Source organism: Ctenopharyngodon idella, chromosome 3 (assembly GCF_019924925.1).
Source record: "Ctenopharyngodon idella isolate HZGC_01 chromosome 3, HZGC01, whole genome shotgun sequence".
Lineage (NCBI taxonomy): Eukaryota > Metazoa > Chordata > Actinopteri > Cypriniformes > Xenocyprididae > Ctenopharyngodon > Ctenopharyngodon idella.
In genome coordinates, this window is record NC_067222.1 from 30619000 (window position 1) to 30852758 (window position 233759).

The 233759-nt window shown below is 38.2% G+C and overlaps 4 protein-coding genes across 24 annotated transcripts in view; 2 read left to right on the forward strand and 2 right to left on the reverse strand.

Moving 5' to 3' along the window:
• Positions 1-30023: 30023 nt before the first annotated feature.
• LOC127509615 (protein phosphatase 1 regulatory subunit 29) lies at positions 30024-144801 on the reverse strand. 2 transcript variants are annotated; one of them, XM_051888510.1, is made up of 3 exons: positions 144669-144801; positions 103182-103378; positions 30024-42558 (listed from the first exon to the last, which is right to left on the reverse strand). In XM_051888510.1, exon 3 carries the CDS (start codon positions 42294-42296, stop codon positions 39594-39596), a length of 2703 nt encoding a protein of 900 aa, XP_051744470.1. In that variant the 5' UTR covers positions 42297-42558; positions 103182-103378; positions 144669-144801; the 3' UTR covers positions 30024-39593. The 2 variants fall into 2 exon arrangements, with proteins under 2 accessions (XP_051744470.1, XP_051744469.1); XM_051888509.1 differs by lacking the exon at positions 144669-144801 and adding an exon at positions 136599-137616.
• LOC127509619 (nucleus accumbens-associated protein 1) lies at positions 144671-161758 on the forward strand. 3 transcript variants are annotated; one of them, XM_051888517.1, is made up of 6 exons: positions 144671-144821; positions 148850-149881; positions 151352-151522; positions 153458-153563; positions 154444-154541; positions 156796-161758. In XM_051888517.1, the coding sequence occupies exons 2-6, from the start codon at positions 148879-148881 to the stop codon at positions 157101-157103; spliced, it is 1686 nt and encodes a 561-aa protein (XP_051744477.1). In that variant the 5' UTR covers positions 144671-144821; positions 148850-148878; the 3' UTR covers positions 157104-161758. The 3 variants fall into 3 exon arrangements, with proteins under 3 accessions (XP_051744477.1, XP_051744474.1, XP_051744476.1); XM_051888514.1 differs by lacking the exon at positions 144671-144821 and adding an exon at positions 144864-145522; XM_051888516.1 differs by lacking the exon at positions 144671-144821 and adding an exon at positions 145561-146562.
• A 1560-nt stretch (positions 161759-163318) lies between these two features.
• ier2a (immediate early response 2a) lies at positions 163319-164646 on the forward strand. The gene has a single exon (XM_051888525.1). It carries the CDS (start codon positions 163438-163440, stop codon positions 163996-163998), a length of 561 nt encoding a protein of 186 aa, XP_051744485.1. The 5' UTR covers positions 163319-163437; the 3' UTR covers positions 163999-164646.
• Positions 164647-170590: 5944 nt separating this feature from the next.
• cacna1aa (calcium channel, voltage-dependent, P/Q type, alpha 1A subunit, a) overlaps positions 170591-233759 on the reverse strand; it is a 110857-nt gene continuing 47688 nt past the window's right edge. Inside the window, exons 19-49 of one of the 18 annotated variants that reach the window (XM_051888491.1) lie at positions 231999-232049; positions 231064-231196; positions 229843-230345; positions 228740-229083; positions 228519-228657; positions 227950-228079; positions 227654-227713; positions 226097-226203; positions 217361-217460; positions 214778-214938; positions 214562-214702; positions 214132-214333; positions 213815-213979; positions 213469-213579; positions 212118-212201; positions 208525-208641; positions 206793-206858; positions 206583-206680; positions 206341-206491; positions 203799-203926; positions 200008-200104; positions 196826-196940; positions 195408-195515; positions 193507-193607; positions 189231-189340; positions 188761-188893; positions 186102-186215; positions 182179-182220; positions 178089-178287; positions 177740-177984; positions 170591-175056 (exon numbers count right to left, since the gene is read on the reverse strand). In XM_051888491.1, the coding sequence (XP_051744451.1) occupies positions 174442-175056; positions 177740-177984; positions 178089-178287; positions 182179-182220; positions 186102-186215; positions 188761-188893; positions 189231-189340; positions 193507-193607; positions 195408-195515; positions 196826-196940; positions 200008-200104; positions 203799-203926; positions 206341-206491; positions 206583-206680; positions 206793-206858; positions 208525-208641; positions 212118-212201; positions 213469-213579; positions 213815-213979; positions 214132-214333; positions 214562-214702; positions 214778-214938; positions 217361-217460; positions 226097-226203; positions 227654-227713; positions 227950-228079; positions 228519-228657; positions 228740-229083; positions 229843-230345; positions 231064-231196; positions 231999-232049 (4870 nt within the window). In that variant the 3' untranslated portion in view covers positions 170591-174441. Of the gene's footprint in view, positions 175057-177739; positions 177985-178088; positions 178291-182178; positions 182221-186101; positions 186216-188760; positions 188894-189230; positions 189341-193506; positions 193611-195407; positions 195516-196825; positions 196941-198405; positions 200942-203798; positions 203927-206340; positions 206492-206582; positions 206681-206792; positions 206859-208524; positions 208642-212117; positions 212202-213468; positions 213580-213814; positions 213980-214131; positions 214334-214561; positions 214703-214777; positions 214939-217360; positions 217461-226096; positions 226204-227653; positions 227714-227949; positions 228080-228518; positions 228658-228739; positions 229084-229842; positions 230346-231063; positions 231197-231998; positions 232050-233759 lie in introns of those variants that run through there. The other 17 variants (XM_051888490.1, XM_051888493.1, XM_051888492.1 and 14 more) reach the window with 17 other exon arrangements.

A 233759-nucleotide genomic window follows, 5' to 3' on the forward strand; every position in this document is an offset into this window, starting at 1 on the left:
TGACAGCACTAGTCAAAGCATTTGTCATTTGCGTCTTGTTCCGTGTTCACAACAAATTTCTTGGGGCTTATTATTTGAAAATATATTAAAATTAAATTGTTAGTTATAGTTTTAAATTGTTTTCTAAATTTTAAATTGCAATAATTTTGCAATAATATTACAATATATATATACATGCCTCCTCAAAAAAACTGGATGAGAAAATAATCAATATTACAAAAATAAAACAACGCAAATGTTACAAAATTTTACATTAAAAACTGTAAAAGTCACTCGTTTTTCTAAAGAAACACTATCAAACAGCGACACCCGCAGGTGAAGTTACAGCGGGAGTCCACGTCTCTGTGCCTCCCTTTAGCTCATAAAAACTAAGCAGAGCCCCCTAAGCATGTGGTGGGTTTAGTGGGGGGTAATTGAGAATGAATGGGGGAAAGTCACGTGAGAGGAGGCAATGCCTCCACTGCGCCATGATTGGATATGGTCGGTTATGTTTGGACATGATTGGTTCGTGCGATAAATCCCTCCTCTTGTTTTCGTGCGCGTTCTCGTCGAATCGGCCTTAATGAAGACAGTGATGGCGTTAATGGGAAGACTAATTAAAAAGTAAGTAAACAACTGTCACTTACATATCACCGCTTTGTGTCATGTTAAAATCAAACTCGAAATGGCCTGAAAACATGATGACTGCGGGGGTTTTTAGTGAGCAATCAGAGTGTGAAATTAAAGGTACATCTTTGTGTCTGTGAGTGACTGATCAGTGTGTACAAGCCTGATGACTGCTGAAAATAAATTGACTATTAAGAAGAAAAGCTGAATATTAGTTAATAATAATATAAATAATAATTTAAATTGTTACTGCCTTTAGTTATTATTTTGGAATAAATGTAAAAATGAGTAAAAACACTAACTTGATGAAATTTATACTTGGTTTTAACATTACATAGTGTAAAAATAACAAAATAGAATTGTATTTGGTCTCTCTTTTTATGTAATGTTAACTTAAAATTGTGTAACAGGGACATAAATGAGGACTTTGCCTCCTCAATTGAAAACACCACTGCACATCACTGATATATATATATATATATATATATATATATATATATATATTATGTCATCTTTATCATGCTTTATCAGGTGTATATTAAAATAGACCCTATTTACTAATTGTGAACTATTCTTTAAAGCACATTTTCCAAAGAAAAATGCTTTTGATCTTGATAAAATAATATACTGACTTTTTTACTTAATAAAATAAGTTATTAATGTTCTACATTGTCATTACTCATTGCTTGTCAACAATTAGCTAAACAGTTACACAGTGTAGCGAATGTGCTGTACCAGAATCTACAAAAGCAGACTTCAGATGCCTTTTTTTAAAAGTGTTTTATTTTTTTTTAATAAAAGAACCACCACTGGCTAAAGTGTACATTGATCTTTTTGCATGATAATATTTGAAAATCCATTGTTCCAGAAACATTGTGTACAAGAAAGATTGGATTATTCCAGAGGCTGAGACAAGGGGACGTGTAAAATCATTGTTGTATCTTGCCAACTAAAGGGGCTCAGCTGTACATGCTGATGGGGCCAGTGACCCTGGTGTTAAGCTTACGCTGTGTGTGCGGATTGGCCTGGAGGCCCTCGTTTTCAGCTCATGGTGTATATGCTGGCGGGCCGAGTGGCCTTAGTGGTCAGCTTGAACTGTATGTGCCGAGGGCCCCAGGGACACTAGTGGACAGCTCATTCTGCCTGACCCGAGGAGTCCGGTGGCCCTAGTGATGACCTCACGGTGTATGTGCCAAGGTGCCCGGAGGCTTTGAAGGACCCTGGCAGTCCGAGGCCCGAAGCACAGGCCTGGTCCATAATTGAGCTCTGCAGATGACCTAAATGTGCAGCCCGAGCCTACAGCAACGACCTGCACCAGGGCTCAGGATTCCATATACGGTCCTCATCAGGGCTGCATTTATCTGATTAAAAATGTAAAAACAGGAGTACCATGAAATATTATTACAATTTAAAACATCTGCTTTCTATTTTAATATATTTTAATATTTTAACAATATCTTTGTCACTTTTGATCAATTTAATGTGCCCCAGTTTTAAATGATTAAAACATATTAATTAAAAAACATTATGAAAAGTATGTATGCTATACTCCATTGTGAACATAGCCCGTCTCTGTCTCTTCAAAGACTCCAAATTGTTTCACAGGTCAGATCACATGGATGCTAGTAAAAGAGCTACGCTGATGTGCTCAGTGATCTGTGTATGTCTCTGCACATGTGCTAATCATCGCTATTCACTCTGACAGTCAGACTCAGGCATTTAAAAGACTTAATAAAAAAAAATGCCATTGAATTTACAGCACCCACAGTTCATGCTGTGAACTCCTTTACCTATGAAAACAACCATATTGTGCGTATGCTTGTACGTGCTTAAATGAACGTTTAATACTTCTGCTGATTGCAATACATTACAGATTTCACAAATCTTCCCCTGCTGTCTTTGTGTGCATGTTTATTTGTGTGTTTAAGGATGTGAGAAGTACAGGGCGCTGGTCTTACTCTCTAGGTATACACTGCGCGTGATTACATCAGAGTATAACAAATCCCAGAGGCTGCGGGTGTTCTTTGTACTTGACCATCACATGAAGAAGTACGACAGGCTTTTACAAGCCTTAATCCGTCATCCTTCAACAGATTACGTTTGTCCCAACTCCATCTGTTCGATTTGGACATGCAAAGAATTCAAATAACATTTATTCGCTTGGGGTTCTGCAGGCAAAGCTGGATTTCTAGTCCTTAAGGAGCAGGTCAAGAGTTCAGCGTCTGTGCCGCCTTTGTACTATCCAAATAACACGGAGGCTGATGTCACCATTTCATACTCTATGAATCAGCCATGGAATGACAATACTGGTTATTCTTCGCTGGGTCAAATATGATAGCAGAGGTCTGACAATGAGAAAAAAGCATGCCGTTTGCAGATGTAGTTTTTTTAAATTCCAGCAAGCATGAATAATGTGTTAACTGAAGCCCTGTTTTTGCATGGATGGAAAAGATTTCAAAGTCAGCACATTTTCTTTGAAGAAATATTTCACCAAAAAAAGAGAAATGTTTTCATCATTTACTCACCCTTAAACCTGTATGAATTTCTTTCTTCTGTGGAACACAAAAGAAGATATTTGAAGTAACATAGAAGTTAACATTGAAGTAATCCAAACAACTAATCAAATTTTCTAAAGTGATATTCACTCTCAAGTCAAATCATATCACTGCAAATATTGCGACATCAACAACATCAAACCACATTGGTAACATGCATGAACCTTAAGAAGACTTGGATTAAACTACCTGGGTTGTGTGGATCACTTGTATGCAACCCCTAACAATAATAATAATAATATAGGAGCTGTTTGAGACAAGTGAGTGATGTAGCAGAGACAAGAGAGCAGGATATGTCAGAACAGCAAATCAATAGCTAGTGACAAATGAAGTATGAATGATGGTGAATGATTAGACGTAGAGATGGGTAGAGATGATAAATGTATTTTCTGTGAATGAAGATATTGAAACATTAAGTTGTAAATAGTTTTATAATAAGGAAAGAGACAGACATTTTCTTCTCTGCTGCAAGGTAGTTACTGTTGGGCTCATGCCAACTCAGTAGAGAGATTGACTGATATGGATATAAAGTAATTGAATGAATGGATCGCTGGGTACCTACAGTTATCTTGAAAAAGACAGACCTTGAGTGAACAGATAAATCCACTTACTGTACAGTAGTAGTCTAATAGAATGAAAAGGAAAGCAAAAAATCTGTCAGTAAACACTTGCGAGAGACCATGTTATTCAGTGTTGATCGTGACAGTTACAGCACCACTCCATCAGCACAGTCCAGTAAGACTTTGTTACCTCCAATGAGGATTTATATGCACAATGCTTCAGCTACACCAACACACAGAGAGACACGGTAGAAACACATGCTTCTTGATCGCACACTTTAATTCAAAGGTAATACAAGAAACTTGATGAAATAACAAGCAATTAAAATAAGTTCAGCACAATTTAAAAAAAGTGCAATGATCAAATACCAAATTAAGTAAAAACATTTTCAAGATTCCCTGATCTTGATACATTGATGCATTTATACAATATTGGTTCTGAACCGATTTATCGGAATACAGGATACAAATCAGTTGATACAATCATTGCTTACCCAAGTTATTAATTACTCTTAGCATTGAGTTGGTTGGGTGTTAGTTTTCAATAATTCAATAATCCATAATCAGCTAATCTTAATACGAAATTTAATAGTAAATTGAATCTGTGGCACAGCGTTAGCTCACAAGAATTACATGTTTTTGTACTGGGTGCTCCGGGAAGAAGGTTTGAGTGTGGCCTGTGTCATTTCTTATTCACATCTCTAATCTCACTCCCCCTCTTCCTCTCTCAATGTTGCCAAATTGTTCAAGCAAAGCTAAATTTAAGCATTATGCATCACTTTATATTATGTTCATATTCACTATTTAGGTGAAATAATGTTCTGTTTTAGAGTTATATAGTTATATATAATAGTTAAGGATTTGAGCAGGTTTGACAAGGGCCAAATTGTAATGGCTAAAACTGCAGCTCTTGTGGAGTGTTCCTGGTCTGCAGTGGTCAGTATCTATCAAAAGTGGTCCAAGGAAGGAACAGTGGTGAACCGGCGACAGGATCATGGGCGGCCAAGGTTTACTGATGCACGTGGGGAGCGAAGGCTGGCACATGTGGTCCGATCCAACAGATGAGCTACTGTAGCTCAGATTGCTCAAGAAGTTAATGCTGGTTCAGATAGATAGGTGTCAGAATACACAGTGCGTCGCAGTTTGTTGCATATGGGGCTGCATAGCCGCAGACCAGTCAGGGTGCCCATGCTGACCCCTGTCCACCGCCGAAAGTGCCAACAGTGGACACGTGAGCATCAGAACTGGACCTCGAAGCAATGGAAGAAGGTGTCCTGGTCTGATGAATCTCATTTTCTTTTACATCCAGTAGATGGCCGGGTGCGTGTGCGTCGCTTACCTGGGGAACACATGGCACCAGGATGCACTATGGGAAGAAGGCAAGCCGGCGGAGGCAGTGTGATGATTTGGGAAATGTTCTGCTGGGAAACATTGGGTTCTGCCATCCATGTGGATGTTACTTTGACATGTACCACCTAAGCATTGTTGCAGACCGTGTACACCCTTTCATGGAATCAGTATTCCCTGGTGGCTGTGGCCTCTTTCAGCAGGATAATGCGCCCTGCCACAAAGCAAAAATGGTTCAGGAATGGTTTAAGTAGCACAACAACGAGAATGTTGACTTGACCTCCAAATTCCCCTGATCTCAATCCAATCAAGCATGTGTGGGATGTGCTGAACAAACAAGTCCGATCCATGAAGGCCCCACCTCACAACTAACAGGACTTAAAGGATCTGCTGCTAACATCTTGGTGCCAGATACCACAGCACACCTTTAGGGGTCTAGTGGAGTCCATGCCTCGACGGGTCAGGGCTGTTTTGGCAGCAAAAGGGGGACCAACACAATATTAGGAAGGTGGTCATAATGTAATGCCTGATATATATATATATATATATATATATATATAGAGAGAGAGAGAGAGAGAGAGAGAGAGAAAGAGAGAGTTCCAGTCTGAATTTATCTCATAGGTTACTAATTAATTAATTATTGTCCAGCTGTTCCTGTTTAGTTCCTGTTTAGTTCCTACAAAGAGTTATCCGTTGTTTGTATTACTAAAACCTTGACAGCACCTGACTATACTATATATACATATATATATATATATATATATATATATGTATAGCATCTCACATTGTACACTCCTCACAATTAATATTTTATTATATCTTTTAATGTGACAACACTGAAGAAATGACACTTTGCTACAATGTAAAGTAGTGTGTACAGCTTGTATAACAGTGTAAATTTGCTGTCCCTTCAAATTAACTCAACACACAGCCATTAATGCCTAAAAACATGTCTCTCATCTTTCCGGTATGCAGTGTGTATCCAATGTTCCCTGAACCATCCATGTTCGTTTTCCAACGTGGAATAACACAAAATAGATATCATTTTAAAGCTTAGAAACTCTAATCTAATCATTTTGAAAAACTCCTAACGAGTGCTGAGAAGTGCCTCTAAACCTGAGTTTACCGCCCTTGGGCGCCATCTGGCTGCGAAAAAATGAATAACACTTTATTCAACTATACTTTATGCTATCATCACAAAATTTGAACCAGATGCAGCTCACAAAAAAGAATTTTAATCAAAAAATAATTTTTCTCTGATCTTATTGCCTTCCTGAGATATTCCATGTCAAATAAAAAAAATGAAAAATTATAAAAAAAAAATTATAGATATTTTTTGTCTTTTATCAGCGGTTTCTCAGCATGAAAATGTCCAAATGTAATGTAATTTATATTTTCTAAATATGTAAAAAGTGTTCTATCAAATGATACCTACCTTTTGACACTCCTTGCTACAGTTTTGGAGTTATGAGTCTTTACTTTTGTGTATGTCGCTCAGAAAAAAAAACTCTAAAAAAAGCCTTCAGGTCTTAAAGGGTTAAGGCAGTGCTGGAAAATAATGGTGGCCACACAAAATATTGACACTTTGGGCCCAATTTGGACATTTTCACTTAGGGGTGTATTCACTTTTGTGGCCAGCGATTTAGACATTAATGGCTGTGTGTTGAGTTATTTTGAGGGGACAGCAAATTTACACTGTTATACAAGCTGTACACTCACTACTTTACATTGTAGCAAAGTGTCATTTCTTCAGTGTTGTCACATGAAAAGATATAATAAAATATTTACAAAAATGTGGAGGGTGTACTCACTTCTGTGACATACTGTATATATATATATATATATATATATATATATATATATGTTGTAGCCTTCAAAGAGAATGTTCAGTAAAGCAGACTGAAGTTGCTCAGACCAGATGTCACAGGAAGTCATAGAAACTCTTTGAAGTGACACACTGAGCACACTGAGACTATGATAGGTCAGGTAGGGCAAGAGAAAAAATATCATCTCTTTCTGTCCCTCCTCACCTGAAGCTGAGGATTTGAACATTCAACAGAAAACCGAGAAGTAATAACTACATTTATTCGGGGCGATGTTCACTGTATTTTGCATTTTGATAAATCTTTCATTGACCACAGGACTCCACTATGCTGCTTTGTCAGTCTCTGTCTAACTGGCATCATTGTCTAAAAGCGGGCATTAATTAAGCAGGCTTGTCTTGTCATTTTCTCCATTTTTATGTAAATGCTGCTGTCAAAACTGAAACAAACATGTAGGGGGACACACGCACATGATTACAACTCTTTTTGCTTGTAGATTCTGTCCCCTCCTGCAGACACATGCGTTTCGCCGCATCGTCTATTTAAGACCAGTGGCTTGGCGGGTGATATTCTGCAGGGAGTTTGTCAGGCTGTGAAACTGTGAAAGATAGCTTCGCTGAGCCTGGGACGTCATTAAAGTTTCCTCTCTGTCTTCCAGTTGCCGACACCATTCAAAAGATAATCTGGGAATTATAAATTATTCACGCCCTTCAATTATGTAATATCAGAAAAAAGAAAGGAAGCGGAAAGAAAGCAGATTTTCGTCAGTCTGCAGTATGCGTGATGTTTGAGGTGGTTGACGGGTAGGATTCACTTCAGCCTGCGAATATTAAAATTCAGCTCTGTGTAAGGGTCCCCAGGAGGTATGGTTTAGCTTCAGCTGTATTTTTATGTAAAACCAAATTTTTTTTTATGTCAGATTCAATTGTATTTCAGAGATACAAGATTAGATTAATAAGACCATACAAATAAAATTGATACAATGCATATAATTATCTTTAGCTTTTGGTAGTTAAACCAGATGATATTTAGGTTTGATTAATATTCTGATCCGAGTGAGATATTATGTATATTTTTTACTCTTTTTCTGCTTCTAACATGGCCTGGCTAGAGCCTTTGCAAAATACATGAGCAATATTTTATCCAGGCCATGACTCTCAGATGTGATTCTGCATTCAATTTTTATAATCATAATTCTCCAAAAGGCCATAAAGACAGAAAGTGATACTAATAAACCAGTCTTCTGGGTTTCCCAGAAACCTTCATTCAAAGAATTGTTAGAACTATTCAGGTTGGAAGCTTTCGCAGTAGGGAAGTGATGCACACAGCATGTATCAAAGTTCTTATGGCTATTTCTAGTGCTTCCCTAAAAGTCTCTTAGCAAATATCACAATATCACTGCCCTCACTCGCTTCTTGAACCTGGTAGATCCATGCATTATTTTGCAGAGATTTGCTTTTTAAATGGTCCATCTTAACGCTCGGTTTGTCAACTGCTCTCTCTCTTCAGCCAGTCAAATGTTTGCTCCAGTTTTAGGTTTCTTTCCTGTTTTTTTTTTTTCATCATTTATTAAAGTTTATTCAAAAATAAAATTTGTCATCATTTACTCACCCCAATGTCTTTCCAAACCTCTTCTGTGGAATGTTAAAGAAGATATTTTGAAAAATATCTCATACAATGAAAGAATGTTTTGCAAAATATCTTTTTTCATTCAGTATCTTTTGAAAAACCTAGAATTATTTTCTGAATTTGGCAATTTCTTTTTTCACCATACCCAAATGTACGCCCCAGCTGATACAATAAAATATATTCAGGAGGCTGTTCATGATGAATGGCTGGCTGCCTCGTTCTTCACACTTTATATGCAGCATCTGAAGCTTTTACCATCATCACATGAATTTTTAATACATTCTAGTAATGCACAACATATATTCTTTTAAAGAATATACACATTAAAGTGTCTGTATCTACCCAGTGTTTGTCATTTCCATATTTGTAATATCCATAAAACACATCAGGTTTGGAAGAACAGACATCAACCAAACCAGTCCCATTACCTCTTCAGCAGCAAATGTCATTTCTGGATAGTATAACTTAATATTGTCATTGTTTCTGTTGAAATGGAATGTCCAAATAAACATCATCCCTCATCAAAATAGCTTTAAAGGGATAGTTCACCCAAAAAGTAAAAGTCTGTCATCATTTACTCAACGTCAAATTGTTCCAAACCTGTATGAGTTTCTTTCTTCTGTTCAATACAAAAGAAGATATTTTGAGGAATGTTGATAACCAGGCTACAGTTGACAGTAACCTATTGACTTCCGTAGTGTTTTTTTCCTACTATGGAAGTCAATGGCTACTGTCAACTTCTTTAATTTACCAACTTTCCAATGAGATTTTATCCACCATATTCCTACGCCCTATGACGCTTTGCGCGAATTGTGGGTGTAACTTCCATTAAGCTGTAAACAATCGGCAAAAGGCACACTCTATGAACGCAATAATACGTTTTGTTTTAAAACTGGGTACAGTGAGATGACATTATTCTACTCACCCTTCAACCATCAAACATTAAAAGGACATTTAAAAGTGTAAAAGCATCAATACTTTCAACAGACTATGAAAAAGCGCGATTCTTTCCACAGCAATAACGGACGGGTTAAATATCGCTGTAGTTATATATATCTGTATTATGCAATATACGTTGCCTTAATAAAAATGTTCATTAACTTCAGCATTGCGTGATACTATTTCAAAGTGATTTCCATCATTTTAACAGACAATAAATTGTATTTACCTGTGAAAACAAACCTGGAAAGAGACGAGAAAAACGAGAGATTTGTGCATTCCAGTGAATTATTAATGGGATATATAGTAAATTATATCGGGAGAACAGACCACAAATGTGCAGTATATGTTGTCCTTTTTCATACTATTACAGCGGAATGCAAAGGGACAAAAGAAAATAATCACGAGGTGAAGAATGCAGCGACTGAAAAGAGCTCTTGCCATAGATATTCTTATAAAATGTCACGTTAAAATATCAAGCGTTACATTATTCTCATCATGTCTGAAAATAAAACATGAAGGAAAATTGACAGCTTATTCAGTCAAACTGATGGATATAAGCTTTATTTATAGGGCAACCTTATGACTTGAAATGATTTGTTTCAGTCTTTTTGAATGGAAGTTCCACAAACCGGAAGTGCCACCCATAATTCAAAACGCATTAGGCTTGTCAGGAATAAGGTGGATAGCTATTTTTGATCTAATGGTTACTTCAAAAGAAACATGTTTCTGTGATTCAACAGCATACAACAAGCATATCTTGGTTCTGTGAAACAGCAAAAAAAAAAAAATTGTTACATATTATCAAGCAGAAACAAAGCAACCTTGGCATCCATTTTCATCTAGCTTCATATCTAGCAAATATTCACAAAACTGTTTGTTTTAAATTTTCAACAGAAACCATTTCTCACAAATCACTTACTGCACCTTTAAATATATCTGAAGCAGCTGTGTTGTTTTAAAAAGTTGCTAACAAGTTGGTATATAAGGGCTACAGAATCCTTGGCTCTATAAGGAATGTAAAAACACCAGATACATCATGATATATAGCACTCATGTCATGTCAATGTCTATTGCCTGCAAGAAACTGTTAATGAATGACAATAATAGCTCTGGCACTCCTTTTGATGTCTTGTTCATCTTTGAAATGATCATCCCGAGGCCTGACTCAGTCATAAAGGATGGTGACCTCTCTTTCCTCAAGACATTGCAGTGAATTATACCCATAATGAGCACTCTTTCTGATCCACAAGTGATTAAGGGGCTTTTCTTCCCAGGCAGTGTTTAACAACCATATGCTGCGTCAGTTCCTTCATAAATTCATATTTGTCTAAACACACTGCTGTAAAACTGTGAATGCATTACTAGTGATCTACATTCATCTCAATCTGTCTGTTAGAGCAACACATTCACCTGCTGTCTCTCTCTCTCTGACAGAGGACTAAACAGACAGAATACAAAGAACAAATTTAAGACCCCACGAGCCGCAGAAATCTGAAGGTACTTCCTTATTTAAGCTGTATGTGGTGAACGTTATGCTGTAAGCACTTCAGTTCTAGACCAGGGCTTCTATTTAATTCAGAAATCTTTAAAGGATAAAGGAGAGAAGCATGCTGTCTCTGTTTGAAAGACTGATATATCAAGTATTAAAAGCAGTGTCAGCTGGACCGATTCAAGGTCGGCACAGCCAAAAGAGGAAAACGAAGTACATTTGTACATTTTCTGAGGGAAATGTGTGTGCAAAACTCACCACCACAATGCTGGGGTGTTGCTAATGAAAGAGCGAAATTTGGTATGACTGAACACAAGAGCTTTCACAACCATGCAAATCTCGAGAAGAGATCATGAAGCAAGGACACAGAAAACCTTTTGCCTAATCCTCTCTGCTTACCCATCCTAACCCTCCTCCTGCTTCACCCTGGAAGAATATAGCAATACATTCCTTAAGGTACTACTATGAACCTTTTAGAACCTTTTTGAACCTATGCAACCATTTGGGGCACATGGGTAGACCCAACCAAATTCCACAAATGTTTGGATAGTAAATATTTACAGTTCCTTTGTTCTGGTCTGGCTATTTAAGGGAAAAGTGGCAAACATTCATTGATATTCTGTAACCAGAAAACCCCCACGCAGTGTTGTTTGAGTAAACTCTGCACACACATACACTGCTTTGTGTCTCACTGCTGTCAGGTATGCATCTCTCACTCTTTGAGTCATCTTTGAGCAATTGATGTTGTGTATTTATCATTTTTTCTGAATTGGATTAGGGATGCTCTGATCCGCCTTTTTTGCTTCCGATACCGATTCCGATACCTGGGATTCAGTATTGGCTGATACCAATCCGATATTCAAGTAATAATAAAAAGTGCTAAATTACCTAACAAACTGTATGCCTCACTGTGTGGAAGAAACTGGGATCATTCTTTTGTGCAAGGCATCAGGCTTGACTTAAACATTACTTTCCTAACTTTGTAAAACAAAATAACAAACAGACACAAATGTAGTTAATTATTTATTAAATAATTGTGCATCAGTGCAACAACTGTAAATAAACTAATAGCTTCACTAGCTTGGTAGACATTCAGAATAAACAGGAGTCCAGCTGACTCCTTCAAAGTTCAAAGCACAAAGTAAAGATGTATGCCTATTGTATTACCGGTATCTTTATCTACAGTTGAAGTATAATAATAAAAACATTAAATCAACTTGGACAGAGTTTCATTGTGTTGACTGTCGTAACCGAACGCGATACGCAGTTTGAATGCTGAATTGAGAATGACTGACAGCCGCAGCGGAGGGAGGCATTTACGTGAACTTTAATTTAACGACCTAAATATTTATCTGTACCTCAAATTAAACTATGGAATGGCTTCAGAACACTTGGAATATAGTGCACGGAAACTTTATGGTGCTTTTAAATGTTTTTGTGCCTTTTGTGGGGATAACACAGAATAGTACACGCACAGTATCGGATTTTGATCAGTCCCATCCGGCCGATAACCGATCCGGCAAAAATGGCAGTATCGGAGCCGATACCTGATCTGGGTATCGGATCGGCGCATCCCTAAATTGGATTCTCGTTGTTTAATCATGTAATTGGCAAGAAACATTTTTATCTGACAAATAATTGTTCAAAAGGCCCAATGAATGGAGCATGTGGCCATCATGTGGGACCTTGCACTGACTTAGCAAGCTGCAGTAACGTTACTAAGAAAACTACACTTTTTGTATGAGCAAGCATCAGTGGCGTGCACAGACCTCCGCGAGGGCGAGATTGTTCTCCTGCGGTAGTTATTAGGCGGTCTGGCGGAAGCTAGAAATTTTACTTCATAACTTGTTAAATATGGATATTTTTTATGATGGATGGATGTGGATGGAGGTACTTTCTTCAGCTCAAACTCACTGGTGTCGCTCACTGCCATTATAAAGCTCGGATGCGTCAGGATATTTATTAAAATATCTCCGATTGTGTTCATCAGAAAGAAGAAAGTCATATACACCTACAAATGAATTATAATCTAAGTCTAAATTTTAGAGTAATTTGAAATGGGATTATCAGATTAAGTACAGAGCTAGAATCAAACTGAAACAGATTTACAATAAATTAAGTGAATTTTACAGAAGCGCAAGTACAAGACCTACGTCTATTATATTTCGGGCCAATGGGTGCTACTTACAATAAAGTGTTCTGAGTTTTTGCTAATATGTTGTTATACGGTTGCTATGGTGTACTGGGTGGTTGCTAGGTGATTTCTTACTGGCCAAAATCAAAGTTTCTAAATATTCTGGTTACTTATGTGCCTGTTTCAATACATGTTATGGGATTTGCCCACACTATTGCCCACTACATGAGAGTTTGACCATTTAGTAAATTAAAACAAAAATTCACAGTTTGAGTATATCATTCATGTCCGTAGCTCAAACAGCCTGTGACAATTTATGCACAAAAATGTAAAATAATAAGAAGAAATGCACCAATATTAAAATTCTGGCCAATTCCATAAGCCGGTAATTATTTTCTTGTTATGGCAGATGAAAGATTATTAGAATTCTACACTATTTTGTCTAAATAAACTAAAACCAGTAGCCATTATAAGTGTGCAGAGTGAAAATACTTTACATTACAAATGTAACAGGGTAAATGAGCATGCAAAATAAATGAAAATAATCTAATATTTGCTGATAACCTATGTGGTACTGATATATTGTGTGCATCCCTACTACTACTACCACTACTATGTTACTATAGTAACAGTCCAAATGCTCAAGGTCACTTTACAATCAATGTACATTCAAAATAGGGTTACAGGTTTAGACAAACTCTTGGTATGAACAACTGTAAGCGTGCTTCATCATGCACCGCAAATTAAATATTGACATAGAAATTCACAGTACTGTTTTATTCTAATTCTCTGTTTACCAACAATGTTCTGACACACACAAAAACACATTCATATTCAGTTGTCCCAGGGAAACAGTAATTAGATTATTAAATCATTCAAAACAATATTATGATTACTGTTGGGACAGTATTATTATTCTCATTACAGGGAGCGGCATGTTGCTTGATTTAAGTATGCTAGACACACAAACACATCCTGTAGACTGCAATAATGTGGGGCAGGAATATTCAACCTATCCTTTCTCTGTCAGCTTTGACAGCTGAACACTTAGCAGTTGGAGCACAATCCTGTTGGCCCTAAGGCAACACAAAAGAGCAATTTATACAATCTCTAACAAGAGGATGAAAAAGTAAAAGTAATAAATAGGACTACCTCAGAATCATCATCATTTGAGGATCCTTTTTACAGTACAGTAACAAAGGAGTTATTAAACAACCCAACCACCTGAAAGTCTGAGCGCATAACAAGTCTGTTACTTCTGACATGAACTTGACCAATTTGTTGGATTACATCTAAAACACAACCTGAGTCATTCCCTACTTGGGGGATTAGATTAGTCCTATGTTCAAATGTGCCTATGCAGAAGGATAATGAAGGGTTTATGTAAATGTTTCTGGCTAACAACTATTTGAAGTCGGTCCACACAAAGTGTAAGATAACGAGTCACGTTCAAATCCACGTTTATTAAAAACTTCCCTACTGCACGTTTCCTTTTCAGTGTCAATCGCGGAATAAGATAGTGTCTTTCCATTATGATCTTCACTTATTCTTTCAAGTGCTCTGAATGCTTCAGGATCATTGCCGTAAGCCCTTTACTTTTAAAATTAGTATTTAATTTCTTTACATACTGAAAATAGTTCCATTCACCCTAAAATATCAAACTACTGCGCATGGAGCCATACTTCAAATCACGTCGAACAATCAAATCACTATTGTCACATCGGTAGCGTATAGCTAACGCATCCAAAAGAAAGCAAAATATTTCAGGTAAAACAATTATTGATATTCAATCAGTGCTTTTATGCAAAAGCTAAATAAACAAGTAGATAAATAATGAACTTAAGCAACACGCATACACAGTAGTTGTACACAGTTTCATTCCTGAATAAATTTGTTATTGAACAAATCGGTTGAGTGAATGATTTCATGACTCACTCCTTCAACCGTTCCTTGTTTTATTTCTGAATGAATCAGTGTATTTGAACGAATTGGTTGAGTGAATGATTTCATGACTCACTCCTTCAACCGTTCCTTGTTTTATTTCTGAATGAATCAGTGTATTTGAACGAATTGGTTGAGTGAATGATTCATTGACTCACTCATAAAGACAGTCATATGTCGCCACCTACTGGACTAGAAGAGGAACTTCTAATAATGTTCTTTAATGTTTTTAGTACAATCTAAACTTCATGAATACTGAACTAGTCATGTAATTGACATCAAGAATCATTAGATTTATCTGACATCTTAATGGGTTAGTTCACCCAAAAATGAAAATTCTGTCATTTATTACTCACCCTCATGTCGTTTCACACCCGTAAGACCTTCGTTCATCTTCAGAACACAAATTAAGATATTTTTGATAAAATCCGATGGCTCAGTGAGGCCTCTATTGACAGCAAGATAATTAACACTTTCAGATGCCCAGAAAGCTACTAAAGACATATTTATATTTCAACCTTAAAGGATTAGTTCACCTTCATATTAAAATTTCCTGATAATTTACTCACCCCAATGTCATCCAAGATGTTAAAGTCTTTCTTTCTTCAGTAGAAAAGAAATTATGGTTTTTGATGAAAACATTCCAGGATTATTCTCCTTATTGTGGACTTCAATTGGCCTCAAACAGCTGCAGTTTCAGTGCATCTTCAAAGTGTTCTATCCCAGATGAGAAAAAAGGGTATTTTTTCGAAAAGAAATTAAAAAAATAATATACTTTCAACCACAAACGCTCGTCTTGAACGAGCTCTCTTCTTCTTCTTCTCTATTAGAATTCCGGCAGTGTAGATGCTGCTAAGTGTAGCTAAGTGCAGACTCTCCTTGCTTTGAGTGAACCCTTGATATTTCTAACTGATGTGATCCTATTGATCTGAGTGATCTGTTAGGTTTATATTAAATGAGCATATCTGCCATGTATTGAGGTCCTAGGCCATTGAGTGATTTATAAACAAGTAATAGTACTTTAAAACCAATTCTAAATGCAATTGGAAGCCAGTGCGAGGACCTGAGCACCGGTGTGATATGTTCATATTTTCTGGTTCTGCTCAGAATCCTGGCAGCAGCGTTCTGTACGAGCTGCAGCTGTCTTATGGTCTTTTTGGGAAGGCCAGTGAGGAGTCCATTACAATAATCTACCCTGCTGGTGATGAAAGCATGAACAAGTTTCTTGACTGGAGACAAAGCATCTAATTCTTGCATTTTTGAGATGATAATATGCAGATTTAGTTATTGCTTTTACATGACGACTGAAACTCAGGTCTGACTCCAAAAGCACACCAAGATTCCTGACTTGATTTTTAGTTGATTGACCCCTAGAGTGAAGGTATGTGTTCACTTTGAGAACTTCATCTTTGTTTCCAAACACAATGACTTCAGTTTTGTCTTTGTTTAACTGAAGGAAGTTTAGGCACATCCAATTTTTAATTTTATAAATGCATTGGCACAGGGAGTCAATGTGGCTGTAGTTGTTAGGTGATGGGGCAAGGTAAATCTGGGTGTCATCTGCATAGCTGTGATATGCAATTTGGTTCTTTATCATTATTTGGCTCAGTGGCAGCATATATAGGTTGAACAGGAGGGGTGCAAGTCTTGAACCTTGAGGGACTCTGCATGTCATGGATGTCCACTCAGACTTATGGTCACCGATACTCACATAATAACCTCATACAAATAAGTATGACATGAACCATTTAAGGACCATCCCAGAAAGCCCAACCCAGTCAAACGCAGCACTGAGATCAAGTAGTACCAGCACTGATAACTGACCTGTATCAGTGTTTAGGCGAATATCATTTATTATCTTTATGAGCTGTCTCTGTGCTGCGATGCGGTCGGAAACCAAACTGAAAGTTGTCGAAGTATCCATTCAAGCTTAAGAATTTGTTCAGCTGATTGAAAACAACTTTTTCAATGATCTTGCCTATGGAAGGAAGATTTGAGATTGGTCTGTAGTTGCTCAATATGGTGTTATCCAGATTGCTCTTTTTCAGGAGGGGCTTAACAACTGCAGTTTTCATGGATTTTGGAAAAGTCCCAGAAAGAAATGAGGCGTTTACCACTTCTAGGAGATCTGCTTCTAAACAGTTAAACACGCTTTTGAAAAAAGATGTGGGAAGTGTGTCAAGGGCGCAGGTTGATGTTTTAAGGTGCTGTACTGTTTCTTCCAAAATGTTACCATCAATTGCTTCGAAATCAGACATAATAGTTACTTTCTGAGGTTGTGATCTGATCTGTTTTACCCCAGTGCAGCTCAAGGATGTGCTGATCGCCTTTCTGATATTATTGATTTTCTCAGAGAAGAAGGAAGCAAACTCACAGCATTTGCTGTCTGAAAGCATTTCACTGGGAATCTGACTTGGGGGGTTTGTTAGTCTCGCTACAGTAGCAAAAAGAGTGCGGGTGTTGTTTAAGTTGCTGTTTATGATATTTGAGAAGAAGGTCTGTCTAGCTTTGCTTAGTTCCACATTGAAAGCATGAAGGTTATCTTTATAGATGTTATGGTGGATTTCAAATTTTGTCTTTCGCCACATGCGCTCAGCTTTTCTGCATTGTCTTTTCATATTTTGCACTGCTGTTGAGTTTCTCCAAGGTGCTTTTTGTCTGCCACTTTTCTTCCTGACTTTCACAGGAGCAATGTTATCAATAACATTCTTTATATTTGAGTTAAAAGAATCAAGGAGAAAGTCAACAGAGTCTGCAGATATGCTTGGTCTTAAAGATATAGCCTTCATAAACAGTACACTAGTGTTCTCATTTAAGCATCACTTTTTTTCACAGAGATAGATCTAGCTTCAACAGTAGGAGAGATCAATATATCAAAGAAAATACAGAAATGATCAGATAGTGCTACATCCTTAATGACAATGGATGAAATGTTTAGACCCTTACTCTGTACTCACATGATCTGTACTCACTTTACTCACATAAACTGTTTTAAATATGTCTTTATTAGCTTTATGGGCATCTGAAAGTGTTAATTATCTTGCTGGCAATGCAGGCCTCACTGGGCCATCAGATTTCATCAAAAAAATCTTAATTTGTGTTCTGAAGATGAACGAAGATCTTACAGGTGTGGAACGACATGAGGGTGAGTAATAAATGACATTATTTCATTTTTGGGTGAACTAACCCTTTAAGAATTTCCCCATTCCTTAAACAGACTCTTACACAAGTAAACATTACATCTCTATAGTCCACTTGCATCTGGTTTTCAGCCAATGATATTAAAGATATCATCATCTGTTTTCAGTGGCGCCATAGGTCTTGATGCTGTCAGATCTGTTCTGTCTGTCCTTGGTAGTGAGTGCAAAAAAAATGAAGTGCATAAAGCAACAGAGGGAATGGTAAAGTAACACTGTAAGTCTCTCTGGAACATGTAATTATGAGTAATTATAAATAATGAATTCTGTTCATAGTGTTATTGGTGCTTGGAGAGGGTGACACACATAGGAGAGCTCATTGCTGAAATACTTTCATCACTCTTTGTCCTCCAGAGTCTCTGCTGTCATGATCCATGGTTACATCTTTCATCACTTTTTTTTGACCACGTCTTTTGTTCTTCTCTCTCTGCCCTAAGGAACTCTTATTATCTCTTTATTTTAAAAGCTAGATATGGCATTCCATCACCATCATAGTGTGTTTGGGTAGATGGCTGCTCAGCCGGTGGGTTGTTTATTGAATCTAATATTATTTGGTTTGTTCCTGTGCTTGTTCCTGAGAGTTGGTGCATATGTTCGAGCATTTTTAGCCTGTGTTTTCTTCTTTTACACCCTGTAAAAATATTTTGAAGGTTCTTAGGACTGTGTGTGGTCTTGAAGTGTCAGTGAGTGTTTTCAAGACATAATGCATCTCCAGAGTGAGTAGTCACATGATGTTTCCATGGTAGTAGTATTCTTTCAAGTAGCCTACCATGAATACCTGAATATGGCTCAATGGTATTCATGCGTTGTATAGCTCAAAAAGCATCTTTCTCTATTGATGGCCATTCTGTGCATTCTTACGTGAATAACCAGTGGCCAATTTTGTTTTGGAGGACACTTTAAAAACATGGATTTTGGAGTTCTTTTTTAAAAAAAATATCTGAATACATGCTAATTAAAGTGGCACTTCTAAAAATATTAAACAAATATTTAAACTAAATATATAGCCTACAGAAAACATCTAAGGAAAATTAGATTTGAACTCTCTCTACAACATTAGCATCTTCATCCGAAATGTAGTCTCGATTACAGTCAATTACACCTTGGTATTGTCTTAATCTACGTTTCCTTCCCTTCACCCTCTCTTCTCTCCACATCACCCGAAACTCATCCGGAAATCAATAAGATGTTTAATGCGAACAATTACCAAACAGCACCATCCATGTTTGGTATCAATTAAAATGTGTCAGTGCGACTGGTACAATGGTCTCATCCCACAGAAGTAAATCAAAAGGTAATGAAGGTTTTAAGATTATAGAGATATGCTTACAGATATATACAATACCATCTTCTTTCAAAAACATTTTACCAATCCCAAACTTTTGAAAAGTAGTGTACTAAATAAATAGGTTCTACTTATTTAAGTCTCTTTTTCTTCACTCTCTTCCTTTTTTGCCACCAACCTTTTGTTGTTAGACTGTCTTCCTGCACAACAAGGCTTTTTTCAAGGTCTTTTCACCTACATTGTAACTCATTTGAAACATGTCCAGGGAGTTTTCTCCCTCTTACTTTTACTCATCTACTCTCCAGTCGCTCTGTGTGAACACTCTGTTTACTCCAAGGAACTGACAGCTCTAGAGATGACCTCTGCCTTCACCGTCCAGGTCAGGTGGAAAGAACCTACTCTTCCTCACCGCTCACCTAATGAACGCCAACATGAGATGAATACTAACAACCTCATCAGAGAACTGCTCTGGTCTATTAAAAGCAGTATTTGTATTTTCTTTCAGTTTTCCTCTGAACTCCTCATTGTGAAAGTGAATGATTTTCAGAATGATTCATATCTCAGTTTGTAATTGGTTGAGCTCAAAATGGCATGATGTGTCATCAAATTAATGATACCCTTTGGTTATAATTATAAGTTATAATTATGTTGGATATAATTACTTTAAATGGCAAACTAGGGTTATTCTGAGAGTCTCTTAGAGCTGTGACAACATGTAAACCATTAAAATTATCAATGCTGGTTCTTTTTGAAGTCCTTTGAGAGAAATATGTTTTCTCTGATGAATTAGTAAATCATAGAGTCTGATCTCCAATACTGTAGCACTACAGGAGTTTATATCTTGAGGTGGATTGACATAGACATTTATGAACTTGATCTCAGTGGCTCTGTTTTCATGTTTCATTTAACAACTGAGAGCTAGTTTGTTTGATTTTTTATTAGATTAACCTCATTCAACAGCCAAAGATTCTGCATTCTGCATGTTTTCACTTCAAACAGACTCATCTAGAACGACCGATTTAAAGCAAAGAACATAGAGATTTCATTTGATCATTGATCCCAACTGAATTTAAACAGCTTTGTTAGTCGTCTGTTTGATCTCTTTGAATCAAATCAGTTTTAATATTAACTAATTTTCCTCATCCTCTGTTTTCTCCTGGGGATCTGGACATGGCTGTGGAAGAAACAGGCCTCCCGCTGGAACTCATTCTTGAGAGAACATAGATGAGGACAGGGAGATAGAAAGATGCCTTTACTTGAGAGTCATGCAGGACCCCTTGGGTCAGGGAGGGAGAGAGTTTAAGAGGTAGCTGGGAATTCTGTGTCCTGACTGTATATTATTCTGTGCCAGTTTCTTTTTGTAAAGTGAAGACATGGATGTGGCATCATGAATAGTCTGCATACAAATCCTACCAAAGTCAACACGACAAAATTGAATATTTCTCAGTATTTCTGTCATCAAAGTTCTTGTCTATTCCTTTATCTCTTAATGTTTATCTTATGTCTGTTATTTCTATTATGCAAGATCACTATTCTGTTCTAATATTTGATCTACTTTCGTATGGCTTATTTCTCTTAAATCTTTTTCAGCTGAATTGACCCTTCGCGGGGAGTTTGATTGACAGGTGATCTAACCAATCATAACGCCAAATCCACCATTTTGTCCGACAAAGCAGCCAGGGGAGTTAGTAGATTTACGTGATATATTAAGATGTGTGTGTGGAAATTGCTGCGTTGTGACTGCGGAACTTTGTGGACGTTTAAACAATTGTGCAAAACAATTCCGCACCCTGTTGAGGCCCTGTTATAAAACACATACAAACAGTATTACTTTAAATTAATATGAATAATTAGTATGTTACTTGAATCCGATAACGATGTTTATTTTGATATTTGACGATAATGGCGCCCTGCTCCTGTCCAGGTCACGTTCTTCATGAAGTAGTGCCGCGCGCGACCAAGTGAAGCAGTGTAGCTGCACAGCTCCCTCTGTTGGTGAATATAATCACTACATGATTGCTCCGATAACCAACAGGCTGCTGACCGTATGCTATTTGGGATTTTTTTGCAATGTATTTGCGGGTTGTTTTGAACGAGCTGTAAAACGGGGACAGCTCCAGGCAGGGACAGAACACCAAAAACCGGGAATGTCCCCGGAAAACGGGGACGTCTGGTCACCCTACACTACAGTGATCTGTCACGACACATTAACGAGCCACAAAACGGTATTTATTGTTTAAATTTCTTTAAAAATGAGACCTTGTTTCATATCAAAAGTAACCTGCTCTGTCTTGTCTGTCGACGCGTTGTCAGTGTCCTCTTTGCTCCGCGATGTATTTTTCACTGCGTGAGAGTGGCCTGGCTTGTCGGATGTAGCAACAGTAACTAAAGGGGGTCTTTGGTCAATTACAAGATGTTATCATATGGCTGTATAGGGTAAGTTTCAGCAATGCTATGTTTGGCATGGTAAATTTTGACCTTAACTTGATGAATTTGCTGATGTAAAGTTTGGGGTTGGTAAGATGTTGTTCAAATAATTTTGAAAGAAGTCAAATGCTAAACTCTCTCAAGGCTGCATTTGTTTGATAAACAAACAAAAAAACAGTAAAATTGTGAAATATTAAAACCATTTAGAATTGTTTTCTATTTTCTATTTTAAAATCTAATGTATTCCTGTGATGGCAAAGCTGAATTTTCAGCATCATTACTCCAGTCTTCAGTGTCGCATGGTTCTTCAGAAATCATTCTAATATGATGATTTTATGCTCACGAAATATTTATTATCAATGTTAAAATCAGTTGTGCTGCTTAATATTTTTGTGGAAACTGTATACATGTTTTAATAGAAAGTAAAAACAACAACAACAACAACAGTGTTTTTTTTTAAATGGACGGATACATGACCCAGGTCAGATTCAAACCCTCATTAGCACTGGGCTGTATGAGATACAGGAATATACAGGAAAATATACCATGTTTTCTGCATGGTCCTGGTTCACTATAAAACATGTATCAGTGCTCAAGGCCATCCCTTTATGTTCAGTCCTGGCATGAAGTGATACAGGTTTACAACCAATGTGTGAATGCATGTGTGTTCAAGTGAGAGAGAGAGAGAAAGAGAGAGAGAGAGAGAGAGAGAGAGAGAGAGAGAGGGATTATCTTTACATATGTTACAGTCAGAGCTGAGTGCACTCTTTCCTCTTTTCTATCTTCCTTCCTTGACAGTCTGCAGTGAACTGGAAAAATGAAATATTTACACCGCTATTCCAACAGGTTAGTTAACACTGAAACATTAATGTGTCCCTAACGTGGGGCCTGGGGGAAGATAGAGGAGAGAAATATGAGGGGTATCTGGGAAATAGGGCATAGGGTCATATTTAAACTATTTAACTCATCTCTCTTGCTGCCCTTAGCAGGTTACTCCCTACAAGCCTCACCTCAGATAGCAGAAATCTACTATGTGACAGTGGAAAACAACTTGTGGGCCTGATTAAATGAATAAGAGAGATCTACAGACTGATAATACACAACAAGCTTTTATACATCCATTTTACAGAACAAGCAAAGTTGGCTGGCTGTTTTTGATCTTTCTTCCAATTACTAAACTAGTTATAGGAATGAGTCACCAAACTGAAAGTGTGAAGCTGGAGTCGACCATTGTTAATGTGATGATCTTCTACTGGACAAATTTTCTTATGCGTCATCGGTTGGATTGTGATTATGGTAATAGATAATTAGATGGCATCTAGCTCATAAACCTCCTCTCATGACAAACACAAACTGCACTGAGAAATCAACTTCTCATTAGTAGGATGAAGGGAGCTCACGGCTGGCTCTGTTCAGTTTTAACTCACATTATACGATTTTGAGAAAGACTCCCTCCATAATTGTGTAATTGCAGTCTTAGCTCTGGGCGGCCATAGTGGATCCAAACTATGTGGAACTAAATCAAATGAAGAGCAGGAGTGGAATGAGTTTAGCAGCGCTGAGGAATTTGCATGAGCTCTTGAATTCATGAGTATGTGCAGCGTGCGAATTATACAATCCCTTTTAGTTTTAAAAGTGTTTGATTTTTAAAATAGTTTTTAATGTTTCAATGTCGGGAACCTTTATGTCCCACAGGATATTTTTATTAAAAAGAGCAGATTGTTTGATTTTGTTTTAACCTTGACCCAAAACCAGACTTTTGATTTTAAAATATGAAAATCCTTTATAAAAATATTACTTTTTTACATGTAACTATTTTCTACCAACATCATTTACACCACATCATTTGAGATCAGGTGGAAACAATATACAGTAGTGGACCAAAAAAGTTCATCAAAGTTGTCCTTAGAACTAAGTTGTCCTAAGAAGGTTTTAGGACAACTTTGATGAAAGGTTTTGATCCACTTCAAATGTTGACTACTGTATTTGTGGCATGTAAATCTATAATGAAGTGATACATAATAGTGACTTGTCATGATATCAAACTTCTGAAACCTTGTTGAATATTTGTTTGAACTTCCTCCCATTATTAGCACCCTATAGTACTGCAGCTGACAGTGTGTTTGGAGTCTGAGCTACTAACATCTCCATCCTGAGAGGACAGAGGTGAAGCCATCCACGAGAGAGTCGGTCGGTTTTACCCAGATCTTAATAACACTCACACTCGTGCAAGCGCACTGATTTATGTGCTGAATTTTTCAGCCGCTCAGCCTCCCTGTGAACCCAATCGATTGGTGAAGCATGAAAATACATCTAGAGCCAAAGGGAAGTTTACTTTCTCGTACTTTTTCATTGCTTTACTTCATTCTGTAGACATCTATGAGTGTGAATAATGCATGAAAGCCTCGAAACTGAGTTAACAAAGTCCCTCAATTCAAGATAAAAACAGCTGTTTAGTCTATTATACGTATTGCTCAACCACAAGAGTTGCTCGTATCATTGTCAGATTTTAGACCTGCAATTTAGACTTTTGAAAACTACACTTTATGAGAGCTGTCTGATATAAACATCCGAACACACCACCTGAGGCAATGAAAATGACATTCTTCACTTACAGTATTGTGTACTGTATGTTTGTGTCTGTGCGCTGAACCAAATAATCAGAAAACACAATATGACTGAAAGAAATAGGCTAAGCAACTATACATTTTTGACTGATATGATTCAGCTTTATTCAGCTGGTTTCATTGGCCATGTGCGACATGAATTTTTTTTTTTTTTTAAAAACACACGTTACATGTTGCCTAATCTCAGCCTCAGACGTCACGCTCACGGACCGTTGGCTGAACGTCTGATGCATATGGCACACTTACCTGGAAACACTTCAGTAGTTTCGAAGTCGTCATCTGGTTGGTCGAATTCTACAGGATGTCCGAGAGATGCGTGTGTCGCATTCTTTAACGGTCCACCTAGAAACAAATGCCATGGTGCTAAACCTCCTCGTAGAAGAAGAATGCCGCTGTGTTTACAACTGTGACAATGAGCGCTTACCAGGTTCAAGTAAACGCTGGATTTCAAAAGTATGTGAAGTTCGTGGCTCCACTGTTGCAGTAAACTTGCACAACGTTCTTGAATGAATAATTTATTAGATATATGATGGTCTGTTATTGTAGGGACATCGACTTTACATTTTCATGCACCTAAACATGACGCGGAACTAAACGAACTGTGATTGGTTGCGTTACATGTCAGTCAAACATCCTCTTGGGCTGTCCTTGGCCAACGAAAGCTGTGATAGAGTCCAGACCTTCTGCCGTCAGTCTGAAGGTCTGGCTATGCGAGACCACATTTAGCTGAACAAACAAATTCAAGATAGGGAGACACATTGGATATGTGGCCTAGTAATTTAGTCCAGATATATATTAAAGGGTCACCCAAAAATGAAAATTCTGTCATTAATTACTCACCCTCATGTCGTTCCACACCTGCAAGACCTTCGTTCATCTTTGGAACACAAATTAAGATATTTTTGATGAAATCCAATGGCTCAGTGAGGCCTGCATTGCCAGCAAGATCATTTCCTTTTTCAATGCCCAGAAAGCTACTAAAGACATATTTAAAACAGTTCATGTGACTACAGTGGTTCAACCTTAATGTTATGAAGCGACAAGAATACTTTTTGTGCACCAAAAAACAAAACAAAATAGCGACTTTATTCAACAATATCTAGTGATGGGACGATTTCAAAACACTGGTTCATGAAGCTTCGAAGCTTTACAAATCTTTTGTTGCAATTCATTGGTTTGGAGCGTGTATCAAATTGCCAAAGTCATGTGAACTATTGAAATTTCGAAACACTTATGACGTAACAAAGCCTTGTTTACTGAAATCACGTGATTTTGCCGTTCTGGACCACTGATTCGAAACAAAAGATTTGTAAAGCTTCGAAGATTCATGAAGCAGTGTTTTGAAATCGCCCATCACTAGATGTTAGGGCTGTGAATCTTTGGGTATACAGCGAATCGATTCACGATTCATAGGTGTTCGATTCGATTCAAGAATGATTTTTGCAAATTCAGTATGAATCGATTCGAGACGATTCACATTAAAATTCGATGCGATTCGATTATAGCCTATAAAAATTGGCATTTTTTTGCAGCTTTATCAGTGGCTTGAGCGGTTTTACTCAGGACTACTGCTGTCTCAATAGAGAGCTGTCATATGCTCATCATAGCAGTGGCCGTCCTGAGGAAAGCTCAAACGCGGGCTGCTCAAAAACGTCAGTGAGAGCTATGGACGGAGCGGGAGCACAATCCAGTGAAAGGTGGTAAAGAGTGCAGCGCGTATCTGTGAAGAAGAGCTGTGAGGCCGCAAATGACGGCGCACAACATCTCCATCAGTTTGCGCATGTAGTAATTTAATGTTTATATATTTTAAAGCACTGAATCGCTATAGAATCGCGATTAATTCAATTCTCAGCATTTTACATCGATTATTGACCGAAATTAACAATTCACGATTCAAAAAAACATGTTTCAAGATCAATGCATCGTCAGGATTTGTAATTGATGCATCGAGAAAACGAGTGAGTCGTTACACCCCTACTAGATATTGTTGAATAAAGTTGTTATTTTGGTGTTTTTTTTTTTTTTTTGCACACAAAAAGTATTCTCGTCGCTTCATAACATTAAGATTGAACCACTGTAGCCACATGGACTATTTTAACGATGTCTTCAGTACCTTTCTGGTCATCTGAAAGTGTTAATTTTCTTGCTGGCAATAGAGGCCTCACAGAGCCTTCTGATTTCATCAAAAATATCTTAATTTTGTGTTCCGAAGATTAACGAAGGTCTTACGGGTGTAGAACGACATGAGGGTGAGTAATTAATGACATAATTTTCATTTTTGGGTGAACTAACCCTTTAAGATAATGCTAGTAATGTAAGTTTGAATCTGGCTTGCAACATTTTCCAACTATGAAAAGGCAATAAAAATTATTACTTAAAAATAAGCCAAACTGACAAGACTATAATTTAATATTTTATTAAATAATATTTGATATATATGCAAATATAGATAAATAATGTCAGATGCAGACTGAAATGGTGGGAAAGAACAACCCCAAAGACGAACTTAAATGAGCTATAATCTTTTCATAAGTATGAGCGTGAATCCGCCCATGCCTCTAAAACCGTTTGCACAATGACACACTATATTCAGAGTAATTGCATGGTGTCACAGAGGCGTTTTCAGGAATGAAAAGAGCTGCCGGCTGCACTGCAGGCTGTACAAATGCAGATCATTCCTCACCACTGCTGTACCTCTGGACTATTTTGCCTTATCTGTGAAAAACACTAATCATAAGAGAACTTTAAATAAATGAATGAATAATATTTGAAAAGCTGAATATGTAATTGTTGCTAATATTTCTGTGGGCAGTAGTCACATTAAGGTTAAAGAGGTGTGTTGCATTATTCATACAGTTGGTTCTCTGTATTGCCATGGGCAAATCTGTTGACCTCATCCTGTCCACAAGCAGTTATTGTGGAGCCGAGTACAGCACTTAGCCTATAAGACCCCGTGCTCTGACCGCTCTCTGTGTCTGGATGTACAGTGACCCCATAATATTTGGACACTTAAAATGTAGAAGTGCATTTATTTATTCTGCTATGACTTAGCTAGCTGGTTTCAAAGTGATTTTAGTGTCAGAGCAGAATAACCACAGGCTCATCACATTATGTGCTTCACTAACATTTGACAACAAGAAAGTATCATATATATATGTTAGGAAAACAATGAAAAATAATCATAAATACTTAACACATATTTCCCGAAATCCCCTATTTTTTGCACTTGTGCTCTGTCTTCCTACTGTATGAAATATTGAGGGGCCTGATGAAGTCTTGCAGGGTCATTCTCAGCTCAGGAGAATATTCTCCACTTCACTTCACCTCACCTCACCGTCCTCCAGGGGCTTCCTCCATCTGTTCCAAAGGTTAATGCTTGAACAAGTCAACCATGAATCAACTCTGCTCTGACTATGTTCATGTTCTGGCACTGTAACACCTGTGATTCAAAGCATCTTGCAAGACTAATTACGGTTCATTCACTCATTAACTGTCTAACAGTTTGTGGAGTTTATTACTCAGAAGTCACTGAATTCATCTGTGACCAGTCTAACTTTACACTAATGGATTTTACTCTTATACACGTGACCGATGCATTTATCTATTAAAGATATACATTTTATCTGTGCATTCTTTGGGAACTGAACCCATGACCTTGACATGGCGTGATTTCATGCACTGTTTGAGTTGAGTAACATAATGAATCATACACTACCATTCTAAAACTTCTTAAAATGCCATTATTCCAGTCTTCAGTGTCACATGTTCAGAAATCGGTCTAATATGCTGAATTGGTGTTCAAGAAACATTTATTATTATTATCAATGTTGAAAACAGTTGCTTAATATTTTAATGGAAACCATGATACATTTTATCATGGACTGTTTTCTGAAAAAGAACTTGATTGGTAATAGAAATCTATAACATTGAGAAAGTCTTTACTGTCACCTTTACTGTCAAAAATTATACAGTCAATAATTTTTGGTTTGACTGTGTGTATATATATATATATACACAGTCAAACCAAAAATTAGTCAGACATTTTTGATATATTTTTACTAGTGGGTGCAGGACACTATAGTTCATTAATGTAAGTGAGGATAGCAAAATAAAGTAAACTGACATATTATACCCAAAGATTCTTCATACAGTGGACTACAAGTAAAATTAATAAAAATAAAAATTATTCAGACATTTTGACCTGATCATGTTTTGCTTATAGGATTAGTTCACTTTTAAATAAACTTTTGCTGATAATTTACTCACCCCCATGTCATCCAAGATGTCCATGTCTGTCTTTCTTCAGTCGAAAAAAAATTAAGGTTTTTGATGAAAACATTCCAGGATTTGGAATGGACACCAAACGGTTCAAAGTCCAGTTTCCAAGGTGACAGTTTCAGTGCAGCTTCAAAGGGCTTTAAACGATACCAGACGAGGAATAAGGGTCTTACCTAGCGAAACGATCGGTCATTTTCGAAAGAAAATACAACTGTATATGCTTTATATAAACAACGGTCGTCTTTTAAGTGCCTCCGCCAAAACGCCTTTTGTCCTGTATACAAAACGCTGTATGTCCTACGCCTTCCCTATTCAATTTACGGAAAAAATGTAACTGGCGCTGCGTTCGTTCCGTAAGTAGAATAGGGAAGGCGTAGGACATACAGCGTAAGCTTTTTGGAGAATACAGAAATGCGGTTTTGGCGGAGGGCACTTAGAAGGCGAACGTTTGTTTATATAAAGCATATACAGTTGTATTTTTTTCCGAAAATGACCGATCGTTTCGCTAGATAAGACCCTTATTCCTCGTCTGGTATCGTTTAAAGCCCTTTAAAGCTGCACTGAAACTGTCATTTGGACCTTGAACCGTTTGGTGTCCATTTAAGTCCATTATATGGAGAAAAATCCTGGAATGTTTTTATCAAAAACCTTAATTTTTTTTCGACTGAAGAAAGAAAGACATGGACATCTTGGATGACATGGGGGTGAGTAAATTACCAGCAAAAGTTTATTTAAAAGGGAACTAATCCTTTAAGTGTTATCTGACATAATTAAGATTAATTTTTTTTCTGACACAGTTTAACTCTGAGATCTTGTCATATTTTATTACCATTTTTTTTTAAACTATATTGAATAAACTATTAATGAATGAAATGTTCAAGGTGTCTGAATACAGATTACAGAAGTGTCTCTGTAGGAAAATACTAATAACAAGATTTTATCACACCTATAAACACTTACAGTAAATGGTTCACCAATTTTCTGTTCATTTAATAATTTTATAGCATTTCATAATCTATTTCTATTGTGCACAAATGAATCTCCACTGTGATTGCAGCAGTTAATATGAGCCCACTTTGCACATTCATTACAACTAATCCATTTCTGCCCAAATACATAAAACAGCTTATTACATTGAGGCATTCTGCATCTTTCCCTTTCACCAACATAACAGTGCTGTGAGTGGCTTTTTGACCATGATAGGTCTTTTCAGTTTATTTTTAATATTGTCAAATATAAGTTTCATTTATATTTCAATATAAGTGTATAATTCTCATTGGCTACATAAATCTACAACGTCATTACAATGCATACATTTTCAAATGAGTCTTTTAATCCAGAGGGGCCCTTTGCACCCTTCATAATTTCAAAATTCACTTCTTCTTGAAGACTTTTCCATTTTCTTTGTCTTTCTTTCAGCAGCTTTGAGGTCTTCATTACCAGCATGACTGAAACTCCGTCTCTCCTACAGGCATGAATGATTTATCCTGGTCAGGACATTCATATCCACCCTGCTGTATCACCCCCTCATCAATCATGCACTCCCACACAACATTTTTAATTGCCTCATAATTTAGTGGGCTTTGTGTGTTGATGACTTAATGTATGTTTGAAGGAATAAAGGGTACAGTTTCTCAGCACAGAGAACAGAGAAGGATGCATTGCAGCTTTTTTTCTGCTGGCTTCTTCTTTCTGGTTGCTAAATGAGGTGCATTTTGTTCATCATCTACTCTCTTTCTCTAGTTCAGAATTTTTTTTTTTTTTGAAAGAGTAAAATTTACTTTAACATAAAGGCTTAAATAACCTCATGCATTTTCTTCTATAAACCTATGGGAAAATGGAGTCTTTTGTGCAGGCTTATGTGATCAAAGACCTCAAGAAAACAAAGAAAGCAATACTGGAAGGAAACAAAAGACAAAATTAAAAGAATAAACAATGAGAGGACCGAGGGGAAAGATAAATAAAACCATATATTGCTAAGAAAAATAAGTAAATCCATTAATAAGATGCATGTGCTCTCAATTAGCTCAGCTGCTCAATGCCCGCAGACAAGTCTCTGCAGAGGTAACGCCATGATGGGATAGTAGTGTTTCTTTTTGTTTTGATCTCCTGCTCTTTTCACTGCTTCTTTTTTAGGCCACATATTATATTTTAGGAGTTTTTTTTCCCTTTGAGTGAGACTGTTAGTATTGCTTACCTTAGAAAAATGGAGATAAGAGACGTTCCTGTGGTGAGGGAACATGCGGGACACCTCAAATTTCACTTTTAATTTACAGTTCATCCTAGTACTTACAGGTCTATGTTCAGTTAGCACAAGTCACATAGAATCATTTATGCTTTTGGAATTTCATAAAAGTTTGATCACAAACCATCTGAGAGAAAATGGCAAGAGCTATCCTTAATTTTTACACATTTTTGTTTAAGTCAGGGTGTAAAGGCTTTCAGCGATCCTCCGGGAAACAAAGTTGCGGCTTATGAGCGAGGCGTATGTGTTGATCATGAAAGCAGTTATTCATCAAATGAAGCTAAAATGATTGAGAAGAGCATTATAACCTGGCATATATCCAAACAGGAACCACAAAGTTCACATATTTTCCAATAATTTCTTTAGTGCCATCTGCACAATGAACGTGCCACCATTATTTGAACGAGCTACCGCTTATTGCAGTTTCGCTGAATTTAGATTAGGCTGCCCTTAGAACGTCACATAAAAAAGTAACCGGTGAAATGTTGTATGTGTTGGTCAGATCTCTCCTGTTCAAGTGGGCAGCTTTTGGCCAGAATACGCTGCAATGCGATTCAAGTAAAAATTTTAAACAAAAGCAAAAGAGTCACATAGCAGCTTTCTTTGACAACACTCATGGTTCTGGCCAAACAAAAATGACAAGAGACGAGACTTGCAGAATTCCAATGCATTTCAAGGATGTTTGGTCGTCTTTTGTGTTAATAAGTGACTGCATCCGCAGATTTTTTTTTTTTTTTTTACTACAAATTTATTGCAAATATAGAAATAGATCTTTTGTACAGAATTTGTGGTGGAGATGTAGGATATAATTACCAGTAAAATAAATGTAAGTAACCCATTTCAGAGGCTCTTTTTATATCACATCAAAGAAATTGTGTCCTTTTTGAGATCCATTCTGTAGATAGAAAGAGAGGCAAAGAAATATACAGCCTGAAGAAAACATTGTTGATGAGGCTCTTTAAAATTGCTGAAATTCATTTACAATTCTGTCAAATCCTGATCCTGATGATGTCCAATATCAAACTATTATACAGCTCACAGTTCAGAGCTTTATGTGAGTTGCCATGGAAAAGCTTTGGTTTCCACTTGCAAAAAAAAAAAAAAAAAAAAAATGTTTTTCTTTTTTCCCTCACATTTTTGCCTTTTGGTTCAGATCAGAATCTTACACTCAAGCAATAAAACGCTGTGTGACCGTATATTGTGTATGTATAGTGCTCTGACCTGAAGAGCCATTGGCAAGAGTTCAGACATGATGAGCTTGGTGTTGTGGTTTGGCCGTTGTGGCCAGCCTTAAATAATCAATGCAGACCTCTTCATTTAGTCGGTTTAAATAGAGAATGACATCCTCCACAGCCTCCAGAGACTACAGCCTCCCAAACGGACCATCCCCTCTCTAAGTACCTCTCTTTCACTGCCCATAGACTATTCCTCCCACTGGCTTCTCAGAAACGTTGAAACATTCATTCGCTGATGTTTGCTTTATCATTGATCCAATGAGCAGCCGTGCATGGGAGAATGTTTTTCTCAAGCAGAGACGAGGGGCTACTGCGGGACACCTGCAAGGTTAATGTAGTGGATATGCCGTATTCTCTCATTTATTGATCTGGAGTCTGCTGGGCGGCATTGAGTTCTGCAGAGGATGAATTGACCCAGCTAGGATCTCACTTTTCTTTTTCATTGCAGAGAAATAACAATAAGCAATAAAGGTCTTATTTTGGCACTAAACAAGACTGACCAATATATCCATTTTTTTTTTTTTTTTGGCAACTGTAAAGCAGAATACGAAGCTTTCCCATGGCATTGATTCAGGCAGTTTTTTTTTCTTGGTTTAAAACTGTAATAAGAATTCCATCGACAGCAATGGAAGTAGTTGAGCATCCTTGAGGAAATAATAAACCTCAGTATCATCCCTCAAAATGATGGCAAGTTCTGACAATATTTCAATACCTAATTTTTGCTTTGTTTGCAACATATATCCACTCAATATACACAATATAAGTCATCTCTTTTGAAAAATACAGAAAATCATGCAAACATAACACTTTGTTTCTTTTTCTGCCACTTTCTATGGTCTCCGATTGAATCAGATATGGATAACAGGGATCATTGCATTAAAAAGCTATACAATATGTTACCCTAAGATCACCCAAAACCTCCCATCCCGTAACTTATTAACAACAACAATTACAACTAGAACTTCAGTGACCAAAAAAAAAAAAAAAAAAACCTCTTTGATCTTTTTACAAAATTGGAAATTCACAAATATAGCTATTTTTCTACTATTTACCCTCCTGTTTTTGGAACAGGAAATCATATTTATGAAAGGAGGGCTAATAAAGCAATTGACAAGAAATTAAAATGCAAGCTAATAATTGTAATAAAGGTTCCTGAGCCACATTTTGGGACAGGTGAAGGCTCAAAGATGCTCTCAAGAGCACACAGACAGACCCACCAATCGCATGCCAACATCATGTGAGGGGATTATTATACTGGAGGATTAAAACAAAACAAAATGAAACACCAAAGGCTCTTGTCACCCTTTTGTACATTTTACCCTCAGGTTCAGCAAAACACATTATTGGAGTGTTAAAATTGACTGTAAAAATCATCAAATGAATGACAGTAGACCCGAACTCCCACGAGTAATGAAGGTCCCCCCTCACATGACTAGTCAAATACCATTCTCGTTTTCTCTGTAAGCCCAAATTGTTGGACACTTAGAGCTGCAAGATAATAATCATATTAAGTCCAACACTACTGTTACATCAGCTGGCAAAACAAACAAAGTCTTAGTGCAGCTTTTAAAATATGGTTTCATTAAACTTCCTCTGTTCCTCCCCATTCTGCAGTCTAAATATATGGGAGTGATGCTCCAGTGATATCTTGATATGTTGGCCTGTAGACGGATAGATGGAGACTGCACAGGGAATGAGTGGAAGATTACAGGGACATCAGGCTGATGGAGTCTGAAGTTAATTGAGAATTGAGTGATGGAGGGGGGTGAAACAGTACCCAGGATTAACTGGTGTGATCCCCTAGTGTGAATAGCTGGGAAAATCCTAGTTAGCTCCTTTGATATTCCCACTTGTCCACTAAATGTTTCCCACGATTTCTGAGCGACAGTGTGAAGCTGTTAATGGATAGTCCATCCAAAACGTGACAATTCTGTCATTATTTACATTTCAAAATGCTTATTAAATGTAATTTTCTTCTGTGGAACGACAAAAAAGTTATATTTTTTAAAGAATCTCCACACAGCTTTTCCAAAACAAAACGAAATAAAACAAACAAAACAAAAAACAAAGCAAAACATAATTTAATTTTTGGGTTGAACTATCCCTATGTACTGAACCAGTGAACCACACACAAACATATGAATCTGATTTGGTCATGATCTCAAAAGCAATTCAGGCTCTTTAATCATCTAAGGTTGTTTGATCGTGCATGCATTAGCCTTTCTTCCTTCACAACATTACAGATTGTGTGTGTCGTTTATTCATTCAAAGCTCCAGCCACTATCAGGTTGATGCAGCTTGCGTACTCTCTGTTCCTCTCTCTCCTCTCAAAGTACTCCTACACACTTGCAGCATCATCTCCAGTCCTGATTTACTGTCTCCTCCTGATCCTGAGTGTTAAATGTGTTTTTCATCATCATCATAACGACATTCTCAGAGATCATTCAGAGTTAACCCCTCTCTCCTGAACTTCTGTCTTAGGAACTTCTTCGAATCAATGCATACTTATGTCTCTCCATCACAGTCGAATAAAATGTATGTCTTTAATTAGGTTATCAAAGCCCCTGGGTTGCGTGTTGGAGAAGCAGAGCAACTGGCCCTTTAATTGTCTCTTCTAGTTCTAAACAGTCACATGTATCCATCCTACAGTCTGTTTCTCGCGATCCTTCCATGTTTTCCTCATCACAGTCAAACCAACGGAATTCAGAGGACATATGAGAGAAAAGAACAAACAAGCGGAAAATATCAGAGAGAAAACATGGCAACATGGCAGTGTTGTGCTCTTCTGCGCAAAGAGGGAGAAAACGACTTAAAAGCTTCATAAAAGAGGCACAATTATCCTGACTCCAGAGACCCTCAGAGTGATTTTCTCTAGGCTTCTTTTGAGCATGAACAAAGACAGGCAAAGTCAACGAGGAGGACCTTCAAAGACACAGAATACGTTTTGTAGTCGTTTGCACTAGATTTAGTGGCATAAGGGGCATTAATAAGCCTGTCGAACAATATTTGGTCCTGAGTAATTATTAAGTCAATTAAATATGGATTCTGTTCTTGTGAAATGAATTGCTTCTAAATATGTTCATTACAAACTGCAATACAAACAAGTAAAGCCTTTGGATTCAAAGTAACCTTATAAAGTTAATTACCTCCAAAAGTTTCACCTTCTTGCCATTACAAGGCTGTAAAAAAAGAAAGGAGGCTGGAATGAAAATCTTGTTTCAAAGCATTAATCCATATCTCTTTTGCTCACTTCAAGCCAATCTCCTTGCACAGTGTCTACCACTAAAAGGAGGCTAAAGAGCTTAGAAAAAGTAAAAACTGCTGTGGAAGAGTAATCCACTTTACGCTCTGTGTAATATTGCTGAAAGCTGACAATGCCTAATGTCAAAGTATTTTCTACCCTTATTACATCCAACTTCCTTATCACAACTATAGTGAGAGGGCCTTCAATGTAAAAAAAGGCAATTTAAATATGACAATATGACACCAAACGTCATAAATTATGCAACAGCATCATACCTGTATATCCTGTCTTGTGATACTGAATGGTTACGGTGAGTGAAATACAAACAACGGCATACAGCCCACTATACAGATTTCATTCATGAAGACAACAAAAAGAGCTGGTCTCTACAGTCAACATGACACTCTGGGCAAAAAAAAAAAAAAAAAATGATGAATTGATAACCAAATCAAGATGATGACAATAAGACTAGCATAGAGCAGTAATAATGACACTTTAGAACCGGATTCATAAGAAGAGACAGACACGTGCATTATTCAATCCCTTAAAAACATTAGGATTCCTCTGACCCCAACCATCCACTGCGATTAATCTGATGTAAAAGAAAGTGACTTTGCTGTAAAATGACTATCTTAGCCTGTTAGCTCTGTAGTAGGATAGCAAACAAACACAAATTTGGCTGAAACGGGTAATTATCCGTGATATGTCAAGCAAAGATTTAAAGGCCAAGTAAATCAAAGAAAGAAAGGATGTACATAAAAATAGTGTTTGAATAAAGGTATGATATAAAATGTTATTTGGTGGAGGGAGACCTTAACTTGTTTGTCAGTGAATGGGAAAACATTGAGAGAGTGTTGAACGAGAATGACCTTGAGTAAGATAACAGCATGAAGAACCACAGTCTTACTCCCCCAGCAAAGAAAAAACAGTATGTACACATTTTCTTAAACAATTAATACAAACAAATCTTACAGATGCCATGCCAATTGTATTATTACTCTCTCTTTTGTTTTTCAACCTTGAATTCATAGCAAAAATGGCTGACAAGCATTTGTACATTGTGCAAGTCTTTTTTTGTTTTCTTTCTTTTTTTTCTTAGTCAATGAGGGGAGGCACAATAAAAAACATATTTAAAAACATAAAGCTGAGCATCAGATTTCACTGTTATAAAAAATGAACAGTCATTTTTGATTGAGTGTTCATGGTTAGCTCCTTAAGATCAGTCCAAGTGGTTTTAAAATCAAGTTCATGTAAGGAAAATGTCACAGTAAGCCTCCGGTAGCAGTCCTTTGTGGGTCCATTTCAGTAGCCCAAGAACGATTTGTCCAGTTAGGGTCCATTCTCTCTAAATGATCTGTGTACGATGTCTTTAATTACACACAGAGCCCTAATAATCCACATATGTTATAGCTGCTGCTGTTCCTCTGTGTAAACCATTAAGCGTCCGATAAACAACCTTTTGTCATATACCTTGGACTGGACCTTGGATTTTGTTTTTTAAGCCCTCGAAAAAGAGAACCAAAGAGACATTGTGCCTGAGTGTATGTCCAATGTTGGCAGGTATCAATCACATATTTACAATGAAAAACCTTAATCAAGAGATATGATAAGAAAGATGGTATATGAACATGTATTTACAATGAAAACCCTTATTAAATAAGTGGTATGGTATGATTTACAGAATATGAACCAACCAAACAAAAACTACTCTTTTGTGATACTAACAAATAATGGACTCTTTTACTGAAGGCACAAAAACACCTGATGCAGAATAAAGAGAATGAAGAGGTTTGCTGGCTAATGCTAACCCTCACCCTCATATGAGCTGTTTGCATTTTGTTTAAATCTAATTTATCTCATGATTTTCAAACTAGATATCACCAATAGTGGTGTCAAGTTCCCGTGACAAAGCGCTCAGATCTCAGGTCAGAGTTAGAAGAATGGTTTACCTTTTGAAAAATGTTCTAACCCTCATGTTGTTACAAACCCATATGACATTCTTTCTTGCTGAATTGTGGTTTCCTTTGCTCTTTTCCATTATAATGAATGGGGATTGCAGATTGTAAGCTCCAAAAAAGGATGCTAAAGCATAAAAGTATCTTTAAAGTGGTTTATATTATTCATATGCTATATTCCAAATATTCTGAAGACATACAATAGCTTTGAGAAACAGATTTTTGAACTTTGAAAGCTTCAGTCCTTGTTCATTCTATATGTATGAAAAAGAGGATGGAAAACAGACTTCAAAATGTCACATCATATGTTTTGCAGAAGAAAGAAAGTCATATAACTTTGCAATGCCACAAGGGTGAGTAAATGATGACAGAATTTTAATGTATGGGTGAACTAACCCTTTAAGCCATGCGTTGGGCGGTTATAGTTATACTTCATTGATTAAACACCATTCATTTTATTTCAAGTGCTTGTTGGATGTCTCACCTGTCATTTCATACTTACAGTAAACGCTTGTATATTTTCCCACAGTGCCACTAATCAAATTTTTTGGTTTATTGGTCCATGAAACTGTAGGCTGACTGTGGTTGCTGTGACAAGAGAGAGAGAGAGTGATCTCTTTTAATCAAATTGGAGGTCTTGGCTGCTTACCCTAGCACACTAAAGGATGTAGCCTTGGTTAATTGCTAATTAGTTAGTGTAATCCAAATGGACATAATAAAATAATCACTTACAGAGGTGAAGTTAATATTATTTTTTTTAATAAATCATACCATTAATAATGTATTATCCTTTGAAATCTATTTGAGATTAAGTTTTATTATCAATGTTGAAACCCAAGGTCAATAAATGACAACAAGAACGTAAAATATCTATTAATTTAAAATATTTCAATTATTTTTAATTTAATTCAATCTTGCTCTTTTTTTCTGTCTTCCTTTCAATGTTAGCATCATGGATAATAATTCCCCCCAATAAATAAATGAATAGATAAACAAAAAAGAGCCTGGAGAAACATGTCATATAAAGCGTCAGGTTAAAAGTGCCATAACAGGGTCTAGGTCACTTTGCCTGTTGAATGTCTCAGCTGTCAGCAACAGGCTTCAAAAAGCCAATTAATGGACTTAACAAATTGACCTCAGGGCAGAAGAACAGAATACATAAACCTCTACTGCCAACAGCCACTTTGTGCTCATGCTGTGATACAGGTGACAAGGTAACCTCTGATAAGGAAATGCTATTAATAATGCATCAGAGATGAGAGATGTACAGAGCTATGTCTATTTAATCTCCAACACAGATCTATGCATTTTCCACAGACCCTGGTAAATCTACAGTATTTTCTCTAGCACCGCTTGCACTATTTATGCCATGCTGCTCAGCACAGCAAGCAGCTGCCAAACACGGCTGACTATTCCAAAGCTCCCCTGGGAGATTCTTCTGTTTCATTTTTATCTTTTCCTTTCCTCTATTCCTTTATTTTTCACATGAGGAGTGCTATTGAAATGTAAATTTGGTTGCACTGTGCACAGTCACTGCAATATGGAAGGAGGAAACTGCTTTTGACAGGTTTGTAGAAAATCAGCACATCATTTTATCCTCCTAAAACACACACTCATATACATTCCCGCCTAACAAATGAATGCGATGGCCAATGATTTGAGTGGGAGTATAAACAGAGATTCTCTCTCAGGCTGAATAAGGGCTCAGGTTACAAAGGTCTCACTATTGATATGAACGATGAATACACAGATGAATACTGAGTAAAACACAATTATTTCAATTATTGACAAATGATAAGCCCACTGGACCTTTTTCACTGAGAACGACAATTGTCAATGCTCCAAATGATATCTCTGAAAGTTATCTTATGTATGTAATGTATTCTCGGGCTCTTTTTACTCTTTCTGACTCACTGTACAAAAACAGATTAAAACAACTTGTCCTCAAACCCTGACAAACTTGGCTCTGTTTTGCAAACTGCAGCCATAACCTGACTTCCTCGCTTAAAGTCGCTCTTCTGGTTTATCAGGCAGTAAAGAAGACCTGCGCTGTGTATCCACGCAGTCCCATAGATTACAGCTTTTGTTGTGCCGACACACCCTTCCAGTAGTCAAGGATGTCATGCAAGTCCTCCCCCTTGGCAAACTGGACCTTTTTGCGCAAGGCGTTTCCGGCTGTTACGTAACATGACTCCTCACGTGGACCCTTTCTGTGGGGACGGAAGCGCTCCCAGATGCGCAAGGTGCTCTCGGAGGAGTACTCTGGACTCGAGGAGTAGCCAGAGTAATTGTGGTGACGCGGAGAGAGCTGAGAGTAGGAAGCAGCGTCTCTCTTGGTGCGTGACAGGGGCTTGAGAAACGAGACCCTTTGGGCCGGGGAGTCATGAGAGCCCTCATAGTAAAGGGCAGGGACTGAGTGACGATGCTCTGCACAGTGGTAGTCTGGGTGCACCTCCAGGTGTTGCTGCAGGCCCATCCCGTCTACAGTACCACCGTCGATGCTACAGCCACCACCTCCACCACTACCTACTAAAGGAAGCCTCTCCAGGGGCTCACCACACCCCAATGGGCTGCCCTTGTCTGGATACTGGCAGGGATCTGGGCTGTGGGGTTCCGGAACATCTAGGCTGTAAACACGACCTCCTTTCCCACTGGAAGGGCGGCAGTGCCTCTTGGAAGAAGAGACGATGACAGCTGCATCTGCACTCATCTGTCTTTGAATAGGCCTCACTGCAGAAGCTGGGGGTGGTGGACGATATGGTGGTGACACAAAGCCACCCCCTGTGATCCCAGGTCTCTCAGACAGAGGAGCAGAGAAGGGAAGAGGGGGTGGAAGAGGGATTTTCGGAGAAGGTAGGACTTGGCATGTATCACTGACACTAGTAGAGATGGGAATCAGTCCTCTGGTTAGGGAGGAGGTAGAGGTAGGTGGGGGTGAGGTGGGACCACTTGCTGTGGTGGAAACAGTAGAGGCAACAGAGTCCAGCTTGAGGGCATCAATGCAGTTGTTAATTATCTGGTTGACCTTGTCAACTTCCATTGCAATGGTTGAAATCTCGGATGCTGATCCCCGGCCATCATCATCTGAATCATCACCCAGGTCACTCCCATCATCCCCCCTGAGGTCTTCCTCCCTAACACCATGCATCACAGCTCCATCTCTCCCCCTTTCATCTCCTCCCACAGAGGTCCTAATATCCATATAGTTGCCCTTAGTGGCCATGGCCTCAGAGAAAGCAGTTGCCATCTTCTCTACTTGAGGGATGGAGGACAGACGTGAGGAACTAGTGTTTGCAGAACCATGGCCAAGCATGGCAGAGCTGGACGAGGAGGACATGGGTAGTTTTCCATGGTGATGCTGATGGTGGCTCTGCTCGTGGAGTTTCTGGACAGCTGCGGGGTCATTTGCAACTGCTGCTGCCACCTCTGGACCATATCGCATTTCCAGAATGGTTTTCTTCACACAGATGGATTTTTCTTTCTCTTCTTGTCTGCGACGTCTTCGTAAGCAGTAATAGACAAACCCAAGAACAATGAGCATTCCGAAGAGGCAGCCAACAATGGTCATGATGTAGTGGGTGGTCGTGGAGGGTGGAGGCATCAAGTCATCTGGATTTGGAGCTCGGGTAGCAAAGTATAAACAAGTGTGGTTGTAGCGCTGTGAGTTGCGTATAGATGCCACGCAGAAGGTATAGTTGGTGTTAGGTTTGAGCTTATTAAGAGTGATCATTTCCTTTTTATTCTTCAAGTTCATTACATCTGACACAAAGCTCTGATTGTACTGTACCAGGATGTACATTTTGCTGTATGGCTTTGGAATCTGGATCAGAAGGGATGCAGAGGAAAGAGACACATGTTGCAGTTTGATGCTGGGACTAAATGCATTGTCAGATGAGGAGGAAGTTGTGGGCTGATGGTATGGTCCAATGTGGTCAAACATGTCAGGTCCCATGCCTGAAGAATCAGAATCAGGTGGAAGAGATGTCATCCCAGGAATCAGCACCCCATCCCGGCACACAGAGGAAAGGATGTTGCGAGCACTCCGTCCATGCCCGGCAACAGGACTTAGCAATGGATAGCCAAACAACTCCCGTGGGGTCTCGCACTGAAGTCTATCATAGGTGTGTGTGACATTGTTGAAGACCTCTAACCAAGTAAGGAAACTGTAGAGCTCACATCCGCAGTGGAAAGGGTTTCCTGCAAGCTCACATCCCATGAGCCTGCCCAACACAGTGAAAGTCGATGGGTCCAGCCGGGCAAGCTTGTTCGATGACAGATCCAGGTTGCTGAGGCTGGGGCACTCCCAGAATGCATTAGTGGCAATGACTTCTATGAGATTGTGCTGCAAGAAAAGACACTGCATACGTCCCAGACCTCGCAACATGCCTTCTGTCAGGTTGGTTAACTTGTTATATCCAAGTTGCAGGACCTGTAAATTTGCTTGGCTTGCAAAAGCACCATCTTCGATGTACGAGATCTCATTCTTGGTGAGGTTGAGGTCGGTCAGGTTTGTAAAGCGACTCAAGGAAGTGAAAAAAATAGCTTTGATCTTGTTCTCATTAAGCCGCAAGTCATGTACTGTGTTGTTGATGTGCTGTGGGATTGTCTCGTACGGTGGCTGGTTCTGGCTGCAGATGGCCAACCACACATAGCCTTTATCCCCCTCGATCAGCCAGCAGTCACCTCTGACCAATGCTGGTGGGCATAAGAGAAGGAAAAAGGGAAGTAAGAGGAGGGTGGTACAGGAAGGAGTGAGGGCAGACAACAAACTCTTCATGATTGGAGTGTAAGGGGGTGTTTTAAAATAAAGGGAAACAATGTTGGATTCTTCTAGGAGTTTGGTATTGACAGTACAAAAAATATCTTTCACATATGCAAAAAAAGGATCTCCTTTTGGGCTGTCAAAGCTGTTGGCTTGCCATGGTTTCTAACAGAGTCCCCATATTTGCTCATATCCGGTTTAGCTGAGTTAGTGCCTGATACATTTTCAAAATTGATCTTGACTTGAAGGACAGCTGCTGGAGTCTTCTCTGATGAATCTGTCAAATAATAAAAAAAGACATATGTAAATTTATAAAACATAACTCAAATTTTAAAAGAACACATTTGGTTATTTATCACTATAAAACTGAATATGTAGCCACTACAAACATGAGTCATAAAACACGACACAATAACATTCACTAATGGATTCTGCATAATAATGGAAGCCAATTCAGTAACTCTTGAGTAACTCAAATCTATGTATGCCTTAAATCAAAAATTTTATTGGTCCATATTTTCAATGCTGCCAGTGATGAGATGGCACATGAGCTGGTACAAGCTGGCATAAATGGATGAATCTGTGTATATGTGCATAGGGGTTGCTGTAAACTCCTGTATAAAATCTGGACCAAAAAAAATCCCACTGCAATTTGGACCATTTCCCAACAAATCATTCATTAGCTGTAAGAACAAATAGTGCCCTACCCTTGGATTTCATTTCTTAATCATTAAAATGGTAGTAAATGAGCCATGCACTAGCTTTCCAGAATAGGGATCATTTATCTCACCCTGCCACCTATCTGTCAGGCCTTCATATAGACAGCAAGAGGGGATTGTGATATGACAAACATCATTAATCAACAAGCCATGCAAGGTTTCCCGTTTCTGAACAGCATTCCAGGCCCACTGTATGCCAGAGAGGAAAATATGTATAGAAATGGGGGATTAAAATGCTTTTGCATTGTGCCAGGCGCCTTCCTCCTCTGAACTCAATGGAAAATGGAACACATTTTAAAACTGCATAGACTCAGATCTGCTGCTCTATCCAGATAAGTCTTAGCTTTTGTTCTTATGTTCTAGCCTTGAGTACCTTTGGTAAACACTCAAGTGACAGTTACAAGAATATGTGGGATATGAATATGTATCTCTATGATTAAATGTCATAAGAAAAAACAACAACAATCTACAATGGCCTCAAACATGAAATCTAGGTTGTAAAAAACTTTGCAGGAAGTCCTAGTAACCAAGCTATCACCACTATGAAGGCCAAGGTTGTTAAACCAGTCTTTGACACAGATACATTTTTTTCTCCCACTTCTTGCTCTCTCTGTATTTTCTCTTTGTCTTTGCACCCACTGTGTCCCAACATTCTGTAGTAATTTCTTTTCAGTCTCTCAATTAATCGTACAAAAGCTTATTTTGAATGAAAATGTATGCCAATCTAGAATGAAACGTGCCCTGAGAGTAATTAGAGATCATCTGCTACCGTTTTTAGATCACTACCATTTCCCACATTGCAAAATATTTATGAAACAAGAACAATGACAATTTAATGAAACATGCAATCACAAAACTGTGATTGAAAAAAAGTCCTATCAAAGGCTTCAAGGAAACATTTGCAGTCTGATCATGCCTATATCTCGATGCCCCTCCACCTTTCTCACTCTCTCTCTTCCTTCCTCAGGCCCACCAGAGATGTGATCTGGTTTGGTGCTCCACATAGTGAGACCCAAAGGAAGCTTTAATTAGGGCTGGGGCTAAGGCAAGGAGGTGCATCCCAATGAGAGCGCAGTCTGTATGTGTGAGAGAGAGACAGGCTAAAATAAATGAAGAATTATAACACAGCCTCAGTGGGATAGAAATCGCTTGTTTATTTATTTTGTGACTCAATACCTTTACACCATGAGATATTGATTGATTGCACACAAAGTGTTTGCTCTCCTGCTTTCATTCATTTCGTACAGTTGTCAGAGCAACAGACAGATTGACACCTGGTCTAAACTTGGAAAGTGCTCTCGTTAGGAGTGCCAATTACTGATTGGTGTCTCTCCAAGACCATTACCTAATTAGTTATGATGATATCTAAATGACATCTGTGTACACAGAGAGGGTCTAAATTATGTACAGGTAAGTCAATTTTATACTGACAGTGTTTAAGTACATTAAGTTTATTTTTTCCCCTTAATCCTTCCATCTGCCAGCCTATTCTTTGAGTAAATCCTAACAGGGCCTGAGTGGGAGGTTTGCTACATGGAAGTGTAAAAAGTCTCATTTCAGATTGGTGTGTGGTATGTGCCATGGTTTCATGTGATACTGCGAGATATGCTAACACACAGGAGCCTTTGATAATATATGTACTGCGTAGGCGCAAAACAACACATACCTTGCCGGGTTTCGCTTTGTATGGTGGTGATGGCTAAATCTAAAATCCCCAGAGTGTACATTACAAACTTGTATGGAGACAAACTGGAAGTCGCAATATATGTTTCAGCAGTGATTTAACTTTTCCCAAGGATCAGGTGCAAATATCTTCCTTTTGTTTTAAACAATATGTACATGAAAAACGTAGGGTTTGAAATATGAGGAGGAGGAGAGAAGTAAAGAAAACAAGAGCATATTTAAAGATTTGGCAATGGTTTATGTCTTGTGAGGTTTGTAGAGTTGGTGGGAGAATATTTCTAGATGACTTCTGAAGGGTTATTATGACACCGTAACTCTGCTTGAGCCACATCCTCATTGCTGCTGACTAGAACAGCACTGAGACCAGCTGTTATACGGACCAGCACATCACCATGGTCTCATTGTCTCTATTGACAGGTAACTGGGACAGTGTTGACACTGATGCTAAAGGAGCAGGCTGGCCATGCTTTTCCTTCCCACTATTTTGGAGGAAATGTCAGGGAGTGTGAGGTGATGTGAGCCAGTTTGAGGCAATGTGAGGTTATGAGAAGTGATATGAGTCGATTTGGAGCAGCATGAGGCAGAGTGACATGGTGTGAGGCGGTCTGAAGCAATGTGGGGTGGATATTTACATGCACTTTTAAGAGTTAGTTTTCTGTCAGACTAAAACAATTATTCATTCTGTACTAAAATGACATGTAAACGTTTGACATGTAAAGTCAGACTGAAGTCTGACTTTTGCAAAAAACAGATCTAGGTAATACATTTGTAGCTTCATACAGAATGTATACATGTTATTTAAACTACAGTTGGCCTTGCTGTAGTGAACTTGCTCTTATAGACGTGACACACACACACACACACACACACACACAAAACTGTCCAAACTAGATTTCAAATATAATATATGTTGAAACTTATTGCACAAATTGAAAAATACATTTCATTAAAAAAAAAAAAAAAATGTATATGCTGCTCTTTTGAACTTTTTATTCATTAAAGAATCCTGAAAAAAATGTATCATGGTTTCCACAAAAAATATTAAGCAGCACAACTGTTTTCAACTTTGGTAATGACCAGAAATGTTTCTTGACCACAAAATCATCATATTAGAATGATTTCTGAAAGATCATGTGACACTGAAGACTGAAGCAATGATGCTGAATAAATTACATTTTAAGATATTAAAATAGACAACAGTAATTTTAAATTGTAACAATTTTTCACAATAGTACTGTTTTTAATGTATTTTTGATCAAATAAATACAGCCGTAAGTCTTTATCAAACTACCCCAAATCTTTGAACGGTATTGTATGTTCATGAAAGTATAAATTTTAAAATTTATATTAGCAATTTATTTTTGATGATTTTTTTGTACATTTATATATATATATACATGAAAACGTATTTTTTGGAATATATGGGAAATATTTATTTGCACATGTGTCATGTGTATATTTGGACAGACAGATGAAGACTAAAGTTCAGTTACACAAAAAACTGCTGTAGCTCAATTATAACTGTGCACATAAACGTTGTGAAACTAATAAAAGGATGTTTAAAGCAATGTGAAGAAGTGTGGCTTAATAGAAGCCTGTCTGATGCAATGTGAGGTGAAACAGTTTAAAGCAAAGTAAGGGGTATAGAGCAGTAGTATGAGACAGTATGAAGCAATGCGAGGCAGTGAGAGGCGATGTGAAGAGGTCTGAAGCAACGTAAGGCAGAGTAACATGATGCGAGACAGTCTGAATCAATCAATGTGAGGCATGTGAAGTGATCTGAGACTGTGTGAGGTGGCTTGATTCATCAAGTTTGCTTGCCTGTGATGAGGCAATACAGCTTAACATCTGCAGCAGGAGCCATGCCAAGCCTCTAACAAACCCACAGGGATCATTGTGTATCACACACCTGCTGCTGCAGCCTCACACAACATCACTGTACTTATAGCAGGGCTTTAGAGATGTATCTCTATACACATGCACAGACTGTTTAATAAGTGGGGATGATTAGAAGTCATTATGTTGTTGGCACCTGTATGAGAGAGTAACAATATGTATGGAAATGTGACTATAGTCATAAGGATTAAGTTCATGAAAAACTATGTGTGCTTACACATGTGTAGAAAAGATTATTGTGAGCTGATTGTGATTAGATAAGACACTAAAGTGTGTGCAGGTTGTGGGAGAATAAAATGATTTGCGGGACTCCCGCAAAATAGAAATATCTAAAAATAGAATATCTAAAAACAAATAAACTGCTATTCATCTATTGCACAAAAGCAACTAGAACAACTAAACTAAAATAAAACCAGGCGCAAGCATATGTGGAGCGTGTGTAAGCTAGTCTTCTGCTGCCTGCTGCTGCTTCTGATTGCTTTTAGAGGGAAAAGCTGCCCATATCTGCTGGTCTAGGATCAGTTTTCTCTGTAATAATAGCATACTGGTGAAACAGATTTGGCAAACGATTCAGTGCATATCTGTGTTTGCGCTCTGGAGAGCGTCAAAGGTTTCTATTTACAATGCGTTTAGCAATGTAGCCAATCACAAACATATCTGTTGATTTAACAAAAATTCCAAGGCACTCATGTGGAACAGCGCAAATTTGCATCTGGTTTAAGACATGTTTTTCTTGGGCGGTAAATAATGGCACAAATACCAGTAAATTGACTAGTGCAAACCTTACTAAATCACCTTGCATGATTCTTTAAATTCTCTCCTCCCATAAATTTTGCATCTGAAAAGGAAACTCCTTCAAATGGATATGCAAAAAGTTCAGCAGCAAAAATAACTGTCCATGCCTTTTCAGTGCAAATTTTTTCCCTGCATGTCTTTAGTAAATCCTGACAGTAGTTTTTTAACACCAAGAACATCTCTTGATTTCTTGAACGCAACAGCCAATCAAACGTGTTTGAGTTAGAACTGTGCTCAGTACTCAGTGCTGAGTTCTGCATGCTCGCAAATCCACTCATTGTAACAAAGTGTAGACAAGATGTAAATAAATGATTCATTGGGCAGTGTAGACAGCTTCATTGAATATAACAGTACTTTGTGAGATCACGATTAACTAAAACAGATAGTGACAGATTTTTTTGTGATTATAAAGGGAGCATGCTTTATGCCATGCCAGATCACACATGCAGTAGCCTATGCTTGCTCTTCTGTTAAAATTAACAGTGGTTTGTGAATGTAGATTCTTTAAAAACAAATAATATATCGGGAGGGTTTATTCTGGGATGTGGAGGTTGTGGCTATAGGTGGCCAAACTTGAAACTATTTCATGGAGATTTCATGGACATACTGAATAAAATCTATGTATACTTGTAGGTTTTGCGGGCCAGAGCGGGACAAAACATTAATGTTTTGGGTGGGAGTAGGGAGAAGGTAACATATATTTTTGTGGGAGCGTAACTGAAAAATCCATCCCATGCAGGTCTCTGTCAGTGGGTACATTTTAAATTTTCTTTTGTCAAATGTCAAAAAATGACCCAGATGTAAAAATATATAATATATGATACATTTTGGCCAATTCCCAATCTATAAAACCAATGTAAATTATTTGTCAAAAAATATTTTAAAATCGGGGAAATTAACTTCAAAGCCCATAGCATTGTGAATGACAAGATTTTATTTATCTTTTTAAATTATTTGTCAAAAGATTAGTTGTGCTTTATTAAATAAAAAAAAAAAATAAAATAAAACATTTAGCTGTGGAGTGTTTTGCTATATACTTTGGGAAAGTATATGGTAATAATGAGCTTTACCTGTTAATATATAGGGGGAAAAAAGATTACAAATACTATACAAAATCAAAATTTTGGCACTACATTCAAATATTATATTTAAAAAAAAATCTACAGCACTGTAGTGGGATTGTGTGTGTTTAATGTAAATCGTTCACGTATTCAGCCCTTAAGTTGTGTCACTGAACCCCCTTTTTTTAAATCTAATTTTCTGTTATAGACTGCTTTTAACTGAAATGAAAGGTGACATCTTGAAACATAATTAGATTAGTTTTACCTCTAATTTCTTCTTGCCTAGAGCACAACTTGAGTAAAAATGGCATAGTTTACCCACACTCCCCTAATCTGAGAAAGACAAGTTCAGAAGACCCTGAGGCTGACTGCCACCCCATAACTACAAGTCTTTCAGTTAATGCTCGTACTTTCCCGAGAGACAAAATGAAGGACAGATTGAGAAACAGCTAAAGAAAGTTAGTCCGAGTGCGAAAAGCTGCCCAGCCTCTGATCTGTGAGTGAGGTTCAGACTGTGAAAGTGAACTTCATCCTTCCCGTGGGGAGTGTGTTCTGTTCAAGACTTAAAGTGCTAACAGGCAACACTCTGGTAAACAAGACACAACCCTTTTCTTCGGCTTTGTCAATGGCACATCTACAAATGGAAATGCTCTCTCTCTCTTCCACACACACATATAGTATACACAAGGCCACCCTGCAGTAAGAAGTGAGGCACAGTGCTGTTCTCCCCAGCAGGGAGGTCTGCACTCCCTTCTCTAATTAGAGCAGATTGATCACTGTGCATTGTGATTTCATTCGGTCCACTGCACAATGTTTTATGTTTGGCCCTTGGGCTTTGGTGTGTGTGTGCGTATACATGTGTGTTTATGAAAGAATGAGTAGTTTCTTTCTGAAATCCTGGCCCACACACAGTAGTTTGTCTGCCCTGAGCAAGTGTTAATCAAATCTAAAAGGTTTTACTGTTTAAACTGCAGTTGAGGGCATTGTGTGTCTGATTCTTTAATTTGAACTTTGCTCAAAAGGAAAGGAAACTAGCTCAAATAGTACAGCATGGTGTTAGCCACATTGAGGTCATGGGTTTGATTCAGGCACTAATTGAGAAAATGTATACTTTAAATACAACATAAGTTGCTTTGCATAAATGTGTCTGCCACAAACATGTAAATTTGATGCCAAACTATAGTGTCGTCTTTAGGCCTGCTTTATAATGCTATTTCATGCATTCTGACTTATTTACACTGTTAAAGAGTTGGATTCTCATGCTAAACATGGCCAAAGTTTCAAAACCTGAGTTGGATGTATAACGGAGTCTGTGCCAAAAATACTCTTCCAAATTCTCATAAACTTCGCAATCTTTTTTTCGAGTATGGGCCTTTGTAACGTCATAAAGGTTGGAATTCTTCATATGGGCACTTCTCCCAGAAGAACGCGTGCGACCAGAGCGAGAGAGCAAGAGCACGCCCATCAACGTGCGTTCGGCTTTACGGAAGTCGTCGGCAGCGCTCCACAGGTCACAGGACTTCACAAATTAACAATGTCACCAAAGAAGTGTGTTTTTGGTTGTGAGGAAAACATAACCTTGCTTCCCAAAGAAACCAGCATTAAGAGGAGCTGAGAGTTTTGTGCTCACGCATTACATTGATGTGCTCTCGATATTTGTTATTAATATAACCATAGAAACTGATAGTTGCAATCACTTTTTTATTGGTTAAAATGAATGGTGAATATCTTGTGTTTTTCCGTTTCTGTTCGAGCCCTCGGGATCGGCACTTATGGTTTCATAAACAAGGCCCAGTTCTACGCTGGATTTACAGATCGTTTGAAACTGAAAGATGGAGCGGTCACAGCGATAATGATCCCGGTCATGAGTCGGAACCGCAGGTGTAAAACTGCTTCAAATGTCTGTTTTGTTGACAATCGGTGTGCAAGTGCATATAATGTAAACAACACGAACGTAGTGAATTCATAAATTCATTATTCATCATTCACTATAAGCTATATTCATTATAGTGATTCAGAAGATATCCAGGGATAATGCAATGGTGTATTGTGTGTGTTTAAATACATTTGTTTAGCTAACCATTGATAGCTTGCAGACGATCGCTACACAAAAGCTGCGTGTGCTCGTCACTCTATAGCTCCACACAGCATGCCTCCAGGCACTCGGCTGTTTTCGGAAAGACTCGGTACAGCGTATGCATCTTTTATAAATATGATAAAACTAAAGACTTTTCGGAGATATGAAGGATGCACTACTACGCTATAGGTACTCAAGATTAACTTGAGATTGGCAGAAACTGTGTGTGATACCCCCCCTTTAATATAATCAAATATATTTAATTTATCCCAAAATATTCCAATACAAAAATATAATATGTTTGATTTGAGAGTGTAGAGATACTCGATTACATCATATGCAATGCTTTATGGGAATGGGCTGCTGAGCTTGTTCATCTTGATTTGTTTTGCCACGATTGTCTGATTGGTGGTTCTTCCTTTAGGATTCAAGGGTAGTGTAGTTCATCTGGAATTTGGCTATTTCATATATATATATATATATATATATATATATATATATATACATATTTTTTTTAAAAAGTTGAAGTAGTGCTGACTAATGGCATCTACAGAAGCATATTCCATGGATTAATGACCTCAGAGCTCACTGTGAGCCGGTCTTATACAGCACCATTAAAAATCAAGTTAAGGATTTTTTTTTTTTTTTACTTTTTACCTTCCAGAATAACAACTGTTGACTATTGTAGACAGAAAAAAAAATCATGCATTCAAGTGTGTAAATTAAGTTGCATCAAGATTATTTCATTTTATTAATTTATTATTTTTATGAAAATGTTGAAGCTGCTTATCAGCAAAAATGGATGTTCACTGGCTGTTAAGTTTAGTTTAGCTCCCTCAAAAACAAACAAACTAACAAAAAACAACCATGACATCCTGAAATGAGGTAACAGATTCTGCATTTGATCTGTGGCTGCAGTCGACAACCATGGCTAACCAAGCAGACTGCCTAACACACACAAAAACAGTGCGCACAGGCAGCACTGATGCAGCTGAGCAATAAACTATGTCTATCTTCTGCAGAAAGGGGCTGTTCATGGGACGGCAGCCCATTCTGTTGAGACAGCCCCTTCTGTAGAGAGGTTTGGCCTAGCAGGGGAATCCAGATGCCAGGGATCAGCACCCACCACCCCACGGGAGAGAAGGAACTGAGCAGATAAGGGAAAGAAATTAGGTCTACATGTCCCATCATGCCTCACTAAAGGACGGAGTTGTGTGACCCAGTTCCCAGCGTCTCAGGTGTCCACAGAGAGACGAGGAATGTCCCAAATCCCGCATTTAACCACACCACAGAGTATTTAACATACATTCCTGCCCTTCACATACACTTGATGACACATATGCTGTGCAATCCTGCCCTGTAACTTCACTGTCTAACACACAGCAAACTGCACTTCACATTCTAACTCATGACTTTCAGCTCTTAAACTTTGCATTTTCTGTCTGCAGGGCAGTATTTAACTCTTTTCATGAACATATAATCCAGAAACACCGTACTCATACTTAAGTAGTTTGGCTTACATAATTCATCCCACAGGGTGAGACTGACAGCAATTCTTTTTACTTTTTTAAAATTCACAAACCCTTTTCCACAGTGTACTACTACTGAATAACAGCACACATTGAATGGAGATTTCACTGTCTTGAAAGTCGTGGCCTAGGAGTCCGGTGCTAATATGGGTGCTGAGGGTTCAACACACATCATTTGCAGATACAGTTGACCCCTTCATTTCTCTGTTGTATCTATCAATAAAAGTGGCAAAAGACCTAAAATAACATTGGAAAAGCAAGTCTTGTTTAGAGCCTGTGTCTGTGGTCTGCCTCAGCAGTCTAACATTCCTTGTCAATGTCACGGCCAATCAGATCAAAGAAGGCACGGATGAACTCCAGTGCAATGCTTCAATTTTAATGGTGAAAGAGCAGAAGGTAAGAAGCAGGTAAACTTTTCATATTTGACAACTGTTTTACGTATGTTGAATGACAGGAATATATTAAACCTTGGTTAGGAGTGAAAGTGTGCATATTTTAAACAAAAACATTATTTGCAAATAGTTCAAATGCATTACTTTACAATAAATTCTGCTTATTTTACTACTATCTGTCCTTTTAAATAAAATAAAAAAATCCACCAAAAAAGGCCAGAAAAAAAGCCTTCCCAATGTTCAAGACATGGTTACAACCTTGCTTAGCAACGGCACTACATCAAAATATAGCACCCGTGATGGAGTGGATTTATGATCACCACCCTCTTATTTTAATTATGCCTTTCTTTTGAGTTTATTAATGAGGTCAATAAATATGCAAACAATCCTTCCTACTACAAAATTAAATATAATTTACTATTTATAAAAATAAAAGTAATAGGGTTTTTTTGAGAAGTGTTTGAGCTTCTGGTTCATGCCAGGAATGTAGTGACAGCATTGAGCCCAGTCAGCCTTCAACCTGCCCGACGGATCTACAGCAGAACTCAATCACAGATGCAGAGTCTGAGCCTGCCGCTGAGAAAGTGCCAGTGAGCCCAACTGCGCCATGTACCACCTCGGAGTTTGAGCCCAACGACACGTCTGACCAGGTGCGCGAGACTGCAACAACGCCCATCCCTGAGGGAATATTAGTGGAGCTAGAGGGCTTATATGAAAACCCCAAATACATTCTCACTTCTGTGAATGAGCTAAATCTGGACTCGGGTAATGTTTTGGATTTATTTGAGAAAATAATACCTTTGAGTCTCCCATTACCACTGGTCCAGCCCAGTTCTGAGTTTTCCATATCTCCAGAGTTTCCTGTGTTTCCAGAGCGCCCTCCCAGCCTCCCTCTCCCTTCCTCCACTGGTTCCTGTTAGTCCCTCAGCTCATCCACAGATGTCGCCTGCAGTGTGGCAGATTCTCCTTGGGTCTTCCAGTCCCCAGCTTCTCCTCGGCATGAGAATAACCTGTCTCCACCTCCAGCCACAGAGCCCCAGACTCCACCTCGGTCCTCCAACCCATCAGCTTCACCTTGGCTCTATGCTCCTTCAGCACCACCGTGACCCGTACATCCCACCAGGTCCACTAGCCTCCCCCATCCCCACGTCTGCGCCTTGGTCAGACGTCACCCTTGCTCCACCGCGGGATTTCTGGCTTCCGATTGCACCTCTGCCCTCAATCCCTTTGGCTTCACCAGGCTCTGGCTTCCCTCCAGGCTCCACCGTTGTCCTTGGTTGCACTGGCTCTACTGCGGTCTTCCGGATCGTCCAGCTCCGCCTTGGCCCTTTGGACCTGCAGTATCACCCTGGTTCCGTTTCTCCGTCTGGGTCTTCACCACGGCCGGCTCTGACACAAGAGATCACACCCCTGGTTCCATCGCCCAAGCCTCCACCATGGCTTCTCCCTCCTGTGACTCCACCTTGGAACATTATGCTGGCTATGGCCTGGGTCATCATCTGTCCCCTTTTGCTCCTGGCTTGTCCCTCCACTCCTTCATGGACTGTTTTGTTTGCCATAGACTGTTGTTACTCTCATTATCCACGTCCTCCTACAGAGCCCCTGCCCTCCCTCTTCAGTTGGACCTTGTACGTTGCAAGGATGTGCCTTTTTTAGAGGGGGGCTTAATGTCAGGGTTATGCTTTGTGTTTGTTTCTGTTCTTGTGACCTAGTTTTCAAGTTTGCATCTTTCTCATTCAGTTCACCTGTTCTTAATTAACTCAGTTCCCTCATTTGTTCTAGTATATATACTCCCTGTTCGGTTCAGTTCTTTAACTGTTGTTTATTAATGAAAATAAATCACGAACCACAGTGGGTATTCGTGCAGCTGTTAAAGTAACATGTATAGAATAATTATGAACTTTAATGAAACAATATTAGAACATTTCGATAAAGGAATATTTTAATCCATTTTTACATTTTAATTCAAGAAGAGCGAGATTTTCACTCTAATGCCTTGTCCTTTCCTCATAGGGATGTGCTCATACACATTATCTACATAAATCTACGTTTGAGCAGATTACCTCTGTACCTTTTGTTTGTTTCATATATGGATTAAATAATTAGAGAATATTTGTTTTCGATTTTTGTTGTTATTGTGAGTGCACACAAATAAAAGAAGACTATTTACAGTTTCTAATGATGTCTCACTCTTATATATGACCAAAAACAATGTACAGTATTTTAAGTTCTTTCCGCTGTTATGAGAAAAAAACAAATCCAAGTGAACACGCTGGCTTATTTGTCGAATGCTCCTTTAAAATGCAATAAAAACCTAAATAAAATCAACCTATATAATAATAAAAAAACCCTCAATAAAACCCAATTTTAGAACAATGTGTAGCGCCACTCGGCCAGGGCTGCATTTCAGCAGAAGCAGGGATATTTAGACCAGAGGGGGGGGAATCCCCCCCCATCCCCACCGGGGGGGATATACATACATATATATATATATATATCTCGGATATCCCGATCCTTAAGATCAGTTTGAGACATCCCTACAATAAATATATGATTTACTTCAATACTGTTACTTGAGTACTTCATACTTCATGCTTTTACTGAAGTATAATGATTAGGTACTCAACACAGTTATGAGGAAGGCATTGCTATGACCTGCAATAAATCTAGCAACTCCATCAGCTTGCGGCCTGTTTATCAGTAATGAGACTTATGTTCATAAATGAAGCATGAGTTCATGCTTTGAGCAAGAGTTAATTCACTCTTCAAAAACAAGACCGTTGATGTCTGACATGAAGAACACGGTCTTCAATAAACAGACTCGAGGCTTTCATTGTTAATACTGATCTCTCTACTGCATCAAACTGTGTTCATTCCAACTAATTCCTCCTTTTTATAACGAAAATAACAGATTATTTTGGCAGTATAACACTTTTTTTTTCTATATTAAAAAACAAGCAGCACATGGAGGGGCTGCTCATGCTGGCAAACTTATCTTCTCACTCTCTCTAATTTTATGTTCCAGCTTTTCTTTTGTCAATGTTATGGCAACACTGCAGTGATATCTCAAAGACTGAATGCTCATAAATGAGAAGATGAACATAACGCTGAACAAATAAAAGAGAGAAAGGCAGAGATTATTCCCTCAGCAGTGACGATGATAAGGTATTCTTAATAAGCAGCCCTCTACTTCATAAATTGTTTAAATAGAAATGAGGAGAGACAGACAATAAAACTTTTCAGTAATGAAAAATAGTTTAAGAAACATTAGCAAAAAATATCATATAGAATATGGACTTTTATTACAACTATCAATATGTTTAGATACATTATAGAGTGCTGTTTAACCTATTAAAGAGATAGTTCACGCAAAAATAAAAATTACATAATTTTTATGACTTTCTTGATGACTTTCTTTCTTCCATGGAACACAACAGGAGAAACTTACTAGGATGTTTAAGCTGCTCTTTTCCATACAATGAAAGCAGAGAAAAACCAGGGACAGGAGTAGTTCCCATTCACTTTCATTTGACGGACAAGGGCAGCTTGGCCAGACTTCTAAATTACCCCTTTTGCTTTCCACAGAAGAAAGTCAGTCATATGGGTTTGGAACAAGTAATTTATGGCATTTAACTGAACTATCTCTTTAACTTCTGTAGTTAGCAGTCGACACAATGAGAAGAACAAGAAGACTTCCAGGTACAACTGTTCAGCACAGCTTGAGCTGAGAGCAGCTGCCTGTGTGCATATGTACTTTCCCTAAAAGCGTACGTGGCGTTTTCTCATAAATCTGCTTGTGTTTTTCTGAGGGTGCCTACTATCACGATTTTATATGTGTGTGTGCTGATATCTATAACTGTGTGTCCCTGCGTGGTCGTATTGGCTTGTCTTGTTAGCCGTGGAGAGGTATGACAGGGTTTGTACACGCAGCTGCCTGGCTGTCTAAAGTTCTGCAACAGGAAAGGAGACTGTCAGAGAACAGGACAGCCTGGCTGCTCTCCATGCGGCGCTGCCAGCCAAACATCCAACCTATCGATACCATTACAAACCTCACATTAGAGACTCTTTATCTGACTAAAAGATCATAGCATGCATGTTAATGTATCACACTGTAATGCACCAGTGCACAATGCTGATGCTTTTAAATAGTTCCACATACATGGCACTACATGGATAATTACATATATCACATTGCCTTTAAGGGAGGCTTGTCTTATAAGTGAATATCCTGCAATTAGAAGAACGTATGTAAAATAAAAAAAAGTTTCATATAAATGAGCACTTGCATTGAGATTAGAACTATAAAGCAAAACACAGAGGCATTGTTCTTTCTCCAAGACTTATTTTTATAATTGTCTCAGATGTAGCACCATCAATTTATTTAATGTATTACTACAATTAATCACATTCAATACTGTAAAAATGTCAAAAATCTACACGCAACTTTGTGCAAAATTAATTTACATTTTAATATTATTTATATACTATTATAGTATATATTAATATTTTGAATTTGCTTTTATTTTTGTATTTTCAGTTCTCATTTTGGTTTAAGTTTTAGTCATTTTGTCGTGTCATTTTTTTTTCTATTTCTATTTAGTTATTCTAATTTTCCATCTAATATTATTTATTTTATTTCCATTAACAAAAATTTAGTTTTAGTTAATAAAAACTGTTTGCATATAAATCATTTTAGAGCTCAGTTGATGATACTGTTTGAACTGAGGAGATCGTTTACAGATAGAGTAGTACTAAAAAGGCACTGATGATAAGGATTTCTGTGTGGCTTTAACCATTTGGGTCAGATTGATTCCTAAAAGAGCCCAAAGGCTCATAGCTGATTAAATTCACTGAAAAGTGCTGTGAAAATCTATTATTTTAATAACAGCTCTCTCTCCTGGTGCACTGTTACACATGCTCAAAGTGGACTTAGTCCCTGCAGAAAGGGCCATTTAGACAGACAGGTTAAAAACGCAATATCTTTTAAAAGTCATAATGTTCAAGAGAATTAATGGAAAGAAGCTGAGAAAGAGAGAGAGAAAGAGAGATTCCATTATCATTCTTTATGATTATTATTGTTCGTTCTTGCTTTTTTCATTATTTACTGTTCTTCACTTTCTTCAATCTATTGTCTGCAGCTAATCTGTTTCAGTTTCGGCAATACAAATTGAATTGTGGGGGGGAGAGACAGACAGAGAGAGAGAGAGAGAGAGAGAGAGACTTTGAATGATAGAAGAAAGAGAATAGAATCCCCTCCCATCACTCTTTGCTTCACTAAGTGATTACTGACGAAGAATGCTAATGAGAAATGAAGGGGTGAGTCACTGCACTTGTCTACTGAAGCACACAAATATGGCACAACACGCACACTCACTAATACACTCACACACTGGGATTGCTGACAGGTTCCCCCTACACTGCTGAAATATTGGGAAAGCAATGAGGAAGTACAGTCATTTGTCATGATTCGAGTCTGTTTGGTCGCTTGTAGTCAATATACTGCAGTGCGGCCAAACACAAATACATATATGTGATTTGCGATTTCAGTAATATTATATACACTCAAAAGTTTGGGGGTTATTTTAAATTGTTATTATGTTTCACAATATTAATAATTTTTCATTTTAATATATTAAAAAAAGAAATTAATTGTGATGACAACTGAATCTTCCAGTTTTCGGTGTCACATGATCCTTCAGAAATCATTACCATATGCTGATTTGGTGCTCAAGAAACATTTATTATTATTATCAATGCTGAAAACAGCTATGCTGCTTAATATTTTTGTGGAAAACATCATGCATTTTTTTCATGTTTTTTGATAAATAGAAAGTTCAAAATAACTGCATTTATTTGATATATAAATGTTTTGTAACAATGTAAAAGTCTTTGTCACTTTTGATTATTTTAATACATCCTTGTTGAATAAAAGTAATAATTTCTTTTAATGCTGCTTGATTATGGCAAAAATTATAATCTTGATTATTTTGATCAATATTGTTCATAATTATTTAACATAATTGTGAGTGGGCAATATGAGAATTTTTTTTTTTAAATATGGTTGCTAAAATATCAAAATTTTAGATACCAGTGAATTTTCACAATTTTCTTGATACCTATTTCAACACCACAGCTACACTAAAGGCCCCGATATACTTCAAGCGAAGTTCTTTTTCGCTCTTCGTTTAGGTGTAAAACGAAGTTCGAAATACGTGAGCAGCGATATACTGTAATCGAACATCTGACTCCTCCCACACTGCTGAGAGCGACGGTTAGATGAATATGTAAATATGTGCTGCGTGCTTTCCTCTCAGTAACAAAATAAACACAACAAAATTGAGAAACTAGCAAGGATTTTTTAATAAAGCATAAGAAAAGCATCTGATGTTTGTTTGCATGAGCTCTGTAATTCAGCACTCCAGTAAAGTCACGTCGTGTTTATATTATAACACTTTATAAATTAGATTGCTTAAAATCAAGCAGCTTTACCGTATTAACCACAAAAAACAGTGTCAGTCTCTCATTTCATCAGAAGTACAACTTCGTTTTCTACTATAAAGCAGCTCTCCAGTGTTCATGTTTTCACTCGCGGACGTCTGACTTACAGAATGTCTGACTTTTTCAGAAAGTTCGCTTTGGCAAGCTGTTTCGAACTTCCAAAACAAACTCCAAACGAACTTTGTTTCGGTCTGATTTTGTTCGAAATGACATCACATGAGTTCGTTCTTCGATTTCGTTTGAAGTATATCAGGGCCTTAACTAATGTAAGTAAAAAAGTCCTCAAACAATTATTGAAGAAAACAATAAGAGAATAAAAAACGCAATAAAAACAAAAGAAAATAGGACAAACACTAGAAAAAAATACAAATGAAATAATCAATGCTTTAAGTTTTTCATGAAAGTCTGTCTAACAGTAGAGTATTCAAACACACACCTCAAGCCCAAAGTATACGTCGCTTGTCCTCCTTAGTTGTGTCCAAAAAGAATTATGCACTAATACTACTGACTATACGCTCAACCGTGTAGTGTATTCATTTCATAATGTTATTTTGAACGTGAATTTATTGATTATCATTAATGGATTCTCTACAGTAGAAATTAAGCATAATCACATTATTTGTGTCTCTGGAACATAATCCAGGTGTAAAATATCTGTTTTTAACACCCCCTACATTTCTTTTTCTCTGCATCGGCATCTTAAGAACCCCCTTTCTATTCTTCCCATGTCTTCATCCATTTCCCCTCTTCCATTCTCTCTCTCCTCTCTCCCCCTTGAGGCACACGGCATACTCTGATAATGATGCCTCTTATTAATTCTCTGTTCCGTGGTGTATCAGAAAGGCACTGTTCCAGAGGGAGAGCTGAGAGATGTGCTCTGACTTTGATAGATTGTCTGCTATTAGTGGGTGGGTCCCAGCATGCTATCCGCCTCCGTGACACGCAAACACAAACACACACACACACACGCTGTTACCTGCCACGGAGGACCAAGCCAACGGCACACAAGCACAGTGGGGGAATACCTCACTAATCTGTCTGCCACGCATCCCAATCCAAATGAGTGTGCACTGAGTGAATATGCACTGAGAGGGTGTGCACAGCCTGATAGCAAAGCACAATGACTAATGGCGTATCGAAAATGTATGATGACATTCACTGATAGAAAAAGAGCATGCCATATCTGAAACCAAACACTCACTTTGCTATGCCAAGTGAGCAATGAAGCTTTGACTGATTTATTTGGTTATTTTGGTCCTTCAAATTCAGTATTGAAGGGATTAGCCTATACACAGACAGCTGGTCATTACTGAAAAAAACAAAACAAAAAAAACCCAGGACCCTGACGTGAGGCTTATTACTTTCCAAATAAATGGACATGAGTTGAAATTATTTTATTACGCATTACTTTTAATCATGAGAAGAAATAAAATCACAGAGTGGCATGTATCACACTTGCTGTGTATATAATCCAAAAGACAAGGAAATGTAACAGGAGTTTTAATAAACACAGGAACAGAGTAACACTCTAGAATAACACTTTCAACATCAACGCAAGACACAAGACTGAAGAAACGGAGGGCTTAAATACACAGGAATGGTGATCAACAGAACAACAAACAGGTGATGGCTAATCAGGAGCCATAATAAACAAGAGGTGGGAAAACTGATAACAAAAAAACTAGGCCAAACCAAAACACTCAAACATATATGTGACAACATGAGAGACAAGAAACATGAAACAAGCACAGCTATGCAGGAAATCAATAACTTGGAATGACGGTCAGCTATACAGTTTAGCAGTCTTTATGTAAGAGATAATGTGCAGTCAGTTGGTCATTACTGATGCAGAGTACTCACCAAATAAATGTTTACTCGGACATTAAATATTTGAGTTGAAATTATTTTATAATGTTACCTTTATCTGTTTTTAAAATCCACCACAACATACAAGACAGTCAGCTTAGCAACAAGACGAACACTGCAATAATATTACAGTCCTCTGAGGTCAATTTTACTACAATCGATAACTGAGACATGAGGACGGCAATTGCATTTTTATGAAACAAGGGGGTCCATGGAGTGATATGAAAGAAGTGGCAGGTTTGTGTGGATGAGTGGTCTGATATACAGCATTGCTATGAACGGCAATGAATATTAGGCCCTGTTTATAACTGGCATTACGATGCATTTTGGTCGATCAGATCACCAGTGGACAAGGGAGACACATACCCGTTTACACCTGGTGTTTAAAAAAGTCTCTTTTGTCCACTTTCAACCACTTCTGTCCTGATTTCTTCAAGGGGAGGGTCTACTGGTGGGCAAATGTTTTTTTTTTCAGATCTTTCGATCTAATGGACATAATAAGCTCACGCAATTTACATATGAACGCACCCTGTGAGTGCAATCAGAAATGGTGAGAGAACATTGTTCTTGGTATGTTTTTCGTCTTCAAACCAAACTTGGGTCTTCAGCTTATAAAGTTTAAATCCTCTCTGGCTAGCAAGCTTCCCATAATATTTACGCATCAGGCCAGTAGGTGGTCTTTTGCGGCTGTTTGAACGCATTCGACCTAATGAAAGTTTACATTATGAAAGTAATCCGGTTGAATGTGTTTTCGACTACCTCTGTGGTCAAGTGGACTAGCTCAAAATGTTTTACACCCTGTTTACACCTGTATTTAGTGTTGTCCACTTGTGATCCAATCGACCAAAATGCATCTTAATACCAGGTGTAAACAGATCCTTAGAAAATATCTGAATGCTGAATGCCACATATAATATAGCATGTATTTTATATATATATATATATATATATATATATATATACACACATACATACACAGTATATTATATAAATGCTGTTCTTTTGAAACTTTTATTCATCAAAGAATCTTGAAAAAAATCCATCACAGGAATAAATTACATTTTTAAATATATTAAAATAAAAAAAATACATATATATATAAAATTGACTATATTACCATTTATACTGAATTTCTGATCAAATAATTGCATCCTTGGTCAGAATAAGAAACCTCTTTGAAAAACAGTAAAAAAAAACTTATCAACACCAAACTTTTAAACAGTAATGTATTTGACAACAGAATTATGTGAATGACTAATCAGAATCAAGTACTCTAGAGAGCAGTTTTTTGCCACAGAACAAAGATAAGAGTTAAAGAAGAAATAAATCTTTTTTTCATGTAGGTGTTTAAAGTTAAGGAACGAGAGGAGTGTCTCTCAAACGAACGTAAAGGATCAGGTGCATTGTGGGTACAGAACAGCAGTACTGCCATGAGGGCAGACTGGCCTCTGAACAGAATGAGAGAGAATGAGGATGGGTGATTATAACAGGCAGAGTGAGTGAGAAAGAGGAAAAGAACGATTAAAAGAGAGAGAGGTTGAGATTTGTAGTGAACGTGTGTGGGTGGGAGATGAGAAGTCTGTAAGCTGTATTTTCTGTCTGACTGGAGATGACAGAAAGGGAAATGCTCCTCACTACCCTGAGGCCACACTCGCCAACCAGAGCGACACAGCCGAGGTCAAAGTTGTCTCCAGCCTTATCGGATCAAAGCACGGTGGGAAATTTTTACACTGATACAAGAATGAGAACAACGGTGGCATTCTTTAACAAAAGACAGCAAAGCCTGGCCTAAAAAAAATGCATTTAATAATAAAAAAATTAATAATAATCTGGGCATTGTTATTGAATTTGCATGTACAATGACATTGCTTTGGGAGCTGACTAGCAAAATACTAAAGTAAAAGTTTGTATTCAAAGTCAAAGAGAAAACACATTGGGCCCTATCATACACCTGGCACGACGCAAGTGTTTTTGCTTGTTTCAGCCCGACGCAGTTATCATTTATCACGCAGTTATCACGTCCTGCGCCATGTTGTTTAAAATAGCAAATGGATTAGCGCCCATTTGTGTGCCCATGGGCGTCCTGGTCTGAAAACCTGGTCTGTGTTCAGGCGCATTGTTGGCGCATTGCTATTTTGAGGCAACTGAAATAGATTGCGCCATTGACCAACTGAAACCTGGTCTAAAGTCAATGCCGCAATATTTTTTTGTTATTTAAAGAGCGTGTTAGTAATATGCGCCTATATGTGGGTGCAGAACGCACGTACACTCTGCTTATTACACACACAGCAGCAGCACACAAACATGCCAAATATTAAGAATAAAAGGATTACAATGTAAAATATTATTATTGTATGCATAAAGATAAAAATGCTTTGGTGGAATCCGGCTTGTCCCGTAGATGGTCTGCTTGTGTGCTTTAACCTTGCGCATGAGCTGATCCGTTTCCTCGCTAGAGAAGCATTCAGTTTTTCCACTTGCAAATTCTGCCATGTAAATAGCGAATCTGCAATGGAGCGAGCGCAACTGGCTTTTAAAGGGAATGGGAGATGAGACTCTAATTGGTTTATTGCATGTTACGCCCAAAACACACCCATGACTCATTAAGAGAATAGGGACAACCCTTTTAGACCATGCACCGGGTGCGCCGACCATTTTTTCCTGTCCTTAAACTAGCAAAAGTGGATTCGGACACGCCCTAAGTGCACTTGCGCCATGCGCTTTAGACCATGCGCCTAGATCGTTAAAATAGGGCCCACTGTCTGTATGGCTTAATTTTAGGCTTCAAATCATACTATATTTATTAAAAAAATATGCATACAATTTTAAGAAGAAATGAACTCTATTCTTTCCGCTTATCTCTTTGTCCCTTTCACTTCCACTAGCAGTTGATTTGTGTATATAGTGCACTGCATATTTAAAATATTGTACTGCAATACATAATATGTCTGGTCTATATTGGTTCAGTAGGGGAGTGAAATTCTGTCCATACCCAGCTAGGAAAAAAAAATAGAGGCACTGATGTTCATTTACTGAAGTGGTGGAAGTGGTGTCCAGGAAGTGTTCATTTATTTTTTTGGCAATGTAAGGTTGTCTTGCGTGCGTGTGTGTGTGTTTTAATTATGCTGTTTCTTATTCCCAAATAGTGGGTGTCTAAACCAGACGCGAGCGGCGCGACGTGATGCGTCAAAAGACAGTAGAACCCATTATAATCAGTGATATTGTCAACACTGGATGTGGCGCGACGCGACACAACAAATTCCCGACAGTAAAAGGATTCCCCTTTCTATTTCTGAGTAGTCCAAGTGCTTTGCAACGGTCAGTTTGTCTCGTTCAGTGTAGACAGCTTTTAGCTGTTGCGATGCGACGCTACAGCGGTCGCGTCTGGGGTAGACATGGTGTTACTGTAAAATTACTGAACAAATTACTGCAAAAAATCAATCAATCAATCTATCAATCAATCAATCATGCCCATGACTATGATAGCATTAGCATCCTTGAAGGAATAAGAGATGGTCCATATGACCTTTCATTTTTATATACCAATATTAATAGATGTTGTATGAATAAAAAGGTTAGGATTCGGAATCATATTTGTTTCAAGTGCTTTTCATTTATTCTGAAAGGTGGAGGGGTGAGGGGTCCGGGGGGGCCCCCAACATAAATTTTGCCTAGAGCCTCCAAATGTCTAGAACGGGCCCTACATAAACACTACTGTTCAAAAGTTTGGGATAAGTTTTTTCTTTTCCTTTTTTAAGGAAATGCATCATTTATTAAGCAAGGTTGCATAAATTGAAAAGAGACAGTAACAATATTTATATAATGTTAAAAAGGATTTATATTTCAAATAAATGCTGTTCTTTTGAACTTTCTATTAATAAAATAATCCTGAAAATATGTATCACGGTTTCCACAAAAGTATTAAAAACAGTTGGCAGACCCCCTGCAGTACAGCTACGGACCCCTAGTGGGTCGCGGGCACTGTATTAAAGGCTTTGAGTAAACTGCGTTCAATATTCATTACCTTCTTTTTAGTTGAGAAAGCTTCACGTTTGATTGGACAGGCCTTCTAAACATAGTACACAGAAATACTGTGCATCTAAATGTGTCTGCAGCATATCTGAGCCGAAAGCCCAGTGAGCTGAACTTGAGCTTGATTCAGAGTGCATGAAAACAGCTTGCCGCGTGTTTCTGCTCTGCACTCTCACATCATTCAATTGTTTTGGCTCTTTTATTCAGGGGTGATGGTAGAAAACCTGCTAATAAACTAGGGCACTGACTGTCTTCAGGCATAGAGGAGAAAATGAAGAAATGAGAGCAGAGACAGAGCGGGGAAGAAAGAAAGAAAGAAAGAAACTGAACAAGAGTAATGGAACTTAAAGTGAACTACATACAGTTTATTAAAGAAGACTTTAGTGAGACATCAAACATAAGGACTCAAATTGTTCCTTGCATTTCTGCTGACTAAATGTCAGAGATTATACTCCAACAGATTCTTTAATTAACCACAATCATCTACAGTCACTTCCATCAGTTGCTTTCCTTATTATGAAACGTGACCAAAAACAGCTAATTTAAAATCACTTTGGTTAAAAACAAAACTATCCTCCATTGTCTTAATGGCTTTGACAGAAAACAAAGCTGTGTTTCCGCTATGAATATTGCTTATAAGATTGTACAATATGAGTAAAAGCCAAGGCAAGGTCTTTGATGTCAGACTGTCCCTTGTGAAAGTGTGCTTAATTGTATTGAATGTGCACTAGTGTATCTCAAATCTTTGATTTGTTTTAAAAAATATTGTACTTGCAGATCATATTTGTAGGCAGAACATATTTGCAGAAGAAAGAAATTACAGGTTTGGAACAACTTGAGGGTGAGTAAATGATGACTGAATTTTCATTTTCAGGTGAACTGCCCATTTAAAGCTGCAAAATCAAATTGATTTTGGTTAAAAATGATCCAAAATCAGTTTTTAGCAAGTACAGAACCAGCCAGTGTTCAAAACTATCTCCTTACCTTAGCTCGATTCACAATGGTAAGCTTGTAATAATGTTTTATAATAAGAGCGGTACTGGTGGGTTTCCGCGGGAAATTCGAGCATGCAGCTGTTCGTCTTTGCGTCATTACTTCACGTCTGTAAACAGAAAGGAAGGAGTCCCAGCTAGTAGCTATATCATGTGAGGATGCTGCTTGTAGCCGATCATCAGTGGTGGACAGTAACAAAGTATTTTTACTTCGTTACTGTACTTAAGTACATTTTTCAAGTATCTGTACTTTACTCGAGTATTTTTATTTTGAGCAACTTTTACTTTTACTTCACTACATTCCAAAGCATAAGATCGTACTTTTTACTCCATTACATTTCATAAAACATATCGTTGCTCATTATTTTAAAATGAAGAAATCGTCACATGCTCAGAGACGCAAAAGCGGCGTCCGATTCGTGCACAAACTGATTCTTTTCAATCATCCTGTTAAATCGGTTCACAAATCACATCAGCAATTCATTCGTGAATTGGACTGATCATATTGCAGCTGTTCTTGAGTCAACAAATCATTGATTCAATGATCCGTTCAGAGCGTGTCTCCAGTGAATGAATTTCACTGTCTGACTGAAAATGATCCTCTGAGTGCGCGCACGACTGATGGCGAAAAGTAAGTCAGCCTACTAATATTGAATTTTAGGATGAATTATTGAAACTGAAAATCATATTTAGGTCAGTTGTTTTTGAGCTAAATCTGCTGTAAAGGGCGATCTGTTTAAGCCCACTGAAATGCTTTAATGCGGACACGTCCACATCAATGTGTCTACAGATCGCGATCTCGATTCAATCAGATCAAATCGCATTTTAAAACTAACTTGCCGCTTCAAATAACGGTTGTATCGATTACATCGTTACGGCACTAGGAGGCGACAAGTGACTGTTAAAATGTATTTGACATTGAATGATTCATTCAAAAGATTTGTTCAAAAACATTGATTCATCCAGTAATGAAACAAGTGAAATAGTTATGAGTGAGTCATTAAATCATTCATTCACACCCATTTTATTAAATTAATTAATTAAATATTTTTAAATAGACTGCAGCAATTAATATTTTGTCCTCTAGTAAATAATTATGCGCAATTTCGTTTAGTTGTCTATTCAGAATCATGGGAGAATCATGATTTATATTTGAAAGAAACAAATAAAGATCTTGATTCTCATTTTATCCAGAATCGTGCAACGCTAACACAAATTAAAATAATACATGCACGTTCATCTTCCCTGCTGCTGCAGCAATTTCCTAAAATGTTATGTATTTAGCCCTATCTGTTTTGTCTGTTTTTATATTGTTTGTCAACACACATTACATATTATGTACATGCATCTACTAATCTTCCATAGAGCTGGCTATTTGACAATTCATAATCATTCATAATTATTTTGAGCAATAGGATTATATAAAATATATAAAATAAAATTAATTTATATAAGTGGCCTATATTAAATTACAACATAAACATTCATCAATCAGTACTTTTTTACTGAAGTACATTAAAAATCAAGTACTTTTGTAGTTTCACTCAAGTAAAATTGAAAAGGAGCACTAAATACTTTCACTTGAGTAATATTTTATTATACATATCTGTACTTTTACTCAAGTACTTGATTTGTGTACTTCGTCCACCACTGCCGATCATTTATAGCCTTTTCTCACAGCAGCTGAAATAATTAAACTTATCATTTTGATGGCAGATTGTAATCCAGAAAGATCCAAATGACAATCATCAGTGACAACTAGAGATTCACCCATAGTCAAAAGCAAAAGACTTCGGACTGCGGAGTGGCTACAGAAATTGAAATCTACAGGTAACCCTAATACACACTAAATAGTCACTCAATGCTGATGTTGTTAACATTAACAATTTGAGAACAAAGTATAGCAACAATAATAATTTGCACGGTTTGGCATGATCCGAGCTAAGCGATCGTTAATTTTAGTTTACCATAAATGGATTTCAGTACATTCAGCAGTTCACTTCAACCATATTTTAAAGACAATAGAATTATGAAATTACATATAAAGATGCACTTAAGTCTTACTTAAATGGGTCAAAAAGGCAGACTTTAGTTGAAATAAGTGCATTTAATATTGCACAAGAGGTATGATGTACATCTTATGACTTTGTTGATGATTGACAGACTTAACAGGGTGTTTTACATGAAAATTCGTGTCATGTTTGTGTGCAATCCTTATTGGCATGTGAGTCTGAAATGGTACCGCCAAACCCAAGCAAGCCCTTGTGCTAATAATGACAAGCTGTCAAAATGTCTGGAGTCTGTGGCTAGGTGGAAAGCGGTATGATCAAAACATGAGGTGAGTGCTAACTAATACACACACACACACACACACAGCTGTGCTCTTACTAGTTATTTATTAGTCCTTTAAGGGAATTTTAATACATTAAAGGTAGATAACAGATAGATAAGATACAACGGTGTACCTTTGAAAGCTTAAAGCTACAATCTTTGCAGGTGTTATACCCCTAAAGGTATAATTTTTGCATTTTTTTCTTCTGATAGTGTGCAGGATTGTGAATCAAAATGCCTGACACTGTCCAGGTCTGAGGATAAGATTCTTCACAAAGGCAGTTAATTGAAAAAAAAAAAAAAAAGCAGTCATACAGTATGCAAACAGTTTGAATTTTGGTCTCACATCAAAGTAGGCCACTGAAGAATGTGTCAGGAAGAGGACAGGAAAGGAGGACAGTGTAAAAAGGGAACATAAAAAGGAAAAGAAGGGAGAATGTAAGAGTAGGAAGAGCTATAAGAAGAAAAGAGAGCAGATGAGCGATGAGTAACACGACTGATGCCATTCAGCACAAGCAATGACAACAGGCCGCTCTGATCGGGATGTTGGCATTGTGTGCAAACAGTCATGAGCTGAATTACAGAAAACCATGCCTAGACTGCCACGACTGGCCTAGAAAAATGAGAATTCATTCTTTGAGGTAATATCTGATGACTACTGTAAACACACACACATCTCTGGACAGGCCTGGTTGGTGGCAACATGTGCTTCGCGTTGACGTGCCTATACACTGAAAGTGTGCACAACTGTCATTTATCACAAGACATAAAGATGACAGACGTGGAGTGAAAGACCAGCAGATGCTGGATTATAATCATCTTACAGTGGGTCTCCATCACAACGAGACCAAAGTTCAGAATGAACACTTGTCAAGCACCAAATGAGAATAAAGCTGCAACATTGTACATTAAGCTGAATAAGAATGATACTCTTTTGTAACAAATTCTAAGTCACTCTGGTAACTTAATCAAGTTGTTTCAAGGGTTTCCATCACTTCACCCAAGGCTAAACTTTAAAAATTTTAAATTAATGAATCTTCTGTCATCATTTAATCATAAATCATTTAATGTTTTTTTTTTTTTTTTTTTTTCAATGTTTGCCGTGAGACACAAAAGTAGTTTTCTTAGTTCTTTTGGTCTGGACCAAAAAAAAAAAAAAAAGACAATGATACATGTAGTCCTTTAGCTCTCATAATGTCATTTTTAACAACGAACCTAAAGATAAAAAAAGCTTTTATGACATATTTTGCGACAGAACTTACAGAACATCCAAAAAAATGGGCTAAATGCGCTCACTGTACAGTATGTGTGTACATATGATGGTATTTTTTTATAGGCAGAGAACTCCTTAAGAGCTCCTTAAAACAGTGCCAGGAATTCCTCCGTCACACACACAAATGCAAGGAGATTGTGTTTTTGATACCTGTACCAAACCGTAAAGGACAACATAAAAAAAAACAGGTATCCTTGAGCATTATGTACTTTTTAGGGTCGCATCTTGTGAAGGTTGAGGTGGCAGTGTTCACACTTACTGAAATGAACCGCAATCGCACCAGAGATTGTTTTAATTGAACCAAAGCTAAACACACATAATGTAGACGTTTAAAGTACAAACTAAACTAAACTAAAACTAAAAAGTACAGGATTTGGAAGGACAAGACCACAGAGTGAGCGAATACCCTACTTAACTTCCTGCTTACTGGCTGAGATTTTTTACTTTTGTCATTCATGGACATTTTACATGTCATGTGAAAAGGTCAATGCGGCTTTGTCATCTGCTGAGACAGACAGCTGCAAAATAATAGCAGGGTCATGTTAGACATCAGGTTCAGCTTAGCGAATGTGCATTTCCTGAGAGACAGCCAAACCCCACTCATCTACTCTGTCTGCCCTGATCGTGAGCTGCGGTATGAGCCGCACACCCCCATAATCAACAATATCTGCAATAAAACCTGCAGAGCTACTGCTACACTCACCCTGACATTAAAGTTTACAGTCCCCAGGAATCGGTTTAATGCCCAACATGAGAGTTTAAATGACTTTGTGAGAAGACCGTGGCTGGTCGTGTGCATAGAGTTTGTCGTGATTGAGGTGAGGGATAAAGCGAGACCTTTTCAGAGAGTGTGAATAGCTCCATGCTTTCAGTCTTTGATCAGGTCGCAAAACACATAAAGCTTTAGAGGTAATGTATTGTACTGAGATTGCTTTGCTACAGGGTCTGACACAGCGGGTGCAGTTACTCATAAACAAACAAATTAAGCAAACAGACATCCACATGCATACCACAGGAACACTCATACTGACACTCACTTGTTGTCACAAAGTAACACACAGTCTCTTATTCCTCCTATAACACAGATCCCACAGGCTCATTGATCTGATGTAATCACTGACAAACCGCCAGCACAGTTAATCACTTCTGACCTCCGTGAATATACTAGTGAAGGCAAATAGTGTGAAATGTCAAAAACAGACATTTGAAGTGTACCATTTGTAATGCTCATAAATCTACTGCTTCAAATCTTATTTCTAATGTCAATTTCTCTGAAGGTTACAGTAGATGTTGTTGTTAAATGAAGATCATGACTTGCTGCTTTTCAAATGTATAGATTTTAGTGATTTGCTCTTGTTCCAGACTCAGACTTTCAATAATAAACAATGAAAATTCATCATAAAAATGAATTGTATGCTTTAAACTTTTAAAATATTAAAGCTACACTACCTATCAAACAACTGGATAAGGTTAAAATAATACTTTTATTTAGCAAGGATGCATTAAAATTGCTAAGTGACAGTAAAGACATTTATAATTTCTATAAATTACATCACATTTCTATTTTAAATCATCAAAGCACCCTGAAGAAAACAAAAAAAGGTAATAGGGTTTTCACAAAACATTAAGCAACTGTTTAAAACACTGATAATAATAAGAAATGTTTCTTGAGCAGCAAATCATCATATTAAAACGATTTCTGAAAATTCAGCGTTGCCATCACAGAAATTACATTTTAAAATATATTAAAAGAACGCAGTTATTTTAAATGGCAATAGTACACAATACTGCTGTCTTTAACGAATTTTTGGTTTAAAAAATTTATGTAAATACCACTTAAACAGAATATTTTATTTCCAACAAGCTGTCATTTTGTCAAATTCTACAAAAAGTATGAAAATCATTTAGTATATGAGAGATCCTCTCTAATACAGATCAAACAGTCTGTGTGTGGGTCAGATAAAAATGCAAAAATGTTTCAGTGATTAGTTTAGGGGTAGTTGATAAAAATATCATTAAATCAGTAAAAACAAGTCAAAGTCCCCATCGTGATACATAAAAAAAAAAAAAAATCAAATGTGTGTGCATGTATCTGTGGCAAGGGAATATACCACCCACATGCTACATCTTCAGTCATTAGATAATCTCTCTCTCCAGTAACAGCTGAGACAAACTGCTCACTAACAAAGCCCCTCCTGCTTCTGCTGTTTACCCCCATATTCTCCTCCACATTAAACAAGCAACAAGATTCCTGCTTACAATGTACCATGAGCACAGTCAATGTGAAACCCACAGCAAGAACAGCATGTTCCTACCAACCAGCTTAATAAACAGTCTTGAGCATGATGTCAGACAGTGAACATCCATCCTGCAAACACCTCCTACACAACTGCCTCTCAAACCCATCCAGTGCCACCATGGAGTTAACTGCTGGAGCGTTACCAGGAATTCACCATCATTTAGACACTGAATTAGGGACCAAGTGCACCTGGTATATTGTGTAAGATATAACCATTCAGTTCTTCATGCCTTTATGTTTTACATGTCGCACAAACATAAGCAGCAATCCGGCTGTGGAAACACATTGGTTTTGTTTTTTAAGCTCCTGTCATTTGAGAAAGAGGAGCACCAAGGTTGGAGGCAGATCTCTGGGGAGGAGCCAGTGGTGACTGTGTGAATGTGATTAGATTAAAGGGATAGTTCACCCAAAAATGAAAATTTGATGTTTATCTGCTTACCCCCAGGGCATCCAAGATGTAGGTGACTTTGTTTCTTCAGTAGAACACAAATGATGATTTTTAACTCCAACCGTTGCGGTCTGTCAGTCGTATAATGCATGGCAATGGTAACAAAATCTATGAGAGTAAAAAAAAACATGCACAGACAAATCCAAATTAAACCCTGCGGCTCGTGACGACACATTGATGTCCTAAGACACGAAACGATCGGTTTGTGCGAGAAACCGAACAGTATTTATATAATTTTTTTTACCTCTAAAACACCACTATGTCCAACTGCCTTGAGCGCACGCACGGCATCCATGTACGCGCTCTGGCGTAGTTTAAACATAGTGTCTGTAGTACAACAGTTATTATACAAATGGAAGTAAACCACTAAAAATCATGGTTTTATTACATCAAAGCTTCATTTTATTTTGTTACTATTCGTGAGGGCAGCTTTACAAATAAAAAGGACACATACAAAGATCTTGTTCACATACCTCAGTTGGATGTGGAAAAACCATAGGCACAGCTGATGGTTTAAGTCGTACGTGATCCTCTCCTGGGTATGTAAATATGATCGCTGCAGACCCTCAACAACTTTGGTACGTTAATGGGTGTGTTGATATCCAGCCGAAGAGCAATCAACCATAACTTCAGGCGAACAGGCTCAGAAGTTGGGAATACGTGGAAAGTCACCACTCCTAAATGAGTTTGCGCGAGAGAACGTAATCTTTCAGTTTTAAGTCGTTTGAACAATCCGGATAAGCGCAAGTAAGTACCATTTTGATTAGCCGTCGTACCTACAATGTTTGTGCACTGTGTAAACAATGAGTGACGTATACGCGCGAGAGATCACTTCCGGCGCTTGCGTAAACCATGCCAGAGCTCGTACACACCTCACGCACCGGATGCCGTGCGTGCGCTCAAGGCAGTTGGACATAGTGGTGTATTAGAGGTGAAAAATGATATAAATACTGTTCAGTTTCTTGCACAAACCGATCGTCTCGTGTCTTAGGACATCAATGTGTCGTCACGAGCCGCAGGGTTTAATTTGGATTTGTCTGTGCATGTTTTTTTTACTCTCATAGATTTTGTTACCATTGCCATGCATTATACGACTGACAGACCGCAACGGTTGGAGTTAAAAATCATCATTTGTGTTCTACTGAAGAAACAAAGTCACCTACATCTTGGATGCCCTGGGGGTAAGCAGATAAACATCAAATTTTCATTTTTGGGTGAACTATCCCTTTAATGTGTAGTAGTGAAATGTTCTACGACACTACAAAAGGAAAAAAGTAATCGTAATGTAAAAAACACAATTTTTTCATTAATCTCTCCATTTCTCTCTCTCACTTAGTAGCAAAACCACTGCCTTCTGGTGCATCATCTGAAGTGTAATAAAAAAAAAATACTTGTGGCATCTGATTCCCACGCTGCTCAAGGAGAAGAGCTGCAGGCTGTGGTCATCCAAATGCTTCAAGAAATACACACAATATGAGGCAGTCAGAATCTTCTAAATCATAACATGAAAAAGAAAAAAAAAACAGCCTGAGGTGGTTTGCTGGTCTTTTCTGGTCTTCACAGGTCTCTCTGCCAAGCCAAATTTTGCTCATTTAGCTGGTTTGCCAGCAGGTCTCTGCCCTTTTTTTCCTGGATTTTTATAATTTGTCAGGCAAAAACTGTTGCTTAGAAAGGAAATAATGCAGCTTTCACTCTGCAGCTCTCACCTGGTCGCACACTAAAGCTAAACAGGATTGAACCTGGTCAGTACCTGAATGGGAGACCTGCTGGGGAAAACTAGGTTGCTGCTGGAAGAGGTGCTAGTGAGGCCAGCAGGGGGTGGGCCAGCACCCTGTGGTCTGTGTAGGTCCTAGTGGCCCAGTATAGTGATGGGGACACTATACTGTCAAAAAGCACCATCCTTTGGATGAGACGTTAAACCAAGGTCCTTCAAAAAAAGAGAAGGGGTGTAACCCCATCATCCTCTGTCCATCATTATGGCCATCATCCCAATTTTGATTTGTGAATCTGAACATGTTTACATGAATGCTAAATGAAGTGATCAGGTTGATGTGTGCGTTTATAAGATTCAAATTGGATGTGATCTTTTGACATGCAGAGTTTCAAGATGTGCAAACTAGCCATTCTCCTACCATTGCTTCTTTAATAATGAGCAACAATTTTAGACAGAATACTGCCAGTTATTTTGACCTACCACTAATACTGAGACTTATAGTCTGTCAGGAACACCGCTCAGCCAATCAAATTGGAGGACCAGAACTAACTGTTGTATAATGCTAAATGATATCCAGTACAATATACTGTAAGTTTAAAGTCACCATGAAATCAAAATTGATTATTTTTTTTAATGGAATATTGCAGTATTTATCTAAAATTATTTATCTGTGCACATCATTATTTTTTAGTAAATTCACATGCCATCGTAATCTTAAATCAAAATAACTTCCCCTCTCTTGCAGCGACATCTTTTTTCTAGGCGTGTTTCCACCGAAATTACCTGGAACAATTTGTCCCAGGAAATGGATTTCGTCCTTCGCATATAAGCTTAACAAAGCCTGAATCTCGTTGTCTGTCCATCGGTCGTATTTTTTAAACTCAATTGTTGATTCTAATAGCAAACAACTCTTACTGCACCGCAACCGACTTTTAAAAATGGTGGTTGAAATAAAATGCTGCGTGGAGTCAACCAATCAAAATGCTGCGTGAACTCAACCAATAAGCATGTTCAGCGCCCAAGTCCCGTCCCCAAAAGTTCCTGAACTACTTCACGAGCAGGGACTTTCTGAGAGGGAAATTTTTTCTTCATTTAGACCCCGGTCCCTGCGGTTGAAACACACCAAGTGTTGAAACACCCCAAAGTCCATAGTTCCTGGGGAAAGTTCATGTGGTGGAAATGCAGATTTCGATGACGTGTTTACTGGCGTGAGGTCAGGACAACCTGTCACTCACATGACATCACAGCGATAGCAAACCACAACCATTCAATGATCCAATCAATTCCCAATGGACAAAATCAAGTCCAACCTTACATTTTTCTTGTTTGAGTAACTTTTTTTACTCGGATATATGCCACAATAGGGAAGAAAAGACTACCGCAACTTCCTTTCATGCCCACTTTAAAAGAACATTTCAGATTTGACGTCCACGAACAGGTACTTAAGCCTTACTGATGAGGTGGTGGGGGTCCGAAAGACAAATAAGGCATTTTGAATTCAGACAACAGCGCTAACAGAGGCTCTCCACTAGACTAGCATCACTACAGAGCCAAAGAGAGGGAGAGAGAGAGCAAGGAGGCAGGAAAGAGTGAGTACAGAAAGGAAGGCGAAAGTTTCCTGTGGACGAGGGCGGAGGAGAGATTGCTGTTTGCTGCTGCGCGATAAAACACACACCTCAGAGGGATAAGCCTTGCTTAATCTCCTCGCCTGCCATTTTTCAATTACAGGAGGGTGCAGCCAGGGAGGTTGGGGAGAGGAGAAGGGAGGATTACAAGGATATTTGGGCTCTTATATTAAAGGAAAAAACTAACTTAGGGCCCCTGCATGGGCGGAGGGGAGTGGGACTCAGTGGACAAGTGTGTGAGGTAAAGAGATTTGTTGGTCCCGCACACGGATATAGTTGCTTAATTCACCCTGGAGTTAATGTGAGTCTAGTGTCTCCATCATAGTGCCGGTGCTCTGGGGAATGTGCCAGCAAGAGCGAGGAAAGACAGGGATAACAAATGATACAGTAGCTCACCAAACTAGTTGGCAGGGTTAAGAATCACAGGAGCGGCGAGAGCTCAGACCTGCAGGTGTCAGGCGTACGGGATGTCTGGGGTGTACGCAAACACACAAACATGCACACACACACACACACACACACTCAGAATGCAATTACGAACGGCCTATACCGAGAATCGTTTGTTAGCGATCCCCTGTGGAGTCGATTGCTGTACAAGGATATGTGTTTATAGTGGTCATGAATTAAACATTTTATTACACATTCAGATTGCTGTGCGGAGAGCTGTGTGTGGTTTTATTCTATCTGGCTATTTCCATTGGATACATTCCAACAGCAGAACACACTGTGGATTTGAGCATGCAAAATTCTGAAAAGTTTAAATATGGAGCGTGGACACAATTTGCATCCCCCACAAATAGAAAGGCCTGAGTTAAAGACCGCTGCAAGCTTTAGAGATATTGTGCGAGTGAACTAGGTGTGTGCTTGTATGTAGTCTTTCATATGCATGAATGTAGATTTTGGATGGTAGGAATCAATCACAGTAACTAAATGTAACTTATTGTAGCTACTGAATTCAATATACAATAAGCTTTTCCAACGCCAATACCCATATCCTAAAGATCATGGTGGCCCAAAAACGGATATATGCTATATCACACTTTTTAAATGTTTATTAAATATTCAAAGACTTGTTTAATTTATATAAAAGCTGCTGAATGATGACAGTGAATTAAAAAAGTTTGCCTTTCAATTATTAGAAGATCATTTAAAGATCATTAACTAATTAAGATGAATGAATGAGCCATAATTAAAAAAAATGCCAAATGTTGGTTGATATATCAGCATTTGCAATGTATCAGTAGACCACTAATAGTTTGTCTATGTTCATTCGTAAGATAACTTAATTTAATTTTTCCTTTTAAAATAGAATAACACATATTAGTGTAGAGAAGTGACTGTGCATGTTTATTCTAAATTGTCTTAAAATGTCTTTCCACCAATCAGTTGTTAGTTGATCAAATGAAGGAGGCTGACAAAACACAAACACGTGACAGTATTATCTAAACCAGAGATGTACAAACCAGGGGCCGTGGGCCAAAGTTGCCCCCTGATGACATTTGATTTGTGATTTGGCCTGCCATGCTATATTTTTGCATTAAAATGTAGACATTACAAGTGAATTTGATATTTTTAAATGCAAATTCATTTAATATTGTTGGATATGCAACATTTAGTTTCAGCCCATGGCCATTAATCAAGCTTGATTTTTTTTTTTTTTTTTGTGGCCCTTCATAGTAAAACTTCGGGCACTTCTGATCTAAAATTAGTTTGGTTGGTTAGCCCCTGCTGGTAGATGCTGTAACTACACTCTCTCTTTACTGACAGCCATTCAAATGTATCCGTTATCACCCAATAATGAAAAATCTTTTATTTATCTATGTCATCCTTGTCTTTCTTCTGTGGAACACAAAAGAAAGCCATACAGGTTTGAAAAGACACAAGGGTGAGAAAATGACAGAATTTTTAAAGTTTCAGAGAACTCTCCATTTTAAAGGGTTAGTTCACCCAAAAATAATGTCATTAATTACTCACCTTCATGTCGTTCCACACCCGTAAGACCTTTGTTCATCTTCGGAACACAAATTAAGATATTTTTGATAAAATCTGATGGCTCAGTGAGGCCTCTATTGCCAGCAAGTTAATTTGCACTTTCAAACGCCCAGAAAGCTATAAAAGACGTATTTAAAACAGTTCATGTGACTACAGTGGTTCAACCTTAATATTATAAAGCAACGAGAATATTTTTATGCGCCAAAAAAACCCCTGACTTTTCAACAATATCTAGTGATGGGCGATTTCAAAACACTGCTTCAAATCTTTTGTTTCGAATCAGTGATTCGGATTGCGTGTCAAACTGCCAAACTGCAGATATTAACGTGACTTTGGCGCTCCGAAACACTGAATCGAAACAAAAGATTTGAAGCAGTGTTTTGAAATCGCCCATCACTAGATATTGTTGAAAAGTCGTTAGTTTGGTTTTTTTGGTGCACTTCTCGTTGCTACATAATATTAAGGTTGAACCACTGTAGTCATATGAACTGTTTTAAATATGTCTTTAGTAGCTTTCTGGGCACTGAAAGTGTTAATTCTCTTGCTGGCAATAGAGGCCTCACTGAGCCATTGGATTTCATCAAAAATATCTTAATTTGTGTCCCGAAGATGAACAAAGGTCTTATGGGTGTAGAACGACATGAGGGTGAGTAATTAATGACATTATTTTCATTTTTGGGTGAACTAACCCTTTAAGTGTGAAATAGGTGACTGGCTCAACAATGATTATACCTACAGTAATTGCAGTTGACAGTTGACACTTTTAATTAAATTTATTTTATGAAATCAAACTGATTTATGAAATCAATCATTTATGATTATATTCACCTCATGACATCAAGAGGGCAGCCAAAACCTCTTATTTGAATGACATGGTCTCTTTCTCAATTTCTCAGCAATCAGACACAGTGACAACCCACATACTGTACAGTATATGTACCAAATGGCGAGAAAAAAGCTTTAATAAATAAATATTGCAGGATTTGTATCCATGCGTCTGTACAGGTTGACTGATGTTAAGCAAACCTACACCCTTGCTCATACGGTGGCTGAGTTAGACGACTCTGTGCACACCTGCGGGTGTACATGTGTGTATTCATGAGGCACTGCTCAGTGTGAGAGTTTGTGTGAGAGGGCATAGAGCACCTATCTGGAGGGCTTCCAAAAGCAGGGTTGGATATTAAAGAGCACTCAATCCTCTGGTCACATTCACAAGAGCATCTATTTGATTTATCACTGAGAATAACTCCCCATGTCTCACTCTAATGCTCTTTCTCTCTCATTCTAGCTCTCCCTTTCAGTCAGATCTGGGACCTTGTATTCCCTCTACTTGTTGACTACTCTGACTGCACACACACACACACACACACACAGACACACACACACACACAGACACTATTGACGATGTCTTTTATACCTTTCCGGGCCTTGAAAGTGGTAATAAAGTTACAGTCTATCTGAGGCCAGAAAGCTCACGGATTTCATCAAAAATATCTTAATTTGTGTTCTGAAGATGAACAAAGGTCTTACGGGTGTAGAACGACATGAGGGTGAGTAATTAATGACAGAATTTTCATTTTTGGGTGAACTAACCCTTTAAGATGTTATTTTGTATGTCTATTAAGTTGTTTTCTTTGTGGGGACAATTGTACCAGTAATAGAATTAAACTGAATTCTCTTGTATGGACTGAACTAAACTAATTTCACCTAACAAGCGATTGATAATGCTAACAAGGATAAGAGAAAATTGCTGTTCATCTCCAAACCACGTATGGTATGGTTCTCAGGTTGTTGTTAGTGTTAAGGTTAGTGAATGAAAATCTGGGGACCAAAGAATACACCTTAAACAGAGAATAAATGCAGAGTTGTGTAAGAATAATTATTCATATCATTGGGACCGGTGGCTTCTCTGCTTCCCCAAGAGGGCCAGATGGTGTGGTGACCTAGGTGCTTGGATGAATATTATTCTCTGTCTACTACCCAGCTGCAACCATTATGAGTGAGTGGGACGCCTCAGGGCACAGGGTCATCAGGCTCACCTGGGACTGATTTTCCCGAGTACATCCTCCATAACACCTCAGCTGATGTCCACTAGAGCAGCACATCACCATCACAAATCTAACATACAGTTGGAGTTACTGTAGGAAGGATATGTTATATTGAGCTAAAAGAAGTGGTGGGGATTTTTCAGTGAGTCTTTTTGCAGATTACATTGTTATGTCAATTGGTGGTGACAAGTGACTTTATATATCAACGCTGATTCATTAAAGGGATAGTTCAACCAAAAATGAAAATTACCCCATGATTTACTCACCCTCAAGCCATCCTAGGTGTATATGACTATCTTCTTTCAGACAAACACAATTGGAGATATATTTAAAAATATCCTTATTCCTCCAAGGTTTATAATGGAAGTGAATGGCTGCCCACATTTTGAAGACAACAAAAATGCATCCATCCATAAAAATATTAATCCATACGACGCCAGGGGGTTAATAAAGGCCTTCTGAAGCGAATTGATGCATTTGTGTAAGACAAATATCCTTATTTAAAACTTTATAAAGTAAAATAACGAGCTTCCGGCGCGACAGCCATACGCATTCAACGTACGTCCAAAAAGCGTTAACTTCCATGACGTAGTACACAATGACATGACGTACTACGTGTTATAGCATAGGACATAGCGTAGTACGTCATGGCGTAGTGTAGACAGCCATACATACATGGCATTGTGTACTACGTCACGGAAGTTAATGCTTTTTGGATGTACATCGAAATGCATATGGATTTTCACACTTAGTTAACCCTGGGTCATTCTAAACCCTGGGTAAATGGAATCCTAGGTTATCTTTATTCACGTTTCACACTGCTCATACTATACCCAGGGTTAACAGTAAATCCTGGGTATTCATAAGCTACCGATTCACACTGCACATTCCTAAACCCTGGGTCCTTATTTGCATATTTGTGGTGTCAGTGTTACTGATTGGACAAACGCAGCATGTGACCTGTTTACATAAAAGCTTTGTGTGTCCTCATTGCTGACTGTAATATCAATTTTTTTCCTGAATGTTTTTCTAAAGGTAAGAATGATGGTCTGTTCTGCCCAAAGTGCGTGAATATAAGGCATGTGATTGGTTGTTGGTTGCTAAGCATCTAGTTTTAACATTCTAACACCGCATCGTTTCACACTGTTTGGCACCGCAGTGCAGAGTTAAGAGCAGGGTTTCATAACCCTGGGTAAAAAGCGGTACTAACCCTGCATCTAAATTACAAGTGTGAAATGCTCCTTTACCTGGGGTTAAAAGCGGTGTTTAGAAGTGTTAAGTGCAGTGTGAAAAGCCCTACTGTTTAAACACTTTCCAATAAAGATCTGTAAAGCTTGTTTAGATTTTACAAATTGATTTATTGGGTAAATATGTTTCCATCATAATTTCTGCACGTTTTCTTATCGGATAAAAATGTATGTGTCTTAATTGAGTGCATAAGTTTTTTAATGTGCATTTTTAGAATTTATGCGCATCTTGGCAGTTCTATCCAACTATTTTTAATGCGGATTTTGGGATATCGCATAAAAAAAATGCTGGATGGAACTGCCAAGATACGCATAAATTCTAAAAATTAATATATATAAAAATGTATGCGCTCAAATGAGGCAGATGAATTTTTTATTTGCAAATGTTTTGTGCGATATTCCAATTTTCGTGCATTAGTTAAGTTCACAACATTGGATGGAAAGAGGCTTATTTCATATTGGTGAATTTTCCCCCTCAAACCAGTTGAGCGCAAATATATTAATAATACATAAATATGTATTTTAGATCTCTCTCTCTCTCTCTATATATATATGTATGTATATAGCAACACCATTGCTAGGTTGTTTGTTACAAGGGTGGGTGGATGGTAGATGGCTGCTTTCTTGCCAAGTCAAAGAGACAACCCAAGTCTCTATTCCATAGATATAGCTCAGGTCCCTCTGTCAATGTCTGATGGTGCGGCAGATATCAATGACATACAAAGGTTATCTATTTAAATCCCTAACCCTTATAATGAGCAATGCTGCCTTAGCAAACATCACTAATAAGGTTCCACAGAACACGGCCCTATGATGAGCAAAATATAAACATGTAAGGAGAATAAGAGTAAGGGGGAGGAGACTGAAAGATTGTGACTTGCTGAAATAATGATCATAAACCACCCCTGTTCCTACCATGTTTCAGGAGCTGAGTAAAGGCATTGCTTTGGAAATAAATTATAGATCAAAATGTTTTGCTTTTTACTCTTCTCTGTGGCTCTGTCTCTTTCTTTCTCTCACTCCTGATCCTCACTGCTGACCAAGAGTGCTGTGGCAGTAATGAGGCCAGAGACAGCAGATGAAAAGATGATCATCATCTTCGGAGTTTGTTTCTGACGTGTGAGGAATCATTAAAGTGTCGGCAAGGGAGTCTTTGACAAGCTGCCTCTGATCACAGGACAAGAGACTCTTTCTTTCTGGCTTTCTCCCTCTGTTCCCTTTTCTTCTCCTCTGTTCTTCCTCCCCCATCTCGTTTCTTTCTTTTCCACAGTTTCATGGTTAAGGGGTGCAGATTTCATAACACCGTATTAATTAATTGTAATCCATTTCATTTTGATAGAAACAACATTTTAGTCAAAAAAAAAAAAAAATGTTAGTAACAAATAAGCAATAACAAAGCAAAATGACAAATGTGTCAAACTGTAAACTTACACCTTAACATTAATGTAAATGTATTAAACATGTAAAAGATTTTTCAACTTAATTAAAATACAATACATTTCACAGTGTTGTGAATTTTTCCTGATTTATACTACAAAGTATACAGGATTTTCTGTTGTTACGGCAATCACAATTTCACAACGCGAGTATATGCAGTCAAAGCAAAAATTATTCAGACACTAGATATAATTTTTTATATATTTTCACTAGTGGGTGCAGGACACTATAGTTCATTTATGTAAGTGAGGATAGCAAAATAAAGTAAACTGTGACATATTATACCCAAAAATTCCTCATAAAGTGGACTACCAGTAAAACTGATAAAAATTTGGGACCAAAAATTATTCAGACACTTTGACCTGACCATGTTTTGCTTAAGTGTTATCTGACATAATTAAGATCATTTTTTTCTGACACAGTTTAACTCTGAGATCTTGTCATATTTTATTACCATTTTTTTAAACTATAGTGAATAAACTATTAATGAATGAAATGTTCAAGGTGTCTGAATACATTTTGGTTTGACTGTAGAAAATACTAATTAATTCAAGTTCATCTGTGCATTTACTTCACTGTCTGTGAAAATGTTACATTTATGTTGTGTTTACAGCTGATTAATCTCATATAAACATATTTATAAATTATGCATATTTTCTACAATGTTAAAGAGATCATCTAAAAATGAAAATTCTGTCATCATTTACTCATGTTGTTATACGACTGACATTCTCCTGTGGAACACAAAAGAAGATATTTCAAACTGAAGACATTTTTTTTATGTATCTTTTGTGTGTGTGTGTGTGTGTGTGTGTGTGTGTGTGTGTGTGTGTGTGTGTGTGTGTGTGTGTTCCAGAGAAGAAAGAAAATCATAAAGGTCTGGAACGACATGAGAGGGTGATTAAATGATGACTAACATAATTTGTTAACATTACTACAGACTCTCAAATTATCCTGTACATATAACTGCAAACCCAAGCTTATCGAAAACTGTTTGTATGAACAAGTAACCCCCTTTCCAATTCTTGAGATAGCCGTGAATAACACCTGTAACCATAGTGACAGTCACTAAAGTAAATATCAAATATGGCAACTTCCATAACACCAGAAAGTCTTATCACAATTCTGCACACAGCAGTTTTTAATAAACGAGCCGAATCGAGTTGAGAGTTCATCCGTCAAATCTTAATTAACTGACAGTGGCTACAAATGCTCCGATAACAAATCTGGTGGGGATAGACAGCAACGGGATCTAAAACCTTCATACACACAGTTCATGCCTCCCTCTCTCTGTTTCCGGGTGAAATTAGCCCCCCTAAAAAGGACTGACACTAGTTTTCTGCTTCTGTGTGAACATAGCGAAAAGAAGCCAAGACATTTAAGAAGAAGCTGAACACTGATAAAGAGGAAGAAAAGATAGTACAGATACTAAACGAAAGATAATATGATTTGAGAGAGAAAAAAATAGTTCCACTTAACACACACACACACACACACACAAAAAGAATGAGAAAACAGCTGGGAAAAACAGGCCCTCTGTTTGTGATTTTGCCATCTGTTTAATTTTCTGCCTCAGAAATCTCTTGAAGCTTTTGCTACATTTCAAACAGTCCCAGCCTCATCCTCTCAAGTGCGTCTCTGTGAACTGATGTTTTAGTATGCGGCTGGAGATGCGGGCGTCCTCCGCCCTTCAGAAGTGGAGCGTGTTGAGCACTCTTCTTTAAATAATGGTGCTAAGATCCTGCTGGGTTCTGCACCGCATGAGGCACAAGATCAGAGCAAAGAGGAAGTCATATTAGACGTTTGCACTTATTCATTTCTCTATCTATATCTATACCACTCGCAATATTTTTATTTGCTTTCCTCTTTTGACCTTTTTATTGCCACATCTCTCTCATTCTCTCCCTCGCTTTCTGTCTCTCATTCCTCTGCTCTTTGAAATGTTAATTCTGTCATCAGGTCTCTTGCTTAATTGGCTGCCTCCTTGTTTTAATTAGGTATGTATAACTTGAACTAAGAAGTCCCTAGATTGCTGCATGTTGTTTGTGTGTGTGTGTGTGTCTGTGTGTGTGTGTGTGTGTGTGTGTGTGTGTGTGAGAGAGAGAGAGAGACCATGAGAGTGTGCGCAAGCTCAAACGGGTCAGAGCGACATCATGAATTTCCTGTTTTCAGGTCTCTGTATTGGGTGTCATGCCCTTGCGTAAGGTACGTCTCTCGCATTGTCGTAGTGATGGCATGAGCTCCCTGCGGCTGTGCTGTTGTTGTCAGAGAAGCTAATCTGACTGTATGACTGAGCTGACGGTCATGAGGTCATGTTTGTCCTATTACGGCTGCATTTGGCCTCCACCTCTGTAAGAAGCTGGACTGAGCAGGACCTGGATGATGCTGTTTCCCTGTTTTAGTAAAACAGGAGGACCAAGCATTGTGAAAAAGATGTACACTTTAGAATACTTTTTAAAAAAGTGTAGTATAGTGTAGTTTAAAAGCATATATTTAAGTGAAAGCAATGTAATTTTTTTGGACATTTAATTGCATTTTAACAGCAATTAAGTGAAAACGTATTATACTTTAAATGTATATCAATGCAATTAGATGAACTTGAGGGTGCTTTTTGAGACACTTAAGTAGTACCGGTTTCACAGACAGGGCTTAGATTAAGCCAGGATTAGGCCTTAGTTCAATTAGGGTATTTAAAGGGATAGTTCACCCAAAAAAGAAAATTCTGTCATAATTTACTCACCCTCAAGTTGTTCCAAACCTGTAAAAATTTCTTTGTTCTGCTGAACACAAAGGAAGATATTTTGAAGAATGTTTGTAAGCAGGCCGCTTTGGGGCACCATTGACTTCCATAGTAGGAAAAAAAAAAATATTATGGAAGTCAGTGGTGCCCCAAAACCTTTCAGTTTCCCACATTCTTTAAAATATCTTCCTTTGTGTTCAACAGAACAAAAAAATGTATATAGGTTTGGAACAACCTGAGAGTGTGTAAATGATGACAGATTATTTTTTTTTTGGGTGAACTATCCCTTTAAGTATCTTTTATAAATGTGCCTTAGAAAAAAAAAAAAAACATTACTGGTGTGCATCTTGAGACAAAACAATGGCAGTGACATATTTTAAGATATGTCAGTTAAAGTTGCTTTCAGTTAAAACAGCTCAAACATGGATTTTAGTCTGGGATTATAGGCTTAAGCCTTGTCTATGAAACCGGGGGTAATTGTAATTTCAAAATTACTTCTATTGTCTTTGAAATACGGTAAAAGTGTACTGTTGAATGTACTGAGAAGCATTCATGGTAAACTAAAATATGCTTTAATGTCATTTCTATTAAAACTTGTATGTCATGTATTGAAATATATTTGTAATTATAACAAATTTGTAATGATGAAATTGTACTTTAGTACATTTAGGGTGTGTTCACACTTGTCATGTTTGGTTCGAGCCCTGGTGCGATTGCTCTGTTAGTGTGGTTCATTTGAACATGTGTGAACGCTGCCATCCGAACCCTAGTGCTCACCAAACAAGCGGACCGAGACCGCTAAAATGATGGGCGTCGGTCCGCTTCCAAACGAACTCTGGTGTGGTTCGAATGATATATGAACGCAACACGGACCAAAGACACGTAAACAAACCAAAAACAGGAAGATGAGACCCTAAAAAGGACAGAATCCTCACGCATACCGTTTTTTCTCGTCATAGTCGCGAGTTTGCCCATTACAGGCATCAGACGCGCGTCTCCACGCAGCAGATCATTTGTGTGTGTGACGGATGGATTCCCACCGCTGTTTTGACTCCTTTACACATTTTATAAGCTCTTCACGAGTTCCCAGCTGGCCAAAATACCATCATATGAGGCTACGCACACAAAACAAGCGCATTTATCTCAGCATACAGCACTGTTTTGGATGTTCGGTAAGTAATAGGCAAGACGTCATAAAATCTGACCAATCAAGTTGTGAACGTGTCCCTATGCCTTTAGGTTTGGCATCTGTTTGTTCGGCGATAAAATTGCCAATTGGACCAGGACTAAATGTTTTTTTTTCTTTTTTGGTCCAGACCAAACAAACCAAACAAACCGAACTACAAGTGTGAACGCACCCTTAAAATCTATTAGCATTAAATGTAACATTGAATTACACACTAAAGTTAAAATTAAAATCAAGTCCTTTATATGTTAGCCAACAAATAAAAATAAGTGCACTTCTTTAAAGCATGCACAACAAAAGTTCATTAAAACACTATTTCAATTTTATTTTAATGTAAGACTGTTAATTGGACTTAAAAGTGTACTTAGGTTAAACTTTCATTCATGAAAGTTTACTCTCTATTATATATTATTATATTATATCAAGTACAGTTTTTCAAAGTTGTACATTTAAGATTTGAAATACACTACAAGCGAATATTCAACACATTTAAGCACACACTTCTTTTTTTTTTTACAAGGGTAGAGTAGATGCTTTTATGTTTCAAAAGCTGCATGCATTTAGTTTTATGCTTTCAAATTTTGTTCAAATAAGCGTAATTACTCTTGGGTAACATTTCATATTTCTATGGTATTTACAAAGACTGCAAATGACTTTTGTTAAATGTCCCATCTGGATTAGATGTATAAATAAATTCGCCTTTAGGTCTTTCTCAGAGAAATGTTTTCTGCATGGTTGCCCCCAAGAAATGTCAAAATTTGAACGCTCAGACAAATAAGATCAGGTGTCTCATTAAACAGAGAGAAAGCTGCGTCTGTTTTTTACCCAAAATATAGATTGTTTAAAAGCAAAATAATAACCACTATTAATGAAAATGCTAAATGATATCTAGTATATTACTTATTTAAAGCATGGACCTCACTGATGGGGCTATAGGCGTACATAATACAAAAAAAAAAAAAAAATGGGAAATACTGCTTTAGATGAAAAACACTTGAAAAACATTGCATTATTTCCATTATTGACATGGCAGGATAGAGAAACTGAGATATTTCTTCTAAAGCTATGAAGACAGATAGAGCGAATAGTTGTGGAATGACAGGAATTGAGTGATCTGAAGGGTGTGTGAGCGAGAGATCAGCAGGGGGTTTCTCGCATGCATCTGACTGCAAGAACATGGCACAGATATGCCAGAGAAAAGACAGATCTCAGAGAGTGGGGGAGTGAGAGATCGCAGAAAGACTGTCAGCTTGACGACTTCTAATGCATTAAGTGGTTCTGGAGTGACCAAATACGTCTAGCTTTCAAAGAAGATTTATGGAGATCATACTGTACATTAGTGGATTATTCACATCAAATGCTATATTTGCTATCTGTAACATCAGACTGGAAATACTAACAGTCTTTATTATGGACTTGTATGATGTAAGCTGTATGTTGTGTGTGTGTGTGATACGTGGAGAAGAGGTTCTTTTTATCTAGCGAACTGTGTGATTATGTAAGCTGACCTATCTTTGCTATAATCAGATCAGTGCGCGCACAAAATAATCCAGAAACAACTGAAAAACAATGCCGAATTCACTCAGGCAAAAAGAACTAGGAAAAAGCAGGAAAAATCACCAATCCCGCTCTTGGAAATGTGCTGAGGATGAGAGGGTACTAAAGTTCATGCCTTAGGATGTCTGTGTTCATCTGGGATGAATATTTCATGCTTTGTCAAGCTGTTTATGGCTGCTTGTGGCTCACTTTTCCTTCCATCTCTGTCTTTATCTCTCTCAATCTCTCTCTCTGTGCTCTCGATTCTCCTGAAATTAGTCTTATTCTTCTTTAATGAGGGCATGGAGGAAAATGTACATTCAAATATCTTAGCCTTGATTGTTTCGCAGTTTACAGTAACATATCAACCACACCGCATCACAAAACGATTTAATCAGTACTACAAAACTGTGATTTTCTATGATGAACAAATTGTTGACTGTATAATATTGAGCAGCATAAAGCGCTGAAAATTAGCTGACAGCTGAGAGTATTTGCAGATACGCAGAAAGACGTGGAGGTGTACCATGACCTGAAAAAGCTTGTGTGTGTGTGAGTGTGCATGAATCAGAGGAAGCACAGAGTAATGAGATCCATATTTAAATCTTAGTTGGAAATGTATGACTTGGCAAACCTGTTTAGATTGTGTAGGATTCATCAGGCTTCTTTTAGGTTATCTTTCTCTCGCTCAAGGTTGGCCTGTGGGCCTCTAGTTGAGATTATGAAAATGGACTCCTTTGGTGTAAAAATGAGTCATAATCACAATCACAATTAGAATTTAAAAACATTCTCAATTCATTTCTGAATGCAGCACAACCCTGATGTTCAAAACTATGCTTATAAATGATTATTTATTGAAAAAGACAAATTACTTGCTCGTGTTTTGGTAAGTCGTGTACATTTAAATCTGTGGCGTTTGTGGGGTGGACCTAGTCACGGCACATCACGCTTTTGGTGTTCAATGTGTCTTTGCTTTGAATGTTGAGATCTACTTTTTTGTTATAGACCATCTCACAGGACTTAGTATATCTTTCTATGCGTCCCATGCCTTCTATTTAACATAAATGAATGGTATAATGACTATACTATCCTAATAATAACATACTACACATACAGTATCTACACACCTCATAACGTAACATGCTTTGAATCACAGCATGAGGTTGTGTCACAGCAGGGTTTTGTACTTTATGACTCATGCTGTTTGATGTCATACATCATTGTAAAAGTGTGTGTGAAAAGAGCAGAGGTCAAATTATGAGTCTTAGTCACAAATCTTTTAAATCATAGTCATTGGGGCACATTATGATCAACAACAGAAACATTTCATGGAGTCCATGTGACTTGGAGTGATTGAATGAACAGTGAATTAATGACAATTGATATATTCGGTGAAGTATCTATCTCATTTATTAATTCTCTTGTCCACAGCTCATTTGATAAAGTCATTTCCACATTTACTGACTCATCAGTCCACTTGTGTTTTGACTGAAGCCATTAGTCAGCCCAGGTTTGCCTAAGGAAGTCATTTGTTGAGCAGTGAGGTCACGCAAAAGAGTTTTACGAGAGCTATAGGGACCACACATATGCTCTCCTGTGTAGCATCCAGCTCAACACAGCCACCACCCTCCTTAAGGCCCCAGAGTCTCTCCATTAATAAGCAGAAAAGCTCTCTGGTCCTTCACTTCATAAAGGGACCTTCAAGTCACAGAGGGCAGCCGGAAATCACAACAGAGTTTGGAGCTCTTAATGAAACACCAGAACACACTCCCTAGATCCTGATATTAATTACCACCTCAGCTATGGAAAGACAGTCTGTGTTTCTCCATCTCACAAGTGCTCTCACCTCAAGATCAGTCTCAGTGTGCTGCTACAACTCTGCCATGTCAGAGCGCTCACTACGATCTCAGCTCACCTGACTCACTCTGGCTTCATCATGAGAGATATTGTCATGCAGAGACCTGAGTCTGTCAAATTTCACTTTTAAAGTAATGTCCCTTGAGGTTCTTTTGACACACGGGACATGCTGTAGATTCTATTGTAATGTATGATGATAGAGACCAATTAAAGATCAAGTTGACATTTTTTCCTTTTAAGGGCACTGAAATGTTAGCTAGTGTACTCGAAAGAAATTGATACTATTTTATTCAGTAAGGATATATGAAATTAATCAAAAATGAGAGTACATTTTTTTTACATAACAAAAAAAAATACATTTCTGTTTCAAATAATAAGAATTTTTTAAAAATCAGTTTCCACAATTTTTTTTTTAAGCAGCACAACTGTTTTCAACATTGATAATAATCAGAAATGTTTCTTGTGCACCAAATCATCATATTATTATGATTTCTGAAGGATCATGTGACACTGAAGACTGGAGTAATGATGCTGAAAATTCAGCTTTGATATCACAGGAATAAACGACATTAATAATATTTCCCAATTTTACTGTACTTTTGATCAAATAAATGCAGCCTCTGTGAGAATAAGAGATTTTTTTCAAAAATCCGACACCTACATTTTTAATGATATTCTATGTTTTAGTAGATATATGCATTTAATACAGTAATTTTCTCTCTCTGGAAAACAGAACAAATTTTAAAGCCCAATATTTATTGAAAATTTAGCCCAACAAATGCTCATGTTCCCTTAAATTACTTCTTCCCTTAATTACCCTTAAATAAGTTCCCTTAAAAAATACTTGTCTCCAGCTAGCAATCGCACGTAGCCCATCATAAGTTGGTGGCAAGTCTTCAGTTGCACTGGTCTGATAAAAGTTAATTCAGTCATTTTTGTATATGCTGTACTGATTTAGCAGCCACACTGGACTGACACCTAGTGGTGTGGATGAAAAATCAGACAAAACCAACTGCAACAGAAACACTATTCACAATTAAAGGTGGGGTAAGCCATATTTCAAAAACGCTGTTGAACACTGTTGATATTTGAAATCAACCCAAACAAACCCACCCCTCTCTTCATTGCTCCGCCTCCAAAACTCAACCTCCAATCCTAACCACCCTGCTCCAAGTCAGTCTTGAACCCCGGCCCAATCGCTGCTGGAAGGCGAGGCGAGTCCACTGACAATGACGCTAAACACCGCATTCTCTAGCAGTCGTCAGTGCGCAGTGTTTTACCTGCACAACTCTCACTATCTGGCCACTGTTACACATGCAATGCAGGAGTGGATGTCTGTTTATCACAGCTAACACACAACAAAATAATGCTTCACGAAAAATAAAGCACAGATGATGAACGAACAACAAGGAAACACAAAAAAAATGAACGCACAGTACACAAGAGCAAATACAAACAAGAATTCGTTGTTCCCACTTAGCTCTCTCCAGCGCTGGAAAGCTTTTCTAATATTAACGCGGGTCCTAAAGCGCTTGCCCAGTCATAAACCTTCATTCCAGTGATATTCTTTTGAGCTCTTTTGTATTGTGTCTCATCTCTCTTTCTGCAGTCTTTCTTTAAATCTCCCTCTTGCTCATTTTGTCACCTCGACCATCATACGCCCCCTAATGCTGATTGGTTACATGTTTGCTATTGGTGTTTTTGAAATATGGCTTACCCCACCTTTAAATCAATTAATTTATTTAGCAAGTGAAAGGTGATGAGGGTTACAGAGGAAAACAAACAAACAAACAAAAAAACTACTGAGTTTACCTTTAAAACTGCTCCAACTTTAGGCCTTAAATGTTACGATCCAAGTAGTTAAAATGGCTGGCTCCCACTCTGCCTACCTAGCATGGGGTGCTGTACTCATTAAATATATGTTTGGAGAGAATAAGCAGTTTGTGTGTGTGTATAAACCAGCCGCTGTAAAATGAGCTATACAGCGTTAATGGAGAACATTAGCCTGTAGGGCTGAGTAAACACATACTTATTTTTAAAACACAGGCTCTGGATCAGCAACTATGGTAGACAACTCCTCATAACACTGCATACATAGAGTACACATCATTCATTATGTGCTCCATTACAAGAAAGTGCTGTGGCTGTTTTAGGCTATGTATAGCAACATGGTCGTCAGTCCAATTTAGAGTGAAATAGAATCATACACAGTTGAGTTATGTAAAAAAAATAAAAAATAAAAAAAGTGAAAAAAGCATTCTATAACTGAAGTTACTATACCTTGTGATCAATCAGAACAGCATTTTAAGAGTGAATTTAGTTATATGTGTGTTGTATGAATAACTATGTACAAATGACAAAAACCCAAAAACTTGTCAATTTTCATACAATCACACCATCATTATATACCATTTACAACATGGCAGAAAAAAATGGGTGTTTTTGACCACATACTGTTAATGAGTGGATCAAATGCTAGACAGTTTAGAAAAGAAAAAAGAAAAAAGAAAAAACTTAAAGATGCAATTCAGAGTCTTGATATTTACTATCATTATCTGTCAACCATTACTTGAGGCTACCGAGAGACGAGGATTGACTTTGGTTACTCATTCATACAGACTGCATTCGATCTGCTCCAGTCTGCTATTGTATGTGCAGAGCAATTTCACTGACACACCTGTTAGTAAATACGTCTGTCAATCTCAAACGCTGACACATCCTTTCAAAACTCTTCTCTCACAATCATTTACTCCAGAACTCTTTACAGGCCCTTTGGGTCCTTTCGACCTTCTCTCCAGCAATCTGTCATTTCAATTAAATTACAAAAACCCTCCCTCTTTGCCTGCCTGTCACCTACCATGTGGAACAGCTGAGAGTGTGAACAGTTCAGTTTAGAGGCCTCAAAAGATGTGCGTGTTTGCGCATTTTATTTGCTATAGAGTCTCTAAGGACTTGTTGATTCTCAAAATAAGTGTCTATAAGCGCCTGTTCAGTGTCTTTTGGCCCTACAATCTACAACATGTGTTTCAGTGTACCTAACATCTTTCACAACAGCATCAATCACAGCGGAAACTGCTGTTTACCCTGTCTGTCACACTGATATGCGATCCATACAAACTCTTGGGAGAGCTTTCCACTAGTATATCCATCCCTGAGCCTGTGCTATGTATAATAACGTCCTCCCCCACCATCAAAATCTTTCTTAAATGCAAGGCCATCTGCTTTTGGATTCAATATAGGAACAAGGGTACACATGTGAGGATAAAGAATTAATGTTATTCTTCTGACAGTTCTTTGTAGCTCAAATGAAAGCCTCGGATTAATCTTATGAGTCGACACAGAGAGACAGCACATGCTGCAACACTTCACATCAGTGGATGGAGATGAACACACATCAAAGCAGCACACATGTTTGTGGAATATGAAAAGAGATGAAGAATTTAATTAATTCTTTTTTTAGTACTTTTAATGAATACATACAATACTAATCAAAACTTTGGGGTTGGTAAGATGTTTTTGAAAAGTCTTTTCTGCTTAAAGCTGTATTTATTTGATAAAATACAGTAAAAAAAAAGTAATATTGAGCAATATTACTATTTAAAACAACTGTTTTCTATTTACTATTGAAATGCTAAAATACTATTTCTATACTTTTGAAATGTCATTAATGCCTGTGATATAAAAGCTGAATTTTCAGCATCTAGCCTTCAGTGTCACATGATCCTTCAGAAATAATTCTAATATGCTGATTTGCTGCTCAAGAAACATTTATTATTATTATAAATGTTGTTATTATCAACAGTTGTGCAGCTTAATATTTTTGTAGAAACTGTGATACAATTTTTTAGGATTCTTTGATGAATAAAAAATTCAAAAGAGCAGCATTTATTTGAAATATAAATCTTTTGTAATGCTATAAATGTCTTTATTGATCAATTTAATGTATCCTTGGTGAATAAAAGTATTAATTTCTTTCAAAACAAAACTAACCCCGAACATTTATAGTATTTAAAAAAACAAACAAACAAACAAATATGAAAATGATACCAAATAATTAGATCATTTAAATAAGTACATTTATAACAATTAGTGCATATTGTCTTTTTATAGGCAACATAAATGCAATCCAATAATTGGCCTTAACTACAGTGAATAACACCACAAAGACACACGGTTCAACAACATCTACTTTAATGACATCACCAACAGCAACACCAGCTAAAGCCACCCCTCACTCACAATTATATATGAATGGCACACAATATCACACATATAAATTAATGGCAGTCACCCCAGGCTATTACCAGACTACACAGTTGCAAGAGGTTAAGCCAAAAAAAAAAAAAAAAAAAAAAGTTACATTTTATTCATTAATATTTCCAAAACACTACTAAGAAAATGCATGATGTGTATTTTTAACTACACTAATGTCATATGAACAGCCAGTGAGCAGCTACACAGATTAGTTAGTTGAGTTTCCTTTTAATTCACTAAAAAGAACTGGCTCATTAGAGTCATTCATTCAGGAACTGAACTACACTTGTCGTGAAGTATGTTGTAAGTAGTTAAAGGTGAATCCGTCCACATCAGCAAAAGAATGCATGTTAACGGAACTAAACGAATAAGAACCGTTTCTTGGTTCCCAACTGTAAATCTGACTTGTTCAAAACTTCCATGGCTGCTCTGAGAGAGGAGACACTTAACAGAGCAATTCAAGTCTCACTTTCAGTGCTCACAGCTCATTTCTGAGTGACCAGTTGGCCATTATGGCACCAGGATAAGATTCTCTGGGTACGATCTAGCTCAGTCACACATGTCGAATAGCCACAGACGACCACACATTGACAGTCTGACCATGACTGATTCCGTGACAGAGTGAAAGTACTTCTCCATCTGTAAGAAAGCTCTCACATTCAAATAGCAAACTGGTCTGTATCTTCTTTATTACCAGGTCAGATTCATAGACTGCTTTCATTCAACTGGTGACCCAAATCCAATTTTTTTGTTTGCACGCGACATAAACCTGAATATATTTGAGCAGTGTGAACACAAAAATCCAATCTTATAAAATCCAATTTCCAATCCACTTTCATACAGTATGTGGCTCTACAACTATACATATCTGATCCATGGCCATGTGACCCGACTGTAAACCACCAGACTGACACTTCTTATCATGTCTTTAACAGTACACTTTCCGCTGAAGCACAAAGTTAAACATACTACATTTTTTCCAGCATTTGGAGATTTTTAGCTACAGAAATTTGAAAACGTGAATTACTTTGAATCTACATTAAAATACACAATTTTAAGCAACATTTCCCAGAGTTGTCCCAACTAACCTAACAGAGCGGTCTGATTTTTTTATGTTTGCCTTGATTTTTTCCTCACCAATTAATTTTTTTTACAGTTCACAGACAATTTACTGAGGTATATATTTGTTTCAACCCAACACTTATTAACAGCTGGCAAGGGAAATGGACAATAGACAGTAGATAATAGACTAATATGAACCTGCCTCAACTGACAGCAGACAGATGCATAGACTGATGTAGCTTGAAAGTCACCAAATATAGATCGAGTACTGATATCTGCCAGAACCATGGGTTTGTTTTCAACATGAATACAGAATGTAGAGCCATTAAGACAGTCTGAAACAAAAAACCAAGAGCTGCAACTATGTACCAAACAAACTCCATCTACCTCAATGGCTTGGGATGGGCCTCTGATCAATACTTTCATTAGAACTCTCTATTGCTGTCTTTTGTCTTTTAAGAGAGAGCACAGAATGACTCAAATTGGTTCATCCTTCCTGTAGAAATCTTTAAGTACATCTTATAAAAACAGAAAGCAATTTGACTAAAAACCAATACAATTCAAGCTGCACTTGCATTTAATTTCTTTTACTGTCAGGCCCCTTCTAACCAAAGCAACTTACCAGAATGAGGTTAAACGTTGTTTCTAAAGCATTGTTCAATTCAAGAATTAACTGTCAATCATGAACGAGAAAGATTTATTGAAAATGTGTCTCTGATAGTGGTGCAATACAATAGATTGTTCTGTTCTGCCAGGGCTGATTGACTTCTTAATTATTTTAGAGCAGGTTGGACTGGTTAGACAAACATACACACACTGCATCAGGCTTTACCGAGAACACATCCTGTAGAGCAAAAGGATCAAACCCATCGAAATATTAGAGATGGTCAAAGTGCACCATTATGTTCCTATAATAAGAGCCCACCGGATCAGATTGCCTATAGTGACACAATACGATTTAGCCGACACCATCTCGCCACACGCCGTGTCGCTCATTAACCCCCGCTGAGAGACAATATTTCAAATGATGCTCATGTCCACATCTCAATGACTCATCTACAAACATGCATATAGACGCTTGGATAAATAAAACGTAAGTCCTGCTTTCTGACATCAAAATCCTCTTAAAAACTCAGGCAACTGATTTGAACAGTCAAAGACAAAAAGAAAAAAAGAAAAAAAAGGGACAAATTCACTACATTCAACAGCTGCCTCACTTATCCAGTTCAGTGCAAATAACCTGTTTTTTATTCACTAACCAGCCATTAACCAGTTTAATAAGATGCTGAAATAGTGCTGCCCTGTGAGATTATTAAATAACTATTCTTTTAATCACAAACAGGCCTTCTTTTTTCTACATAAATTATTATTATAATGTACTTTACACAACTTCTGATCCAAAAAAGCACTGGGACTTTTCTGCAGGTTACATCATCATAACAAGTGACTCTTAATGAGTGAGTCAGTGAATCATTCAACTGATTCGTTCAAAAAAAAAAAAAAAAACGAATTGGCTGCATCCGAAAACTGAAAAATGCTGCCTTCGGAGGACGCATTCCAAGGTAGGAAGGCATCAAGGCACATCCGAATCCAATGTTAGCTTCACTTCCTGTCTCATTATATACCTTCATCTAATCGATTTTTGAAGGCAGCATAGATGTATCCTTTACTGCCTTTGATATCCTGTGCTTTCCATTATGTGACGGTTGAGCTAAAAAATAAAGATGGCACCTGAAAGTTGCGGTCGGTGGCCAGTTTGTATGTAAATGTATGTTTTTGACCATTTTTTTCTACTTTTGATGTAATTTCTAGCAAGAAATTACTATTGTAGTAATTAAATATTCACTTAGTTATCACCATAGCTCGCGCTATTTTGCGGTAGATCATTAAACGGTTACGCTGCCTCAGAAGTCTGTCCGAAATCAGTTTCGTGAGATGCCTTCATGCGCAAACGCTGCCTGTGAAGTCATTGCCTGATAGGGCAGCGAGGCACCAAGTCAGCTGCCTAAGTTTTCGGATGCAGCCAGTAATTCAGAAACAAATCAAGTGATCATTTGTTCAAACGATTCTTTCAAAAACACTGATTCATTCAGGACACCACTTTTCTTCTTTGTGTTTCTTGTAAATGCAACAGTGCCTCTTTTCTGATAATTTTCTTTGGCGGAGCAAAAACAGACTGGTGTTATTGGCCTTGTTTACACCTGGTATTAAGATGTGATTTGGTTGATCAGATCACAAGTAGATGAGGGAAACACATTCTGGTGTTTTAATCCATCTCTTTTGTCCACTTTCGACCACTTCTGTCCTGATTTCTTCGAGGGGAGGGTCTATGGGTGGGTAAAAGTATGGGCTTTTTCAGATCATTCGATCTAATGGACAAAATAAGCTTGTGCAATTTACATATAAACACAACTGCAGATGACATAAAAATATACAGAGAGCATCAGCTTTCGTTTCTGCTCTGACAGCCGCAAGACCACGCCGAATGCTGTGAGAGCATGTTAGAAATCAGGAATGGTGAGAGAACATTGTGCTTGGTACTTTTTTTGTCTTCTTGGGTCTCCAGCTGACAAAGTTTAAATCCTGTCTGGCTAGAGCGCTTTCCATAATATGCTTTAGGTCAGTAGGCAGAGAGTAGGCAGTCTTTTGTGGCTGTTCGAACGCAGTTTTCGACTAAAGTGGACATCCTCAAAAAGATTTAGACCCAGTTTACACCTGTATTTAGCATCGTCCACTTGTGATCGGATTGACAAAAATGCATCTTAATACCAGGTGTAAACAGGGCCATTGTGTCTAAAAAAACGTAATATACACAATTTTGTATATGTTGAATAAAAGCCATGTCCATTCATAGACAGAATTTCTATTTATTAAAAATAAGAGATGTCTGTGTAAAACAGCACTAATACTTCAAGTGATGATAGAGAATATACACTACTGTTAAAAAGTTTGGGGTCAGAAAGTTTTTTTTTAAATTAGCTTTTGCCATCACAAGAATAAATTACATTTTAAAATCTATTGAAATAGAAACAGTTATTCTAAACTGTAAAAATATTTCACAACATAACTGTATTTTCGATCAAATAAATGCAGTCTTTTTGAGCATAAGAGACTTCTTTCATAAACACCTTACTGACCCTAAACAGTAGTGTATAAGCAAATAAAACCTGCTTTCTGAATTTCCCCTGATGGGAACCTGTCTCAAGCTGTGCTCCAGTGTGAAGGGATGGATAGAGGGATGTAATGGTAGAGCTGCAGCTCTTGTCGTTGTGAGTAGAGTCGGGCAGGGCAGGGGTGGAAACAGCACTCTTAAGCACTGTTGTCAGGCAGTAATAATAGAGTTCCTGTGTTAATCGCTGTGGGTGGAGAGGCAGCCATTATGTTCTTCGCAACTGTACAGTCGCTACTCACATGACACACAGAACCACACACACACTCATTTTCACTCACTGTGTTTGTGTGCCTTCCCTAAAGGTCCTGGCTTAATGTGCTCCACATGACCGACCTTTACTGTCAACAGAGTGCCACAGCAGTCATTACAGAATAGCCATTTCACACATACATACACACATTCACCTCTCGTGGGCCAAGCAAGGAGAGACACCTCACGCTATATGAGTTTCCCCCCCCGCAGTGATACAGCCAGAGGGAAGATCAGCAGATGAGCCCTTACGGCCCCTTAAAAAACATGGAAGGTCACCTGTGTCTCCCAACACACACCATCTACACACTAACCACACAACCTCACTCTCTGTCTCTGTCAGTGATTGCCTTGTGCTCTCTGTTGGGATGCACTGAAATGAAAATTCTGGGCCGAAAACCGAAAATAAATAATAAATCAATAATCGATCAATTATAAGCATATTTAATAATCAACACTCAAATAGCTAAAACTGGGTTGTACAAACATTTAAATTGCACATAAGGACGTTTTTATATACCAGAATTGTTTCTACTCCAATTTGGTGGTGAATATATAAACATATAAATGACAATAAACTGTAATAACTGTAATAAATTGTTTTCATGACAGATATATTCAAACATACATTAAATTATCAAGACATCACTAACATGTTAAGTAAAAATATTATGAATATGCAATACAGTGCATATATTTAGCAAAATGCTCTTCTCTAGAGTTATTTTTTCTAGCTAACTATTGAGTTTATGGACATTGAATAGATTCATTATGGTAAGTTGTAATGTATCTTTCTTTCTGGTGTTCACCCATGTTTATTTCGTGCTGTAGTTAAGAGGAGATGAGATGATCAGTTCACATGCGCTTGATCCGTGCTGCTGCCACTTGAACTGCGCTATAGCGATCTGTCACGCCATATTAAAGAGCGCCAAAATGATATTTATTGTTAGAATTTCGTAATAAAATCAACAGAATTTTAAAGTTTTATAGCTATATATATATATATATATATACACAGTACTGTGCAAAAGTCTTCGGCACGTCAGTATTTTCACCCCCCAAAAAGGGTTTTCAGCCAGTTATTTATATCTTTTGCTGTAGTGTGTCAGTAGGAAATATCAGTTCACATTTCCAAACATTCATTTTGCCATTTAATTTAAATAATCCAGTAAGATTTTTGTATGCACAAGGAGTCTGACAACAGCCGGTGCTCCACACTGAGATCTGATCTCAGGTCGGTTTCTTCAAGCCTCTTGGAGATGTTGCCACAGTTCTTCTGGATTTAGTTTGTCTCAGTTTCATCTGTTTCTTCATGTAATCACAGACAGATTCGATGATGGTCAGATCAGATCTTCATGTGGAGCACCGGCTGTTGTCAAACTCCTTGTGCATTCAAAAATCTCACTGGATTATTACAATTAATAGCTAAATGAATGTTTGGAAATGTGAACTGATATTTCCTACTGACACACTACAACAAAAAATATAAATAACTGGCTTAAAACCATTTTTTGGGGGTGAAAATACTGACGTGCCTAAGACTTTTGCACAGTACTGTCTATACACAATTTCAATATATTTTTATACAAGTATTTGTTATAAAGGAAATGAAAAGGCACAGTGCGTGATTTGTGGATTTGTTTGTGCACATAATGATGGTTTTCATTAGGACTGAGTGGGTAAAGAGGGTCACAGGTAAGCTCCAGTGGTCCAGACTCATTAAAGCCTCTGGCTGCTACTGAACTGACTACCGTAAGCATGAGTGAGCAGGACCATTTGAGGGAGCAAGCAAGGCCATTTAACCATTTCATTTTAGTGTTAAAAGGGTGATGAACTGAGTTTTACTTTTATTTTAAAATGTTCTCTGAGGTCCACTTATAATGTTATCACGATTTTTACATCAAAAAACATCCTAATTTAGTTGTAATAGGCTATTTTCTATCCTGTTTTTGACCCTCTCTTTGAAACACTGTTTTGATAGGCGTGCTGCTTTCAATACTTGGAAGTAAATCCCCACTGCTATGATTGGGTAACAGTTGTGCACATTAAAATAATATTTAACGGCCCTGCCATTACATTTTGAAAACTTCCGATGTTGAAAAATATCATAGTTGAAACATTTGCCAACAACATGAAACATTTATGTGTATTACAAATGCTTTATAAGTCTTGGTTGTGGAAAATAAAGTTTAAGTACTTGGAGTTACCACAGTTATAATTGACAAAGGATTACTTATGGTGTTTTGTGTAAACAGAATTATGAATCAATGTACCATTGTTTTTCACACTCTCGTTCTTATAGGCTATTCATAGTTCATCCTTTTTTGATAAAGTGAAAAACGTATACATTGTCATTTGCAGTGTTGTGTTTTAAATAAAATAAAACGTGTTGTAATGTCTTACTGATGATGACAAAACAGATCTCGCTCACTGAAGATTTTATTCAGGATTACAGCGAATGGCTGAGATCAAAACAACAAAAGCAGCATTCTCTACATGCTTTCTTCCGTATCCGATAAACCAACACATTAAACCCATAAATGCCGAAAAACCAAATCACAACTATTACAACTATTCATTTTGACTGCAGCACTACATTATAAATACTTAGTACGTATTAAACGGTCTCTCTGAAAAGCCTGCGTCGAACTGTCTTGTTTAAAAATGAATCTACAGTAAAATGAAGCGAACAAACGAACAGTGTCTTACTGACACGATCTGCATTTCCCAAAGCCAACTATGGTCGCATGTTCCGTTATTACCAATAGAGTTCAATGGAAATTATGACCATAGTTGGCTAATGATGCTTTTGGGAAACACACCCCTGACAGGAACTTTGTTAAAAATAAAGTTCATCCACGCTCTCTTAATGTTAGGCTCACAAGGATAGGAATGGAAAGACTGTGTTTTTCCACAACTTGGCATTTCAAAACTTCTTGTAATCTCTATTGTTTTGTTTGTAATCCTGTGTTTGCGACTCTCTTGTATTTACTACTACATAACATGCATGAATCGGAGGGCGGGGCTAAAGAGGCAATGATGTAGAAGTAGGCGTTGATCTTCGTCTGCTGAGGTGTTTTTTTTTTTGTTGCACTTTGACGTAACAATGTAACAAAATCCGAAACAAGACGTTTTCTGAGCTTGGCTTCAATAAAAGCTGTTTTTGGACTAATAAGGAAGTTTTGACTTCTGAAAAATTGATTTCTCAATTCATGACACAGAAATCATCTGTGGGACTCTTAAAGACACTGTATACTTCCTTGACCTAGTTAACCCTCTGGTCCTCTTCATTTAGGAGTCACACTTGGCTTCTTCATGGTCAAAAATGACCGGAGCCTTAAAATGTAACTTTTTTCCACCTTAGGAAAACCAATGAAATATATTTTTGTTCAATAATCTTTTTTTGATTATTATTTAGAACTTTGAGGGTATTTTATGATACTATGCAATATTTATAAATTTTTTATATGCTATTTTTCACCATTGAAAATAATACACAATTTTTTAAAATTATTTTTCAATTAAAGTAGTATTCCATGTTAAAATAGAAACATGGCATTTAAAATCCAATTTTTTGAAGGTAGATTAGTGCCATCTGGTAGAAGTAAAAAAAGAAAAACTTTTGTAATGCCAACAACCACTAGATTCCTATATAGTTCTATATAAAGTGGCTTATAAATTATCTAGTGGTTATAGACATAAATACTTATTTTTATTGAGTTGTGGATTTGGATTTATACTTAGACATTCTCAAAGACTACATTTTGTCAAGGTTTAGATTTTTTTGTTTTGAAATGGTAATTTGAAGTGTCAGTTTTTGCATTAATTTTACTACAGTCAAACCTGAACACAGAGGTGGACATTTTGTTACACAACAACAAAATTCAATAAAAATGTAACAAAAATTAACAGGTATGTTTTTATCACAGCTTAATAAATCTGGGTATGATCTGATTTCAACATCTTTGAGTCTTTTGGTTCAATTTTACCACATTGTTACAGACACACCAGTTCATTTGTGTGTATAATAGTGTGTAGTGTGTGTGTGTGTCTCTGCATGTGTGTAAGTGAGTTTGTGTTTGGGTGGGTGTGTCTTTTTTGTACTCTCGATGTTTAAGAGTGTAACCTCTTCCTTGCTGTTCGTTTTTTTACTGCTTTGTGGCTGAATTATTGTTTTTATTTCACAATTTTGCAAAAACTTGCTCTGTGTTATAGTCAGGCTAGTTCATATATATGTGTGTGTGGGGAGGGGGCTGGGATGGTGGTTGTATCTATTTTGCACTCTTGACATTTTAGAGTGTGCCCTCTTCATTGCATTGTTTTGTATTTCCCATTCATTCCTATGACGGTAATTTTTGACCACGAAGGAGTGACTATTTTTTTTACGACCCTCTAACATATTCGAATTATGTCCTTGATTTTTTTTGTGTTCACATAGCTAATACGACAAAACTCACCAAGTTTCATCCCATTCCGATGAAGCAAAAAATTAAAAAATTTCAAAACGTTTTCGGTCATTTTTGACCGGAGAGGACCAGAGGGTTAAATGAAAATAGTTTTCTATGTCTTGTGTGCTGTATTTAAAAACATACGAGGGCTGATATCTCTCTAAATACTGAGTGTGTGGTGTGTGTGTGTGTGTAAGAGTGGAAATGATATGACAGGTCCATCATCATTTACAAAAACACAAACCACAGTGCCTGTCAGCCTGGGGCAGGTCTGATGCTCGTTGAAAAACCGCTAACGGATGGATCAAATGCTTTTGCAGTGAATTTGCACATTGACAGTTTTTCATATGCACCATTTCACAAGGTTGTCTGAAGCCTGTTAAACAATCAATACACAAATAAGTGCCTAAAACGGTACCACTGTGACTATGCCAGTTCTCACCTGCTTTCTCTCCTTTGACGCTACACAGGTTAGGTTCTATAAGATGAGAATGTGGCAACGTCTTCCTCTTGTGATCGCTGTACCAGGTCTGTGGCTGCAGACGTCAAGTATAAGCGGTCCTGATGCTGCAGTGTTTAAGCCTTGGTTGAAATCCACTTGTCGCAGGGAACAGGGGCTGGGAAACGATGAGCTCTGAGCTGTAGATAAGAGATGATGGGAGAGGGAGAGACAGTTAAAGAGCTGGCGCAACTTCTGAATAATGTTGTTTGCGGTGCTGCAAAACCCACTTGGCTTTCTTAATTAGCCTGAATCTAAATAAGGTGGCAGACTTGGCATAGTCTGTCACTTAGTGCATCAGGCAGAGACATCAGAGAAAGAGAGAGGGAAAAAAGAAAGGAGCTGCTGACATGCAAAGCGGGAACGATGAAAGAGTATGGGGAGTATGAAATTAAAGGGAGAAACTGAAGAAAGACAGACTCTTTTATTTTGTACTTTGAACTAGACCGAGGGTCTTCAACTGGGGGTCCCAACAATTATTATTTGATCGCAGAACAATTTCTGTAAAAAAAAATGTAAATATTTAATTCACAATCATTTGTATAGCGCTTTTCACAATACATATCATTTCAAAGCAGCTTTAAAGTTGTAATGTGTCCCTACCATGCTAAAATGTGTTTAGCAAAATGAAAAGGTGAAGCACAATTCTCGTTCTCGCGAAACGGTTTAAAATCGTTTGAATGCTTGGCCCACCCTAGGTTTATCCTGGGCATATCCTGTGTTTTATATTATATAATACACAAATGGGTAGGTTTAGGGGTAGGGGTTGGGTTACGTGCTCAAACATGTCTAAATAGTGTAAATAAAAAATAAAATTAATGAAAATCTCACCCCAACATATGTCATAATGGCAAAATTACACCCCAATATATCTAATTTCTTTGTGACAATAAAATTCCCTTGCCCATCGAGTCTGTGTATGACGCCAAAGTTTTCTCATTTAAAGCAATGGAGAACCCTGCACATCGAAAAATGACTCTAAAGTGGCACCCTGTGCATTAAAAAGCGACGCCGAGGGGTCCTGACCAGGCATCAAAATGTGACGAGTGGGAATGCATTGACAAAACAGAACCAAGTAACACAATCAACATCAGTTACAAATCAAATTTCCAGACTTATTCCAGAAGGGAGAGAGATAAGAAACAGAGGAGCATTGGAATATTTTGTAGAGACAGAATGAGGGATAAGTGTGGTGGAGTGAGCCTGGGGAGATCAGTGCATTGGCTGACTGTTAGATGCCGTAATTTAACAAGCAAAAGTTCTGGTATTGGTATTGGAGAGGGAAGGTGGGAGAGAGAGGAATGATGGGGCAGATCTTTCCATCAATCACACACCCAAATCAATGAGTCAGGCAACCGTGAGCGGAGTCAGAGGAGATGTAAAGATTTGGAGGAGAGAGACCGGAGGTGGATGTGAAATGAGAAAAGAAAGAAAGACAGAGACTTATCTGTGTATATCTGAGTACTGCTTTATGTTTATTAACTTCATTCAAGTACCACAATTTTATTTTCCCCATAATTCATTTATTTACTTAAGCTAATTTCTTTCCTCTGTTGTCTACACCTTTAAGCACTAAGCACTTAATTTCTTCAAGTGAAGGGTTTACGGGTGGGTAAATGTGGGTTTTCCGGATCTTTCGATCGAATCCCATAAATGCGCGTCAGTACAGCAGTACACTTTAACCATATTTCAAAGACAAGTCATTATAAAATGACATACAAAAAGCACTCTAAAGTTCATCTAATTGCATTTAACAGAAATATAAACTATAATGCATTTTTCTTTATTTGCAATTAACATGCATTTAAGTGTCCGAAAACATTACATTCAGTTCACATTTAAAGGATTAGTTCACTTCAGAATTCAAATTTCCTGATAATTTACTCACCCCCATGTCATCCAAGATGTTTCTTTCTTCAGTCGAAAAGAAATGAAGGTTTTTGAGGCAAACATTCCAGTATTTTTCTCCATATAGTGGACTTTAACAGCTACCAACAAGGTCCAAATTGCAGTTTAAATGCAGCTTCAAAGGGCTCTACACGATCCCAGCTGAGAAATAAGGATCTTATCTAGCGAAACAATTGGTCATTTTCTAAAAAACTAACACAAACGCTCTTCTTGCACTAGCTCTGCAATGCGCCACGCATTACGTAATCACGTTGGAAAGTTCACGCGTGACGTAGGCGGAAGTAGGTGAAAAACTCTCATTTTCTCCTCCAACTTCAAAACTGTCTGACATTGTTGCTTAATAGGGCTGGGTAAACAATATCGATTTCTCGATTTTAATTGATTCTCATTTTTACGAACCGATATTGATTCTTAAATCCCAAGTATCGATTAGTCTAGTCTGTTTTCAGTTGATGAATGAACAGAACATGTAGCACGCCTTTGTGATTTGTTACTTTTGATATGAAGCAAAGTCTCAGATTTCAAATGACGTCCATTTTATTATGAGATTCAAAAAATAAATACCGTTTTGCCGCTGTTTAATGTGACGTGACAGATCGCTTTAGCGCCTCAGTTAAAGAGAAGCAGCAGCACGGAGCACATATGAACATCCTCTCCTCCACTTTAATACCAGTTTCAGTGCGAAATAAACATGACTAAACATCTGAAGGTATGTTAAAATATACAGTACAACTTACCGAAATCCATATCATGTCTTGTGTAATAGCTCAATCAGTGTTTCAACCTCGGAAAGAAGTCAATAAAACAGCTTGTAAACAATGTCACGTAACGTCACATTTACCTCAGAAAAACATATTCAGTGACCATGAACTCATTAGTCAGCTAGAAAAGTGAACTCTAGAAAGCAGCATTCAGATAAATATAGCTATGCACCGTTACATATTCATTATAATGTTCTTCAATATTTAATGCATATTTGAATAAATCAGTTATGACAGCCACGATTTAAATGTTTATATTTAAAAAAAAAAAAAACGAATCGGAGTATAAATATGATTATGTAATTCTAAACTTTATTTAATATTAAAAAAAACAATTGAGTGTAATTTAAGTGTTTGTATATAAATAAGTTAATTTTAACCTTCAATATTATAGAAAAGTAGTACCAACTGACCCCCATGTGTAGTTTACAGCATTAGTTGAGAGATATACTGATATACTACATCCAAAGTAATCGATATCGAATCGAAATCTAATCGAATCGCAAGCATGTGAATAGAAATCGAATCGAATTGTGAAAATTGTGTCAATACCCAGCCCTATTGCTTTACCTTTTTTTTTTTTTTTTTTTTTTGCAAAGGCCGTTTGACTTAGTCTTTGCACATTCGCTTTGTAGACACTTGCTCGGTACTTCCGCCTACCTTTCCAGAGTGATTGAGAGAGCTAGTGCAAGACGAGCATTTGTGGTTAAAAAAGTATATAATTTTTTATTTTTCTTTAGAAAATGACTGATCGTTTCGCTGGACAAAACCCTTATTCCTCGTCTGGGATCGTGTAGAGCCCTTTGAAGCTGCATTTAAACTGCAATTTGGACCTTTGGACCCATTGTACCCTCGTGAAGTCCACTATATGGAGAAAAATCCTGGAACATTTTCATTAATTTCTTTTCAACTGAAGAAAGAAAGACATAAACATCTTGGATGACATGGGGGTGAGTAAATGATCAGGAAATCTGAATTCTGAACTGAACTAATCATTTAAGTACATTCTTTTAACATATATTATTTCCGTAATAAGTACTCTTTCTAAAAGTATGCTAAAGTGTACTTCTTTTTCACAAGGTATCTTAGTTTTGTTTGAACAGCTCTCAAATCTCATCACATTTGTAAATGACAGTTACATTTTAGGTGAGCTGCCCCTTTAACAATGACGCCAATAAAGCATTGTTGACTCTGACAAGGTCCACGGCAGACATGACTTGAGGCAGGTAAACGGAGGGAGAGATAGAATCAATCCACAGTGGAGGAGGAGTAAAATAAGGCAGAGGTTGTGTAGGAGGATTGCTCTCTATTATGCTGTTGTCCCTGGCAACAGCCACTTTCTCTGTCTCTCTCGCTCCTTTCTTCATCCTTCTCTTCCACACCTCCTCTTCCTCCAGCCTCTACTGTTCACCGTTAGCCTTTTCTGTTTTTGGCCTCAACCTCCCTAACTCTTTCTGCCTCTATCACTCACGGCCTTGCTGCTAATACGCCATATTTGCTTTTTCTGTTTCTACGCCATCATGTTCATTTCGGTCTCAATTCACTCTCTCTCTCTCACTCTCGGCCCGTGAGTGCAGTGAGTTAATGAGTTCTCAGTTGTCTCACAGTGGCACTGAAGGGAGGCGAGATTGTCAGTCAGTCTGTGCATCTCAAACACACTAATCCCTGAATTTATCTGTGCAGACATGTGCACTGGCACAGCATACCATGATCTCCTTCTCTCTCACACACACACACTCACGCATATTCGACCTGCACACCCACTACACCACCGCTGACACTCTGTATCACGGTAAATAAACCGTGCGATATGCCTCTCGGCCAAGGTCTCGATGAAAAACAATAATATACTTGGTAAAATGTTGACAATAACAGCCAGGAAAGAGCTCTAGGAATCCTTCGTAGTGCTAAAGGTGTCCGTTATTACAGGGATTTGACTTTCTGTCTGACTTCTATCTGTATTTTAGCCCTTTGCTAGCCACAAGCAAAATAACTTCAGTCGCACTGTGATTTCCAGACAAATCAAAACTCGGACCGGTGCACAGGTATGTTTATTTCCAACAGTGTGAACTTTGTTTTGGCTTCTGACTTCTGTCTGGTACCCTGCGGCCCCCTTCAATTTCTGTTGCGCTCTTCATTTTGTTCTCTCAGTCCTCAGGGATGTACTTTGAGAATGTTGAATTTTCAGCAACAGTGCATAAATTCAAGCACAGCTCACTGTGCTTTAAAGGGTTTTGGTGTTAAAATGACCACACAGAGTTCATCTGCGGTGCTATGTCAGATATTGCTGTTGGCCTGGACGATGAACAGATCAAAGAGTTCTTTATACAAATGGTCGGGTTGAGAATGTACGTTGTGCTCTTTATCAGCCTTAAGTTGTGATTTTACACATGCTCCCTTAGATGAGAGATAGATATATACAAGTGTGTGTGGACATTTTGCCAGGGTCTCAGAAGAAACATGACCTGCATGTGGAAAGACTCTCAGAAGGTCCAAATTTCCCAGAAGGCAACTCATTATTCATATTAATTATATCATTAATCTAATCAGCCTCATTTTTCCATCTCAGATCAATGACTATTGATAAGGTCTCAGTCTGCCCAAGGCGTCAGTATCATTACACCACCTTCTGCTGTCTCAAACACAAGGCTGTTAAGTCTTAGGGCCCTATCATGCACCCGGCGCAATGCGACGCCAGATGCGACGCAAGTGTTTTTTTGCTAGTTTCAGCTCGACGCAGTTATCATTTTCACATCCAGCACCCACGTTGTTTAAACAGCAAATGCACTCGCGCCCATCTGTTCACCCCTGGGTGTGCTGGTCTGAAAACGAGGTGTGTTCAGGCGCATTGTTGGCGTGTTGCTATTTTGAGGCAACTCAAAATGATTTTGCCATTGACCAACAAAGACCTGGTCTTAAGTAAGTCAATGCTGCAGTATTTTTTTTTTTTGTTATTTAAAGGGCGCGTTAGTAATATGCGCCTATAGGCGGGTGCACAACGCACGTACACTCTGCTTGTTATGCAGCAGCACACAAACAAGCCAAATATTAAAAATAAAAGGATTACAATGTAAAAGATTATTATTGTGTACATAAAGATAAAAATGCCTACATGTCATAAAGGATAGGCATTGCATGTATCAGAATTACCTATTAGAAGTAATGACGAATGAAACTGGCTAATTATTTGACCAATCGTGGCAATACACACATGAATTTAAACTGACTCGTCAGGTTGAGGGTGTCTATATTCTGCCATGTAAATAGCAATCCACCATGGTGCGAGCACAACTGGCTTTTAAAGGGAATGGGAGATGACACTCTGATTGGTTTATTGCACGTTATGCCCTAAACACACCCATGACTTAAGAGACTAGGTACAACCCTTTTGGACCATGCGCCTGGCGTGCCGACCATTTTTTCCATGGTTAAACTAGCAAAAGTGGATTCGGACACGCCCTAAGTGCACCTGCGCCATGTGCTTCAGACCAAGTGTTTAGATCGTTAAAATAGGGCCCTTAATGCTACTCGTGTTCCTGCTTCGGCTCAATTTTAAATTTCCTAGGTTAATACATGGAATATTTTTGTGGATAAATTATGAAATGATTACTGGGGGTGAGTGATTGAGAATTATAATTGAACATCATATTTTTTTTTACATGAGAAGGATCACCTTTACATCCCAAAGGTAATTAATTTGCACAGAATGGTACCCAAACTCTAAACTAGGGATGCACAAATGAGCTGATAATTACTTTCGTGTTATGGCCGATAACCAATAAATGGCCAATATTAAAACTGTATTCTATTCTTTGTCTAAATAAATTAAAAATACAATTATTTGTATTGAATGCTACAAAATTATAATGTTCAGTGTGACAATGGATATTTATTTTGAGATTGGCTAAAGATTACATTTAACAGTGTTATTATTAGTTTAATATTAACTTTAATTGAGCATTAGATGATAATCTAAGGAAATCTAAATGTAAAAAATAGGGGAAACTAGCGCAATTAAAGGGATATTCCAGCCAAAAATGAAATTTCTGTCATTATTTACATGCCCTTCCAAACCTGTATGACTTTCTTTGTTCGGTGGAACATTTAAGATGTTTTGAAGAATGTTGGTAACAGTTTCAGTTCCTATTCACTTCCATTATTCCATATTCCATATGGACAAAAAATACAATATAAGTCGAAACTGTTTGGTTACCTACATTCTTTAAAATATCTTCTTTTATGTTCCACAGAACAAAGAAAATCATACAGGTTTGGAACATTTTTGGGTGGACTATCCCTTTAAATATCCAACATTAGCCAACACTTATAATCGTAACCCCTTAAATTTTGGTGCCAAAATAAATACTCACCACTTCCACGTATGGGGTGAAACAGGACTAATGGTTGTTGATCACACTGAATGGCTTCTCTGTGGTTTCTCATCAGTTTCTTTTTCTTGGTAAAATGAAGAACAGAGTTTCTGACTCAGAAGACCCAATGCTAATTGGCTATTATTGTCCAAATTCTCAGCAGAACAAAACGAAATTGCAATAAGTCACTATGTTCATACTTCAGCTAATGACTACTGCCTCCTGTTAGCATCGCTCGCAGCTGCAGTTAAAGTGATTGATGTGCCCTCTGTATATTTAAATGAGTTACTACACAGCTGTTATTTTAACTTGTTCACCCTGCTCACAAACACAGAAACCAGCAGGCTGCGGCAAACGATTCAGCAATGAGACACAATGTTGAAGTATTTTTTACATTAATCTGAGGCAGCGATTGTAAAATACTATGAGCTATAAATGACAATTGTCCTGTTATTCCACATTTGGCCCAAACAAGCATAAAAAAAAACATACATTGTTAATGTTTTGAAATATTTATGGTGATATTTGTGGTCGGAATTCCCCTACGCACCTGACTTGATCTAAACTAAGTGTAGAGTCTCCTAATCGACACTTACGAACTCTAGCGCGTCTACTGACGACAACTTGCTTAACTTTGCAGCTAACACTAACACCTAGGATTAAGATCTTTAGTGTTTCACTAACCTGCAGCACAGCAGTAATCAGACAAGACTCCAGACAATGCCTTTGATATGCTTTAATCACAGCTGGGAGGATCTCAGACCAATTTCAGAGAAAATCCCCCGACAAAGAGGGTACAACAGTTTTTATCGAAAAGGAACGTGGTAAAGGTGGCACGATTCATTACATCATTTTCCTCCAACTTGATTGTTTGTACATACAGTATGTATAATTCTTTGTTACTAGGTAGGTGCAAATCTGGCTATCTCGATCATGAGGTTGGACATAAATAACAGAACTGGACAGATTAGCTCGCAGCCAGGTAAGTTTCAGATTAGTTTGCGCCACCTCGGCACGGCTCCTCAGCGCGGATGAATCTAATGTTTGCTGTCAATCACCACATCGGTGTGGATACTGTACTTCGAAATCACAGATTGTAGTCTTGAAGGTATGACCAAAGTAAAAATTTTCACTGGAGAATGTCATCTGAACAAGTAAGTAACATGTCTGCCACTTTTGTTCTGACTAACTGAGAAAAAAAAAGCATTACAGTAAATCGCGCTGCCAATGGTGATTAAATCTCGATCGCTTAGCTCGGATGACGTCAAACTGTGCAAATTATTATTATTGTTATACTTTGTTCTCAAATTGTTAATGTTAACAACATCAGCACTGCGTTACTACGTGTATTTAGTGTGTATTAGCGTTACCTGTAGATTTCAATTTCTGTACGGTCTAATCACTAACGTTAATTTGTCATACCATACAATCCACCATCAAAATGATAAGTTTAATTATTGTAGCTGCTGTGAGAAAAGGCTATAAATGATCCGCCTCACATGCGATACAGCCTACTAGCTGGAACTCGTTCTCTACGTAAACATACATGACGCAATGACGCAAAGACAAAAGGCGACACGCTTGAATTTCCCATGAAAACTCACCAGTACCATCGGGCTAAGGTAAGGAGATAGTTTTCAACACTGTCTGGTTATGTACATGCTCAAAAATTGATTTTGGATAATTTTTAACCAAAAAAAGTTACGGACTGCAGCTTTGACGTTTAAACATTTATATATATATTTTTATTATTTATCATATAAAACTTATTTCATGAACAAAACAATTAATGGAAAGAATATTTTAAAATGGATTTACTGTGAAATGTACACATAAAATATTTTATAAAATAAAAGAAATATATATTTTTCTCACAACTTGTGTGCTTTTTCTGGGCAAGTAAACTGTGGCGCTAATAGAGTCTCATGAACGTGCAGCCGTACACACAAGACCAACACCACTTAGAATTTTCGTTAAAGAACACATTAAATTTCGGTTTGTTTTTTATCGGTTGTTTTCTATCATACACCCCCAGAACATCTGTGACATATGACACATAAAGCATCAGATCATTCTGTGACGCTTTTGCATCTTTTTTTAAAAGCTTGATGCTGGTCGCTATTCACTGCCATTATGTGGACAAGTGCGAGCGGGACATTTTTTTTTGGACCATTTTTTGTGGTCCGAAAAAGAAAGGCATACGGCATTTGAACAACACCAGGGTGAGTAAATGATGACTTTATTTTCATTTTAGGGAGAACTAAACTAACTGGGTGACCCTGATTTAAAATGGTTAATTAGCAAATAAATAAATGGAAATATTGATGTGAGTTCAAGTCATTTGATTAATTTATACTTTAATGCTTCTGCTTAATAACTGTTAAAATATGGAACACAAATATGGTGTCTATAAGAACTGGGGAGTGATACAAGGTGCGCCGCTAACTTCCGGGTTGGCTTACAAAAACACGTCATCCCTGAGGTACTCTATAAGAATGATGTAATTCCAGAGAGCTGTGTAACAAAATAAAGTTTATTTTTAAAATAAAACATTTTCTGTGCCTGTTCTTTTTATCTAAACAGTCATTATAGGCCTCTATGGCTGTTTCGTAGTAGGTGAAGACAGACTGCAGTTAAAAGAAAGAGAGAAAGCAGGAGATAGTCAGAGTGCTGAACTGCTGAGGGAAAGCAGGAGGTGGTTTTTAGCAGCAGTCAAACTGTGAGGCCTGCAGAGAAAAGCGGTAATTTTCCATCTGCTAGGTGAGCGCATGGAGCTCCCGAGTCATCAGGTGTCTTAAAAACACACATACATACATTCACTAAATACAAATATCACATTTGAAACTGTTCCAACATACAGGTCGATGTGCCAAATGTTTATAGTCATTGTTTATTCATCCAGTTTTGCACCCCGGACTCAATCTGTTTCTTTCTGCTCTGAGGGTGACTCATTAAGTACCTGCAGAATTAACCCTGCATCTGCCCTGGTACATAACGAGCTGCAGGAGGAGATCTACAGAAAAACAATGAGAACAGAGTGACTGAGAGAAAAAGTGAAAGACAGAGTGACTCCCTAGAAATGTACTCCCTTTTTGACCCCAAGGAGGTGCATGACACTGGACCCCATAGACCTTAGCCAGGGTAGCGCCATATTTAATTTTTGACAGGAATGAAAATGAGGCTGTGAGGGATAGAAGTACAGTGCGTTCAATGGATTGTACTGTTGTTTAACAATTCGATTGTTCAGCTGATGAAACGTCTTTCCTAACAAAACTTTCAGTACAAAAACTCCATAAAACGGTTGAGAAAATTAAGTGATCTAGGACATTTATACAGTGTGTGCCATGTAAAGAAAGACAGAAAGAAGGAAAGAAAAGATTTTTAATTAATATGGAGTTTTTGCAAACATTACTGTTACAGTTATGATCGAAATGTTCATATTTGGCCTTGCTAAAAATACGCATTCACAAGCTCACAATCTCATATGAAATACGCACACAGGTTTATCTTGTTTTCATCTCCTTGTACTTCATGTTCTCTGCGTGTTTGTGACATGGAGGGTTTACGTAATTATAATATTAGATTTTTCAAAATTATCTCATGCATTTTTATCAAAGAAACAATGAGTCATAGGTTATTTCAGTTCTAAATATAATGTTGATGAATATTCTCAACATGGATACAGGCTCTAATTTTGTAATGATCAAGAACCAATTAGGTTGTTTTGTATTATAAATGTCTGTACTTTTCAGACGAATATGATTAAATCTCTCAGATAACAACATCCAAGTATGTGCTGACTCGACATTACAAGTAGCCTGCAGGATTTACAATGCCTCTAGTTTACCTTAGCCAAAAGCAGATGTAAAATGACTGGATCAGGTGCAGAAAACTATGTTGTAAATTATTTACCAGAACAGATTAATACAGTTGGGCATTCAAAACGTGATTGTACAAACAGTTAGATCTACCAATATATTAAAAATGCAGTTAAAAAGAAAAATATTTTTCCAATACTTCAGAGTGACATAATGCAAACTACTCAGCTCTTTGGATAAAACACAATTACATCCCACACAGTATTTTACAGTTTCAAAATCTGAAATGTCAACAATATTAAAATAGTATTCAATTAAAAAAAAGAATCAACAGATACTCAGGAAGTGCATAGTTGCCACAATGTTCTGAACTTCTTTTCTGAGGTTTATATTGTATAGTTATATTAAATGCCCTCTAGTGGTAAAAAAACAAAACTTCATGCATTTTTAGGAAGAACATTGTTTTGATTGTGCTTTCATGTTCATCCACACAGGCTCTGCGTGACTGTGTGGATGAATATAATTCTTTCTCATAACTAAAAAAAGAGAGAGAGATTATCCTACTGCTCATAAAACATTCACAACTAGGCTTAAGAGTTTAGATGGAAAGGATCTTGAGCAGACTATCTGAAGACATTACTGTAGCTACAGTATAACCATTAATAGACATGGTACTTCCTTGAAAATAAATTCCAGCACAACGCTACAACAACCAATTAAATGATCCTTCTCAATAGATAATGCTTTACAATGAACTCTGTTAGAGAGGCAATTTATCTGTTCAATAAAATACCTTACTCACCGGTTGAGTAATAAAAACACCATCTCTGCATCGCTTTTACAAATCCCTCTGTTCTCGCCATCTCTAAAAGCCAAGCCAATGTTGATTATCGTTTTATTACGTGATCTGTCACATTTTCTTTTTGCTAGCAGACTCTCCTCTGTTCAGTGTTTTTTTTTTTAAATGGCTGATTCCCATTCCCATCCCAGTTCGAGATTTAGCTGTTCCATGTCAACCTTTCTTGCTCGTTGTGACAACCTAATGTCTAAGTTGTAACTAACCTATGCCACTCCCACACCATACACGTGTCAAAGTAACCAGAGCAACGTTTCTCTATTTACGGATATGACAAGACACGCATGAGCGAGTGACGCATATATGCAGTTTCCAGTGAAAACCATCCCGTGAGATCTTACCATAGTGAATTAGAGTAAGACAAAACATGTTTTGGAAAAAAGGATTGATGGTGTATTGATTTGTGATTTAAATGTTAATTTTGAACAAAAAAAGTTACATATTGTACCTTTAAATTAAAACATTTAATATTAAAAAAGTGATAAGCATCTCTATGTTGGAAGAACACATTAACATACATCTTGAATTAACTTAGGCCATATAATGCAAATATGCATACATGGTGCAAAGACATGTATGAAATTGATTGTCCTGCATGTGTGCAAATCATTGCTCTGGATTACACTGTGCAGATGACTCAACATCCTGGCCAGTGAATAAATAGAAGCACATGGCACGCAAGTGAAGCGAGGAAAATTGGCTCTCAGATATTCTCAATACTTAGACGGGGACCTCGTGATCCCATACATCCTCTTTGGCATTAAAGAATTCCCCAGGAATCCATCAGTTTGACCCCATTCAAATTACTCTATGGGCACAGACAGCTTTCAGGACTCCCTGCCAAGGAGGTTTGGGAACAATAATCATCTCCCTGCCACTCCATCATGTAAACCATGAGGAAACAGATCAGTTCGAACATGCACCATATGCTGGAAGTCCAGTATGTGAGTTTCACCCTGACTGCAGAGTATTTATACTGTACTTTTTACAGTATTTGTGTCTACATTTCCGTCTTTCTTCAATGTCTTTAGCCTGTGCAGTGAAGGGCTCATGACACAAAGCTTGGAGATCCACCATCTTGGCCAAAGAAATGTGTAGCAGCTATGTCAACTTGTTTATAAAGTGGATAAAGCCAGATTCCCAACTCTGCTGAGGACTCATGACACCATGAAGATGTGTGACCAACTCGAGTCAAGACCATTAAAAACTCCTAGACAGACCATAATTTATCTATACATAACAGTTTATTAGTAGATGTCCTCATTCCCTCATACAAAGTGCATACGGAGCATCAAATGGCTGGACAAACTGCCAAACTTCCCATGTACCCAATGGATGAGTCATGATTAAATGCTGGTTGTTCTTAAATTTTCAATGACAAGGAGTGTCCTGTGGTTTAAATCAACCAAGAACTCTCATCTTTTAAACTCTCAAAATGTCACTGCATAGACCCATTATTCAATGTTTTAGGAGGAAAGTCACCTGATGTTGGTTTATTACCTGGGTCTTTCTTGCAATTTATGAAACTTTATGCTCTATCATTAAGGGACATTTTAAAGTTTTCAGAAGTCTTACAGCTCAAGCCTAATGGGCCCTATTTTAACGATCTAAGCATATGGTCTAAAGCGCATGGGGCAAGTGCACTTAGGGCGTGTCCGAATCCACTTTTGCTATTTTAAGGATGGGAAAAATGGTCGGCGTGCCCGGTGCATGGTCTAAAAGGGTTGTCCCTATTCTCTTAATGAGTGAAGGCTGTGTTTTAGGCGTAACATGCAATAAACCAATAAGAGTCTCATCTCCAATTCCTTTTAAAAGCCAGTTGCGCTCACGCCATTGCGCATACGCTTTTTACATGGTAGAATTTGCAAGCAGAAAAAATGAATGCTTCTCTAGAGAGGAGACGGATCTGCAGGACAAGCCGGATTCCACCAAAGCATTTTTATCTTTATGCACACAATAATAATATTTTACATTGTAATTCTTTTATTCTTAATATTTGGCATGTTTGTGTGCTGCTGCTGTGTGTGTAATAAGCAGAGTGTACGTGCGTTGTGCACCCGCCTATAGGCGCATATTACTAACGCGCTCTTTAAGTAACAAAAACATATTGCGCCATTGACTTTAGACCAGGTTTCAGTTGGTCAATGGCGCAGTCCATTTCAGTTGCCTCAAAATAGCCAACAATGCGCCTGAACACAACTCAATGTGCCGGAGCACAAATGGACGCAAATGCGTTTACTATTTAAACAACGTGGCACAGGACATGAAAATGATAACTGCGTCGGGCTGAAACAAGCAAAAAACACTTGCATTGTGCCAGGTGTATGATAGGGCCCAATGACAAATTGAACTATTTAAACATTTAAATATATCACTGACATAAAACGTACACCCTACACTTTGTGCGTTTGTTGGCCAGAGGAGAACTGGCCCCCGACTGAGCCTGGTTTCTCCCAAGGTTTTATTTTCTATTCTCTAACCTGATGGAGTTTGGGTTCCTTGCCACTGTCGCCTCCGGCTTGCTTAGTTGGGGACACTTAATATTAGGGCTGGGCGATATGGCTGAAAACTGTATCACGATATCAGTGTTTCATATCGGACGATATCGATAATTATTGATATTTTTTATGACCCATTTAAAATAAGGACCAGGAGAAAAATATATTACATTTAAATATTTTTATTTTAAACTTAACCTTCCTCTGATCATAATCCCCTCAGTTATTAAGACAGAAATGTCAACAACCATGGAAAACTACAGCTACAGCTACAGATGTTGTTGGTTGAATACGGCTGTGCTCCAAAGGTGGTACATCAAGTTTGTGGTATTACCAGTCTTGGCGGGGACGACGGTCTTGCATAATTTGCAGACGACATTGGTCTGACTACGGTCAGACTTATAATATCCAAAAAACTGCCATACTGGCGAGCTGACTTTTCCTCTTTTATTTACAATTTCCTCGCTCGCTGCGGCACTCATTTTCTGCTTATCTGTCGCCGGTTACTGAAGAGGAATCCAGCAGACCAGCACGAGACAACGATATGGCGCAACCAAACTTGCTACTGTTACATGATTGGCTGTTATTGGCTGTTGCTAGGTTACCAGAGAGCGAGTGCTTTTGTTAATGCAACTAAACTTGCTTCGCAACCTCTGTTTTCTTCCGACGAAGAATAAAAAATATCGAACGTTTTATCGAACACATTTTTTATTGATATCGATCACGTGTCTATCGCGATACATATCGTTATCGTTTTATCGCCCAGCCCTACTTAATATTCAGCAATATTATTGATCTGACTATACTTTTTTTTTTTTTTGCAGAACTGCTTTATAGATTAAATAATTTAATAATTGATTATCTTTACAACGGAACTGAATCAACACTGAACTGACTTCAGCTGAACAAATGCATCATTATCCTGTTATCACTGTAAAGCTGCTTTGAAACAATCTGTATTGTATAAAGCGCTATATAAATAAAGGTTACTTGACTTGACCCTACAATAAAAAACAGCAAAGTACTCTAGCAGATATCTGATATGAAGTGTAACTTGTGTAAAATACACTAACGTTCAAAAGTTTAGGATCAGTTAGATGTTTTTGAAACAAGATTCTTATGTTCACCAAGGCTACATTTATTTTCATCGAAAATACAGTAAAACCATAAGATTGTGAAATATTATTACAATTTAAAACAATTATTCTGTAATGTTAACATTTTTGTAAAATTATAAATGTTTTTACTTTCACTTTTGATAATATTAATGTCCTTGCTGAATAAAAGTATTAATTTCATTAAAAAAAAAAATTGTGACCCGACACTTTAAATTTTGAATGGTAGTATCATTTTTGCATTATTCAAGTGTCTTCTCAAAGTCTTCTGAGTGGCAGTCACAATCACCCTGGTTTTCCCTGTGCTGGTGATGCTGCACCCTGGGAAAGTGATAAAGTGTAGCACATGTCTAATGGGCAGAGTGGGGAAACTGCCAACCTGCTGTTTTCAAACACATGTCAACAGCTGTGGAGTGACCATGCACACTGGCCTCTAACCCACATAAAACTCAATTACTTGGTTTACAGCTGAAATCAAACACAAAAATATATTCATATCCTTCATACTCATATTTAGCATCAACTTAATCTGCCATAGCAATTTCAGTCATTTCTACTAAGTCTTGAGTTTTAAGTGTTTCAACTTGATTTTCTAAATAAATAAATATTGGTTGAATTTATGATGAATAAACAACACCACTTCAATTTAACTTCAAAATTTGAAGCACCTCTTAATCTTTCAATTATTATTATTTTTATTTTTATTTTTCAGTTTTACTGGGCTGAAATCAAGGGATCAAGGTGACAGTCGCTCTTGAGGTGAATGGGAATGCTAATGAACAGATTTCTCCAAGAAATATAGACCTCAGTTCATTTTTTACAGTGATTGGTTAGATTCCCTGTTGGTTTTCACACTGATTTGTAATCTTTGATATATGCAAAAGGAAACTAAACTTCACTCTTTTCTTGTCCTATCTCTACTTCGTCTTTCCTTCACTTTCATTGTCCCTAGGCGCTCTGACGCCTCCATGCATGTGGTCATGTGGCACTCTAGGGTGTTAGTGAGTCAGTAGGGCGTGAACTGCTTTGAACAGGCTGCCTCTCTCTCCCGCCCTCCATCCCTCTTTCCTGATGATTTCACTCAACTCTGAAACTGTGCGCATCTCCCTCCATCTCAGTTAATCTCTTTCTCTCCCTTGTCCATTTCTACCATCTGTTTTTAAAGCCTTGTGCTAACCATCCATTAGGAATTAACAGGCTTTACATAACCAGGCCATACTTGCTAATTAGTGTACTGTACACCAGTTGTAACATTTACAAACCATCATTTCAATCTAAAGCTTCTTGAAAAAGATTCAGATTCTGCTAGCCTTTCAGAAAATACTTTCAATCTGGAAACAGCACTAAAAAGAACTGCTGTATTTGCTAGCTTCCTCATCCTTCATAAACCTCAACAAAGGTAAGCCAGATCAATGTATTCTAGTGTGCATATTGAACAACAGCGCCTACCATATCAACCCATGCACTGCCTCCTCCTGCTCCCTCCTTCTGCATTTGTATTGTTTAGGACCACAGTGTGTTACAACCTCAACACTACAATAATCCCATTTTGCACAGTCATCACAACTGTTGCCATTCTAACCCCTGTGAGCAGCAGAGCATGACAGCATGCGCTTATAAACACCTTTCAATGCTCAATCTCCCTCGACCAGCCTGAATAAGGCTGCATGCCCAGAGCCGACTCGCCTGCCATAATCAAGCGGTGCAGGGAGGTAATGTGGGAGTGAGGAAGGATGACCAGCCTGTGAATGGGGTGTGAAGAGAATGAGGTGAGTGGCTCTATGTAGCTATTAAAAAGGAAATCAGTCTTTGAAAAGGAGTTAAATTTAATTTACACTTCCAGTCTGTGCATTGCTTGGCAATACACAAAGCTTGACGTTTTGGCAAAGGTTTCTGACAGTGAAAAAAGAAAAAGATATAAACAAACTGTCCAGATTTAGTTTGGCCAAACTTATTTAATATTAAACAATATTTAGCGCCCCAAGAGTGCTGACACAGTCTAACAGCACTCGGATTTGCATTGCTTGCTTCGCTTGTCAGTCTGTGTGTTACTAATGGGAATTTTTCAGTGACTCTTTTTGCAGTTGTGTCGTTACGACAGTAGGAGGCAAAAAGCAACTGTCTTTATGAGGGAATGAATAAGTGATTCAGCTGATTCGCTCAAATTTGAAGCCAAAAAAATTCATCCGTCCATCATAAAAGTAATCCATACAGCTCCAAGGGGTTAATAAAAAATAAAAACAAACACCGGTCACGAATTAGGAGGATTTCGATATAAGAGAAGAGGAGCTTGAGTTTATTTGACAGCCCTATTTGTTTGAACCGCGAGAGGCATCTAAGCTTACGCTACTCCTACATCCTACGTCATACATCGCATCAGGAGATACTCATTTGGTGCAAGTCGACTTGCACAGTATGCATTTGGTCATCCACAGTAAGCTATTATTAGAATTTATAAAGTTTCAAATATGGATATTTTTCTTACAAAAACATATCACTTTGCTTCAAAAGGACTTTATTAACTCCTGGAGCTGTATGGATTATTTTTTATAATGGATGGATTAATTTTTTTGGGCTTAAAAATCATAGCCGCACTGTATTCAAAAGAAAAACTATTGATATTGCTTAATAATGCTCAGTGAAAAGACATAGTCATAAGCATTTTTGTTGGACCTTCAGTGTCAAATGGATGAAGGTTGAACATTACTGATGTGTGCATGGAAACACAAAAAAAGCAGTAATTCAAGTCAACAGACGTGTCAGGGTGACATGACTCACTCAGAACAAATTAGGCATGTATCTTGCACAAGTAGTATGAAGCATTATGATTGGTTGTCAGGCAGAGATATGAAATTTATGTGTGTGAGGGGGAATCACTGCCCCAAGGCTCTCAAATCCCCCTGCTTTGACATAGAAATCAACATTTACCCTGAAATACAAAAGCTGTTGAGATTTGTGGGAAATGCTTAAGTAAAGAAAACAGACACGAGTTGACCTGATTCCTTATCCCCTGACCCAATCACAAGCGAGAGGGAAGACCATTGGGCAATGCATCATTACTAATCCACTAATGCTGAATCATGGAATAGATCAGATTTAGAGATCGCACAAAGAGCAGCTTATTGAGGGGCTGGCCACTGACAGAGGAACTGTGCAAAATCAGTAAAACACCCAAGGTTTGTGCTAATCCTGGTGAACAGTTTTGCATGGAGTGCACAGTAAAGCGATATGGAAAACGAATCACAACAAATCATAATGTTAAGTGTCAGTCCTCTACTTTAACCTTACTGTGAATGCACACTGATCAGGCATAACATTATGAGCACTGACAGGTGAAGTGATTAACACTGATTATCTCTTCATCACGGCACCTGTTAGTGGGTGGGATATATTAGGCAGCAAGTGAACATTTTGTCCTCAAAGTTGATGTTTTAGAAGCAGGAAAAATGAGGATTCGAGCGAGTTTGACAAGGGCCAAATTGTGATGGCTAGACGACTGAGTCAGAGCATCTCCAAAACTGCAGCTCTTGTGGGGTGTTCCCGGTCTGCAGGGGTCAGTATCAAAGGAAGGAACAGAGGTGAACCGGCGAAGGGGTCATGGGTGGCCAAGGCTCATTGATGCACGTGGGGAGCGAAGGCTGGCCCGTGTGGTCCGATCCAACAGACGAGCTACTGTAGCTCAAACTGCTCAAGAAGTTAATGCTGGTTCGGATAGATAGGTGTCAGAATACAAAGTGCATCAGTTTGTTGCGTATGGGGCTGCATAGCTGCAGAGAAGTCAGGGTGCCCATGCTGACCCCTGTCCACCATCAAAAGCGCCAACAGTGGGCATGTGAGCATCAGAAATGGACCACGGAGCAATGGAAGAAGGTGGCCTGGTCTGATGAATCATGTTTTCTTTTAAATCATGTGGATGGCCAGGTGCGTGTGCGTCGCTTACCTGGGGAACACATGGCACCAGGATGCACTATGGGAAGAAGGCAAGCCGGCGGAGGCAGTTTGATGATTTGGGCAGTGTTCCCCTTGGAAACCTTGGGTCCTGCCATCCATATGGATGTTACTTTGACACGTACCCCCTACGTACCATTGTTGCAGACAAACACCCTTTCATGGAAACGGTATTCCCTGGTGGCCGTGGATATTGCGCCCTGCCACAAAGCAAAAATGGTTCAGGAATGGCTTGAGGAGCACAACAACGAGTTTGAGGTGTTGACTTGGCCTCCAAATCCCCCAGATCTCAATCCAATCGAGCATGTGTGGGATGTGCTGAACAAACAAGTCCGATCCATGGAGGCCCCACCTCACAACTAACAGGACTTAAAGGATCTGCTGCTAACATCTTGGTGCCAGATACCACAGCACACCTTCAGGGCTCTAGTGGAGTCCATGCCTCGACAGGTCAGGGCTGTTTTGGCAGCAAAAGGGGGACCAACACAACATTAGGAAGGTGGTCATAATGTTATGCCTGATTGGTGTAAAATATTCAATAGTATTCTATTAACTTCGGCTTTCTACATTTCCAAGATTATTTCATCAAAATTTAAAGGGAACATTAGGGTTCGAAATGAAAATAAAGTCTGCTAATCCATTATATGTCTTGTAAGACATTTGGCTCAAAGGGAAGCCTAAATGTTACATTCTGCAGCAAAATAGTAATTAAAATGAACTCTTCTGGCACTAGAATACATGTTCACTCCTATGTTTTGAAATGCATGTCATGGTTTTCGAGTTATAGGCTTTGATTTAAAAATCATAACGAGAAATGAGGGTGCAAGGTGGCACGGCACAAAGCATCATTAAAGTTTAGTAAATTTGTTGTTCAACATTTGAGTCAGCAATATGAATTGCAATAGAAAGTATATTCATCCTAACATATCAGCTCTGTCCTGTTATAAATTTTGAAAAAGAGTGAATTCCATGGTTAGTGAAATCTGTACAATTCCACAACAGTAAACAATGTAACAGTGATTTAACACAAATATATTGTTAGTCCCTTCTATTGTGCCCCCAATTTTTGCGGTATATATATATATATATACTTGAATGATATTTAATGATGAACTGTATCAAATATAAGTAGGGTAATCCAAATTACATTAATTCACACGTAGTATGTCATCATACTCAAAGCCCCTAATCTGCACAATTCAAGTGTGAAGTGAATGAATTCTGCAAAGAGAAGTGAACTTGCACACGTATGCCCTGCTCCTCGTGTAGGGAGCAGTGAAAGCTGCACTAGGAACCCTGTGAATCGGAATGCAGCTAATATCTGCATGATGGGAGAATGTCTGCAGCCTGTGATGTTTTCATGATTGGGCACAGAAGCAACTGAGCTGTCCATGGATCTGAAAATAGAAGTCAGTCATGACTCACAGAGAGAGAAATAGTTACAGAGAATGAGAGCAAGATAGTTTGGGGAGTCATTAGATGAGTATATACTTTGATAGTTTATCAAACGAGCAAACGTGTGACTTATACAAAATGTCCCTTTTCCCATTGTGCCCTCACCCACCGTTAACAGGGTGCACAGGCTGCGTACTCCGTAATGTAAAACCTAAGTCATAAAATAAAGAAACCAAGTCTTTATGATAACTCAATGGCAACTTTCTTTACACTTATTAAAGTAGATCTTTCTGTACTGTTATACTATTTACAGCCATTTACAATTTGTAGCTCAATGTATGAGCATTGCACCAATTTTTAAATAACTAAGGATGAAATTTTTATTACAACTTAAAATAAGATAAAATAATATTAATAATTTTGTAGAAACTGTGAAACATTATAAATGTCTTTACTTTCATTTTTTTTTTTTTTTTACCAACTTAATGCATTCTTGCTGAATAAATTTTTTTTGTTTCTTTCAGAAAAGAATCTTTCTGACTCCAAACTTTTGAACAGTCGAGTATTTATACAACAAATATATAATATATGTAATTTTTATTTTAATTAAAAAGAGCCAGAAGAGAAGAGTCCTGATAAGTCTCAGCGGACACATTTAGCCCCGGTCTAGCGGCTGTGTCTCAGTTTATGTGCCTCAGTAACTGTATATTACCAGTGTGGGTCCACAGGGAGAAAGAGTTAGAAATGGAAGTCCCATTGGTGACTGCTGACCTTGCAAACATGTTGTGCTTGAGTGGACATGTCAGTCTGATGAAGGCCTGAGTACAGACCCGTAAAGTGACCTCCTCTGTATACACACATTCACACACTCAGTGTTGTGTGCTGCTGCGTCTGCCCACTAAGTGAGGATGCAGAAACACCATCGCTCTTGAAGTCACACTTCACAATGAACACTTTTATAGATATACTAGGGTACTTGTATATAAAAAAAAATTATTAAATAGGAAAGTGGTTTTTATATATATTACTATGTAATTTAACTAATATAGTTATATTCAGTACATTATAATTACTGTGCTCAGTCAACCTATATATACCAAATTGTGATAGCTAGATGCCTGGGTCAGAGCATCTCCAAAACTGGGGTGTTCCCGGTCTGCAGTGGTCAGTATCTATCAAAAGTGGTCCAAGGAAGGAACAGTGGTAAACCGGCGACAGGGTCATGGGCGGACAAGGCTCATTGATGCACGTGGGGAGCTATTGTAGCTCAAATTGCTCAAGAAGTTAATGCTGGTAGAAAGGTAGTTTGTTGCAGTTTTTTTGCGTATGGGGCTGCATGGCCGCAGACAAGTCAGGTTGCCCATGCTGACCTCTGTCCACCGCTGAAAACAGCAACAGTGGGCACATGAGCATCAGAACTAGACCACGGAGCAATGGAAGAAGTTTTCTTTTACACCACAAAGCAAAAATGGTTCAGGAATGGTTTAAGGAGCACAACAACAAGTTTGAGGTGTTGACTTGGCCTCCAAATTCCCCAGATCTCAATCCAATCGAGCATCTGTGGGATGTGCTGAACAAACAAGTGCAATCCATGGAGGCACCACCTCGCAACTTACAGGACTTAAAGGATCTGCTGCTAACATCTTGGTGCCAGATACCACAGCACACCTTCATCTTGACCAAAAATTGAGGCACCTCTTTATGGAAATAACATCTCAACAAAAATTGCCATCGAGAGGAGCATCATTTTTTGGTCAAGATCTTGTATTGACAATGCAAGAGGTGAGCACTCTGTAAAGTCTCCTCCAGCACATCCCAAAAACTTACACTGAGGTTAAGGTCAGAGCCAATTCATGTGTGAAAATGATTCTTCATGCTCTCTGAACCATTCTGTCACAATTTTAACCCTTGACATCCTGGAATATGGCCATGATGTGACTTCCTACATGGTTGTTTAAGAAATGAAAAGCTACACACTCCATCTTTAAGGGTTAAAAGAACGGTTGCCAAACATATAACATGCTAGAAAAATAATAATCACTGTAATAATGATCCATCCATAGACTCTTAAGTATTTGCCTATTAAAATCCAAACAGCGACTTTTTTTCTTATATATATATATATATATAGCAACAGTGGGCATAACAAATCTAACGAGCGTATGCAAGAGCAATGCTTCTGATTCACTCTTCAGTGAAGCCAAATGAATCCCTGTAAAGACTGCTCAGTAAAGCTGACTCCAGTGACCTCAGAGTGTTACAGCGTGCTGTAGCTCAACTTGTGGCAGCTGTAAGTCTGACGTCACATGTTCAAAACATGCATACTGATTACATTTATGTGTTTGAATAAAAGCACACCCTTTTATCCAAAGCAACTTGGATTGAATTATAGATATAAACATTTTCAGTTCATGCGTTCCCAGGGAATCAATCCAATAACCATGGCGTTGCTTGCACCATGTTCCACTGCTTGAGCTATTACTCTGATGTTCACCTCTTTCACCACTGAAGTGTATTAATTTAGAGAAGTCTATATTCTGAAAGTCTAAGCTAAACTTGTAACACAGATTCTGATCTTTGAGCAACACAATGTGTCAATTGTCTTTCACTGGCTTCAGCTCTGAACATGACTATTAAGAGAGTCTGGATCCTGTTTGTCTCTCAACTTTTCAAACCCTGACAGAGGACTGCTGTGGAAAAAGTACACACATAGCGAAAATCATTCATGTAGAGTTGTTGCACTAACGAAATACCAAAAAGAAGCAACAAATCCAGTGGGAGTTGTGGGTTCCTCACAGTTTCACGGATTATGTGCTTTAGAAGGTTATCAAGTTTGAAGTTGCTCTCTGGAGGACTATTCTAAAAATGAGATTTTTCCTAGGTGTGTTTTTAGTTATTGTTCACACTATTAAAAATAAAGGACATGAATATCATTGCCATTTTCAACAACAATCAAGCTCAAACAAAACCACTATTAAAACCATTTGCATTCTCATTTAACACACTAAACACATTACTCAAGCACGCCTTGAAGTGCACAAACAGTATAAATATGTATGGGGGAGAATCACATCAAACCAGAAAGCACAAACAAGCTCAAGCTTTCCTGTTTTTCGCAGTGATATTGGGAGGGAAGAAAAAAAAAAATGCAGTGAATGGGTGGCGAATTAATTCTCATTTCACTATACTCTGTTTATTCAAGGGTCCCTTACCAATTCAGGGCCATGCTGTGCATCAATCCAGGGCGGGGCTGGGCAATTCATTATGATTTTGGTAATGAAAACCCTACTGTGCAGAGCAAGAAGTTGCATATCCTCATTTTTTTGTCTGCTTCTTGCTTCTTAAAGCATCATTAAATTTTGAAGACAGAAAATGTCCAGTTATAGTTCAATGAAAGTGCTCCTTGTCAGAGGCTGGATTTAAATGACCTGGGTAGGGTTGCATGAGCTGTATGTAAGGTCTTAAGTGAGACAAAGAATTCACACCAGGGGCTACAAACTAATAATTAGTTTGTAACTAACTCAGTTTAACTGGGTTGTGCCATTTGTTCTTAAAGAGATAGTTCGGCCAAAAATGAAAATCAGAAGAAAGTCATAAAAGTGAGGATTGACATGAGGCTGAATAAATTATGACAGACTTTTCATTTTTAGATGAACTATCCCTTTAAGCCAAAGCGAGTAGGTCATCCAAGCTCTCTATAAAGTAATAAGTAGTAGCAGAATATAGCTGTACATGTCAGGTTATCTTTTGTCTCACATAACTTTCAACAGTAATAAATTAAAAGTACGATACAAAAATAATCATGAAATCTATTATAGTTATATAATTTATATTAATATTTTATTGAACTGTAAACTGCAAATGATACACTACATATAAGATAAAGAAATAAAGATAAGCAATAAAAAATTGTTGTATCGGTATTTTTATTTATTTTTATTTTTTTTTGAATGAAACCCTGCATAAACAAGTGGCATCAGATGACACACATATGAAAAGTGTGTAGTTTAGAGTAGGTTTTGTGCTCAAGAGCCACTAAGAAGATATTTAATTTAATGTTTAATCTCTTAAAAGGTAAACGAGTGTAAATATCATCATATATGTCTGAAGGATTTAAGTCTGTCACACAGAACATGATCTCATTCGTGTAATCCAATCACCTTGCCATTTTGTTCCAGCCATCACTCCTGGTTGGAGATTATAAGCCATCATCTTTAGATTATAAGTAGCGTTACGATTTAACTGAGTTTATTAGTGCAACGCTCAAATATTTACTACTGCGCAAGTTGTAGATTAGCACTCATTTAATTTCCAACCAGGAAAAGTTATAGGAAACCAGGAAAAGTTTTCTGCTGAATTCTATACAGATTCAGCCCTACTCTTATAGAACAACATTAAATGTATATATCACATTAACCAGTAAAACCACAGAGAGTTTGGCATTCACAATACTGAGACTGATTCTGACTGGAAGATGTGCTGGTGAGAAAGAGATAGAGAGAGGGGTGGGAGTTGAGATGTGGGCAGAGAGTCAGAAAAATGTTATTGCCAAAACACTGAACTGGGACAGGCAGAAAAAACACCAGTATCTGTGATTCAGAGCAGCGGTTCTTCTAACTGAAGCAGGAAAGAGAGAAGAAAGGATCGCCAAGACATTCTTGGTTACTTATTGCTACAAATCCTCCTATTTCTCAGCTACTCTGTCTCTTTCTCTATGTCTCCCAGGTTTGTATGCTTCACACTCACTAGTGGATGATAGGGGGTAATGGGTCTGGAGATGGGAGATGGCAGATGGTACCCCCCCGCCCCACACAAACACACACACACACACAAAGTCTCTAACCACGTATGCCTTCTCTTGCTCATATATGAACATATGTGAACGCTAACCTCTTCTGTGGGCCTGTCTCTAACAAATATGGACGTGATCAAGGTCTCTGCACACTGAGTCAATCAGCCGAACAGCTGTACCTATCCAGGCACCGATAAACAGATCTGTTGTATTGCAATACAAGAACAAGATATACATAAAAGAACAATTATGGTGGACTAATTGCAAAAATTAAACTTAGCTTAGGTGATTAAAGATCAGTAAGCATGATGAAAATGCTTTGACAGATGTTAATTGGGATACTGTTTTCTACAGAAGTCTTTCCTTTACTGCAAATGCATTGTATCAGCTAAAAAGGTAAATAATTATCTCTTTTTCAGATGTGTACAAAAGCAGAAATGATATGTACTGCTCTTATACAACAAAACATTTAGTTTAGCTTCAGGTCAAATCGCTAATATCTCTTCCAAAAAATGTTCTAGTGCTCATAGACAACAAAAAATGCAACATAAAATGTAAGTTTGTTATGGCAAGAGAGGTTTAAAAATATCCAGCAAGCAACTTCACAAAATATTTCAACCAAGTGCTTGAATAGGGGCAAACTGCAGTGACCTTAAAGGTTTAGTTTACCCAAAAATTAAATTTCAGTCATTAATTACTCACCCTCATGTCGTTCAAACAACCGTAAGACCCTTGTTCATCTTCGGGAACAAATTAAGATATTTTTGATGAAATCTGAGAGGTATATGACTCGTCCATAGACCACAATATAATCACCACTTTCAAGGTCCAGAAAGTTACTAAAGACATCATTAAAACAGTCGACATGACTGCAGTGGTTCAACCTTAATTTTATGAAGTGACGGGAATACTTATTGTGCGCAAAAACAAAAAAATAACAACTTAACTCAACAATCTCTTCTCTTCCCTGTCATTATCCTTATGCAGTTGACACAGTAAGCACAGTGAAGGCTTCCGAGTTTACGTCCGTGTTTAATGAAACAGAAAAGAAGATATTGTTGAATAAAGTCATTATTTTTGTTTTGTTTTTGCGCACAAAAAGTATTCTCGTCACTTCATAAAATTAAGGTTGAACCACTGCAGTCACATCGACTCTTTTAACGATGTCTTTTCGGGTGAACTAACCCTTTAAATTGAATGTGCATTTGACACATTTGAATATCTATGGTAATTCCCAAATCTCTTTCTCTCCCTCTCTGCCCCTTCTCTTATCAGGGTTGCTGCCTGTGTAGAACATTGTTCTTTGGACATTATCTCCACAATGATCGTCAATTTGAGGCTGAGAGAGTGATGGACCAACTTCTCCTTTTTTTTTTTCTTTTCTTTCTTGAGATGGAATACTCTATAAAATAAAATCTCTATAATAATTATAGGGCTTCTTGCCAGATAAATAAACATATGGATATGAAAAAAAAACCCCTGTTTTTACCTGTATATTATCTTAAAACTTGCGCTCGTAAAAACAATCAATGAAGTGTTCCAGAGAGCTGTGTAATAAAATAATGTAAAATCTTTGCTAAATATCCAACAGACCGGCGCTGACTCTAAAAAGTTCCTGCTGTGTTAGACACTTTTAAGTGTCGTTCTGAGTGAATGAAAGGTCATTTTCTCTGAGTTGGTAAAGTACAAAGATGGACATCGCTCTTTTAAATGTCAGAGGTGGTAATAGTGTGGGTGAAGGAACAAGAGAGAGAAAAAGAATGAGAGGTCTGGTCTCAGGATATGAGTTTACGTATATGCAGAGAGAATGTTAATCAATTCTTTCTCCACACTCTATCATTTTCATTCATTACTCAAATACTATATCAATCTATCATCCATCCCAATCCGCCTCTGAGTGCTGCTCAGTCTGGGTGTGATGGAAATTAGACCAATCAGGAAAGAATAGGAGAAAAGGCCTACAAACCAATGTACATCATGAGGCTAAACAAAGTGGCATGACACAGCATTTGCCTTTCATATACTTGTAGACCAGGGGTGCCCAATCCTGTTCCTGGAGATCTACCTACCTACAGAGTTCAGATTTCACGCTGATCCAACACACCTGTATGTAATTATCAAGTGCTCCTGAAGATCTTAATTAGCTGCTCCAGTTGTGTTTGATCAGGGTTGGAGCTAAACTTTGCAGGAAGGTAGATCTCTGGGAATAGGATTGGGCACCCCTGATGTAGGCTGACTAATTATAGACCGAATAATTTAATTAATTTTCCATTCTTTTCAAACTCAAATTATTAGTGGTGCTTACTAAAGTATCACTATTACTATGAAACATTCTGCAACTTATTGAGGAGAGGTGTGCTATTACTTTTAAAAATACTTATTTTCCACCAAGCAGACTCAATTACACTAAAAAGTGGCCTCACACATATCATGGAGGCTTGAGGGTGGGCTTTTTTTTGTCTTGGGCTTGTAAACAACAATCCAACAACCACCCACAACTCCCTAGTAACCACCCAGCAACAAACAAACAAACAAACATCCAACAGCATGGCAACAACCTGGCCATCACCTATCATGCTGGAGAGTTTTACACAGGCAAGTATATAAAATATAAAAATGAAAGCTATCAATTTTTTTACATGACAACTTTAGGCAACATTTTCATACATGTAGTATTGTTTAATATATTAATTTGAATATATAAACTTACACAGACACAACAAACATGTACGCAGACTGTCAGCATACACAGTCTAACAAATCCATGTTGTAATAGCAGTGCTTAAGGTAATTTAGGGCCCCCCATAGTACTGGGAGTGTAATTAGCCCCCTGAGCCAGCCAATAGGAAGTGACAGTAAGGTAAACATGCAAGCCTCATTAACCCATCATCATGAGACTCCGTAATGAAGAGACACACACCACAATTACAATCAGCACATCATCATAACACACACTGGCAGGAAGTTGTGTATAATCTGGAGAGAAGAGTTTTGACTTTGCTGGGCAAACGTGTGAATATGATGAGCATCTTTAGGTAGGCAACACATCCACTATATCAGCCCACAGAAACAAATCTGCATTCACGCACTCAAGTGCAAATTCATAAAAAAATGAATGCATACTATGTGTGAATCTGCGTGGGCCTAATGTCTATAGATTGACACATTTTAGACAATACCTGTAAGACAGCTGCATGTGTTTCCCCATCAGAGTAGTGTGGGCCCAAAGAGCATTTCAGCATTTCCGTGTCTCTTAACATCGGATTTCATTTACTGCATGGAGTGTGTTGTAACATGATTTGAGTAGCCAATTAGAAATGAACTACAGGAATGAAATCAGAAAACCATAAGTAGTTGTATGAAGTTTAAAATATCAAGGATTTACATTTTCATGTACGGTTTATACTTTGATTTGGTATCGTGTTAATAGTTAAATGAGAAAACTGGTATTATTTCAATTGACATATTCTTACTGTAAAAGTACAAATAATACCATGGCCCTGTCCCAAATGGCACATTTCATAGCACTTTTGATCTTGTGGACTTACAATGGTGTGCGCATGTCCGTTAAGTCCACAAGAGCGTAGGGTGTCCAATTTGTCAATTTTAGGTCTCAGAAGGGTGCACGGGAGCGACCCCTTTGTGGTCGATATGCGCCCTCGATGTGCACTGGTGCGAGCTCTGCAGCAGACATCTTCCCGACAGTCAAAGCGGCACTATGTCATGAAAGTGCGGACTCGTAGGAATACCGTGAGTGTTTAGGGTGCCATTTGAGACAGGGCCCTTATAAGCGTTTTATGTTAAAAAAATAAGCAATATCATGACCAGATCACACCCTAAATCACATGGTACAGAGTTGCCATATAGCAACAATTAATTTCTACTCATTTCCATGTTATTCAGAAAAAAATACAATATATTGCACTTTGGGAATTAAAAGGGTAGGCCTTAAGGTTGCCAATGATGTGCTGTTTTTAAGTCACATGACATTTGAATGTCCCTCAAAACTCTCTTCCCCACTGTAACCCTCACACGGAAGACGCCTGTTGAAGTGCTCCAGAAATTGCTCTATTTACCTCATTTCTAAACATCTCTTCTCAAGGGGGATTTTTTGCAGCATCTTTGAGAAGTAAATTAGAAAGTTTTATTCACAAATCAACATTGTCTAACACAGTTTTACTGTAAATTGAGAAAATATCAATGTTGCCATATGGCAACGCTGTACCACAGTGGAATTACAGTAAAGTATTTCCCCATTGGGATTTTTTATAGAGAGTAGCATCAACAATATGATCGTGGTTATTTATTTATTTTGAAGGTTTTTTTTTTTTTTTTTTGTAGTATAGTTGTATTTATGTATAAATAACAAAATTATTCTTCTTTTCAGAAAATGAATACAGCGATATTTTACGGAAAGGGCAATAGGAAGAGTGCAGAGTTAGCTCTTCCATGTGATGAGAGTGAGGATGAGTTAGCCAAATGATAGGGATTAAATGATAGGGATCTACTTATTTTTGGTTTGAGTATATACAAGTATATATCTATCAATTTCTAAAAGAAATTTGCATTTAAATATAAAAGAAAATCATAATTTTATAGAAAAACTACTTTTTTGACCATTTTCCATTGTGGTACAGCGTTGTCATTATGGCAACGTTTCCCTAAGAAACATTGGGAAACGTCCCTAAAAAAAATCTTTTTTGATTTGCATAATTGAAGATATTTCATGTAATAAAAACTTATTTGAAAAAATATTTCATGGTTAGAACATAATGCATACCATACAGGGTTGACATGTACACGCTATGTGCACGCATTATGTTTTTAGGTTGTTTTATTTATTTATCATAATTTGGATACAGTATACACACTATCGTTTAAAAGTTCGGGGTGAGTAAGTTTTCTTATAAGAAATTATTTTATTCAGCAAAATTGCATTAAATTGATCAAAAGTGACAGTAAATAATATACATTGTTACAAAAAATTCTATTTCAAAATAATTCTATTTCAGTTCTACTTCAAATAAATGCTGTTATTTTGAACTATGTATTTATCAAAGAATAAGAACAAAAATATTAAGCAGCACAACTGTTTTCAACATTAATATTAAGAGGAAATGTTTCTTGTACAGCAACCCCGCATATGAAAATGATTTCTGAAGGATCATGTGACTAAAAACTGTGGAGAAATAAAAATTCAACTTTGCCATCACATAAATAAATTACATTTTAAAACATACCGAAATAGAAGAGAGTTATGTTTACAGTGTCTTTTTACAATAAATTTACAGACATAATAATGCATTGTGTAATTCAAAATATGCCTGTGAATAGAACATTCATTTACATTAACAGCACTTGGACTGTGTTTTTAAGAACTTTTCTTAGAGTGTATTTTTAAACTTGACTATTTGTAGCAGACAAATATTGGAAAATTATATCAATTTGAGAAAAAAAACAAAAACACTAAGTAATTTGTTACAGACAATTAGACAAATATACTAAAGATCTAAGAATATGTGACGTATCGGCTTAGCTGAAATTGACACAATGTTGTTTCTACAGACATAAGCATGGTCACTCTCATTAAGTTTAATCTAAAAAAAATATAAATAAATAAAAAATCTGGTATTACATAAGCCAAATCACTTATTAATTACCCAGAGCCTCATTACAACAACAACATGTGCTTAAATGCAAGACAGACTGACTAGATGAAACAGGTTCCTTATTTCCTAAAGGGCAAAGACTCTTCTTTCTTTCCACGGAGTTCCAATATAACAAAAACATTTTAATAAATGTTAATTACACTGATATCATCACTTATTGATTCCGGTACTGTAATAAGAGATCACATCTCAACTCTTATGTTTTATAGATTACGTGGCTTGCTTAGGCAGCATGACATATGATTACTTAATAGCACTGGTGTGGTCAGCACTTTCACCCTAACAACATGATTAAAAATGTGTGATTGATGTGATTAAAAATATCTATTGCCCCACAAAACAGGAACGGTTCTGACTTCTTGCACAACAACATTTTTGTGGTCCAATACCCACAGTCTTCATTACTAAATCAAAGCGATTATTCATTAATGGGAAGCAGAATATAAGACACCCCTCCCCCTTAACACACATACTTTCTCCCTCAGTCTCTCTCTCTCTTATATCATTATAAGGCTCTAATTAAAAGGCACATTGAAAGCCTGCAGGGATTCGATCTTTAGGGATGTATTTGGAGCAAAGGGACAGTTGAGCTTGGCATCATAATTACTGCCTCTCTGTGCAGTGAGGAGAAAGATGCATAAAGTGCACAAGAACAACATCATCTACACATAGTGCCTATTTTATTCATTACGCTGGTTTCATCTCGCACACCGAGCAGCATCAACCACATTTGGACATTTAAAGACCAGATTGCGCACCCTCAAACGGTGAAGCTTGAAAGATGTAAAAAAACAAAGCCTTGCTAGGTTATGTTGTCCAAAATGTCCTCCGCTTCACCACACTGGTGGCTTGACCTTTGTGTCCATAGCTGTTTGAGCCCTGGGCCATCTGTAAAAAACACAGCGCTCCTGTGGCTGAGGAACTGAGCTAATTGCTCTGAGTATCAATGACTGATAGAGTGAGATCGAGCACTGTGGCACCCACCTGTGCAAACCAATAGGATTGTAATCCTGCTAAGCTCTGCTATAAGCACCTTCACAAGTCATTTATTGGCACTGATTAGCAATTTCAAAACTTTTTTCATCATCGAGATGATTTACTGGCGACTGGCTGAGGAAGACAGTGTGATATGAATTGACTGATAAACTGTAGAAATTATTACACCTGCTGCTCCAGACTTACAATCTAGGCATTGCTTAGAGACCCTATCTTTATTGCATTATTATTTATATGCATTACATAAACACAATGCACGACTAGCCTATATAAAATGTAAGCGCACATATCTAAAATATCATATAGCCTATATTTATAATAGATTATATTTAGAATATTAAAAAAAATGGGAAAAATATAAACGTAAAAAAATGTCCAACAGGTTTTTCAGAAAATTTACTTAAACTTTACTATCATATTATAGAGATCAATGGAAGCCAGTGCCACACACTGTTACTTGACGATGCATATTAAAGTATACCTTAATCATTATTCAAAATATCTCACTCTCTCACCCTTACAAACACGCACATCCTCTGAGCTGTGAATGTAATTCCACAACACAGTTCATAGAGATGCTTTCTGACATTCTTTCTTACATACATACATACATACATACATACTAATGAATAACACATGAGATGAAAAGAGTCATGTCAAAGTTATGAAACACTGAGGGAACATGCCCCTTCCGTCGTTTGAATGCTGCTGTGAGCCGAAACCGTGTCACGCAGTTCGCCAACAAAACCCCGCCATGGTATATTAATACCAAATCCCCTCAGCACATCTGTTAGAGGCGATCTGACGGTTCGCCCTAAGTGCATCTCCTGCAGTCGCTCTCCATGTTTATTACATGCCTATAGATTAAGACCAGCTCCCAGTGAACTACATCCTATGCGAGGAGATACAGAATCATTCATATGGCACCACACAAGTAACATTCACGAGAAAAATCACATCAAACCTACATATTTGAGCTTCAACGACTGCCTTGAAATACATAAATTCTGAGAGAAAACGCGCTGCGCCAGAAACGCGTGAATGCGTTCACGGCTTCTACATGATTTCGCGGCGCGTGCAGGTGGCTTCTCATCAGAGCACTGCGCAGTCTGAGCAACCACGATGCCTGATCTCCGATACAGTGTGGGAAGAGGTGGTCCATATATTCCGCCTAGGTATGCCTGCCATCGACTATTGCAAATGTGGGTGATAGAAATAGAGAAAAGTTTCTTACCTCTGTCGGTGTCTTCTCTGAAAAGATTCCGCTGTTTGTTTAGCTGCCTATCCGCTTTACTACACTGTGGGATCAGTGAGAGATACAGAAAGAGGATGGGAGGGGGAGTGAGAGAGTGAAGATCGGGGTAGACCTTTCTACACTGGGATGATGCCACTCCTGCGTGATATCAACCGCAATATGCAGCCACCCGTTATGTTAGGCGAAGATGCCATCACTTTTTTTATTTTAAGATCATGTTTTTTTTCCCCCTTTCTAATTTATTCTACAAAGAATCAAATCTAGCTATCCACCCACTCACCTAATTTGTTTTATGTACAGTATATCATGTAGCAGCTGCTCTAAATTGTTTTCTGTTTTAAATTCGAGTGATAGGCTATGCTATTGTTTAAAAAAAAAAAAAAAAAAAAAAAAGCTTGAGTACCGCTTCAAAATAGTCAGTTCTCTGAGGAACTTACAAATTGGATTGCTTAAAGGGTTAGTTCACCCAAAAATGAAAAAAAAAAAAATGGCATCAATTGACCCTTCGCCGATCTAACCAATCATAACGCCGAATCCGCCATTTTGTCCGACAAAGCAGTCAGGAGTTAGAAGATTAACCTCGGTGGACTTGAACTTGAAAAATGGTGTGTACTGACGTCTTTCCGCGTTTGAAACAACATTCTTTCTCATGTTCATTCATGTTTATTTGATGATATAAATTAACTAGTAGGAAGAAATGATCGGTTCACGAGCCGCTTGAGCTGAGGCGCTACAGCGATCTGTCACGACACATTAAAGAGCCACAAAACGGTTTTTATTGTTTGATTTAAAAAAAAAACAAAACAAAAAAAAAAAACAATTTGAAAGCTGAGACTTTGTCATAAATCATAAATATATCATAAATATATCACATATCATAAATATCCTGCTCTGTCTTGTCTGTCGACGTGTTGTCAGTGTCCTCTTTGCTCCGCGATGTATTTTTCACTCTGTGTTGTAACAGCACCATGGCTTGTCAGACAAAGCAACAGTAACTAAGGTGGGTGGGTCTTTGCGAAGGGTCAATTACTCACCCTCACATAGTTCCAAACCCGTGAGACTTTCGTTCATCTTCGAAACTTAAATGAATATATATGAAGATATATTATAGGATAAGATATTTGATTTATGTCCCTCCTTTGACGGTCCACGCAACTACCACATAGTCCACATTTTCTGAAGAAAATCGATCGCTTTATATGATATAACAGTTTGAATTTTATTCAAACAGCTGAACAGTAGATGCACGCGCATGACACACGAGAAACCCCATTGGTTCTTGCAGAAACTCAAAGTTTTTTTTAGGCGCAATGATATTACGAAGTGTCTTTCACAAATGTTGTGAAAGGCACGCTCCCTGTGCAAGCAGGGGGTCACAGGCGCTGCGTAATATCATTGCGCCTGCTGCACCCATGGTACTGCAGCAAAATTCCTTGATTATTACGCCGGAATGAGAGTATAGTTCCTAGCCATATCGGCCTAGAAAAATCGTAACTTTTCATTTTACACAAAGTAACTACAGAAGAGTCAAGTTTTAAATAGGAAAAATATCGAAACTCTTTGGTCATTTTTGAGCGAGATGCTAACGGCCTAATCAGATTCAATGAACTATGCTAAGCTATGCTAAAAGTGGTACCAGCCAGACCCGGAGATCGGCTGAATGGATTCGAAAACGGTAAAACTCAACTGTTTAACTCTAGGGAAGTTGGAAAATGAGCCTATTTTCAAAAAAAGTGGAGTGTTCCTTTAAGATATTTTAAAGTCTTTGCCATAACTGATGTGTGTGTTGATTAATGTTTATATGTGAAAAAAAGCCTAAATTATATCTGTTCATCATATAAAGCGAAAAATTTTGGACTAAACCTCTCAATTCATATGGATTCGTTTTACGATCTCTTTTTAAACTTTATAAAGTGTCAAAGTGGTTACGTGGACTGTGGACAGAAATTTCTCAGATCTCATCAAATTTCAAAGATGAAGGAAAGTCTTACGAGTTTGGAACAACATGAGGGTGAGTAAATAATGACATAATTTTTAGTTTTTGGGTAAACTATTCCTTTACGTTACTGTGTAACCAGTAGCGGCTCCTGGCCACACATTTAGGTCAGATTCTGGGTCTCAGCGCTAGCTTATGATAAACATTTTCTAAGCTTTATATTGTAATTGCTGAACACATCAGACACACTTTTGGGGGAGTTCTAATGTCCTTGCGTTATTCAGCCTGAGGGTGGTGCTCTAATGATGATTGACAGACTTTAGTACACACGACAAACGCATATAGCTGCATATACGCTTATAGATTGCCATCTCTTAATGTAGTATTTATTACCTCCGAATGTTGTTTTAGAATATTGCAGGTTGTGTAGGAATTCCAGTGAGGAAAAAAAGTCATTTCTCACTTGTCTGTTCACAGAACAAGCATAAAACGAACACAACAGAACTACTTTATTGTATTTAAAAGCTATTCACATGAGCACGTTAAATTAAGGGTTTATACTCTCATTAATTTGATACGCTAGCCTACTCCACATAAGAACAGACATGCCAACTAGTTACTGACCTGATAGCTGACACATATCTGAAGCAGACTGATATCATCTTGGTCTGGAGTGAGGTTTACGTAAGGTGTGTTTACCTAACGTGAAAATAAGCGGGGCAGCCAGAAATCTGCCTCAATGAGAGCGCGCTGCAGTTCCATTTTTTACCACAGATTTACATTGGAGATGTGTGGGGCGCTGTAGAGCTAGGAAGGGCTTCGAGACCTGCTGCCCCACTTAGTATCATGAATACATGCCTGCTGAAGACGTGCACTACATTTTAATATACATTCTGCTCAGTTTACGACTTAAAATAGTCTAGAAAATCCGAAAAATATTTGTTACAGAATGCTTAACACATTTACAATTTATTACTAATTCAGTGTATATAGAGGTCTATGTTTGGATGAATATTTTGGTGGGGCTCTGCCCCACCTGCCCTTACAGACGAGCCGTGGCTGGTAAGAACTCTAAACAGCATGAAAGGTTTCCCCAGTAGCAATAAATAAGGGAAAGGCACTTTAGGCTATATTGAAGTTGACGCCATAGGATATCTGAAGCACCTTCAAATGGTGGCTAGAGGTTCTTCAAATAGCTCTGCCTGTGTAGCATCCTGCAGAATTGAAAATTGTGCCTTTTCTTCTTCTTGTTCAACTTATTATTATTATTATTTTATTTATTTATTTATTTATTCATTTGCATAGTCCAAAGCTCTTAGAAACGAATGACTGACATTCTTCCAGTTTCCTAAGCAATACTCTTGTTTGACTGCATAATTTGAGCAGCTGAGCCTTCAAGAATTCTTTATTGACTATGTCCATCACAGCTTCAAAAATGGTTGAGTACATATTCTGGTAGAAAATAGTACTATCGACATTATGCCATGTGCAATGTGTAACAGGTCTGCTGAGAGCTAGACTACTAATCAATGCATAAAGGATATGGAGAAGAAAAACACAGATGTTGTAGTATACTTGTTACATAGTTCACCCACACTCTCTCACTTTTTTTTTTTTTTTTGCAACGATGCCATGGCATATAATAACCATATTGGGTTCCCTAAAGAACATTTAAGTGACCAGATAACCATTTCTTTTCTTAGTGAGTTACTCTATGAGTTACTGTCTTCTGTTAAACACAAAAGAAGATATTCTGAAGAATGACTAAACAGATTTTGTCCATACAATGAAAAAAAGAAACAAAACTGACACACACACACAGTTTGGACCGACATGAGGGTAAGGAAATGATTTTGGGGTGAATTATCCCTTTAAAATTTGTACCTTGAGTCTGTGTAAGAAATGTTTACATGTTGGTGCCCAAATGAACAACATAAGATGACTAGAAAAAGAGAGTTGTATGCACTATAAAGTGATCCTTGAGAGAGCTGACTTGTAAAACCATCCAAGATGGGAACATTTCAAGCTTCTAAGTACAAAACAACACATTTGCTCACACCGTTGGCAGAGCTATGACTGTAGGTTCTGTATAAGCCACCTTTTCCCCATCCAACTTGCTAAATCCAATGAAGAAATGCGAACGTGTTTACTAAATAGCAACCCCCAGCCTCCCCAACTCACGACTCAAGTGCTGCAGCTGTGTTCCCATGGCAACGTGCCGCAGAAGTGAGACAAGCAATGAGCCAAGGTAGAGCAAAAAGATACAGTGTGACACTGCTTAAAAAAGGCAGATCTTTCTTATCTCACGCTCCCGTTCCATCCCTCCATTACTGCCACTCTCTAGTCTCTCACGTCCGTCTGTCAGAGCAGCAGAGGCTCAGGCACAGTTTTCACAACTGGCGGTCAAACTTTGTGTAAAACGGGCCGACAAAGTAGCTACTGAAAAACGTACAATACTGACGTATGGAGGATTCATTTGTGTTGAGCGAGAAGTGATGAGTGGACTCTCTTGGAGGAAGAACATCATGTTCCTGTCTCTCACAGAGGAACTTTGAAATTCACTTTGAAAACAGAGACCAGGGTAGAGGAGGAAAGATGAATAAATGATGGCGTGAATAAATGAACACATGCTGGGATGTGTAGCAGTGGCTGTTGATAGACTACAGGCTTCTACTGTGGTGGAAAACTCACCTCATCACTTGTTCATTCTGTTATCATCCATTCAACAAGCACGTCCTTCTCAGATTCGGTACACTTGTGAATTTTAACCAACAAGTCCATTTCACACCACTCGCTCCCCATCTGTCTGAATGGCACTGAGTGCTAGTTTTTCTCCTTTAAAAAAACTCTTCAAAACAAGAAACATGCTACTGAGGACAAGTTGTGGTGTACAGAAAACTGGACAACTCCATAAGTGGACAACAAACTCACATCCATGACCTGAGAGTCCTGAGAGGAGTTGAAAATTATTGTTTTGTAGCACAGGATGCTCAGTAGCACGACCCATCTGGCCCAGCTGTTAAATTCACACCAGTGTTTTTATCCAAAATCTAATAGCTTTCCTAAATTTGTTCTTTGAAGAATGCTGTTAGTTGTCTGCAGAATGGGAAGACATAATAAGCAATAAGCATAGAAGACAAGCTAGGACATCTGAAAAAAAGAGCAGAACAAGCTAAGTTGTCTGATGTGTGAATATTATTTGAGAACAGAGAATTAGAAGAAGGTGTAAAAAACCTTTGAATAATATCAAAAAGCAGAAACTGAATGTGTTTGTTTTCTAGAGGGACACAAGGGAATGTACGGGGTCTGCTTTCAATGCACTGCAAAAAATGCTTTTCTTATTTAGTATTTTTGTCTTGTTTCCAGTCTAAATATCTAAAAATTCTTAAATCCAGATGCATTTACTAGATAAGTAAAATGAAATTATATTTTTTTTTTTTCAAAGTGAGTGAGGTTTTTGCTTAAAACAAGCAAAATTATCTGCCAATGGGGTAAGAAAAATAATCTTGTTTCTGTTTGAATTCTTGTTTCTGTCCCAAACAGAAACAAGATTATATTTCTTACCCCATTGGCAGATAATTTTGCTTGTTTTAAAGGATTAGTTCACTTTCAAATGAAAATTAGCCAAGCTTTACTCACCCTCAAGCCATCCTAGGTGTATATGACCTTTCTTCTTTCTGATGAACACAATCGAAGATATTTTAATAAATATCCTGACACATCCGAGCTTTATAATGGCAGTGAACAGGGTTCATGAGTATGAGCTGAAGAAAGTGTCTCCATCCACATCCATCCATCATAAACATTCTTCACACGGCTCCGGGGGGTTAATAAAGGCCTTCTGAAGTGAAGCGATGCATTTGTGTAAGAAAAATATCCATATTTAAAAAGTTATGAAGTAAAATATCTAGCTTCCGCCAGACTGCCTTCAATATTCAAGTTACGGAGAAAGTGTAAAACTCTTGCAGTTTAAAACGCTTGCGTTACATCCTACGCCTTCTTTATTCAACTTACGGAAAAAGCTTAACTGACGCGACGCCAGTTCCGTTTTTTTGTGGTTGTTTTTTTTTTTGGTAATTTGAATACGGAAGTTGGTCAGGTGAAAGCTAGATATTTTACTTCATAACTTGTTAAATATGGATATTTGTCTTACACAAACGCATCGCATCGCTTCAGAAGGACTTTATTAACCCCCCGGAGCCGTGTGAATATGTTTATGATGGATGGATGTGGATGGAGACACTTTCTTCAGCTCATACTTGTTGATCCTGTTCACTACCATTATAAAGCTCGGATGCGTCAGGATATTTATTAATATTTCTCCGATTGTCTTCGTCAGAAATAAGAAAGTCATATACACCTATGATGACTTGAGGGTGAGTAAAGCTTGGGCTAATTTTCATTTGAAAGTGAACTAAGTGAACTTTTTCCCAAAGAAAACAAGAAAAAATATTGTATGTCATTTTACTTATCTGGATTTAAAATTTTTTAGATATTTGGACTGGAAACAAGACAAAAATACTAAGTAAGAAAAGCATTTTTGCAGTGTGTTTCTTCAAGCAGCTTTAGCGTCACTGAGTTTCAATGTACACGTGCTGCCATCAAGTGGTGAGCAGAAGTAATCAATCAATCTGTTTTATACTTGTGATGTGGTTTCCCTCAACTGAAGCAATTTCCCTCTTTACCCCTGCCATCTGTCAGTGGACGACTCTTTTCTCCAGACAATCTGTGCTCAAGCTGTGAATTAACTATGGATGTCATTTTCAGCAGGCAAACAGCCACACGGCAGCTGCCGTCAGTGGTGACAAATTTACTGTAGGCTAAGTGTTTTTTTGCAGATGCTAAACACAGAGAAATATTGTAGGTTGCTTCTCACATACAAATGTAGCAGACGCATAACATATGACCAAACTAATTAAAATGGGTGAAATATTAATAGTACATTAATACACAAAACTAAAAATAGTAAAGCAAGGAAGTGTGCATTATCACATTGTATGCAACAAAAACATGCATGTTTCTCAGCCTTCTTTTTTTAAATATGATTATATAGTACGTAGTTAGGATATAATATAATGGCTAAATGTCTGTGCAATATGATGCAGCCTGAAATAAATAACTGACAACTTGAGTAAGACACTTATATAATGCTCAAATGTGACTAAATTTGTAACAGGCTTTAGATAGCCTACAAAACATCTATTAAATGAAAAGTAAAAATTAGACTCTTAAATGGTCAAATATTGGAATGCAGAAGATTTAGAGGCTGACATAAAAGAGCTCAGATGAGCTTCTCAAAGGAGAAAATAAAATGTTCTGCATCACGAGATAGTGTAATAATGCCACTAGAGGGCAGTGCTCCTTTTTGTTTGAATATTCCAATGTATACATTTCACACTGGCACTTTCCACATAAGGTACAACATGGGGCCTGAAACTCTTTTAAAAATTATTATTATTATTATTTTGTTTGTTTGTTTGTTGTTGTTGTTTTTTTATTTATATAAATTACCAAATACGTTTTGTACATGTTTTGTACATTAGACAAAACATAGGCCTGTTTATAGGCTAAATAATTACATTTTTACAAATTGTTAATTTATTCTGAATTAGCTAGTTTGAGACCAGTTGATTTGTAGTTATTGATACATTCACCTACTCATAAAAGCTAAATATTATCATTTATTTTATTGGCAATTAAAATTTGTTCATATTTTGAATAGTTCTTCTTACTACAATTAATTCAATACGTTTATTCTGTTTATGTGCCAGTAACGTGGATAATTTCAGGATCATAAATTAAGAAAAAAAAAAATACAATTGAAAGTAACAAAAACACACAGAAGTCAAATATACATTAGTTCAAGTTCAAAATATAAAAATATTAGATAACATGTAAGTTTCATAATATTGCATTCTGGGCCTGTCTGGTTTAGTGCTTCTGTAGAAGTGGACAAAAAGTTATAAACAAAAGATTTGCAGTGTAATAATACTAATAATAAACATACACCAATCTGGCAACCCACCAATGTTTTCACTTTCACCAAATCGTGACTACGGAAGCCCGTGCGCACGTTTTGCAGTCACAAAAATGCAATTGGAAATGTAGCTCACCGGGGTAATGTAAGGACATCTATAGGGTCAGCACGTGACGTCACGCGTTCGTATAGTTTTCCCTGTAGAGTAAAACACATAGATGTGTATGACCTGCAGATTTTGGCCTTGCCCACGGTGCGGGCAAACTTACATGGATCATTCAAGCCAACAGTGAGTATTTCATGCTTCCCATATAAAATATCAAGAATCACCCACTAGCCTCATTGAATTGTTTAGGCATTATTCTATATCGGGCTGTTAAAACGATTTATACAGGAATTTTGGACCTCACTCTAATTAAGTATGCGAGAAATATTAAAAGCAAATGCACCTAACTTAACTAGGCTAACGATTTTAGGACGCAGTAAAATTCCCCAACACTAAACACTGCTTCAAAATAAGCAAACTTTATTTGATGTTCCCGTTAACGTTCCCTCGCGGTGTAGAGTTCTGAGTTCATGGCGTTCTCTCCGTGCTCTATATTGGAGATCTGTCTGGCGAGACGTAGAGGCATGGCCTACTTTTTGCTCACGTATGGAAACGAGGCGGTGGCTCTTTTCGCTGTTGCTGTGCCAGCCTATGCGCAAATACATCTCGACGCTGGATAGGTCTCCTGGCATTGAGGCTGCGCCTGTGATGATCATGCGATTGAGTGACGATGGGGAGTCATGTCTAGTCTATGCATGATCAGTGGCTCTGCGCTCCGTATCCCGCTGGAAAAGAGTTCGCCGCTCGACGGCTCTGCGATCGACTTCGCGCCTATGCCCACAATGAATGGCTGTTTCCAGCGCGAGACAGACGAGGCGAGAGAGTGAAGGAGAGCGAGCGCGTCGGACTCCATTGAAACACTTTGAAACGGCCTCCAGCTAGGGGTGAGTATCCTGCCTTCGAGTCCCCGCAGCGGGTCATGTGAGGCTGCGTGACACGCGAGGACGGCGCGCGAGCGGCTGTCCTGGCATTTTGGCTGAAATCCGATGGCTTTGAGATGTTTGGGGGGCATTGTTTTGGGGAAGGTGTGCGGTGGGGGATGGGCACAGACTAATGGTACCAACAAAAAGTTTAACCACTTCACCGACCTCACTGACATGGCTGAACGCTCGTGCTGGCAGATGTTCCGGAGTCAGATCTGGCTAATTTAAAAACCTGATTTCCGGGATTTTTTTTAATCTCTGAACAGAACGGCTCCTATTTGTGCATTTAGTTTGAAGATACCACTTTGAGCGTGATTGTTGTTGTGGCGACGAGTAGTTAAATCGTTTTCTTATTGGCGGAGGCTAGCTGACCCCCCCTACTGTCAGCGCTGGTTCAGTCTGGCTCGCCCCCAGTTCGTGCATTTGTCCCGGGATGACCTGTTGATGTCTGTGAAATAAGATAAGGTGGGGTATCCGAACTAGCGCGAAATGGCTATGGAACATTAACTTTGAAATTCCTCGGACTGAAAAGTATGCACTTGGGTATTTAAGGATGCTAATAACCGGCTGCTCATTCAGTCGTTAGAGATTCCTGAGTGTTGCCGTTGTAATTGAGTGGCGTGGAGAACGGGGCGAACCCTCATTTCGGCGGTGCCGCACACGAGACGGACCCGTCTAGGCCCGAGGATGTAGTAGGCACGCTCGCTCTCGGTGCGGTGCATTGGCAAAGACGGGACAAGAGCGGCAAACTTGCTCGTTTCGCGCGACCCTCGGTGCGTCGCGGCGTTTCCCCCCGCTGCGTTTGTGCTCGCTCGCATGTAGGTGCTGCATTTCTCACAGAGTGGCTCATAGTGGGCGCTTTTGCCATCGTTCTTCACCCCCCTTCACGGCCCGTGCCAGTGGAGAACTCCGGACGGACGGGCAGATTGACTGACACACGGTTAGCCTGCCGCCGACACAGCCTCATTACACTGCTGTACTGGCAGGTCTGGCGGCCAAAGGTTTGCTCATTATTTTCTTATATTCTACTTTACTGTTATGCATTGTTGAATTAGTGTTAGTAGTTTATGCATCGTCGTATGTTCAGTGGCTGCGTCTGCACTTCCATCACACAGGCTTGGCATCCCAATATTACACAGGATACTAAAGCTATGCTGTTTCTTTTTCAATTCATCAGTGGTTCTCGACTCCCGGTCCCACTAGGACACTTGGTAAACTTCCTAAGGGGCCCCCAGTCATATTATATTTGAGTATTTTTTTTTAAACTATTAAAATCTGCTAATAACACATGTACATGTAAATGTAATATAAATAGTGTAACATGCATCAAGTTACTCTAATGGAAAATCAAGGACTTTTGCCAAGCTGTCACTCAAGACGGTTTTTGTGTGTGTGCGCAACATACAACCTTGGTGAACAAAATGTATTTTATTATTCACCCCTCTCCAACAATTGTTTTTGTGGGGGGTTTCACTCTTCAAGTGATGTTTGTTATGTTTCCTTTCAAAAAGTTGTAGGCTAGTTCAGCACCAAAGAAACCGCTATTTGTTTTCATTTATTCCTTAAAGAAGGCACAATGATGTGAGAGTAAGTTACTGATTAAATAAAGGTAACAATACTAATCACTGTTAATTATTTTAATATATTTATAACCACAGTTTCTGTTAATAAAAAGGTGAATTTGACAATGAGAGACCTTGAAGTTACAAGGGTTGAGAACCACTGACATTTAGGGTGAACTCACTTTTGAGAAAGAAAAAAAAAAAGTAAATCCCTTTTTGATACTGATTGTCTAAAAGTGTCCCAGCTGACCTGAATTTACATAATAGTCAAGGTATAGAATTTGTCACTGAGAATAAGTGCATGACAATTTCATGAGTTTAACTGATAATTCATTATAAGACTGAAGCTGTGAGATTACTTTTTCTAGGTGTTTTTAGACTCCAAATTCCAAAACTTAATTGGTCATTGCGTGTTGAAAGTTTCATACTGGCAGTCCGAGTTGTGAGTAAAGTCTTTAAAAGGTTGTGCCCCGACACACACACACACACACCGTGATAACTATACCTAAGGTGTCCCTCTCCTCCCCCACCCCAAGGGAAAGCTTCTTAAATAAACCCTGGGCCTCTCAGTGTGTATGTGTGCCACTGCTCTCTGGCCAACTGTAAACAAGCCGTTTTGTCTGATGTCTATGGCTTGTGTGTGCGCATGCAAGGGAGGGGGGGAGCGAGCCTGAAGTCAGACAAAGAGGGTACTTCTTTTACCACGAATGTCCTGTTAGTTCTGTGTGATCAGATCAGATTCAGTGATTTTTAATGTGATGGCTTGTGTGGGAAACATGTGCCCAGATGTTTTGCCTACCACTGTCTAATCTTAATGTGTGAAGTATATCACATCCCAGTGTTATTCTGTCGTGTTGGTTTAGCTGACATGATTTGAGGGCTGATTTTACTTCACCGAATGAGTGCTGAACAATAAGCCACGATCTTTCTGTTGACGGCAAAATGTCAGTCCGTACCCTTACAGAAAGTTCTGCTACTCGTTCTGCTGAAAATATTCGCCCTCCTTCCCCAACAAATATAAGTGTATTTGTTGCTTAAAAAGGAGGGAATTGTAAAGACCAGTTTTAAAGTCTGTATACCTGTAACATGGTGGACAGCCTATTATATAGTAGAAAGTTCAGGTTATAATGAATTTCCCCAGCAGCACGGCTGTGAGCTGTAATGATGGCTTTGCTCATGGTGTCACATTTAGCAGTAATAAGACTGACTGCACTGTCAGTCAAAGCCCATTGTTTTCCACCCTCTTCCTCAACTATGACCTCAATCACTGGTTTAGTATCTCTCTCTCGCGCTCTCCCCCTCTCTCCCTCCCTGATGTAGTACTGTAAAGAGTGCCATTTTATCTCTGTCTCAGCTGAATCACCATCTCATTCAGATTAGCAGTCACATCCTGCTCACAGGATTTTAGAGGCGGCTCGCCAACCCCCCCTATTATTTTTCAGAGTTTGCATGTTTTAGGCCAGTCTGCTAAAGGTGCCTACAGGCTCGTCCCTGGGGTCTTATACGTTTCACCTTTTAATATAACAGTCTGTTGCCAGTAACCGTTTGTGTCTTTGCAATAAATTGTGTTTGATTCAGTGGATTTTACTGCTTCAAAAGCAAATGATGGTTGCAATGATTCTTAAGGGATGAACTACTGTGCTACTGAGAGAATGCTGCTGACAAAGATCTCTTTCTTTCTCTTCCATCTGTCTTTCCCTCCTTCTCTTCCTCCGGTGCCGCTCAGATTTCTCTGGTGGTGCTGGCCATAGCGCCATGGCTCAGACCCTTCAGATGGCGATCCCAAACTTCGGCAACAATGTCCTGGAGTGTTTGAACGAGCAGCGGCTACAGGGCCTGTACTGCGACGTGTCCGTGGTGGTGAAAGGGCACACCTTTAAAGCTCACCGTGCCGTGCTGGCAGCCAGCAGCTCCTACTTCCGTGACCTTTTCAACAGCAGCGCGGGCAGCAAAACCCCTACGGTGGTGGAGTTGCCTCCGGCCGTACAGCCGCAGAGCTTTCAGCAGATCCTGGCCTTCTGCTACACCGGTCGCCTCAGCATGAATGTCGGAGACCAGTTTCTGCTCATGTACACGGCTGGCTTTCTCCAGATCCAGCAGATTATGGAGAAGGGCACAGAGTTCTTCTTGAAGGTCAGCTCGCCCAGCTGCGACTCACAGGGCCTCCATACTGAAGAAACTCCTCCGTCGGAGCCTCAGAGTCCCGTCACCCAGACAGCGGCAGGGGCCGCGGCAAATGGAGGAGGTGGGGTGGTGGCTACGGCAGCCAGTCGGCCCACTTCCTGCTTGACCCCGTTGCCTCTGGTGTCTCGGGTGAAGACAGAGCAGCCGGAGGCTTCGCCCTATTCTGTGGTGTGCACGCCGGTGGCCAAGCGGCTCTGGGAAGGAAGCAATCGGGAAGGCGGCGGAGGCTCTGGCACAGCCGGAGGAGGAGGGATGAGGAAGGCGGCCCGGTTTTCCCAAGAGATGGCACGTGGAAGCGCCATCCAGCAGCAAAGTAGCATGGGACTTGGTATGGGTCTTGGAATGGGCACGGGGGGTCACAGTGGCAGCAGCAGCACCAATGGCAATGGCACGAACAGTGCCACTCCTGAAGGCACCAGCCCCGGTACATTGAGTGCCTATGCCAGCGATTCACCCATCTCTTACCATGACGATGAGGAAGAGGAAGAGGCGGTGGACGATGGCACTGAAGAGCAGTACAGGCAGATCTGCAACATGTACACCATGTACAGCATGTTAAACGTGGGAGCTACAGGTGAGTCCACAGCCTTGCTGCATGAAATGACTCGCTTAAAATTATTTATATCATTACTCAATCATTGAGTATAATCATTAACTCCAACCTCATGTTGTTCCAAACCTGTATGATGACTTTTTCTTCCAGGGAACAAGAACAAGTGGGATTTAAATAATGTACTTGTTGTCTTTCCCATGCAATTACAAAGAATGCGAAATGGAGCTTTCAAACTTAAAAAAGAAAAAAATGCACCATTAAAGTTGTCCATATGACACTTGCACTATATTTCAAGTCTTCTGAAGCCGTACAATAGCTTTGTGTGAGAATTTGACTGAAATTTTCAATTAAAAAATCAAAATTTAAATGAAGAATCTAATTTTTTTTAAATGCAATCTATTGGTCTTATTGGGAACAATTCATTCATACAAATATGCATATTTCATTTAAAATTTTTATTTTTTGACCTTGTAATTTTTAATCAAAACGTCAACTCATTCTTCCAGTTAAGTGACAGGATTGTCTCTGGTGACATATGTAGTTGATTGCAACTCCCACATCAATTCATTCAACTCCAACAACCAAGATAGAACCAAGTTCCTGCCGTGCATTTCTCATCTGTTACACTCAGATGTACATCACAATAAGGATTAAGTTTTTTTTTTTTTCACAACTATTATTTAATAAGTGGTAACCTTTCCCTCCCGTGAGCTGTTAACAGTTGAGATCACTGAGTCACCGATTCATGAATGAATAATTCAAACTGGTTTTGTGAACTGTATCAACTGATTCTTTGAAAAGATCGGATTTTAAAAAAAAAATATAAAAATCATACACAAATCTAACATCTAATCAACTTTAATGATTTTCACTGAATAATGACGCAAAAAGCCAGCTCCGGTCCCTGTTCATGATTGCATGGAAAGAAAACAACCAGAACATGGTTAAAATGTTGTCTTCTATGTTCCACTGAAGAAAAAAAAAGTCATAGAGTTTTGATGATGACAGAATTTTCATTTAAGTTTTAAAATAGCACTTCCCAAACCAGCACTTCCTTTGATCCTGTATGTGTTATAATGTATACAGGCTCCTGCTTTTTTAGGTTCCCATTTTAACAAGTTAGCTATTGTCTACTTTCTTTTGTTTCTTTAAAAGGAATTAAAAAGGAATATCATCATAGCTAAATTCACACTTTTTGTTAAATGCTTCAACTGTTTGGAGCTCATGAATATTTTATCAGAAGGTCTTATCTTCTCTCAGACGGCATGAAAACTAAATGTGTTCTGATGCCTTTGGATTTCACAGGTCTTTTATTAGTCTTGGTCCCAAGAGGTCTGTATTATCTGTCTGTTTTTGAGAGTCAAAAGACTTGAGTGCTGGTTTAATCTTCACGACTGTCTAGACTGCGTGCGCCGAGATCACGTTTTTGTCTTCACACTTTCTCTACTCTCCATAAACTTCCTCTCTCTTTTTCTTTTTTCTCGTCTTCAGCGGGCGAGCGTGTGGAGGCCCTCCCGGACCACTCAGAGACGCGGCCTAGGATGCGCGGCCGACAGGATCTCGCCTCTCTCCCTGCCGAGCTCATCGCTCAGATCGGCAACCGCTGTCATCCTAAACTTTACGAGGAAGGTGACCCTGCAGAGAAACTGGAGCTAGTTTCAGGTTTGAGTCTGATCATTGTACCGCAACCGATAAACCAAAACGTCTTGAGTCAGAGGTGTATTATAGTGGGAAAAAATCATTCTTTTGTTATTCAAGCAATCGTCATATCACCCTGAATACACTGTAAGAAAACATCTGCAGAGAAAATGTTTATTTATAGAAGAAACAAATAGGAGTATAACCAGCATCATACAACCGAGTCATGTTCAATAGCCCATGAAAAGCGTGGTGATTGATAGGCCAACTGTGTTTGGAGAAGCCGTGTTTTGGTATTATGGTGGAGAACAGGTTTTGTTGAGTGACTGTAAGGTAATGGAGGCTTTTATGAGCTGTAAAGCGTAGCCTTAAGTGACTGTGAGCTGTCCGACTGGAACTGTTCAGTACACATAACAGAGGAATTCCGCTAATCGCTGGAACTTTATTTAAACAGCAGTCGCATATATAAACATGCAGCTCAAAGTGCTTTTCAAATACGATAAAAGAAAGCATTCGAACAAGACCAGACATGAAGCAATATAAAGTGGAAAATGAAATGAGGAATTGAAACAGGACGAGAAGACTAACGATAAAAAGGTCTTTGGGAAAAAATGTCATCAGAAAGTCATTAAATGATGAACAAATACAAAAGCGCTGGAGGAGTGAAAAGCAAAAATGGAAATGAGACAAAAATGTTTAATTAAGAGCATGATGGAAAATAAGCTTTTGAATGAATTTGAAATGTTGTTTTAGTATAGCCCCCATCTAATGGAGACAGGTTTTGTTTTTTGAATTATAATGACTGGCAACTGTTTTGACTTTTCATCCATATTCCTGGAAAACCGAGCAAGCCAGTGCTTGATGATCAGACACACAAACAACCAGTCAATCGTATAAGAGTGTGTGTGTGTGTGTGTGTATACTGTGTAAAGTGTAGGAACATGATTCAATATGATGAAAATGCAATTTACTCCAATTAACTAATTTCCAGGTTTTAAATGTGAATTATTGGACCTTTAGACCCCACTGTATATATACTACCATTCAAAAGTCTTATTTTCTTGATTTCAGCAAAGACACCTTAAATTGATCAAAAGTGACCTTAAAGACATTCATAATAAATTACAAAGATATTAAATCACCTTATATTCAATTAGAAAAGTTATTTTAAATTGTAATTTCACAATTTTACTGTTTTATTGTAGTTTTGATCAAATCAATGCAGTCTTGTTGTGCATTTTCTTTCAAAGCTAAAAAATCTCCAAACATTTAAACAGCAGTGTATGCGCATATTATAGCATGAGAAGTTGTTTCATACCATTTTACTTTTTATTTGGAGCCGATCGATTATTTAGTTCTTGAGTTATTTGTGTTCTCAAGACTTTGCTGTTTAAGCCCACATAGATTTTTTTTTTTTTTTTTTTTTAAGTAGTATCTGGTGACTGGCTGATAAGAAAGTGATAAGAATTTTAAAAATGAAGAGATTCATAACTCAAATGCAGCCTGATTATGATTTATTTATATAGTATTCTGTATTTGAAAAGTTGGATTTTATTAGAAACCGCAGTGAGCACATGACACTGCCTGAGTGACAGGTCACACAAACGCATGCAGTAGAACAACAGCCATATTTGAAGCCATAGGTGCAGAAAAGCTACATAAATAGAAAACAGTTGTTAATGCAGCAGTCACTGCTTAAACTTCACAGGTCACAGTCAGTACTAACAAACACATGATTGATCTTTAGCGCTAATAAGGAGAGCTGAATTTCTTTCTGAGCTTTGTGTGACTAGTATTCATTTTAGTATTCGTTTTTGGGGTTTGAATGCTTTCATGCAAATCGATGCGTTATAAAGCATTTGTCAGTCTTTCAATAAGTATCTGCTTATATATCTTGAGTACATTAATATGAATAAAGTTTCGCACCTTTTAAGCGAGATTTGTGTATTTTGTCCACAGGCACCAGCGTGTACATTTCACGAGCTCAGCTGATGAACTGTCACGTCAGTGCAGGGACCAGACACAAAGTCCTTCTGAGGAGGCTGCTGGCTGCTTTCTTCGATAGGTAAGTCTGAGAAACATTAAAGAGGGTATGCATTGACGTCACTTTCCTGCCGGAACACGCGCCCTCAGTCGGACTGAGTGGCAAAAGAGCCTGCTGCATGACTGGATTTAATAGGGGAAACTGTGAAAACGTGAGTAAAACACAAATAAAACAAATGATTAAACTAAAGATTGGACTCAATAGTGTTTCTTACAATTTACCAAATATCCAGTAATCCGTGGATATTGACATGCAGCCAGGATTCGTGTTTCCTGACATTTTGATTTCATTTTGATGCTGGGGAAATGCATAAAGCAAATTTGCTTTTATAAATACTATATAGGTAGGTGTAAATCCAGGTGATCGCTTACATCAATGTTATATATATTGTCCAGCCCTTAAACTTCTATATTTTTGTCCGTGTTTTATTTAAACACCCAATTATGCAGAATATAATATGGTAAATATTTAATTGATGAGTTGTCAATACAATTTATAACAAAACAATATATACGGTATGATTTTACCACAAAAATCAACATATTTGACACAAAATGATAACTGCAAATCCACGTTTCTCTGCCTGGAGTCCAGTTGTTTCTGTGAATTGCAGCGATCCATTGCTTCTCTTTTTTTTTTTTTTTTTTTTTTGTAGCTTTCGGCAGTCTGTAAAAATATAGCTCAGATTTCTTGTCAAATCTATTTGTACAGTCAATCGCAGAGCTCTTTCCCGTTTTAGGTGTGTTTTGTGTGTTTTTCGCGGCATTTACACTGAAAATCAATGCTGCCACTCAGTCTTTTTGTGGGAGTAACCACAGTCACTTTGGCCGATGGTGATGTCACGTGCCTCTATAGTGAAAGTGTATGGCATCTAACTTTCCTGTTTCTGTATGACACACAGGAGCACTCTGGCCAACAGTTGTGGAACCGGCATCCGTTCCTCCACCAATGACCCCAGCCGTAAGCCGCTGGACAGCCGAGTGTTACACGCAGTCAAATGTGAGTTCCTGTTCTTTTATAGCTGATACTCAGAGCACCTCATTTTGTACCTATTAAGGCCTAAGTTACACTAAGTATGATAAAGTTTTAATAATCATTCTATGAGAATAGCAAAATCCACACCAGAGCTATAACAACAACAACACAGGGGAATTATGTAGTTGAATCATTTTCAGAACAATTTCTTCCAGCTGATGGACGATAAAAATATTAATACCCAATCAGAATCCACCTGACTTCAAGAGCATTTAAAGCGGCAGATAACAACTGCAGTTAATGTTATAGGGATAAAAAAAAATGTGTGTATATATATATATAATATAAAATGTATAGTTCACCCCAAAAATTTTAATTTAGATATATTTAATTTAGGCTTTTATTTAAATATTAAGTAATGATCAGTGCCACATACAAAGAGCACATTAAATATGGTAAACCTGGTAGGCTTTTATTTGAGCTTCCATGTTTATTAATTATTATTAATAAATGAAAAATAAAATGCATTATTTCATAAAATACAGTATTTAAAACTTTTAATATATGTAGGGACAGAGTGCATATGTGTCTAACATAATTCTGTATTTTTGACATGCATAAATACATAACATTCACAGAGGCTTAACTGAAAGATTAACACATTTTACAGTTGAAACCTGATGAACAAACATTACTTGATCAATCACAAACTTTCTTATTAGATAAGTAACAGAAATAGCGTAGAACCTTAGATATTTCTGAAAAGCAATTTTCCCTAAAATTTGTTTTAAAAGGTTAGTTCACCCAAAAATGAAATTTCTGTCAATAATTACTTATCTTCATGTCGTTCCACACCTGTAAGACCTTCATTCATCTTCGGAACACAAATCAAGATATCTTTGATGAAATCCGAAGGTTTCTGAAGCACACATAGGCAGCAACGTCATTGCACCTTTTGAGGTCCAGAAAGGTGTTAAAGACATCGACATGACTGCAGTGGTTCAACCTTAATGCTATGAAGTGACGAGAATACTTTTTGTGTGCAAAAACAAAACAAAAACAATGACTTTAACAATTTGAACTGTTGTCATACGCAGTTGACGTAGTGAACTCAGTGCAGTGCTTCCGTGTTCTATGTCCGAACGCCGGCTCATTATTGGCCGACGCTGTTCACGTGAGCAGCACGACACATGCGTGTAATGCTGATGCAGGAGCCAGACAATAATGAGCCGGCGTTCGGACGTAGAACATGGAAGCACTCTACTGCGTTCACTACTATTTTAACGATGTCTTTAATACCTTTCTGGACCTCAAAAGGTGCAATGATGTTGCTGCCTATGTGTGCTTCAGAAACCCTCGTATTTCATCAAAAATATCTTAATTTGTGTTCCGAATATGAACGAAAGTCCTACGGGTGTGGGACAATATGAGTACTTAATGACAGAAATGTAATTTTTGGGTGAACTAACCCTTTAAATTTGTTAAAATCATACAAGTTATTTTATTTTTATGTTTAAATTAGACTTTGAATAACAGATTTTCAATGTGAAAATTTTCACATCACCATCATTGTGACATGTGGAATGTTTAATAGGACGTGATGTGAAGCGGTCACGCTAATGGTTTGTCAGAGGTGTGCGCTTTCATTGACTTGTGCAGTTTAATTCTCACACTTTATTAGTATTTATAGCTCATAACGAAATACCCAGGTGAAAAAAAAAAAGTAGACTTCCATAATAGCACTTAAAGTGCTCTATTTTCGCACACCAATTTTGTACTTGATTATACTAAAACTTCTTCTTTAGTACTTCTTAAGATAATCTTAAGAACATCTGTGTACTCAACTGTGCTATTTTGAGACACCATGAAATATGAAGTAAAATGTGCTTTTAACACACTATCTCTGTATTAAAAAATGTATTTAGTTACCACTTGTAGTGCCACAGTTAGGGCTAATCAGTCTTACTTTTCGGATTCAAGTTAGACCAATCTATCTTTTTATGTAACTGACTTAAAAAATGGCAAGTCTTGAAGAAACAAATTAAGTTTTAAGACTAGCAGCCATAGTACTTTTTGTTAACTGTTCATCATGTTTTAGAAGTAAACATAAAAGGAAAAAAAAAAAAAACATTTTAACTTTTATTTTGTTTAAAATATTGTGAGATCAGTACCGCAAGAACATTATCATGTATGGGTGTGGATGATAAAATTATCGTTTTAGTTATCATTCTCCATGTGAACGTGCCCTTAGAAATGACTCTTTCCCGTATTTCAACAGTTTACTGCCAGAACTTCGCCACCAGCTTTAAGGAGAGCGAGATGAACGCCATTGCAGCGGACATGTGCACTAACGCTCGGCGCGTGGTGAGGAAGAGCTGGATCCCCAAGCTGAAGCTACTGATGGCGGAAGGCGACGCCTATGCCAATTTCCTTCCCGACAGCATCAAGATGGAAGCGGACGGCCTTAGTGGCGAGCCTACCTTTGAGACCGCAAGCCTGGAGGGTGGCACTTCGGTGGAGACCGGAGGATCCTCGGGCGAGTCTCTGCAGGGTGTGGGCGGAGACAACGGCACTTTGTTTCAGTGAGCGACCCGGCAAGGAAAGCCCTGCCCCATCCCCTCTGCCGCCCCACCTCCTTCCCGCCTCCCACACCGCTGCGTGACTCTGGGCTCTGCTGCTTTTGCCTAGGATGGGAAAGGGAGAGTCGGGTAGGAGATTGGAGGAGATAGCACGGTCTAGTGTCGGGAGGAACACGGGGGTTTATGCCAGGGGCGCCATTTTCTTTTCAATCATTTTTGTTTTTGCTGAATAACCCTTTTTTGCACAGAAGATCCCCTTTGCCTCCATGCTCGGCAAGTAAATCTAGTCACCGACGCTATAGGAATACATAATTAGGACCAGGCAAAGTTATTGCGACGGGAGGCCCGAGGTTCCCTGATCTCACTCTACTGAATTTGAATGTATTAGTTTGTAGCACCTGGCTATGTCAGACTAGCCGATTGTATTTGGCCCAGGAGAGAGACAGGAAAAATGCTTGTCATAAGATCTAAAGGAACAGCAGATGGAGAAAGTAGTGAGGGAGGAGAGGAGAAGGAGAAGTAGGTGGCATATTCTGTCTCTCGTTCTGTCTAAAATGGAAAGAATCTGATATCCTCCTCTCCTTCCATTCCTCCCAAAATATATGTGGGATCTTAGTCTGCCACATTCTTTGTTTTTTATGTCGCTGTTTTTTTCCTTTCCCCTTCTACTTGTTCCACTGTGTGTGATTTATATGAATCCAGAGTTGATGAAAGATGATTAAGGACTGTAAAGGATAAAAATATATTTATCTGCTCACACCTTTAGAGCTTGAGAGAGAGGGATTGTTTTAAAATCTCTGTTTTTGTTCGTTTTTTTTTTTGTTTTGTTTTTCTTAAATGTTTCTCAAGAGACACCTTGTTTATTGGGCTTTAAATGGAAATAGTGAGAAAAATGAGGAATATTTTTGCATAAGGATTATCTTACATTTCAAAGGCTGGTGCTTGGCTTGTATCTGGAGTTCGATCATTTCCGTAGCTGAATTCGATTGGCCGTTTTGACCAGTGGCGCATGACATCTCATTGATTTAAAGGGATAGTTTATTCAAAAAAATGAAAATTCTGTCATCATTTATTCACCCTCATGTTAATCCAAATCTGCATGATGTTATTTCTTCTGTGAACCTTTCCATTCACTGAAAGGCAATGGGATTCAGTGGTAACTTCCAAACCCCACTGACTTTCATTGTTTACACAAAAACAGTTGAAACATTCTTTAAAATATCATCTTTTGTGTTCCATACAGTTTCAGAACAACATGAGGGTGAGTAAACGATGACAGAATTGGATAAACTATCCCTTTTTAAGAGAAAAGAAAAATTGTGTAGGACATAAAAACAAAGTGTTTTTTGAGTGTAAACCTTTTAGCTTTCTTCCCCCATTATCGCACACAAACTTGCTTTTACAGCCCAGGGGGGAAAGAAGGTTGTGCTTTGTATTGTTAGTCACTTTACTGTCTTAAGGTTTGGGCCTGACTTTGTGTGTGTTTGGGAGTGGAGGAGGGTTTACATTGCTTGTGTCCCAGGAGAGGAGGAGCAGAATGATTAAGTCTCTCCATGTTGCCCATGTCCCTGTTTGGGCAGCTGTGTGTGCGTGTGTGTGTCTGTGCTCGCTTAGGCAAGCATGTGTGTGTCCGCACAAGTCACCATCTGTATACATTCCTTGCACATAGTTGGCACTGTGTATTTGCATGTGGGTGATGTGTTGATTCGGGGATTTAGGGTATGTTTGTTTCTGCGTCGGAGGTGTCTCGTACGGATGCTTTTAAGGAAATTCGGCCTTCTGAAGGTTTGCCATAACCTGTGAACCTTTGCATAATCCAGATTTCCATCAGGATTTGAATGGGATTGCATGTGATGTCTTAATGTGCACTCAGGCATGGGTTTTATATGCACATGCCTCGCAAAAACAGAAATACGATACTTTAGGCAATTTTAATATTTCATGCCCGAGTTATTAGGCCGCGCGTGTTTGTATAAGTCATGTTTTTTTTGTGCGTCTGACCTCCTGGGACACATAGAGTAGCCGCCCCCTTTCTGACAGAGGAAATGGACCTCTTTGCACCTTTTCCTAGACTGAACTAGAGCCTTTTGCACCTTTTTGTAGAGGAGAGTGGTGGATTGTGCACCTTTTTTTGTAGAGCGTAATTGATGGTTTTTGGACTAAACTTCGTGGATGTGTATGTGTCGGTATCTGGCCCGGAACAGGATGCACCCCTGCGTCTGCGGCCAACCGTGTTGAATACTGATGTAAATATCGAAGAGACTGTTGAACAGATTTTGACCACGTTTTTAACAGGTCGTTCGTCTTTTTAATTGATGGCTTACATTAGGTCTTTCACCCCTCTTGTTTTAGCTCATGTTTTTTTTTTCTTTTATTTCTTTTATTTGCATAACCAAGTCTGGCTTACCTGCTGTTTGTATATCTGGAAATTGTAGTTTTCTTGTTTTGTTTTAAGGCTTTAGAGTCGTAGCAAAGAAAGTGAACTCCTGGCAAGTTTACGTCTTAAATGCAGTCTGGTTCGGGTCTGACCGGTGACCTCTTTTCTTTTCTTTTTTTTCTTTTCTTTTGAACCAGAAGACAATAATGCTTCTAGTGTAGAAATGTATAACATTCACCAATCATTCGAAATCAACATCTGGGAATGTGCATGAATCATTTCGTTCTCCGTTTCATTTCTCCTTTCTTTTAGCAGACCATGTGTACTGTATTTACTTTTCAACTACTACTAATTCAAGGTGAAAGAGTTGACTTGCCAAGTTTTTTAAGGATACAATATAGAGTTGTTTGACTGATGATAGAGTACTGAGTATTTTTTCATTTCTTTTTATTGACTAAAGTGCTGGTGAGGGATGAACTGGTGCTATGTGTGCTATTCTTTAGATGTTAAAGGCCTGCTGGGTCACTGGTGCCTTTTCAGGAGGACTGTGGGAGACGGACTGCGCGTGTATCTGGGTGGGGCGTGGAGTGGCGGCGCTCCTCTCTCTCCTCTCGCCGGCTATGACTGTGCCAGTGTTTATGCGTCCTCCATTTTGATGGCACAGATCACATATGCTGCATGCGTCGCTGGAGAGGAACCGCTGTGTCCATGCGCCACCTGCTGTCTGTGTGTTGTTACTGCGGCTTAAATTTACTACTTCCAGTCAACACCAGGGGGTGTCATAACTGAGAAAGATGACTTTTAGTGGCTACAAAAGATGGCCTTTCTCCTTCTGGGAAGTTGAAGGTGACGTGTGTAATTTTTTTCAATGTTAAAATACTAAAAGTAAGCCATTTGATGGTTGATTTTCCCCGAAAGGTGTAACACTGTGGCTCTGTGGCACTATCAAAAAGTTGCTCTGTTTGTTTGAGCATCACAACCAGCCCGAAAGAGCAACAACCCATGGTGTGAGTTTGAAATCATTATTTTTGTGATTCCTTTTCAAATTACACACTTCACCTTTAAAGGATTATTTTTATTTAGGGAAAACTTAAGTCTAGTCCTGGTATGAAAGGTTTCCTAAGGCAAGTATATATATAGTGGGAATGAAGGGACCAGTGTTGATCAAAAAAGGCTGGGATGTCCATATCACGCTGCCTATCTCTCTGCTCTCTGTGCCCGAGTAAAGCACCTTTTTCTGGGGTTCGCGTTCCTAAACGGGCTCCCCGGCACCTTGCAATTCAGTCTGACTGTGTCACGGAGCGCAGAGAGCAGATAGATGGCTGACGCCTGAGAGCGTGCGAGTTTAACTGCCCATAAGTCTTGTCATTCTTCCTTGTAACACAGTTTGTTGGGGTACTGTGCATCGTAGATCATTGTGAATTTGTAACCTGGTGGATCGCTGACAGCATGCGAGAGAGAGTATGGAGCGGTGTACTAAAAATTGAACTCTTTTTATAAATAGTGACTGTCTCTCCTCTCTGCAAAGGCAGAAACTGGACCCGTCTGTTTTGAAGCAACGGACTGGCTGCATTTTGCAGGTTTTCCTTTAGCTTGCAGTTTTTGCTACATTTTTTGTCAACCTAAGCCTCTTTACCCAGAATGCAGCACTGCTATTCCACTCTAAATAACAGACATGCCCCATAAAGATATTCTCACCTCTTTCTCTGCGAGTTGCGTTCTCTTCCAGCACACCCCAACACTCTGCTTTCAGTCTTTTTCCCTGAAATAAGATGATGATGATGATGATGATTATAACCCAACTTTGCAAACGTTTTGGTAAAGTAACGTGTGACTGCTCGACAAATTGATGTCCGGACATGGTATCACGAATTACAGAGAAATACAGACAGGATGGGGGATGACATCAGCTCGCTTGAACACTCAAAACAACAAACTGGTTGTGAACCTTTTTTTTTTACGATGCAGTGTCTCACTTTCTATGACTACATCCCTATACAAATCTATATACTGTATATTACATAGAAGCACTAATGAAGTTTGATTGTTAGTCGTGCACTCTCAGCATGAGTTGTAACCCATACCCAGCTGTGCTCATGCACTGACTCTGTAACGCCAGTGCTCATCCACTCCATTCTGTCTGTGTTCAAAGTGCCAATAACTTTGTGAATCCCTAACTGTGACCCAATATTATCAAAAGTAATTGCACATTAACTACTGTAAAAATGAGTAAGAGAAAAGTCAAAGGATACAGCTGAATATCTTAATAAAAGTTTGTAACAAAGCTTTTTGTCTTTGACTCTTTTTTTATTTATTTATTTTTAAGAAAACAAGACCTTATGTCTTATCCTAATATATTTGCTTCTCAAATAAATGTAGTTTAAGATTTATAGATATTTGTACTGGAAAAAAAGATATACTGAGTAAGAATTTAAGCATTTTAATCATTTACAAAAAGTCATCTTGCAGCCCCTCTGGAAGTCTGGTGAGGCCATCTGGTTGAAAACCACTGTTAATATGTACATAGTAGTATGTTTAACATGGACTCTAATCGCAGTCCTTCAGGAGTGAATACGCCTCACTTGACTAAAAATAGAGGTCTTCACTGAAAACAAGCAGCCAATGTTATGTGAATTCAAGCTAATGATTTACTTAAAAATAACTATTGATTGTCTTTTTTAAGGCACGTGACTTTTGTAGGTTTACTTCAGCCAACACTGCACCACACTTTTAAGTCGAAAACTGGAGCCGTGAGGATATAGATTTCAATTAAGTCTTGCTTCGAAATAACTCAATGTACTCTTTTCTTGTATCAGGATATTCAGTATTGTCATGTGGACCTTGGGAGGTTATTAATCACAAATGGCCCTGAACTGTAGCTTTACCTGATCACAGAGAAATACATGGATCTTCCTTAACACAACCTGCTCATATATTCAAAGCAGAAACTGAGTTTTAGAGCATAATTTGACATTTTTTCATTATTTGATTTTTTTTTAAATCCCATTGAATAGATCAACTGCCTCTTTGATCTCCAAAAAATATATATTTTAGCAGGTTTATCATGTTGTATGAATAACGGAAGTCTAATAACACATCTCGTCTCGCGTGTGTCACCTCTGTAATTTTACATTTCCTTCGTCCAAAAACTAAATTGAATGTAGACCTAAACAACATCTGGGAGTCTAACTTTTTATAAAATGGTGTTGTTACACGTTTTACGCGAAAACAGCTGGATCCACCCATAAATGGGCAGAGGAAGCTTGACGCGCTCGTGTTGTGTGAGGTTATTGGCTATGACGAAATCTCTTGAAGCAAATAAGGTAACAGGAAGTAGCCTGAACAGCCCACGCATCATGGGTTTTCCACAGAGCGGACCAACTAGCGGATGTTCCTTATATGGGCATAAGAGAATGAGGAAGCTAACAATATCCATGGGAATAAAAGTATCTATTAACCCAGGCTAGAAAAAGGGCAAAGACTTATTTTGCATTTGTCATTGTGTTGTATGGGCGAATATTATATTATATTATATTGTATTTTATATTATACATTTTAGTTAAGAATGCAATTATTTAAAATAAAATGTACTATAATACAATCAGAAGAATCAGAATATTCATTGAAGTTTACTTCAGTGTTCCCATTTTTAAAAGGTCATTGCTAGTAATATTGATGATTAATTTAGTACTTAATCTTCAAAACAATCTTCTGACTCATTACATCAGAAATGATACACGTTCTGACTTATTTCCTCAAACAGAGCCGCAAGTCATGGGAGGAGCCCGAGTGTCAATCACAAGCGCATACGTCACCAAAACTATATAAAGCCCGCTGTCTCGACGCTGAGGTTTACTTCGCTGAATGAAACGACAGTAAAAGTAAACTGAGCTCAGGGAACATTGCCTAAATATTGTTTGTATATTTAAAAGGACATTCGAAGTTAATTAAATAACTGAGAACAATGGATGTCACAGCAGAGGCCAAGCAGATTATGGTCCAGGCTTTGAGTAAATTGTACAGCTCGCGCACCCAGCGTGGTGGACTCCGACTCCACCGGAGCCTGTTGCTGACGCTCGTCATGAAGTCTGCAAGGGACATTTACCACTCTGCCCGACTGACAAGCGAGAAAAACGGACAATCCGACACACACAGTGTCACAGAGATCACCTCACAAACAGAAGAGCGCATGGACACAACGAGCTCCACGACAACACCTCTGCGCGCGATAGCGACACAGTCCACCGAGGATGGGCAAAGGTCCGGACTCGAGGGTCATTCACATCTACACAACCCCGCAGGACTCAAAGTGGACAAGGAAAACTGCAACCCAACCAGACTGGACCGTCACTCTAGGAAGCGACGGAGCAAAACAGCCACAGATCCTGACTTCCTACCATGCAAAAAAGCCAAACTGGAGTTTGTGGAGGCCAGGGGAATTCTTCAGAATAATTCCGCCAACTGCGGTAGAGCGCTAGACTCATTGTCACTTGTACCTATGCCAAGAACAATTGTCACATTCTGAAAAGACAAACACCAATGGCACAACAACACAAGGACAGTAAAGTGAACTTTGCGCACTACTGAGGGAAGCGTATTGTGGCGCATAACATGGTCCAGCTGTAGAATTGAGGGCACTTGACTAACGTGGAGAAGTCAGTGGGTGATTACTCACAGTGGAACAATGTGACAGCTGATTACTCATCGGAGAGCGGGTTGTTTTGGAAATTGTATGACTAATGGTGCTTCTTCAAACTGTCGCGTTTCTCTGGTTCAGGACATGACGCGGTACCACTACTTCTACGAGAAGTATTACTGAGAGAACTTCAACGGACATTCACATGAACTTAATCTATTTATTTAATGGCCAAGAATGTTTTCTGGTTGTACTATGCGTTGTATTTGTCCATGGTGCTGTCATTGTCCAGTTATCACACTGGAATTTTATGTGGTCTCATTGCTGGAAAAACCCATATTAAGCTGTGTTTTGGAACACTGTAGCTGGTTTCCTACTGGTACAAGCTAGTAGATCAGCAACCAGCTGGGACATTGTAGCTGACCGACCAGGGATTTTCCAGCAGGTCAACATGACATAAGCTACTACAAACAGACATTATGATGTTATGATCTATCTACCTCAATTTTGTACAATAAAAGACTCTCTGACATCTAATTTTTGTGTGTGACGCATTATCTTTTAGACTGGTTTATCCGGGGAAAATAATCTGACGAAGTCAGCTAGGCTTGTGCATAGTTGTATGCGCTCTCTTGAAAGTATTCACGGTCATGTGACCGGAGGTGCGGATGGCTCGCGGGCAGGAGGTGTTCGCGGAAGGCAGGAAGCGGTGAGCACATCAGGCCGGATAATCGCTGTCGTCTCTTTTCACACTCCCACTTCTTTTCAACCCCCATAACCGGTTCAGGATATGGGGAACAAAAGAAGAGAAGCTGTAAAACGTTTAAGTCGTTTAAAGATTATTAATGGCCCATTAGCATGTGTTGTTCAACCCAAACTTAACACTTATTTTATTAGTCATTGTCCTTATTCTGGTTGTCTTCCCTATTTAAAGTCTAGGCTAAAGTTATATGTGTGAGTGTATGTGTTCAACCAACCTTTTATCACAAAGCTCCTATCCAAACTGCAATGTGCAAACAAAGACTTTTCCAAGGAATAATTTTCGGCGGTAATCTGTTGAAGGTCTTCGCGCGCACCAAAGATTGTCGTTTGGCACCTCTAGTAGCTACAGTTAGCTAACTCTTCGTTCCATCTTCTGTTATTTGCATAATATTTATATCTAATTTAACAGAATAAAAATGACCGTTTTTGTTACAGCCATGCAGCGCTCGAGCAACATACTGTTGCTGTGGTTACCTTCACAGCACACGATTTCTGTTGGTTTTTAACGCTTGCCGATAATTTTAAAATGATTAAACATCTATTATACACTTATTATATTCTTATTATTATTAATTCAAATAAGATAGTAGTTAGAACAGATAGTCTACACTAAAATTTTGTATTTAGTTCAAAACCTGATTCACATCGTGGTGTTGTTTTATTAACAGCAAACACTATGAATAAAACGGAAAAGATGGGCTACGTGTAATCGATAGGCTATAATCCTGCATGTGAGCCATGTGCATATTTGTTGTTGACCCAGCAAAATCATGCCCCATGTTGGGGTAAGGGAGCAGGAAGCAGGAAGTGCGGCAGGCGCGAGAGAGGAATGTGCTAGTGAGCGGAAGGAGGTATTATTAGACTAGAGGAAGGACAGCACCCTTCACACATCCGCACATCTGGGCGACATACAGCAGACAGCCAAGGGGGAGGGGGAGCTGCTGAATGCCTGTGTGGCCCATCGATTGTCCTGCTAATGGAATGAGCTTCCCCCTCCCTTCCCTTTGGAGTCTGAAACCTGAGCCTCCAGTGTCTGAAATCTCACAGGAATGCACTGTTAGCTCCTGCAATCTCCTGACCAAACGACTTTATAACCCTCGGATCAGCAGAACTACATATACACAAAGACATGCAGGATCAGAAAAGGACAGAGCAAGGGTAAAAACAAAAGGAACAAGCTTATAATTTAGCCACACGCCACCCACATGAGATACTGCTGCCTCATAATTTATGTGATATAGTCTGAGATCACATTAAAAACTATTTATGCATTTACACATTATTTACTATTTACTATTATTATTTAGCCTAGGAAATACACTAAAAGTGTGAGAATTTTGCTACATTTCAATTAAAAAAAATAAATAAGAAATATTTAATATTCTGAGGCTCAGCTATTTAACTTGTAACATTAACTTGAAACATTTCTCAAATTATCATCTTTTATGTTCCACAGAAGAAAGTCATACAGGTTTGAAATGACATGAGGGTGAGTACATTTTTCAACCCTTTAAACGGTTAGTTCACCCAAAAATGAAAATTCTGTCATTTATTACTCACCCTCATGTTGTTCCACACCCGTAAGACCTTTATTAATCTTTGGAACACAAATTAAGATATTTTTGATGAAATCCATCAGCTTTCTGGTCTCTGATAGACTGCAACATTATTACCACTTTCAAGGTCCAGAAAGGTAGTAAAGACAGTCGTTAAAATATTCCATGTGACTACAGTGGTTCAAACTTAATGTTATGAAGCGACGAGAATACTTTGTGTGCAAAAAAACAAAATAACTTATAACTTCCCTGTCAGACTACACTGTTTTCTGCTGTAGACACTGTACAGCGCTTCCAGGTTCTGCGTCAGAACCATAGACTGTAAAAAAAGATGGACGACGCACCTTCACTCTCTTCCATTGTAGTAAATAAAGCCGCCAGGGTGCCAATATAGGCGCTGACATCTTGAGTCTGGAGTCTGCACAGTAGTGATCGCAAAGTGGAGCCCCGATATCAAGGTCCCACCCAAAGTCCCACATAATCGGTTAGTAGTTTACTGCAGAACAATGAATTGTGTCGGTGTGAAATAAACAGTTCTAGAAATGTAGAAATTAAAGTTAAAGATCCAGAATAACTAAGTAAAACCAAAGGTATTAAAGTAGTCATGAAATCAAAATTGACTTTATTTTGCTAGTGCATATTCCTAGTCTTGTGTTGAACAATTAATCCGTGCAAGTTAATACACAGAAAAAAATTGTTTGTCGTGGTAATCTTTAATCAGAATCGGAAAAGTTACTTCCGGTCTGGAATGGCGTTCCTTCTCTGATGACGTCAGTTTGACGGCTTGGGTTGAAAACGCTTAAACCACTCCCTTCCAACCGTTAGACTGCTATGAGCAAGAGATGGAGAGGAGAGCGCTAAAGTAAAACCCTGCCCTCCATTCGATATTCTGTTTCACTTGGAAATACGTCACAACACTGGAGAAAAGTCGTTCGCAACTTCGGTTCACGGGGACTTTAAAGAACGAACATTTGAACTAACATCAGTGTTAAAAAAAAAAAAAAAAAAAAAACTGTCTAAAATAACAGAAACCATTTTTGGACAAAAAAAAAAAAAAAATTTGATGTGTAATTTGATTGTTTAGTTTGTCTCACATCCCATTACATTACATGGAGAGGGCGGGATTTATCCAGCCACCTCGGGGCGATCGAGATGCTTTGGCTTCGCTTTTCAGGACTCGTGTGGCACGCTTGGTCAGAACACAGACTCAGTATTGGCTGACACTGTTCATGTGAGCAGCACGACGAATGATGCACAAAAAGTATTCTCGTCGCTTCATAACATAAGGTTGAACCACTGGGGTCACAATTTTAACTATTAGTGCATCCCAATTCACGCACTTATGCACTATTCTATAATGTTTTTAAGTATGAATAGTGCGAGTAGTGTGTTCACACTGAAAATTCCAAAAAGAAAAAGTACACTTTAAATACCCGGATGATGCACTAAATTAATGGAAAAACGAAGTGTGGAATGTTGGACACTTCATGCACTCAACTGTTGCAGCATTTATTACGCAGCAGAGGGGGAGGGGCTACCAGACTCTGATACTGAATGACAAAATAGTTTTATAAAATTCACACACTACAACGTACCTGTCAACACTCCAGTTTTTCCCAGGATTCGCCCGTATTTCACACCCATCTCCCGCCCCCTCCCGTTTTGTTATTTCTCCCAAGAAACTCTCGTAATTTGTATGGCCCAAACCTTGTTATATGAATAATCACATCAATATATTATTCCAAGGTTCCCAGATGAAAAAAAAAGTACATTTCTATAATGTACTTAAAGGAACACTCCACTTTTTTTGAAAATAGGCTCATTTTCCAACTTCCCTAGAGTTAAACAGTTGAGTTTTACCGTTTTCGAATCCATTCAGCCGATCTCCGGGTCTGGTGGTACCACTTTTAGCATAGCTTAGCATAGTTCATTGAATCTGATTAGACCGTTAGCATCTCACTCAAAAATGACCGAAGAGTTTCGATATTTTTCCTATTTAAAACTTGACTCTTCTGTAGTTACATCGTGTACTAAGGCAGACGGAACTTTGCTGCCGTACCATGGGTGCCGCAGGCGCAATGATATTACGCCGGAATGAGAGTATAGTTCCTAGCCATATCGGCCTAGAAAATCGCAACTTTTCATTTTCCGTCGGTCTTAGTACACGATGTAACTACAGAAGAGTCACATTTTAAATCTCTTTGGTCATTTTTGAGCGAGATGCTAACGGTCTAATCAGATTCAATGAACTATGCTAAGCTATGCTAAAAGTGTTACCGCCAGACCTGGAGATCGGCTGAATGGATTCGAAAACGGTAAAACTCAACTGTTTAACTCTAGGGGAGTTGGAAATTGAGCCCTATTTTCAAAAAAAGTGGAGTGTTCCTTTAAAGTGCTCTATTTTTGCACACTAATTTTGTACTTAATATACTAAAAAATCTTCTTTAATAGATAATCTTAAGAACATCTAAATGTACTCAACTGTGCTATTTTGAGACACCATGAAATATGAACTAAAATTAAGTTTTAACATACTATCTCTGTATTTAAAAAAATGTATTTAGATACCACTTATAGTACATTTGAACCCATAGTGTACTACAAGTGGTAACTAAAAATATTTTTTAAATACAGAGATAGTATGTTAAAAGCACATTTTAGTTCATATTTCATGGTGTCTCAAAATAGCACAGTTGAGTACACTTAGATGTTCTTAAGATTATCTTAAGAAGTATCAAAGAAGATTTTTTTAGTATATTAAATTCAAAATTAGTGTGTGAAAATAGAGCACTTTAAGTACATTATAGAAGTGTACTTTTTTTCACCTGGGTTGTCCAGTTGCCACTTCTTGTATGAAACGCATTCTGCTCACACAATTGACATAAAAAATACAAATTTCAACCTATTTGTGACCTCAACCTGGCAACCTACAACCCAGTTGCGCTGTTGATTTCTGCGCAGGTACTAGACGCAGGAAGTTCAATCAAGCATCACTAGTAGAAATGGGAGAAGAAGACTCAGTGGTGGTCCAGCGAAAAAATATAATATACAAAATATACGTCAATTTAACAACAGCTGGACAGAAGAATTTAATTTCATATCTAAAAGCCATATCATCAATGCCCACACCTTTTGCAAAGTGTGTCACACTGATTTTAATATCGGACAATGTGGGAAAAATGACGTTACTCAGGACACTAAATCACAACGGTACAGAAGGGCACACCGGGCATTTCTATCTTCAATGTAATGTTAATGTACAATGTTAAATACATGAAATTTATGTGATTTTGTTACATTCACCAGAGTTTTTAACTGCTGTGCAGTGTTTCTGTAATAACATTTCTAATAATAATAAAAATAAATATAAAGAAACAATAAGTCACGTTATAAAAAGTCACCCCCCATCCCCTCCCGGATTTTGGTACCCAAATGTTGCCAGGTATGCACTACACGGATAAGTACATAGTATACAATGCATCATTTGGGACGCAACTTATGACTTTACTACCTTTCCGGGCCTTGAAAGTGGTTCAGAATTTTGGGTGAACTAACCCTTTAACTCTTTGTATTTGATTTTCTTATTACCACTGAAGTTCACAAGATTATTTAAAAAACATGCTGGATAACATGATCATCATGCTTGTAGCTCAAGCGGCGCTGGCATTACAGCACAAGTGGGACAAAATAAGGACCATAATTTGTAATAAAAAATGGGAAATGGAGAAAAAAAAAGGAGAAAAACTGAAGAAATGTCTGAAATACTTTTTAAACATTTGCCAGCAGTGCAAGTGTGTAACTGATAGCAGCACCATGAATGGAAAGTGTTAAATGCCGCTCAGAGCACTTTCTCCCGACCATGCTCAATTTAAGCAAGGCACTTAACCTCTGAAGCCCCAGGGGTGTCTTATGACTAGCCCTGTGGTCTGATCCCTCTATGTGTCAGATAAGGCTAAAACAGAGAACAAGAATTTTCTATACCACTGTAAGTTCTGTGAATAAGAGGATGCATTCAGCTCTGTGTGTTCACAATCATGCCCCGCTTTGCCAAAAGCACATGCCTTTGGAATTGTGTAAGAATCAGAAACTCATAGTGAAAGCAGAGGAAGATGAACATGTGGGATTTCAGAACTAAAACAGAGTTTTGCGCACAACAGCAAGGATTTTCTTCTTGACTCTTTTATTTCTTTCTTTTTTTTTGTGTGACAGTAGTCATATTGACGTGCCCTGAACATAGTGTTGAAGTGTCTCTCCTTCTAGTTGGCAGAAGAAAAAAAAAACAGCTAGAAACAGAAATAAATAAACAACTTTCAGATTGCATCAAAGTGATTTTCCTCCCCAGAATATGCTATTTTTTGTTTGTTTTAAAAAATAGAGCATAAAGGAATATATTACTTTTAAAAAAGATTTATCTGTACTTGTGTTTTTCTACAAAACATTTCTTCTTTTTTTATTCCTGCAGTTGACTGTTTATCAAACGCTGTGGCATGCACATTGCACATGCAGTTCTCGAGGTAAATGCTTCTCTACATTTTTTTTTCTGACAAAAACTTGCTTGTTTTTAGTTTCCTCTTTTTACAGTGTGACTCCCACGTCGGCATTGTATTTTTAATCATCACTTGTTTTGCCAAACATGAGGTTGTTAGTAACGATGAATCATGACAGACAATGAGAAATGTCCTATCCAGACAATCGTGTGTCTTTTCTCTCACAGCCACACACACAGCAAGACGCTGAGTGAACATCATGCATGCAAATGAGGATGACCGAAAATCGTTCACATGGTGATTTTTGTCAAACCTGATCACAAAACACACATTGCTCACAAACATACAGACACATAATTTCCTTATACGCTTGTTGCAACTCAAAACAGGTTTGTATTGCATATAGATACTCTCCATATAAAGTCACTCAAGCTAAATGCCTGTTGTGGATAAAAGAAATCAAGAGAGACGATTTTACTGCAAACTGACACATTGCAGCTGTATAAATGTGTAAAGATGAGACGTGCAGTCTAAATAATGCTGAATAAGGCACAGTAATTGAAAATTCAGTAATAACAAAATCTAGTAATGCTCAACTAGCAAGGGGAGACATGAAACTTGGATCCTGTAGCCTATCTTGTGTTTACATCCTCAAAGACAATACTCACCAGTTGTGGACACACTTATACATATAAGGAGAGCCACAAATGTACCAGTTTCATCAGTAGTGCTACATACAGGACTCACTCAAGTGGGACTGTGCGTGAAAATATGGTATAGTAAATGCTACATACATCGTCTAATTTGCACATGCTGCAAAGTTGGACTGGATCGGCAGCGTGTCTGTGTATGCCGAGTCATTCCACAGAGGATTCTGCCTCATAAACAATACTGAGATGACGATGGTAATGTGGGCCGAAGAGACACAAAGATCAGTGGGACACAAGAGACAAGTTTTGGCAGAAAAGGCCCGGTCATTGTTTCACCCATGCAATTTGATTGGCTGTGTTACATGTTCCTGTGCAGTTTGACTGGCTGTGTTACATTTCCTGAACACAGAACGGTGCACCATCGGTGACAGACACATAGTACTACTCTCAATGTACAGGTCATTGACATAAACATGGAACAGAAAAAGGTGAGACTGATGGAGCCAGAACCACTGGCTGCTGAACAATGTGGATCACAGCGCCATCTGCTGATCGAGTAGAGGTAGTGGAGCTCAGTTACCTTTTCACGTTTACCTACACATTGAAAAGTCTTAGGGATTTTTTTTAAAGGTCAGTTTAAAGCAGTGGTTCTCAACCTTTTTGACTCCCAAATAGGCTGAGATATTTCTATGCTGAGTATTTTAAATTAACTACAATTTGATTACAAGTGATTATTTATATATATTTAAAATAATTTTGGTGGAATTCTGGCCCCCTGGTTGAAAACCACTGGTTTAAAGGTATAAAAGAAATAATTATTAATAGATAATTATAAAAATAATTTCAATAAATAAAAATCAGCATTTAAAAGGAAGATTATGAGAGAAAAGTTTTTTTAAAAATATAAGAATTTTACACCAACATAATTAATCCTTGTTAACTAACATCTAAACTCTCTTTTTAATATCGTTTATATCCTGTTTATATCAATATGGTCGATAACTAGTCAGCTCTTCCTCTACTTTCTTTTTCATTTTTTCCTTCTTGATAAAAAGTGTTCACAGTTACAGAGACTTGAGATCAGATGCATGCTTCAAACTGTCATTAACGCTCACTGATATGGCTGAGAAAGTGTTTCCATAGAAACAGTCCAAGTCGTCGAGCTACCGAGGACATTGGCTGAAGGTCAGATGGGTTTCTGTCATGGCCCATAATGGATCACAATCACAGAGCTCCACACACCATCTACACAAAACTCACATGAAAACAAGTATGGCAATACAAAGAGCAGCAGTCAAATACAAAAACAAGTAGAAAATTAAATTAAAAGCATCATCATTATCTTCATCACCTTCATCATCATCATCACTTATCATTTATGTGATCATTTTTATACACACATTGTCATTATCAACATGAAATCATATGTAAAGATGGAGAGGTTCTCTCTCTCTTCTCCACCTCCCCTCCCCTCATCTCTCTCTCTCTGCATTTACCCTGGAAGACTGGAAGAGCATGTTTACGGCGGTTTAAGGGAAAAGAATCACACGTGTACTTTGCCTGTTATATGTTTGTGTGTTTTTTATGTGCTACTATATCTGCATGTTTGTGCAAGTGAGCAAATTATCTATACAGTGATAGAGGAATGTAAATAAAATGTTATAAAATGTCTCAAGCTTAAAAATAATTGTGCTATCCGTTTATTTTTGATTCACAATCTTTATTGTATGTGGTATTTGGCACCAAATCTGGTATAAAAAAATTGCGAACATCCCTCTGCTCACCCATTTACTAGTAGTTTGAACGTTAGCAATGGCTTCATCTCCCCTTTCCTTCAGGAGAGAGGGATCACAGAGAGTCGTGAGAGAGAGAGACGGAGGGCACCGACAGGAGAGAGAAAGAACGTCACAGACATGACAAAAGAGCCAAAAAATTAATCCCCCCCCCTTTCCCCTTTTTATCCAAAGTTTCCCTGTGTATTTTTAACTTGTTTTTTTTCCTTTTTTTCAATCATGCAGGATTTCCAAAGGATTTATTTTCTAGGAGTTCAAACAAAGCTGGGCAGTGCAACAGAAGATTCAAACTCCAGTGTTTCCAATGAGAAGCAGAAGACGAAGCCGAAGAAGAAGAAAGAGTGAGGAGCTTTTCATTTTTCTCTCCTTTTTTTTTTTTTTTTTTGTGATTCTTCTTTCTTGCATTCTGGGGGGGCTGAAGTGCAGGGTGGACTTTCCTATTTTAGTTCAGGTGAGTTCACCTCCACCCATCTCCATTTCCCACCCACAACTTACCCGCACGGGCGAACGCCTCCCCCTCAACTGGGATAATTATTAACAGTAAACATAGATGATAAAACTCATCGATATTTCCCAGCATCTGGACTGATTTTTGCAATAAACGAATCTCCATTCAAGTTCTGTGAAATAAAAAGTGACCCACCTCACCGTTGTTGTTGTTTTTTTTTTTTTTTTAAACGAGTGCTAAAGAGTTTGTAGCGTCTCATTTCTGGAGGGACTGCATGAAATGTCCTGGGGGAAAAAAATGTTCAGACATTCCTCCTCCTTATCAAAACATTTTTTGTATTCTTCAGAAAAAAGCTAAGAACAGGATTTCATATTCGTTAGTCTTCATATTCACTGTCAGCAGTCCGTTGCTTTCAGAGAAACACTTGGCAGCAGAGGAATCGGAAAAGAAACAAGAAATAGAAAGAAACGAATCATGCCTTGATTTCCCCTGTGGACATTCAGCGCACTGCCAAGTGTTTCCCTGGACAGATCGGCCAATCCAGTGAAAGTATTGTTTTACTGTGAGCCTACGCTCTGTTTGGTGGCAGTCCGTTCCAGAAAGAGTGGAAGGACTTGCCCCTCCCCGTCCCAGAGGCTAGCACCAGTCATCCTCATCAGTCTCACTGTAGGGTTCATGGAGGCCCTTCCTGGGCCCTCTGGGATGAGGAGGCTTATGCGTTCCCGGGTGGTTGGTGGCGTGGTGGTGCGGAGAGGGCGAGGACGAACGGTAGCCGTTTGGCATGCGCCGCGGGTGGCCCTGAGGGGGGGTGCTGTGGCGGGAAGTCCTGGGGGAATGTGGGTGAGGGTTGCCCTGCACAGGGCTTTGCTCGTAGGATGGAGGTTCATGGTGATTGAACTCATAGTCTTGGTCATCGTAGAAACCGTCGCCCTCCACACTCTCCGTAGGGCCGGGGCCCCAGTGAGCATGACGGGAGGAGCGGGGAGAGCCGTGGTGGGGAGGCGATGGATGGTGGTGAGGGGGAAGCGGGGGCTCGGGGCCAGGCGGACTGAACCGACGGGAGGTCGGGGCAGGCAGTCGGTTCTGCTGGCCGGGAGGGGGGGTGCCCCCGATGGGCTTACGGACCACGGGAGAGTAGGTAACGTGGGGCCGGGGCGTAGCGGGGGTTTGGGGTAGTTGACGCCGGCCGCGGCGGGGCGTGCTGGTCCCGGAGGTGGAGGGGACTGGACTGCCGCTTACTGAACTACTGCCCTACATGAAAATGGAACAAGGCAAATAAAACAGAACCACAAAATTAACCACACAACAAGAAGAAAGACAGTAGGAGGTGACACACACACACACACACACACACACACACACCGCAGTCAGAGAGGAAAGAGCGCAGTCATGAGAGAGAGAGAAAGAGAGAGAGAGAGAAATGCAAGAATGGGAGACATTGAAAAGCAGTAGAGCAAAGCGACCAATGCAAACAGCAATAAAATAAATGACCAAAAATTAAGCAACATATCACAGGGAAAAGAGAGGACACAAGGAAGAAAAAACAAACAAACAAACAAAAAGAATTTAATTCTGTTGCAGCTGTGAAAATAACTTCAGATTTGGTCTTGACAAACTAGGTTTGTTAATGTCAATTCAAACTGAAATTCAGACTGATCACATTATTTTTGGGCCTGACTATCAGATATTGTCACAACATTAGTTAAATAACAAGCATAAAATGATTCTACAACAGACCTAAAAATTTAATCCTTTACGTTAAACAGCCTGTTTTAATACAAGAAACAGATGGGTTCTCTGCGCGAAAAAAAACAAAAATCAGTATTTTTGTCTTGTTTTCCAGTAAAAAAATAAATAAATAAAACAAGTATATATATATATAGTTTCTTATGCTCACTGCTCATTGATCAAAAATAGTAAAACAATATTGTGAAATATTAGTACTTTTTAAAATGACTGTCTTATATGTATTCAAATGTAATTTATTCCTGTGAGCTCAAGAAACATTTCTTATTATTATAATCAATGTGGAAAACGGTTGTGCTGCTGCTATTTGTGAAAACCATGATAATTAAATTTTTTTTTTTTCAAAGGAACAGCATTTGTATGAAACAGAAATGTTTTTGATTAATTTACTGACCCCAAACTGTTGAATGGTAGTGTATATGTTAATTTCAGAATTAAAATTTAGTTTAATTCTTAATTAATTAGGAATTAAATAAAGTTTACTTGTTTTACTATTGGCAAAATAGTTTTTTGTCATTTTTTTAAACAATGTTTAAAGGGGTGGTTCATTGCAATTTCACTTTTTTAACTTTAGTTAGTGTGTAATGTTTCTGCTTGAGCATAAACAGTATCTGCAAAGTTACAGCGCTGAAAGTTCAATGCAAACAGAGATATTGTCTTTTAAAGTTATGTCAGTTTAATGCCTACAAAAACGAACAGTTTGGACTACAATGAGCTTCTTCCCGGGTTGGTGACATCATAAACCCTGCCCACGGGAACACGCAGCAAAGTGGGCGAGGCCATGTCGCGTGCATACAAGTCTTCTGTGCTTGGCCTTCCTAGGGACGCTGGACTTCAGGAACAAGGTTTAAAATTTATGTTTAATTCTGTTCCTGACAATTATAATGCTAATTTAGCTGTCTGTGCTGCACATTTTACGCAAGGCTTTTGCACAAAGGCTGTTACTGAAAGATGAAGCAGTTCCCACTTTAAAAGCAGAAGCTGCTGTTTATGGGCCCCTAACTGTAAGTATGTTTTATTGTTTATAAAGTTATATAGTTTCTGGGAGTAAACAAAGACCAACACGGTTAGCTAAATTCTATTTCATACTTCTCCAACAAACGCCAACAACTTCTGTTTCTGTTTCCAGTGTATAGCATTGATTCATTACGGCTTTTATGTTGCGTTTACCCACATTTTCGTTCATGTTATAAATTAAACAATACCTTTACAAAAATGCTACTACTCAGTCATGTATTCAGCTACAGTAAAGCTTAAGTCAGGATAACACCGTATATCGAAAGCTAACATAAACAGCAGTAACATTTACAAGTGACAGGGAATATCTAAACACTTTGACACAAATACAAACAAAAATACTTACCATTCAGAAACGTCCTTTAAAAGCCGTGCTTGCAGAGGTTCTGCTTGACCCTCTTCATTACTGCTATCTGGGTCTGATTTGGGCTTAAATTGATACGGCAATATTGACGCAATTATTTACATTTCCACCGAAGCAAAGACTGGACTTTGACCGAAGCACATGCGACGTTTACCTGTAATGTAAGAGCCGTGGCATTTCCGGACAACATGAATCGTGACAACGTGTTCCGGACAGCGAATCACAATACACAGGGCCAGCTAACCAATCTGAGCCCATTGCGTATTTCTGAGGGAGGGGCTTCATAGAACCAGGAACTCAACAGAGCGTTTTTAGGAGAAGGGAAACAGCGGTGTAGAATAAAGGTAAAATATATGAAAAATACAGCGTTTTTTTTTTTAAACGAAGCATTAAGACATGTTAAACTGCGCCCCATAAACACAATCAAGCCTAGAAAAAAACCAGTGAACCACCCCTTTAACAACTGCTTGTTCTTAAAACCAGAGAAAAAAAAAACTATTTGCTAATGAGTTAAGTTCAGTAAACCTAATTCAATTATGATTCTCTGAAAGTCTTAATATTGTAAACAATTTTAAACAATATTTTTTTTAAACAAAAGTAATTATAATTTTTTTTTCTTAAAAGGATGCTTGGATCATGTTACCGGAAAACAGTGAAGGCAAAATTATTGATGTAAGAAGATTTATATATATATATATAAATTTTTTTTTTTTTTTTTTTCCCTCAGTGCTGCAGAAATGTTTAACTGTCATAAGTGTCTATATAAGTGTCATTATGTCACATGTTCATTATGACTGAATCGCCCACCTGTCTGTGAGTCAGGCACTCTCTGCCCTCACTCGGTGAGCGGGACCAGCGGCGGTCTCTCTCTCTAGACTGTCTGTGGCCGTAGTCTCCTCGTTCTCTCTCATGTCCATAGTGCTCCTTATCTACAGAACTGTGGTGGTGATGGTGATGATGGTGGTGCTTGCGGTCTTTGGCCCGGCCCCGGTCCCTCTCCTTGGATGGCAGGTCTCCTGACTGTGTGGTGGTGCTGAGATCAGTACCAAGTCCTGCTAGGCCACAGTGAAAAATGATACAAGCATTAGCTCTCCCTATTCTCTTGTACACAGAAAAAGCCATCAATACCATTGATATAAATGCTTTCATCTCTGACCTGTGTCAGCATCGGTGTAGCGGCTCAGGGACCGCTCTGATGCGCGGTGACTGCGGTCTCGGTGGCGATGCCCATGTCTGTGGCCCTCTTCTGGGATAACCCTCTCCATGACGTAGTCCTCACCCCGCATTGGGCGGCCTGGACGCCCGTGTCCCAGAGATGAAGCCGAGCGCTTCATAGGACTGTTATCGGTGATGGTCTGCTGATAGAGTCGGCACAGGACAGAGAAAGAGGTAGGGAGAGAAAAGAAAAGGGAGCGAAGGAAGAGAGAGGTTTCTGTTTATTGGAAATAGATGGGTATGGAAGATTTGAGAAGGGAGCTTCATTTCTGTATTATTTAGTAACGGCAGGCAGATGGTCGTGCGAATGTACAGCCTTGTTTACACCCGATATTAACATTCGTCTCGGATGAACCCTTCACAAGCGGTCAGCTGAGACAAATGAGTCTCCTGTGGGCACTTTTGATACTATTTTAAGACAAACAATATCCGATTTTGTAAATATTTAAATCACTTGCTTTATCATTCAAAAGTTTAGGGTCAGTAATATTTATTTATTTATTTAGCAAGGATGCAATAAATCAATCAATAAATAATTTTTATTTCAAATAAATGTTGTTCTTTTGAACTGAAAAAACATATCTCAGTTTCCACAAAATATTAAAGAGCACAGTTGTTTTCTACATTGATAATAATAAGATTTTTTTCTTGAGCACCAAATCAGGATATTAGAATGATTTCTGAAGGATCATGAGACTGGAGTAATGGATATATCTCCAAAAACAAGCCATATTATTTACATACTTCTGCTTCTCAAGTAAATTGATCTTGTTTTAAGAATATTTTTACTGGAAAACAAGACAAGTACCCTGCTTAAATCTATAGGTAGTGCAGACCATTTGTGATCATATCTGCCCAACTATGTTAATACCAGGTGTAAAAGGGGTAAATGATGACTTAAAACTTGTGTGTTTAATTCTGCAGGTCTGGGAGTTGGTGTGATTTGACTGTGTAAGACCTGATGAACACACTCAGCCGATACCAGTAAACAAATAAACAAATTCACCATTCACCATGCAGAGTCCGAGAAGAAGAGAAAGACAGAAAAAATATGAAAAACGAGAGAGAGAGAGAAACTAAAAGATAACTGCAAAAGGTCGTGCCTCGCATGCATCCAGAACTCAATTTATACAGTCAAAATACTGAATGGTTATAGACACATACTACTACAACATTTGAGAGAAGCACATTTCTTCCAGCGGACCCCTCTATCCATCACTCACAGTCAAGCACACCGCAAAGAGCGAAGAGAGGGGGCTGTCCAGGCTTCAGAGAGAATGTGTGGGGCAACACCAAATACATGGTCCAGGAAAAAGGTTGTGCAGAGTGGAGTGGTTTTCAGTGGCTCAAGCCCTGGACCCCTTGCTCTAATGTGTTTAGAGCCTTTCCATCTCAAAAAAGCATGAACTTGACTGTTTTGGTTCAGCTGCACTGTCAAACACTATCAACACTGACACCTAGAGTCGTGGATGCAGCATTACAAACCATCAAGAGTTTTCAGTTACTGATTCATTTGTAGAAATCTCCACATACATAGTCATATACCCATTTTAGTGTGTAACCTGCAGCAAATATACAGGCTAGAAGAGTATAGCAATTCAAGTTTTTGAAAACAAACAGTGTTGGGGAATGTTACATTACAGTTTTGCATTTTATAGAAAGTTACAATATGTTTATTATTTTTTCCTCACTGACTTCCATCACTGTAGCATTATGTTTGAAGGTTTTTTATTATTATTTATATGGAATACTTGATTCCGATTGGTCAATCGGGCCATCCAGCGGTATGTTATTCCCCGATAACAACCGCTGAAAACAGATAACACAGGCTCATCCGGGTTACTGAAGTCAGCAGCGCTATACGCTTGTTAGAAACGGTTTTTCTTCGTCAAAGTTTTGCGTTTAGTGAACGTATAAAATATTAAAAATCAGTCAAATCAATATTTTGTGTACAGTTACTTAATTATGTCATCCAGTATCATGGACTCGCTCTCTCGTTTCATACAAACGCAGCTGCTGCCATTTTGTGACTATTGCTTTGTACACTGTTTGATTCTAAGATAACAAACAGGTACGATTTTAAAACAGTTCCATCTCAGATCAATATCTCTTACCCCCATAATTATATGTTGGGAAATGCTGTTTAATAAGTGGTGTGACTGTACCGTATACCTTAAGTAAGCAATAAGGTATGAGAGGATGTGCTGTATCGTGAATAAGTCATGGCTAAAGGCTGTTGTTAGTGGAGTGCCTGCAACCCCTTCAGCCATGACTTATTCACGATACAGCACTAGCCTCGAGTATTGCTTTTATAAAACGGTTACCACACAATACAAATATTAAAGCCAAAAATATGTATCAATGCAACTTTCATGAAGTAAACTTTCAATAAAAGCCTTCCTTCCGCCGGAAAAAATAGTCCCTGACCGTGAACAGCAACAAAAGTTACATTATTACGCCATTAGATGGCGGCAAATACTGTCTTTATGAGTGTGTCAGTCAGTAGCGAAAACTTTTACATCGAAAAGACTGAATTGTTGTGAACACGGAACAAGACGCAACTGACAAATGCTCTGACTAGCGCTTTCAGTCACGGGAAAACCCCTTAACTGTTAAAAGGACAAGATAATACATCAGACATTTAAACAGATTTTTATTATGAACATAGGACTGACCTGAAGGAAAATGCTAAATCTGAATGCAGGTAATAAACTCTCACTCAACCTCTTTCTCACAATACTCTTCTACATAATACAGTATAAGCTTCAATGAACAATATCAGTTGAGAACAAACAGTTTACGTTGCTAAGAGTGGTTGCTAAGGGTGTTGTGTAGTGATACACAGAACCGTTGGGTGAAGCGGTCATAGCCGTGCTTTATCGTGAATGAAACACAGCTATTGACCAATCAGAATCAAAGACAGGAACTAACCGTTTTTATAAATGTCCATCTAGTTTGAACTTACCGCGCTAGCAACTGCTGTGGGAAGCTTTGTGTTTAAATAGCTAATAAAATATTTTGACTCAGATCAATATTTCATCTCTGATTGTTTACTTATGTAGCAAGTAGCCCTGTAATAAGTGGGATAATGTACATCCAGCCGGTTGTTATCTCAGAATAAACCCCTTCAGGCTGATGCAAGACCCCTCCGCTTCACGCCGGGGTCCTGATCACCTTGTCGGGGTTTATTCTGAGATAACAACCGGCTGGATGTACATTATCCCTTACTTAAAATAATTTGTTTTCATTTCTTTTATGTATTTGCTGTGGACAAGTGGTTGTTCTTTCATCATGTGTTGCATTTGACAACTATATCCCAGTATAGATGTAAGTGTACGTAGATGCAACTTCCCTTAAAATAATAATAAAATAACAAATAAAAGCCTTAGAAAGTCCCTCTTTTCTCCCTGTGACACATTAAACACCAAAATGCAGGTCTCTGCTCAGCAACAGTCACACGCTCACAGCACAGATAATTGCACACTCACGCACAAAGACTGCAGATACATATGCACAGAAAAACATGTAACATGCACATGAACACAGCACATAATGAGTGTTGCATAGCACAAAGCAGATATACATTAGGAGGAGGAAGACAAGGAGTTTTGTGTGATTTTATCTGCACACAATTATGTCTAAAATATGTACAAATAATAATAATAATAATAATAATAATGCTCCAGTATGCAAAATTATATATATATATATATATATATATATATATATATAGATGTTTTAAATACATCTAGATAAAAAAAAAATTTCTTTCAAATACATATTATGTTAAATATTACATATGATCCTTCCTTAATTGCTTCTTTTCTTTAAAAATAAATAAATATTGTCAAAAAAAAACTATTATTATTTTTTTTGTAGTAGTAGTAGTAGTAGTAGTAGTTTCTCCTGAAATATTCAGGCACAAATGATGTGATTTCCAGAGAATTGGCCAGAGAGAGAAAGACAGATGTCAGAGTCAGACAGGGTCAAACAGAGTGTGATGATGGAGAGAAAGTAATAATGAAACATACAGTGAAATTATCTCCCCGGTGCCGTCCTTTCCTCCTTGGCTGCTATACAGCCATTTCCATACAAACACAAGACACGCCACAAACATGTCCATACAAATACACACATAGGAAGCACATAGGGCCGCATTTACACAAGACAAAGCACATTAACAGTGAGTGATCCCAGGCATGAAAGAGAAGGAGAGAGAAACAGAGATTGCACTCAAAAGAAGAAAAAGGTGGAGATGGGGTTCATGCAGGAGTAAATTAGGATGGGGAGGCCAAAAACAGAGTGAAAGAGGGGAGGAAGAGATATATATATATATATAAATAAAGAGAGAGAAGAAAGACAGAAAACCTGGTTAGACACAGAAGCAGTGGAGACGGAAAAAGACACTTACCACAGCAGCACACATACTGAGGGCCAGAGGCAGTGTTAGAGACACGTCACAGTACACCACACAGAATGATACGGTGAGGAACGGTACAGTGATCACAAGACAGAGTGGCCATAAAGATATATACTACTACAACACTGCACACATATACAGTACGTATAGCATGAGACCACACCAACATAACTCTCTTGTACTTGGTTTCTGAAATTTATGTAAATTACTATCACACTACACTGTGTGTGGAATTATTAGGCAAGTTGATTTTCTGATCAGATTTTTTTCCAAGCACGTTTTACCAATTCCAAACCACATCAATCTTAATAACTACTTCCTAATCTACTTCCAATCTCTGCAAGATGGACTAAAAATGAACTCCCAAAACTTACTGCCAGATTCTGGAAGATAAATTCTTCAAACAGTGGTATAGGAGGATGTGATGCTGGTCATTAAAGAGTCACTCTCAATCTGTCTGTCTATAAAGCCTATAAACAAAATCAGTCTTCATGTATTTTACAACACTTTAGCTTTAGCTCATTTTTTAGGATTTTTTAGCTAACCTAAGTCTCTGAGATCCTGACACCTTGCACTTTCTGGAGACTCCAGGTATGTTGAAGTTCTGGAAAATGGTGGCGCTGGAGACTAAAGGGTTCCTGATGGTTTCACACTTAATTCTTCTTAATTCTTAATTCTTTTGCAGTTAACATGTGTCTTTTCTTCTCCACCTGTTTTTGTCTGACCCTGCTGACCCAATGAGCATTTCACTGTCCAATGGTCATGCCTTAACCGCAATTTCTAGTATTGCATTAGTATTGCATCCTTCTCATGGGCATTTAATAATTTTTGACTAAATTAAATCTCTTTTTTTTGGCTCATTTTATCTGTAAAAGAAAACATATATAATTCTGCACACCTGAATATAAGGCGTTTTTCATTTTTCAGCCTTCATGAACATTTATATATAATTTATAAATGATTAAATACAAACATAATTAGTAGTTATTAAGACTGATGTGGTTTGGAATTGGTAAAATGTGCTTGGAAAAAAACATATGATCAGAAAATTTACTTGCCTAATAATTCTGCACACAGTGTATACTGTTCAAAAGTCTGGGGTCGATTTGATTTTTCTTAACAGTTTTTTTTAAATGAAGTCTCTAATGCTCCAAGGCTGCATTTATTTGATTGAAAATACAGCAAAAATTACTACAATTTAAAAAAACTGTTTTCTATTTAAATATATTTTAAAATGTAATTTATTCCTGTGATAACAAAGCTGAATTTTTTTGAGCCCTTATTTCAGTCACATGATCCTTCAGAAATCATTCTAATATGCTGATTTGCTGCTCAAGAAACATTTCTTCTTCTTTTCAGGATTCTTTGATGAATAGAAAGTTAGAAATAAATCTTTTGTAACATTATAAATGTCTTCACTGTCACTTTTGATCAGTACATTGCATCCTTGCTAAATACAATAATTAATTTCTTTAAACAAAAAAAACAAACAAACAACAACAACAACAAAAAATCTTACTGACCCCAAACTTTTAAACAGTAGTGTACATACATAAACTTGGGATATATTAACACACACACACAGGCACGCACGCGCTCACAAACACACGCGCACTCTCTCTCTCTCTCACACACACACACACACACACACACACACACACACACACACACACACACACACACACACACACACACACACACACACACACAAAACACATGCTCAGACAAATCCACATCTCAGTACCAACTCCCAAGTCACTGTTTGCTTCAGCATCAAAATTCCACTGAGCTTTATGACACTGAATGAAATGCAATTCAAACTTGGGCAAAACAGAAATCAAACAAACAAACAAAAAAAAAAAAATATATATATATATATATTAGAAGGAAGCACTTTAACACTTATAAAAAGTAATACTGGGCTGTAAATACAGTTAAATACAAAACTTAATTTACTATAGTAGTAAAATACTGTAAAGACAATGTACGAACATTGAGTAACATCTTTACTGAGGGAGGAAGTCAGAGTTAGCTGAACCCAAAAAGGAAAACGAGAATTTAAACAAAAAAGGCAAAGAGAAAGAGAGAAGAAAAGACATATTTACAGAAAACTTGAGAAGACTGCATGAGAAGAGGATTTATTTAGAAAAAAAGAAAACAAATCCAACCCTACTTTTCTAATCTCTCAGCTTTTCAGTTCCCACAGCAACGTGGGATAGCAAAGTGTGCACTTGCTACAAAATCCCAGCGGATGTAGTATGTCATCTGGATATTGTGTTTTATGAATACTGAGCATTCAGATGTTCTATTTGTGTGACAAGCTGCTTTTTGTATAATGTGTAGTAGGGACATGTGTATATTTGGGTCTGTATGAATGAGAAGAAGGCTACTCAAAGGCCAGTGGTGAGAAATATGGGTAACACTTTAATATAGGGAACATGTATTCACTATTAACTATGACTTTTCCCTCAATAAACTCCTAATTTACTGCTTATTAATAGTTAGTAAGTTTGTTGTTAAGTTTAGGTATTGGGTAGGATTAAGAATGTAGAATAAGGTCATGCAGAATAAGGCATTAATATGTGCTTAATAAGTACTAATAAACAGCCAATATTCTAGTAATATGCATGCTAATAAGCAACTAGTTAAAAGACCCTAAAATAAAGTGTTACCGAAATATGGAAAGAGACAGACACACACACACACACACACACACACACACACACACACACACACACACACACACACACACACACACACACAAATTCAACCCTGCTCTAGACCTGCATCAAATATGCATCATAAGTAATGAGGGTGCATGTTGTAATATGCTAGATATTATATATCTAGACAATTATAATAAGAGAGTGTTTGAATGCAAAAAAATGTATCCTTGAATACATCACATCAAACACATTATGACAATTACAAATACTTAAAATGCATATTTATGACAGGTATGCTGATGAAACTTTTCTAATACTGATTCATGAGGCTTTTGTTTTGTTTTTCTTGCGGAGTGCCTCATGGATCTGTTCTGGGCCCAACATGTTTTCCTATAAATGCACAACATTAAAAGGCAAATTCTCTATAAACACTTTTCTTTAAAAATTTCTCAGTTATAAAGATTGATACACTACATGACCGAAAGTATGTGGACAGCTAAACATATTTCTCTAATGAAAATGTATTATATGCTGCTGTACCAACTTCCGGTCTTCCACTCAAGAGACTGCATGGACGTATACTTGATTTGATGCATCTTTCAGCCATTTAGTATGGTTATGACTTAACATAATTCACTTGTTTGTCTAATTCACCCTCACACTTGCTTGTACAGGACATCAATCCATTGCAGATGCTATAATGGCTTCTCTTTGCTTTATTTGGTCAATGGACACATTTGTTTAAATGCAAAGGCAGCAGTGGAAAGTGGGTTGTTTGGAGGGTCAGGAAAGGAAAGACAGATGTGAAAAGGGGGTAGAAGAAAAGGAAGGGGAAAAACACGAAGGAATGACAGGATGAGGCGCTCACTTGGTTGTCTGCTGGGAGTCGAGGCATGGAAGCAGCCCTGCCATGGCCTTCCATCGACAGATAGTGCTCAGTGTCCGAGTACCCGTCCCGCCCCATCTCTCTCATCTCTACTGTCTGCAGAAACAGAGGGAGACCATGCATGACTGCCCAGGGACAGCAGGCAAGAGTGGAATGCCAGGGGCCTGGAGAGACAGGCCTAAGCACAGTGGATGGAAGGAGGACATCTCCACCTTCATCTCTCCCTTCACCCTGTGGGGAGATGCAAGAGTAGCAGGACAGTCCTGCCCCAGCCTCTGTTCTACATGTCACTGCTGTTGGGTTTGCATAAAGTTGATCTGATGAAGATCAGGAGATGTTGGTACTCTCACAAACAGTTTTTCACACAGGATGTAGGAATTAACTTCAAATGCATAGACACATCTCCTCTGTTGACACGTATGCATATGCACTTTTGTTAAAGGGTTAGTCATAATTTGCTCACCTTTATGTTTCTTCAAAGTATATGACTTTCATTCTTCTGTGGAACACAAAGGATTTTTAAGGACTTGTTGGTGGCTCCTTTCTATGCAGTTACAATAAATGGGGACTGAAGCTTTCAAGCTTCAAAAAGGATGACAAAAAGCCATAAAACTATTATAGGAATGATCCATATGATTTGTGCACAATAATTCAAAATTATGTGAAAATATAAGTCGTTATTTACTGATTAATCTTATTCTGCACTGAGTCAACGGAACTCCAATTCAAACAGACTCATTTACATTCATTTACAAGATCTGACTCAAATGATTCAAACACAAAATAGACATTGCTACTTCTCTCATTTTTTTTTTTCAGTAAATAGTTTTTTTTTTTCAGTAAGTACTTCATTAATTACTCATTCTCATGTCATTCCACACCCGTAAGACCCTCGTTCATCTTCAGAACACAAATTAAGATATTTTTGATGAAATATGAGGGTTTCTGAACAACACATAGGCAGCAATATAATTGCACCTTTTGAGGTCCAGAAAGGTAGTAAAAACATCGATAAAATAGTCCATGTGACTACAGTGGTTCAACCTTAATGTTATGAAGCGACGAGAATACTTTTTGTGCGCAAAAACAAAACAAAAATAACAACTTTATTCAACAATTTGAACCGTTGTCACTACGTCAACTCAGTGCAGGCTTCCTTGTTTTACGTCCAAATTCTGACTCAGTATTGGCCGAAGCTGAACACATGAGCAGCAAGACGCATACATGTGATGTCAGCGTTCGGATGTAAACAAGGAAGCCTGCACCGAGTTCACTATGTCAACCACGTATGACAACGGTTCAAATTGTTGAATAAAGTCGTTATTTTTGTTTTGTTTTTGCACACAAAAAGTATTCTCGTCGCTTCATAACATTAAGGTTGAACCACTGCAGTCACGTTGACTAATTTAACCATGTTTTTACTACCTTTCTGGACCTCAAAAGGTGCAATGACATTGCTTCCTATGTGTGGTTCGGATACCCTTGAATTTCATCAAAAATATTTTAATTTGTGTTCTGAAGATGAACGAAGGTCTTACGGGTGTGGAACGACATGAGGGTGAGTAATTAATGACAGAAAATTCATTTCTGGGTGAACTAACCCTTTAAATTCATTTTGGGGATTGACAACCGCAGTCCTCATTCACTGTCATTATGTTGAAAAGAGCACTCTTTATGTTCCATAGAAAATCTGTCTATCCATCTATCTATCTATCTATCTATCTATCTATCTATCTATCTATCTATTGTGTTTTTCCAAGCAATTTGTGTACTTTGTTTTGCAGCTTTTCTTTTGTTACTTTCTTCTTATGAATTACTTATGTTGCCTTCCTCATTGATAAGATTAGGATAAAAACATTTGCAGTTCCTGTCATGAATTTAATAATTAGTTTAGCTGGGCAGGAGTGTCTCACCTCCTGACAGTACAATGGCACTCAGAACTGCGGAAGGGTTTAAACATCCTTCCCAGACAGCCAATATGAATGCATATATTCAATGATATGAGCTTCACTGTACAAAGCAGACATGTGAGAGTAATAAAAGAATATAAACGGTAACAGAAGGACACACAGACTGAGAGGAAATTTAAGAAAGAATAAGAGAGTGTGGAAGATAGTCTGCCGAGTTTAGTTTTTACTCAGCAACAGAGAAAGTGCTTTGTTGCTGTCTGCCAATGAGATGTACATGCATGAGGAATAGACAGACCAGCTATTCATGGTTATGAAAACAAACCGCTCCAATGGATACCCTCCACAAAAGACTGCAAATATCTGATATGCTGTCTTATAAAGGCAGAGAAAACATTATTGATCCACTGAGACGTCCAATGGGGTGACAGTACATGAACGTCCTGAGCTCTAAGAAATAATTATGTTGTGAGGGAGTTAGCATGCTGCTGGAGAATCCATAACTAATGAAACAGTGGCTCCCACATTACGAAAACTATTGTTTTATCTCATACAGCAGTGTGTGGGGACAATTTTACTTGCATTTATTGTTGTACCATCATATTAATCTGGTAATGCTTGAGGTTAAGAATACAGTGACGTGCTACCCTAAACTATTCTTTTTCATAAATTCAAGCATTTATATGAATACCCTAATAGTAAACTGTAAATGATATGGGGCAGGCTCTGTGTACCTGAGATTGTCTGTGGTTTTCTTCTGTGTCGTCTGGGTGTTGGCCTTCAGGACTCCAGCCTGCTTTCTGAGACATCTCTTGGGCCCGCGCCGTCACCCATGATTGGCTCTCCGGTATCCTTTCATCAACAGGCCTGACAACACACCCACATTTAGTCAGTTTACAAGCTTTCTACACTCCTTGAAGGGCTCAAGGCTCTGGATTGTCACTCATTGTGATTTAGATGATTTTTCTCATTAGATGTCCATTAGAGTCAAAGAGAGGGAAGATGATCTTCAATAACATTTGTTGTTTTTGTTGTATTGGTCATAGATTACAAAAAGAAGAGCATAAAAAGTGACAAGCAAAATAATAATAATAAAAAAAACATTTTAATATTTATGTCAGTAATTTGTTAACACTGAAATTGACACTATAAACTGTAACACTTCAAGAGAGATTGGGAAGGAATTGGAAAGGGTGCTACTCACAGATGATTTGCTGGGTGCGGTTGAGTTTCAGGAAGGCCAGTGAGTCCCTGCCCCACATCCTGGCTTGGAGACGGCGGCTCCAGACGCTGAAACATTAATGTCGTTCGATTCTGTGTAAGATACAACATGGCCTACAGCTGGTATCAGGCAAGCTGATGGGAAAATGGGGTTGGGGAAAAACATGGGATGCAGAACATCCCATGTGCGAATGGGGAGGGGATCCAGCAGCGGTCAGTCAGGAGGCATTCCAGGAGCATTATGGGTAAATGGATTTATCCTGTGAGTTGTACTGTCTGAAAGCTGCCGATGGTACCATGCTGAGAATTCATTTACTTTCATTGTCCCAGTAAATGAACAGTTTCTGTAACCAACTGGCTGCTAAACAGTGGTGATAAATCTTGGTGTCATTCAGCAGACCCCATAAAATCAAGATTGGGTTGTTTGATAGCTTATGCTAGTCTACACCTATATGTAGGTGTACAGTAATTCAGTTTTAGCAGACATGCTCTACCATTCAAAAGTTTAGGGTCAGTTAAATAAAATAAAATAAATTAATAATTTATTTTATTTAGCAAGGACACATCAAATTGGTCAGTGAAGACATTTATAATGTTACAAAAGATTTCTATTTCAAATAAATGCTGTCTATTCATCCCAATAATCCTGAAAAAATTATATTACACTCTCCACAAAAATATTTAGAAGCACAGTTGTTTTCAACATTGAAGATAATGTTTGTTGATCAGCAAATTAGCATATTAGAATGATTTCTGAAGGATCATGTGACACTGAAGACTGGAGTAATGCTGCTGAATATTCAGCTTTGTCATCACAGGAATAAATTATAATATATGAAAAAAAAAATTATTCTGTTTTACTGCATTTTTCATCAAAGACATGCAGCCTTGGTGAGACTTTAAAAACATTTTTAAAAAATCCTACAGACCCCAAACTTTTTAATGGTAGTATAAATATTTAAAACAGATAATACTGATGACTATTCCTGTATAACAGGTTTCTGTCCAATCAAATGTTTTCTAGAAAGAGAATTTCCCTGAATACCACCTCCAAAATGAGTAGAAAGTATCAAATCATAGCTGTGATCTAACTAAAGTCTATAGGCTATTTGCTCTTTGATGTGTCCTGCATTGTTTCAATAGAAAGTAAACTAACAATAAACATACTGTATGACTACTTTTTTTTTTTTTTTTTTTTTTTTTTTTTTAATATGTCCAGAGGTGGTAAAACTGTTGCATAATCTTTAAAGGCACTTTTTAACACTTCTTGTGTGTATTTGACCCATAAAGCAGAAAATTGGTACCACCAGCCAAAAATGACACCTTGAGATTTGGAAAATGAAGGGGAAAAAAGTCAACCAATCCAGTGAGAAACACAAAATGCGTGTAGAATGTAAAGGCAGGTTTCATATTAAAATCTCATGAGAGGAAGTAACAGCTGAATGAGAGCTGATAAAAGAAATCAATCATCTGTGAACAACATGCACATTTTACTTAACACTATCTAATGGATGAGGAAAAGCTTAGCAAGCTCAATGGTATCTGCAAAAACTGCTACATCCACTTGAAACATCATGGGTTACCACTGAGATTGTATACAGGCCATCTCCATGTCTATAAAACTGTGGTCAACTTTCATGTGGATGTATAGTTGTAGATCACACAATAACAAAACAGTATAAAATGTAGATCAGGCCCATGTTGCAACTCTAATAATCAGTCTAATATTCATAATCTATGAAAACACATGTATAACCATCTTCATATAAACCACTGAGTAAAATAAAGTGTTGTGTTTGACTGCTGAAATAGAAAATATCCTAAACAATGATTTTGTACACTCTTTTCTTTTCGCGACCAAAATCATGGTAACTGCTAATAATCATTAGTCATTAAACTGCTGGGATTCAATTACAGAAGGACACACATTATTCTGTTACTCAGTTGGAAGAATGAATGGACATAATTAAAACAACCCATCAGACATACTGAAATATTAAACCAACCACTGCAAGTGACTTAATAAAATGAGGAATTATCTACGTCAGTCAATAAGTTTGGCAATTAATTTTTAATCTAGAGGTTTATGTGGAAGAGAGCAATCATGCAATGCAATACTTTCCAAATGGTAAAAACCTTTTAAGGGGCAGCATTACAAGACTTCCCAGGTTTATTCTATTTCTTTTCACATTTTGGATAGATGCCACAAATGTCATTGATGTGATTTAAATGTCACAAATGTGATTTAAACCTTAAGATTACGAATGTAAATCTAGTTTTCTAAGGAAGATGAGTTGTGAGATGGAATTTCGGTAACACTTTATTTTAGGGTCTTTTAACTAGCTGTTTATTAGCATGCATATTACTAGAATATTGGCTATTTATTAGTACTTATTAAGCACATATTAATGCCTCATTCTGCATGACCTTATTCTACATTCTTAATCCTACCCAATACCTAAACTTAACAACTACCTTACTGACTATTAATAAGCAGTAAATTAGGAGTTTATTGAGGGAAGAGTCATAGTTAATAGTTTATATGTGTTCCTTATACTAAAGTGTTACTGAAATTTCTTCTTGAAATTCCCTCAGTCCTTATAGTTGTTTTTACTGATTAAGGAGAAATACTTTCCTTGTCCCAGCTTAAAGTCGGCATAAAACAGAAATTGCTTTTCTCCCCTATCGTGACATAGTGAAACGGTATCTCCCAAAAAAAAAAAAGTGGGGCGGGACTGGATTTTGTCAATGTGAAATTGATTGGATCATTGTCGTCTGCTAATTGCTGTGATCTCATGTGAGTGACAGGTTTCTCGAGGGGAGGGCTGATTGTCACCCTTGGTTTTTGATTAAAGACTACAAGGGCACATAAACTGAATTTAGGGCAGGACTACAGGTATTTGTCCATTGTTCCATTTGCTGACACAAGTGGTGCAGAAATTACACACTTAGTTCCATATACATCTTATTTTATGGTGCATTTGTGAATGTAGTACTTCAATGTCAAATGGTTGTTCTTAGTAACAGTAAAATGTTGAGCTGACATCACTATCAACAGTTTGGATGAAAATAGTCATGAAGATTCAAGCAAAGTAACCAGATAAATGGAAAAGGTTATCACTCACAGTCATGAAATTAGAAAGCAAAGGTGAGTACATTGTCAAATTTGAAGAACAGTTTATTCTCAGAGTCCACATGAACTGTGGCAAGCGGCAAGAATCCAGCACATTTTCACTGGTTCCCCATCTGAAGGTGAGATGTTTTGGTTGCGGATCTTAATTGGTACTAACTAAGGGTGCTTTCACACCTGAGCGTTTGTTTCGGAAGATGGTGCGTTTTCTCCCTTGGCTCGGTTCGTTTAGGCATATGTGAACACGGCAATCGCGCTCGGACCCGCACCAAAACAATCGCTCCTAGACCGCCTGAACGAGGTGGTCTCGGCCCGATTGCAAACGAACTCTGGAGCGGTTCGCTTGTGGTGTGAAAGAAATCCGACTCAACAGACCAACGACCCAAACAATATCATATTTCATAGTGGGAAATGTGTTATATAAAATGCAGCAGTGTTCAAATCTGTGAGAACATTAGTTACTGCAGTTAAAAAACCAAACCACCTCATCATCTTAAAATGTTGTAATCGCGCTTATCCGTGCAAGAACGCTGTCCTGATGAAGCCTTGATTCCCGCTCTTACTGCATTATAACATTCATATAGTGTTTCCATGTGTCTCGACACTGTTAGCCTAGACAGCGCTGGGAGATACAGAGAGAGCGCGCTTGAATTAATATGAATATAATTTAACAGCGGGAATGACGGCTACATTCGTATAGTGTTTGCGAGTACAAAAAAAAGCCAATATGCTCATGAAGCGAACTTGTCAATCATTTTAATGGATGATGCTGAGAAAACTCTAACCAATAAGGGGACAGTTGTACACGTATGTGACTTGCATAAACACATTTTTGGTTCGCTTTGAAATATTGCCTTGTGAAAGCAAACCGAACCAAGGAGAAAATGCAACATTGTAACAAATTTAGTCCCTGTTTTGGAACAATGCAATCAATCTACAGGTGTGAAAACACCCTAAGAATGTTCTTTAAACAATATAGGCACATCCACAGGCATGTATCTGGCTCACTAGCTACGATTCAAGCGTGTTCATGCTTCAAAGTTATTAATTAGCATAGTTGAGGATTGCTTGTCACAGCTCATCGTGGATTGAGGTTGTGTGACTGCAGGGTGAGAGGAAGACGGCATACCTGCTCATCATGGAGAGCTTGTGTCCGTTTGGCTTTACTTTGCCGATAGTACTCCATGATCATCATGGCAGCGTAGATCTTTCCAACTGTCAGGTCTGTCGCTGCTGAGAAAAGGACAAGTTACCCTGCACGATTAGACAAGGTGAGATGGACCCTGAGCGAGGGGGATGGGAGTGAGGACGAGGCATGCACACGACAAACGCAGATGCACAAACTCACATGCACAAACAAAGAGTGTCAAATCGACACACACAGAGCCAATGGTCTTTTCACAAGCAGACTGATTCAAATGGCTAAAACTGGGCTTTTTACGCACTTCATTTTTATCATCTATATTTTAAATACTCTTACCGTTTCTACTGTTTTAAATCAGTCAGAGTATTGCAAGAACTGACAACAAACTACAGTATAATTCCTAGATACAGTAAACAAGGTAACAACGGTCTCCCAAAAATGGTCTTTGCCACTTTATGGAACCGAGTCCACATGGAGAAGTTACTAAAAGTAACTTCAGACTAGGTTTACATGCCATGCTTAGTGGTGTTTAAAGCCATGGTCACCACCTCTGTATAGGATCTGCATAGAACAATGAAGATAAAATTAGCATCAAACAATACAGATCTAAATTATTACATGCTTGCTGCAAACTCATCTGAAACATACTTTTATATTAGTAGCATTATATTTTTTCCCAAAAGCTTTATTGCCTCATTATTTCATGCTTTTTTGGAGCATCTAGCAAGCATTAGGCTACCTATTTTTAAGCAAGTCTCATAAGATAATAAGCCTTTAGCATGTTTTTAACATGTCTTACCGGCAAGTTAGCACATACATCTTATTGGTAGCATATAAGTGGTGTAATAAATTGTTTTTTCTTTTTTTAAATACTGTTTTATGTACATCTTGTCAGGAATCTCATAACCCCTGTAGTGAAAAGACATCTATAGAGGGTTGATCTATAGTAAGGCACCCCCTGATCTCAGGCATAGTGATCTAGGACATACACGTAAGGCTGTTATCAATGTTTGTTTGTTTTTGTAGCACTTGAACATACATTGTCACAAAATATATTTATATTTTATATGTTTTTGTGTGAAGCTTTCTCTACATAGCGAAAGGGGAGGGGCTAAACATGCTAAAGATAACGGCAACACAACAGGTGTCCTTGAAACATCTTTCAATGCTTTTTTTTTTTACCGCACTGAAGTGTATTTCGGTTTTTATGTGTAAACTAGGTTATGCATACAGTGCATGTGACATAAATTTCATCATCAGCCTAGTATGCCAGATTTTTCTAACTATGCATACTTCACACTCGCACATGTATCTTGAATTATTTTACACTAATTAATTGGTCCATAAGGTGAAGCAACAACAAAATACTGGTTACGACAACAAGATACATTCCCAGATTACCAAAACTAATTGAGTCCAAAAACATTTGTATCTCTCAAAAGTTAACTTCTGTAGAGAAATAGTACAGACACTGGACAAGGATGAAACTTTCATGTGCAGAGCACCTGTGTTTGTGCACACTATCACATGGAGTACACTTTGAAAGGCTATGTATTTGGCTGTTCGGGAAAAAAAAAAAAATTTCCTTGGTTCATCTGTATGTATACACATTGCGTCTATTTATATGTTTGCACCGTTATCTGATTTGCATACTACATACTTTCTGCATCATTTTCAGTGTTCACGATTCATTCCCACTGATGTGATTAGTCTGCAGTCTAAAAGTGTGTGGTCTATTTCTGTAAGGTCCTAAAATGACTCTAAACTAAGGGTGTAGGCCTGGACCATCAGGGGGTGCAGAGCAGTGAGTGGGCTGACTGAGAGAAGCTGTCCTCAGGTGGTAAAAGAGAAACATTGTGGACACACCAACCTCCTGGGTAACTTACACTTGTGTGGCGTCACTAGAAGGTCCAGAGTCTTCTGAGAGAGATTAGGCCATATCGCCATCATCTCCTTCCTTAGTTCAGCATCCATTTGGTGTTTATCCACACCTCCTGTTTACACAGCAACAGGTACACGTACACACATATGTGCAAATATACTTCCACAAACACACACAATTTTTGTTGTATCCAATCTTATGTAAAAGTACTGTGCACAAAATCTTACAAATTATATTTTGCAAGTCAGTGGTGTTCCAAAGACTCTTTTTTTGGATTTCACTGAAAATTCTCATATTTTTAAGGTTTAAATTAAATTTGAATCTCAGACTTTTGAACCCAAATGTAATTAAACCGCTATAGGCAAATACAGTTGCATGAAAAAGTATGGGAAACACTTGCATAATCTGTGAAAATGTGAACAAAATAAGAGAGATCATACAAAATGCATGTTATTTTTTATTTAGTACTGTCCCGAGTAAGATATTTTACATAAATATATATATAGCCCACAAGACAAAAAAATAGCTGAATTTATTAAAATAACCCCATTCAAAAGTTTGGGAACCATTGATTCTTAATACTGTATGTGGTTACCCGGGGGGTGAAAACTTTTTGAATTTGAAGATCAAGGTAAATTTTACTTAATTTGTCTTCCAGGAAACTTCTGTTGCTTCCGAAGGGCAGTACTAAATGAAAAAAAAAAATTATATTTCAACACAATAAAAAAAATTTTTGGACATCTTCATCCTGTTCAAAAGTTTTCACCGCCGGGTCTTAATGCATTGTGTTTCCTTCTGGAGCATCAGTGAATGTTTGAACCTTTTTTAATAGTTGTGTTTGAGTCCCTCAGTTGTCCTCCATGTGAAAAGATGGATCTCAAAATCATTCAGTCACTGCTGGAAAGGGTTCAAATATGCAAAAAATCCTTGAAAACTGAAGAATCTGCAGGACCTGGAGGATTTTTCTGAAGAACAGAGCTCAGTTTAACTGTTCAGAACAAACAAGGGAACAACCATGAACAACCATCACAAAACAAAAAAAAAAAAAACAGTCGTAGATCATCCAGGTAACCACACACAGTATTAAGAACCAAGGGTTCATAAACTTGTGAACGGGGTTATTTTAATGAATTTTTGTCTTGTGGACTATATGTAAACATCTTCATGTAAAATATCTTACTCAGGACAGTACTAAATAAAAAAATAACATGCATTTTGTATGACCTCTCTTATTTTGTCAAAATTATTCACATTTTCACAGATTCTGCAAGTGGTTCCCATACTTTTTCATGCAACTGTATATTAACCATACATTAAGCATTCAGACAGATTTAGGCAAAAACAGAGGAAAAGTCTACAACTGCTTAACATAGGTAAGATACAAAGAGGAATGAATGAGGAAAGGAAGAAGGGGTGCCAAACCTTCCCCACCCTTGGCGATCTTGATGTCCAGAGCAGTTCGGATTAAGGCCATAAGGGTAGAATTAAAGTGCACTGTGTTGTCATCGGCAACTGGCAGATCCATCCGCAACAGTCTCTGTGGAGAGCCAATCAGGGGCAGTTAGAAGAGCAGAGCCACTGAAATGTGAGTGTGTTCTGAACCTCCGAGCAGGGTGTGCTTTTGGTGTGTGAGAGGGATTGGGGGGGAGAAAGGAGGAGGGATTTTCAGGGTTAGCTCTGTGACCTTTGATGCTCGGTTTAAGAATTAATTTAGAACTGTCTTAGTGTGATAATCTTGACAAAGTGGAGAAATTGAAGAATTATTCTATGGTCTAGATCAGTGGCTCTCAACTGGTTGGTCACGACCCAAAATCGGGTCATAAATACTTAAAACATATAATACAAATAAAACTTTTTATCAACTTTTAAAAGTGAGGAGGCAATAATCCTCATATTTTTTGTTGTTGACTTCAAAGTTTAATCCAACTGTATTTTTTTTCTTCTTCTGCAAATTCATTTGTAATTTGGTAGAATTCCATCAAATTAGCCCGATTTTTTTGAAGCAAAACCAGCCAAAAACCACTGATCAATGAAAACATATGCTACAAATCAAATTCGTATCTGTGCGATGGTGTATCTTGTTTTCATATTAGCATCTGAGCTGTCGGTCAAAGAGCTTTTCCGGGAGGAGGTTCACATATTAAACTCAGACCAGCAGATGAAGTAATAAATTAAAACAGCATTACGTAAATGTCAGTGTTTTAAAGTATAATTCATCCTGTACTGGTCTGGGGAAAGATTATACTCATACACAGAAAGTCATTATTGCATTGCACAGGGTTAAATGTTACCTCAATCCTTCCGATACCATGACACCCTCTGTTATGCAATCACCCACATTACCTGATGTCTCCCCGTCCCACTCCACCCCAGAAGAAACACTCACCCTCCACCCCCCACCATCCTCTTTCCCAGCATGCATCATGCAGTCACATGCATCACAGGACAAGCAACAGAGCAGCCAACACTGAAAGCATCATCTAGTTGGTTCATTTCAGCTCATTCATTTAGGTTTAGTAGTGGTTGCTGTCATTGAGACTCAATCATAGATGGGCTACTGGATAAAACAAGAGCTTGATCCAGATTCTCTGGTCTCTCAATGCAAAAAAGATGGGTGCAGGCTATTGGTTTAGGTTAGAGCAGCATTCTCCAGTAAAAAAGAACAAAAAAGGGAATGGCTTTGTGAGTTGTTGTTGTGAAGAGGATGAGCTAAGAGTGAGGATTCGGCTACCTGCTGCGCGAAGGTAATACTTTAATGCTACAGATGATAAAGAGAAAAGCAGTGGGCTGCCAGAGAGGAGTACCGGAGCAGGAAGTTGGTTTAGGACTGACAGCTTTTACAGGAGGAGTTTGGATGGTGGAGATGGTAGTGATGAAAGAGACAGGACAGAGACAGTGACACCAAATTTAAAGAGAGCTCGAAAACTACATGAAAATCCGAGTGCGAAGAAGAATGAAGCGTAAGATAAAGCTACAGGAAACATAAGAAAAGGAAGCTCTACCACAGGCTGGTCACATTCTCTACAGGCGATCCTCTATTATGGGCCCTAATGTTTGACAGGGAGAAAGAGGGTGAATGCAATGGTCTTGGTCACTGTTCCTCATTCCACTGAGATTAGGGGGCCCATTAGACAGGAAGTGACTTGTCTGATCGAACACACAGAGATTGTTGGGCTGCCACCACAAGTCTAAGTTGGTGGAGATCATTGAACACTCTGTGGAGCAAAATATTTTACTTGACAATGAAATGGGAGTTCAAATGGGACAGAGAAAAATGAAGGGTGGGCAGAGAAAAGGTAAGAGAAAGGAGATCCCAGTCTTGTTGAGGGCTCACTAAGGGCACAGATCTCCTTTCCTGCACTTTTTAGCTGTCGTTCACTGACCAAGGGTGAAATGTCAGTGTACGTTTGCGGGCGGACAGACAGAGAAAGAGAAGGAGAAAGAGAGAAAAGGCTAAGGGAGTATCTTGTGGGAGGGGCCAGTGGCCTGGAAGGCGGAGCATGCAGATGATTGGCAGAATGTAAAGAGGAGGGGCTGGAAACAGATTAGAACTGCATTGACAGAAGAAAGAGAAGTGGGAAAAGGATTTTATTTTTTGTGCAAAGAGTTACATTGTACGAAAATGACTTATTCCGTCGTAGTGCCTTAACGCTACCCAAGGATTACATGTGTGTTGTTGCACGTGTGTGAGTGTGTGCATATCTGTGTGTAAGCGAAAAGAGAGAGACAGAGAGCTGGTCCCAAGAGGAAAGGGTCCCTAAGAGAGCGGCATCCACAGAGCTGAGGGACTCGGAGGACTTAAGTCCTTCAGGCCTTCCAACCACTGCTGCACACGCACATTTGGATGTGTATTTGAGCGTGTGTGTGTGTGCATGATGATGTGAATATACAGTATGCATGTGTATGTTTAGCTGCGTCCCAGTTTGTGTACTTATGCACTATTCTATGCCATATTGCCGACTAAATAGTGTGAGTGGTGTGTTCACACTGAAAAGTGCACATCGAATACCCAGATAATGCACTTATTTAACTATAAAAGTGTGGAAGGTTAGACACTACATGCACTCAACTGTTGTAGCTTTTCTTAAGTAGCGGAGGGGCTATCACACTATGATGCTGGATGACAAAATATAAGATTCATTCACTAAACGGTAGAGTACATAGTATATGTGCATAAGTGTATTCTGCTTCATTTGGGACACAGCTTTTGTGTTTAGTGTCATACTCAGTATGTACTTTTTGATCACTGCTGTACATTAAAGCATAAGCATTTAGCTTTAATGTATCGATAATGATGTAGACTGTTAAATCAAATCTGAGACCTTTACATTTCATCCTTTAAAGCTTTAAATCCTGCATGAGAGCGCGGTATTGTTTGTCTGTGCGTATGTCTTTATACGGTGCAAAAGTGCTGAGAAGGTTTGTCCGTTCCCGCTTCCCTGTGGATCGGCCCGTCTGAGCCTAACACCCTTGAACCCGGCCCTGCCACCAGAATCACAATAGCGGCCTCCGTCAGACAACGAAGGAGGAAAAGAAGAAGAGAAAATAAAAAGAGAAAACACCAACAGTACAGACACAGCGCTGGCCACTCGGAGGCCCTCTACCTTGTAGGCAACCCGTGCAGGGCACTTCTTCCCCAGGCCTAACGGAGGAGACATGTGCCTGAGCATCTCATACATATCCCTGTAACTGATTCTGCCACTGGGCAACCGAAACAAAACAAAAAACCAAAGGAAATGTGCATGGGAGAGAGAGAAAGAGAAGAAAAAAAAAGGAGTAAATCAAAAAAGAAGGGATCAGGAAGGAGACAAGAAAGTGGGAGGGGAGGAGAACAGAACAGAACAAAAAGAAGGTTATTGGCCTGGACGAAAGGAGTGGTTTGGTAAACTAGGCTGCCGTAAGACTGATGATCGGTTTATTTGCGGGTAAGGGGAAGGGGGAGGTGGGAGGGGGGTGCTCAACGCTTGAGTGCTAAAACGGCGTTCTATGCAATGGGGCAGGTTGCATAGAAGAGCAGGGGGGCTTCAGAACAGGCATAAAGTCCCACTGCTGGCAGGGCGTTGTAATGAAGTTTTATGTCAATGCAGTTTCTGTCCCCCTCCACCCAGAACAATGCACGCTACCGTACCAGCTAGACCTAGACGTGCCTCAACAGCAAGCAAAACAAAAATCAAAGATGGCTGATTCGTTTCTTTTTTTGTTTGTTTGTCTTTCACTTTAGTGGTTTTCTCGTTTGCTTGTTTCATACACACTAGTGCACTTCATGCTCCTGTAAGTGTCGGCATTGTCCTGCACATTCTCATTGTCATATCAAGTAGAATGCAAGTAGAAATGGTGAGAGTACAAAAACATTGTTGAAAAGAAAAAGAAGAGGAGGTAAGCGACATTCATTGCATTCTGGATGCTAGCAGGTAATATTAGTTTTTAAGTGGAAGTCAAACCTTGCAGGCCACCCTATGAGGACATTTCTTGCCTAAGCCCAGAGGGGGGTCGATAACTCGCAATAAACTGTACATATCCTTATAATGAATGCGCCCGCTGTAAGAAGAATACAGGGAAGTTAGAGAACACAACTCAGAACAGAGACATTGGCAGGAAGAAGAGCACAAGAACAGATAGAGAAGCACAGAATCACACAAACATTTTCTTATTTGCTCGTCACCCGTTTGTGCCGTCTGGTCATTTCGCACACCTCTGTATTACTGTTCCTCACCCATCTCTACTTCATTTCTTGTTTTTTCCTTTCCTTCTATTTTTCATCCCCCTTTCCTTTAACCCTTTGTTTTCCTTTCTTCCTTTCTCTTTCCCTTTCCTCCTTTATTCCTTCCTTTCTATTCTACTTTCTTTTCCTTTCTTCCTTTTTCCCTTCCTTCCTTCATTCCACATTTTCTCTTCTACTTCCTTCTATTCTCTTCTCCATCATTTCTTTGTTTCTTATTTTTCTTCCTTCCTTCCTTTTCTTTCTCTTTCCATTCCTTCCTCATTCTCCTTTCTTTCTTCCTTCCACCTTTTCTTTTTTTCTTTTCATTCCTTCTTCATTCTCCTTCCTTCATTCCTTCCTTCCTCATTCTCCTTCCTTCATTCCTTCCTTCCTCATTCTCCTTCCTTCATTCCTTCCTTCCTCATTCTCCTTCCTTCATTCCTTCCTTCCTCATTCTCCTTCCTTCCTTCCTTCCTCCTTCTCCTTCCTTCCTTCCTTCCTCATTCTCCTTCCTTCCTTCCTTCCTCATTCTCCTTCCTTCCTTCCTTCCTCATTCTCCTTCCTTCCCTTCCTTCCTTCCTTCCTCATTCTCCTTCCTTCCTTCCTTCCTTCCTTCCTCATTCTCCTTCCTTCCTTCCTTCCTTCCTTCCTTCCTTCCTTCCTCATTCTCCTTCCTTCCTTCCTTCATTCCTTCCTTCCTCATTCTCCTTCCTTCCTTCCTTCCTCATTCTCCTTCCTTCCTTCCTTCCTTCCTCATTCTCCTTCCTTCCTTCCTTCCTTCCTCATTCTCCTTCCTTCCTTCCTTCCTTCCTTCCTCATTCTCCTTCCTTCCTTCCTTCCTCATTCTCCTTCCTTCCTTCCTTCCTTCCTTCCTTCCTTCCTCATTCTCCTTCCTTCCTTCCTTCCTTCCTTCCTTCCTCATTCTCCTTCCTTCCTTCCTTCCTTCCTTCCTCATTCTCCTTCCTTCCTTCCTTCCTTCCTTCCTTCCTCATTCTCCTTCCTTCCTTCCTTCCTTCCTCATTCTCCTTCCTTCCTTCCTTCCTCTCTCTCATTCCTCCTTCCTTCCTTCCATTCCTTCCTTCCTCATTCTCCTTCCTTCCTTCCTTCCTTCCTTCCTCATTCTCCTTCCTTCCTTCCTTCCTTCCTTCCTTCCTCATTCTCCTTCCTTCCTTCCTTCCTCATTCTCCTTCCTTCCTTCCTTCCTTCCTTCCTCATTCTCCTTCCTTCCTTCCTTCCTTCCTTCCTTCCTTCCTTCCTTCCTTCCTTCCTCATTCTCCTTCCTTCCTTCCTTCCTTCCTTCCTTCCTTCCTTCCTTCCTCATTCTCCTTCCTTCCTTCCTTCCTTCCTTCCTCATTCTCCTTCCTTCCTTCCTTCCTTCCTTCCTTCCTTCCTCATTCTCCTTCCTTCCTTCCTTCCTTCCTCATTCTCCTTCCTTCCTTCCTTTCTTCCTTCCTTCTTTCCTTCCTTCTTTCCTTCCTTCCTTCCCTCCCTCATTCTCCTTCCTTCCTTCCTCATTCTCCTTCCTTCCTTCCTCACTTCCTCATTCTCCTTCCTTCCTTCCTTATTCTCCTTCCTTCCTTCCTTATTCTCCTTCCTTCCTTCCTTCCTCATTCTCCTTCCTTCCATTTCCATAGCCTTCTTTCTTTCTTTTTGTTCTCTTCTCTTTCTTTCATTCTTCCTTGTTGTCAGATTGATTCTGCCATTCAGAATAAGAATATCTGGAAGACTCATTCTCCTCAATCTTTTGAGCATAATTTCCCCATGTAAAAAGGCTTTAATCCTGCTTGCATGTTAGATTCAGTCCTTCCATTTCTTCTCTGAATATCTGATTAAAGCTCAGTTGCCCGCCTACATCATTGTCTAACACACAACATTAGGGTGACAGGCACTGGAATGCAGATACCGAGAAACTTAGCGTGTTCATTAGAAGGGATGGGGGCTGGCACAGTAAGTTTGGCTTGCAGTATGCAGTATTCCAGAGTGGGAGGACTGGGACTCACAGAAGGGCACGTAGGAGGGTTTGGGGGGATAGATGGATTTTAACAGAGCTGAGAAGCTCAAATCCATGATCCCTTTCTCTCAGCTGGTGCTGTGGTATTCTCCCCTCTGTTTGGTCCAAGGTAGGATACAATGAAGCCAGGCTCTGTACGTTAAAGACTGTGCCAGAGGCCATGGCTCTATACCCATGTCAAAAATGAAGCGCTCCACATAAGAGAGGGCCAATGTGTTCTGCATTATATAGGACAGAGGCTTTATTCACATGTGAGAAAATGTATAGTTAGACACATTTAAATCACACTGGCCTTTCACACAAGACCAAAAAGTGCTTCTTAAAATAGCCTCTTAAAAATGGTGTGTCCAGAAATGTAGGGGCAAAAGAAATTTAAAAAGTTGTAGTCAGAGCATGTCAAGTCTGCATTTTAAACAGCATGTATTTTAAAAGATTGTATGGTCTCATCCTTTACAAGGATTATCAAGGATTAAACATTATTGACAAACTAATGTTAGTTGTATATCTATACAAAACTACCAAGAGTGTATTGATGAGTTTAGTGAGATACATTTATAAAATAACTTCACTTCAAGTTACCAAGTAATTAGTACTTTTAAGCCTTAGTACGTAAAATACAAAATATACTAGAGTAGTATATAGTGTTGTGTTTATATGTTGTATGCAAGTTCACATGGGCTCACCAAGCAGCTGGATCATACTCTGCCCAGATCCTCACATACTCGTCCAGATGATGGGGTCCCAGGATAGAGGAGTCACGTGTCAGGTATTCAAAATTATCCATGATCACAGCCACGAAAAGATTCAACATCTATACACATGCAAATCAAAGGTCTGATGAGTTGAACTGTATATTACACACCAAATGTACATAAGGCTCTATTATTTCTCTGTCTTTAAGCAATAATAATACAATGCAGTCATGGGAGTCACATGTAATAAAAAGTGGAATAGACAGTTTTTTTTTTTTTGATAGATATAAAACTAGCCCTCACTACAGTAATCAAGCTGCCACTCAGTTTGATATGTCAATGTATAAGCGGTGTGATTATAGTGAAGTTATGACCAAATTTTTGGTTTGAAAAAAAAAAAGTTCATATTTAATATAAATTCGGTTACACTTTATTTTAAGGTGGCAGTATTACAGTGCATTTAAGTACCAAGTAATAATAATTAATTATATGTACTTACTATAGAGTTAGGGTTAGAGTTTGGTTTAGGGTTAGTTGAAAGTAATTATGCATAACTTATTGTTATTACTATAGTAACTACATGTAACATGTGTAACTTACACTGTAAAATAAAGTGTTACCATAGATTCGTATTTTTGATTATACAAATGAATTGCAGCTGCAATCAGTAGATGCATATCAGTAGTACACGGAGCACATTTGTTTGCATTTAGTGCTGTTATTTCATTGGAACAGATGGAAAAGCAATAGAAAAGTATGTCACATGTCACTGATTATCACTGATGACAAACATAGCGACCACTCAGCAAAACATCAAAATGATAAATTCCAGTTCCAGATCAGCTCTAATAGACCCTTTTCACATTTCCGGGTTTCTCAGAAGCGGAAGTCGTCATAGTTGGGTAAAATTCTACAGCAGTGAATGAGAGAATACATTAAATGTATGTTTTGTGTTTCCATGTGCTCAAATAGCAAAAGAAAACTCCACAGTAGTGTTTTCACAACTTTGAAAAAGAGGAAAAAAATAGAAAGCGATTGATAACGGCAGTCAGAAGAGAGAAAGATGTCATTTTTACCATCACTCCCATAGCCGCTGTATTAGAAACACCCTCACAGCAGCGTTAACTAGTTTTTTGTAATTTAAAGGTGCAATATGTAATATTATCCAGTAAAATAGTAGTAAAATAGTAGTAAAATATCCAAAAACCACTAGGCCAGTGTTATATATTTCATTCACTTGAGTACTTACAATATCCCAAATGTTTCCAACTATTTGTAAATCGTGAGAAAATTGCAATTTTAACCAAGGCTCCGGGATGTGAGAGGAGTCGCCTGTCAATTGCGTCATACCCACGTTAACCCTCGGTCTGCCTCAGTTTCCGGTTTTATTTTGTAGAAACCATGGAAACACCAAAGACGCTTTAATATATTACACTTTTTAATAGACAAGGCAACAACTGTTTTGATATATTTATAGACAGAAAACTAATTGCTGTTATATAGCTCAACACGTTTAGTCTTATTGTTTAAATCAAATTTTCTTGATTTTTTGCGAGAACCATGCTTTACCATGCCTCAGAGAAAAACACAATTTTGTGAAGTAGCTAACATAGCATAATAAGATGCAGCTTTATTTTTAGTAACAGTAATACAGAATTTTCTCCATCATACAATACGTTTTAAAATGAATTGCATACCATTTATCAACACAAGCCATCCAGCATTTAATATGATATTAAAAAATCTATCTAGCTTACTGCAGTGTGTAACAGTGTCTCACAGCAGCCACCGAGCGAACGCACAGAGTAACGTTATAACATCATTTTCAACACTCTCAAATGTATCTAATATGATAAACAGAGCTGTGTTACCTCATACTCATGACCTGAAAAGCGGAAGCGGCGCCGGCGACTGTGGCATAATAAAAGTTTCGCTGCTTGTGAGGCGTGTGTTGCGCAGTTGCTCCAGCGGCCTCGTTCAGCTCCCACAACACTCGGTCCTGCTCTGCTTCATACTACAATAACGTTAATAATCGCATCCATGAACATGATTTCTTCCCGAGTCCTAACCCTATTCTTTTGCACCGTCCGTTGAGGTGAAGACCACATGTCCCAAGATTATGCGCTCAAACTTGGCGTCATCAAGCTACGCCTTTGTTTTGAATAGGCCTCTAGCGACCTCTAGCGGACAAAATTTTACATATTGCACCTTTAATGCAAAGGTAATATAATACTAAGTATAGTGTTATAAATGTACATACATCTTTAAACAAATGAAAATATAAAAAACTTTGCAGGATTTATGATATTGATGTCCGTTAAAACGCGTCATCACAGTCGGTGAAAAGGGTCTATTATAATATAATACTGACCAACGAAATGAAAACTATTGCTGCTCAACAATTTGAGATCCTTTCATCTTCTACAAGCTATTAGCAGGGACAAAATCAGCCACTGCAACCAGCTGTAGTAACATGTTCCACCGTAACTTGTGAGTAAAATGGTAGTAATAACAACAGTGCAGTTGTTCTCACCAGAAAGGAACAGAGGAAGATGAAGGAGACAAAGTAGAGGTAGGCAAACTCGCTCCCACATTCTGCCTCCGTGTTACCAGAGAGACGATCACACACCTTCTTTCCCAGACATGACAGCATGATTTCATGCCATGCCTCACCTGTAGCACTCCTACAAATGCACAGAGTTGAACTACATTTAGAAAGTGTATGTAACCCACACACAACATTCAACAGAGGAAGTCTGTGATGCACACACAAACCTGAAGAGCAGCATTAGGGCCTGGAAAAAAGTCCTGAAGTTGTTGTGCTGGTTAATGGCACTCTCACCATTGTCTTCAAGCGAAATGTTCCCAAACAGCTGTGAAACCAGCATAAACCCACAATCTCATTGCCCACTACCTTCAAATATAGCCATTTACCTATTCTCAGTATGTGCTGTGCAGCCTCCCACACACTCTCTCAATACTCACCTGCATGCCAATGATGGCGTAGATGAAGAACAGCATGGCGATGAGTAGGCACACATACGGCAGAGCCTAAATACAGCAGATAAGTCAAAATTAACCAACATTTAAATGTGTGTGAAAACCAGTTACTCGACAAATGTGCAGCGTATTGTCAGAATGTTAACATATTGTCTACAAGAGATGTATGCAATGTTCATTTTTAGACAATTTTTGATTTTTACACAACTTTCAATGAAAACATTAAAACATAATCATAGTTATATTCAGTATTTTTTGTCAGTTTTATTCAGACTAAAATGACATCTAATTTAAGTCTACAAAATACCATTTTAGTTGACAAAAATATGCTTTATTTATTCACTGTCTGTGATTTATCAGTCACATTGTGAATATGCTCGCTTGGCAATAACATCATGGTGTAACATATCTTCAGTTCACTTAAGTGCATTCACATTTTCTTTATCGCTGACGAAATAAACAAATCCAACCCATTTTAACCAACATTTTCTCCATTAATTTCGTTGATGAAATTAACATCATTAATAACAACATTATGTGTACGCAGCCCTACAAAGTCTCGTAAAACAGTGGTTGCATTAGACATGTGCCGATATTCGGTAATACGATATATCACAATAATGAATATGCACGATATTGTTATCGCGGGGACTTCAAAATACCGTGATTAATTATTTATTACGAATTATTCAAATTTTTATAAAACCTTTTAAGAATACTTTCCCCATCAAACCGTATAAAATGCACAACACTGCTGTATGCTGCGTCAAAAGGACACGCGCACACAGATGTAAACAAGCCCAACGTGCACGAGAAGCACATGGCGGAACGAGAGAAGGAGACGCACCGAATGAAAGTGCACGTTCACTCTCTGACAGCAGAGGGCGCTGATGGAACAGCAGAATCCAGCGGTTACCCCGGAAACGCTGTAAACAATGCAGCTGCGCTACTACAGTATTTAAAATGCTTCAAACAGCCATTCAGTTTGTTTGTATTCGCAATGTTGTTCATCACAGCACCAAATACTTAAAGAATTAATAGGCTATTTATAATTTAACATTTTTATATTTTAATCTGGACTACAACATGGCCTATAATGATTGAAAATGTTATGATTATTTGTTATTGTTCAGTAACACAGACATAAAGGCTTCATTAGTCAGCATTTTACCAAACTGACAATGAAAAATACTTATAAAGCATTTATTAATCTTAGTTAATGTTTAATAACATTACTAAATCAAAGGTTGTAATTATTATTTAATGGACCTGAGCTAAAACTAACAAAGATCAGATGTATTTTTTAATGTCAATAATAATAATAATAATAATAATAATAATAATACCTTCTGTAACAAATGTAGCTATTGTTAATTCTTAATCTTAGTTAATGCATTAACTAACGTTAAATAAGGAGACATTATTGTAAAGTGTTACCTGTTGTTCTTTATAATTCTTTTGCACTTTCATCTCTTTGAAACATTTTACTTTATAATTTTTTTGTATATTGCGTTATTATATTTAAATGTTCAGAGTTCTTTTTGTTATAAGAAAAAGAGTTCTTAAACCGGTTATGACAACACTTTTTTTGCAACTTATTTCTATATTGTGATAATACCGTATACCGTGATAAAAGCCTCAGCAATTATCGCATCATGAAAATTTGATACTATCACATGCCTAGGTTGCATACTTCTTTGTATGTGTATAATTTTACCTTGAAAGACTGGACGAAGGTCCAGAGCAGGATGCGTATGGTTTCACCCTGCCTGAGCAACTTAATGAGACGAGCAGCTCTGAAGAGCCTTAGAAAACTCAGATTTATGAAATTGTTCTACAGAGAGAGAAAGGAAGCAGCAGACAGATGCAGAGAAACAGTAGGAGAGAGAGATAGGCAGAAAGATAGAGAAAATAAATTATTTCAGTCTGAAATTACAAATTGTAAACAATTTTTTTTTTTTTTTTTTAAAAAGGAAGGAACAAAATCAAACAAGGAGAAATCAGAAAACAAATATTAAACTGGCAAGACTGAACAGGCTCATCATATCCAATGGTGAAAAAAGGGGAAAAGACAGAAGAGGGAGGCAGCAACTCATACAAAAAAAAAAATATAATAATAATAATAATAAAATAAATGATTGTAAGAGTCTAAACATCTTCATTAGGGAAGGGAGTGCACAGACCCTAACTTCTTGCTTCAGTCAACCAAATGCACTGATCTGTAGATTCACGTGGAATCATGCCAACCACATTAATAGCTTACAATGACCAACAGAGGGCACTAGCAAAAAGAAGGGACAAGTGCTGGGTTAAAGGACACATTTCATTCAGATGTGATCAAATATTGCACTTTTTGGCATTTTTTTGGCACATGAAATCGTCAAAAATTGGGGGGAAGACATGAGTGTTCAGTGTCTTTTAAGCAGCACAGAAATACAGGGAAACAAAAATAGAGTATGAGCTCAAGGTGGATTTAACTCCATCTCTATCTTCATAACTGACATATTTCGAAGCCTTCAGTATGTTTACATCCGTGTGTGCTGATGTATTTGGATGTCTATATGACTGTATGAAGATGCAGTGTCAGGAACATAATAATTACTAGTGTTCCCTATCAACAAAAAAGTAAGAGAGCAACATGCATTCAGGAAACCTGCAGAGCAACACTAAATGTTTAAACTGTGCTACGGATCAATTACACCTCAGCTGAGAGGGGTTTTGTCATATCATCAGACAAGCAGGGGTGAAAGGTCATCATGACTCGAGCACATGCATCATTATCATCATCAGCCACAGGGAAACAGATGCATAAGATGCATTACTCCAAAGAAAAAAAAAAAAAAAAAAAAAAAAAAAAAAAAAAATTACAAACCATCTACATGTAGATGTTGCAGAAGCATGGTTTATAGCAGTATTTTTGGAGGTTGATTAAACAACCATTGTGATTGGTCAGGTCAGGTCATGGATATACACATGAGTTTCATAGTGCATTTTGATTGGATGGAGTCATCAGAGGGCAAAGCCGCCATTAAGAAGAGTTTAAAGAAAGCATGTAAGAAAAGATAAAACAAGAAATGAATTATCATTATGCATATCTTACAACAAGCTAAAGGTTGATTATAACAAAAACCATTTCATTTTTAAAATGATGATGCACATTTCATATGCTTTCAATGCAGCTTGAACAGTACATATATTATTTGCCAGTCGGATAACTGGATATCTGACTTCCTGCTGACTTTAATTGCAACTTTAACGAAGCACACCATGTCCAGATGGTTCACTGAAGGTTACTGGCAGGTGTGCTTGACCAGAGATGTACCTAAACTCTCCAGGTAGATCTTCAGATACAGGCTTGAGCCTTAGACTAAGGAATCACTGTGTAATGAATATAATATCATAAGTTATTTCACATCACATTTCTGTTAAATAAACCCATGACTTTAAAACATAAGCCCATGTGTGTTTGTATTGAGGTCATCAATGTGCTCGTGTAATCCTAAAAGCTGAGTAAATGTAAATAAAATGTAATATTCTTTGATGGGAACAATAGTCTTGATGACAGAAATGTATGTCCAATAAAATGCTCTCTAGAATGCCAATGTCCCCCTAATGCAACCTGCCATCGATGTGCATTAGCAAGTAGTAAATCATGGTTTTACCAGACTGTGACATAAACTAAAGCTTACTGGCTATTAAAAAAAAGAAACAATAAATGATACAATTACTAACTAACTAATTAAATAAATACACAACTACATCAAAAATATTATATTTCCAAATAAGTAAAATCTTTCATTTACAAATAAATAATAAATGTCTAATTCTTAAAGCAGTTTTCTTTTCTATGTTGACAAATTTCTATTTAAACAGGAAGTTCAGGCTACACATATCAAAGCTCTTGTCTCTTTTTTTATTAAATAGGCAACAAACCTTAGTTATATTACAGCCATGATCTATGATTCACTAGTCGCAGTTGGGGGTGGGACATTCGCATTCTAGATAGCATTTTATTGGACAAAAATTTGCGTAGTGCAGGATGAGTCATCAATATCTTTTTTCCTAGAAATAAAAACAGTACTTTTTGATTGTGTAGATTTGTGTGTAGATGTGAAGATTAATTTGACCAAATTTAGGTGCACACTGGCATATAAATAACCTCACAGTTAACACACTTTTAAAGGGTTAGTTCACCCAAAAATGTAAATTCAGTCATTAATTACTCACCCTCATGTTGTTCTACATCTGTAAGACCTTCGTTCATCTTCGGAACACAAATTAAGATATTTTTGATAAAATCTGATGGCTCAGTGAGGCCTCCATTGCCAGCAAGACCATTTCCTTTTTCAATGCCCAGAAAGGTACTTAAAAACATATTTAAAACAGTTCATGTGACTACAGTGGTTCAACCGTAATATTATAAAGCAACGAGAATAATGACTTTATTCAACAATATCTAATGATGGGTGATTTCAAAACACTGCTTCATGAAGCTTCGAAGCTTTACGAATCTTTTGTTCCGAATCAGTGGTTCGGAGCGTGTATCAAACTGGCTATTGAAATTTCAAAACACTTATGACGTAACGAAGCCTCATTTACTGAAATAATGTGATTTTGGTGCTCCAAACCACTGATTTGAAACAAAAGATTCGTAAAGCTTCGAAGCTTCTGGGCATCGAAAAGGCCTCACTGAGCCATCGGATTTTATCAAAAATATCTTAATTTGTGTTCTGAAGATGAACGAAGGTCTTACGGGTTTGGAAAGACATGAGGGTGAGTAATTAATGACAGAAATTTCATTTTTGGGTGAACTAACCCTTTAAAGTCATAAAACTTAATTTTAATTTTAGATTTCTTGAGGTTTTTAAAGTGTCTGTAAATTGTTAAGTGCTGATGGTCTGAAACTAAGAAAAAAAAAAAGCAATCTTATGTTTCACTCATTTTTAGAGATGCCCATCATCATTTGCTGGATCATAAATACATGTTAATAGTTGAGAACAATGTTTTTTTTTTTTTTTTTTAATTTACTAGTAGGTCAGCTTGATCTGACTCTGGGATAAATGACGAAGCTGGAAAAGTAACAGACCCCTGTCACCGATGAGCACCACTGGCTCACTGATCTGCCTCACACAACAATTGGGACGATTATATAAGACTTTTAGGAGTTCCTTACACCTCAGTGAGCAGGAGAAGATCCTGCTGAGAGTCTCTCAATCACATACGGAAATACACACAAACGTACAGACAGGATACACAAACAAACACGCACATACGCACTCACAGATGGCAGCCCTTCTGCTACACACTTACCCCTAGCTCTGTGACTAAAATATCAGTGATGCTGCCAAGTACAGTCACACAGTCGAAGATGTTCCAGGCGTCTTTGAAGTAGTTCTGTGGTAAAAAGACACAGATGCGTTTGTCAGTTGGGCTAAAGGAGGATTACGTTTGGCACACACACATATACTCAGTGACCCGCTGGCAGAAAAACAAGCAAACGATTTATTTTAACTCTCTGGTGCTAATAAAACAGCTCCCGTGCCCATTTCAGCCCTTATTCCTTCCCTGTGTTTTCCTCTCCCTCACACTGTGCACAAAAAAGGGTGGATGCCTAGAAGACTAGTGGCCCAGATGCTGAACATAACAGCCTTTTTGTGAGCTGCCAAGTGAGTGCCTGCAGGAAAACACTGCATTAGAGCCATTCAGTACACCAGCTGCATTATAACAGGACATGGAAAGAGTCACACACACACACACACACACACACACACACACGATCTTTGCACTGGTGCCCACCAGTGCAAAGATCGTATGTGTGTGTGTGTGTGTTAACTCTTTCCATCCAGCATGCGTCATGCCGTCATCTTCATTTCGCTCTAAATCTCTTTCTTTTTCCATTTTCTGTTCCTAATCTATTCAATGTGCCCTCCAGCTCTCTATCTTCATGTGCGTTTCTTACTTGCATGACTTTTAGCTGACTACAACCATTTCCTTTGTGTCCTATACTTCCACGTCCCAACCCTTTTCTCATCTACGTCAGAATGCTACCTCTTTAATCGCCCTCTCTGTCTCTCATGCTTGATCTGTTCATAAATCTGCTTGCACAATGCGGATTTAAACCTCTATGATTTCTAAAGACCCCCCCCCCCCCATTCCTTCAGCCACACTTCCACACAAAACAGGTATATGAACACAAATAGGATCCAAAATTAACTTTTTCCACACCTAGCAGTAGAAAATGAACTTATGATGGTAAGTTTTAAAAGTTTTTAGAGGATGTGCAAAAGGTTTTTAGTAGGCTTGTGTGTCTTACGATTTGAGTCATGTAAAATTAAAATCATGTATTATTTTGCAGTTTCTAAAATCGTCAACATACTTTTACATGCATTTGGTGCTTAGTGAGTGTCGATTTTACGTGCACACACACTCTAAATGGGGACTTCTATTGTTTTTATATACAGCTAGTTATAAATACTGTAACCTAGTCATAACAGAAAAACTTTCTGCATTTTTACTGTTTTTACAAATGAGGACATCCCCAAAGTGAGGTTTTGGGATATTTTGTCAGGTTTAGCTCACTTCTAGGTACAAATTTGTCCCCAAAATATGGTTAAGTAGGTACACACACATACACTCTTAAACATGATAAAACTATACTCACCAGTGCTCCAAAGGCAATGATCTTCAGTATGCACTCCATGGAGAAAAGTGAGGTGAACACTATGTTCAGGTTGGCTAACACATCTTCATAGGTTTGTGATGCTCCATCATACTAAACGCACACAACATATTTAATCTGTATTAAACTGTCTCAATATTTGGTAACTGGGTTGCAAACAGAAAAAAACATCGTCTTAGACCATCAATACAGATCATCTCTTTTTTTTCTTTTCCAGGCCTTTTTTTTTTTTTTTTTTTTTTTTTACATTTTGTTGTACATTTTATAAGTCTGGTTCAGTGTTCTAAATATATAAAGCAATATGTACTAAAGAGAAATACCGCCACACCTTCATCATAAGGACAATGGTATTGAGGGCAATCAAGGCCATGATTGTGTATTCAAATGGAGGAGACACCACAAACTCCCACATGCGGTACTGGAATGTTTGCTTGTTCTGAGGCATGTGACGTGTGAGCGGTTTAGCATTGATGGCGAAGTCTATACAAGCTCTCTGAAAATAGAACAGATACGAAGGTTAATCAAGCTGAAAATCTGCCTAATATGATGCACCATATAAATGAGATCAATGCCAGCGCTATGCATAAAGAATGAGTTAGACTGATTATTTAGCTTATAAAACCTCCCATCTGATAAGTCCTTCACCTCATTCTTTTCCAGGCTATATTCCTCCATCATTTTGTCTCCTTGCTCCTGGAAAGTGATGATGATGAGAGCAACGAAAATGTTGACGAAGAAGAAGGGGAAGACCACAAAGTACACCACGTAAAAGATGGACATTTCCATCCGGTAACCTGGGCTCGGGCCCTGATTCTCGTAGGTCGCATCCACTGAATGTTTCAGCACCCTGGAGAGTGGCAAAAAAGGGAGGCATTGGGTGATTTGCCGCAATGCGACGCTGTACTAATTTTTTAGGTAATAGTAACAAGTCATGTATATGCCATGATTCACTCAGATTGTAATTTGTGATGAAAATATTTGCATTACATTAGAAAACAGAAGCAGTTTCACCAGTGGTTTCAGACTGGGGGTATATATACTGGAAATTAGTTTAGGAACTGAGATGTGTACATACTGCGGCCACCCCTCTCCCGTAGATACGGTGAAGAGGGTGAGAAGGGCCCAGAGCACGTTGTCGTAGTGGAAATCGTATTTCTTCCATTCCCGCTTCTGCGCCCTCACTTCGTTATCTCTTTCATAGACAAGATACTCGCCCCTGACAACAAAATGCTTTTAGAATAACACACCAATGTGCCTGTTTGTCAGTGTGTTTGTGTGTGTTTTCTCTCACCTGCAATCCCGCTCAAACTCCTTGGATTCATCAGTACAGTAGAAGAAACGGCCCTTAAAGAGCTGCACAGCCACCACAGCAAAGATGAACATGAACAGCATGTAGACAATGAGGATGTTCAACACATTCTTTAGAGAGTTCACCACACAGTCAAAGACAGCCTGAAAATAGACAAAACAGAGAAGAGACAAAGCAAATTGAAAGCAGAGCACAAACTCAGCCTTGTGTGAGACAAAACACAAACCAACAGAGCATCAAAATGTAAAAATACAAAATAACAAAGCTAATAAATATCCATAACAGTGACATATTATACCCAAAAATTCTTCATAAAGTGGACTACCAGTAAAATTGATAAAAATTTGGAACCAAAAATTATTCAGACACTTTGACTTGACCATGTTTTGCTTAAGTGTTACCTGACATAATTAAGATTATTTTTTTCTGACACAGTTTAACTCTGAGATCTTGTCATATTTTATTACCATTTTTTTAAACTAGAGTGAATAAACTGTAATAATGAATGAAATGTCTGAATAAATTTTGGTTTGACTGATATATATATATATATATATATACACATATACATACAGTGGGTACAGAAAGTATTCAGACCCCCTTAAATTTTTCACTCTTTGTTATATTGCAGCCATTTGCTAAAATCATTTTAGTTCATTTTTTTCCCTCATTAATGTACACACAGCACCCCATATTGACAGAAAAACACAGAATTGTTGACATTTTTGCAGATTTATTAAAAAAGAAAAACTGAAATATCACATGGTCCTAAGTATTCAGACCCTTTGCTGTGACACTCATATATTTAACTCAGGTGCTGTCCATTTCTTCTGATCATCCTTGAGATGGTTCTACACCTTCATTTGAGTCCAGCTGTGTTTGATTATACTGATTGGACTTGATTAGGAAAGTCACACACCTGTCTATATAAGACCTTACAGCTCACAGTGCATGTCAGAGCAAATGAGAATCATGAGGTCAAAAGGAAAACACAAAAAAATTACAAAAAAAATTCTGCTGCACTTAAGGTTCCTAAGAGCACAGTGGCCTCCATAATCCTTAAATGGAAGATGTTTGGGACGACCAGAACCCTTCCTAGAGCTGGCCGTCCGGCCAAACTGAGCTATCGGGGGAGAAGAGCCTTGGTGAGAGAGGTAAAGAAGAACCCAAAGATCACTGTGGCTGAGCTCCAGAGATGCAGTCGGGAGATGGGAGAAAGTTGTAGAAAGTCAACCATCACTGCAGCCCTTCACCAGTCGTGGCTTTATGGCAGAGTGGCCCGACGGAAGCCTCTCCTCAGTGCAAGACACATGAAAGCCCGCATGGAGGACTCCAAGATGGTGAGAAATAAGATTCTCTGGTCTGATGAGACCAAGATAGAACTTTTTGGCCTTAATTCTAAGCGGTATGTGTGGAGAAAACCAGGCACTGCTCATCACCTGTCCAATACAGTCCCAACAGTGAAGCATGGTGGTGGCAGCATCATGCTGTGGGGGTGTTTTTCAGCTGCAGGGACAGGACGACTGGTTGCAATCGAGGGAAAGATGAATGCGGCCAAGTACAGGGATATCCTGGACGAAAACCTTCTCCAGAGTGCTCAGGACCTCAGACTGGGACGAAGGTTTACCTTCCAACAAGACAATGACCCTAAACACACAGCTAAAATAACGAAGGAGTGGCTTCACAACAACTCCGTGACTGTTCTTGAATGGCCCAGCCAGAGCCCTGACTTAAACCCAATTGAGCATCTCTGGAGAGACCTAAAAATGGCTGTCCACCAACGTTTACCATCCAACCTGACAGAACTGGAGAGGATCTGCAAGGAGGAATGGCAGAGGATCCCCAAATCCAGGTGTGAAAAACTTGTTGCATCTTTCCCAAAAAGACTCATGGCTGTATTAGATCAAAAGGGTGCTTCTACTAAATACTGAGCAAAGGGTCTGAATACTTAGGACCATGTGATATTTCAGTTTTTCTTTTTTAATAAATCTGCAAAAATGTCAACAATTCTGTGTTTTTCTGTCAGTATGGGGTGCTGTGTGTACATTAATGAGGAAAAAAAAAAGAACTTAAATGATTTTAGCAAATGGCTGCACTATAACAAAGAGTGAAAAATTTAAGGGGGTCTGAATACTTTCCGTACCCACTGTATATACACACATCTAACTTTTTTGAGGTGTATACTATGCACACCTTATAACCCTTATCAAATCATCAAAGTGAAAATAAAAAAATATTAGACTTAGTAGTTAATTTATCAATTTATTAAAATTAAGTTAGACTTGATTTAGTTTATTTTCTTGGGTAATGTGAAATGTGACAAAAGGTAAAGGTTTTCACAGGGTATAATGACTTTCTATAGGCACTGTATATGTATAAATATGTGTGTGTGTGTATACATGCACACACACACACACACACAGAGATATGTAATAATATATATTTTATGTATATATATATATATATATATATTTACTCACAAAAGTGAGTATAGATAGATATATATAGATAGATTAGATAGACATACATACAACACAGGGGGAAAACAGCCAAACACAGAGGTACCTTCAGCTTGGGCAGACGCTTGATGGTTTTCAGAGGCCGCAGTACTCGGAGCACACGTAGGGACTTGATAGTACTGATGTCTTTCCCTTTGCTGCTTCCACTGCAAATGAACACACACAAACACACACATACATACAAACACAGTTAGAAAGTGAAATGGCAGAAGGCCTTAGGCTACATGGATAATTGGTCTTGCACACACAATTTAGGGGTGAGTTAGTAGCTCACAACATGCCTGCTACATCCACACATTTACTCTCAGCCAATCAGTAATCTCGTCCGTGTCTCCTCACTGAGAATGTAGCCTGTTGTAGCCAGACAATCAAACCCATTTCACAGTACTTAGGAAAGACAAGTACTAAAACGCATGCACTCAGTCAATCTGTCAACACACACTCTCAGACACGCTCGCTGGTGTGGCTCATGCTGTACTGGAAACTAGCTCAGTGGATGTAATATCCGCTGTACCGTCTTAGCCCATGTTGGAACCACCACTGTACCTCTTTTCCCAAGGAACACTGGCTGGTTTCATTACATTGCCATGACAACAGCATGAAACATACGGAGCAGACTCAGGCATCCCTGCTGCGGAATGCCCAGCCAAACCTCTTTCTTTCTTGTTTTTGGGGTTGTCCATTGGCAAACACAAAAAATAAACATATAAAAGGACCTGGAAACACACATTCAGTCACTCCAGAGGGGAGGAGCTTCTACAATGAGCTGGTCCGTTATATCAGCCCTGGCTCTAGTGTGAAGAACCAAGTCACTCTGAAGATAGCCCATCTGAAGACGTTCTGGCTTACATTATCACAGTCCGCACATCACTACTGTGGTACCCGAGCACAGCCATCCACCAGATGTGTGTACAGCTGTTGGATGACAGATGTGCGGCTAGTGACCAGCAAGCTAAATGCAAAAGTCATACACTGAAGACTAAACTGTGGAAATGTGTGGTTGTAAACTAATCTATATCCAGAGTTGGGCAAGTTACTTCCAAAATGTAATACATTATATATTACTAGTTACTGTCATTTGAAAGTAATTATTTACATTACAATATTACTGTCTCTGAATTGTAAAGCATTACACTACTTTTGCGTTACTTTCACCAAAATAACCACAGAATTATGACAGCATAAAATGCTAAAATGTAGTTTATTGCTGCTCATTATACATCCAGTGGAGGGCGATGTGGTATAGCATAATGACTGTGTAGGCCAGTGATCCTCCAGGGGGGCTTGGAGATAACTGATAACTGTTTATATCACAGAAATACAAAGCACGGTGTAAACAACCTTAAACAACAACCAAATCAAATCATCTAATGCATCAACTAATATTAACAAGTTGAACTTTATGGAAACGTTATACTGATGTGTGCATGAACTGGACATCACTGAAGAAATAACTTAAATTTGGTTTGTTCTTCATACAAAGCAAACAAAATTATTTTAAGTGACTTTTCTATGTTTATAATTTGTCTAAATCCTCTAACTTTATTTCCAAGTTTAAATGAACAAATTCCAGATTTTAAATGTGATCTAACACTTTTGGACCTCACTGTATATTTTTTCCTCGCTATATATTTTGCATCTTTATTGTCTTCCCTGTCCTCTCTACTCTTCTTCTGTCTCAGTGTCAAGGACAGAGGGCAGTGCTCTAGATTTCCAGTGCCGTGCCGAATCCTGCCCTCTCAGCAGATGTGGTTACACACTGTCAAGCATAAACAAGCGTCCATCAGAGAATTGCTGTTAGAGTGACGGGTGTAGAGGTGAGGGACCTCTCAAACCCCTTATCAGGACTGCGTGGACTGAATGATCGTCCACGGGTGGTTAACACAGAAACAGTGACAGAGCGATAGAAGGAGATGGGTGACTTGCAGACAGACATAGAGACAAATCCAAAAAAGAAAGAGAGGAAAGCTGTGTAATTGCCAGGACAAGCATTAAGAGCAAAAGGAGGGAGAGAGAGAAAGAGAGAAAGAGAGAGAGAGACATTACCCGCTGCCTCCGCTGTAGGTGTGAGCAGTTGAAGAGATGAGAGAGGAATCAGACACACATACACACACATACGCACAAAGACACAGGGGAGAAAGGGAGTTTGAAGGAAGAAACACATTAATATGAGACACATACAGTAAAAAGAGAGAAATAAGGATGCAAGCTTGTGAACTATTATACTAGTGCACATCCACACACCCATACATCTGTGTTCACTTACCCATTTATATCACTTACAAAACTCTAAACAATATATTTGCTACACAAGAAGGACATTTAGTCTTCTATAGCCAGACTTTTGACTTGCAGCAAAACGTCTGGTCCTCTTGGCAGCTTATGACCAAGAACCGCCCACTTAGGCAGGAAGTGACTGCATGACTGACATGTAAGCCGACCAACCACAGTCTGTTTTGGTTTTACACGATGTTTAAATTCAGATGTAAAATTTCCATTTATTTTCTCAAAGGGGAATTGATTTTAAAGGGTTAGTTCACCCAAAAATGAAAATAATGTCATTAATTACTCACCCTCGTGTCGTTCCACATCCATAAGACCTTCGTTCATCTTCAGAACACCAATGAAGATATTTTTAATGAAACCTGAGAGGTTTTTGTCCCTCCACAGAAATCCAATGTAACTATTACTTTCAAGGTCCAGAAAGGTAGGAAAGACATCATTAAAGTACTCCATGTGACTCTAGTGGCTTAAACTCAATTTTATGAAGCGACGCGAGTGCTTTGTTTGCACAAAAAAAACATAATTTACCACTTTATTCACAAAATAATATTACCAACGCATGTTCATGCAACAATGTCAGCTCTCGAGTGAACACAAAACACATGCGCATGTGTGTTGTGTTGACGCGTGAATATGAACACAACATGCATGTGTTGTGAGGCTCTCGTGAACGTGCATTGCAGATCAATATTTTCATAAGTAAAGTGGTAAATTATGTTTTTTTATGCGCAAACAAAGCCCTGGTGTCTCTTCATAAAATTGAGGTTAAGCCACTGGAGTCACATGGAGTACTTTAATGATGTCTGTCCTACCTTTCTGGACCTTGGAAGTGGTAGCTGTGTTGGATCTCTATGAAGGGACAGAAAGCTCTCAGACTTCATCAAAAATATCTTAATTTGTGTTCTGAAGATGAACGAAAGTCTTACGGGTGTGGAACGACATGAGGGTGAGTAATTAATGACATAATTCTCATTTTTGGGTGAACTAACCCTTTAAGTACACAGTCTTGTATCTTTTTTTTTTTTACCTTGTAGCTGGTTGGTCTGGCTTATGACAACTCTTTAACACAGACTTTTTTTAAGTTCCTATGAGAAAAATAAACGGGAAAAATACTCCTGAAACCAAGGCTGCTAAAAAGGTAGTCAAAAACTGCTGCACTTTATACTGCAATAGTCTGCCACTGAAAATGAATTCACATTTTGGCAGGGAGTGAAAAATCTGAGGAAAATGCTTGTAGTATGAAGTATTCATACTTCACAGACAAAATCGAGAAAACAAAGTAGAATATATGCTTCTGGCTCCAAAAAAAATCTCAAACAGAAGATTTGATGGCAGTAACCTACTAAACCTTTGCAAATCTACTCATTAGTTCTTCCTTAAAAGTGCATAACTTACATTTTAAACACTTGACTCCTAAAAGTTGCATAAATCAAGCCAACCAGATTTGAACTGTTGATTTCAGCCTGAAGTTGCCATTTTTGTGCATCAGAGAGCCAGTGAACGAACTGTGGGTGGTCTATGGTCATGCCGTCTGAGGCTGAGACTAGGTAACATACACACATTTTCACACAAATCTAAATCTATTTTTGAATGTAAGAGTTATAAACATGCAGTGCCATTCTGCATGTGACTTCATCGCAGTTAGTTGCCATGCCTCCTTGTTCATCATGATCTCATGATCCAGTGCTTCAAAGCTCATACTGTCACATACAATAGTATGTCACATGGCACAATCATATGACCATAAGCGCTTCACCTGCAGGGCAATGGAGACCCAAGGCTCTGCTGGGGTCTGTGATTCAAAGAAATTTACTCTACATGCACAAACTGTGGCAAAACTGTTTAAAAATAATAAAGGAGGAATTTACTTAGAATGATTTTTCACAGCAAACAACAGAAAAGAAAATATATATATAAAAAAAAAAACAGACTCCCAGCAGGCTCAAGTCTGTCAGTTTAAGCAGTTCACAAGGCTAATAAAGTTTAGTCAAAAAAGGCTCAAAACTGGAAACGTGTGCAACTGCGGCATAAACGAACACTGACCTTCTCAACAAACATCTCTCTATGGCACGAGAAACGTTGTCTCAGTCATCTCTTTTCATTCTCAAGAGATGACCTGGATCAATCCCATCACTAAAGAGGACTTAGTTAGGACTGTCTGTGCCACTAACTTACTCAAACATGCTATTTGAACATGCAGTGCATCTGTCCTATTCCAATGTGTCTTTTTGCCAATCAACCCCAAAAGTAACGAGAAATTTATTTATGCAGAGACCTTTATATACTAAAAATGGTCCACCAAGAAAAACGTCATAACCAGTATAATAAGATAGTTACAAATCTCACTTCTGATTGGATGAGCTGCATTCAAAGCCATTTTAATATGCAAACACACACTGGTGATCACACATTCTATACATTAATCGCATCAAGTTGCCATGTTGCTGGGCAAACACGAACAGCCTAATGCAAACATAAATGAACTTGGCATAAGAATTATCTTGATAATTCTTTTTAATAATAAAATATATATACACACAATAATTTGAGTAACAAAAATGCAAACACAAAATATATATAATGTAACTATTTAAAAATTGGTGCCTTTTATTTCTGTTACTTACATAAGCAAACAGTCAATTGTTTCACTGGGCTTCACTCATGTTTTCAGTTCTACCTGTAGTTATGCAGTCTCTCGCTCAGCTGACTTTTTGCTGCAATAAATAGACTGCCTAATTGGATATTGCATTCATCAAAATGGTGATACACATCTCAATTGGACATTGCCCTTCTAGGAGGTGAGCAGTTTGATTGTCTGTAATCCCATTATGGTGTTATCTTTCTGGGCAAAGACCCTGTTCAGCCCTAAGAGGTCCTAATGCATTCTGTGTTGTCTTGTTTCACTGCTTTACACAGGCAGCCCTGCAAAAGATATCTGTATATAGAGCATCACCTGACATTTTTACTGTATGTCTCCTTATGCCGCTAAAGTGCATCGGTCTAATCTGCTGATTTTTATCATGTCCAGATCTAGTTGTGTTAGTCTGTAATGTTAAGTGGGTCATTCCATTAAAGGACCACCTGTGTCCAGTCATCTGATGGAGTCTACTAACTACAAAAATCTTTAAATATAAAAAGTATAAATATATTAAAAAAATTAAATTACCTGTAAAAGTAATGTTTTTATAGAATGCTTATATTTAAGTCACCTTTCTGAAATCAAAAAGGCACTTATTTCAAAGAATGAGTCCAGTATTCATGACTATTTTACTTGCTGTAAATCAGTCACACCACACTTGTTAGACATTTTAGACAACATATTCGAAGGCCCGACACAGAAACAAAGAGACACACACGTACACCATAGACACAAACACGTATGTTAACACATTTAGGTGTCCACATACTGAAGATTGTACCAAGAGTTGATTAGCTGTAAGATTGAGTTACTGCAGCTGGCTAAAGAATGACATGACCTTGCCCTTGGCATGTGTCCTATGTGTGAGGGACGTGGTGAGAGGACGTTTGAACGGACAATCAGACAGACAGATCAGTCTATAGAAGAAGAGGACAGACGTGTGATGAGAAGGACAGGCAATTAGAGCAAACAGAGGGGAAAGGGAGAAAGAAAGAGACATTACCCCTCTCCTTCCCCACCGCCTCCTGCACTGTAGGTGTTGAGAGATGATCAGAGACAGAAAGACAGAGACAGACAGAGCCAGAGACACATACAAAGACACAAAACACACACAGAGACAGAAAAAGGCACAGGAAAAGAATGGGGGTTTTGAAGCAGGAAAAACATCAATATGAGACAGAGAATCACAAAATAATAGCAGACCTCCTAGTTTGGTTTATATGTGGACACCTAATCTAGTGTAAACACTTAAAACAACTGAAATACAAATACAAAAATACATATATACAGGGTCCAAAATTAACTTATACCAGCCTGGGTGGGTAAAGAAGAAGATCTTAATACAGATTCCCCCCCAACCCCCCCCAACCAAACTATTGTTTTTTTGCATTATTTAACTTGAAATACTGTTTTTGTCCTCATGACAAAATAATGAACTTTAAAAAAAAAAAAAAAAAAAAGGATTTTTATTTTATATTTCATTGTTGTAACTTCAAAAGTTTATGTATAAAATAAAAAATTAAATAAAATAACCCCTTCAGTAATATTCGAATTTGCTCCAGTTGAGAGGCAAAAAACAGGATTTATTCTTTTATTGTTCTTTTCAATACTTCGCAATTTTAACCATGCATCGTTTTCCAGTTTTTAGAAAAGTTACAGGTCATTTCATTTAATCGCCAAAGCCTCTTTTTACTTGCATTTGGCGTTCTCTGCAAGTGTTAATCTTGGACCCTGTACACAAAATACTAAATACACATGCACAGATATATACACACACATATGAGTCACTCCCTGAAATTGAGTGAAAGGTTAAAAACAGACTGTGAGAGATAACAGAGATATGGGAACTGTTCCCACGCTCACAGCCAGGGAGCGCCAGTCACCCCAGAGCGCCTGCCGTTCTGAGCGCTCTATCGCTGTGTGGAGAGAGAGAGAGAGAGAAGGAGGGAGAGAAAGGAAAAAAAGGAGAATCTAGCGATGACAGGACAACTGAGCACAGTATTTTTCTAAGGGAAATGCAGGCACATCCAAATGCCTCTATAACGATCACCTGATACAATATATATTTCATGCTGCAGCTAAAGATGTGGGTGCAAATGGAAGTTGGGTTGGGTGGGATTGGTGATCAAAAGGAAAGGGAATGACAATGCTTAAGGATTTAAGGGGGTTTCTTTAAGAAAGTCATGCTGGGAAAGACAATCAATGCAGATTGCAAGCTCAATTTGTCCTCTCAAACAATGTTTTTTTTTTTTTTTTTTTAATCCTTAAATGTCATTGTTTTCTGCTGTTTTTATGCCTTACAACTCAACTTTGAGTTCTAGAAAGCCATAGAGTACATAACATTTTGGCCACACCAAGTGTTATTATGTGGCATAAAAACATTTTCTATAAACATCATCTCTATAAACTACTTCAGACCAAGTCTGAAATTTCATGTGTGAACAGGTCTTTGTTAATATGAATTCTTCTACCTGACAGCCATTCACATTTTATACGCATGGTACATGTCATGTGTCATGTGTAGGTCCACCTAAAGACCCGAGTCAGTCCAGAACTGCATTGCATATGGACTTGTGTTGTGGAAAAGACAGTTGTTCAGGGACAGAGGAGGATGTACACAAACACATACACAGGACCATATAATATTACCATTTCAAAGCCTTCAGATTCTGGTATCTTTAGGAAGAAAAACAATTGATCTAGGTTCATATTTCTTCCATTCATGCTTGCATTTCAGGTTATCTGACGTGTCGATTCCCAGAATCCACTCACATGCTCTTTACTAAGCCTGGAAAAGAGCCATTCACATGCATTTTTTCCAGTTCATAGTAACAGATGCACCTTCTCTGACTTCTCCCTCATTTTAAGAACTCGCTCAGACGTAACTGCAGCCCTCAACTCGTGAAAAATCATTATAACTCATTTCACATGTAAAGAGGTCAGCCAATCATAAGAGGGGTCATTTACACATACAAGTCTTATATAAAGATGTACACAAGCATGTTTAATTGTGCTTTAAGGTCTGTTCACAATAAGAACGATTACTATAAAAACAATTAACCAATGGATGATCATTTTCAGTTTATTAACCGCGCACTGAAGTTTTGTCATCTGCTGCTTTAAGCTTATTAAAACCATATAGTTATATGTATAGTTATAGTAATCGTTCATTGATGTGACTGGCCTTTTAGTGTAAGAAATGGTCATGAAAAACTATATTAAATAGTTTTAACTAATTATAATTAAATATAAATGGACTTATAAATGATACAAAAGTGTAGCATATGGTCCCTTGAATGTTTTCCCCTTGCTCTCTTGTCTTTTCCTTCTTGTCTGTTTTCCTCATGTTTGGTTCCAGCACAGAAGATGGAGAGTAGAAATACCTGAGGTGAGTATGGCTGGATGCTCCAGAGAGTCCTGGGCACTAAAGGGTTACAGGTGCCCAGGTAGGGTCATCACCCTCATGGAAATGGGCCCAAGCGCACCCACTGGGTAGGCACTGCACAAAATGTAGTGCATGGTGGGGCAGGGTGGGGAGATGCAGTGAGAAATCTCCAAAAGGAGAACTGGGGCTAAATGTGGGGAGGGATAAGGGGAGGGAAAGAGAGGGTCAAGATATGCCAAATGCAGAGAACTAAGTTGGGGAAGGAGAGAAAGGCGGAGAAATGGGAGAAAGAGAAGAAGGGGAGAGAGAGCTGGTCTGTATGGATAGCAGGCCGGCGCTCCAGGGTGGCAGAGAGCTGTGTCGACTGCACAGGCGTTTGACCTGTAGGGAGCAAGACGGGAAAGGACGAGGAGAGGCAGCAAGCAGGAAAGGAGAGAGGAGTGAGGCATGAGCGCTGGAGCCTTGATGACACTTACGTGAAGGCGAACGCCACCAGGGCACCACTAACCACAATAAAGTCCAGGATGTTCCACAGGTCACGGAAATATGAGCCTTGATGCAGGACAAGACCTAAATCCACCATCTGAAACACAGAGAGCAAATGTTTACAAAATACATGACCGTTTAACGTCTTTGAAAGAAGTCTCTTCTGCTCACCAAGGGTGTGTTTATTTGATCAAAAATACAGTAAAAACAGTGATGTTGTGAAATATAATTACAATTTAAAATCACTGTTTTCTATTTTAATGTATTTTAAAATGTAATTTATTCCTGTGAAGTCAAAGCTGAACATTACTCCAGTCTTTAGTGTCACATGATCCTTCAGAAATCATTCTAATGTGATGATTTGCTGCTCAAGAAACATTTCTTTTTATTATTATTGTTAATGTTGAAAACAGCTTAAGATTTTAGAGAAAGCCATGATACATTCTTTCAGAATTATTTGATGAATAGAAACTTCATAACAACATTTATTTAAAATAGAAATCTTTTTATATAAATTTGTTTACTGTCACTTTTGATCAATTTAATGCATCTTGGCTAAATAAAAGTATTAATTTCTTTTAAAAAAATCTTATTGACTACAAACTTTGGAATGGTATTGTATATTTAAGCACTTTGTGTTCATTTCAAATTCCATTACATTCAGGTTTCACAGACCATTTGACCAGTGAATTTCAATGATTTTCCAGATATGATATGATATTTCTTAAATATTGTATTAAATTTCCATGATATTTCTAGGAACCATTATTTTAAAATTTCCTGACTTTCCAGGTTTAATCATGGGAACCCCATGCAACTCTTATTGGTAATGTGGAGACCACTAAACACACCATTAAATGTGCAATAAGACATTTTTGAGAAATGCTGTTGAAAGTGGATCGGACCGAGCAGCACAACACACTTGGAGCCAATCACCAGTAGGGGGTGTGTCCACTCATGATGGGGGAGGAGAGAGAGAAATTTGAGATTTGAAGAAAGACTGTAGAAAGAGAGATGGCTGAGAGACATTACAAAAGGAATATCAAGAAGGGTTATGATCAGGCAAGAGCTTTAGGACCCGCATTAATTTTATAAAAGCTTTCCAGTGCTGGAGAGACCTAAGCGGGAAGGCCTGAAAATGGACGCAGAGGTCGCGTTGTTTCTGCTGTGTTTCACATAACCAAGATATGCTTTTGTTGTAATGTTAGCTATAGTAACAGGAGAGTTTTGGGTGTCATTGTTTGTCTGGAGCTGGTGTGCTGCCAGCAACTAACAACGGACTCTTACTTGTATATACTCTTGTGTATGGAATGTTTATTTTTTGTTCTTCCTTGTCATTCATTCATCATCTTCATTTTGCTTTGTTAGTTCGTGCATTTTGGGGGCAGAGCAATGAAGGGAGGGGTGTGTTTGTTTGGGTTGATTTCAAATATCAACAGTGTTTCTCAGAAATCGATTACTACACCTTTAAGTACAATATAGATACGGATGATGTATATAAGAGTGACATAGACCATCATGGCCCAGACAGTAGGACAGATGTATACCTTAATGAGCATCTCAAAGGTGAACACACCCGTGAACACATAGTCAAAGTACCGCAGGACCTGCAAGCACAAAAGAGGGACACAATGTCAGCAGGAAAAGGGAACTCTTTATGACAATTATGTAAAGATGGATATAAAGAATGATACATTAACAGATGAAAGGATGGAGGAATAAATGGATAGATTGGGTAATGATGGATGGATAGACAGATGACATGGCTACTAGTCGTCTAGTAGACAAAAGTGGACTGAACCACAGACATAAATGAGGATGCTGAGATGCGCGACTGTCTCACATTATTGCGGGGGGATTCGGGCCAGACAGGGTCTTCAGCGGCCAGGGCAATACTGCTCATCGCAATGACCAGCAGAATACACATCTCAAAATATCTGAGCGTGACAATATAGTGGCACAACCTCCGAAATCTACAACACAAGTTCAAAAAATAGACCAGTTAATAGCAAAAACAACAACTACATCAATTTTGAAAATGTTTTGTTTGTTTAATATAAAAAAACTACAGAACAAGGTGAAACCAAGTTACTCTAATCAGTTTTGTTTAAAGACAACATGAAACAGTGTCTGCAACCAATTTTACTTCCATATTTGGAGACATTTCCAAAAGAAACAGGATATTCAACTAGGAAAAAAGTAGGACAGGATTTGATTTTATCCAGTTGAATTGACTGGACTTTGAAAAGTGGTCATTATATAGCAGATTAGAGACAGGTAGTTGGAGAGGAGGGTTAATATGCACCATTGTTAATTCAATTTTTATTTCATACTGCATACTGACTTTAACAGCAGAGTCACAGTGCCAACTAGAAGTTAACTGGAAAGTTTGACAGAGATGAATGCACTCACGGGTTGGTGGTAGTCAGAATGAACATTGAGGTGTAGGGTGGCATGGGTTTAGGCCCCCCGTCACCTTTTTCATCATCATCATCATCACCCTTTGTGTCTTCCTTTTTGGGCAGGGGCTCAGTGTTGGCATTTTTATTGACTGTGAAGATTAGACAAAAGCAAACAACATTGTAAGACAGATGTGAAAAAGGTCAATTATCGTCTTTAGGTCTTTCTCTCACCCTGTAGGATGGCGTTACTGGAGGGGAACATTGGGGGAATGTCCACGGCTGTGTACTCGGGTTTCATGCCCAGATGTCCAGTGCTAGCAACGTTAGTAGTGGTAGAGGAAGGGTTGGTGAGAATGAGGCTGCTCTCTGTGCCAGTATGTGCCAGGCTGGCAGTGTGGGCACTGTTAGCCAGATTGAGCAGACTATCATGTGGGGTGGAGCTACTAGGTGGCTGTGTGGCAAGCTTGTTGTTCATGGCATTGTCCAGATCCTCACTGTACTGACTGTCCTGCCTGGACAGAGTCTTCTGAATGGGACGGGTCGTGGAGAGAGTAGGGCCACTTCCATGACCATCCCTGATAAAAGAAGACAAAAAGATTAGTACATGTTTAAAGTCCGTGTAAAGTCAATTCAGAGAATTGTTTCTAAACATGTTTCTAAAAATGTATTGCTGAAACACATTACAAAGACTGTGAACTATTTAATACTAAATTGTGGAGTTAGACCATTTAACAGCATTCACCATTTTTGTGTTCAGGATTTTTTGGGCGGGTCTGAAATCAGGGCTCGATGAAGCCACCGAGCATGGCCCCTCCCCTCAATCACGAGTTACTGTCATTACAGATATTTACTACAGCCTACACTTAAATAAATAGACATTTTCAGACATTTTTTTTTTTTTTTTTTTAAGAATGTAGTTAAATGCAAAATTAAAATAACAAATTAATCACTCCACAACATCGATCCAAACATCTGAATCAGTTCTTTAAAATCTCGAAAGTGCACTCATCTAATCTGTGCATCTGAATATCGGATAACTGCTGCAGGCAAATAGTGCAAAAAATTAGTTTTGCGAAAAAGTCTCAAACCATAATGAGTTGATTTGACGTAGAGGCGTGTTTGCATCTACTGCCTGGTTAAAGTGGTTTGCTGGTGGTTACTAGAGACTTTTTTTTTTTAAGTTGAAGTTTATGTAACTTAAGAACTGTATTTTTAAAACAGTGTGTTGAGCAAGGCACTGCAAAAGACTTGAGACACAAGTGTAATAGTCAAACGCGTCCAACTAGTGAATAGTACAAAAAATGTTACCAGAGATTAATTTCGATGGAACTCACTTCCTGGTGCGGTGTCGCACCCCTCTCTCTTTCCTTCCCTCGCCCTCATGGTGATGACGTCTGTGTTTACGCTCTCCTCCATCTATATGCTCACAATCAGGTCCTCTTTCCCTGCCTTTACTCCTGTGTCTCCTCCCTCCGCCCTCTCCATCCTCCTCTGGGGCTTTACGACGTTGACGGGCCTGGCTGCAGCGCTCACCGTGCTGATGTCTGCGGTGAGACTCTCTACCCTCCCCATGGTTCTCGGAGCCCAAAAGACTCCGACGTGAGCCCGTAGAGTCCCCTCTTTCCAATGCTGGCCAGGGCCCAGATCCTCCACCTCCACCACTCTCCCCCTCATTGAAGTTGGGCTGTTTGTGCAGGAGCTGATGAGTGCGCTGGGGCTGGCCGTCACCTGGACGGGTTTTGTTGGTATTGTTATTGCGGTTCTCCTGAGGGTCCACGACCAATGGCCGGTCCAGGTGGGTCTTCATATCGGGACGAATGTGACGGGAGTACGAGACCTGGAGGCATGATTAAAAGTACAAAAACCACATTTGCCAACAGAATAAGAAAAATAAACTTAATTCAAGACATTTCCCCCTGAAAACAAATATGAATATTTATGTATTTATTGATTCAATATTACTTAATATTTTCCTTATAGATTGCTTAAAGGATTTTAGATATTTTTACTGGAAAACAAAACAAAAATACTGTATAAAAATTAATTTTGAGGTGAACTGGTAAACTGCATATATTATGATTAGGGATTATATTAAAAAGCACTAATATAAATAATCCTACCAATACCGTAATTTGATAATTATTTATCATGTTATGCCAAATAATTGATAAATGGCCAATATTAGAATTTGATACTATTTTTTCTAATAAATAAATATAAAACACTAAAAAGTAAACTCAATCATTTTAAATACTAAAGTGAATTTAGGCATCACAACATCATAATATACAATATGAAAAATGGATATTTATTTTGACATTACATTATTAAATTATTTGTGTTATTCACATATCCACTTTAAGTGAGCATTAGATGATGACAAAGCTAATCTAAAATTAAAAATAGATTAAATGAACAGAGTACAGTTAAATATTCAATATCGACCGATATGATAAATAAAAAAAATAAATAAATAAAAAAAATCACTAATATCAGCCGTTAACTGATATCTATTGATGTTTATATCTATAGCTCTCCTCATCATTTCTTTTCACCTTCCAGCGTTCTTCAGGGTCCAACTCATTGTAAAGAGCCTCTCTGCTGTTCACCAGGGTCTGTCGCCTCAACTCACTAGTGCGCTGCTCCCATACTGACTTACAACCTTTGTGGTTCTTCTGTTGCTCCTTGCTGCAGAAAAGAGAGAGAGACAGAGAGAGACATTTATAGTTGATCTGAGATTAGTAATCATCAAGAGGGAAAAGTGAGGTTGCTGCAGCTACCGCAGGCTGAAAATGCCCACCTACAAGCTACCAGCTACCATTTGTTAAAGAGGATGATTGCACCGCTTGGGTCAAACTCACTCACAGAACACACACACACGGTTTCGCTGTCTTTGTGGGGACTCTCCATAGGTGTAATGGTTTTTTATACTCTACAAACAGTATATTCTATGCCCTAACCCTAACCCTACCCCTAAACCTACACATCACAGGAAACTTTCTGCTATTTTAGACATTGAAAAAGATAATTTGTATGATTTATAAGCTTGTTTCTTAATGGGGACCAAAAAAAATGTCCCCACAAGGTCAAAATTTACTGGTATACTTGTGGGGACATCTGGTCTACATAACGTAGGGATCACCAGGACCACACACACACAGAGAAAGATGATAACTATAATAATTCTGGGAGTGAAGACATCACAGGCGCCCAACCCTTGGAGCAAAGCATGTGAAAGAGAAAAAGTAAAAGAGATAAGAGGAGAACAGCAGGTGATGAGTAGCAGGATGAAGAGAGAAGAAGAGACGAGGAGTGACAAACCCGTCCCATCCCACCCAGCGGTCTGGAGAACAGAGCGGGAAGCAGCACAAAGAACCGAGGAGGAAATGCACATGTCGAAAAGGCTGATGGGAGAAGAGTGGGAGGTGTGGGGCGAATAGAGAAGCGTTTAAAAAAAAAAAAAACAGAAAGAGTATAAATGAATAAATACCAGTCCAGAAAGTGTTCTGTTGCATCAAGACGCTCAGAGTTTACTGTCACGCTGAGGAGGAAAACAGCATGTGTGAAACACAGAACATCTCTTTGCTCTTCTCCGTCATTCACACACTTTTCCTCACTAATACACATTATTTTCTCCAGATTCTTTCTTATATTCCTTACAAATACTTGGATAAATTCACGCACGGACAAACCTGAATGATTTTCAATCGGTCTGTGCCTCTGTATGTAAGTTGTGTGTATGTAACTGTGAGAGGATCACAAATGATCTTGTAGGACAAAGTATTACATTATAGATGTATGACACCTAACATAACAGAATTTTTTTTTATGTTGCCTTAAAGTGCTATATGCTATAACATTGACCAGCTAATAATAAGCAGCTAGAATCCAGCTACTATGTTCCAAAATGCAGTTACCAACTTAAACTGGATTTCCAGCAGGGTAGAATGTGATTCACAATGTCACATTTTCAGATAACATGAACATTAAATACAAGAGTTGTGGTTCCTTTTGGATGTGCTACAAATAGTTTAGCCTGTGGGGGGAAAAAAACAACAAAAACTTTCGTCTTTGTGACTTATAGTCTAAGTTCGGGGACTGTAAGTTTTTGTTTGTTTGTTTTTTTGGCAAAAGAAATGAATACTTTTATTAAACAAGGGCACATTATATTGATCAAATGTTACAAATGATTTGTATTTCAAATAAATGTTCTTTCTATTTATCACAGAGTCCTGTAAAAATTTATCATGGTTTCCACAAAATATATTAAAAGTAGGGTAGGGTTTTTTTATAAACACTTTTTGTTATACTGGTTTGAACTCTCTTCACATCCTGATAGCAATCAATAATAGAAGTGCTCTGAATATGTACATATATCTTCTGTGGAAGTCTTAGGACAAAAAATGTTCGTCCAATTACTGCATTCGGTCCAAATGCAATGATACGATGTCCTACCTGCCTGTCAACATATGTATTTCTCATATCTCCGCGCACCCTGCTCACGCAGACATCATGCGTCATCAGCGCGTTTCTATGCAGAGTTGTAGACAGTCACAGAGCACCGCAAACAAACAGCAGCCACCTTTTACAGTTCCTCCTGAACCAAAACAACAAGCTTATGCTAGTTCGCACAATGTCTTAACCGTAATTACAAGATGGCAGTCCCGTGACGTTCTACCCAGAGCTGTTCACGTCCTCAGACTCGGATTTATGCGTCTCTATGTCAACACTATCAACGCCGAAATGAATCTGCAGCAGTCAGGTGGTTCAAGTAAGAGCTCTGTAAAGTTGTTTACTTTCATTATAGTTGTAATGTTATATGCTTTGAGACATGAAGTAATTTAACGCCGTTTCTCATCTCGTGACGCTTTGCAGACTCTGCTGTGCGCGTTCATGTGTTTTGGAGGAGGCGTGGCTTTGGAGATGCTCTGAAGGGAGGGTGGGATCTCATGCTTTTAAAGCTAGCTTGCTATAGGGTATATGTCGAACGTCACATGACCAAACCGGAAAACTGGTCTCACTGCATCCGCTTGTCAGAGAAAGTGTTAACAGCAGTATGAACTGACGACATATCTATGGATTTTTAAGGTAAACAGCGAAACTGCCTAGTTCACATTGTTATAGGTGTTGTATTCTATTAAATATCTAAATGTTAGTGTGAAGAAGAAAAATGAAAAAAGCTTTTAAATATCAATCTGCATATGCGGGGGACATCAGTTGTTCATGTTTGCTCACTCCTTATCTTGAATAA

Excerpts from the sequence above, each read along its gene's own strand:
- LOC127509615 (XM_051888510.1), bottom strand. The coding sequence starts at position 42,296 with ATGAAGAGTTTGTTGTCTGCCCTCACTCCTTCCTGTACCACCCTCCTC.
- LOC127509619 (XM_051888517.1), top strand. The coding sequence starts at position 148,879 with ATGGCTCAGACCCTTCAGATGGCGATCCCAAACTTCGGCAACAATGTC. Across the intron at positions 153,564-154,443 it reads CTGGCTGCTTTCTTCGATAG|GAGCACTCTGGCCAACAGTT; the intron begins GTAAGTCTGAGA and ends TATGACACACAG. Across the intron at positions 154,542-156,795 it reads AGTGTTACACGCAGTCAAAT|TTTACTGCCAGAACTTCGCC; the intron begins GTGAGTTCCTGT and ends GTATTTCAACAG.
- ier2a (XM_051888525.1), top strand. The coding sequence starts at position 163,438 with ATGGATGTCACAGCAGAGGCCAAGCAGATTATGGTCCAGGCTTTGAGT.